Source organism: Thunnus albacares, chromosome 19 (genome assembly GCF_914725855.1).
Source record: "Thunnus albacares chromosome 19, fThuAlb1.1, whole genome shotgun sequence".
Classification (NCBI taxonomy): domain Eukaryota; kingdom Metazoa; phylum Chordata; class Actinopteri; order Scombriformes; family Scombridae; genus Thunnus; species Thunnus albacares.
This window is the reverse complement of record NC_058124.1, coordinates 16,009,387-16,297,744: the sequence shown is the minus strand read 5'-3', so window position 1 is coordinate 16,297,744 and position 288,358 is coordinate 16,009,387. Positions and strand designations below refer to the sequence as shown.

The 288,358-nt window shown below is 39.4% G+C and overlaps 1 protein-coding gene and 2 long non-coding RNA genes across 7 annotated transcripts; all 3 read right to left on the bottom strand.

Annotated features, from left to right (window-relative positions):
• Positions 1–108,067: 108,067 nt before the first annotated feature.
• Positions 108,068–236,713, bottom strand: trps1 (trichorhinophalangeal syndrome I). Of its 4 annotated transcripts, none has more exons than XM_044335873.1 (11): positions 235,954–236,713; positions 212,342–212,837; positions 175,110–175,838; positions 174,470–174,585; positions 168,747–169,347; positions 168,143–168,357; positions 167,456–167,642; positions 167,068–167,308; positions 160,734–161,538; positions 119,172–119,294; positions 108,068–115,025 (listed from the first exon to the last, which is right to left on the bottom strand). In XM_044335873.1, exons 2-11 carry the CDS (start codon positions 212,352–212,354, stop codon positions 113,415–113,417), a joined length of 4,641 nt encoding a protein of 1,546 aa, XP_044191808.1. In that variant the 5' UTR covers positions 212,355–212,837; positions 235,954–236,713; the 3' UTR covers positions 108,068–113,414. The 4 variants fall into 4 exon arrangements, with proteins under 4 accessions (XP_044191808.1, XP_044191807.1, XP_044191809.1 ...); XM_044335872.1 differs by lacking the exon at positions 235,954–236,713 and adding an exon at positions 235,390–235,673; XM_044335874.1 differs by lacking the exon at positions 235,954–236,713 and adding an exon at positions 235,394–235,673.
• A 4,331-nt stretch (positions 236,714–241,044) lies between these two features.
• Positions 241,045–247,529, bottom strand: LOC122969283. 2 transcript variants are annotated; one of them, XR_006398967.1, is made up of 4 exons: positions 245,420–247,529; positions 244,621–244,899; positions 244,365–244,441; positions 241,045–243,149 (listed from the first exon to the last, which is right to left on the bottom strand). It is a non-coding gene; the product is annotated as an uncharacterized LOC122969283 (long non-coding RNA). The 2 variants fall into 2 exon arrangements; XR_006398966.1 differs by having other exon boundaries at positions 244,365–244,899.
• Positions 247,530–253,407: 5,878 nt separating this feature from the next.
• On the bottom strand, positions 253,408–254,584 carry LOC122969611. The gene is made up of 2 exons (XR_006399062.1): positions 253,815–254,584; positions 253,408–253,599 (listed from the first exon to the last, which is right to left on the bottom strand). It is a non-coding gene; the product is annotated as an uncharacterized LOC122969611 (long non-coding RNA).
• Positions 254,585–288,358: the final 33,774 nt, after the last annotated feature.

Here is a 288,358-nt window from a genome sequence, read left to right as displayed (position 1 = left end):
CCTGACCTTGAAAATAGCACACTGATGAATTGTACCTGATCACATTATTCAACCTGATTGCTGAGTAGATTTTCCACCAGTGGTCAAATTGGATGAACAGCTGATCGGTACACTTTCACACATTAGTTAGACTAACAAAAGTGTTATCCATGTGATGAATCATATGGATAACACAGATGCACAGCTTTTGGACAGTCTCTCCTTGAATGCACCCATTGTGTTCCCTCATTTGTACATACAGAAAGTGACTGAAGTAGATATGACGAACCAAAATGCATCACTGAAAGCCACGTAAGAATGTTCAATCCACTCATTTGTTAGATGTGTCTAGGACAGGAGCGAGAACATCAACACACAAAGAAGGTTCCTGATATTAAAGGTCCTCTGGCCAAATGCAATGTTCTTTGTTGTGCTAGTCCAGGTCGGACCTTAATTCAGTCTCTGGCTAGATGTTAGCAACTGATTTTGCTCATCCGCAGCCCAGTATGCAACGCACATCGGACTACGGGAGCCATTTAGCACAAACTTGCAGAGTATGCCTAGTAGTTGGTTTGGATTGAGGTTGGATGACTTTCCCACCACAAATGAGCCACTCCAGAGTCTTTCGGGCACCGCACGGAGAATACGTCTTCAAAGGATCTCAGTATGGTTGTTTTGGTCTGCTGTGTGTGTGGTTTGCAGTGTTCAGACCTGGCCAAAAAACAAACCAGAGTCTAATACAACCAGACTAAAGAGTGCAGGTCTGAAATCACTCTTACTCTGCAGGCCAAATTGGAGCGCAGCCCATGTAGGAATGACTCCTGGCTAAAAGGCAAAGCATGGGCAACAAGTTGACTTGCAGGAGGCATATCTTCTGGCTCACCCAATCAAGTGCCAGGCAACAAAATAGCACAACTCTGCCTGTTTGATAAAACAGTATCTGCAGGGCAGTTAGCAACTAGTTTGCAACATTCAGATCTGTGCCCAGTTTAGGCCACTGTGCAGGGATTTCTTAACTGTCAGTGAGGTTGTGTGTGTATGTGTGTGTGACAGAGAGAGAGTGCGTCAGAGAGATAGAGGGGAGATGAGGGGTCGGCAGGATGCCAGAGTCCTCATTTGACACAGTGAGACACTGACAGGTCTCAAGGTCTGCCAATATACACACACACTCACATGCACGCACACACACACACACACACACTGAAACCCAACCACACAAGGTCTGCCAACTCACATCTGTAAAACTTTTCATGGCCAGAGGCTGTTATTAGGGGGAGGGGGGTGAAGCTGAAAGGGATGAGAAATATCTCACCCAGTAAGGCTAATTTCAAAAGCCGCCATATTTCTTTTCATATTCTTGAATCAGAGAAGGTGAAATGAAACAGTGGAGTCGAATCACATTTTACAAATAGTTATAAGCAGAAAAAAAAAAAATCATTTTCAAGCTTGTAACATTTTTAAATCAAGTAGCTGAAGCATAGGGAACAGTTAGTTTCTTTAGAGCTACACAACGTCAAGAGTTTTTGTTGTGTTGAATGGAAATATTTTCTCCACCTGGCTAGTCCAACATGTTAAAAGCCCATTTTATTCCACTCTTTTCATTCACCTCTCGTACTGCTGATTCAGTCACTCTCTCCCTTCCTGTCCACTGCTCGTCCACTGCTTCCTCCACCATTCTACTTTTAAGTCATATCTTTCATTCTTACAATTTTTTTTTTCCCTTCTGGCTTTCCACAAGTTTTGTTGCACACTTTATCCATGTTTCATAAAATCTCTTCTTTGTCCTTTCTTGTCTTTTCTCCTGGCTTGTTTACTTTCTGTGTCAGCACTTTAGAGTAGTTGTGAGTATTGATACGGCAACAGCATAGCATAGTCAACGCAGCTTAAAATAGCTGGAATTCTTCTAAAAAATGCATTGAGATGACTGACGTCTCTGTTACACCAGATGTAATATACCTTTGTGAACTTATACAAAGAAGTAAATACAAGGAAGTAAATGGTAAACTGCATTTGGACTAACAGCAAAAGAGGTTAGTTTTCATATAAGTATCTAAACCCATCACAGTATTTGTACTGGCCATAATCAGCTATCCAGTAAGCCAACACTTGACCTAAAAAATACTAGGAGAGACACTGTTTTTGTGTTTTACTGGATCCAAATGCCAAACTGTACATTATATAGAGAGAACATACAGACAAACAGAATCAGGCTTATGCCCCATTCACACTATGTCGGATAAATGGAGGATGAAGGATCAGAAAGCTTCCCATGTTAAGGATTTGTGAGCGTTCACATCATCAGACAACTCAAGAAGGTTGTATGACAACTGAGTTGCTTGAGTGAGGGTTTAAAATACTGTGCATTGACCAAACTACATTATATCTATTAAATAAATGACAGACTTTGTCTTGACTTGACTTCTCAGGCGCTTTGGTATCATTAAGTGCCAAATCACACATATAGGAGCTTGCAGAAAAATCCATCTAATCCGATCCATAAAATTCTAACTTGGAGATTGATATGAATGCTATGATGTAATTATGAGTAGGACACTCATAATTACAGTTACTCCGATATGACATGAATGCGGCATTAGTTATATGGCAAGCATGTACGCATCGCAAGTAGGAGTTGGCATGTAATAGAGAATTCAGTGTGAACAGGCAGTAATTGTATATATTTAAAGGCAACTATAAATCTTGAATGAACCGTTTTTCATAATCAATTGTTATAATTACAATCTTACTCAAAACTTGCACAAGTGGCCAAGACACATGCCATATAACTGCAAGCACTTGTGAGTATTTGAGAATACCATTACACTCTACAACATACTTTGCTTTTTGCTGTCCTTCTATTCATTAATTTAAATGAGCTTTATGTGAAGTGATTTTTCACTTACAGATATGGATACATTAATTTATTCATTAATGACTCACTTAATTGAGTCCTATTGATGACTTTTGTCATCTGTAACCTCATAGAGGTGCCTGAGCAGTTGCTTCAATATTTAAAGGTGTCCTTTGTAGTTTATGGTAAATAGATAATGCAGTTAAATATTGTTAACAGTCTGTATTTCTTTGTTTCTTGGACAGTATAAAATGTGGCTCACATGTTGCCTCCAATTCTTTGAAGATGCATTTCCTTTGTTTCAAGCATGTGTCTCCTGATGTAGGTCTATACTCAAGTTGCTCTACATCTGTGTATGTATGTGGGAGGGTTTGCGTGAGAGTATGTGGGTAGATGTATCTACAAGTGTGTATTTGTGCCTATGCATTAATGTGTGTGTGTCCCTGTATGTAAAAGTCTGCAGTTCAGCCATCCTGCTTAGAGAGCAGTTCCTAAATGTCAGTCTGGCCCCTGCAGGGCTTAACTTCCTGGTACTGGAGGATTATGGGAAAAATGTCAGGGAGAATCTGAGGTACTGACGAGAGCAAATGAGTGCGAAATAGCAAGAGAAACAGAGAGAGGGAGAAATAGAGAGGGAGATAAAGAGCCAAATGCAGAGGATGGGTTTGGGGAATATGGGGCTGAATGACAGGAATTAATCATAAGACATACATTTGCAAAGGGCAGAACACACACAAAGACACACACACACACACGGAGACACAGACACACACACGCAGGTGGCATGTTACATAGCCCCTAGCAAAATGACTCATCGAAGGACCATTGTACATGTATCTGTCTCTGCGTACTGTGCGTGCGCGTGTTTGTGTGTGTTTTACGGGTTACGCTTTGTGACTGACAGTGAGGGCATCTATTTAGAAGACCCCAAGGCCAGGTTGGATCAATAAAGAAACAACTGAAACAGAAAAATGAATCGCAGAGTGAAGCTGAAAGACAGAGAGAGAGACATAAAATTTGTAATCAACATGTACTGAACATGACATCTCCTTTAAAAACTGTCCTTAGCTGGAGGGTGTAGTACCACTTTGCCTTGAATTAGATATTGTAGCTTCAAGACCAGAGTTTATACATCCTCAAAATCTTAGATGAGCTGCTTGGGCTGCCTTTGGACAGTTTAGAAAATTGTATTTTAATTAAAGCCTTTGAAAGAGGGATGTACGAATGTATTCGAGATAAGAATGTCATTTGTCATTTTATCAGGATTGACAGTAGAGGTTAAATTGGTTTGTGATCCGCCATAAATCCAGAGAAGCAGAAGGGGGAAGCTGGTCAGTGTTGAATTTGCAGAGTGACTGTCTGCTTGGTGGAATGAGACACTGTAAACTGTATAGAGAGTGAAGTTAAGGATACCAAGAAGCAAACAGTTAATTCTGTATTTGAGCTAGCCAAAAACGCTTTGTATGATGTGATGAGCTACCACAACACTGTCCCAACATAACACAATGACTAAAACAAGTCATGTTCATACATTTTTATAGACTTTCATCTAAAAAGGTTATTATGAGAAAAAGAGCCAATCTATGATACATCTAACAATCAATAATAAATGACAGTACAGAATTAGTCAGTTTGCATCAATAAACACAGCTTAAACCCATTAGGGCTCACTTTCCCGAGAAAAATTTACCAAGAAAATATGCAGTAGATTCTTGGACAAAACAGCAAAATAGACAATTTAGACAATGGCAATGAGATAAGTAAACAGATGGAGAACAATGATGCAGCAGAGGGACTTTCAGCCAACATCTACAGAAGCTAGGACAGCACCTGCATCCACTGCCAGGTAGAAACACTGTGTCAGATAGGACGTCAGCCAGCGCTAACATCTGTAGACGCTACGGCAGGGATACAATCCACTGACGCACAGAAACACTGCTTTGAGCAAGAGACTGAGAAATGTGCCTGACAAGGTACAGTACATGCACAGCTGAGTAGAAAAGACTATGTTCAATGCTGGGTTTTATTTATGTATACACATAACATGTAATATATGATCTATATTGATATATCAAATGTACACATTTTTACCCAATTTCATCAGATTACATGGTTATAACATAACATTAAGATTACTTAAAATAGTGAAAGCCAAGGCGATGTTTTTTCAAGTTATCAAAGTAAGAGCTGTCACACATGTAATGAACATGATTTACATTCATCTTCTTCAGTTTTGCTCATTATCCAAATATTTTCATCTAAGAGAAATAACAAGCACATTCTAGAGATGTGGTTTGGCAACAGCCTCTGTCACAGTTGTTTGTCCTGCAGCTTTTCCAACACCGTACAGAAAAACACTATGAAATTGTGCAGGCAGGAGCAAACCATTTATTGTGCTGAGATTTCAGCTACTGCATTCACAAAGACTCCTGCTAAGAACATGTGATGATTCGATATTAGTACATGAACCAAAAGGGTCAAGCCAACCCCCGTGATCTCTCCCTCTTACACTCTCTCAACAGCTATGTCTATGAATCGGATGGTGAAAATATTCTTTATGGTTGGTTCTTCTCTGTCCTTGATATTCAGTAACATGACCATCTCTCTGTTGAAGCAATCATTTCTCGACACAACACATCTTCACAACTGGAAGCTCAGTTAAAATATGACCTGTGCCTTGAATCATTGTTCCATAATGCCGTCGCTTTGCCTTTTGTATATTTTTGTTGCTTTTTTTTTCCAAAAGAAGTTAAGAATTTGGGTTTATCAACTTTATATAGTGGCATGTCTAAACATGTCAGAATTATTTGTCTTTTGTGGTATGTAATGACTTTGTACATAAATATAAGTGCAAAAAACAATGCATATATTTATTAAATCAAATATATAATTTATTATACTCATTATTTTTTCATCATCTTTGAGTGTGCACATTTGAGTCAACAAGTCAAATTTGAGTTAGTTCCTTGAGTATGGGACAGATGGCTCAGACACAGTGGAACACAGCACGCACGCACAACGGCTTCAGGAGCTCTCCCTCTCTGGTATCAGGCCTACAGAGCTGTTGGTGCAATTATTTCCACTTCTGCTCTCCCTCTTATTGTGGTGCTACCACAGGATGTCAGCCAGATGCCCTGACTGACTGAGGGAGGGAACAGATGTAGTCTGGAAAAGTTCTGCTATACAATATTAGAACATTTTCAAAATACTTTCAAAATTTATTCAGGCTTTTTTTTTTTCACTACACATCCAACTTTTCTACCGGAATACTTTCAAAAGTTTGAATATTTTGAATTCACTTGATACACATCTTTCTGTATATGTTGTGTATTGAGAGAACAGAAAAATGTAACACATTATTAACATTAAAATATGTGGAGTTGTCTTCTGACTCCATGCTAAATTAACAGGATACCACTTCTACCTTTACAGTCTGTGTCAAGGTGACCAAGATTCTTCCTGATTTGGTAATCAAAAGTGATCTCCATGCCATAGCATAAACAGGAGGATGAGAAAATCACTGACTCTGTGTTCACAGTATCCTAGGAGCCCACGTTGTCGCCCGAAATAACAACCTGGTCAACACACAAAGTTGTCTGATCAAAACAACAAAAACAAAAATCAGAAACAGTATAAGCATAATGGTTTTGATTGTTGTCAATTGGACTACGCAAGAAGTTGTTTACATTTCTTTTCAGTTACTAAGTTATGAACTAAGGTCATGTATTCTAGCATCATGGAGAGGAAATACAACACCTCAGCAAGGTAAAGGCTTTTGTCACTTATAATGCCATTTCTGAGTTAAATAAAAACCAAGCAGTTACTTTTCATACATGCCTTACTTTTCAGTGCAGTGAGGTTTTGTGTTGACTGTGTGAAAATGATTGGGTTCAACTTAGAATGGCTGCAAAACAAGGTTGTTTTTTGTTGCTGTGAATGGGTCAACAGTGTCTCAGGATCATCGTCCGGTGTTGATCAGCAGTCAAAGCAGACTTGTCATGGCCTTTGTTATGATTCATTGAAGGATATACTGTGACCCTGGTCGCATACACACATACAGACAGACATGCATGCTATTACACAAAAGTCTACCTGCCTTCAGGGAATGGAGGAACTATTATTTTGTAAGGAATATATCTATGTAAAATATCAACCTCCAAATTTTCCTTTGAAGTTGATATTTTTATTAAACACTGTCGATGTGAAAGAAATTGAATTGAGCAGAAGCGTGTCATATCATTATGTGCAATTATTGAGTGACTAGGCAGAGAAGTGGTTTCACATTTCCTATGGGTGAAAAAAATGACTTGCGCATTGAAGCTAGGTGCACATAAAAAAAATATTCTGAGGTTTTCAGGTAGACAAAGACTGAGGTGGGAAGCCCTGAAAAGTGTATTTCGTATTTGAGAATTTAAAGATATGAAGCCTCTTCACTGTGAAAGTTTTATCATAGACTAACCATTTGGATGTTGGTAATTGCTAAAATATCTTGAGGAAATAGTGCGTAGCTGTCTATTATTTACATTTGCATATATACAGTTAATATAAAGCTCAGCGACGCAAGTAGAGGGAAACTGCAATGGACAATTCATTTTCATTGTGATCATTTTGTTTACATTTCCCAGTGGTAATATATGAAATATATGATTTCATAATTTGTAATTGAATACTATAATTAACATTCCTTGCCTTGGCAATAAGCTCCTGATTTCATTTAACACACACACACACACACACACATTACATCACATAGGGACTTTTCCTGGAGAAGATTAATACATTTATCATTATGAGTGTGTTCTTATTCATTTCAGCACTCGTCTGGAAACCTTGCAATTCTGGTATAATGTGTGCAAAATAAATCTGAGCCATTTCCTAACTGGCTTTGAAACATTTTTATTGGTGACCAATATATCACATGTAGCAAATTCTTACACAGTGCATGCCTCTTCTCAGCCTGGGACCTCATCTCATCTATTCACTCACACTGCACCATACCTAGAAGTGCTCTTAATTCCTGTGTGCACTGACTCTTTGTAGACTCTTTTGATGTTTTAAACAACAGTATTGATCAATACCAGTGAGTGAGCAATTGCTTCACAAAGTGTTGAAATTGATGTCTTACAAAAGTCATTTCTGAGTTTGTACTCAATGTTTGAGAACAAAGACGCCCGTCGATTGGCATTCAGGTGAGCTCTAGGTGATGAAATATGAACATCTGACTTACAATTTGTTTCCAGAGTGTATTGCATGTGTTAAAAGACACTTCTTCTTCAATGGTTATATAAAATAGTCTGTTTATAAGACAACTTACACAACATTGCCTTGAGCATGACATTGGTTCTAATGCCAATGTCCTTTATGGTGTTTTGACTGATTTGTGTTAACTATGCTTTTAATGAACCAATCTTAAGAACCTTATCAGGTAACATGAACTCAGCTTTAAAGCTCATAGGTTGTAAAACAGTGTGTTGTGAAGGCATGTGAAAGCCTTGCTGTGCTGTACATCTCTGTGTTCCATTGTTTCAAAGTGGTGGACCATCCATCACCATTAGGCTGAAGCATGGAGCCTGACTCACACTCAGGAACAATCTAATTCCACTAAAAACACCTCTCTCCACCACTCTTTTCTTCACTTTCCCCATTGTCGGGTTTCTACGCTTCACCTTCTTGTTTTCTCCCTTCCTCTCTATCCCTCGCACTGCAGGATTTAGGCAACAGACTTCAGCAGATGAAAACCTCCCAAGCATGTCTGCAGTAATACCTCAGACACACACACACACGCACACACACACACACAGAGGACAAAATCTTGCAGTCAGTATATTGTTCTAACTCAGCCTTTGGCATGTGTGTGTAGTTATCATTCTGTAAGCAGAGCTGAATGTGAGACGAGAGCCTCTTCAATTTTTTCTGCCTGTCTAGGACCCAAAGAGAGTAAAAGTAACATGCTGCAGCAAACTGAGACTCTCCACTACAATAGTGGGGTTTGGGCTTAAAATTCGGCTTGATGAGTTTTGGCACAGAAAACAGTCCTCCAGACAAGCATGTTCACAACCTAAAATGTGAGTAAAATAACAATCCTCGCAGATTCGTACAGAGGTTAAACCACAATAGGGATTTATCTTGTCCTCACCAGTAAGACAGAATATTATATAGCAAGAAATCCTACCATGAAGTCTTTTATTACCCATGTTTAGTAATTGCTAACAAAACTGTTATGATGATTTCATAGCATAAGCTAACAAAGCTCCAAACCATACTACTGAATTACAATGTCCATTTCCAGAGCACAACATCATTGAAATAATAAACATTTCTTACAAGAAAAATTGAGCTAGCTGCCAATTTTAAAAATGCACTTTTTGACTTTCAAATCAATTAAACATTATAGAAGAAACAAAGACAGTAATCTGAAAAAACAGAGCAGTTACAGGTCAATTACAAACAGGTTGGTTACGCTGAATGGCCATGGACTAAAATGGACTAGAAAAATCTGCTATCAGCCTTTAAAATTGCACTGAATGGGTATCCAAGGCATACACTACCAAAGAGACCCAAGGGTGTTGTAAAAGCTTCACAGACAATGAATGAACAGATTGATAAGCAAAGTCAGTTCTACAGCTGACTGAGAGTCAGAGCAGGAACACTGGAAGAAGAAGATTTCTGTTTTTTTTAGACAAGTTCTGACTGAAAGCATTTCAAGAAAGAAGATATACAGTCTACTGTAAGTACCTTTTCCAAGTTGCTGAAAGACATAACTCAATTTCAGTAATAATTCTTAAATAGACTAACCAAATCTGTCAATACCTACTCGTTAAAAAAGCTGGTTCACCAAAACAAACTAGACTGTTAGAAAATTGCAGGGAGTTACAAGCTTGTGTGGGGGGGGGGGGGGGACTAGCCTATATTTTGTAGGTCTTGAAGATGGATACAAATTAGAAGTTAAGCAGCAGATGTTCGTCATTTTTTGGCCTGCACATATGCGTAGCTGACATGATTCAAAGTTTGGTGGCCAGTAATGTCAGAAGGGTTGTAAAAGGAGCTTGTCCTACCACATATATTTTATTTTATTAAGTTAGGCTGATGCGTTTGGCTAAAGCAGAGTACCAGCATCCTAGTACCACACCCTTGCACAGCACTGATCCAACTGCACTCATCTATATTACCCTGTAAAGACCCAGACCATCCTGGTCAAACACTGATTTCCCAACCTGGGTCTCAGCGATTCATAGTGTAGGATTAGTGCCCAGACCTCCATGTTCAAGAACAGGGCTCACCCTCAGGCTGTTTTCCTGATCAATGCAGATAGTTGATCTGACTGTGCACTGAATGTCAAGTCGAGTCACTTTACCAGCTAAAATGCATCAAGTAAGAAAGTATTACTTTTTAGTTATGTGTTATTTCATAAATTATGGTGTATATTTAGGTATATGCATAAATTGGAACTGCCCATTATGCAGACACTATATATTGAATATGTTGTATATACATGAGACAATCTTCCATACTGGATGTGCCACAAACGGTAATTTTTCATTACACTCTCTTGGGATCAATGCTGGTGACAGTATATGTGTAAATCCAAAAAGGCATGCAAAAATTTTCCCTCAAGACAAAAAAAGGTAAGAGGAAAAGAGAGGTGGAGGAGAAGTCTTGTTATCTAAGCCGAGAGAGGAAAAACGATAGAAGGGAGTCATTTATTTTCAGTTCTCCTCACATATGATTAGTTCTCTTCAGAAACATATAGATATGTCAGCTGCCAATTACAGTTGGGAAAAGGGGAAAGTGAAAGGTTTCTTCTGGAAATAAGACACTGGAAAAGCTGTAATGAAAGTATGAAGCTTCTGCGGACCTTGGGTTTATAGATGCCACGCAGGTATTTGCTGGTGTTCACTCAATCACTCATGGATTTGGCTTTTTGCCTGTTAGCGTTACAAAATGTCTGCTTTGAAATGTAGACTGAATGTGAAGCAGGGCATTGGGTAGAAAAAAAGGAGCATGCTGCAACATTGTGTGGGTAGTGCCCAATTGCAGAGATGACAAAGGGGCTTGGCACAGGTTAAATTCTCTTTATATATGACTCAGCAGGACAACTAATACAAAATAACAAAACACTACTGCCAACAGGGCAGGGGCAAAAGTGAACACAGACTGTGGACACACAGCTGTGAGGAAAAAACAGAAAAACAGAGGACCACTCTGAACAACTAAACAGAAGCCAATTATCCCTCCCACTACACAAGGAGAGACAAACTACATGGACTGGCTTGACTGGCATTGCTTGGTATAGTCTATTCCAGCGCTGAGCAATCAGTGACTAAAAGACACACTGCTCTACGGCAAGCAAAAACAGGAGAAAGCAATGACAAGCAGATTGACTGAATGTCTGTATTGGCCATGAGCTCCCACCAGTAGCATTTATGCCTGCTGGCATGGACAAGGGCTAGCACCTTGGACAGTTCCTGTATTGCTGACAGGATCAGGATCAGCACTCTGGGCAGCGACAGGTAGAGCAGCCAAGAGACTTTTCACACAAAGTTCTTACACTGTTGCTATCTGACAGTCAAAGTTATTTAACACTGTCAAAATTAACACTTAAATGGAATTCATTTGGACAGCCAGATGCAAATATAAATTTACATTGCAAAGACAATCCAAATATAAATATGTTTTGCTTCAGTTTTAGTTTCACTACATTTTAGATTTACTGTAAGAATACAAGGCGGGAGTACACTTAGCTACTTGTTTTGCTATTCTGAAATCCACCTCTCCTTGTCCACAATGCTTCAAAATTCACAACACTGGGGTGAACTGGTAGCTCAACAGAGCCTCCAAACATTGTTGTCAATATCATCCCCATGTCACTACTTTGTTCTAAGGTAGTATACAGTCAGATTTCCAATGAATTACAAAACAGGGGTAAACAGGGAAGAAAATGCATTGTTTCCACAAATACACAGTGTTAAAATGTACTAAATGCACATGGCTATTGTAAGTGAAATCTATCTCTGCCTTGGCTATCTGATACCCTGATAAATGCACTGTTTGTTTTTCTGCCAGTGAACGTGTTTTTGTGAGGAAACAATCTGAAAGTCATTTCCACCGGAAGACTTTGGTGTGTGTGTGTGTGTGTGTGTGTGTGTGTGTGTGTGATGAAGAGTAAAGCCCGCTGGAGAAAACCCAGACAAAACACTTCAACTCTAAATTCACTTATTTCTGTCTGTCTCTCTCTCTCTCTCTCTCTCTCTTTCTCTCTGTCTTTTCACCAAGAAGTGCCTAAGAGGCAGTGGTGCTGGATTAGGAAGGAAGAAAAGAAAGTCAGAAAACAGCAAGCGAGAATCAGAAAGGGTAGGAGAGATGTGGGGAATTGCAAACCAGCACAAATGTTGGAAAATGTGCCTTTCTGTTTTTTTGTCTCTGTTTGATTTTCTAACAGCAGCAGAGAGCCCATCTACTATTCTATGAGATTGGCAGGTAAAAATATAATTGGGTGGTAAAATTCTCTTGCCATGCACCACGGCCATTTAACCACAAAGCCTGTTTCATGGCCCAGATATTACCCTAGTGACCTAAACACTTGCGCACACACACATTGTTAAAAGACACTGTTGTGGCTCATGTAAGCCATGTGTCTAAATAAAGACACAACAATACGCTTCAGTGTTTGGATTCAGCCAAGCTACGCAGTGGGAGTGTGTGTGTGTGTGTTTTTGAGCAAAGTGTCTGGTGTATGTCTCTATGGGAGTTTTTCTGACAGTGTGTTTGAGTGTGTGGGCGTGCGTGTGTGTGTGTGTGTGTGTTTAAAGCTATTGTATTGCTTCTCCTCTCAGCTGAAGCCAATTAACTTCACTTGCTCTGCTGGTGCTGACACACACATGTGAACGTGCACGTACACATGCAAACAGAGATACGAGTGTGCACCTACTCGCAGACATACTTTTGGAGGGACAGAGGCTGTTTATTTGAGCATGGTTGTTAAGGTGAGGAGACAACATTCAGGGTGTTAGACAGAGTTTGTAAACACGGAAAAGAAATGGCAGAACAATCTGTTGCTGGATTACAGCGTGGCGAGAAACTTGTGGGTCACCATATTTGAACAATTAGTTGTAAGACACTTCTGCTTTATTAGAGGATGTACTGCAAAGTGGGACATGACAAGAAAGATCACAAACATTATCTATGGTAGGTAGATAATGATAATGAATGATAATGTGTGTTAAATAACATACAAAAAAGGGCTTTTATCCATGTGATCAGATGTTGGAATCAGAATATTTGGGATTTTTTTTGCTTGCATCAAGAAAATGATCTTTTATAGGAAACTGGTTATATAGTTATTTTTACTGCAAAAGCTCTCTTTAAGGGAGCTCCCCAAGAGTCCAAGCAGCAACAGGGATTCTGCTGGTGGTACAACTCCCTCTTTAATAAACTCATACATGAACATTATTAAATCAATGACAACAAAAAAAAAAAAATAGCACATAAGGTAGAGGTTGTGGTGGTGGAGGGAGCTGTGTCAGCAAACATTGGCATGAGTGTATCAGGAGAATAATAAGAAGTCTCTGGTTGTAAGTGTCAGTTGCATGAATGTGATTGGATGTTAAGCTGAAGAATGAGCCTGTGATGGTGAGGCATGAATGAAACTGCTGATGCCAATCAGCTAATGCAAACGTGACTCAGGTGGTCTGCCTGAACTAACACTATGAGCCATGCTACCAGGACAACCATGGTTTGAGTTTTGCAGGGGACATTCCTCATATTTTCCCTGTCGCTCTTTACTGTCAACCATCAATGAACGCAAAATGCCATTAAAATTATCTTTAAAATGATTAATTTGCAAATAAAAACCATGTCAATCAATTATGCTCCATTATATCACAGTACATGCAATGGAGAATCAGATTGTCCATATTATGTTAATCAAAATATCAGAGCTAAGAATCGTCTTTTATGAAGATCATATTCCATTACTGTGCATGTACCAAGCTCAGTACTGAGAAGACTGGGGAGTGACAGTAATAAACCCCCCTGGGGAACTTAAAATCAGAGCTTACGGGGGGATACTGTGGTTGCCGAAATGCAATATGAGCAGCAGCAATAGCAGTGTTTTTTAATGAGCAGTGTAGCAGCAGCATAACAGAGACGAAAAGTCGGCTGTCAGCTTAAATAAACAACATTATTGCAAAGGGTGCGTTGGGAACTCACTCTAAGGCTTCGCTCTAATCATCCTCTTACAATTACAGGCGTCAACCTACAGTATGTCAAGTGAAGATGCAGCCCCAAAAGTCTGAAATCAAATACAATTCCCAGTGCTTATTGAGTCATCTGAACATGTACGAACATGCTTTGAAGTAAACAATCTCTCGATCACAGAGAAAGTGTTGGGAGTCCAAGATGGTGATTCATGCTTTTGATTCCTCCAAAAGTCTTTCAGATGAGGAGATAGTTGGCAAGAAAAACATCATTGTTGATGGCTCAAACTATTTCAAAAAGGCATGACATGTAGCACAGACACATACACAAACACACACAGAATCACAATCAGTCATCATGGTACATGGTGAGAGCAGACTTGACAAGTGTGTGACAACTAATCTCTATGGTTATGGTGAGGTCACATCGTTGATGTCGTAGTGAGTGCAAACACAGAGTAGGACTATTGATTCCAGCTCTCTGTTGTCGTCTTTTGTGGGTGTAACACAGCTATACACCTCTGTCTACCTCTCCCTCTCTTTCACTGTCACTCACAAATGTTTTTTTGAACCATAGTACAATTACCTTTCTCTCCACCTTCAAGATCAGTGTGATTCCATATGTTACATTGCACTTCAAGAAAACTCAGAAAATACAACGTCAGGTACTTTAGGTTCAAAAGTAGTTTCTCATTCCAAACATGATTTTTCATCAGGAATTCAGGAATGCAGGCTATGACACGATTTAGATTGAATATCACAGCTACATGGGCCTTGTTAATGTTGGACACAGTGGGTGAAATGACTATATTGAGTGGAAGATCTTAGAATTGAGTATGCATCAGTTCGATGGACATGTTACTAAACATAATGTAATAAATAATAAGAATAACGCTCTCCATGTTTCACAGCGGGGAACATATAGTAAAAGCCGGGCTTCTTGAGCTTACATAGTTCTTGGGTCAAATTTAGACAATGTCAATATGTCAGTCGAAGCAATCTGCACTGATTACGGATTGGGAGGCTTTAAATTGAGATCTGGTTGGTACACACCAAGCCCTGGCACAACACCCCCACCCTCATCCACCTTCACTGGCTCCTGGTTAAGTCCTACATCTCCTACAAAATCTTCCTCACCTACAAATCCCTCCATCCCCCCCAAATACCTATCAGACCTCCACCACCTCTACATACCATCCTAGAATCTACGGTCCTCAGGCATGGGTCTGCTCTCCACCCCCCACACCAGCCTGCAGACTGTTGGGGATAGAGCCTTCAGTGTGGCAGCTCCCACCCTTTTGGATTCTCTCCAGGCAGAGATCTGTAACACTGCATCATTGGACACTTTTTTTAAAAACTCCTAAAAACTTATCTATTCACCAAGGCCTATGGTGTCTAGTTAATTCTGTTATCCTCAGCAATAACTGTTATCATTATTTTTTGTTCTTGTATTATTTGTTTTGTCTGCCTCACTATGTGTAAATCATCCTTGGCTCCCTTGAAAGGGATATTATTATAATCATTACTATTATTATTACAGATACAAGTAAAAGTCTTATCTCAAAGTAACTGCAAAAGATTGTATGGTTAGCTTTGACATTGAATATAGAATACATTATATTAGTGGATACAGAACTGGTAACAGGTAACTTAAGGCAAAATACATGTTGAGTGACACGACTACCACGACTCACCACTGGGTGATTGCAGATCAACCAGAGAATATAAGAATCCTCGGACAAATAGAGGATAACAGACAGAACTGTGTATGACAAATGTCTGATCATTTCTTAGTGAGGCAATAGTGCACCTATTGTGATTTTTGGTGGGGTTATAACCCAGCAAAGTTTTCCACATCACCATTTTAATAACAAAATATTTTGTCCATCTTTCATGTTCAGAAATTCCCTACACCACCAGCAAAAGCACTAGCGAGTGAAACTAAACCACAATCCAACCAAAGGGAGTTAAGTGCATGTAAGTACTATCCAAAGGAGCCTTTCTTAACTCTCTTAAAGAAAACTCCCTGTTCTTTTATCCTACTACTATCTATTGCTATCAGTTAAAGAAAGTGTGTTGCCATAAACTGGTGCGTAGTGGATAACTGTAGCCCATATGCTACTACAGTGGAGATGTGAAGTTCCTTGCCCAAACGCATCTGCAAGTGCTGCTTTTAGGTCACAACCCAAAATCTGTCATCTCTTGTATCATATCAGCCCAGGGAGTCTGACCAAAAAGAATAATATATGTACTGTATTCAGAGGAGGAGAGAGAGAAAGAGTAGAGGGAGGGAGACCATTAGGAAAGAGGAAAACGAGGGACAAAGAAGAAGAGACATTTAATAATGTATGCCTTCTCGTGTGAGCGAGAGCAGAAAGAGTGAATGAGAAAAAGGGGGGAGAGTCCTAGAGAGAGAGAGAGAGAGAGAGAGAGAGCAAGAGAGAGAGAGATCGTGTGTATGTAAGAGAGACATTTCTGTGACCTTCTGCCTTGCAAAGCCCCATCTGACTAAGAAATGAGGAGGGATGGAGTGATGGGGGAAGGAAAGAGGAGACTGCTAATGAGGAGGGAGAGGGATGAAGGGGGAGAGAGATAGAGAGATGTGAGGGTGGGATTTTGGCAGTAAGTGTTGAATATTTGACATTTATCCAAATGATAACACCCTCCCTTGTCTTTTAAAACAGTTGCTCTACAGAGACAGTTGGACACACAATGGACCTACTGTAGGCACCCAAAACTAAGAGAAAAGGAACCAAACATCTTAGTATTTAGACAAATAGAAAGATTAGATAGATAGATAATTAAAGTAAACAAGATAACCATTTTGTTCAGGCACATACTGATTTATGCTTTAAAAAATAAACACAGTATACTCTTAAACATTGAAACACTTGACTGCATTTGATTTAGATGAATCCATACTTCTTGATCATCAACTTGAAGCCTGATATTACCATGCTGCTACGGCTGAAATCCCGTCTGCAGCTCACACAGCAAATAGGCAGTGTAAAACTGACACCTCCTTCTTCCCGAGGGACAGAGCTAATTATGATCCTACAACTTGTGTATATCTAGCTTCATTAACCAGAAGCTCATCTGAAGGTTGCTATAGAAACACATTTTAAAGTACTCTTATTTAACCTGACTAACCGACAATGCTGTTTAATCCCAGGTGGCTGACTAAAAGCACACACTTGACCAATAGGGGAAGAACAACACATAATTTGCAGGGATAATCTGCAACATTTTTACACAATTTATGTTTTGCTATTCCCAAGACATTAAACTCACCCATTAAAGATTTCATGTTGCTGTTCTAAAATCCCAGTGGAGGGGTTTTTTGGGGTTTTGTTTTTTTTTTTTGTTTTTTTTTTTAGGAAAAAGCTCCTCATAAACAGAGGATAAGTAGTCAGAAGGACATGCAACGCAATCACTAAACAACCCACACTGCTACATCACACTGGTTTTGCCCTATAATGGCCCTATTGGCAACCCCAACTGTGCATTAATGGCGGCACCACCACCTCTTCTCAGCCCTCTCACTAATGCAGATAAGAGTGTTAAACTGTTTAATCCTGAGGTAAATTTCCATTACTATCACCTTCCCTCCCTCTAAGTCTCCTGTGACAACAGCACAGGTGTTGCAGGTTATCTCATTCTCTTGCAACTGCCCTCACCTTGGTCCTATTATTGTGACTGCTGTTCCCCTGCATGGCACCTCACTGGTGAGTGAGGGCTCGGGACAAGCTCAGCTTAAAATCAGCATTTTGCTCCATGCTTCACTGGGTCTGGGCACCAGTGTTTAGGGTGAGGGGCATTGCCAATAATGGTGTCTCAACTAAAGAGCCTGATTTGGCAAAAGGGGCAACTGCAGCCCCAGTCAGCAGGCAGGGTTAAAAAACCCTCTTTTGTCCCCAGTACATTAGCCTGGAGGGGAGTGAGGCCTACGGCTCTGGCATAGGGCACAGGGCTGTGTCTTCTTGTAATCAAACCATCCTGCGAATGCTGCTGTTCAGCAAGCAGACCTGTTTGAGAACAGGCTTGTTGAGACAGGATTGTCACTCTACTGGCACTCCCTTTTTCTCAAAAGCTGGCTGCCCTCTTAAGCTGTGAGCAGGTGTGTTTGAGCAGACTGTCCTTTGAAAGCAGAAGCAGGATCACTGATACCTAAACTGAATTCATTGGCTGACGTACAGGAAGTGCCCTTTACATTGCAGGTCCCTGTGGGCTGATCTGCTGGCAGCGTCTATCGTTTTTCCAAGCCAGCTTAGATGGAACCACGCCCACCGTGTGACGAAAGCCTCAACAGAACGACGGAAGCCTCGACAGCTGCGTTCCTGTGGAAACCGCACTCATGCATAAATGCCTAGTATCACCTTCACATCTCTTACAGAGAACATTATACAAAAATAAACTCATAAGTTATTGTCATCACATCAGGATACAATAGTGTAGAAAAACTTCATTGTCTATACAAGTGGATATTTTTAATGCAAATCTTTCTTCAGGCTTCTCTGTTCAGCTTGTTTTCAGTCAGTCAGGTTGCAGAAGCCCAGCCCAGCCCTGGGGGATCATGACACATGCCGCACAAGGTTTAGTAGAAGTCTGCATTTCTAAACTGTTGACATTTTAATAACCTAGCATAATGCATTAGGATTTTGTGACAACACACCCATAAACAGTTATCTTGGAGTTGATGGACTTGGACAAGTGAACTATTGATATATTGCATGTATCATATTAAAATATTAATCAATGAAAGATTGAAGATCTTTAGTGGGGGAACACCCTTTATGGAAACAGCAGATGTGGTAGAGATAGTCATCTATTCCTAAAGGTACAAGATGGCTGTGTAGTTTGTGTGAACAGTTTAAACCCCCCCAGCCAGTCTCTATCAAGAACAATAACCTTGACAGCAGTGGAAAACCGGTACTTCATGAGTGGTAGGATTAACACATACTTAATTGTGTCCCTTCAGTTGCTGTCATGCCAATAAATTAACATAACTAGAGGCCTTTGACCTGACTGCATGTCACAGTTGGGAAACTGGCACGCTAGCAATATAATTCTTGTCTCATGTGTGGTCTGATAAACAGTAAATTCGTCAAATTCAGTGCCCCATATTGCCATTTTCCAAGTTACACATAATACACCCTCTATGCTTGACTCAAACTGTTAACTGAAAGTGCTTCAGAATTAACATTTCCCATTACTCAACACCAGACACCCTCTGAACATACAGTTAGGAAATAGCAAGCTAGCTAGCTAATTCTTGTCTCATTAGTGGTCTGATAAAAAGTAAATTCATCCGCGGGACCTGCCTGAGCATGGTTTCCATGGGAACGCAGCTGTCGTTACATCGAGGCTTTCGTCAAACGGAAGCGGGCATGATTTCATCTAAACTGGGTTGGAAAGACAATAAACACCTCTTGGCAGCACCGAGAGCTGAGGAAGTAAATGAGGGAGCTTTCTGACCTCACAGCTGGCTTCCCGTCCCCTGGTAGGAGAGCGGTGGCACCATTGGCACCATCCATACTAGGATGGCTGGAGAAAAAGGCTGCAACTGAGCTACATAAACTGAGTTTGTGTGTAAAGCTGTTGTAAGGGAGACACCTTTCCCTCTGAAGATGAAGTGGATGTCCCTTTTCAATAAGATTAATAAACCACTTCCTTTACTTAAGCTATCCTCTGGTTTCCATTCAAACCAGGAATACAAGACCTATCCTGGACATACATACAAGAACCAATATCCATGCTCACTGTAAAGAAGCTATACAGGAACTGGTTAGATTATTAATTGGTTTCTGACACACCTGAGGAAGGCAGATAAAGAGGTATAATTTCAGCTTCTGAAGCAGTTGAGTGCCAGCCTCCTTTGCAACTAAATGAAAGGACTGACATGGACGATGTTGCACAGCTGCTTGTTAATACCTGGTTTTCCCTGAAGAAGAATGTTGTGGAGTTTATAGGTTACTTTTCTGCAAATCAATCAAAGGCAGGGTCAATGGAAAAAGTATAGGACTGTTAGAACATGGTACATAGACTTAAATGGAGCTGACTAGTCTCAGTGTGTGGGTGTTTGCACTGATGAGGCAACTGCCATGACCAGCAAGCAGAGTAATGGTGCTTATCTTAAAAACTCAGAGAGAGAGAGAAAGTCAGATAAAACTGACAAAATGTTTCAGCACCACAAAGCCTACACCTCCCACCGAAAAAGCTATCCACAAACACACTCACACATGATTTTTGTCTGCCTCTGTCTCTCGTTTTCTCCATCTGTCTCATTTAAACCTCGATTTTAGCCGTGAAGTATTCAAAAAAAAAAAAAAAAAAAAATGAATGCACCGATAAAGTTGGGCTCCACCTGCCTTGAAGGTGGAATAGCTGGAGAGTGGCAGCTTTCTGCAGGCTGACATGTTACACAGCTTAACGTTATGTTGTCGAGCCGGTGTCATGGCAGGGGGTGTAGCTATCAGACTCCTTGCAGAGCTGTCTAACAAGTCACCCTGCTGTTCTACTACTCCCAGAGGATGTAGTGGATGAGAAGTAAGCTTGTTGCTACCTTTTCAAAGGGGCAGCCACCATATAGTTGGATGGCCTAATCCTGATGTACATGCAAAATTAAATGTAAGGATTTTCGAAGATGAGTGACTAAGTCTATAGAGCCCCGTTTGCAGGTTGTGATCACGTAGCTATATAAAGTGTAACTATGTATTCTTCACATATAATCTCTCAAAAGGGTCTGTGCAAAACCACAACAGCAAAGACTTACCATAAAAACTTACTTGAAAGCTACTGATGGTGAGTTTTATGAATTGGCATTTTGCAGGAATTCAGCAAAAGTGATATGTATATTGTGTAAATATGAATGAGAAGGATCATATGTTGCAATCTGGGCAATATTTATAGAGTCACTGCTTTGCTATTTTCCTTTCCTTTTTCCCCACTTTTAGTTAATTTCAGCATCTGGCTAATTGAGCCAAGCTGTGAGCCGATTGTTGCTTTCTTAGAGGGAGGTGAGAGCAAAAAGAATTGTAATGGTCTTGCCGGTATTCTTTCTTACTGTGGCTTTAATGAAGGTAGCTAAATCTGAACACACTTTAATTTTACCAGGCAAAGTCACTAAAAACACATTATTATTCAACCACATCAGCAGGCTAACAATAGAAAGCAAACTGAGGAAAAAGACACCAAGATAGGTAGAGACACAAATGCAAAAAAATACCAAAAAAAAAAAAAAGCTGGTAGTTGAAGCTGCAGGTGTCTCCAACACACACTCACACACACACACACACAAATACACAAGTCCAATTGTCAGGATGAATATGCGTCAGTGCTGAGACTGTATGTGGATGTAGGCTTGTTTGGGCATGAGATCTGGCCTCATCAAATTTCAGTGGAGAACCTCAACAGCTGCTGTGTGTGTGTGTGTGTGTGTGTGTGTGTGTGTGTGTGTGTGTGTGTGCGTGCGTCTCCCACGGGCATCATGACACTTTATCATTTGTTAATTAGCCAGTTAATTCATCTAATTAACACACCATCTCTCTAGTTCTCTGTCAGACTTTCTTCTCTTCTTTGTCACCGTGTGTTTGAAAAACAATTTGGTTGGGTGAAACCATATGGGTTAAAACAGAAACTGTGAAGATTAGCCGATACTAATCTTCACAGGTCAAATATTCAGAAAGTGCATGCGAGACATTTGCCACAGACAGCTGCCATTTGCTGGCTACTAAAGAGATATTTCAAAATTAATCTTTGGTGATTGAGAAAACAGATGATATATGGCCACACCTCTGCTGATAGAAATATAACCAACATTCAATTACCATAATGTCAGGAGAGTGGTCCATGCTTCCATGCATTAACTAACTCACTGCCACACTGACATTAATAAACCCCTAATTACCATCTCTCTGCCTATTAAATACACGCACACATATATACACCACGGTAACATTATCATTAGCATACCATCAATATCTATGACTTAAATGACTATAATGACCTCCTTGTGTGTGTGTGTAAGATTGAAAAATACAATAACAGTAATTAAGGATTCATCTCTGTCAGTTAATGAGAATTAGATACGTATCCCTTACAATATCATTTGTGCCAGTGCATTTCTTGATCGCTTTCTTTGTGTGTGCGTGTGCAAATAATCCACCCCATAATGAACCACAAATACTTCAATGCCATATTTAGATAATATGGAATTGCAATTATTGTTTCATATATAAATTAGCATCTCAAATGTCATTGCTTTCCTATGACAAGGCACTGTAACATTTCAAATATTTAATCTTTCATGATCAGTAACACAGTAAACAAAAAAGATTTTTTTTCAAAAAGCCAATTCAATACACTGGCTTTTAATGTGCAAAAACACTACACATAATATTTTGCTCAAATGCAACTTCAATGTCCCTAAGTGACTATCCAAGTTAAAGATATTTATTACAGTGAATTGTAAAAACAGCGCCAAAAATGTCCCAAATACACATAAATGGCGAGCAGCAAACAAACACATACAGTATATGCACATTCATGTGGTAGCATATATGTTTGTTTGACATAGATGAAAGCCAACAAAATACACACTGACATTTACTGCACAATTAATGCAACTCATATGATCAATACTGTAGGTGTCATCAGCTCAAAGAAAACAAAAGATACAGAGAAAAACAGACAGACAGGTAGATAGATATATGAATAAAAATTCTGGCATGTGACAATATCATCAGCTCACCATTTCATGTTAGCATGTCAAACCTGCCTCTTTGGAAAGGTTATTGACCATTCACTAATTGTGTAGAGCGTAGACACATGAGAACAGTACAGTGAGGCATGCATGAAAAGGCAGAACATTGAAGGGCCAGAAAAGCAACAGCTATGATATCAGTGAATGGTTACAATACACTACACAAATACACACACACACACACACACACACAAGTAGTAGGAACTATATCAGTTCCCAGATAACTCCTTACTTATATAGATATATAGATAGCTAAAGGTCAACAAAGTCTGGTTTTGTCGTTTGCAGTGGATCTATATCACTACTCGTCATGTGTGTCTGTGCGTGGTCTTTCTATTCCTCTTCCAAATGGACTGACCTTTCTCTAAAGGTCAGACTGTGACACCACTCACATGCACAATACTATCACGAACGCTTAGAGATACAGAGTCACAGACAGGCTCAAACACCGGCACAACCTTGGGGATGTTATTCCATGCTGCTCCCAAAGTCTCTTAACCTTTTCACGTGTGAATTTTGAATTTTTGAAATGTAGCCCTCACAACAGTGTGTGACATGCACGGTAGGCTTCTCTTGTAGAGATAGGTCACTCTGGCAAATACATATGACCTCAATATTACAAAACTGTGATAAAACCACTGTTAGTCCCATGCATAAAGTGAGGACAGCAATGTCTGTAGATGACAAGAAACCTGAATAGGATTCTCACCTGCCTTTTTTGCCAAAAACTGTCATTTTAATTTGAATCCAAGAATATGTAAGTATCAATCATTTTCCATTACTTAGACATGCCTAAACAACCTAAGCCACCTACACACATAATGAAAGAAAATTTCATCTGCAAAAAGAAGCGAGTTCTTTTCAAATTTTCTCCAAGGTCACTATACACAGTTTGTGTGTTTTACAAAGTGCCGCTGCCTGACATTTTTTCCACTAAAATACCAACCCAGAGTGGCTGAGCCCACTCTACATCAGAATCAATTCATTTATGCTGCAAAATAAATGTAGACAACTCGGCTGATGTAATAATACATAACTACTGGTATACGGTTTTGGGGAAAATAGGGCCTCATATTACAATGCAAGATGGCAGTGTGTATGTGAGTACATAAAATAAGAAAATGCATGGATCTTTTTCTTCTTCTTCTTTTTTTTCTGAGGATTAAGTGCAGTGTCCATACAATGAGAGCAGTTTAAGATTGGACTAACAAAGCTTATTAATAATAAGTGGTTCTTTATGACTGCAGAGGAATGCAACATTAGTTATAGAAGGAGTGTTGAATTTGACTGATGTGTGACAGCCCTTGTGAGGAAGTTGTGGAGGCAGCAGGAGGTCTTGGACTCAAAGATGGCTGCAGTTTCCCCAGAAACAGAAAGAGCTTTGGAACAGGTGGTTGCCTGGCTGTGCAGGGTCGTGCAGTCCTTCCTGCCCTTTTACTCACCCATCATGGAGGGCAGCTGCCAGCCAATCAGCTGCCCAGCAGGATGAACAAGTTGGACCTCGTCCTTGGAAATGGAGGAGGCAGAGCAGAGGCAGGCTGCGATATGGTGTCAGGATACATTTGGAGGTTGATATATTGAGTTCTGTCAGCTGCTGCAGCAAGAACATCCTCCTTAGTGGTTCTTAATTAAGCACGAGGTGTTCACGTCTCATTCTGAAGTTTTGGCAATTAGAAACTTGGTCAACTCAGCTGAGTTCACAACAGGGTGAACAGTGCACCGATTCATCTGAACAGGTGGAACACATTTCCTCCATATTTCACAGACATGACATTTAGTATGATAATGTCACTTCTGTCAGAAAACAAAAATATGCAGTAATATGATTAAAAAGAAATAATCAAAAAGAAAATGCCCAGCATCCCACATATTTCTGCAACTAAATAATGGGTTTTTGTAATCGATCAATCAAGTCTAATTTTCGTTAGATTTTCCAGCGATCTAAGAAAAACTTCAGTACGTCTTGTGTTTTGCCTGAGAGCAGCAATATGCTTTGAATAAATGATATTTTCATTTGCGCAAGACCATGGAGATGAAAAACTAATCTGATTCTTGATGAGATGCAGTTCTTTTCAGACAGATTATATTTTTGCGCAACGCTCCAAAACCTGACATCTTGTTCAGCATGTAGGTATAAAACAGCAGCCAGGCTTTCAAGAGATGTTTGATTCCTAAAATTGTTTTGGGTATGAGTTTTGTTCCCATTTTCATCCATCTGAAATGGAAAATGTGGCCACAAATAATGAGAACACACATATTTTTTCTGTTCATTTGCATGTGTATCCTTCTTGAACTTGGTATTTGTGTGTCCAGGCGCACATCAGGTCGTTCTGTGTTGTTCAAATCCTGTGTAACTCCTCTGTCTCTTAATGACGGATTAGACTTCTCATAGTATGACTGCTCATCCAGCGATAATCCGCACACACAGATTTTGAGCTGGAGAAGGCAGTAGGCCAGAGGGGAGGGAGGAACAGACAGGAGAGGGGGGCGGGTGAAAAGGAAGAAGAAGCTGTACTGTGAGAAAATTATTAGCTCCCTTATAAGTAGAAAGTTTGCCTACAAATCCGTGTGGAGAGACATGGCAAATGTGTGTCAGCAGGATCAGCACTCATCCCCTAAATTCCCCTCAAAACTTTGTATTTAAATTTCCTGTGACTCAGGTCTTGGCAAATGCTTTCTATTTTTACCCGCACAACATGATGTTGTCTTTCTCTGACATTTCTCTCGCTGTCAACAGGCTGCGAAATGGAAGGAAATGATATGTTTGTGAAATGAACTCAGATATGCACTGATTTCAGTCCATTCCTATGTAATTTTTAGAGAACATACTTAGCTGTACTTTCTCACGTGTTTCAGGCAGATGCAGTATTCTGCTTTGAACTCCCTGCAGCTGCTTGGTAAGATATAATTTATTGGTGACAAGTCTTCACTCTGGCACCTGTGGTTGCTCTGTCAAGTAAACTTTATTTTTTTAGTCAAGCTAGGAATACAGCTGTACTGTAATGTCAATTAATTTGGTCCAGACTTAAATATCTGAACAACAATTGGATGGATTCCCACAAACGTTTGTTCAGACATTCATGGTACCCAGATGATGAATCTGACTTTGGTGATCCCCTGACTTGTAACCACTATGAGCTTGACATCTGTGGCTTTGTAATATGCAATATTATATTTATATTTTTCAAGATATTTGCAATATCTTGAAAACTATTGGATGGATTGCCATGAAATGCAGTACAAACATTCATGTCTCCATCAGGATGAATAACTTTGGTGATCCCAAATACCTTTGTTTATGACTAAATACAAAACTAATGCCATTTCTACCAGCCTCAGTGGTACTACTTTGAGATGATCATAGTAAACGTTATACTCAGTATGTTAGCTGTCACTGTGAGAATGTTAGCATGTTGACTTTAGCATTTACCTCAAAACACTGACTGTTGTGCTTAAGTATAGCCTGACGCTTTTTTTGTTGACGTTTGACGTTTTGTTCAGTCTACTGAGGAATAGAGGAATCAAAAGGATTTGTTGTAACTATTAAAACATTTCTCTTAGCTCACCTTAATGTTAGGCTAGACTTACGCCGTGGCCCCACGCACACGTGCATGAACTGTACACATAGTCTACGCAAACACTCACACACACAGTCTTGCTTTGTTGACCAAGTATGAAAGAAAGAAAGCTCGCTGTCCCTCTGAGATAGTCATACATGCTGCACAGGGCTGCACACCAGACAAAAACACACATTTATCCACAGAAACAGAGAGAAGACCTCAAATACACACACTGAAAACTATCCAAGTACCCACATAGAAACATACAGACACACAAACACACGTCGAAAGAGACAAACAGATGGGCACACAGACGTTCTCTCTCACTCTCTTACACTCACTTAGTCTCTCTGTAATCACCATTGATGTGCTGTTCTCCTGATTTTATTTCAGTGACACAAAAACAAAATCAGCAACTTTCTATAGGAAACTCGCTATATAAAGTACAGAAAAATTGGCACCTAAAAGATGCTCCCTCACGCATTGGCTGACATACAGATTCAAGACATCTGCAGTAGTGATTGGAGCAGTTGAAACTAAGCCATGCTAGAGCAATTAAAAAGCCTTTATTCTGATTCTTAATTATTTCAGGGGTTTATAAAATCTGAACCTCTCAACACAGCTCCAGCCAAATTGGGTTTTTAGTTAGTCATCTGGCCAATGAGTTGACTTCTAAAAAGCCAATAGAATCACTTTAGAAATTGCTCTCATGTTGAGAGACGAAATTTGCCAGTTCTGGTGTAAAAAGTTACCACTTTCACAAATGGAAGACAGCAGACAAATGTGGGAGAAAAAATACACTGTGAAGACAGATAGATGGGCAGACTGTCAGGTATTCAGACAGAGACGCAGTGGAAGAGATGGAAAGCAATTTATTTTTCTCCGGGCATTGTGTGGTCACTTTTTGCAACCGTTCTTTAAAACTCCAGGGGCCAGGATTGGTGTAACCCTGGTAACAGCACAAAACAACCCACTGTCTCCTCTTCAAGTCTACAGCTGGCAGAGAAACACACACAAAGACCCACAGGTATATTCAAGCAGACACAGTCATACATATTCATCTCGTCACACTAATCTATTACAAATACACACACGTCTATGTCTCTCAGACATCAGACACAATGTCTGTAAGTTACATCTGCGACATTCAAACTCAATGCATTTATTTATTATAATGTATTTATTATTTATTCATTCCCATTTAGACTTGCAAAAATCAAACAGTCACACCTCTGCTGACACTCAGCCTTTTTGCCACTGCTGGCTGGCAGACAGTGAGTTATTATGAGCCAGCTGAGATTCAAATGACATAGTAAGGAACATGGAGTTCTTGTGGTATTTTCTCTTTACTTTCAACTTCTATTATGAAAGAAAGAAAGAAAAAACTTTCACCAATAAGATTATGTTTTTGCTTCTGTTTGTTTATCTGTCTGCTTTTCTGATTCCCATGATATTCGGTGGACAGGTAGACCTTGGCCCAAAGGATTAAAGATTTTTTTTCTGGCAGTCTGAAGATGGGATTTCCAGCATCGAGCCTTGACAATTTGAGCAATAAATGTGGCACTAGCAGATATTTCCAAATACTTAGGTGGGTGTTTTCAGAGCCAGGATATCAGTGAGTTAGAGATAGGAATTTATTTCATGTGAATGGTGTAGTTTTTCAGAGTTGCTTTATCTGCGGTAAACTGCCTACAAGTAAGACAAGTAGTCTACTTATTTGAGTAAGGTTGGAATAAATAGTGATTCTCTGCCTGAAAGTTCTCTGTGGGTTTAGAAACAGATGACACAGTGGTGTATTTGTGTTACTCAGCGTACATGCATGCCAGCTTTTCTTGACATATTACTAATAATATTTTCTGTCCCAGGTGCTTGCACCTGATAGCTTATTGAAATTGGGTTCCAAAATGTTCTGAGTATTGTCAGTGGTATTGAACTGTGCAATTATTTCCCAATTGTACGCCTGGGGGCTACAATCTCCAGCACTGTGTGTGTCATAGCTATGTCAGCTCCATCTCCTTCTGCCTCCGTTTCTCCCGGCTCCTTTTGTGTGTGTGAAAGCATGTGTCCTGGTTGTTCTCTAGGTATTCTTCACCTGTCCAGCAGGTGTCCTCTGTATGTTCTGTATGCACACCTGTTGTTCATCTCCTCACCAGCCCTTGTGGTCTGGACACCTGCCTAAACAGCAGACTCATATTATTCATTACTTCCTGTATATATAATCAAACTGCAGTGAGTGTGTCTGTTTCCTTTTTTTTTACTACTCACTGTTAGACAGAGAATTTTATGTGCCACACTAAACCGTATCAGTTGGGTGTAATAACTCTTCAGAATAGTGAATCAGGCAACACATTAAACAACAAACACACTTAATAGTCATCTAGTGAATAGTGAATGACACATTTCTTGTCAGATTGTCTATGCTGCTTTTTTGATTTTTTTTTTACCATACCCTGACAACCTGTCTGCCTGCCAGGCCAGCCAATTATTCTGGTTATTTCCTGCCTTGAACTGCTTCTCTTTTACTAATTTAAGCCTGTCTGCACCCAAATTAAAGCCATAATTTATTATACTAGTCCTGTGTATGGAGTCTGCATTTGGATACTTATTCTTGCAATCTTAAAATGCAGTGTGTATGCACTTCAATGTTTTGAGGGTGTATTTTGCATGTACGCCCAGCTTGACGATGTTGCCCTTGTGGTGCTAGAGGTACGATACATAACTATTTGTATGATATTACATAAAAACACAACTTGCTTTGTCAGTTCTCTGGGTCTATAAAGCTTAAGGAAAAAAAAATGTCAGAGGTCATAACTTGACTGGTCAAAATTACTAATTTAGTTTCCTTCCTCCATCTTTGTCTCATATCAGTCCTCTGCGGTGAGTTTGGCTGAGAGTTTGTGATTTTTCTCAAACTTTTCTTCTTTTTTTTCCTGCTATGTTTATTGTACGATTGTTTTGTAGTGATTTGTGGCTGTTGTTAGTGTAATTTAGTGTGCGTCTGGCGGCGGATGGTGGGCCATGTCCCCTAAGATGCTGTCGCTTCAGGAAGCTGGTGAGCAGCTTTAAGACTGTGGGCTTAGGCTGTAAGAGCAATAAGCTGAAACATGTCCAGTCTTTTAGGAGACAGGTGTTCATGTTTCTGAACTGTCCATCACAGATGTTGGACGTTTCCTTTAGAGAAAAACAAAGGGAAAGATATTACATGGTGTGCGCCAGCACACGCAGAAAGTTAGTGGGGAAAATGAAAAAGGGCCGGAAGCTGAGCCTGACCAAAGTCAGGCTGCTGGTGCAAAGGTGAGAGGGGGAAAGTCGTGTGTTGTGGAGAGTGTTGTTGGTGAGGATGTAGAGTACAACACTAAGTCTGACTGTCTGTCTCTGTTACAGGCTCATAGTCACACAGTGGAGATATGTACACCCTAAAGGAAATAAAGGCTTCCTAGAAGAAACTTTAAGAAAATCTGTGAAAGTATTTGAGTATTTTCCAGATGACGAAAAAAAAATTAAAAGTGTGTTGACTTTGCTGAAAGTAGCTGGTGTTGATTTGTTAGATGAAAAGAAATGTTTCCATCTGAGAAAACACATGACAAGTCTCAGAAAGCTGATTAAGACTAATAAAGGAAAAGGTTCGAAGAGGTTAAGACTTCATAAGAAAGGTCATGATAAATGTGTTGCACTGGGTGATCTTTCTCTTACCGTTTCCTCTACCTGTTTATATCTTCTCTCTCTCAGTCTTTTATGCATAAGGTTTGGGGGTTGGCTCTTTGAATATTAATGGTGGGAGGGATTGACAGAAGAGGGCAGTCACTTCAGAAATGATTACACAAAAAAGTTTGGACATAGTTCTCATGCAGGAAACGCACAGCGACAAAGAGAATGAGATAGATTGGGGTTTGGGGTGAAAGGGCCAGTATATTCTGTCTCATGGGACTAATTTCCCTGCTGGTGTAGCCATTCTCTTTTCTCTAGGGCTTGATGTTAATATCATATCCACCACAGAGGTAGTGACAGGCAGGGCTTTAGTGGTCAGCAGAAATACTGGACATATCTTTCTGTTTCTTTAACATCTGTGCTCTGAATCAGGGCTCAAACAGGCTGGACATCTTTCAGAAAATAAAGGAGCAGTTTACAGTCTTCCTCCACTTTATCACAGGTGATTTCAGAGTCAGGTGTAGTAGATGTATGGAGAGTCAAACATCCTCAGGTTAGATAGTACACCTGGGTTAAGGTGTTGGATGGGAATGTGAGTGCAGCCAGGCTGCATAGGATTTACATCTAACATGGTTTTAGTAATAGGTTATTGAACAGTCACATTTACACAGTAGGTTTTACTGACCATAACTTAGTCACTTCAGATTTTTATATCTCTGCAACCACTACATGCAGCTCATACTGGCACTTTAATATTAAGCTGCTTCAGGACAGCAATTTCTGTCAGAAAGAGATGTTCTGGGGAATCTGAGGAGGAAAGAAGGACTTTGAGTCCCTAAATCAGTGGTGGGAAGTGGGAAAAGCACTTATACAAGTTTTCTGTCAACAGAATACAAGTCAATCCACAGTGAAAGTCAAGAGAGTTATTCAGGGTTTAGAAAAAGAAATCAAGGATTTGGAAAACAGGCTTTTCACTCACAACAGCATAGACTGTCACAGGCTTCAACAAAAGGAGTTGGAATTAGGTTTATTTTTACGTGAAAAATTTACTGGAGACCAGTGGCTTTGTTATGCATAGACTACAAACTTTCAAAAGTGCAGGTCAACAGGCTTAAAAACTTTCTGGAATTTATAATCCACAGTGACCAGTCATACTCTGTACCCAACAGATTCATTGTATCATTAGTTCAGGAGAAAGCTTTTGATATGGTTGACCATAGTCTTCTTTTTTCCATTTTAGGAGCTTTTGGTTTGGTGATATTGTGTCACTGCTGGGTTTGTTGTATACGGAAGCTTTTTGTTTGATGAAAGAAGGTGGTGGGCTAAGCTGTCCAGTACAGGTTCAGAGAGGCATTAGACAGAGATGTCCTATCTCTGGACAGCTGTACTTGTTAGCTATTGAGCCTCTTCTGAATAGATTAAGATCCCAGCTATTAGGACCTATACCAGGGTTGCCTCAGAGGCCCTCGCAGGTGGTGTCATCTTATGCTGATGACATTAATGTGTTCGTCAGAGATCAGAGAGATGTGGAATTCCTGGTTAGTAGTTTAGGTATGTATGAAAGGGCATCTTCAGCTAAAGCGAATTGGGAAAAAGTGTAGCTCTGCAGGCTGGGCAATGGGCAGACAAGGAAACGCCAAAGTTACCAGGAAACCTCAGCTGGGGAAGGCACGGCATGAAAATTTTGGGGTGTTTTTCTGGGAACAGAGGAGATTCGGAGGAAGAACTGAGAGGGTGCTATGAAGAGAGTGTGTGTCAGACAGTCTAAATGGAAATGGCTGCTACCTCAACCTTCCTACAGGAGAAGGGTCCTAATTGTCAATAACCTGGTTGCTTCAACCCTTTGGCACAGACTTTGGCACAGACCTTCACCAAGGGGCCTGGTTGAAGAAATTCAGAGGACAGTCGTGAATTTCTTTTGGTCAGGACAGCACTGGCTGAGATCAACGATACTGTACTTGCCAGTGCAGCTCAGAGACTGTTTTACAGTTTCGGAGGAGGTCTGTGCTTCCCTGTCAAAAGCCCTCAGAGTGTTTGCTGAAAACCATACTCTATCGAACCAATGGGATGATGAATATGAGTATGTCTTTCCTTCCCTGGCTGTCTCTTGGGGCAGTGGCAAGATGAGGAGGATGTAGTGCTGTCTCTAAAGACCCTGGAGTAAGGTGATTTTGAAAAAAGCAGTTTATCACATTAGCGTGAAGGTTTCAAAGCTACGCTCACTGTCAGGGGTGAAGATATCGAGGTGGACAGATTTTTCCAGCATGGTATCATCCCCAAGAGGCTGTTGGCCGTCCCTGTACAAACCCCCTGTTGATAAACAAACAGGTGACCTCCAGTGGATGATTGCACATGGGGCCATAGCTACAAACAGGTATCTGGTGCACCTCAATCTTGGCACAGGGGACGGCTGTCCTTTCTGCTCGCAGACAGAAATGATATACCATCTGTTTATTCAGTGTTCCAGACTGGTTAGACTATTCAGTCAACTACAGTCATGGTTTCAGGGCTCAGGGGAACATTTTTGTCTTTTTATCTATGGTCCATACTACTCTGCAAATAAAAAAGTTGTACACTCTACTGAATGTTATTTTGAGACTGGCCAAGTTAGCTATTTAGAAAAGAAGAAAAAGTCGTGTGAGGAGTGAGGGGTCAGAGGATGTGGTTCTGATGCTAACTGGGCTGCTGGCAGTTTTTATGAACATTTGGGGTGTGCATGCTTTCTTTAGTATTTCTGTTTTGGGTTTTTGCATGAATTTGTTATGTTGTCACTTGTGATAACAGCCAAACTTGTGTAAATGGAATCAACTATAAATGACTGTTTTTTATTGATTTGTGTTTTGTTTATTTGTCAGGTTTAATGCACACTTCTGCTGAATTGTTGTATCCTTGAGTAATTTAATAAAGGGATTTTTAAATTCATAGCCTAATTCTCTCTCTCTCTCTCTCTCATATTCTTATATTTCTTCCTTTGTACAGTATTTCTTATTGTAAATTAAATTAATTTTATATTCATGGCTGCTAAATCATTGCTTTTGCTGAACAAAGAATTTTGTGTTGAAATGAATCCAGACTGAAAAGGCTATACTTGGATCTGTTTTTGTGTGGGTGTATGTGCACTCCTGTATGCTCGTAACATCCTAATATAGAATCACACAAAGCAAAACCAGCGGATGAGCAAAACAACATCCAAACAACAATGTTAATACATTTCTGCTCTGATACACTGCTTTGAAATGAGATAAGAGCTAATTAACCAATCAGAATGCTTTGATCAAATTAACAAAACATGACTTTGTTTGATATCAGAAGACTGCAGTCTGCAAGCTAGACAATACGTGAGAAGAGGAGTAAAATTTCATGTCTTTTGATTTCTCTTTTTTTCCACAGTCCCTCACTGACAGCTCAGTGAAGCAGCCTTGTGCTTTAATTGCACCAAAGTGGCCTAAAATTTGGCAATCCACTGCACGTAATTTGCCTTTTAATTATGTAAACATTATTTTCACCACTTTGTCATTTTTCCCGAGCTCTGTTTGTCACTGCTGCATAATTTCTGTTTCCAGTGCTGTAGGTAGGTGCCAAATGTGCAAAGTGGACGACTGCGAATTCAAGTCAGGCCTTGACAGACACAACAAGCATGTGTCATAAATGAATAAAGTATTATGATGAGAAGTGGAGTAACCAAACACTGGCAGGTGCACCATTGTGAGTGTTTACATGCACATTAATATGATGATATTATTAAAGATGATCATGAGAATACGTGTGCCAGCAAATACAAATACTAATTACCCAGATCAGCAAATTAATCACTGACATAAAACATTAAAATAAGTGCAAATTTACATACACACTACTAATACAGTCTTTTTCAAAAGGTTGAAGTACTTTGTTTTGCATTTGTTGCCTGTAAATGCCCTGTTTACATTAACCTAGATAAGAACAATTGGGATCTCAATTATCAGAGAGCTGAATTAATTAGTCAGCATACTAAGTAGGGTATCTTTTCATGGGAGTACTAGTATATATTCTTTATGTTTTCATTGTAACATTTACACACACACACACACACACACACACACACACACACATACACACTAATGGGAATCAGGATTATGAATATTTACTTGTCCTGAAATGATACTGGAGTAACAAAATACAACACAGGCTGTTATGGATTCCAATTACAGTTAAATGTGGCACCAGCATTTATTTATAGATAACCATAAATAAATGTGAGGAAGAGAAAATGAGCATTAGTACATCTTTCAATGAAAGGCAAAAGAATCTCCAAAAAAGGCTGCCTTTTTTTGCCTTCCTTTTTGTTGGCTTGGGGCAAAAGGTCACTGTGTGTGAGGCAGAATTTGTACATATACGCGTGGATGCTGTGGTAGTTTTAAAAAAGGTTAACTATTGAGTCAAATGTACCGAGAACTTTCAGAGGAGACTAGTCTCAGATGTTATGGCAACAAGTCAAACGACGAGAGAAGAGATAGAGAGAGAGAGAAAGTATAACTAAAAGAAGTTGTCGTCTGGAGACTGAGGCAGTTGAGACAGATTGCTGCAGTGGGTTAAACACAAAGTATGCAATAAGACCAAATATTTATTTGAAGGCATACTTTGGAGACACCCCACGTCTCATCAGTCATCACTGAAGATGTGGCGTTCTACTGGGTTAACTCCAAACTCATTAAAAGCTCATTCCACTCCTTTCTTTAACATTTCCACTGAGGACCATATTTATTCATTCAAAACTATAGGCCCCTTGATATATCTTCTATGTAGAGAAAGTTATTCAGAAGAAATCACAAAATTATAATTTTGGAAACTAATCAACCAACATAGTAAAATACAGGTGCTTCAACCTAGAAATTACGCTTATATACTACTTTTCTTGATTATGTTGCGTTGGAAAATTGCTGGTAATCACTGCCCGAATTATGTTCACAAGCAACGTTTCTTGGAATGAATGAAGCACTACATTTATATATGAGGTATATAAATGACCTTGTAGGAATGGGGTAATGGTGGATGGCCGGCTAGGCTTAAGAAACAAAAGCACTTTTGTTGAGCTTAGTGAAAGATCATAGTTTTGGTTGAATGTTAATATACACGTCATGTACTTTAAGTCACTGGGAATTTTTTTCTATATTAAACCAAGACCACAAACTTACCATAACCATAAACAAGTGCTGTAGTCACTACGAGCGGATATTGCATTGGAACAAGATATTTCACCACAAAATTGAAGAATGAAACACACTGTCAGTGAACATTTTACTTTTCTACTTTCAGCATCAACATTTTTGCGCCTTAACCACTTTCCGCAATCAACCACATTTTCTCATCATGTTGACAGAGAACATAATCCAGACAGCATTATGTTTCCCTCATAACTTATTTGCTGTTGCAATTTAACAGTATATAAATGTAATTTCTAGGAAACAAGGTTGGTAGGTAGCAGCCATATATGTTACATATACTGTACACCGTATTAGCACTGAAGCAGAAACCACAGTACAGTATGTGCAGTATCCCTGGAGGTGTCTGAGATGAACTACACAAATGTGTCAAGAGGGATGGAAGTACTCAGTCAAAGTCGCTGGAAGTCATAGGTAGGTTGTGAAAAGTTACATCAGACTCAAGATGGGAAATATAACATTGCTGTTATGCTTTTAGCATTCTGAACAGTTTGCTTGTGTTTTTGTGTGCATCTTGCTGCTAAAGGCCACTTGGGTTTACAGGATAGACCTTTTATTTAATCGAGGCAGCCAGCGGAAAATAAACCCATTAAAAACAGCTGCTTTACAAATGTTCAAAAAAAAAAAAAGAATGATAGAAGATTATTGTGTTCTGACCTTCCAAATTTGTGACATCAATAAAATGTCTGCTATTAAGGAAGACTATTTAAATCAAGTCACATCTCAAATCAATTCAACTCTTTGATCCCATTCCATCTCCCTCATCTTTCTTTCTTTCTCTCCCACATGAGATAATGAGATGATGCAAAAGATACAAAGGGAGAAAGAGAGAAAGAGATAGAAACATGGTGGAGGGTTATCATAATTGCTATCAATCTGTGTGTATGCTTTTTTCCCTATGTACGTGTGTGTGTGTGTGTGTGTGTGTGTGTGTGTGTGCCATCAGCAGAGTAATCACAATGTGACACTGATGTCTTTCTCATCAGTAGCATGCTTCATGTGCTTCATATGCTTCATGAGTCATGATTATAAATACGCTTTTTTCTCTTTTTATTATTTTTTTAAAAGAGGAGTGCTTCACTTCCTCAACTATCTTTTAGCAAGTCAGCATAGGAAATGTTACTGTCTATGGTACTTTAACCGAAAACGGGCATGAGTTAAACTGAAAAGTATTGCATAGATATTAATATTTACCAATAACTATATATTAATTGTTAATTGTTTTAGCTTTGTATAGATTATGAGTGACACTAAGCTGTTAGCTTACCGAAACACAAAGTGATACATGGGCCTGTTTTCTGATGAAATTTTGACATGTTACAGTAGGGAAAGCACAGGTACTAAAATTAATGATGGCTGAATTCCATTTAGCTGCTTCAATTTCAGGGTCCTGGTATTGTGGACGTTGGCTCACTGTTAATTTTACACTTGTTAATGTTATTGGTAACAACTGTGCTTTTCCTACTATAACAAGTCAAATTTTCTGCTTCAAAAAAAGCCTATTGTCCCCTATACATCAACAAGAATAAACAAACAAGAAAATAAATATATGTCCAATTCTTCAACAGCTAAAGCAATGTTTTTGTTTCACTCTAGTGAGTCTTTGTTTTTGTGAAATCACTTATTAAAAAGGTATTTGCTTTTTTAAACATTAGACACAGTTCTCATTCTGAAGAGATGTAAGATACTTTGCAGTTGAAACTGGGTTTCCCTTATAATCTCTCATCTCAATCTAACCTCAATATTTCCCTTTTTATAATTCTGCACTACATGTTCCCTTTAACACTCTAGTTCAGGGAACATGGTGTTCCTTGTATTGTTGTATTTCAAATAAGTGAAAATATGATAATTATTATTTTACAAGATGTGCTAGATTCAAAACAAATTCAGTGAAAAGCTCCAAAATCACATAACATCAAGAATAGCAAAATGATTTATGAACTACTGCATTAACAAGGGTGAATACCCAAAATATTAAGTACTGTAACTTGTCCAACCAATCTTTACAAGCATTGTTCATGAGACTATAGCTTCACGCTATCCCTCGTCTATACTTATGTTGAATGAAAATGGAATTGTGTAATTCTATTTTAAACATCCATGAAATTTTTGACAACAAACAAAGCAAATCATGAAAGTCCAGACTTTCTAGCATTATTGCTGTGGCAAACTTAATGGATCCAGAGCAGCTTTTACAACTCAAGTCTTACAACTTGCTCCACTGAGATACAGCATGCTCACAGGGATTTAAGCAGCTTAACAGTTGTTAAAAGATTGATGTCAATATTTAGCAGTATGGCACTTGTGGTTTGGAAAGTAGAGCTCACCCCAAAATTTCACTGTAAAGGCTTGCTCCAGCAAGTTTATTGTTGTCTTCAGTGTGTCTGATTTAGTGTGTGTTCTCTTGTCCTTTCAGGGCAATCAGGCCCAGCACATCATGAACTTCAGACTGAATGTTCTGTGGCATGATCACTACACTGGAATTTAAATTTTGCAATCATTAATAATTGGGGCACCACCTTCAATTGAAAGAAAATAAACCAAGTATCGGAAATTGTGAACTCTCGATACAGTGACCTCTAATCTCTGCTTTAAAGGAATACACAAAGATAATGACTTGGCGATAAATGAGCATATTTATTTATAATACTACAGCTACAAATGCTAAACATTACAACTACAACATTTTACAAACAAGACACAAGAGGGAAAGGGGAAACTGGTACACAAGGACATGTCTATTGAATGATTCGAATGAATGATGCAGAGTTATCTATTATGTAGTTGGTATAAGAGACCTGATAAACAGACGGACAGAGTTAGTCCCCTCCTGTTGTTAGTCTTATAACAATTGCATGATTTCTAATTTTGCATTTTTGATGGCATATTTAGCATTTTGAGAGGGAAACAAGCAGAGTGGTACTGAACACGACGTTAGTGTTAGTGCACCCTTTTTTGTGTGTGGGTGTGACCTGTAAATTAAAAATATTAAGGTTTTTCTGTCCTGTGAGAGGATGTTGAGTCTTTTTTATGTTAATTAAATTGATGAAAGTTAATACGCCCCCACTTTGTAAATGATTAATAAGCACTATAATTATTGTGGATTTAGTCAGTGTGGTATCTGACAGTTTGTGTTTTGGGGTAGGCTCCTTGAAGTCTTCGATTGTTGACGTTGTGTCCCAATTGGTTGGTGAGCGCTTGGTGAGGACTTGGAATTGTTCTTTTGTTGAGTTTGTGGTCTTTGCTCCTTTGCAGGCACTTCTGTGAGGGGGAAGGAGAAGTTGTGTTGACCTGAGTCCTTCAGGGTTTGGTTATGGTCGTTGAGGAGGAGACACAGCATGACTTTACCATTATGGTGGTTTTATGAGACTGGTGACAGGGAGCTGCATAGTTTGGTTTCTGTCAGGGATATGCCAATTCATGTGCAGAGATCAGGTCTAGGGCAGTCTGTTTGAGGAATTCTATATTCATCTGTATCAGTTCACCCGGCTCATTTTCTATGAGGCTGGCCCTCCTGGACCCTGTATGGTTTTGCTTGGAGCTATATGATGACTGCTTTCGCCTGTAGCTCAATGCAGGGGTGAGGTCCAATTGTGTTTGTCCTTCTGTTGACATCTTGGTCTCCAGTCTAAGTTGTGTTGCTGCTAAAAGTTGGTTTGGAGGGAGTTAAGATTGATGACAGGGGGACATTTGTTGTCTGTTGTGCTGTTTTTGCTTGGCTGGAGGATGGGCTCCCGTGGGCTCTTGATTGTGAGAGCCACAGGACAGTTCTTTGTTTGAAAGTCTTCTCTGCTCTGAGCCTCTGATTGTTGTAGGCTTTGAAGACTAATTCATGCAGCTGCTGAGTTGTTATGGTGCAGAGGCAGGCCATGACACCTAGGTGGTGACTTTGTGACCCAGACTTCACCTAGGTGAAGTCATGATCTATTCATTTTCGGAACCAAAGAATGCACAGTGGATGTGATGATAATAGGCCTGTGGTGTTTCTTTCCTGCTCTGCTTACTTCATAAGAGTGTTTTAACTCTCTCAGAGAGTCATGTTAATTTTGGTCAGTTTGGCAACTCTGTTGAAAGTCTTTAATTTAGTTATTAGTCTCTTTCAGTTCTTGTTTAAGGTCAGCTGCCTGTTTTCTGTCATCTACAAAATGGCTTTGCAAAGTGTTTAACATCGAATTCTTGTCTTTGAGTTCCTGGTCAACCTTATATCTGAGCCGTTTGGCTTGCTGCAACCTTTGTTTTTCTGCTCATGCACTCTAATTGTCCTTCGCACTGTGTGGCAGTCTGCAGGTTATTGAGGGGCTTTTGCAGGCTCCCTGCATTGAGTCTGTTGTCTTTCCTTTGGTTCTGTGGTGCTGGTGGCTAGGTCTGGGCCTCAGCTTCCAGTTGTCCAATGCATTGCCTGGTTTGGAACAGCTCCTGGTGTAGGTGTATATTCTGTTCAGTCAGTGCCTCGGTCCTCTGCTCTACCTGAACTATCTCCCTTTCACTCTGCCTCAGCTAGGTGATCAGGTGGTGTGCCAGGGTGTTTTCCATCAGTTTAACTGTGTGGCTGTTCAGCTGGTTCAGCCCCTAGATCTTGAGGGTGTTGGCCAAGATCTCCCAGTGGGTGGATGTGTTAGGATTGGAAGACATGTTGGCTGTAACAGATTACCACAAAGACTAATGGGGGGTGCTTAGTTCAAATTGCACAGTTAGAAAAACTACACTGTTCTACCAGGACTGGCAACACTCAGTATGCATTAGGGATGAGCAAGTACACCATTATTTGTATCTGTTCAATCGACTAAATTATCTGTATCTGTATTCAGAATGGGCAGGGCTTTCACCGGAAATGGGTATTGTCTTACCGGACGTTGTTGTTTTAAAAGGACCAGTGTGTAATAATTTAGTGGCATCTAGCTGTGATTACAGATTGCCATCAACTGAATACCCCTTGCCTCAGCCTCCCCTTCCAAGTGTGTAGGAGGATCTACGGTGGCCACAAAACTAAAAACACCAAAGGCACTCTCTATAACCAATGTTTCATTTGTCCATTCTGGGCTACTGTAAAAATTAGGCAGTGCAACATGGTGGGCTCCATGGAAGAGGACCTGCTCCCTATGTAGATATAAAGGGCTCATTCTAAGGTAACAAAAACACGATTCTTATTTTCATGGGAAAATACACGAATGAATATATACTTATGAATATTATATTCCATTGCTCCAATATTTCTGCCAATTGATCCTCCTAAATTTTACACACTAGTCCTTTAAGCCTGAAATGGCTCTGGGTGGATCAAAAGTTTCTATATTTATCGTTTATTAGAAGATTTACAGAACTGCCTCAGAATTGAGCTTCAGATCAATGTTTTTGATCACAAGATTACAAGAGAATAACAGAACGTTTTTTATAAACTTGAATGAATAAACTTCAGTGAATCAATAAACACAACATATGAAATATAAACAAGTGTAGTGGGTTTGACACTTAACACTGGCAGCTCTGAAACACAAACAGATTTCTCTGAGATTGGTTTCACACTGTGCTCGTTTTTGGGGAGTTGTGACTGGATTATTGTTGTTGACTGTGGTAAACATGAATGAGCTCTTGACAGGTGGGCGGTGATATAATTCTGAAGGCTGGTCGCTATAGAAGTATGAAGTAAAATGCGTGAGTAATTGGTGTAGAAGCAGTGAGCGTAACAAGCTGTTAATCCCTGTGGACAGAGTGACAGAGTTTTGCAGAGAGACTTAAGAGACTTAAAATGCTGACAGTTAAAATCAAAGGTCAAAATTTTGAGCTGTTGATCTGCTGTTTCAATCAGGGTTGTTTACTTGGCAAGAAACAGGAGTTAACCTTGCTATTGTCAAATTATTTGGTCTTTGTCAATCAACCTTAATTCAGTATTTGTAACTGAATTATTGTTAGTATAGCTATTAGCTGGGTTAGGTATGTTTAGGGAGTAAAAGAAGTTAGTCTGTTAGACACAGAGCAATAAAATAAAAGTTAAATATAGGAAAGCATACTTTCCTTGCTATAAGATGTGATCTCTATCAGTAGCACTGAATGCCTGTATCAGCGCCAGGCTATGGGTTACAGCATGCAAATTTCTGAGTGCAATTGAATTGGGTCTGATTTGGATTGAAACTTTAGCAATTCTTGGAATCACTACGAAACAGAATCAGCATAAAGGCAAGTCAAATGCTATGTAAAATTGCTTTATTCTGACTAGAATTCATCGAAATTAGACTATGCTCTTCTTTAATCTATGACTAAAGGAAAACAGCTCTAATTGCCATCCCTCAAAGTAATTGTCATCCCTTAAAGTGAGGTCTCACTTTTAACAGTTAAGGTAAAACTGTGACTGAATAATCACACTCTGACTCTGTCATGAGAGGGCACTAACATGTACTGGTCACTGCTGGCCCATCTGTCTACATTGCTTAGCTTTATTGACCTCTAATTGAAAACAAAATGGCATTCAGGGCAACTTTGCAACGTACATACGCCAAGCAGAAAACCTGGAAGAGGTTTGGAATAGAGGAGTAAATGCTCTGGGCTTGCAACATAAAAAATGTCACTCCTTATCGCGGCAGATCAGAGGAACACAAACTCCCAAAGAAGGCTAAATTCTAGTCAAACAACATTATACAGCTTATGCATGTGTTCTATGACACCCCGACGCAACCAGTATGAACCAGTCATTATTGCAAAGATGAGGACATCTCTCACCAGCTGCCCACTCAAGAACAACAACAAAGCAGGAGGCAAAACTTCAAATTTTAAGCTATTGCTTATGCCATCACATTTGTTTTCTTTTCCATCTTTACTAATTTATGCTGTTTAACATTTAATGGGAAAGTAAAAGAGAGTGAAATGTTTACCAGGTCAAGGGGCTGACTCAAGGGCAGGATAAACACAAGGGAGTAAATTCTGTTGACAGAGCATTAGACAGTAAGAACAAAAGCTGAGGGAATGCAAAAAGCACTTAATAGGAACTTCTGATACAGTTCATCTAAGGTGAACAGCACAGGAGGCAATCAAAGCTTCAAGTGACTTCAGTAACAATTCATGAAATGTTTTGAAATGTTTTCTCTATCGCCCAATCTGCCTTTTATCAATGTGGATTACTTTAAGTTATGAATCAGTCTCTTTCAGTTCTGTCTCGATCTCTTTTCCCTCTTCAGAACACTTGCCTTTCTTCTCTTCTCATCACCTTTCCTCCCCAAAGGCTTGTCCCCTGAGTGAACTTTGGTGCTGATTGCAGACAAAAAAGCACTCATGCACAGACATACACGACACACACACATTCATTTACTTTCTGTATGCCAGGGGCAGTTTGCATTATGTGTGTGAATATTAGCCATCTGCAGATTTATGCAAAGACATCCTTTTGTCTGAGCATAGTACAGATTGGAGGGTTAGTGTTACCTATTTAATGGGTATTCTGGCTGAAATAAAAAGCATTATCTATGCTGTAATACTCATCCAACAATGCATGCAACATTTAGCCAATAATTTGACAAAATTAGAGTTGAATGAGGCCACAGTTGCCAGTAGATTCAAACCCAGGACACTCTAACTGTGAGGCAACAGTACTTTAGTGTGTGGATTTTTGCTAAGTTTTTCCACATGTGGTTGGAATGGAGCAATGGTAATGAGTAAGAAGTATTAAGATAAGCATGTCTTAACATATTTTCCCAATGTTCATCAGTATCATATTTAGTATTGTTGGTATCTCGTCTTGAATCGGGGCGACTGTGGCTCAGGAGCTAGAGCCACTAATCGGAAGATCGGCGGTTCGATCTCCGGCTCCTCCAGTCCGCATGTCAAATCGTCCTTGGGCAAGATATTGAACCCAAAATTGCTCCTGATGGCTGTGCCAGCGGTGTGCAAGTGTGTGTGTGTGTGTGTGTGTGTGTGTGTGAATGTGCGTTAGATTAGATCCTGATGAGCAGGTTGGCACTTAGCATGGGAGCCTCTGCCATCAGAGTATGTATGATTGGGTGAATGTTGACATGTATCGTAAAACGCTTTGAGTAGTCAGAAGACTAGACAGGCGCTACATAAATGCAGTCCATTTACCATTTGAATCACTGGGTTTCGTATAGTACTCTCAAGACAGACTGAAAAAGATATGGCTGCACTGCATACTTTCCTTTAACCCGTGCCACAAAACTGAAGATTTATTAGACTGATGGTTTGCATTTTCTTGGATGACTGTGTTCACCCTTTTGAATTTAGCTGTGGAGGTGTTGTAAATACCTGCTACAAAATGGTTGGTTTGGCCCACAGCCAATGTTTTAATAACACCTATGTGCTTTTTTTGCACTCATCTACTGTATACAGCTCCCATCTGTCTATTCTTTAGCACTAATGTTTCATTAATATTCATCCTCATACCAGGAAAAAAATGCTGCTTCATCCTGCTCTGCAGCAAATAATTACACCTTCTGGTGACAAATGACATTTCTGTTTCTCAACTTCTCTCTTTTGCCCCTCTCAATTTCCCCATCTCTTATAAATTTTAATGGCTCATTAATTAAGAATTTGTTTCAGACAGAATGTGAGTGATCAATACAGTTTAGAAAGGAAGGGTTAGCCAGTTGTGGCACCTGTGGAGCAAACACATGACCACCATGGACACATCCTTCATTCCTGTGACTACTGTTTCCCTTCTTTCTTTCTCTGTTTCTCTCATTTCCTCTGCTCATATGTATGCTCTCATTTCCTGCTTCTCTTACCCTTCCCACTGCTGTTTCTCAACTTTCCTCTCTCCACTCTAGCTACCCTATTCCCCCCTTTTCATCAACCATCTCCTCCCCCACTCAGTTCTCTTCATTAACAGCAAATTACGACATTGTTTTTGATGAAATCAACATTTCCTCTCCTCCCTATCCCATCTTCTTCTTACACATGGAACCTCTATGTTGATATATAACATGTGAAAGCTCTGACATATGAAACCTTGCACCCCTCCCTGCTCTCCCTCTCTCCTTTCTTACATCCATCCACCCTTCTCTTCCTCAATTCTGCTCTGCAGCCTTCAATTTCACCATCTACCACTGACATGTATGTAATGTCATCTCTCTTCTCATCACATCTTGTCCTGTGTTTTCTCCACTTCTCCTCCTCTGCTCTAACTCATCAACTGTCCTCCCTTACTCTCTCTTTTTTTTCTTCTCATATGCCCAGTCTAATCTGCTCTTGTGGCGCTGATGTTGAAAATCCTTGTTTTCTCCTTATCCTATAATCCTATCCATTCCCTCTTCTTTTTAAACCTGTGAAGCTACCACCTCGTTGTTACTCCTCTCACTTCTTTTTACTCAACTCGCTCTTCCTTTCTCTTCTCTAATCCGGAAATCACAACAGCTTTGCAAACCAGTGAACACCAGTCTGCATTACAAAAGGGTTAGGCAGGTTAGGGTTAGGTTTATGTAGCTGAACGTTATGTGCTTGTTCTGCTCTGGCTTAATTTGAGGATGAGGGCGACTGAACACGCACAGCTCTAGCCGCTGCCGTCTGAGTTTTCAGTATGATGGTTTAACTTCTTCAACTTGCCACCGCAGCAACTACAGAAACCACAGCAAGGGAAACAATGCAGGAACTGATTTTATGTGGGTTTCCTGAATTATACACATTTGCACAAGCAGGGAACAGACAGATCAATGAAGAGAGCAACAAGGGAGTAAGGGAGCAACATAAGCTTCAAAGTCTGATGATCCAGTCTGGGACAATAAACAAGGATACTAACCTAGATAGCAAAACTTACTGTATTAATCGTGTCATACTGCTAACCATTTCCTCATTTTTAAGCTACAATCCACTCTATTTAGCTGCATAATGAAATTTTACTGGTTGGATAGCAGCAGCCTTGGTGTACATGCTGGTAGGATCAGAGGTAGCTGGGGGCTGCCACGGTGGAGTTGCACCCTCTGACATTATTGGGTTGTAGCCACGAGTTTACATCAGGGGTATTCAATTAAAATTCAAAGAGGTCCAGGAAGAGAAAATTTCCGCACATTAAGGTCCAGAACATCCTAATGTCTAACTTGCGTCATGATTCAGTGCCATATATATTGTAGCCTAGTAGTTGTATCAACATCTGTATGTAGTCACCAACTGACTGTCAAGTCAAATAAAAGAAAGTACAATTAAATAATATTTCAACAAGATTTTTTGTCAATTTTCACATCAAACTGGTAAAATAAGTAAAATAAGCATTTAAAAATGTAATACATACCAGAGAGCTTTTGAAAATGTGTCTTAAAATAAAGTGCTTAATTTTAGAAAAATGTAATAAAAAGTGAGCTTGAGTTTCCTTTTTTCTTCTTTTTTAACTCCATTTCACAACATTCTCAACCAATTTTATAATGAACAATCTCAACACATCTTAACAATTGAAAAGCTTTAACACTTCTTTTCTCTTTCTTTCCCTTTTATATCCCAATCCCCCACTTTCTCTTGTTCAGTGAGAGAAGTGAGCTCTAGCTTGTCCTGTCAAGATTTTAAATCTGAAATGTGTTAGGATTCTGGTGGATCGATCACATTAGGCTCATATTTTATGTGCCCTCAGTTTAGATTTGAGTATGTTTGCTCATTGTGCCCATTGTGCTTGGTCTCGTTCACATCGCTGCTTTAAATAATCGCCACGGTCTCAGACATAACATATGAGACATACTGGTTTTGACCTGCCCATGGGAAGAATGAACATGTAAGAGTCCGTCCCTTCTTGACTGTTGTCTCTCATCTCGTATCTCCCCTCAGTGCGTGCATCTCACTCACTGACTCAAGTCGTAATGCTTATTGGAATGCACAGATTTGATTGGCTGAGTAGCATCACGTGAGATGATTTACAACACATGGTCTCTAAGTTTCCAGGGCTGGTAAACCAGTGCCATAAAGACTAGAAAAAGCTATGCCGGTAAAATAGAAACACTCCATCAAAATTGAGTAATTCTCAATAATTTATCAGTCATAGGTCTGGGTCCAGATTGGATGGCATCTGGGTCTGGACCTGGACCACGGTCTACCTGTTAGTGACCTTGGGTCTATAGCTCAGCATAATGTATTCTACTCCAATGTGGATGGAATTCATATGGGAGTCATGCAACCCCTACTTAAATTACACCACACCATACACCAACCCATTTGTCTTCTTAATCTTAACTTCTCCTCTGTCCCATGTCATCCCTCCTTTCCTGTTGTCTCCATTGACCTGTTTCGCTTTAGGGGATGTCACTATAAAATGCCTGGATTCTTTTCTGGAGCATAAATTACATCATCTATTCTCAAATAGGACACTTCTTCCCTGATTTTCTCCACCCTTTTCCTGTTCATCTGCTCTCCCCCTCCTCATTGTCTGTACTCTTCTCTGCTCCTCCTCTAACTCCATCTGGCTTTTCTGTCCTCTGCACCCCTCCTCTCATACTCTCCCTTCTTATATCCCCTAGTTACCTCCTCCCTTTAGAGGAGAATTTTTCCACTCTTGTTCTCCCTGGTCATCCCCTCCTTGCTTTATATTTCCCCACCATCTCTCCTCTACTTCTTGCTTTCTCTTGCTTCTTCTCCTCTTCTACAGTAATCTTGCTTCCCTAACTTTTTCTCACCTTCTTTCCTGGACTCTCCTCTCATCCCTTCTCTTCCCTTCTCCCCTGCTCTTGTAATCTCCTGTCGTATCTCCTGTTCTCTCGGCTTTCCTTTTTCTCTTTTCCACCCCTGCAACAACATCCCTCTCTGTCTGAAAGTATTAGACATATTGTTCCCACACCAATTAACATTGCAAATCCCTTTTTTCTCCTTCCCTGTAGCCTGGGATCCTGCCACATGAATCATTTGTCTCCACCGCTGCTCATATTTTCATCTTAACAATGTGATATTTTGAATTTCCTGATTCATGTTACTGGCGTAGCTTTTGTTTGGGGGCTGCTTCCCTGAACTCTTCATCTCCTAGCCCATTCATATTCAAGTCCTCATCATACACACTGCTCCCAACCGATAAAGGAAGGAAATGGTTGCTTTACTCATGTCAGTATCATCAGGTCACAGTGCTTCATGACGGTACACTCAAGCTCACTCAAGTCACAGAGGACTACACTGTCCAAATTACAAAATTTAGACCATTTCAGGGTCAGTGAGTAAATATATTTAAATTAAGAACCATGATTCACCAGGCCGGATTTAGGTGACCTCTTTCCTTTCCTTATTTTATCTTCAGTGCATACTACTCTGTTTTTCCCCTCTGAAAGTCTACATCATTTCCTTCTACTTTCCCCCTTCCCCCTTTTATTCCCTCCTGTACCCTCTGTGCCTCTCCTTTTCATTCTTCATCTCAACACAATACTCTCAACACATTATCATTATTTTGTAGAAACCTTCTTTTATATAAATTGCAGAAACTGGTTTCCAAAATTGACATTTTAAAGTATATCACCACAGCCTGGCATGATCACAGGGTCACTATATATTTAATACATGTGAATCATTTCAATTATGATATACAAGAAAAGCGGTTTCATCAGAACACTGGCAATAATAATATTGCCACAATATGCAGATCATATGCCATCCAATCCACTGTGGGATTTAATAGAACTGTGAATTGACATATCACTCATGAAGAGGAAAGCGCTACGCCTCAATCATTGTCACACTATGGACACAATCACACATTCTCATATATGCACACGCATACGCATATATACACAGAAGTCACATATTCACTGGCATAGTAAATTTAACCATACACAATCACACACTAGGCTCTATGTGCACACACACACACAGGTTTATGTGCATGCATTCATATGCACACACACACACACACACACACACACACACACACACACACACACACACACACACACAGTCTATATGTGCTGACTGACCCGAGGGTGAACTGGAGCTGATTGCAGTCATCTGTCTGTTAACTACATTTTCTATAGGAGAATGACATAGTGATTAATGAAAGATGGAGAGAGGGAGACTTTGAAAAAGTGGAGGAGGGGAGACATGAAGAGATAACCATAGACTGAGAGAAAAATAAGAGTGAGACAGGAACAGAATGAAAGAGGTAAAGAGAGAGAGAGAGAAGAGAGAGAGAAAGAGAGAGAGAGAGACAAAGATAATCAGAGAGGGAGAGAAAGATGTAATCACAATGAGAGCAGGCGAGAAGAAAAAGAGATAATCATCCCACTTTCCACTTACAGCATTAGATGCTGATTGGTTGAATGACCTCTGGGCCAGCCCTCTCTCGGCACTATTAGGAACAGGATGACTGATGGGAAAAATATAGTCCAATGAGTGCCAAAAGAGTTTGGACCAGGAGATAGTGTTGCTGCTCCCTTATGGCCAACTCAGGGTCTCATTTTTTAAACTGCAGGTCAGGACCCAAAATGGGTTAGACTCTGTTATCCTCACATGACAGAGGTACTAATATGCTTTAATGAGCCTTGGTTGCAGGGTGACACAATACATGTACTCATTTTGGGCTCCCACATGACAGGAGTACTAGTATGTTGTAATGAGCCTGGCTTCCAGGGTAAGCGACTACTTTGCTCAGTTTGGGTCCCCAAATGACAAGAGTGCTAATATGTTTTAATGAGATGGGAAGACAACATTTACTCATTAGAATCTCCATGTGAGAAGAGTGGTAGTATCGTTGAATGAGCTTATAGGTCCCAGGGTGACAGACTACTCATTTTTGGTCCCTACATGTTATGTTTAAACAAGCTTGTCTCCCAGGTTTTTATGTTTTTACATTTGGGGTCTTTCACTGCTTTAATCCAGACTGTTTTATGAATAATGAATGAAAATGTAGACTAAGGATAAATTCCTAAATTACAATCAGAAAAAAAAGAGAAAATACAAAATTCATGGCCTTTTTTCATCATTTAAATTTTTTATTTTTATTTTCAAACACCCTGCAACATTACAGTACAAAACCTACTTTCCACATGGTAATCTTCAGGTAACAAAGTACACAAACACAGACAGAGCAAAAATGAAATTCTCAACAATGCCCATGACACCTGGAATAGAGGACTTTGGGTTTGATAGTAACAACAAGATGTCGTCTGCATATAAAAACAAATAACGCTCTCTGCCACCCACCAGCACTCCCTTAATTCTCAAATCATCTCTGATTGACACTGCCAGTGGTTTCACAGAGTAAAGGGCAACAGGGATAGAGGATCACATTGCCTAGTTTTACATCCCAGATTAAAGAGGGGAAAGTAATGCCATTCATAAGAACTGCTGCCCCCCTTATAACGGTTCTTGCCTTTTTCTGCATCATTGAATATTGGTAGGAGCTGTCCCTCTGCCAGCGCTTCTGTATACACCTTGGTCAGAACTGGTGCTACTACATCAATGTTCTTTATATAATATTTGACTGGAAAGCCAGCTAAACCTGGTGATTTACTGGACCTCATTGACAATACGGCCTCCCTAATTTCAGACTCATCTACAGATGCATCCAACATCTCCACCTGGGCTGGTGACACCAGAAGATCTACAGTTGACTGTAATTTATACGAATTTTTCATAGAAACTTTTAAACTTCCCCCCTCTCATCATTAATCAATGGAATTAAAAAGCTGGCATCTTTTTTGTTACAGTTGTCTTGCCAACAGCTTGCCAGATTTTTCTCCACTTTTACAGAGGCTTGTTTTTAACCTAAAGAGGGCTGCCCTCTTATTGTTTATCTAATTTAGCTGATATTTCAAATCACAAATTTCTTTTAACCAATTGTCACTGTAGAGTTGTGACAACTAATTCTCCATGTTTTTAATCTGAGATTCAAGCACTTTAATTCTTGTGTTGGACAGTTTTTTTCAGAGAACTAGTGTGTGAAATTATCCTGCCCCATATGTATGCCTTTGAAGATTCCCACACTGTCCCCAGTCTCTCAGTTGAGCCAATATTATGATCGAAAAAATCCTTAAGGTAGGTTTACATAGCAGTCTTGAATGTGGGATCCTGAAGCAGCGATGCATACAGTCTCCACCTATTTACCCTAGTTCCACTCAACTTTATCAGTATGCTTAACTCTACTGGAGCATGATCAGATAAAGCTATCACCTCAATCTTACAATCCATCACTTCCTCAATCATTTTGCTAGAGACTAGAAAATAGTTTATCCTTGAGTATGATTTATGCATATGTGAAAAGAAGGTGTATTCTTTTTCTCTGGGATTGACCACGTTCCATGTGTCTACCAGACCAAGGTCTTTCATCATCATTTGTATGGCTAATCTATCCCTTGGCCGAGTTTTATGATATGTTGTTTGGTCTAATTCTTGCACCTGATTAAAGTCCTCAGCAATCAACATCTGACCCTCCTGAATTTCTCCCTTAGTCTTGTTAACCATGTGAATGAAATTGCTATCATCTTTGTTTGGAGCATACACATTACAGATTTAACTTTTACTCCATCAGTGGTTGCCAGTATACATACCATTCTGCCCTTGTCATCCTTTTTTGATTAAGTACAACTAAATTCAGCTTCTTATGTACTGATATTGCCAAATCATAACGGGACGATGGGAACATTACAAATAAACCTGTTATCCATCCACCCCGTTCCCTCAACACTCCCTTTTTCCAAAAGATATCCCCGCCCACACATGATCCATGAGGTGCAACAAGAGGAAATCCCTCCAGAACTCGCCCCCACCATCTTAGATACATGTCACTCCCACGTCATAAATCTGAAACTACTACCCAACATCTTACTCAAAACTAAAGCAGTCTTCATTTTAACACCATTCTGCTTATTAACCAGCTTATAGACAAACTTCTGATATTGAAACTAACTCAGACATGTCTGGTGTTTCCCACACTCTCTGTGCACACACACATACCTCAACAGTGACGTTAATGTCCCAGTCCAGTTCAAAACTCAAATATCCATTCCAGTCCCAACCTCAAAATCATCAGTCTGTGTGTCCTTTCTGTGTGCCTGACACAGTGGAAGAAGATTGTTCATCAAATGCTGATGTTGTCGTCCTTGCCTTTCATTCTCGCTCTAACTGGGCCAGCCTCCGTTAACTTGCACTGACTAAATAATAACGATGACTCTCTTCAGATCACTGACTAATTAAGCTTTTAGACAATTGTTGTGGCAAGATGTTGATTTCATACCATTAAAACTACACACATCACAAATTTATGCTTGTCTTGGAATATTTCTATGAAGACACACCAGAGGCTGATATTAAAGTGAGTGAGTAATGATTTATTTGGCAAGTACTGAGGTGCCTTTTACTTCATGTTCATGTCTAGAGTGATGGTATGATAACAGAGTTAAATAACTGCTCTGTACTGAATTGCTTCCCACTCCACAGGTGTCTTTTATTGTATCATGACCCTGGAAAATAATGGATTGAGGAGAGGCAGCAACATCAGAAAAAAAAGAGAAGGCAGACGATATAAGAGAGGAGAAGAGTAAAGGAAAGAAGAGAATTTCTGCCCATGTACTTAAATATTCTTACAACCCGCAACAAGCATCTGGTAACCCCCTGGAGGGCCAAGCCTGCCAGGTTGAAAACCGCTGATTCCACCCTACTGCGCTTCCATTTTATGTGATAGTAAGTTACTTTGATCTCTGTATGTTTGTAAGTACACCTTGCAGAAAAGGTCTGCACAACCATACTCACATATACACATGTGCACGCACACACACACACACACACACATACCTTGTAACAAGATTTATTGCCTGAAAAAGCTTGAGATGGGCTTTCAGATGTCTATACACACACACACCCACACGCACACACACATACACACATACACAAACACCCTTTACTGAGCATGTAATGTGAAAGAGCAGGAAGACTGGGCTTTACTGCATGCACACTCTTACACACACCTTGCCAAAAGAGGAAAAAAAAGAGAAGAAAGTTGAGATACAGATACAATAGTAAACTGTTGACATTTCGGACAAGAGACAACTTGGTTTTTCCTTATCCTTCTTTTTCTGTCCTTCAGACACACATTCACCTTTTTTCCATTACCAAATCCCTATGACGCAAGCATCGTCTTTAACTCTCTCTTTGTTTAGTTGACTTCTCTCTCCCCCTTTTAGTCCACCAAAACATCAGCTGAAGACCTGAAGGCCCCAGAATTCCATTGTGCTGCTGAAAAGATGGTTGTCAATTATGATGTTCATTCATTGCATCAGTTCATCAATTATTAATTATGCCGATTCAAGTGGGTCAGTCTCTTGAAGGCCCTGTACTCATACAGGTGTTTTCAGTTATTCTGGCTGATTAGACCACTGCTCAGTTTGAAGTTGGACAGAGTCACAGTGTGAGTTACGTGAGATCAACAAACTATATGTGCTAATGAGAATGATAAAAGGTGGAAGTTGTCCTGTAAAAGTGCAATAAAATTTGTATAAGTGAAGGAGATGTCAATCGAGCATGATCTGTACACACCAACACAGTTATGAGAAGAGGTTGAGTCAGTCAAAATAAACTGAAAACACTTATGTAGGTTTACTATGAGCTGCTTAGAAGTAATAATCAAGATAAATGAAGACTTTTCTGGCTTTGGCAATAATTAGTATAAAATGCTCAGAATCAAATAAAAAGAAAAAAAGTCATATTTTCCAAAATGGAGTTCAGTAACTCGACATCGAGTGAAACAAAAATAAAAACTGTTTAATGTGGGATTTTATTTGTTTCATTTTGCAGTAAAAAAAGATTTAATTTTATCATTTTTTAAAAGTAGGCTCATAGCTTGACATCACCATCGTCTTCAGTGTTGGATATACGAGAATATTGCGACTCATATCACATATTTAGTCAAATAAATGAAATGTCAAAAAACAGAAGAATTTTAAGTCTTAATTTTAAAAGGTGCACATATTGACATATAGGCTTTCAACTACATCTCATGTTCTTTCTCTGCAAATGGATGTGTCACCAAATTTACTTTGAATGTTTACTGTGTGATTCTGTCGTTTATTTTTCACCATGTAGAAGAATAAGGACAGTCCAACATGCCTTATAACAAATTTATCAAATCAGGGTAATTTTGGTTAAGTGCATTAAATAAGCAATAATCACTCTTATCCAATCCAATGAATTGTTTGTTTAATTGAGTCGCTCTTTAGTGAATTATTTGTTTGTATTCTCTAGCAATGTTGTTTTTATTTACCTCAGTCTTTATATTATTAAGTAAGCAAGTAAGCAATTCTAAGCAAGAGATAGAACCACAGGCAGACACACAGGATTTAAATGGCAGAATGACACTGTGTTCAGTTTTCACCAGATGGTTTACAACGCTTTTTGCTGTTGGAACAGCAAGGTAAAATAGATGGATGGAGGCAGATGACAATCTGAAATGAGCTTTTTTTTTCTGTGCTTCAATGCCGTGGGCATCAACTGACAAATTTAGGTCAGACAGTCAGAGGTGAGACATATTTTTGTTCCTGGATGCTATCAAACCTCATTAGAGTGAGTAAAAATATGCCTGTTGTGTGAGAAATTTTTAATTAGGTACGGTAATGTTTTATAATACTATATTCCGAAAGGCATAACAGATAGATACTTTGTACATACAATTGTGTTCATGTCTAAATCTACTGTACTGTATGATTTTGATCTGATACAAATCATCTGTAGAAATGATACTGTATCAAATCAGTATATCTTCATCCCATCTGGTATGGTTTTCTCAGGTATTCACTTAAAATAATCTGCTGTCTTATGCAGTGTATTGTTGCAACTGCTAATGATTTAACACAAATTTAGATTTCAGCTGAAAAAATGGGTTTTATTTTATTGTAATGATGTCAGAAGAGCAGTTAAGGACTAAATAATTTCAAACTGTCTAGGCTCCACAATGCAGCTAAATTGAAACTTTGTGCAGTGGCAGTACAACCCACCCTGGGGAGATTTTCACAGGCAAAGTCATTTCCATCCAAAGCAAGGCCAAGCCGACCTAAAGCACCACATCAGAGGTTAATGCAACAGGGCATAAAGCCTGCAGTCAAATATAGTGGTGGAAATGTAGGGATGCTTTGCCTTTTCAGGAACTGGTGACTCACACAGGATGAACACTGACCACGGAGAAGAACCACCCTATTCTTCAGAAGCAAGCCATCCCTTCTGGCATAGAGTCGTGCGGCAAAGGATTCATTTTCCAACCGGACAATGGCCCTAAACATGCGGTGACACTGTGCCAGGCCTGTTTGAAGTCCAGCGGAGAGCAAAGAGTGCTGACATGCATGGCTTTCCCTTCACAGTCACCAGACGTCAACCTTACCCAACATCTTTGGGAATATTTGAAAAGGCAAAAGGTGAAAGCTACTGTAACATCACTGGACTCGCCCTGAGATGTGCTGAAAAAGACTGCTTGAATAATGTGGATTCTCATATTTTTCAAAAACTTGTAGAGTCAATGCCAGTTGGAGTGCAAGCTGTGATAAAGGAGACAGTGGACTCACCAAAATATAGAGACATTTTTATTTTTTATGTATTCTGTTTCTGTGTTTGGTTACATAATTAATGAAAAACTATGTAACCCTATATTAGAAATACTATTTGTTATTACTGCCTAATAACAAAAAATAGGAATGTGAATGAATTTAAACACAGTATTCAATACATAAGCATAACAAGGGTTTATCCAGTGCCATGAATGGAGCATCCTTATTCAAAGTCCAGCTTCCCTCACGTCCAGGTTATGTCCTTCCTCTTCTTTTTTAATCTGCACAGAGTAAGGCTATACACAATCTGATCTCATTTGCAAATCAACATTCCAGACCATTCTCAGCCATCCTCATAATAATACACTGCTCAACACCTCACTGTCGCGTTTTTAATGAGACATAGAGACACTAGTTTGGAGACTCTCAACATGATAAGTACCTGCTGTGTGTCTTAACCTGCAGAGACACATCAGAGTGCTGCTGTAAAGTCTGCATGTTTTTGCATGAACCACACATAAAAGCACCAGGACGGTTTGATATGATTCATGCACACATATTTTGGCTAGTTGGCATTCCACTGAGGCTTTTTGACATGACCAATATATTCACAAACCCTCATAGACACACATGAACAAATGCAGGAGAGAATAACACTAGAGCGTTGGGACTGATTCACTGGGCATCTCCCATGTGACATCCTTGTCAGCTGTGCATGGTACCATATTCCATGTAAATTATTCACGCATACATGCAACATGTCCGCACATAAACAAGACTATTCCACATGACAGACTTGTAAAGGTTACCTCACATCCAATCTAATAATTCCACAAATGCGGGGTACATATTTAAACACACGTCACACTGCAGCGCCAACAAGTTATGTGTTTTCATATTGTAGTCATGTAGTCCTTTGTAGAATAACATTTACAGTTTGTATAGTGTACTCGAAATGTGTTTGCACATATTTTCTGAGAGTCATGAATCATGCCAAAAGTACATACAGTACAGAATGTTTTTTTGCTTTTGGAGCCCAAGAATATGTGTATTCTTGTGCATGCATATCAGTATATGTTACATGTAATATGGAGGGACCAAGATGTATTTTCAACAAGGTGTTGAACGATTTCAGTTTCAATTCACAAATGTGAGGATTTCCTGCTTTTCTCTGTTTTATATTCTTGTGAATTGAATATTTTTGGGTTTAGGACTTTTGGGACAAAACAAGCAATTTGAGGATATCATTTCAACTTGATGGACATTTTCCATTTTTATCTGTTATTTTATACACTAAACAATACACAGAGTATTGGATAATGAAAATAATTGTTACTTGCAGCCTTAAAATAGACAGACAGAGGAAGAAAATGTGAAGAAATGTGGTGTATAGCAGAACAAATCACATCTATTATTAACATGGCTGAATGTTTGTGTGTGTGAATTCATGTGTGTCTCACAGTGTTTTTCCATGTGTATTGTCTGTGTGAACTGTGATTTCTTTACGAGACCCGAACCAATCTATAATTCACATGTCTTGGGATGATGTGATCCCTCAGGCACCTCAGGCATTCCCATTTTTTTTTAGCTACCAGATGACCTCAGACTTTGATCTAATACTGATAGAACTTGGTTATGCTCTATTGGGAAAGGTTCCAGATACATTATTCAGGGCCATGAGATCAGCTCGCTGTCACTTGAAACAACTCTTGAGTGTAAATAGGAACTTGATTAGGCATCAACAAAGATTTCAAGGCGGCGGAGAATGGAATCCCATGGTACTTACTGCATGCTGTGTTGTCATGAATGTATGTAATATACAGTCTTTATGCACGTTATTCGCTCATGTTTAGTTCATGTTCTGCTTTGCATTGCAATGTGTTGCATGTTTAGTTTTGAACTGTTACAATTTTGCCAGCATGCTGTAGGCTACTTAAAAGCAAGACAAGAAAGATTTGATTGTATGTCATTTCATAATGTGCCTAACTTGAGTCATGATACTGTTGCCAATGGTAATGATGCTATTTTTCAACATTATTATATATAAACGGGGATTACTGTCATCATATAATTAAAATGAGTTGATGATAATAATGTTTATAATATGATATTTTGTCATCCTAATTTAAATTTAAAAAATGTACATTCCAAACAGTGTAGATATGGAAAGTGACTGCTACATACTGTTTGTGTACATCACAATGAGGGCCAGAGTGAAAGAAATCAGGTAATAAACAAAGCTAGCACCACAGGGACAGTATTTTCAACAGGTGGTGTTTTCCTGCAGTCCCAAATTGTACCAGTAATAACATTGTTTAACACATTACCAAGAGAAAATGGCCTATTTCGTATCAAATTACTGTCTGTAGTAGACCAGAACCTGATATTTTATTCAGCTAAAAGACACCGCTTCACAGGTAAACTCTAAAAAGGTCGCTGTTGCATTTATTTCACTTGAATTCAGAACAAATCCAATCATCCGCAATTTAAACACAGACCATATTACTTTACTCAGGCTGTGTTTCAGATTACAGTTTGGCAAAACAGCGTGATCAAATCCTGACATGTGCAGACACACAAGCACAGAAATGTTCACAGTCATACAAACACAACCCTCTAGACACAAGAACTCTTTGCCTTTCAGTCTGTGCTCCACAAAATAAATAGCTAGTCCCATCTCCCCTCACACACAAATGCACGCACACACACACACACACACACACTCAAGGGTGTAATAGATTTCCCCATCACCACTGCAGAAAATTGTCTATGGATATACACGCACAACCTTTATACATGATTATTAAACAACAAATAGCAGACAGAAAGTAGTGGAAATCATTTAGTAAGCAACAGAGAGAGGGCTGGAGAGGGGAACAGAGAGGGTGAGAGAGACAGGGAGAAATGGAGAAAGGGAAGAGATGATTATGAGGTTGTACAGGCAAATGGATATTGTGAGAATCATTCCATAAATGACAGAAAGATAGCATAATATTTACCAAATGGCTGAATGACAGATATACTGAATTATTCAACAAATGGACTGGAGATGCAGAGAGAAGGAACAGGGTGATGGGATAAAGACAGAGAGAGAGAGAGAGAGAGAGAGAAAGAGAGGGAGGAGAAAACGGAGCAATTTACCAAATGGTCAATGGGACACGCGACAGATATTGTTGCCGCCTTGTCAAAATCGAGAGGGAGGGAGGACAGGAGAGGGAAGGAAAGGAGACAGCAGCAGGGGAGGAGGTGTGAGGAGAGGAAACGAGATGGTAATTGGGCCATCATGACTGTCACTGAAAGCAAATAACCATAGCCATAATCACACCACACACTTAAAGACAAAGTGTGTGTGTGTGTGTGTGTGGAGCATATTATTTGCCACCTGCTTATCAATTACAGTTTCTGCTGCATCATCAAAAGAGTCTGGAATGGTTTCTTTGTCCTTTCAACATACGTGTGTGTGTGTGTGTGTGTGTGTGGTTGTGCACATTATTTTGTGCTTATATATTTGAGTTTCACCACTTTATTTACCATACTTTATTTTCTACTTATAGTGCCTATGAAGTGAAGTGAAGAGAAAATGAACCATGAGAGCTACTTAAACACACACTGACATACATACGTATGCCTTTGCTTACAGTACATACACACAAATACAGTGCAAGATGATTTACTCTCACTTATTAATAGAGACCTTTATCTCAATATGAAATGACTGAGCCATAATTTCTTACATGTGGAATTTTGAATAAATGCAGAATTAGCTTGCGAAAAAACATAATATGATGTTTGTTGTACATATTTTAATGAAAATTTGTTTTTGTGAGTGTGTGTATGAATTTCAATTGTTCTCACATAAATCATACATAATTACAGAAACGTGCAATGACTAATGAAAAAGCTCTGCCTGCAATCATAGTCTGTGTGCCGAAGGGTGTATTTTCTCCGCCCAACAGCAATATGTGTGTAATATGTTCGGCTTTTTCTGGTAGCTGCTGATTGGTTGACACTGCACACTGAAAATAACTGAAGTGGAAAATTTTAAGCCCAAGAAATGTTGCCAGATTTGGCAATTACCCGCCTAATTGCTGCTTCCTTATTAGATAACATTTACCCCCTGAAGGCAGGCAAAATGTACACGGATCGTTGTGGTACTGTGGTGATAATTGAAAAGTGAAAGGAGATGCTAAGTGGCCACCATAAGATAATTTTTTAAACTTTTAGAAACCGCTAGTCTAGCCGCTAGCCACCAGCAGCTGGCTCTCTGCTACATTGTTCTGTTCTGTTAACCCACCATTCCACTCCAACCTCCCTATGCAAAATTTGTCACTATGTATTGACATCATCTGATTTCCTCTTTTGCTCTGGTCATGAATACTACAACTGCTAGATGGCATCTGTGGGAGTGTCGTTTTTCTTGGGAGGACATTCTAAAAGTTTCTGGCATATTACCATTTGAAGTTATGTTTCTGCTTTAGCACTACCTTCTGTAGGCAAATTGCATTAATACCATGACATTGCAAAAATATATAGAATATCAATGAAGAAATTATATTCCTTGTGAGGACTAGAAGAAACTTCAATCAAAAAAAAACAAAAAACAATTCTACGAGAAATAATGGGTCATATGATAGTGTGCGTGGGATCACTGATGAATAAGAGAAGCACATGCCCAGAGGGGATGTATTGTATATGATTCTTGTTGCTTGTACAATCTTTTTTGACATTTAAAAAGCTATGTTTAAGCAAAAACCCACTGGCTGTCATGAAAAGCTTTGTTTTCCAAGGCATGTTGCAGATATCAGAATAAGTATGTTGCTTTCACACTAAACTATTCGCCAAAAAAAAAAAAAAAAAAAATGTAGCAAAGCTCCTTTGGGTTCTGATCAGTTTAACTATATGACCAGTGTTCATGACTCCAAACTGTTTCCCACCACCTTGTCTCCTGCTGAAGAATGCAGTTTTTTTCCAATTGTAATCCCAGCTCAACCTGTGGAAATAAGCTGGCTTGACATTGTGTTTTAGAGGTTAATTTACAAAGTGAGCCCTGATTTCTGTTTACTCATTGTATTCTGACATTTTCTGCTACACAATTTTGACAAAGAAACATGGCACTTATCGCATACACACATGCTCGCACACGCACACTCACAAATCCTTGCTGTTACTAAGTGGAAGCCAGTTCCATAATTATGTTTCCTCTCTGTCTGTCTGATTACCAAAATAACAATTTCAAGATGGAAGCGGTATGCAAATAATGCAGTGTGTATCTGTGGGTTTTTCTGTATTTGTATTTCTGTGTGCGAGAGAGAGATAATCAGATGCCAACTGAGCTGTGAAAGTGATTGCCGTGGAGCACAGTTCAAGAGAGGGAACAATCAAAGAAACACAGTACTTATCACGCTCGCACATCCACACAGAAGATACTCACATCCACAACACACAGTAGGACGCAACTAATACTGGCGTTTTGGAACTAAGATTGCAATCTGGGAAGTAATTATGATTTGCCACTTTTTGGGTATTGAAATGGTGATCAAATGTAGTTTTATCTGTTAACAAAATATCAACAACCTATTTGCAAAAGTTGATCAATAATCAGCAGTAGGATCATATCTAAAGGTCATATATAACGGTGGTAGCTGTCCACTGCTTTGTAAAATCTACTGTATATAACGTTTTCAATTTTTGTACATTTCACTGTGCAGTTTTTGTCAGAGTGGGAAAAATTGGAAAGCACAAGAGAAATCTTTCCAATCTTTCCCACTCCCTAATTAACGATAATGTGTCCTAACACGCAATCATTATTTTTTAATCCTCTCCTCTGTCTCCCATTCACTATTCTGTCTCTCTTTCTAATGACCTTCCCCATTTTATAGTTTTTCTTTCTCTTTCGCTCACTCTCTCCCATCTTGTTTCTTCCTTTCCTTTGTTTCTTGCCTCTGTTCTATTCTGCTTCTTGGAGTCTGACCTCTTGTTTCCTACCTTTGAAGTTCCACATAGACATCTGACTTGACCCATGCATAACTGCACCTCTGTGCGTGGCGCCGCGTGCGTCTGTGTCATTATGTGTCACTCTGTATGTGTGTGAGGATGTCTATAGTGGGTATCTTTGCATATAGATGTGAGTGTGAAACATCTACATCTTCCTCCCACTCATTATGTGTGTGTGCATTTGTGCATGTGAGTGATCACTGGAAACCCCCCCAGGGAGCTGCAATGTCATAGGTCACACCCCTTACACCTCTCCTCTGTTCTTTCTTCCTCTCCTCGTTAAATGCTGGTTTAGAGGTCCTCAATTTAGAGGAGATAACGAGCACAGGTCAATTAAGAGGGGAGATAACAAGGGAAAGTGTGATAGGGGGACAACACCTGGGGGCTGCTTCACACATTAATGAGACATCGACGAGAGAGAGGGAGAGAGAGGAGAAGTCACTTTAGTTACAGATTAAAACCGTTGCTCCTTACAGTCGCTGTTTATGAAAGAAGGTTAACATAGGCTTAGCTATCTCTTCGGAATTGACCGGTGTCAATCAATTAATTCGTAAATCGTTACATGACTGCAGGACATTTGGCATCCCCACAAAGACGCATCAACATAAGCACAGGAGTACTTTGATTCAGAGATTCTGTGGAGGAGGTTTGGCTTATGAAATGCTTTATGAATCACAGCAACAGCAAGCAGCGGCAGCAGCAGTGAATGATTGCAGGTGACAGAGTTTTCAGGTGAGCAATGCAGCAGAAGGCACAGCAGAGCTAACGGTTCATCAGCGCATGTAGGCTTTAATATATCGCCCTGCTGCAAAGAGCACACTGTTTATACAGGTATGCTATTTTGTTTGCTTTGTTTCTTTTTTTTTTTTTCAAATGCCACTGACTATGTCTACATCATAGTGTTTTTTAACCAGGAGGGACCTATATAAAACACATATTGACCCTAATAAGAACAGACAAGTGTACAAACTTCATCTTATATTTACTGTAACAAACTCCCTTTTAACCCAAAGTATTCCCACTATAGTCTTGTTGTTATGCTTTGCCCTGCCCAGCAGATTTGAGTTGGGGTCCTACAGCACACATACCTGGTCCTGATGCACAATTTTCGTATTTAAGATGCTGACATTCAGTCCCTTTTATGAATTTAGGATTATTTTGGTGATAAAAAAAAATCCAAAATTTACAAGAATTCAGTGTTTTCCCCTATTTTTTATTCTTGATAGGACAGTAAAACTACCCATGAAATTAGTGTTATTCTTTTATTTTGTTGCTTAAAAAAAATAAAAACATGAATTTTAGGTTTTACAGAGAGTTTAGTCATAGTCAAGGAAATACCTCTATAACATTACATGACAGGTTGATGTCTGACATGGCCATTATAAGAGAAAAATGTCAGTTTGGTTTATCGTACCATATGGTGGACTGAGATTGCATCATTTTTGAAAATGAAAGAAAAAGAAAGCTTGAAGCAGACCTATAGGCTTCATTGTGCCTCAGAAAGCACTATTCTGTTTATATTTCAACAACACCATACAAGTTTGATCGGTATATGATGAGTAATCTCAGAGCAGACACAGCAGCCATGCCAACCTGATCATGAATCACATGGAATAACATGTCTTTCCCAAGCAGTCCTCACTCTGACATCTCTCTGAATCTGTATCTTTTATCTTTATGGAGTTGTCTGGTACTCATTTCATGCTGGCCTCTCACAACTATGGACTTCCACCGTGTGTGAAATCGTATTCTTCCCATCTCAAACATCCATGAAAATTGCCAAGCTTGACGACAACGATCCAATGTAACAGTCTCTGATGAAGAGGCTCAGTGTCAAGTGACTTTTGCACCAAAACATATCAGTCAAACACACAACACTGAGCACAAGATATCCTCCCCAGCTGTCAAGACTTAGATCAGATTTACTCTGATCGCCACATCAAGTTTTCAAAGGCTAATTCCCGCCACTTTTAAGCATTATAACTGAATATCAAGACACTGCATGACCAAACAGCACTGCTTTTGTTGAGTGGCTATTAGAGCTGCTCCTCTGCTGTGTGCCAAGTTTGGGGAAAAACTGGCAGGATGATTATGTCTAAACTGCTGGTGAGCTTTCCAAAGCCCCCATATTGTTATTCTGGCCTAAAATGGGTTGGCATAGTAACAGACATGGAGATAGTGGATCCAGCAACCTCACTAAGTACATGTAGTACAGCAACTGTACTTTGTAATTGTCTTTTATCCACACAGAAACAGTGAGTGGGCGTTTTTGCACATGTTACAGTTTGGTGAGGATTTCCAATATTATGATTGTCCGCAAGTGATGCATAGAACCACACAAAAATAAAACAAATAAAAAGTCAATTCTGTACAGTCAATAGCAGAACCGATATGTGTATGTTTAGGAAACACAAGCCTAGTTATGGATTATGAGCTTGGGCTGGGCCGCGGACCCTGTGCTGCCATGGTCCTGCTTGACGCATACGCCTGCTATTGATGTTATTACTATTATTATTACTATTGTTGTTATTGTGCTTCTCTGTGTCAACTGGTGAATTAGGACTATACTTCCAGGCGATATGTCATTAGCTTAAAGAAAACTCCAAATTGTGTTGAGCTCTAACATTTAACCGGACAGACACCCGACAGGACTGAAGAACAATCCTCTCCAGAAAACATCCGTCAAGTTCAGGTATTTAGAAACTCATATACTATCTGTGTTGGAAAATATTCTGCCATAAATAGTGTCCCATAATCTATCAGACTTATATTACAGACTTTTTTTTGTATTATGCTTGAAAAATGAAAAAAATGTTGAAAATATTAACTCTGTCGGAATATTTTATATCTTGCTGTTTATTGACATTGCATGGTGTGTTTTTGATATGTCATAGATTGAAACTACAAAGCATAATAACAATAATAATAATTTGTGTGAAATAAATAAAATGGAAATAAGAAAACATTAATAACTTCTGATGAATTCACTTATTTGTGGAAACTGTAAACCCAGATTGAGATTAAATTTGTGCATATGAACATTTCCTAAATGAGGCTAGATATATGTATGGTTGGTGAAAAACCTTATGTTTAATGTTTTGAGGTTTTTTAATGTGCGGCAACTTTGCCCCTGTCCTCTAAACCACTTTGGTGTTATCTGTTTTTCATTTAAATGTTTATACAGGGTTTACGAAACCATCTTGTGTTGGTCGACTAATACATCAGAAACAGCAAATTTCAGACCTCATTATCCCTGCTGTTTCAAAAAGGCCATTTCACAGGTCCTCTCATGCCCACTGAGCTGTTCGGATATCACGAATCCCTGGAATAATTAATATTCTGATTTAAGCCTTTTTAATTGCTCTAACAGCTCAATTTCCACTCAGATTTCCAAGCCACAGCCAAAACATCAGGGCGTGGTTTCCAGGGCCTTCTGGAGTCATTTATATCTGGCTTTTTATACTTTTCGCATGATTTCATGTGTAATTACCTTGAAAGCAGGATGAGCACTTCACAAGCATTCTAGTAAGCAAAACAGAGAACAACAGAGCACTGTGCTGCAGACCTACTGAAAGGAAGCCATACTTATACTATGTGTCTGTGTGTGTGTGTGTGTATACATGTTAAGGGACTATAATTTCTGCACTAACCATTGACAAAACTATTGTTGTGTGGAAAGGTGTAAATCTTGATGACATATATAAGAAAGAGAGAGCGCCTATGTGTCCTTGTGCATTTTTGCTCCCTGAGATACTTGATATTTAATGAGGGCAGGGAAAAGGGGAAAGAAAAAGCCCATCTGGGCTCAGAGTGGTTGTTTTCTCTCTGCATTCTTGAGTTTTGAGTGTGAAATGCATAAGTGGATGTTTGGACATTCTTCCTTCCCTATGTCCGTGCATAAGTGTGTGCTTATATGTGTTTGTTTGTGTCTTCCTGTAATTATGTTTCATCTGTAGTCATGGAGGCTTAGGTAGCTAAATACTCTAGCCCAGTGTTAGATAAGGGTGTTACTGTTTTGGGTGGTTACTGTGACAAATTTTATTATATCACAATGTCACGCTTGAGGCAAAGCCAGAGAAAAAATGATGCAATACACAGTTGTTGGTCTTCTTAATACCCAAGTGACCAGCAACATTGTCATTGGGTGTCTTCTTGTAAAATGTAAGCCAGGGGATTGACAGACCTTTCAGCTTCATTTCTAAGAGCAATGATAATCATCTGTTCAACTATTCAGTTGTTGAGGACAGTCCCAGTTAAAACAGACTCAGGGATAATTAGACCCGATCTAAAATACAGTTCACCTGAACAGATTCTAGCACAGACAGAACAGTGGCAGCAGCCTGATGCACCACCAATTAACGAGCAGCAGCCTGCAAAGAGTAGCAATACATGTCATTTTACACTGCACTTCACGGTGCACACTCTCCATCTCATGTTAAATTCTGATTATGATGCAATTATACACAAAAAGTATATGTGAAATTCATGTTTTTCATGTTATATTTTAAGTGCAAAATGACCAAAAACAACATGTGCCTATATGTGGCTTTTTTCACACGTGAAAATGGTATTTTATACATGATAAATTCACTTGTGCATTTTTGCATTGGAATACACACACATATATAGTAAAAAAAAAAAAAAAACCCTTGTGTGTATTGACCTATATACTCTCCTACCAGTATGGAGCAAATCCACAGAGTTGGGATCTTTGAAGTCAACTGTGCCTGGCTCACACTGAATTCAACTGTCATCCTGGATCGCTCACACATGTGCAAACACACACAAATAGAAACACAGCATGAAGAGGCGAAAATCACATGTACACATTCACAGAGTGCACACAGCAGTCACATTTGAGATCAAGAGAAAGTGCAATGTCTTTGTGTGAGAGAAGACAACTGCCTCTGAGTTAGTCAAATTGGCAGAAGACTGAACATTTATCTATTCCATTTTATCTTTTGCAACGGGGGAAAACATGCACTAGTGCACACATACATAACTGTCTAATAAGGCTGGATAGAAAAAACTATTTTCCAATTAATCGCAATTCTTATTTTCAATTATCCATAATCGATTCTTGAAATCCAGAGATTGATCTTTGCATTTGCGTCACTAAATGTTATGTGTATGCAGAGTCTACTTGTAAATGGTTCAGGTACAGATGCATAACATGTAAAATGTCTATTTTGTGGAAGTCGAGCTATTACAGTGTGGACAAAAAGCTTATTTTAAGCAACATACAGTAGATGAATGATAGCTGGCTGTATTATCCATCTCCAGTCACGACAGTCCTGTAAACCATGACATGAATAGATAGTCCTGTAAGCTGTGGCGCATCCATAGACTGGCGTGACTCAGGATGGTTAGCTGACTCTGGCTATCTCGTAGCCAATCTAGAGATTGCATCTACGAGAGGAACAGACTGAAAAAAGACTCCGCTCACTGATCTGAACTCTTAGTTTGTGTTTGTTAACGAGATATCATCTCTGGCTACAAGATGTGAAGCCATGGAAGTCGACTGAACAGTGTGCAGATTCTACTGTATTCAGTCTGTCCCTGCCGGGTGGCTAACGCTCACTAGCAGCTGTCTGCAGATAGACTTATTTCTTGTCAACACAAACACAAATGAATTAATGAGCAGACTTTCAGTTTCTGCTGTCTGTGCTCAAAGTGAAAAGTAAAGTGGATAAGTCAAAATAGCAGTTACTGACAGTCCACATGTTGATATATGGGATAGCATTTATTTTTTAAAAATATGCATAATGATGAAGCCCTTGCCGTTGATGCAGATCATTTATTATTCTTGGTCAACTATTTTGCACATGTAGGCCTAAAAATATAGATGTGTCATATTTTAGTCTTTTTGCATTTGCTCCAGAAATAAATCCTTGGTCCACAGTTTTATAAGCAGGAAATGTGTTTACAGTTCAGCCTGTAATGTTCAAGGACACAACAGTGTTTCTCACTTGTTGAATGTAGAAGTAATTTTGATTTCCTGGGATGAATTGAAAAACGCTTTATGCAATATTAGTATTTACCTGATGTAACTGAATCAAGAATCTAATTGAAACTGAATTGAAATTAATTGATTCTGGACTTTGTAAATCGGAATTGAATCGAAACGGAAGATCAGTAGTGATATCCAGCCCTAATGTCCAATACAGGGCACACAGAAAATTCTCACATACACATAATGAACATATATACATAAACAAAAAACAACAAAACCTTATTTCATGTGGAAAGAGGGGCTATGTAAAAAAATCATAATAGTCATAATTATCCTAAAAGTGGCCAAAGTTGGTCAGAGTTACTCTTTCAAAGCCTTCAGAGCCCGATAGCACTACTGGACTATCTTAATTCTAGTTTCACTAGTTTTCAATTTTTTTGTTACATGCTCAAAGAAAAACACCTCAGAGGTTCAGACATATTTCTACTACAGAGCACAATAATGCCTTTACATGTCTTTCACAGGTTTACATTTGGGAAAAGCCAAATAATGAAATGATCCATCCTACTGTCTGCTGCCAGCTAGTAAACATAGGGTCAAATCTGTTTAACAGCAGTCAGCCATCTTGTGAGACTCATTACGTCTGATGATTGTTCTAAATGGTTGTGTAACGGCTGAGGAATATGAGGCCATTTTACAGAACCAGGTGCACCCAGTGGAGCAGACACTGTTCCCATATTCTAGGATGAAAATGGCTTCACACACACTGCCGAAACAAAGTGGATTCATGACAGCCTGGTCTACCTGAATTTTAAAATGAATTGGGTACATTGTTATGAAATGCAATTATGTGTGTTGTGCACAAAAACATACAGAAATATGTTTGATTATAAAAAAATGGACACAGAGAAGACACAGCATGCTAGATACAACAACAGAGAGAACTTTTAAACACACTCCAAAATCATATAATTTTTCGTTAGCAATCAAACAGAAATCCTTTGTACCAATCCTGAGGGTTAATGTTTTATATTAAAAAGTCCTCCTGAGTGGGGCAGACTACAGAAATATACTAGGCCTAGGACGATATGCTTATCTCCCAATTCAATACTATCACGATACTTGGGTGCTGATTCAATATGTGTTGCGATTCTTTAAGTATTGTGATTCAATATTACGATTTATTGTGATTTTTTTTACTTTTTTGACACTAGACCATGGGAAAAAGTTGAATAATACACTTCTAGAGACTGTATCATGAGTCATATTTCCAAAAACAACGCACATCACATCAGTCAGTCTGAGTTTTATCTCAGCACCATCATTGCTGACTTTGACATTGTAAAAATAAAGATGTTAGGCCAGAATGAAAAGAGCACCTGAAACCTGAAAGCTGAACACAGCACAAATGTGAGCATTTAAATTAATACCCTTTCCATATGAAACTGAACTTGAAAACTATGCTGTACAAAGCCCTCGACTGCATATAAAAGTCGTAGCTAAAATGTAAAATGAAATAGAATGAATGAAAAATATATAGTTTTTGAAGTAAACTGTCAACTGCTACATTTAGCTGTTCCTGCTCATCAAACTATTGCTTGCCGGAAGTGTCAAAATTCTTGTGCAAAAACAAGAGCTTGTCAATGTGCTCTGAGGTGACGCTGCTCCTCTGAGCTGTCACAATGTCCCCAGCTGTAGAGAACACACGTTCAGCAGACAATTGTCCCTGGTACTGGATGTCTCTCCCTCTCTCTTTCTCACCTCGGGGGAAAGTAGTGCAGCTGTGACTGCTGGCTGTAGCTCGAGGAAACATTCGACCATGTCATACGCACTGTTCCACCTTGTTGATATGTCTGTCACCAGCCTGTCCTCAGGGAGCTCCAGCAACTTTTGTTTTTGCGCCAAAGCGTGGCGTCCTGTGACACTTCTGTGGAAAAATCTAGTCACCCATTGTTCTCGTCCGAGTAATCTTGCAAAAGCGGTCAGCTTTAGTGCACACTGTGAGGCCAGGTTGAGGGTGTGCATGTAGCACCTGAAATGGAGAAAGCTGGCTAATTAGGCAGCGACAACCATATTAGATGCATTGTCTGTGACTAAAGCAGGGTCAGTCTCGGTGATGCTCCCATACAATCGCTACATTACAAAGTAGCTCTGCAACATTTGCCCCTGTGTGACGTGAGGACATGAGGACGTGAGAGGACAAAGACCAGTGATCTGTAATGTGGGCTGTTACGGTGATGTAAGACTCGGTGGCTCGTGAGGTCCATGCGTCGTAGGTAAGAGCGACTCATTCAGCTCAGCCCAGAGATTCTTTTACTTCTGACTTCACCTCATAGATTTTAGGCATGACTGTCGCTGAGAAAGATTTCCTTGAAGGTATAATGTACTGCAGCTCAAAACCATGTTTTGAAAACCTGTATTTTCCACCATACTTTATGGACACACTTTATGGACACACTTTGCAGATAAAATGAGCAATTGACTTCATGATGCATTTTGCTTTCTCTGAACAGCTGGGTAGTTTATTCAATGTTCCATCCAGGGTTCATTGGCTCGCTGCTACAGGTCAATTGGCTGAATGCAGGATTAGCTTTGGATGGTGTCGAGTAAGATGGACACTAATGTTGGTCGTATTACCACAATACGATAACAATGTCCATGACAGAGTTAGTGATGTCTACCTCTGCATTTCCTGTTAATATGTGAAACCCAAAGTGTTTCCATACTTTAGATTTAAGATGGAGGGTGCAGGTCACATCCCTGCAGATCTCAGACCGACCGTCATCATTTGTCTTTGCATTCTCGCTTCCGCTTGTTGTTCTTGCAAACGGATATGACATAACTCATACATTACAACAAATACTTTGCCATCTGCTAGATAAAAGCGGTAACTTCTTTCCACCTTGTCTAATTGCATAGACTAAAATGAAGCAACTGAATTTGAATCATATTTTTTATACCTCAGTATAAACAATAAATTAAATATTGATTCAGGAATCAGTGTGACAATTAAACAAATCATAAAAAAAGAATCATAATACTTATGTGAATCTTTTTTTTTCCTCACCCCTAAAATATACTATACATTCATCATTACTAATACATTATCTGTCTGCCTGCTGTCTACTATACACTATATAATATTCTGAATCTGTTAGCTGAGCAAATTAAGAAAGCAGTGTGGGGAGATGCATGGTTGCATCTGTCACATTGTCCTTGAGTAATCGAATATACCGCAATCACTAAGTCCAGCAAGTAAACAGGAACTTATAATGGCAATTAAGAGTTTTTGAAGAATGTCTGAAAATCTGATACCAGCATTTGATTTTAAACTACCTGCCATTTTGCACCTAGACCTACTTTTTGACAAAACAATAAAAATTCACTCTACAATATTCTATTCTTGTCAGGTGAAAAGCCTCTGAAATACCATTTAGAGTATACTCCCTCCTTTTTTTTTTTTTTTTTTTTTTTTTTTTATTTGTGAGTCAGGACTAGTTGGACTGTTTGGACCGGTTGGACCGAAGACTACAGCACTTCACTTTTACTTTATTGATTTGCACATCTTCAACCAGAGGAAGAAAAACTTGTATGGCCCATTGTTGCTGTCCTTTGCCTTATGCAATTTTTTAAAGTGCTGTTTCATATGTTTGTTTTTTTTAAACGTAATGTCATTTCATTTCTTTCCATCATCAGAGTTCATCATCAATGAATGCCTAATTTGCCCAATTGCCCCAAAGCTAAAACAGGAATTAAAAACAGAACAACAAACAATATTGTGGAAAGCACTCAACAGAGTACAAACCTTCACCAAAGCTGAAAAATCTCACCAGTCATGTTGTTTTCACAGTCAACAATGTAGACCACAGATGTCAGAAAGCATACATATAGTATATAAATCTAACCAAAGATTAGCAAGTGATCACGCAAAGGCAATGAGGTCACCAGTAGTGACAGGTCTTATGTGGGGGGCATATGACAGACTCATCAGCCACACACTTCTCCGTTCTCTGTTAAAGAGCGGCTGAGATTGACACTAAAATGAGAATTGCTGGTCCACCTTAAAAGTCTGTCCACCTTAAGTGAGCCTGGTCAAGTTAAGCTAACGCATTGTTGCTAACTTTGGGGCTAACCCCCTTCGATAGATGAGTATTTTCTTGAGGAGCTGCAGCATTTATTAACTGACACACAGTCTGTACTGTACATTTACTGCCAGATTGACAACTTACGGCGCTCATAATTTTGCAGTGGCGGTGTGCCGCTGCTGAATGAATATAGGGGAAACACTGCCCTTGTTAGAAAATTAAACCTTGAAATGCTGCTGGTACAAGAAAAAAAGGTTTCTTCATCTTGATAGTGTGGATGTGTAAGCCAAATTGCATTCCTCTCCATTCCTTAGTTGGTCACAAACACGGAAGCAATGAAACAAATACACAGACTGAATGGTGATCACGTAATCTCCACTCCTTTGCAGAAATAAAACCTAAACAGACATAAGAACAACAATGTCTAGAGATCACTAGCTTTTTGCAGGTGTATTTCTATTTTCTCTGTTGTAAACTATCAATTTAAATAAAAAGAAACAATATTCAAAATATATATCTAATTCAGTTTCCTCAACTTTAATTGGTGGATACTTGGGGATATACATATGAAGAACATGAGTAAGATATCACAAGTAGGCACAACCAGCAGTGGACAAAACCTGCACATACTGTATCCATTATGTTTTTTACAAGAGAATGTATTGCTGCTGCAATGCACACCTACTCAAACAAAAGAAACAAAAACAGAAATCCTTCTAAACAATTCTCCAGTCCATAGGAGGAAGAGATTAAATTAGTTTCCAAGATCAAAAGAAACAGACTGATTAAGGGATAAAAGAGACTGTGTGATAAAAGGATCTGGTTCTTAGGATCAACTCAGTTCAGTCGTTATAGAAACCAACAATGAAATTCATTCGGCTTTAAAGAGACTTGCCTCTATAACAGTCATCAAGACATATTTCACATGGCTCACACAAGCCATCAAGGTTAGTTCCCAGGCAACATTTTGTTGGCACTCTAAATAACATCTGATTGTATTCCACCAACATTCAAGATTATAGCCTACAAAATGGCATCAAAACTTAGCTGCCAAAAACCAACCAAAAACTAACCTTCAGATTACAATTGGATACTAAGGTTTGTGTTATTCACTACCATTTCCACTTGGTTTGCCAAAACAGATAAGGTAAAAGCAGTGGCAATAGTGGGATACCAAAGAGAAAATAATGCATTAAAGTCAGTGAGGGATATTAAACATAAAACAACTGACATTTCCAGAACACAGAGGTAATGGGATTATCGTGTTTAACAGCATCAACTTGGAGAACACTGAAGCAGTGCCATTTGTGGTGATTCACTCACACATATGTTGTCTTTGTTGGTGACAAGTCTAACAGTCTTTAAAGCTACAGAATATCCCCATGTCAGGACAGATGCAAAAACAGTTGACCTCTCAAATCTTTCAATCATTGGATTATAGGTTGATAAGGTAACCTACTGAATAATCCAATAGACACAGATGAAACCTACTGACGAACTGGGCCACCTAAGCTCAGCCAACCCTTCCAACAAAATACCCTTCACCACCCAGTATAGGTCGGGATGGCCTCTACTTACCCCCCAGGTTTATTTGTCAGACAGCAGGTGCTCCCAGACTCCAACTGTCCCAGATACCACTACTTCTTCTGTCTAATTGTACACATTTTTGGAAGCACACGTCTCACCTGCTTCAAAATTACAGGACAGTATGTAGGTGCCGTTTATGCATCGATGACATCATCTTTCCAGGCAGTGTCACAAGTGTGACACCCAAAAGGCACAAATGAAACTGGAATAAAGTGGTCAAAAATATAATATGTGGAGTAGGCCATTTTCTCCTTCAATCTGGACTCAACAGTCTGACACAATAATAGCTGTTCAAATTATTTATAAGGGCTGCCTGATCAGGAGTTCAGCACCTCTGAGCACTTCTACATCAAATCTGTAAACCACATTCATCTAATAAGAGCCCACATGAAATTATGTGATTGAACGCAAGCCCATTGGAGAGACTGAATCCACTGTGGACTCTTGTCATTCCCATTGCCAGCCATTCAATTCTGCCTGAAAGACTTTTAAAACCTTGTTTTTGAGCAAAGAATATCGTTAGGTCAGCACCTCTACCTGTGTTGTAGTGGGTGTATGACATCAGTGAACCCTTTTTGGGGCACAAACACATCAGCAAGGGTCTTCAAGTGGTACCTCTTCTTTGTAACCCAGTGTTAGATTACAATCATAAAAAAAACAGCTCTTGCTATTTCACAATCATTTTAAACCCTCAGCTGGGGAGAAATAAAAGCACTTTTTCTCTCTGTGAAAATGTGAAAATGTTCTCAGTGGATATCTCTGTTATACAAGCAGTGCTACTTTACCTGAGGCAAACTCTCCTGTATAATCTCAACCATTGAGTTGAACACTGCGTGCAAGCCCCGGATATGTTGAATTTCATTCTCAGTGGCTTGACTGTCCTCTAAGATTTATTTAACCAGTAAAGCCCTATACTCTATGATACAACAGGTCACAGTGACAGCGCCATGTATATGCTCTTTTATATCTAAATCAACTTGTAAATTAGTTACAAACAATCATCACTTTCCATTCTATTAAATTAACATATCAGTTACCCAAAAAGCCATGTTCTTGTGTTTTGTTCATCTCACAAAAGTGTGAAATCAGAGTACAAGATGAAAGAGAGATGTTTCACACTGCAATGCTTCTCGGTAGGTCATGGTGAGTTGACAGATGTGGTGACCTCAGTATTTACAGCAAAAAACAAAGTTTTGACCCAAAATCAGTTGTAAACCGTCTTGAAATTGTTAGGGCTGTAGTCTGCAACATACAATAGCAGCAGTTGTTACTGCCAACTCAGAAAGTAGGACCCCTCACAAAAAAAAATAAAGCAGGAGATGACCAACATCAATGTTAAGTACAATACAAGGAGCAGAGTCAGTGCCACCTTGCTTGGGGGCACATTAAAAAATTCACACGACCTGAGTGTGAGACAGACTCAATAAGCTTTTTACTCTCATCAATAAACTGTGCTCTGCGAATTTCGATAGTGTTTTATTTAGCATCCTTTATAACATTGTATTCTAAATCTGGGAAAAGATAAACACTTTTGTAGTAATCACTGTGCAAAACACAAGGTTACCTGGGCAAACATATACAAGATCTGTGTTGTCAGTATCCATGAAGGTTAAATGGAAGGTCATGTAACCATAGGCTTGCCCTTGTTAAGTTACTAGTATTGATGTGCCCTTGAGCAGGATAATTAACCTCAAACTGCTTCAGTCAGCTTACATGAAAAGACAATGAGTCTACAGGGCAGCCCTCAGTTGTAAATGTGTAGAGTATGAAGGTCAATGAGGGTGTTGCTGGAAAAAAAAACATGCATATTTTGATAACAATCCCTGGATTAATAAATGTTTAAAAAAAAAAACCACACAAATCAGGCAGTCCAGTGCCACCAGAGCAGACCCTGAGCAATGATCAACTCCAGTGAGCAAGATCTGGAAAAGCACATTATCAACTCTGGCAACCTGACAAATGCAGTCTTTGGCTTATGCAAACCGTGTATGGTTAAATATGGGGTTCTCTTTGCACTTGTTGTGGAGAACGAAGGGCAAAAGGAGGAAGGGAAGGAGAAAGTAAATACAAAGAGATTAAATTGGGGAGAAAAAGCATCGGAATTCAAATCTACCATGCAAGCAAACATAAAGTGAAACAAGAGACACCATACACAGTTTTCTGTTTAACATTTTTAATGAATGCGTGCAAAGTTGTATGCAAATCTGACTGATTAAGAAGCATATGTGTGCTGGGACTTACTTCTCATCTGGGAACAAAAAGCTGGTCCACACATAAGATTAACTCTTTGTTTTAGGATTAATATTTGGTTTTTAGCTAGCTTAGGACAATATTAAATGAGCATTTGTGTGTGCTTGTATTTGTTCGTTCTAATGAGACTATCTTTGATGAAGTCTAATGTCATTTCACTTGGTGACAAACATGTCTGCTAACCCATCTAGTACTATTCATACATTTTATTTCATATGTTAAAATTGCCAACTGCAAGTATTTATCAGTTTGCTACATTCTTCACATTTTCCTGCTACAATCCATTGTTTCTAAACAGACCATTAAAATTTCATTCATTTTCTTTGCAGTCGAAAAGGATTGTCTAAAAAAGAACAGGCAGCCTTTCTTAGTATGCACTTAGTGGAGTCCAACATAACAGCTTGGACAGGTCACCAGCTAATCACAGAGCCAATGCAGATTGACACAGATCGACTCACATTCACGCCAAAGGGCAATTTAGAGCGCCCAGTCCACTAGACTTGCATGCCTTTGGAATATAAAAAAAAACAAAACACATCAGGCAAATTACTCATAGAAAAGACCATAGTTGACACTGAAAAACACACTGCATCACACACATCACAAGTTCTCTCCTCTCTTCACACCTAACAATTAGACAGGTATGGGGTATCGCACACTTAATACAACTTTTAACAGCTTGTCTACACAGTAAGCATTTCCAGCCATGTTTTTTTAGTCCATCTTACACACATCTGACAGAACAGATACGCTTCTATTTTAATCAATACAGCTGTCTACACAGGCTGCATTATTTTAAAAAAGAATACATTCAAAACAGCATTAGAATTGATTTATATTTTAAATATAAACAATACTGTTTCTAGAGCAGCAACAGTAATGTTTAAAAACAGCAAAGTCACTATACAAACTCAATAATATCTCACTGGAAACAAATCTAAAATGTCAATAAATTAAATAATATCCCTGACATCGAATACTGAGTGAAGTTTAGAAAGAATGAAGAACACAGACATCAGTCGCTATCAGTCACTCATCCTGTCCTCTGTCTTCTGTCCTCCTCCCTCTGCTGCTGATGTGGATTCACTGCCTGAAGGTGTCACTGGCAGAGAGAGGAAGGGCTGGTTTGGGAGCTAAGTTTAGAAGAATTTTCCAAATTTTAAGATACGTGGCAAACTAAGCTTCAGTTTTAGCATGTTCACAACATTTCGCTATTAGCCTAACCAGCACACTGTGGTTGTAAAACATACCAGCAGTGGATAGGAGACCGTGGACAAGGAAGTTGAAAATATCGGGTTTCTACGTGTTAATGCTTGTTGAACAGGCGGCTTGATAAAGAGCGCTTATTGGCACTGGAGGTCCCAATAAGGGTGCTTGTTACCCTACTCATTACTCTAACAAGGTTTTATTACACTTACAGTAATGAGCGTAGTTGTCATCAATTCGAGTAAAACGTTATCTTTCACTTCAACTGGTTTACTGTCTCCACTCTCTTCTCTGCTTTCTGCTGTGTGTGTGTGGTGGGAATCTTTGGGAATCTCACAATTCTATTCAATTCCGATTCTTTGGTGTCTGATTCGATTCAGAATCACTTCTCAATTGAATGAATAGAAGGGGGATGGGGGTGGGTGGCTATTTTCAGTCTCTTGCTCTAGCACACTGTGTGTCTGTGTGCCGAACCATTCACTGGTGTCTTTGATCCACTGAAATACAATATGAAACATGAGATAAGATAAATGGTCTATAGCCTTTTTATTTTAAGAAGTTAACTGCATTAATTAATTAATTAATTAATTAATGTGAAAGCATCTTACAGTCTTCTATGAGAATAACAAACTGAGGGGGAGGTGGAGTGCTCCTCTGTGTTGTTATTAACATCATGTCTCCAGCAGTGGAGAGCAGCCTCTCTGCTGCACCATTAGCTCCCGGGGAAGACAACACTGTCCCAACATGTTGAGCAGGCACAGGGTTTTTGAGGTGAAACAGACTGAGCATCAAGTTATTTTCTTCACTTTGGAGTTGGTTGAAGTTGTTTAACACTGCAGTGTGAGTTGGTCTGCCAGTCTCGTTTGTTACTGCTGGAGTTCAATGCTCCACTCCGCTGATGTTAGTCTCCGAGTAACAGCACAGCTAGTTCACAATACACTTCATGTTCATCTCGCAAAAGGTAATTATTTAGTCATTAAATCAAAACATGCTTTCAACCACTGCCTTTTGAGAAGATGAACTCAGTCTACAGTGTATACATGCTGTAGACTGTCTGGGTACTGCACTGTCCTTGCAGTTGAGTTTCGCTTTTTCATTCCGTCAACATCATGTTATTAAGTAACATTTAGAAAACCAATATTTGACATTTGTGAATTGATGCAGAATCGTACACATCCGCATCGGGATTCATCTTAGAACCACTTTTTTTCCCCCATCCCTGGTGTATGTGTATGTGTGTGTGGGTGGGTGTTTGAAGGAGTCGAGCCCCGCCCTTGGTCAAACACCGACACAGAGAGCAGAGGACAGAGAGGAGAGGCTGCAGCATGACCAGAAATGACACTAAAACCAGATTTTTCCAGATCTGTTTCTTAAAGTACTGATAAAAGAACTGACCTTAAAAATACCCTGGGACCAGTTCCAATTCAGAACCAGGTTTCGGGAGGCCATTCCTAGAGATGGTTTTGTGTTATTTTCAAACTTCCCTTTGTAACACTCTTTTCTCAGGGCCATTCCCAACTAAGGGTGACTCTAGAGTGAAGGTAAGGGAGAACTGCTTCCAGCTTTAATGACAATATTTGTGAGTCAACATGAGTTAAGAATACAAATACCAGACTAAGACCTCTAGTTTGAGGCCTCAGTCTTTTCTGAAGAAAGGAACAAACAACATATCCAGTTTATCCCAAGACTCTCTTAATGTACCATTCCTGTGGATCTGGCATTGCAGGTGTAATCATTGCAAATTATCTGCTGAAGGTGTTCTAATCAACCAATTAATTCACACCCATGACAGTCACATTAAGTGGGAAACAAATATTAGCCCCATGTGACCAAAGCAGTTTGAACCAACCAACTGGACATCTGACTGATCAATGCTGCTGTTCCTAAAGTGCCACACTCAAAAAAATTCAATAAGAGGCTTTAATGTAGCCAACGGATTACTTCCTCTGCGTGTGTGTGAAACATTAATTATGTAACAACCGGAGGTAGATGCATAATGGGGAACTCTGACGCCATGCAATAAATTTGATGCGAACAGACAAGAATACAAATGCATGCACGTACACACACACACACACACCTATTACAGTAGAGCAGGCTCTAGCCTTGAAAATAAAGGATATTTATGACATTGGCCAGAGTAATGCAAATGGATTACAAATTTGTGACACATTAGGAGTGAAAAAAATAATGAAATAAAACATATTTCAGATCAGAGCTACTACCAAGAAACACACTATGTCTAAACAAGATGATAATTTTTTAACAAATAGCAATATCAATATTCCCTAATCAACAACTATCACAAGCTCTAGTGAATATGAGGACAGACACAACTTGTAGTACTGAAATCACATTAACTGTAAGAGTTGAAACCAAGATTATCCAATTATCTTAAATTACTGGCCTTACGTTCTAGATACAAGCATCAAAGTGTCGAAGTGTAACATCTCTTAGATAGTGCAGACCTGCCAATCCTGGATTATTTTTTTGAGTACCACTTCCACGACCCAAATGCGTCAGATGCAAATCATTGCTGTTCGCACAATGAATTATTGTACATTAGTTGCAAACATACACATAACATGTACACACATGTAGCAAACTGACAAAAATGTGAGGGATGCACTGATATGAAAATTCTTGATACCACTAACAGATTGTTTACAAAAATATGTGCAGATGCCACTACTGTTAGTTGGTCATTTATGTCTGTTTGTCCATTTGTCTTTCACCTGCCTAAACACAGATTACAAAGGAACACAATTTCACTCAGGCTACACACTAACCTCCCATTACTGCTCCATTTATATAGTTTATATTGTTTACACCTCCACAATAATCAAACTTTAAGCCAATTTGATTTTTGAAAATATGATTTTCAGCTAATTTGAACAGATGATGACAATGTAGCTGTAAAACCCAAACCAGCCTAAACAGACTATTTTATGGCTACGATTAAATAAATATTTTAGAGCTGGTTAATACAACAGTTCTCATTATAGGAAGGCTAATACTCAATTGTGTGATGACCTAATGACAATACAGGCTGAATATGAACATGGCTGTTGAAAAGTCATTTCATCCCTCCTTAAATAGTATACTTAATTTGCAGTGAGGGGTTGTTTCCTTGAAAATTTCCTGGAGTAGGCAAAGTTAGAGACTACAGTGCCAACACACACACACACACACACACACACACACACACACACACACACACACATACATATACACACACACACACACACACACACACACACACACGCACACACACACAAAGCAGCCATGTCCTTCATTATGCATAACTTTACGGTTTAATAAAATTTAAACGGGTGAGTTATAAAAAAATTCACCCTCTGTACAGTCGTCATGAAAGGGGAAATTAGCTATAGAGACCAAAACTATTTTTTGTACCAGGCTGTAAACACGCTTATTTCTGCTGTAAAGTTGGGCATTTTAACATGGGGGTCTATGGGGATTGACTCGCTTGTGGCCATTCAAGGAACTGCAGTTTTTGGCACTTCCACATTGGCTATCATTTTAGTGTATCAACTTTTTGTTAAGTTTAGTCTCGGTACCAAGCACTTGCCAATCAAGTCTTTTCCTTTTTACTTTCAGTAAAGTAAGTAAAACTTACACGAAAATTTGTTGTTTTTCTCCCCCGAGCTTGCTCCATTTTCCATTTAATATAATAAAAACTAACCTTGCACACCACTTCTGTATGTACGTACAGTGGAAAAAAAAAAATCTCAGAGACTCTCCTGCACACTTGCACAGATTGTGAGCTTATGGTCTAACAGGTCCTCATGAGAAATAGATAAAAACATCAATAAATTCATAATGTATGCAAGACTGCAGTGTGTGGCTGCATCGTTTCTAAATGGCATTTTGATTCTTTAAGTTGGCACACAGTCGAATAAGTCATGCTCCAGAAAGCATCTTTTTTTTTTTTCTAATACTTTGATCCACCATGGGTTTATAAGCTCTGTAGCCTTATTTTGACTTCAAACAGAGAAGGGAGGGAAGTCAGGATAGATGAGAGGAGAAGAAATCCATAGTTGAGTTTGCTTCTTCATGCTTCTTGGCATTAAAACCCAAACCTCATCCTTTTTCTGAAACATTGTGTTTGTAAAGTATCAGCCTCATGTAGTACTTGTGTGTGCTCTATCTGCTTTTTTAAACTGCACACACTGATTCACGTACACTGGGAAAAATGTATGCCCTCAGAGCAAAACTATTCTCAATTTGTCTGATGCTGTAAGTGACATGAGGGTGATATGCAATATGTTATAAAAAATGGTTGAGCGCTCAAATCCCAGACCTCTGAGATATCACTGATCACACCTCATTGAACGCGTGCCCCTCCGCAGGTTTATCAAAAGCTGCACTTAAAGAAAAAAAGCTAACAAGAGGTCAGCAAACATGAAGCTGCTCTCACGCGTAGACACTACTCAGCCAACACACTGATGCAAACATCTCAAACCTCCAGTTACAATTTTTTTTTTTTCGTTTTTATGCCTATGCTTATATAGGCATAAAAACACTTGTGACCAGGTGATATCTGAAGACTGGGGGGAAAAAAACAACCTTCATAATCAGATTGTCTCCAAAGACAAAGCCGTGGCAGTTTAGAAGGCCTTGGATTAACAGCATTCTAGTGATAGCAAAACAAATCATTACATACAAACTCCTTCACTCAACTGAACTGAATGTCATACTAAATCATTAACCTCAGTACAAAACATGCTATTACATCATCACAAAATCAACCTGCACCTACAACAGGAGCTGTGTCATGGTGCTCAACTTGCCTATTAATCACTTTGTGTGTTTTTTTGGCCTGATATACACAGACCATTCATTTACTTGTTGGTTTGTGAGTCATCTCTTTGCTAAAAACTGCACAATATTACAAAATCCACGAGCTACTAAATCAACATATATAAAGAGCAAGATAGGCAAGAAAAATATGTTTTACTGTAGTCCTCCTCAAGGAGCTAAACAAAGGAGAGTGAGAGAGAAACTGAGAGGGAGGAGGACAGTGTCACTTCCAACTATTGATTTTTTTAAAAATAAAAAACAGTTTTGGTCCCTTCTTGCTCTCAAAAATGGCCAGCGATAAAGCACAACAGAGAGAGAAGGGTAAACAAGATGACTTACACCATGCACATGTCTGCACTGTACAAAAAGGGACTGGTTAAGTATTAAATTGATTGATTAGTTTTACACAGACAGACTGTCCCATTCTGTAGATCAGACTCCTACAGGCTAAAGATCTACTTGCTTTTTTAGCCAAGCTACCACTGTGGCTCTGGTTTCTGTTGGTAGGCCATATCATTCAGCTCAAAACAAAGCCGAACCTGAGTATGCCTGAGGATGACTATGTACATCTAAGGCTGACGAAGTAGATCTTAGACTCATGGAAGTTGGCTCATGGGGCCTTTTGTGTGGCATGACTATAGTTTGTTTTTGTTTCATGTTTTAGTTTTGCTGTGTTCCGTGAAATTTCAAATTTTCCTAAACTTTTCTATTTCTCCAAAAGTCAAAAGCCAGCAATTTCTGTAGGGCATAAACTCTTAATTTTGTTTTTGAGTGTTATGTGTGTGGCAAAAAGAGGTACGGATCCCTGTAAATGTGTGTGTGGATGCTAATTTGCAAACTCAGCAGAAAGAAACAAGAGAGGGAGAAAACAAAAGGTAGACATTGGCTTCAGGCAGTGTTATAGTGTTATGGCCAGTGCTCTCCAGCTGCAGTGCTGTGTGTCCTCCATGAGTATGTGTGAACTGTTTCCAGCAACATGCAGGGTCCAAATGTCCCTGCAAGTGCAACAAAACAGGAAAAAGAGTAAGAAATCAACTTTGTTGGTTTGTAATTGCTTTCCTAACATACTGTTTTAAATCCAACATTTAAATACATATCAGTTGGAAACAGCTTAATTGCTGTTTGCATGGATGGTCAAGGACACATCATCTTCTGTCTTGTTGTGTTTTCTGTAGAAATGTTAACTGCTTCACATTACCACTATATATATATATATATTTTTTTTTTTTTTGCATATTATAAACAACAAAAGTTGTTTGGAGGATTTTGTGAAACAAATTACAACCAAACATTATAAGTATGCAGTAATAAAATAGAAAAGAATGACTCACCATGACTTCTCTGTCATGCCTACTAAAAAGACATAAAGCTTCAGTGGGGTAAAAAATAAACAAAAATATGAAAGCCCAGCTTTACTACTTGACATGTAACTATTGTGTAGCCAACTGAAAACTAGTTCTGATCAACAAAAAAACTATTTGCAGTGGCATCTCTGATTTTCTTTACAATTTGTTTGGCCAGATGCTGTCCTCCTCTCAGCGACATATCTCAGCTCAGCTGCTTCTGCTGCTGCTTTACTTTGGAAAAACAGTCAGTGAGCAGAAGTCAGAAGTCAAAGCCTAAGTACCACTGATTTATCACGAGTCTGTTGTGAGTGAGGCTGCACTTGGCAGGAGATTGCAGTCCTAAAAAGACTGTTTGAACCCTGAGGGTCCAAAAATCATCTGAAGTAGAATGATATTGTTAGACTTCACGCTGTATTTACTTGTTGTAAACAACATTCTTTTGTATTTCTCTATCAATTGCAATTCCACACTTCCTGTGTACAAGGAAACCTCCTTAAAAATGACCACATGCAATACTAGAAATTAATGTATATAAACTGAGAAACTCTGCTGCATCTGATGGATGGCACACTGGTGCATTTTTACACACAAAAAAAAGACGTCCAGCGAAGCTTTAAAAAACAAATGTAATCAAGGGTATTTTCGGTATGTCATCCAAATCTCACTACTCAAAGCATTTGTCAAAACGTCAAACATCTCAAAAGAAGTTTGTGCAGGATTCAGGTGAATTGCTGAATGCTTCAGTGAAAAGCCCCCTGACAGGAGAATGATTATTCCAATCATGCCCTGCCTGTAATCAATGACAGAAGGTCACACACAAACACACGCGGCACAAACACGAACATTCATGGACAGATGACACACAACGTCCTCACGCACACATGCATCAAGACAGACTCGTGTATACTGCCTCACACCACGAGTCACACACACATACATTCTAATGTAAAACAGATACCAAACACACACACATGCATACATAAAGCCTTACACACATTCTTGGATCAATATATTAGGTCATAACCCCAGAGATGAACCATATGGAACATCAATAGGCTCATCAATCACACAATCACAGAAAATGGCAGGGTCACTCAGGCTGTGTGCGTGTGAGTGAGTGAGTTTGTCCCTTGTGTGTATTGCATGTCAGCTCATATTTAAAGGTTATGAATATCTTTCCCTAATCAGCCAGTTGTATGGGCGGGTTCCAGTGAAACTGTGTGTTACTTTGGTGTCTGTATGTATATGACTGTGTGTGTATACTCAGATCTATAGCCATTGATTACAGGAAGGAGTGTGTGTGTGTGTGTGTGTGTGTGCATTTGTCTCCTTGTGTGAGAGGCTTATTTGCTCATATTTAAGGGTTATGAATAGGTGTCTAACATTGACGGCGTATCTAAGTTAGTGTTCTTGCATTCATCTGGGGCTGCTGTCTGTGTGTGTGTGTACGTGTGAGATATGGACAACCTGCCTACTAAAATGTGAGAGCTGTAAACCTTTATCTTACACATAAAGATTATAATTAACACTTTGGCACTTCATTATCATTTTGACCCCTGAAGCCAGCAGTAAATGACCTTTCTATTAAAGGGACATTGGCCCTAATCAAAGTAATGCAGCTCTGCAATGTGAAATGAAGATGACTGGTAGCATTTCATTGTGAAATGTAATTTAACTTATGATCTCAGAGGTCTTTAGTGAAGAAAATAAGGAACTGTTAAGGAGCAAAATGTCGTCTTTGAAATCAAAAATTATTTAAAAATGTCAATTTATCAAAACACTGTTAATTTTCTGTGTGCGGCTGATAGTGTTATTGAATGATATCTTTGCCAAGTGCCCAGATTTCTGACTTTCTTTTTGGTCAATATTCACACTCGCTGGCCCTTCATCCCTTTGCCTTTGCATTATCACCTGCATAATGATGGAGGATGGTTCTACAGATGGGCATAAAGGATTAGTCCACCTACATTTAGAAAATACATGTTTTCTCACTTACTTCTAGTGGTATCTAGCAATGCAGATAGATGTTTTCATAGGGACTACTTATTTGATAGGAAGTAGTGTCAATTAATTATCCAGAACTAACAGGACATGTTTCCCCTATAATAGTACAGGCCTGGCGGGCCGCCAGGCTAATGAGAACCCCCGCCAGACCAAAAAATATTTTTTAAATGCCAAAAATAATGCCAAATATTCATTCATTCAGAAATCAATAGCGTTTGGGAGCCTCTGAGCAGTGCCGTTTCAAAACGCAAGTCAACGTCTGTGTCGTTGCCTGGGAAACTCCAAGTAGGATAACTCCTTTTAAGCGAGTGAGTGGTTAAGCGAGAGAGCGAGCGTCAGAAAAGTGACAGTGAATGTGACGAGAGCAGAGACCAAATCAGGCGGTGCGGCGTTCAGCTGCAGGGTTGAGCGGAGGTGTGTGGGGGGCATGTTCATTTGTCCTCCGGAACGTAACCGCTGTGAAACAATCAAAAAATAACATTTTGTTGATCTGATTCACCGGTTGCTACCACCTCTTCATTCACTCACTCGACCACTGCTGCTCTCTCTCTCTCTCGTCTTTTTTAAAATGAGTCGGGAAGCAGACAGCAAAGCCTAACTTATCCTAGGGGAAACACTGAATTTAGTAGTAGTAGTAGTAGTAGTAGTAGTAGCAAATGTAATCGCTGCCTAGTTATAGTCCACAGGCAACATTAGTTGGAGTGAATAAAGCTCTATATTTATGTACCGCATAGAAATCTTGACAAGGTGGTCAGGTTAGACAGTAGGTGTATAAAGTGCAGAGCTGAGGTCCTTGGGTAAGACAAGAAAAGCACTTTGATTAAGGTTAGAGAAAGATCATGTTTTCGGTTAAATGTTAAATGTCAAACACGTGTCTTGTGCTTCAAATCACAGCTTACTTTTTCCGTATCAAAACATGATCATGAACTTTCCCTAACCTTAAACCTTTTTATGGTTATTTTTTAGACACTCATAGGACTTTGTTAATTATGCTGTTGTTGCAACAAGAGGATGCTTTATTGCGAGACTAGATATTTGGCAGAAAACAAATAAAAATAGTTCAGGGTCAACATTTTGGAAAATTAATTGACCACATTTCTCCCATATATTAATAGAAATCTGCACAGCATAATGTATTTGCTTTTGCCAGTAAGTAGTATTTAAACATTATTTTTAGGAGACAAGGTTGGGACATGTTAGGACAACAACATGTTTCAACTGAATTTTTAAGACGTCATTTTTCATTACCATGACCCCCATTCCATTAACCTCCATTGTATTGAGGTGGCATCAGAGATCTCACATCTCTCAAACCTAGAAAAATTTAATCAAACAATAACAACAACAAGTAAGTGGGAAATGTATGTTTTTGTTCTGTTAATATTTTACCTTTCATGGCAGGTATCTGCAGAATCTCTGCTTTATTAGCTAACCTTCCCATTCCCATTCATGTGTTTTCTGCCTTTAAGAGACTACTGGAAGTTATAACAGTCAATATTTAAATTCCCTCTTTGGTAAAGAAGTCACAGAATATTTAAATGGATGTATTATGTACGTTTTCATATCTATATTTATATTTATTCTGGGGCTCAACTAATATATCTTTTTGTATGATACACAGTTCAAAAAACTCATACTGGCCCTTTATGCAGCCCCTCAGTTCAGCCTCTGTCTGAAACGGGTTGTTTTATAGCTCCTGTCTCTTTAAGGTCCCCCTCACGATGAGCCCACTCCGGTCTGATTGGCCAGATTCCAGAAGCCGCATCTCGGCTGAGTTGTGGCAGCTCAGGGGCTACGTAAAAAAAGACAGTAGTATGATTTCACTTCTTTTTCTTGTTCTTTACTCAAAATGTCAACTTCTCAAATACATCCATACAAGCACAAATCTGATCTGAAATATGCTAACGTAAACAACCTCAGCAACAACCTTAGTAACAAATGCTACGGAACGGACGGACGTTTGTGGGCATGCGCAAACAATCTGATTTCATCACAACAAAGAAGTAGAGGTAACATTGCAAACAGAGCATTCAGAGCACACAAAAGCCTGGGCTTTTTATTGTCAGGGAGCATTTTTGCATACGTTCACCTCCAGTTTTGACCTCATTCACCTTTGACCACGTTTAACATAAACATCCGACATCATAACAGAAAATCACAAGAGGCATGTCCCCGTTACAACCTCCTCATGATACCTCTAATGATAGCAGTATGTTGTACATACCCACAAAAACACACACAGACAGGAGAGAGGCAATTCTCAACCTTACAGTCTGAAGTGGACAATCACACCTGACACCTGTCTTGTCACATATCACCTTTATTTCTGCCTGTCCTCTCCACTTCTTAATGTCTCAATCACTTTTTTACATTTCTCTTGCTTTTTTGTTATTCTAATTATAATAGCAATATTATTTGTTTAATAATGTTGCTATCATGAAATATCTGACAAGAGCTCAAATACATACCATGCAGTCTCGATGTGACACGTGTGATGCTCATCTCCTTCAAATAAACACACCTGCACTCAGTGATCCTGCATTTCCCATTAAGCCCCTTGGCCGAGCTATAGTGCACATTTCCATGGTAACTAAGTACTCTTCAAATGATACATTTTCTGGAAATACCACTTCCTGGGAAAAAAAAATTCATTGCATGTTTGTGTACGTGTGTGTGTTTGTGTCCTGATTATGAGCCCAGGTGCATCTTAGGGATATGTGCACTCTCCCCCCTCCTCTGCACTTCTCACACAGATGTTCGCCCCTCCAGTGCCCCTTCTGTCGAAGCGCTCGAACTGGCTGATGACACCACACTGGCATCGGTGCGAGATGGGTCAGCTAAATGTCATCATTGAGTGCAGACAAACAAATTGGAGCTTAATGTGCAGAAAACAATAGAGATTCAGGTCTCACACTTTCACAGACGCTCGCCTACTCATCCCCTCCTGGATATTATATGCAGCAGGGTGGCTCAGTTATTAGAGAGACATCGTTCACACAGGAGGACCTGTTTTTCAGCCTCATGCTTGTCCGCATGTGAGGTGAGGGGCAGAGGGACCATAAGCTGAGAAAGTGTCACATTATTATAAAATAATAGGAACAGCAGTGAGCATTGTTGAGTTGTTAAAGTTTGCGAAGATCATTATCTCCAAAACTCCCAAATTCTGCCCACCATCCACCAAAAAAAAAAAAAAAAAAAAAAAAAAAAAACACCACCACCATGTGCTATAACTAATACGCCTGCAGACTGCAGATCTGTTTTACATGCATTAGCACATCCATCCCTGTTTGTTTTGTTCCTGTCTTCAACTAACCCTCAGAAATATGTGCCATGTGTCATCTGCCCTGCTGAGAGGGTCAGTAGCTGTTTTCCTCTCTCTATCAAAGGCCTGCAAAGAGTCTGAAAAGTGTAGCGAATATTCCCATGACCCTTCTCACCCAGCCAAAAACCTGCTTGAGACGGCATGCTTTGGGAGAGGGTACTTTTTCTTAAACACATCAACGAGCAAAGTTTTTCCCTAAGAGCAGACTACCTCGCTGTGGCCTAATTCGGGTTTTTCCTCATGTGCCTACCTGTCTTAAATCACTCCATTGGCTGATTCAGTCAATCTGTGTGATAATGACAATTGTATTTGCTAAGCAGGTTCCTTTTTCACAGTCAAGATACTATTTGCTCATTTTCTCGTTGGCAGCACGTTAAGGCATTATTTCTACCATTTCTGGGATGTCTGAGTCTTCGTTTCTAGTGCAATTCCCACTGTAAATCATGGCATGGCTCGCTTCACTGATTATTGATTCTCTGTCTGCAGTGTCCACACAACACAGATCATTTTAATCTGTTCTGGGAGCAAAGACATTTGTTTTAGGTGGTACATCTGAGGAGTTTGGGTTCAAGGAGCAAAGCTGTTGTACGGCGCTAACAGACTGGACTCTTTCCTGCCTGCTACTCAGTCACATGGACATGAGCGCTGCTTGCCCAGACATGCTGGCTGGCTCTATCAGTCAATGACACTTCACAAGGTCGCATGTTATTGTCAATATTTGTATTGATATTAATCTGTCCATCAATCTCCCGGTAAGACAGCAAACAAGCTGACCCTCAAAACAAGCAAACTTACCTCTTCAAATTATAATCCTTTACTCTACTCGTTACCAAATCTCATTATTGTAAGATGTTACTGAGAAATGCACTGCACAATTTTGAGGTACTTGAAGTGCTAATTTCTATATGAAGCTACAATATGATCTCAAATTTGGTGAAACGGGCGCCCTGAAATGGACATCACACATAAAAGAAATTATGATCTGGTTATAAAACATGACAATGAAATAGTGCTTAATCAGTAATATAATCCAATAATATTATACAGTATTTAATACAGTGAGGGGGGGGGCACCCTGCATAATGAGTACTTTTACTTTTGGTACTCAAATACATTTTTGTGCTAATACCGCTGTACTTTTACTTTAAAAAACGTATTAGTTAAGTATTTGAGTACTCTTTCCACCACTTCAAATCCATAAACTCTGATACTGAGGTCTCCTTTACAGAACTGAAGCCCAAAAGTGCAAATACATTTATGCTTTGGTTGTGGAGTCGTCATAATTTGAAATATCATTCGAATCACTCTGAGACTACAGCCAACTCATTTTCTTCAAAAGTATTGTGACTTCTTTTACGGTGTGTTTCAGTAAGTGCTATATCACTTTTGTTACTTGTCACAGCTTCATGACACCAAAACAAACTTTTTAACACATGCAGTACTAAGTCATTCGCTCATAAAGCCGTTCAGTTTGAGGACCTCAGGGACCCCCGACGCTGTGAGAGGGGAAATTCCTCCTTCTCAAGTTTTGTTGTTTTATGACTCAACATGAAGTCAACCCATTAAAGATTCATTGCTGCAGTATATGTCAAAGAAACATGGGTGTCACTGTTGTGTATCCAGTGTGTGTGTATGCTTGTATTTCGCAGCACCATGCTGCTGTGTGAGCAATAATTTAAAACGGCTAGATTTTATGGTCAGGCTAAATTGTCCCATTGAGACAAACTCTCAAATGTGTGCGCGCACACGTACACGCACGCACATACACACGGTGATATATTCAGTAATTATATTTATTTAAAGGCCATTTGGCTAAGAAGTGTCACAATCCACTTTACACACTGAGGACAAAGAAAGAAGACAAGCAGTGAGGATTTGTGAGGGCTTGCAGTCATTAAGCAATTGTAAACACAGACTGATACAACCACAGTGCAGACAGGTGATACAACAAGCAACAACATGACATAAGGACATCACAAACAACAGAAAAGCAAGTGTACTGTATGTGTGTGTGTGTGTGTGAGAGAGAGAGACTGGGTATGATAAGCATAGTGTTGTGGGAAAGAAAGCATAAGAGCCTCATACAGCATCCTGGGCTATTTGTGTTGTTTTGTGGTTAAAGGGAGAAAATTGCAGAGCGTTCTGCAAATAATAATGACGATGAAAGTTATTTAGTGGAACAGACCAGCAGGGACTGACTTGGCGTGTCGAGATGAGGCAGGAAATGAGCACCATGCCAGCAGCAAAGAACACCGTTGAGAAGAAAGGAAGGGTGAAGCAATACAGAGGTGGACGGTTAACTATAGAGCCAAGCTGGGAAGAAAGTGACCTACCCACCTGTCTACCTATCCCTCTATTTGTCTGCTGTCTTTTTTTCTACACTGTTGAGTCCATCTCTCTTTCGATCTTTTTCCTCTAACCCTCTCACTGGTTGTCTCTTTATTTATCTCTCTGGAATTGCTTGACTGGTATTCAAATATGAACTGCCAGTGTTTCCCCTAGGTTGACTGCTTTAGAGCGGCGGCGGTGGCGGAGGGGGGGTTGTTGTCATATGTGGGGGGCATATGACAGACTCATCAGCCACACACTTCTCTGTTCTCTGTTAAAGAGCGGCTGAGATCGACACTAAAATGAGAATTGCTGGTCCACCTTAAGTGAGCCTGGTCAAGTTAAGCTAACGTGTTGTTGCTAACTTCGGGGCTAACCCCCTTCGATAGATGAGTATTTTCTTGAGGAGCTGCAGCATTTATTAACTGACACGCAGCCTGTACTGTACATTTACTGCCATATTGACAATTTACTGCTAAACTTTTCCTCTGCTCCACTCGCGTTCACGTCACGTTTCTGCCGCTCGCCCTCTGCGCTCGCACAACTACACACGCACATTTACACACACATACACACACACACGCACTGCCTTATTCCTTAACGGCGCAACGCTACTCTTGCAAAAACACGTAGATGTCCTTTGAAGAACAAAGAGAGTGAGGATGACTAAAAAATCCACAATAACGTAGGGTGTTGCACAGTGTGCGAGAGAAAATCATTAATGATCGTCTGAAATTTTAGCCGCGGCGCTCATAATTGTGCGCCGCTTAAAGCTACCATATGAAAGACACACACCCATATTTAGACACAAGTTACTGAAACATCTAGAAAGCACATTCTCATAGCCTGAAAGATGCTTCGACACACACAGTACATGATACACTGCCGCACTTACTCACTAACTCACTAGCAAGCCACACACACACACACACACACACACACACACACACAGGTATTCACAGTTTGAGTTAGCTGCAGGTGGGACTAATTGTCTCAGTGTGGGTACACTTCTCCTCTTGTTCATGCTCGTTTTTCCCCCTCTCCTCAGCTCCTGTCCTTTCCTCTCCTACTCTTCACGCTTCGACTTCCCTGTACTCTCCTCTCCTCCTGTTCTGTCTTTTTTCTCTCCTCTCCTACCTCTCATCTCTACTTCTGGGACGATATTCACAAACATTCTGAGAATACTCTCAGGGAGCTCCTAACTTAGCCGAAAAATTTCTAGCAAGGAGTCCTAGCTTAGGAGTGATTTAGAAAAATTCTCAGAGCAACTCTGAGCAAGGAAGGGACAGAAACTTTTACCTTAGTGAGGAGGTGAGGGTGACCCCATTGCTAGGAATGACTCATTCTTTTAAACGGTGTGATCGGTTGATCAAAAAAAAGAAAAGAAAAATGGCTCAGCTTTCATCAATTTCTGTGATTGCTGGCCAGTCTATAAGTAGAATTGTTGGTTAGCTTGTATATCCAGCTGCCAACAAATCCCAAATTTCTCCAGTTGCCAAATATCTTAGTGTTGTGATCACTTTCATTTCTGGCGTTATAGCATTATTGTGTTTGGTGGGAGATGTGAGTGCATTTCTAATGAGATCGACCACAAACATTATCCCTGCACAATCTAATCTGTAGCGTTTCATTAACTCACTGTCATTCAGCGTTTAGAGAATATTTCGCCTGCCTCTTTGTCTTTCTGCCATTTTCTCCTCTGCTGAAGAAACTCTTAAGCCTCTTAAAAATCCTCCCTGCACTTAACAGTTTTTCACCTCAGGAGCTCTCTTAAGGGCTAAGATGCTTTGAGAATAACTTTTATCTTTATTATGATTAGTTTTAACTGTAAAAGCCCAAACGCACTGAAAGTGTCTGACGTGAGTGTTTTGAAGTACACCTATTGTTTCAAACACATACCAGAGGTGTTATGAGGCGCGTCAAACCGCCTTCACGCCCCTACTCCGATCTTGTTTCGATTTTGGAGTGTCAAATGAGTTTTTCTGCGACTGAAAAAGAGAGAGAGAGAGAGAGAACGAGCCAGCTGAACACCAGCCAGCGAGAGAGCGAGAGAGACGGTGCAGCGGTGGTCGAGCAAGGAGATCAAGCTGTAGAGCAAAGCGGTGAATGAGAGAAATAAAACGTTATATTCTGATTATTTCACGGCGGTTACATTCTACAGCATAAATAAATAACCATCAAACACTCAACAGATGATTTACAGTGGAAACAGACGCTCTTAATTTCATTTTCCTCCTCTGCATTTCTCCTTTTCATTCATTCATTGCATCCAACTAATGCAGCAGTTGGATGCAGTGGTTGGTTCTGTGGTGTTGGCATTTAAAATCTGATGCCTGCAGTGCACCATAGGAGCATCAATTGACGCATGTCAAATGAGGCACGTCAATTATTGCTTTTAGTGCGTTTGGGTCTTAAGGGGAAATTCTTAGAAAATGTCATATTTCTCAGAATTTTCTTAGAATTTTGTCAGTAAGAGCAACTCTTTGTACTAAGAAGATTCATGAATACGGCCCCTGGCTTTCTATCCTTACTTCTTCTTCTCTCTGTTCTTTTCATCCAGTCTGTCAGCCCATCTACAACCTACTCTGGCCTGGTTGAATACATTTTAAAAGCATGCATGCAAAACTCAGTCCAGAATGGTACATATGGTGGACAGTTAAAGCGGACACTGCTGAGGCTGACTGCAAAGCAGCAGGAACTGATATAGTAGTTGGTTTTAACTTTGAACCATTCTGTACAACAGATTGTCAAACCGGATGTTAACAGTAACAGAAGGTGAGAAAGTCTTTATTTAGTTTTGGAAACTTTTAAAGCACATTTGGTGGATTGGATGGTCAGTGTACTTTTCTCTGGTTTATCTAATACTCATATTGCAAATCATCAGCTCCCACAATTATAACCAACAAAAGAACTGACTGCATAATCTCTATGTTCCTCCTCCTGATACTAGCTCCTAAATGCCACAAGGTGTGACTTAAGCTTCATACAAATATGTCAAAAATGTCCTATAAAGCAAACTTAGTCTGAACATTTTAAAATTGCCACGTTCTCATTTTACATATTCAATAACTTATTTTATGATAAACCTAATTTGTGTAGCAGTTTCATTTTAATGCTTTTAAATACAAACATCAAGGTCAAATTTAAGGACAGCCACTTGTGAAAGACCAATCTCACTATAAGTCAGTTAAAACGCAAAGTAAAAATATGGATACTTTAATCATTTTTTGTGAATGTTTGTATGTATAGCGTGCTAAAACAAAATAAAAATTTCCAAATAATTTCTTAATGAAAAATGAATGCTGTGCTCAGGTCAAGTTAGGTTAAATGTGAGGGGGAACAGGGTATTAAAGCAGAAAGTTGGTTGTTCACCATCTTTTTGAGTGTGGGCTCAGTACTATCAACAGCCATTATGACACACTGAAATTTTTCAAACAGACTAATGCTGCAGAAAATCAGCCGCTGGGCTCGCCGGGTTTCTCCCCTGGACTTCAGAGAGGGAAAGATGATTTGAAATTTGCTTGTGATTATTGAGGACATCAGGATCAAGGTTCAAGTTTTTTAAGCAGATGTTTAATCATGGCTCCTTTGAAGGTGGAGAGCGCGATGAAAGAGGAGGGGGTATTAATAGAGTGAGCAGAGGGGGTCCTAATATCGGAGGCAGTTCCATGATGAGTTTGGCAGGGAGAGGATTGAAGCAAGGTTCGGTTCATTTAATTTGGTTTATTTGTCCAAAAGGTACGGTATCCACGGTGACCCTCTCAAACTGAGAGAGTATGCTGGTGGAGTGGAAGGCAGCGGAGCCTCAGCAGACAACAAAATAATCATCTCCACTGTGATATGGTCACTGTTGTGATTAAAGACCTCTCACACCCCTTTGACATCTCGCACAGCGGCAACAGCAGTGAGTATTGATCAGCTGACTGATGCAGCAACCCCAACAGAGATGGTACTATAATCGACATACAGCAGGACGCGTAATTATTTTAGAGACAGTCGGTTCTGAATAACACTTTATGTTAATGTTAGAAGGAAAGGGCTCACTTTTCTGAATTGTAGGTTTTCTGTAGCAAACAAACATCAGGTGAAATGCTGGTTATACAAAAAATACAACACATACAGCTCCACAAAAATCTTTTTTGACACAGGTTGCTTCTTTTCATAATAATAAGAATAATGCAAACCATGATGAAGGTTGGTACTGAATTCTGTTCCTACCCCCCTTCACTTTGGTGCTGAGATCAGTGTTGTATATATTATCTTTGTACTGACTGGCTGTAAGTTCACTGACTCTTCAAATCTATAAAATATGATGGAAAACCAAATTTAATCGGAATTAGATTGACAATTTCAAACTTCCAACAGCTAATTAACAGATCTAAATCCACCAAGCAAAGACAACCAATTATTTGTATTTTTTGACTTGACTTCAAATTTTAAGGCAGGGCTTTTACTCATATTTTTAAGTTGAAACAATAAGTTACATTTTACAGTGTAGTGTTTTTATCTCCCTACATTTCGTTCAACTTGCCCTCCAGTGGTTAAAGTGGACTGGCATTGTTTAGTTGGAGGTGATGTCATGTTTAAGGCCAATTCTCCTAAAATATTTTACTTGGTAAAAAGAAAAGACTGCAGGCCAGTCAGGATGACTTCCTTGTACACCTGCATATCGTACAGCAGGCAGAGAATCATAACATAACAGATATCTGTTTATAACAGCTTCTATTGATTTGCAGCCTGTGAGCAAACACTTAAAAATTGCCATCTGCTTCATTGTACAGCACTGGAAGAGTGCTACAAATCTGAGTAGACATTTTCATATTTATTTCATGTTAGTACTTTTGATTAATTAAACTATGTAGATGAAAGATGTTGTTTTTGTTTGGCAAGTTATGAATGAGATAATTGCTACGGTCCGACTCTGCTTATTCAGTAACCTCTCACTGGTGGAAAGCCTCCCCACCTGCCTCTGTTTGAAAATCACAGCAGAAGCTGATTGTGTCGTGGGCTCGTACAGTGATGGATGGTGTAGATGTCTGCTGTTCCGTTTTTGGAGGAAAGAGAGGAAATGAAACATGACACACATTAGAAAAATCCAGGGAAACAGAAATGCGATATGAGGTAAACTTATTCATAATTTTGTGAGTAGGTGACTGTGGGTCACACTGCTGAGGAGTTTTAGACAGCAAGGTGACATTTTTAAATAGGTTTTTAATAATAAATCAAAACCTTTTGACCTCTTTACTTCTAATTTCTGATATGATGTGGTTCGTTGATGTGGCATCACTTATAGTTCATTATTATTATTATTATTATGTAATTTTCTTGTCTGATAAAAACCTTGTATCTTGTAAGAAAACTAATGCTATTTTAAGTTTATCCAGTGAGTTCTAAAGGTTTTTATAAACCCAACAAAAACAACAACAAAACAAACCCAACTATCTATATCAGTGATTTCCAACCTTTAGGCTCTATCAGAGGTTCCAGTACCCCCCCCCCCCCCCCCACCACCATGCCACTTCCACAGATGGAATCGCCCCAAGAAATTCGTTTTATCGGAAAACATTATGGCTGTGGTGAATTCCTAACGAAAAACTGTATATAAAGATGGATGCAGCGAGGTGTGATGTCACCCATTGGTTTGCCTTGGAGCCAGATTGAAGCCCAGAGTTGCTGCTTATGCAGCAGCATCATCTTTTCCGTTTGGAGTCAGGAACTTCTAAATAAGGAGTGCAGGGTGTTGCCTTTCATACACTGGAAACGCGCCCGCTACGTCGGACCAAAGCAAGCGCTTACTGGGAACACCGAGCTGTGCACACCTGGGCTAACGTTGGCTACTTTAGCTAAACTGAGCTAACAGGGTAGGTATTATAATCAAGTAACAAGCTCACTGAAATATTGTGACAATAATACAACTTACTTATTAGAGTGTCTGAATTGAGACCATAATGATTCATTAAAACAAATTATTGATTTAGTATTTCTAGGAAGTAGTTGACGCTTTTTGAATGGGAGACAATTGGTGCAACATCTAGTGGCCGTCGGTGCACTTTAAGGTACTTTGCATTGTCTTCAGCCTCAATCCTTCTAATACTACAGTCTACAATACAGCTCTCAGTATAACCCAATATAGTTCAACAGCATCACAATGTGTCCAAATAAATCAACATCTCTCTAAAACAGACTGAATAAACGCTGAACATTAGAACCTTAATGAAGGTAGAATTTATTGCAGGGCTGTTGCTGCATTCATTTTATTATGTTGTACCTAATAAACTGGCAAGCATGTGTCATGTGTAGTATGTGTTTGTGGTTTTTCTGCTTTGTGTCCTTATTTATCATAGAAAAAAAAAACTAAAATATTCTACCAGAAAATGTAAGGGTGAAAATTTATGACGACATTATGGTATATTAACAGTTTGTCATTACATGTGGCCATTAAGGTTGGAAGTGCAACTGATACAGTCCTGTAGTCCTTTTCTCTTTCTATCCCATCTCCCTATGTCATTTCTCACTGCCTACACATGCTCATTCCACGTAGTCAAATTGAAAATGATGTTTCTGAGACAGAATGTATTACTGGCTAAATTATCAGGAAATTAATGTCTAAAAACAAAAGAGACCGGTGGATAGAAAAAGAAATATGTGGAATGGATAAAAAGAGAGAGATTATAAGGCAGGAAAAATGAAGCGCTTGAGTGATAGGATGACAGTGAGTGATAAAGTATTAGAAAATGAGAAAAGAAGAGAGACAAGGAGAGAAAGACCTCCACCTTTCTATCTCAGTTGTCATCTTGTCCTCACCATTCATTTTCCTCCGTTTCCTTTTTCTCCGGCTCGCCCCTCATCCGTCACTCTCCCTATCTCCACCTTGCTCCTTCCTAATGCTCTCCGCCTTAACTCCTCAAGGATCATTATCATTCCCTGCTTTCTCTTGCTGCTTCATTTATTCACTCTTTAACTCCCCCAGATGCTTTTGTTCCCCATTTTTCTCTCTACCCGGCCTTCTCCTTCCCCCTCCCTCATTCACCACCTTTCACTGTCTCAGTACCACCAACCCCCACCCCCCCACCTCCCCTAGCTTCAGTCAGCTCTCTCTGCCATATCTTCCTTACTTGTTAAAAATGCCTTTAGTACTGGAGAGATTCTGTGGTCAATTCATATCACTTGGGGTGGGCTTTCATTTTCTTTACAATTCATGTCTCTCCCTCTCTGTCATGCAAGCTATTCCATTCACTGCATAATTTATGTTCCCTCTGTCTTTCTTTGTCTCTCTCATCTCACCTCTTCATTTTGGGACTTACTCTGCTTTTCAGTTTTTGATGTTGAATTGTCTTTTCTTCTCTCCTTTTTTTTTTTTTTTTTTTTTTTGCTCACTTTAATCATTCACTTTACAATTCCTGTCTCCCCAATTTTACCTCACCTCACATATTCCTTCTCCAAAAAGCTTTGTCCACCTGGGCTATTTCATTAACTTAAATAACAAGACTGTTTTATCACACAGTGTCTATTCTCTCAATCATGTCTAATTACTCAAGCTTCTTTCAGTCAGGTCTATAAAAATCCTCTACTCTTTTCTCTACCTCTTAGGTACTCTCGACTACTACTCTCAGGCCTTTTTAAATATTGTTTGTGCCCTCATGTCATTACTGAATGACCCTCAACTTTTGTTCCTTTTCCATGTGATCCTGCAGTCTCCTGTGCTTTTTGATATAGTTGCATTTAAAGTCAGACACATGAGTAATGTGCACAGAGGCCTCTTGACATGACACCACAGAAACAAGAGAATTACACCTAATATAGAGTTTAAGTGTTAATTCTGTACTAGCATTTGCTTTGTTTTTTTATACACAGATTACAGATTAAATTTAACTGAATCTGCCTTGTTTGAACATATTACATGAAGGTCAGGTGTTTACCCTTCTAAAAAGGAAATGATTATATAAATATTGTTTGTAAAACGTCACAATAGCTCATGTGGCATCCTGAAAGCCCAACAGTCTGGACATCCTAACCACAAAGGTGCATGAGATAAAAACACATTAATACTGTATAAGATACACAAAACATAGAATAATACATTTCACAATTTAGTCTGACTTTTCTCAGGGATGTCCAGATCCAAGGACATCCGAGGTGTCTCTGTTTGATGCAAATTAAATCAGTTAGACCGCATAAATAATAGAAACTAAGTCAAGAAACGCAAAATCCAATTGGCAATACGATGTAAAGGTAACAGAGGAATCCAACAGCCACAAACTGCAACACTGAGCAAGTTGACTTTTAACAACTTGAACCTAAAACGCCACAGAGCAGCCTCATATTGTTCAACCCAACAAGAGACTTACAGACTAATTAAGTTTGGGCTGCTAGCTAATGGCGTGTCAATTACACCTGAGAAATGCAACACCTTTCCAAATCCGTTCAGCACAAATCCTCCCATTAATGCCAAGCTGTTTAGCTAAAGTTACACGTATGAGCCCCGTATAAGCAACAGTATTACAGTCAATATATCAATAATTTAATAAAAACTCACCTGTTGCTGCCTTCAATTAAGCCACCACGTCCGGTTCTAGCTCGTTTAAATCTGGTTGAACGCGTCAGTTTGATTTTGTATCCATTTCCGGCTAAAACTTTTCGCTGCGAAAATATCAGTTTTCCTCCTCACTTGAAAAAAGTCCTTGGAAGGTTTGGGGTAAAAGATCCATCCAAATGTAGAGGTTTCTCCTGTAGGTTAATTGTCCTTGCAATGTTCAATAGCACACGGAGATAACAACCAAGCTCTCAACGCTACCTGGCGAATTAATGACCTGTCAATCACGCACCAAACGTGACGCACAAGGAAGAGCAATTCCAGATTTTCTATCTATGACAAAACAACTGGAAACTGTTTCCAGCGGTTTCCAAACAAGTGTATGACTGCAGAACTAAATAAAAGTAAAGATAAATCAGATAAAGTTAAACACAAGCAATTAACAGTTAGCTATTGATTACATTTCCAGGAGCTACAGTACGTTTAAAGTGAATGAGACGTCCTGTAGTTAGTCCAAGGCATTCCCATAATTTCAATGGCAAGACCACAAACACTATTAACACTTCTGTAAATACAAATTGGCAGTTTTTAATTTTCTGTGCCTTTAAGTGCCATCAATCAATTGATTTATCAGGCATCCACACATCTCGCTTTCTGCTTAATGTGTATGTCCAGATGTTCTGTTTAGCATTAACATTGACTCAAAGCGTGGATACATCTGCACCTTATGAATGCATACATTTTATATACAGTAAATATTTTTGCCTTGAACTTTTGTCTTTGCCATTGCTCAAGCTGCTAAATTTAATTTAGAAGAGATTCTTCACTATGTGATTGTAATGATATTTTTTATCACAGTCCTAGGGATTCATTTACGTTGTCAAGAGGAAAGATGGGGAAAGAAGATAAACATAAAAGAAGATTAAAATGGAGGAGGAGAGGCTGAGAGGTGCAGGCCTTATGCTGTAGGCTATAGTGTATTGGCATAATGCAGCATATGTGTACACTATATAGCATATAGTGTAAATCAGGACCTGGCAGCAAGAGTTTTAATTTTTCTGTTTCAGTTATTCCCAGATATTGCAGGTTACATTTGTAGGTGAACCTGGAGGGATGTACAAGGCCTCACAAAATTTCTGTGGGCAACACTATATCAATATATGCATATGTTAAGTAACAGTAATCAAATTTGCCCCTACCCTATACCGCTCTATACTACTGCATGCATTAAATTACAGTAAGTAGGTCCCTATAAATAGATCCTACAGATCCCAAGAGGTAAATGCAGTCAAACATTGCACATATTAAGTTTTACAATATTTGAGAATGTATCTTTTTGAGAATGCAGTTCTTTAAGGCCTTAAGCATTTATTTTATAGTAATCTACCCATTTAATGTAAGTATTTTTGAGGTACATTTATGATTGTTACTATACAGAGTGTTTTATTTTTCTAGCTCCATGTATGATATTGGAGACTGTCATAGAGTAAATTGCTGCTTGGTATTTATGCCTTCCTATTGTATGTGAGAAATGTTTGTTGAAGTGGTTACAACCTGTTGGCATACTCAACCTGTGAGGAGGTGTCACAGGTACACAGTTTCATCTTGAGAGGTCAGGAGCAAAAAAACACTGATCTAAGATAAGATCTTTTCATCCAATTGACCTGCATCAAATAATACCTTAGTGAAGCTTACTATATGTTTTTTGAGACTGTGTCAGAAAAGCCTGCAAAAGTTCAAAGGTCTATTGTGTCTGTTTCCTCACCTAGATTTTTATGATACACCACTATGGTAATTTTTGATACCTCAGTTAAAGTCCTTCTCAGTACATCACTGCAGCAATGGTGGCGGCAGTGGAGGAGATGCTACTTTTCAGGGAACTGATACCCAGTGGATTTTAAACAAGATACAGAAAAGTTTCTACAGGTAGGTTTTCAGTTAAGCTTTTGTTTCAATAAAATACTGCTGGTGTGCAGGGCTAGAGCATGGCCTAGAGCTGGCTGACCCCTTCACACCATTGTTAATAAGCACCACTCCTATGTAAGTTTCTCCAAACAATGTTGCCCCAGAAGGGATTATATTAATGAAAATCTTTAGTCTTTAATCTTTAGTTATCAATAAGTAGATTCTCAGTATCCTAGAGGAACTTAGTATCTCCAAGCTTCACATTCCTCATTTACCAAGCTTGAATATATTTAAAGTCACTGCTGTATTAGTAGTTGTTGATGTCAAGTGTCAGTAGCCTACAGCAAAGTTAAGATGTATACACACTATTAGAGTCATCATCAAGGAAATTAGTGAATCATGAAGTGAAAAAGTGAAATTGCCCTTGGCTGTTATTTTTAAAGAAGCTAAATTTTCTGTCAGAGCAGTTAGAATGTAACAATTTTGGGCAGATCAGAGACTCAAACACAGAGAAAATAAATGAAATATTTAAAAAATAGGCCGTCAAAAATCTTTACTGGAAAGCCAGGCAGTCATACACAGGTAATCAGTCTAAATCAAACTAGCAAATCCAGGCAGAAATCCAAAAACCTTGGATATGTGGAAGGTGGGGTGCAGTCTCATAGTCCCAGGGAGCTGTAGCTGGACCGCCACAGGGTTAAGAACTTTGGAGATGGGAAAAGGGCCAATAAACCTGGGTGCCAGCTTGCGGGATTCCATGCGGAGGGGAAGGTCCTGAGTGGACATCCAGACCTTCTGTCCCACATGGTAGTGAGGAGCTGGAGTGTGATGCTTGTTGGCTGCCCTCTTATAGCAGCCAGACATTTGGAGTAGCTGTGGCTGAAACAGGAAGGGAGTTATGAGCATACGCGATCCAAGTCAATTAACGACTCTAGAGGGTTAGGTTCTGAGATACCAGACAATGGAACCCTGTCTCCAGTTCCTGGTTATAATGCTCCGTTTGCCCATTTGACTGAGGATGGAAGCCAGAAGAGAGGCTAGCTGTGGTGCCAATCAGTCTGCAGAACTCCTTCCAAAAATGAGAAGCAAATTGGGAGCCTCAGTAGGAAACCACATCCTGGGGTAGGCCATGTAAATGAAAAACATGAGAAAGCATAACCTCTGCTGCCTCTGTGGCAGACGGGACTTTACGCAGGGGAACAAAATGCACCATCTTAGAAAAATGTTCATTGATGGTAAGAATTACTGTGTTACCCTCGGAAAGGGGCAATCCGCTGACAAAGTCAAGGGAGATGTGGGACCACGGTCGCTGAAAGGATGGAGCACCCCGGGAGGAGGCTGACGGGAGGTCTTGATCTGAGCACAAACTGGACAGGCAGTGATGAACTACCCAGTGTCCCCTTCCAGAGAGGGCTACCAAAAATGCTGTCAGGATAGGTTGACGCGCTCCCAGGTGACAACTCAGATTGGTGGAGTGCCCCCAATGCAGGACCCACAAACCAAGATTGGTCGGAACAAAAAGGCAGTTCAGAGGGCAGCCATCTCGGACCTGCACCCTCAATCACACAGGTCAGAGGCAGGATGGTAGTGGGGGCCACAGGGGTGTTGTCAGGCTCAAACTGGTGAGAGAGGGCATCCAGCTCGATGTTTCTAGAGCCAGGGAGATAAGACAAGGTGAAGTTAAATTGGTTAAAGAACAATGCTCATCTGGCTTGTTGGGAGTTTAACCTCTTGGCAGTTCTGATGTATTCTAGGTTCTTGTGATCAGTCCATATTAGGAACGGCTGCTCAGCCCCCTGCAGCCAGTGCCTACACTCCTCCAACACCAGCTTAATGGCTTGCAACTCCAGGTTGACCATGTCATAGTTCCTCTCAGCCAGAGACAACCTCCTGGAAAAGAAAGCACATGGGTGAACTCTGTTGTCTTTAGGGGAGTAATGAGAGAGGACTGCCCCCACCCCCACATCCGAAGCATCAACCTCGACAATGAACTGGAGCTTGGGGTCTGGCAAGGTGAGGATGAGTGTGGAAGTGAACCGATTTTTTTTTTTTACAGGCACTTGGTACTTAGGGAAGTGAAGGCATGTAGAGGGGCAGCCACAGAGCTGTAGTCCCTGATAAACGTATTGATGTATTGGTTCATAGTCTCCATCACTGGGGCTGACAGCAAGTAAAGGAGGCCTCTTAGGAACGACAATACATGTGAGTACTACAAAATGAAACAGGAAACACAACAATGATTAACAGGATATTACATAGAAGTCTGATAAGCAAGAATAGAAGATTAAATCACCCAGTGAGTTGGTCATTACAGCATTTTGTGGGCTCTCACAGCACTGTGGAATAAACACATACTCTGAAGAAAGGTTTGTTTATCCTATCTTAAAGCCACAGTGTGACACGCAAATAGGAGGAAACTTTTGTCATAATTTTCTTGTTTGGTTTTGGTTGTAATTGACAAGAAACATTATTATGTGTAGCCCTAAATATAAATCCAACCATGAAAACCACAATGTTAATATTCAAATCATGGTTAAATGTCAAAAGTTTCATTGAGGCCAAAAACTAAATTAACCAGCGTGTCACTTTTTCTTATTAAAATGAAATCAGGCAATGCCCAAGACATCATTTATAAACACAAAATTTTCATCTTAAAGAAACTTACTATTAAACTGATAAAAATGACTATCAGCTATATAAAGATGCTAATTCATGTTTCATCTATAATTTGTAACTGCCTCAGAGGATAGTCCTTCATTTCTGTATTTCATGCTGCCCTTTAGTTGTATTAGGCTACTTTCTTTATTAATGATGTTAATGAAGCAGCATTTTTTTATTATGAAATGTTTTCAGGCACCTTAATGTTTCTTTAACTTATACCCCTGCCTCGGCACCGATTAACTGCTGTCTTTGCATATGTTAAAATGTGGCTGCTCATAATTATGATGATACAACATTTTTGTTGGTGCTTTGTGTATGTAAGCTTAGAATGTAAATGTTAATAAAGCTGTACTTTTTTCCTATTTCCCCTATTTTTTCTCTTCTTATTTTTGCTAAAATAAAAATAAAAAACTTTCATCCATGCTGACTTCTTCAACTTTGAGACCCCAAAATGAACTGATTCTTCCTTGTAGATCAATGCTGTATGACCAAAGACGTGCATTCAAGAATCTATGAATCTGTGTTTGTTGTGCTGTTTTGGCCAATCACTTCAACTTTGAGGATGAATACAGAATGTAATGGCGCGATACATCATTCTCCCAAATTTGATCAAATTCCAATCGTCGGGGAGACATTGCACAATGAGCAGACAATGATTGGACAGACAGAGACTGTAGTAGACAATAAAGCACAAAGGCACAGAAGCGCCAACACTGTGTGAGTGTTATATCAGAGCTATGTGTGCACTGAGCACAACAGATAATGTGCAGACTATGACTAACAGCAAGGTGCTTCCTTTCAAACTCTTTGAGGAAAATATAGTTTTTCTCATCACAGCCCAAACACCCAACTCACACAAAAAATAATATAACCGTAAAATAAAAATAATAAAAAATGAAGTAGTTTTTACCGTGTACTTACGGGCTGGAAAATATTTGGCTCAGATTAGTTGTGAGTCTCCCTCCTGCTTAATTCTGTTTCTGCTGATAGTTGAAGAGAAAGAAGTGTTATTAATGTTTAATGCACGCACACACACACACATGCACACACACATCCAGTGTGCACTCTGCTTTTCTCTCATACAAAACACATAACACAGATAAACACCCGCATGCACATCAAGAACCCTATTAAAGTTTAATATACAGTGCAGAATCATAAGTAAAAACTGTACAGTCTGAAAATATTATCAGACTAAAAAAGGATAAAGGAGTCCAACAAGGATTTAAACAACCAGTAAAGACAGACTGAAAAACTGACCAGTTATAGAACAGAAAAGGTTTTTTATTGCTAGTTGTTCTGGCTGCTTGTCCTGATGTCCTCTCATGTAGAGAATGGAGAGAATTAAAATGCATTTTTGTTTGGGGTTACAATGGAGGAGTGGTGGGGTTGCAGGTGAGGAAACTGAACAAAAGCTTATCAGAGTTTTCTACAGAAATAGAAATAGTCTTTGGAGGACACATACACACACACACACACACACACACACACACACACACACACACACAGGCACATACCATTATCAGTGTTATTGTGAGGAGATATTATTAAGGGAATTATTATTAAAGCACTCAAGAGCCCTAATGTGAAGGACAGAGCAAGGAAAAGCTGTGTTTTTATGACGTAGTGTGCGTGTGGGTGAATGTGTGTGCATTTGAATGCGTGTAGATATATATGTATTTCCCCATTAGTCTACTTTTGTAGCAGAGTACTGTGAATTTGCATACTTTATGTGTGCATACATGCACTACCATTTGCGTACGTGTGTGTGAGAGCACTGACATCTGTGTGTGTGTGTGTGTTGTTCTGATAAAGCCTCTGCTCGTGTCTGATATCAAAGAAAATGGAGGACACCTTTCTGTCTTTTCCTCACTGATGTCATGTTCTGCAGAGAAGAGGTGGCACATTATCAAAGCAGTCAATATCTACGCAGCTTCATATTTGATTAAAAATACCGCCGGTGGTGCGTTTAAGTCCTTCTTCAGCACGAGGACTGCAGGACAGCAAGTCACTTATGTAAATGACAATCAAGTCAATGACGTAATTCAACGCAGGTGTACAGCACAACAACCCCCATCAGCAATGATACTTAAGTAACATATGAAGCTGCAGATGTAACGATAATAAGTGAGTGCCTCAAAAACAATGTTAGGCCAAAAACACAAATGAAAATAAACAAATAAAGACATAAACAGCAAAGATTAAAATTCAACAAAGTTGAATTACCTCAAATTAAAAGTCAGATTAAAAAGATATTGACTACTTTGATGATGTGCCACCTTTATCTACTGTAATAACTCATTTAAATTTCTATTCAGTGATTTTTTAAAGTATATTGTAATGTGTATTTCCTTGTGTTTCAATATTACAGTAATATTTTAATAATGATAATATATTTCCCGTTTAAAACTTCTCTGTATGAGAATGTAACCCCCTCCCATCGCCATAACTTTGTAATATCGGGTCTCTCTGGCCGTGCCAATGAAAAATATTTGAGTTTGAAGGAAGGACTAAAATAGAGGAAATCGAAAAAGAGGAGAAGAAAGACAGGAGGTGCAGATATTATAGCAACTAGAGTCGTAAAGAGGAAATAAAAGGAAAGAAGATTACACATCAAATCCCTCTGCAGTGGACCTCACTGTGAACCTGATGATACACTGCCGACATACCGAGGCGATGCGGAGCTGTAATTATACTTTCAGCAGGGACTGGGATTGGTTAGAGGCAGAGATCCTGCTCATATTACAGCACCTCATTTTGTTATAAATGATTGATTTAATGAATCTCACCTCCTTCTCAATTCAAAGTGCACAGAAAGTAGTATCTATCTATCTATCTATCTATCTATCTATCTGTCTATCTATCTATCTGTCTATTTGTCTGCCTGTCTATCTGAGGCCTTTCTACAGCATCTCAAAATGAATATGGAATCAGCTCACAGATTCTCAGACCCCACAGCAGTCAATGTTGGAAACATTCAATATGCAATATGCCTAGAAGCTAGATCATATCTCTCTCTCTCTCTCTCTCTTCATCTCTTTCTTTCTCCCTTATCCTATTGTCTATCTCCACGTTTCTCTCTCTCTCTCTTCCTCATTTCTCCTTTGTGCACGCTTGTAGACTATCAAGCCTCGCAGTTGTCAACATGAGCCAAATTCATAATTCAAAGTGCACAGAAAGTAGTATCTATCTGTCTATCTATCTGTCTATCTATCTATAACAGGTAACATCTCAATCAACACTCATGAAGACATGACAACAGCAATGCTACATCAAACGTAAGCACCTGCACGCTAACACACACACACACACACACACCCTTACTCTGTTGTTCTATCACGCATAGAGACACCGAGTCAAACCTTCTGTCAACGGTGTAGGTAACTCATACATAAAGATGAATTACAATAAACAGAAATGATGTTTGCGAGATGTTTAAACAGAAAGACAGGCAGGCTGACAGACAGACAGGCAGGCAGGCAGGCAGGGGCAGACAGCGCATACAGAGAAGACATGCAAGCGTGACGCAGAAAAATAGAAATATTCTGTGTGTGTGTGTGTGTGTGTGTGTGTGTGTGTGTGTGTGTGTGTGTGTGTGTGTGTGGGCATATATCTGCCATCAGATGTGTTTGCCCCTTTTTAATATACAGACTATGCTAACAGGAGATGTACACATTGCTTTTACATTCCTCTAATTTATTTTATTTTCAATTAATTTGATGGTTTCTTCTCTTTTGCCTTGATCTGGTTCATAATTATGTGCAGCTGCATGTGTCTGTGTGTGTTGACCTCTCCAGTAGACACCAGGGTATTTAGTATTCCAGTCTGACACTGACTTTATGTGGCCAATCATCACACACACTTGTACACTCACAACACAGACACACGCACACACAAATTTAAATGATGCCCCGCTGCCACTTAATTTCACTAGAGGCTCTAAAACAGAGTTACACTAATCAGCTCTAATCAATGCTCATATTATAAACACAAAGATAAACTGATAATGCTAAACATAATATAGAGCAAAGATTAGAAGCCTTTGTCTTCTGACTGATAGCGCCGCTGCACTGATTAAGTTTGTCAAAGTTCCTGACCCAAAGGAGGGTTGTAAGAAAATTAAAATAGGCTCTCAAATTATTTCTGTGTGGTGTGTGTGTTAGTGAGAAATGAGCCTCTGATTATCCTGCCAATCCTATCTTAGGTCTTTTATGAAATAGCAGTTCAGTGAATGAGCTGTTGTTAATCGAACAAAAAAAGTCATATTACATTTAATATCCAAATAATTTTGTTCTAATATTGCTATTGCAGCCCTCGCAGTAAGGCTAAATATCTAAAGTTTGTCTTGAGGGTAGCGCTGGAGGAAAGGTGATGGGGTCAATAAAATCAAAAGGATTCATCTGTTTCAAAGCATAGATGTGCTCAGAAATCTTTCATGGAAATCTTCCTCTTGCCTTTTGTGCAAAATTGACATTTTTGACCTGGCAGCAGCTCAAGAGGATGCTCAGTAAATTTCAGCATTTTGATATGTCTTGTTTAGAAATGGAATCGGCTTGATGATGGCCTTAAAGGAAAGGTCAGGTACAGTGAAGTTCATGGGGATGTAGCTGTGATTTTGCAAATCAACAGTTTGCAAAATAGCAGTAGCGATAGTAATAGTAGTATTTTGCAAATCATGTCTACTGTATGTGATCACATAGTTGATTATGCACTTGATATTTAGATGAATGCTCAAAGGGTCACCAAAATTATATGGAATCATCCTTGGGGAACCACAAATAGCACTGTGAAATTTCATTGCTATCTGGACCAGGGTTGAGTGGACAGACAGAACAGAGTGATTGACCGAGATTAAGCCTTGTTCAGCTCCAAAATTCTTGCATTTTTTAAAAATATTCTTGTTTTTTTAAATGAACAAATTAATATCTGTGATATCTTGCACACACTTCGAAACCGCTGCACTCCAACAACGTGTTACATCTTTATTCAGAGCCAGATTTCTTCCGTGAAAGTCTAAGTGACAAATAATCCTATACATTCACTTTATCAAGAGAACAAGTAAGCAAGTAAAATTGTAAAAGCAGGCAGCCAGCAGTGCAGAACAGATCCTATTATAAATACAGGCAACATTCAGATAGTACAGCAGGAGGTGGGTTTGGAGGTTTTACCTTTTTCTACTGCAAATCTTTCCTGAAAAAAAAATCACTTGATTTGGTATAAAAGCCTTAAGTGTAAAAATTGCATCTTCTCAACCACTCTTGTGCAGTTGTGCTCCAAAAGTCTCCTGCTTGTCTGAGGATTAGACCTCAAACTCTTCCATCACATGACATGAGGGATTTACATACAGTACTGTAGAGAGGACAGAGCTTTGTTGTCTATTGTTTATGAAGGGGCAGCAAAGGTAGAGCAATTTTGTCAAGACACAAAAAATGATAATGAATAAAACACCCATTGTCCATTTTCAGTATATTTGTTATTACTTTTATTAATTATTATCATCGTCATCATCATCAACATTATTCTTCAAGTTTAGCTGTGTAACAAACTTTTCTTGGTTGTCAAAATATGTTGTTGAAATATCATTTTTGCATGAAATAAAACCTAAGAACAATAACGTACAGAAAGGTAGCAGAATAAAATACAACATGAGAGAGAAAATTACCTAAAAAAAAATCCCAATTTTCTATAAAAGCCGTTCGACTGAATAGAGACAAAATTCTACTAAAATATATTGATTAAATGTACGTAGTTGATGTGTGTGTGTGCGTGTGTGTCTGACCAATAATAAACTGGCCTTTAGCTCCCTTGTCTCCCATGGTTAATACTGTACATCCCGAAATGTACACTCGATCTGTACCACCGTATGTGTGTGTGATGTGTGTGTGTGTGTGTGTGTGTGTGTGTGTGTGTGTGTGTGTGTGTGTGTGTGTTGTTGTCCCTTCCTTGGCAATAAGAACATAATAGATGGAGTGCAAGAAACAGCATCATTTTCTATAACACATTCTGACAAAGACAAAAATTAAAACACTTGTTAAGGCCCCCCAATGTAAACGCTGATGTGAAATGCCATCATATCTAAAACAAACACTTATTATTGAAGTAAAACAAGGTCATGTCAAGTGTAACCTGCGGAACCTCATTTCTTATAAAACTACCTCTTTTTCTTCCTTAAGAGACAACTGAAATGTTCTCTTAAGAGTCTTGGACGGGATGTGAGAAAAAAAAAAACTGTGGATTTTTTTTCCACATCAACATTAATATCTATTTATGTTTAAAATTAATCCTCACTTACTCAAGCTGTTAAATACAAAAAAAAGAAGATATTTGGACAGGAAAGGGTTTTACAGAGCACTTGCAATATGAAAAATGTGCATGAGCAAAGTTTTGTGTTCTTTTTACTTTCAACTCAGTACGTACAGTACAAGGAGAGGATGTTCTTTCTAAAGCTAAACTACTGAAACTTTCCGGCATCTGAATTTGTCTCCAGCCCACTGAGAAATCCTTGTGGTTCGTCAAGATGACAAAACAAAAAAAAAAGGCAAAACTAGTTCATCCTTTTTTTCTTTTTCACATATCTTCCTCTAAAGGTTTCCTAGAAAAGATGAAAATCTTTAACAAAGGGCTTTAAATCTATAAAAAAAAAGATGTTGAATTCTTATCAAATGTGAGTCCTGTTGGCAAATGAATGAACCCAAATATCAGAAAATCCCAACATTGCTAAAAGTATTTGAAATTTTACTGCTGGTAACTTGTTTCAACCATCCCAAGGCCCATTCAAGTAGTTGAACTGAATCCAAATGAAGCTTAGTTTTTATGTGCAAAACCAACTGAGACTAACTTCAAAATTTTATCAACAGAAAGGAGACAGAAAGAGAAATGAGTTGAAGAGGATAGTAGTAGCTGATGGAAAGAGAAAGAATGAAGAGAAAGGGATGAACAGATACATCAACTGAACTTTTATCTGCCACTATTTGATCCCTTCCAACCTCCATCCACCTGCTCCATATATTATTCAAAAGCAGCCATCCATCCATTCATATCTGCAGGTATCCCTCCATCTTTTCCTTTGTTCTGTCTTTCAAGAGAGAATTTCTTCATTTCTCTGCTATTTTTGCTACATTTACAAATGTAAACAGTTTTTCATTATATTAGCAGTCCCTTAAGAGATGCCCATAACTAGAAAAAAAAATCTAATTTTACTACACATTAGCATAAAGATGTCCTAGAATAAAGACAGTTCAAACCAGCTCGACAACGAATTGAATAAAATTTGTAAACGTGATTTTTGAATGGGCTTCATCAGTACTTATGTGATAGACCATTTTCAGCAAATAAAGAGGAACCTTTGGAATACACGTATTTATAAACCACGTCACTTTAACAAGTCTTCATTTGACTGGTGACTCTTGTGCCACAGAGTTAGGCCGGTTTCTGTGCATTTCCAACTTAAATATAAATATGTTGCAGCAATAGTTTGACAGGTTTCTTGACTGTGTGATTGAAAGGCATCCAAGCAAGACAGTCTCTGAAGCATTAGGAAAAACTACATACATCGAGCATTTTTAACAGAAACTGAAAAAGCATTCACATTGCTTAAATACATCACTATCAATTATTTAAAAGTTTGGAAAATCTATGCCACCTCAATGTAGGTCTTTCTACGCAAAAGACTGTTTCAAGGTTTAAGTAAATACTAGAGGTATTAACCCACAACAAGCACTCCAACACACACTGACTGCTCTGGTGAAAAGTTCAGCTATTTCATTTTGTCGAATTTTGAACAAGTAAGGAATTTTACTTCTTTTATACTCCTTGAAGTGTTTCTGCAAGATAGAAATCTCATCTCTCTCTGGTGGTTTTAATAAAATAATAAAACTTGACCTTTTGCTAGAAGAGCTGTTCTGTGTTAAACTCTAAAAAACTGATTAGAAATTATTTATAATCAAGGCCTGCCTAGAATAATAACACGTTAGAATGGTATTCTTCACCATGATATGGGCACTCATTATTCTGTTTTCATCTCCAAATAAACCAAATACACTGTAGAGAAAACCTTGGTATTTTGTCTTTCTGACAAAGGTTACTGAGGCATACGTCTCAACATTTCTACAAAGTAGTGTACATACATGCAAAAAAAAAAAAAAAAAAGAAGAAGAAGAAAGATCTATTGATTGACACAATTTCATCTTTTAAAAAAGCACAAGTGGGTCTTTCTCATGGGCTGGTAATGCAAAGTTTGAACAATCAATGACTATGATACCTAAATGCATTAAAATCAATAAAGCAGTCTGTTTCTGCCTGATATGACTCATAACTTGCATGACTTTTTGACAAAGACAGGCAAATATACCTATTAGAAAAACTGTACAAGTTACCAGGCACTAGGAATATTTTTCATTCATGTATTTTGGATAAGCATAGAAAAATATCTTTTTTCTCATTCTTTAGCTTGTTCCTTCCTGTATTTCATTTTCTTTTCAGCCTATTATTACTTCCTTCAAAGTCCCTTGGTGAGTTTTTTTTTTTGTTTTCTAGCAACTAAGGCAGCAAGGCTGGAGAAGTGATTCTCTCTTTATAAAAATAAACAAAAAGGCCTCCGTGTTGCTCCATTTTAAAGAATAGGGGTCTTTCAAGGACCTGACTACGTCACGACTCTCTCAATGATGAAAGTAAACAATAAGAAGTGTGAAATTTGGTTTAAAGAGAGACTCAGTTACGGTACGGGATTTTCCTTAAGTATATTAAAAAGACTGATTTAGAACAAAAAAAAGTGGGTAATGAATGGCAGAAAAGTGGGACGGGCTATTTGGAGTTAAAAGCAACATGATCATTTTAACTAAGTGAATTATTATAAAACACACATTACGATGGCACCTTATGCTCATTTTCAGTATGATTTAGTCCTAACATGTAAGAGTTCCCATCACTAGAAAAAGGCAACTTATTTTGCTGATTTGCTAATATGCTACATACTGTAGAGGTAACCTACCAAACTCTCTGCAACATGAGATAGGCTGAATAAAACACTGTAGGCAAGAAGCTCTGCAGACTCAATACAGAGCAAATGTTTATACAGTTAATCCAAATAATTGATCCTTTTTAATAAAATCAGGATTTATCTCCCTAAATTCCTAAGTCTCTCTATAAAACCATGTAACCTAACAACATGTAAAAGACATACAGAAATAAAAATGTTACTTACTAAGACCATGTTGACCTATTAACACATAAAGAACATGATAAAAACATATATAAGAGAACGTACAAGAACATTATGCAACATGCTAAAACCATGAGACCATTTGACATGTAAAAATGATGTGTCACATGCTATGAAACAGGTGGGTTGGTGTGCAACACGTGTGACCCCTGAGGACTGAAAAACCGAGCGCAAGCCTTCATTATGTTTACATCATTGTTAGGGGACGGACACATCCTTTGATCCTTACACACATAAACGCAATTACACAAATCCACACATACACACAACCCCCCTCTTTTGCTGTACCATTTCTGTTAGACCAATGTAACAAGTCTCCATAAGAACACAAACAACAAATAGCTCAAAAACAAAAAAAAAGAAAGAAAAAAAACTCAAATAGACTAATTTTTATAGTACCATTTCCTGCAAAAAAAAAGCATTATTTGCCTTTACAAAATAACATATTATATAGGAAAGTGTAGCAAATTGCATGTTTTGTACTATAACATCATCATCGTTATTATTATTATTAATATAAATGTTAAGCAGGTTAATAGATGGTTGTTCTATTAGGCAGGCAGCCAGGCACGTAGCTAGTATCATGGCACGGAGGAAGGTAGAAAATAATGTCACTTGGTTCGATCCAAATGGATAAAGAGAACACTTCGGTCCGGAATTACACCGGTTTTACCAGTTAAAACTGGTTTTAAGCAGTTCAAAAAGTCATGATCACATCCCAACCAAACCAGTCTCCCATTTTGGGCCACTTCTGCAGCGGTGGCGATTTTGCATTGATCCAAGAACACAGTCAGTTTCAGAAACAGGGCACGAGTGAGAGAAACCGACTGATCCTTTTGTACCAGGGTAACACCAGCTGAACCGCAACCCAGAAAATACTGGTTTCAATGTGACTAGTTTCAACCAGCCAAAATAAGTTTTGGTTTTGGATCCATTTACACAGCAGAAAACAGTCAAAAACATGCTCTAGATCTCACCAGATCAGATCTGGTTGTACCAAGATAAAAACAGGTCTGAGTGACTCATCAGACTAGTTTGAACCAGCTCGGAGTTCAGTTTTAGCACGGTGCATAACAGATCAGCTCAGTTCAGTTCAGTTCAGTTAAAGTGTTTTGCTTCTAGCATTTTTCTTTTCTTTTTTTTTTTTTTTTTTGCTCTGCTGTATGGCGGCTGTGCAAGTGCTGAGCTCCTCAAACTCAACTTAAATGAGACCAGTCCAACTCTCAGTCTAGCTTCCAATCCTCTTGTTTGGAAAGCATGTGAAGTGGCTGTTTATTAAAGGTGATTTCAACTGCATGCCCGGACTCCGTTGTTGAATACTTGCCACAGAGCTGTCAAGTGACCGTCACTCAACGCAGGATTCAGGCTATTTCTCCAAACTGTCCCTGCAGTAGTCCAGCGGGATCCTACAATGATTTTTGACCATTTGACAGCCGAGTGCTTCCAGCATAAGGATGTGTTCCATTTAGTGCCCAGGATAGGCCCATTCTGACATGAGCTAGCCTCCAGGAACGTGGAGGCTTACAGCTTATTTATCCAATAAAATGCATTCTTTAAGGTTTGTGTGAGTCAAAGGCATCTGATTAATTACTCTCCATGTTCTCATCTAACTTTTTAGACTCAGCAACGGTTGTATCCCCTGTGGTTTTTGTGATGTCGTCACCGCTATCTGACACCATCTGGCTTCCTAATTCCTGGTTTGCTATGTCGTGAGCTTCTTCTCTTTCCTCTTTTTCATCTCCTGTGTCATTGTCAGTGGCATCATTGCCTGTGCTTTCTTTCGCTTGGTCGTCATGACACGCTCCTATGACATCATTGCTTTCACCTGCGATCTCATTATGGTGACCCTCGTCTTTTTCCTCTGGCGTCATATTTTGACACTCGCGCTCTGGCGTCACTGTGGCGTTTTGAATTTTGCCGTCTTGCGTGTGACCCCTCTGCTGTGACGTTTTGTCTGTGTACCTGTGTAAACCCCTCTGTATGTGTGTGGTGAAGTCATATCGATCCACACACACGTGGAGGCAAAAACTGCATTGGTATGGTCCCTGGTCGCCGTGGCAACTCATGTGCAGGGCATACATGACCTCGTCGAGGAAGTAGATCCCACAGTGGATGCAACGATTGGTCAGGTCATCCTGTGTGGCCACTTCCACCATTGCGCGATTCGACGGAACACTTTTTGTCAAATTATCCTTTTCTTCCTTTCCTGTTTCCTCCTTCTGGTTCCCTCCTTCATCTGTCCTCTCCTCCTCCTCTTTCTCTCCCTTCCAGTTCTCTCTCAACCTCTCTGCTAGAGGCGACTCTTGCCTTCTCCTTTCTGCACCATTCGTTGACATGTGCGTGTTTGAAGCACTTGTATCTCTTTGTCTTATTGCAAGATCTAAAGGAGCATCATTTTCTAATGATGATGAGGAGGAGGTTGGAGGATGAAGAGGAGGAGGAGGATAGTGAGGAGGAGCTGGAGGAGGTGGAAGAGGAGAGTAGGGAGAGGCGCAGTAAGGCACCGTGTAGCTTTGCTGATGATGCTGTACTGGAGTCACCATTGCACCAAGATAATGAGCGTTGTTTCCAAGGCTACCAGGGCTGCTGAGATTACTGATGCCACTGGGAACCCCAGAGGTAGCAGCCATCTTATACTTGGTCCAGAACCTGAGCCAATCCGACTCAGGGGTCAAATCTGGTGAGAGGGTTAAAGGAAGGGGTAAGGAGAAAAGGGGATACTGATACTTTTCAATGGGTGAACCGGGAGGTGAATAACTAGACGGTTTGGATGGTCGCATGTATTTTTCAATTGGGCTGCCTCTTTCTGATCCCCCTCCTCCTTTTACTCCCTCTAATTTTGACGCTATGCCTCCCTCAGCGATGCCCCCATTGCCCTCAACTACCAGTGAGGAGGGGGCATGTGAAGGCAGAAGAAGAGGAGGCATGCGTCTGTGGATCTCCAACGTTTGATTGGCTAAGAAGGCTTGTGTGGACCGGGGTGAGCGTGAGCGAGGGGAAGGCTGCTGGTTTTTGATTGATGCACAACTTCTGTCTGACTCCTCCCCGTTCATGCGCTCTTCGCTGGTGATTCGTTGCTGCTTGGGAGCTGGGTTTTCAGACGACAGCGAATCAGGGTTGAGGCGTTTTCGGGTTCGGCGTCGGATAATTTGTTCACCGTTGTTCTGCTTTATGATGTTTAGAGGTCTGGGTGTCTAGAGGACAAAGGAAACAAAGAAAAAAACAGAAGAGAGAGGGAGAAATTTAGAATTAATGTAATGGCAATTCATGCTATATTATGTTAACACCACCAATATGGATGTTATTTAAGACTGATTTTGACCTCATTTGAACTAATAATGTCAAGCACATACAGCCCAACATTATTAAACTCTGACATCAGTATAATCACCTGTGATATGCTAGTGTGACAGTAGCCTATATCCAATTTGTCAAGCTCTGCTTAGAATTGTGTTTTTTGCCCTAACCACAAGGGGGAGTTCTTACATCTGATGAAAATAGAGTTTGTCAAGTTTGCTCAAAAATTCTTTGACAACTACATCTAAAGCATATACTGTAAAGTAATCTCTCTCTCTAAAAATACACAGCATCTCTATATAACAAGCTGTAGCAAACATGCAAAATCAAAAAACATTATGGCCAATTACAGAAACTGGTTTCAGGAGCTTGAGAGAAAAGTGTTGTGAAAACACACAATCTGAAGTGCCCTTCACTTATTCAATTTCCTACTGCAATTAATAAGGTCTAAGCTAAACTTGCCATAAAAATCAAAAACATTCCCAGACAAATTAGCAAAGGATTTCCTTTCCTTGTAGTAAATAAACTCTGCCATTTAAAGTTTATTTCAAGTATCTACACTTGATTGTCAAAAGCAATGACTTGCTATCCTTTGACTTCTAAAGAACCAACTCCACTGAGACCTTCTCTCTACATACAAACTGTGAATGGTCACCACACAGCAATAATTGAAAAAAAAAAAAAGTCAAATTCCACAAGTGGGAAAAGAACAGCACTTCAAATCTTCAAAAATACTTACAGTTTATTTGAATTTACATGGTCATGCAGTTTGAATTTAATGGGATTTCTGAACATTTCTCAGGAAAAGCAAGTCAACTTCTAGACTTTAGAGCCTTGTTATTGTGAACACGGGTGTGAAATCTCCTGCTGTGTCTCTAAATGTGTGCTTGTAAGTGATCTAGGGCTTTTGACGTGCACCGTGGCAGATGAAAACCAATCACCTGAGTGAAAATACAAAAAAGACGCTCCAAGACCAAGCAAGACGAGAGAGACGGTGAGAGATTATGATGGAGCAACGTGGATGCATGAAAGAGGTGTTTAAGAGGATGGAAAGCAAAAAAAAAAAAAAAGACTACTATTGACAAAAAAAAAAAGTAATAAACCTCTCATGCTTTCAAAATGCATGCTATATCTATGCTAGGATCCTCAAGAATGATTTATTCTTGTGTTTGTGTGTGTGTGTGTGTGTGTGTGTGTGTGTGTGTGTGTAATCATGTGTCTGAGTAGCCATATGTCGGCGACTGAGAATGTGTTTCTCTCAAGGTATGTGCATAAAAGCATGCATGGAGGGGGTAAAGACAGTGTCATTCTCAGTGTGGGGTCTATCCGTCATTCTACAGCAGCTACTGTTGCCACTAAAAGAGAGAAGTGTCATTTATAGCGTCAGTTGATGGGTGCCCTGCTGCACTTTCAACATAAAAAAATAATTAACACATTTATTTTGACAATGAATACAGTTGTAACTCTCATATGCTTATGTGATCAATTCTCTAAAACTGTGAACAGAATGATAAAACTGTTTCAGACACGTCCTAGTGACTTTTTTGTTTGTTTTTTTCTGGATCATTACCATAAACAAGAGTCCACCACTGAGAAGACTGACAGCCTGTTCACTGACGAAGTTATGTCAATCAAATCATTGAATGTTTCCATTACTTTGTGGTTTTCACGGTTTTGTGTGTCTGGCTTAAGAGGAACGAAGAAAAAAAGAGAAAGAGGGCAGGAGAGACAGACAGAAGGAGGCGAGATAAATGAAAAAGAGGAAAGAGCAATATATGGTGACAGAGGAGGAGGAGGAGGCGGTGGAGGGAGGGAGCACATGAAAAAAAAAGAGGAAAGGAAACAGGAAGAAGAGAGAGAGAGGTGGACAGGAGCTGACACAAGAGACTGAGGAAAAAAGAAAAGAAAAGAAAGTGCTTCTTGTGGAGGAATCAGTCGAGATTTCTCTTTCTAAAACTCCCTTTCTTTCTTTGGATCAGTCTCTCACTGTGGCTCTCACTCTCTACTTTCCTCCTCTCTCAATTCAATTCAAAGACCAATAAACTGTTGGCAAGAAGTTTGACTTGTTTTGCTCAAACCTTCCCTTCTTTGCGGTTCCTCCCTGTCTGCCTCTGTTTGTCGTCTTCCTCTCTACTGTACATAGCTAGATATTAAAGTTTTGGTCCCAGGCTGAGAGATGCCTGAACATGGTCACTTGTCTCTGGAATCCAACCAACTTTTTTAAACGTGATTTGTTGCACAAAAAAAAAGGATGTCAGTTATTTAGTTATTTAATCATTAATTTCATTTATACGTTATATTTTGCATTAGCTATTAATTGGACATGTACTTCAAAACTCAAGATGCTCATCATTTAAAGAATTTCTGTGTCTGTGCTCTTGTGTTCGTAAGATACTGAAAGCACCGACCCGACACACACACAAACACACACACACACGTGCACGGCAGCAGTAATGTTGTCCACCTTTATAGGGTTTGTTTGATAGAATACCTGGGCTGAGTTACTGCTGGTACACATAATTCTCCCTCTATCTCTCTATCTATCTTTTCTCTTCTCTTTGCATTTTCTCCAAATCTCTGCCTCCCGCCATCTCTCACTCTTTATATACACACCCTCCCCCTTCATTACCTCTGTCCTCTCTCTTTATCTTAATCTTTTTCCTCTTTCTTTGCCTTCCTCCCTTTCCTCTCCCTTTGTTTGTCTTTCTCCCTCCCTTCATGCCTACCTTTTTCTCCCTCTTTATTCATAACTCTCCCTTCCTCTCTCTCACTCTCAAGTGTTTTACTAGCTGCTATCCTCTCTAATAATGTGTGTAGAGCGTATAAAACTTTTATTATGGGATATAAAATATGGTTGTCGTGAAGATTGCCAAGAGTGGAGGGAGCTGGAACGTGATTGGAGCAGCAGATGAGATTGAACGGGTTGAACCAAGGACATCTGCAGGGGCAGGAAGGAGTAAACTGCTACAACTTGTCATCCTCTAAAAGGTCTTTAAAGCTCCATTCCATAATTGCAGCACAGTGCCCTGGGTTGTAACATGGTCAACCCACTGATGCATTTATTAACACTGTGATTTATTACTCTGAAACATTTTCGTTCACTTTGAAGTTTTACAAGCTGAGCTTGATATGTGAGCATGAAGCTGGCATATATATGTTTGTGCTCTGACTGTAATATTTGTAAATCCTTGAGTCAAACAGGTATATTGAAGTGTGAAATTTAAACTCCTTAAGAACATATCTGAGGTGAGTAAGCTCAATATTCTGGAGTCAACTAAATTCCAGGCTGAGTCTTTATCTCATCTGTAATTCATGCCGTCTAATTAAATTTGGGATTTCCACAGACTTTCCCCAGGCTTAGATGGTAAATTTGATTCATTCCGTCATATTTCTCACTCCATGGAACTGGCTCACTGTGACTGCTGAAATGGTCTGTAACTCCCAGCACCCACCAAATCAAATATACTTTTCCCACATTACTTTTTCACAGCGGGATTCACGGAATATATACAAGAATTTTACTGCAGTATGCACCATTTAATTTGCATCGTATGCTAATCGGCCAGACATGAGGAATGATAATTAGTGGTCAAAACCACCCAGTGGGTGTACTAAAGCGCAGCATCGAGTCCATAAAACAGTCTAAAGTACTGGGTCTCTGATCCAGCCTTTATGAGTGACTGTATCTAGGTCTCCTATGAGTGGATAGGAGCCTAGCAACACAAATGTACTTTTTATATGATGATACACATATGAGTTTCAGCTCAGTCATAGGTATTCCTTTCACTTTCCTTTCGGTCTCTCTACATTTAAAGTTCTTTTGAAATTTAAAACTCCCCTCTCGTCTCTCTCTTCAGAAACGAAAATAAAATGATAAAAAGGGATCACAAATATGCAGAAACTGAAACTTACTGTGCCATGTCTGTTGGAACTATTTATATTTGTCTCTACAGTTTGTCTAGTGTAGTTTTTAATGCAATGCACAGATGGCGTAGTAATAGCATCTGTTTGCATGCACCTGTACATTTCTGCGTACTACTTACCGAATGTAGTTTTTGGTATAAACCACACGCGTTGCAGACGTAGCCTCCATTAGCGTTTTTCCTCCACAAAGATGTCTTGGTGGTCAGACAGTTCGCACAAAAGACACCACTTCCTCGGCGCCGCTATACAGAAAAAAGAGAAGAGAATTGACAACATTAGAGAGTGAAAGTAAAAAGACAGTGAGAGAGAATAGACGAGGGGGGGAAAAGAAAAGATCATGTTGATTTAAGTTTTGATACCTTCTTAATTTTCTCACTGCTCAAGAACAATGACTCAGTAGTAAGGTTAGAAAAGAGAAAGAGAAAAAACAGATTGGCCTGCTGGCAGAGAGATGATGTACTCTCATTTATCATGCCTAATGGAAAATACTATTGAGAACATTGTTCTCCTCTACGCTGATTTTCTCTGTATAGAACAAGGTTAATAAAAACACCAAAATATACTTCAGTGAAAAGAAAATGATGTAGTTGAGCTGAATATGTGGTGTGTGTTTTAAATATGCAAGTGTGTGTCTCCGAGAGACAACTTGGGTTCTCGTAAGAGAGATGTGAGGTACTGCAGTAATTTTGACAAGCACTACTTGACAGATGTGGGAAGAGATGAGTTATGCTTTCACCTTGTAGCATAAAGTGTTTTAGTGTTTATCTGAACTGCAGCAGGATACACACACACACATACACACACACACACACACACACACCTCTGCAGTTCATGGAGCAGTGGTGCATAGAAAAGTAGTGTATGCAAGGAAAGGTGGGGGGGGTGGGTGAAAAGGCCAATTGTCGTGGCAACGTGCTCCATCACAGTAATGAGCCAATCACAACGTTTCTCCATCCCATTAAGTCTCTGGCCCCATTCACCACCTTTATGACCCTGAGAGGACAGCATACCTCATCTTTCTCCTCCATGACTCTGTCTGTTTCTCTCTCTCTATCCGCCTGTCCATCCAACAAGTTCTCTCTGTCTGTCTCACTTCATTTTCTCCTCTCTTCTTAGTCTTTCCAATCCTTTCTCTTATCCTCTTATGTTCTTAATTTCAGTTCTTTATTACTTAAATGAGTTTACTGATATAAATATGAAAAAAACTTTGTCTCACAGACCCTATGCCTATAGGTATGACCATTGACTGTATATAAATATGGATGTCATGACAGCTCTCTAAAAGTGAAGCCAAAACATCTCGATCACCCTGTGGTGGCTGGCTGCAGTAAAGGTCATAAGTCCCGCCCCCTCCATGTTATCTTGTTATCGGATGGGACATGAGTCAAACTAAAAAGTCAAAGTACACGTCAAATAAATGTTTCCCAAAGACGTTTTCTGTCATTTAGGTAGTTTTTATCATGCTAATATTTGTCCAAGTGATCATTTCTCCGATGAGTTTGTTTTTGATGAGTCATTTGATGATATCAAAAAGGGGTTGTGACGTCATGACTGACAGCTGCGACAGCTGCTCTCAAACCTCCGTCAGGTGGCATGATGGCTGAGGGGGCGTGTCCTGCGGGCCGTTCTCCCGCCACCCGACTCCACAGCGCAATGGAGTCGGGCTCCAAATGACGTCACATAAGCAAGATGGCAGTTCCCAGAAGCGAGATATTTTGGCTTCACTTCTGCATAGCAGTAGGAAGTAACAACGCGTCATCCATATTTATATACAGTCAATGGGTATGACTCACTAAAATCCACCTTCTGCGTGTGTCTGCCATCTTCCCCTCTCTCTTGTTTTCTGTCTGTTATCCCAATCTGTTTCTTGCTCCCCCTCCATCACGGACTCTACGTCCACCGGGACCTTTTCCTTTCAGCGTTGGCTTCTTGTTGTTTTATGTTCATGACAGTGCTGAGAGCTTAGCATACTTTTTGAGGGCTCAGAGCACCCAGTACTACAAGTTAAAAACATGTCAACTTTTCACAAAAGAGCTGCACTTCAATCAGGCTTTCTGTAGTCTCAGAGCTACACATGAAGCCACTACCAGCACTTCCACCGAGCATCTGTTTTGCACTGCCAGCTAAAAGCAAGAAGAGCCCAGTGGGCACAGCACTGTTCATTTATTTTTGCAATCTAATGTACTGTGAGGATCACAGAGCAATTAACCACTTTACTGTATATTTCTCTGGGAAAACACACCACAGACAGACATGCACATATATGGCATGAGCGATGCAGTGCAGATCCTTTTGAGGAATAACAGCTGTCCATTTGCTGTACTTATGTAAAAACGCATTAGTATTGCTACTGTTTAAGAACTGTTGGAGCATTCATCCAATTTTTAAACATGAGACCAAAAGTTATATTGAACATCTAAGGCAAGAAACCTATGCAAGTGTATTTGCAAAGTTTAGTCCCTTTAAAAGAGAAAAAAGTGATTAAATATAAATTATATGACCATCAAAAAGGCTACAGATCAGACCTGATTAAACATCGGTACTTGCCAGTGTTTAAAGACTAGACATCAAATTCTATTGCAGATGAAAAGAGATTTATTAGCTCTTTTGTTTTCTTGTAGTTTCAAGCTCATAAACAGGCATTTACGATGGCATTCTTCATACTGTCTCATGATCAATCTGAGTTTTACATCTTTTAAAGATTTAATACAAAGGATCACCAAAGACGTGTTTATTTATACTGGAAAAACTTGTCTCTCAGTCTCAATTTGCGGATAATAAAACATCCTGTTTAAAATAATGTTGTATGTAATAAACACCAGAGCTAATATTAGACTCTTTATGGTACATATGTTTTTGTCCATCTGACACCAGACAGCAGAACACTTACATGACCGAATCCTCTCAGTGGCACACTGAGCCAGAGTTTGTGTGTGTCTGTGTGTGTATGTGTGTGCGCCTGCCTATGTGTGTGTATGTTACACACACCATACGGTCACCACATGTAGAGAGACTGAGCCAGGTGATTGATTGATGTGTGCTTCCTGTGTGTGTGTGTGTGTGTGTGTGTGTGTGCATGCATGTGTGTGTGTGTCTAGTCTTGCAAGCCAAACAGTGCGTCTGTCATCAGAATTCAGTTTCCCTCCGAGCGCCCAAATCACTCACATATGGCCCCACAGCTGCCCCTCATCGCAACACGCACACAGTCACACACACACACACTCACACACACGCACACACACACACACACACACACCTGAAAATATTTGCTTCTACTGCCTAATGAAGGCAAGCTAGATTTGGAAGAGAGGCCGCAATCCAAGAAGTGTGTGTGTGTGCGTGCGTGCATGTGTGAAGTTCAAGTGTCAATTACACAGGAAAGTACAGAAATAGCCCCCATCCCCTTCCAAAAAGCACACGCGTACATACACACACACACATACACACACACACACACACACATCAAATTTGGCTCATGATCTCTAACTTCCTTTTCAATCATCAGCTGGTTGGCTTAACATTTGTGCACATGTGCAAACTTAAATACATGCACACACACAACCATACACAGTTCTACAGTATGTCGTACACACTTTAACACAGATTTCAGTGAGAGTACATCTCTGTCTTGGTAGCGTTGTAACTCTCCATGTGTGCTGGGTGTACTGGAGTGTATCTAAAGAATGTGTGTGTATCAGTGCATGTTTTTTTTTTGATTGATTACTTATACCTGGCCTCTCCCACTCTCCTCAGCCCGCAGAGGAGGGCTGCTGGTAATTAGCGCTCAGGGTCTTAATGACATCTATTTATCTGCGGCCTATGATACCATTCAATTAACACCACCAACAACGCCCTCTGACACACACACACACATACAGCGCAAACATGCAGAGGCACAGAAACACACACAGAAATATGTTCATTAGTCAGGAAATTACACTCTTTATCAACTTCCTGCTAATCAAGCCAAAAAGCCCAGCCAAAGTTGATGTTTAGATATAAAGTTAAGTTTCATCAGTACGACATACAGGATATTTGAGTGACTAGCGTAAACAAAGTAAAGCTATTCTGTGAAGCTGATACGGCAGGTGTTCATCTCGAATCTTATAAATAACACACACTCATTATTCTCAAGTACTAGATAACACGAAAGACATCGGATCATTTAATCTCCTGAAAAGATCAGAAGAGACAACGAATGTACATCATACATCATATATAACAGTGACAAGTTGCCAATAGTCTCAGTTTTTATCAGTCTCATAATGCCCATTAAAAAGCCGGCAGAAATTATGAGTACAATCTACTCAGTGGCAGGCTGCATATAAAACAACATTTATTGGTTTAATAACTTTCACAATCAGTTTGGTCAGTCTCTCTGCACTAATGCATAAACTGCTCTAACAGAGAGCCTTTTTTCCCTTGGGGCGGTGGATTTTTCATGCAAGACTGCATAAAAAGAGGCTACACGACCTGACTCTTGTTTGTTTGGGAAAATATGCACTTTAAAAATGGGCTACATTTTATATTACATGTATTCCTCCCCATCGCGTTTGCGGACATCTCCAATACTCCAATTTTCATTTGGTTTTTTAGACTTTTATGGGTTTGCACTGCCACGCTGGCTTTTCATTAAATGGGTTAAAGTGATTGCTATCCTTTAAATTCAAACAGAAGTTATGGGCTGTTTCATTGTGAATTTTTCGTGACTGTACACATAAAATGCACTAATGAATTATAACTTCATTCTGAAAAATCTGATTTGATTCAACATCAAAACATATGGTGAAACCGCACAGTGGCTGAACCCTTCAGCTGTGGCTTTGAGTCCACTCAGGGACTCTCCTGAAGCCATAAATTTACAGATGTTATACAAACTGTTTATACTATATGTTTTTTTTAGATCTTTATGAAAGAGCTGGCCTGAACAGATAGCATCCACTGGTTTAGGTTCTGTAGCAATATTGAGATATCAGATTTACTTTCCTTATCCCTGATGTTATAGCTACCATCTGCATCCAATGTGCGGTGGCATCTTTAAACTCTGGTGGTTCAGACTGGTGGCCTGCACATGAACAGTTGCATTCCAGAAATGCTATACATCCATTGTAAAAATCAAATTCAAGTTTATTCTAAGCTCCCATCCTATTTATGTATTTTGTTGTCTCGGACTTACAAAGTCAGGGCAGCATTCCTCGATAATTTGTTTGAACTGATAAGTGCTGTGAATTTGTGAGAACTGGCCACTTTCTAAGCAGGGTCACATTCTTCTAATGGGACAAATCTCATTTTGCACCAAAATACACAGATTTTTCATTTCGTACATTGATTATGGTGAAAAAAAACTAAACACACAAACATTTCAAATGCCAAGGTGCTGAGATCTTTGTGTCTATCATTTGATGTGGCAAAAGAGAGAGAGGGACATAGAGAGGGAACTGGAGAGAAAGAGAGAGAGAGAGGGAGAGGGAGTGAGAAAGGGAAGAAAGAAATAGATTGAGGCGCCCTGCGGTCTAAAATAAATTTAAAAATAGGGCTTTCTAAACAAAGTCTTTTGGAATGAAATTACATTTAATTCACTTAAAGAGCAAGTCAGCCCTGCTTTTAACACACAGACACACACACAGACAGAGACGCATACGCACACACTTACACACTTACATTGATACACGCAGTGACTTGCATTAAATCAGCGATTATTTAATCAAGCTAGAAGACTAGCTGGAGGAATTAACTGAATTCCATACTGCCAAGTCCAATATCCTATGCACTGGATCAGTCTCTCTCTCTCGATTGCATGAATGCACACACACACACACACACACACACACACACACACACACACACACACGTACATACACACAGAGAAACATAGATAGTTTCAGATAAAGATTCACCACAACATTCAAACACACAAATGCATGCACACATCCATACATATTGAAAGGCATCTGGGACCCATCTAACAGAGACCCCCACCATAGGTGCCACCAACCATCAACTGTGTGTGTGTGTGTGTGTGTCTGTTTGTGCAGGTCTGTGTACGTGTTACGCATATGGCTGCAGAAGCCCATCTGTGTGGTTTACTGCCAGACTACTGTGTGCATTTAAATTGCTTCTCCTAATAGAATAATTGGGTTTGAGTTGAATGAATTTAAGTTGACCTGACTCAGAATTTATTCTGCTACTTTATTCTCATTGAACGAGCAGAAACAAAAAAAACAACACTTAAAGGGAAACTTCGGTATTTTTCAACCTGAACCCTACTTTCCCATCTTTTTGCGTCCTAGTGACTAATGGGGACAACAATTTTTAAAATTGGTCTAATACTGAGTGAGAGCGATGCAGCCAGCAGCTGTAAAACGGGCTGCGATGTAATCTGACGGGGCAATAGTGCCCCATCAATGTATGTCCACTAAAAGTGCTTGTTTTTGCCACTGACAGGCTCAGATTGTTATTGTAAACATCTGACAACATCATGGAAATGATTAATGATAGCCAACGTGCAGCACCTTTGAAAGGCTGAGCTCTAAATGGCACAAAACCAGTTAAATAGTTAAGCAGGCCAGTTAAAGATTCTGAAGGCCAGCAGGGATACTAAAGAATCACTCCAATCTGGGATTTGGGGAAAGAAAAATTAATTAAGACCTCTTACATCTGTTTTAAGCAGAAAACAGATCTGTTTTTCAGCTGGAAAAATGGACATAGTCCAACTGTGACCTGCAATGGAGGATGCATTTCCTGCTGATTATCTACTCAGATGACAATACCAGTGAGGCATGGAGAAACTAGTGCAGAAGCAAACTTCCAAAAACTGTCCTGCCTCTGGTAGCTCTGTGGAGGGGTGCAACCAAATAACTAATTATCCCTTCAGGAGTCAACAGAAATTTACAAAAAGGATAATAATAACACACCATAGCTATAGGCTATGGTGTGGCTTGGTTGAAATCTGCATCTATTAGCCAGTTAGACTGAATGCAACAGGGTTTACAAATGTAAAAGTAATGAAAATTTAAAAAGAAAGAGAGAGACACTTTGTGTTTTCATTCTCCTTTCTAAATTGCTTGCAAAATTGATAGCTGTTAAGCCCTAAAACTGAGTCCTGTAAACACTCCCACACTGAAAATACGAGCAGTATGTCTCCATTTTATCAAAATATATGGATTTATGTGGCATTAATGAGCAAAGCTTGAAAGAGTCTTGCCAGAGAGATAATTGTTGCTAGATGGAAAATAGCCTGTCCATGTCCTTAGACAGCACCTACTGCCTGATCACACTGAGCATGACCTTCGGCTCTGTGCGAGTGCTCTGAGCTCCCTGACACACACGGCCTGCAGCTCTGATCTGACAGTCTGCTCCCGCAGCCCTCGGACTACCAGCACAACGGTATCAGCGCAGCACATTCAGCGGTATTTTCCCTCTTTAGAGGGCGAGGTTACAGAACTTCAGGAAAATCAAATCTCAGGACAAAAAAAAGCTCTGTGATGATATGAAACTGTTTAAAATCCAAGGCTGGCTGTTAGGAGCAATCATGAGTGAGGCTCACATTAGCTATGCAGAGTGAGCAGCAGCAGAGCAGCAAAGGAGCTGGAAGGTTCTCACGCTGCTTGAAGATGGTGGATTTGTATAGTCATCTACTGCATTAACACTGGCGAGGGCATCCCTTACTCAGAATAAATGCAGTATATATACAACTATGATGCAAGAATGTTTGAAGCAAAGCCCAGTGCTGACAGCATGTACGTACACTGACTGAGGAGTTTACTTTAGCTCCCTGTTTACTATATAAAATGGGTCAAGTTCACCTGAAATGGTCAAACGTATTAAAGTTAAATCACCCAGTTAGGCAGATAAGAGAGTCAGTTTCACCTCTGCAAAGCAATCAGACATAATGACCCCTTTATCCCTCCTGCCTTAGGCCTCTACATGACGGTGTAAGCAGAAGGATAGTGATGATCTCTTGTCATTGATTGGTGTTGATGGCAGTGGCAACTGTGATAATGATGACAGTGGTAATTTGTCTCATGCTGCTGACTTGAAGCTCTGTATCAGCACCTTGTGTTGGTGACTGTCAGTTATTATGCTTCCACGTCTTTCAGTTTTATGTAAGTTGCTTTTAATAGCTGCTGGGAAACCAATTTCCAACTGGGACAAAATAAAGTTGAAAATGAAACTTGATAAGTGTGTTATGGGCTGGGTTGTGTTAACAGTTTCTCCAATGAGAATATAGTAAATATACAGATGCAACTGCTCCATAAATATGAAAACACAATGATAGTCTCTTCACAACGGAGGGGCTGGATATGGAAGCTTAAGACACAACAACCCAGATCCTTCTTTGTTAATAAGATACTACAACACACACACAAACAAATGAAATGAAAGGTGTCAGCTTTCACAACAGCCCTGTCATTTTGTGTGCGTGCTTACCTATGCATATATGTGTGTGTGTGTGTGTGTGTGTGTGTGTGTGTGTGTGTGTGTGTGTGCACGCAAAAGAGAAAGGAAAGGGACCAAGAGTGACAGCTGAGTGTCTAAAGAAAAGCAGCAGAAAACACCGGAACAAGATGACATCACCATAAGAGACACACATATCCATTTGGCACAAAAAGAGAGTGAGGTCACTGTCTTTCTTCTTCTCTCTCTCTCTTTCTTTCTCACACACACACACACACACACACACACACGCACACAGATGTGGGCCACACATTACGGCCTACTTCCCTCCTTTCAGTCTCTTTTCATTCTTTTAACCTTTGCTATCACTCTCTTCCGGCCCTTTTTCCCCTTCTGCTCTGGTCTTTTCATCCTTCTTGTGTTGAGCTCATACAGTAGTCGCTACCTTTTGTTACAGAGCAGCGAGAGTCTCAGTTTCCGTGCAGAAATGCGCACACTTTTGTACACTAACACAAACCGGGCCGCACTTAAGCAAAATCCTATTTTCATTGATCTAATTTTGATAAACGATCGTGGCTGCATCGACTTCACAGTTGTGTGTTCTGGGTAAAAGCCTGATAACCAGTGAACTGTGGGGGAGAGAGAGAGAGTGAAAAAAGAGCACATTAGCAAACAGAGAAAAAAGGAAATCGTTCCATGTTGATCTAATTTTGATAAACAGCCACAATGCATGCAGACTTGGTGTCCGTGGACCTGGAGACCACAGTTGTGTATGTATGAGTGTGTGTGCTTGTGTTATGTACGTGTGTGTGTGTGTACATGCATGCACTAATGTGGATTTATGTGACTCTCTTTTGTGTGTGTGTGTGTGTTTGTATCTGATCTACTGATATTGCTTGTGCTTGTGTTTATAAAGGAACTGATTCCATAAAGCTAAAACTTATCATTTTGATCAGATAGTATGAGATACTGCACGTGTGCATTTTCTTCTTTCTGTAATAAAAGTCTTTCACTTCCTTTTATGCACTGATAGAGTGTGTAATACACCGAGAGGAATGGGAAACAGAGGGCAAACCCTCAGGGTTCCATAATCTTATTTCCCTTTTTTTTTTTTTTTTTGCACAAAATACTAATCAGCATTATTTTGTATTCAAACTCTTTATGTTGTCTTTGTATCACTATGTAGAAAGGATAGCTATGTAAGTCTAGACAACTGGGGGATCCGGAACACCCACAGGGGACCCAAGATAAATCTGAGGGCTCACCAGATGATAAAAATGAATAAATAAATGAATAAATAAATATAATAAAATAAAACTCTGTTTTCTGTGACATCTCTCAATTTTGTGCTTTTTCTGTTGTGAAATAATATATACTGTCACCTCGATACTGTCTCTGTCAGATGTTTTAAAGTTAATCAAATTAAACAATCTGACAAGTAAAAAAATCATAAATTTGTTTAACTGCTCGCAACTCATATCCAACTAAAGTTCTAACCTGTGATGAGGGGTCACAAAAAGACAGTGCCTCATTTTAAAGAGTCGCAAGCTAAAAAGTTTAAGAACCAGTGATCTAGTGAATGTGACGTTCAGTGTAGAATTAAAAAGGAATCAAACTGAATTCCCATTCTGGGTTCATCTTTTATTTACTCACTGTAATTGATCATTTGTATGATTCGTCTGTGTTATATCTTTCTTTATTAAAATGCCACATGTGCATTAACTTGGTTAGAACTTATTTTTCTTATCTAAAATGATATTTCCTTCCTTAGAAAACTTTTTTATATAGTGTCTGGAGAGCAGTGACCCACTTCACACTGACCAGTTAAGCACCGTGTCAGTGTGTGTGTGAGAGGGATGTACATGAATGCTGAGTGGGAATGTGTGTGTGGCTGTGAGAGAAAGTGAGAGAAAGAAAGAGGGAAGTAGAGGAGTTGTGTGTGTGTGTGTGTGTGTGTGTGTGTGTTTGTGTGTGTGTTCATGTCTTCATGGGAAGGCCCTGTAGGTTGACATTAACACACTTTGCTGCAACACACACACACACACACACACACACACACACACACACTTGCACATAATCTGCTGTGGAAACCAGGACACTGAAACCTTAACTCACCCCACTGCCCAAAGGAAAAGAGAGAGAGAGCAAGAGAGAGAAAGAAACATACAAAGCGAGAGAGAGAGAGAGAGAGAGAGAAAGAGAGAGAGAGAGAGAGAGAGAGAGAGACAGAGAGAGAGAGAGAGAGAGAGAGAAAGTTATTATAATGTGCATCCTTAATACCTGTAGTCTTATCCGCAGGTATTAAGTGTCTTATTAACTGTCTTAGACTATTTTATTGTTTATCTGAGAATGGTTCAGTGGACTGATTCCCACACAACACAGACTCACATGACCCATTCAGGTACTGGTGGGCTTGAAGCTAGCTCACTAGCGTTGCTACACAGTAAAACTGTTTAAATCAACCCTGCCAGTAAACGGTGAGTCTCACCAAAACCTTTCGAAACTAAAACATTTGCTGGGCCATCTGCTTGGTAAAACAAATACAAAAATCTTAATCACGTTTCTTTCCATAGGAACTCATGAATGATTCAGTACTGCACTACTTTGTTTTCTCTCCGAGTAGGGATACAAGCTCATCTGCATCCAAGTCAAACAGATGTATTTACATCTTATCGATACCAACTCTAGATACACATTTCACATTATTGTAACTCTATAAACAAAAGATAAGAAAAACAAATTCAAGCGCTCAGAATTAAAGTAAAGTAGGTAGAAGATGGCTACTACTAAAAACGTTTTACCGAAGGCTGCAAATTTCATACACATCATCATTATCTCGGGTGCATTTACCCAAAGGATTGTTGCTGTTGGAAACACAGCTCTCAGGTTGCATAGTTAAAGCAAAGTTTGTCATCAATAATTAAAATCCTCCCTCTTGCATCACTGTAAGAACACGATAATGGCTGTGAGGTTTATGTGAATACATATATTTTAAAAACTCTTCACAAATGGATAATAGCCTGAAGATACAACAGGGCTTATTGTATTGTCATTTTGCAAGAATTATGGGAAAGTCTACGCTTCCTGTTGTAGACATATCCTTTTCAAATATTACTGATGTCATCCTTTAGGTTTCAGCTGTTCCGCTGTCTGCAGACATCAACATTATTGATTAATTGACGTATCAGCATCATTACCACAAAGATGCCCCTGTCCACTTGTTTCAGTGTATATAGTTTGGGAAACAGTTGTGATTTGGTGGTTACTCTGTAGGTAAAGTATTGATCATCAGTGTCATTTGTTAAACATGCTTGTGCTCTACAATAAGACATTTACACATCTGTGAGCTGACCAAACAGGCAATAAACTGCAGTTGATAAAAAGTCAAAAACACATTATAAAAGACAAACACATTTCTCTCTGTTAACATTGACAACCTGTTTCATAATTTCTTCAATTTCCAGTTTATACTGATGGTAACATCTGTGGCGCTAATTGTTTGATATTGCTGTAATTTAAACAAGGCACTAATAGACACACACACACACACACACTCACAGTGGCAATACATCTTAATTGCTAAACGACCTTGGACAGGCAAGATTTCCCTAATTGAGGAGAGAAAGATAAAGAAAATGAGTGAGTAAAAGTGAGAAAGCAAGAGAAACCCCAGAAATGAAAAGAGGAGAAAAATGTAAAAAATGATTGAGAAGAAGAGAAGGAAAGAAGAGAGTAAAAGGGAAGGAGGAGTATAATTCCAACCAAACTGCATAATGGATGGCACGTTAGAGTATTACACCTCTAAATGACCTCACACACACACCGAACACACACACACTGCCTTGCCAAATGACTCTATCTCCCCAATTAGCCCTATGGGGAACAGTAAGGAGGAGAAAAGAGGAGGAGGAGGGAGGAGGAGGAGGCTGGGTGGTGAGAGGGGTGAAGAAGAGAGGAGAGGGAAAGTATTGAGAGGAGTGAAGATTGAAATTTTCACAAGACCACTGCCATTTTCATGATTTTAAATTCTAAGGAAGTCCCAAAATACGCTCCTCTTAATAAGTTGTATGTCCCTGTAAAACATTTGCCAATCACTTTGTTTTCCCGTCACCCAATTTCACTGTTTGTCCACCTATTCACCCACCGGTCACCCTGCCTGTCTATTTTTATGTACTGTCAATACACATATTGACAAGTGAAGTAAACACAGCATTTATGGCCATAGAAAGAGAGAGAGAGAGACAGAGAGAGAGAGAGAGATGGAGAGCAAGACAAGGTTGGAGGGTTCACATCTCCGGTGAAGTGGAACATTTTCAGAGTCTCCTTCTGCCTCAGTCAGACGGCAAATTGTGTATTTTCTTCGGCTGTATGTGTGTAAGGATGTGTGTGTGTGTGTGTGTGTGTGCGTGTGTTTGTGTTAGTGTCAGAGGTCATGGTAGTGGGAAATGAGCAACATTGAGTGGGCACAGAGGTCAAGGTGAACACTAAGCAGAGGAAGACACAGGGAGACACACATTCCACAGAAACGCACACACACACACACACACACACACACAAACACACACACACACACACACACACACAGGAGGAGGTACACAAAATGGACAGTGCAACTGATTCTGAGTTCAGTCATGCACACAGGCTTTATAGCACAGGTCTGCACACACTCCCGCATAGAACGATGCAGGTGCGGAAACATAAGGCAGACGATAGAATCAAAATTCACTTAAAGGACGAGTTCACAGTTTTTCAAGTCTGTCCTAAAACAATAGTCAGACGCCCAAATAAACACTGAAATAGGTTTTTCTTGCCATAATCATTCCTCCTGCTCATACTGACCTAAAAGATCCCTTCATAATGTGCTTATAATGTAAGTGATGGGGGGCCAAAATCAACAAGCCTCCTACTGTGCAAAAATGTATTTCAGAGTTTATCTGAAGCGAATATGAAGCTTCAGCCACCCAAATTAGTCACATCAAGTAGATATCTTTCAACATTAGTCTTCTTAGTGCCAAAGTCCTTCTTTTTGTTACTATACTTCCACCACAGCTCAACAGGAAAACACTGTTCAAGGAAACACAAAGAGGGAATTTTATGCTAAAAAGACTGTAAATGTGGCAGATATCCTCTTTATATGACTATCTCAGACTGCTGAAGCCTCATATAAGCTTCAGATAGATATTAAATGCATTTTTGCACAGAATGACACAATGTGGATTTTGGCCCCAATCACTTACATTGACAGCACATTTGAAGAGGATCTTTTAATAGCCAGAATGAACAGGAGGAATGATTACAGAGAGGAAAACCTCCTTAAGTGTCCATATGGGCATATGACTGTTGTTTTAAGACAGACTTGAAAATTGTGAACCTATCCTTTAACAATTCAGTTACACTTTCTACTTTGACAAAAAAAAGAGAAATTAATTGCTGGTGTTAATTGTTCCTAAAACAATATGTATCCCAGTGATTCTCCTGTAAAAATTACAGGGAACATATCATGTTTTTTTGTGATTTTCTGTTATTTTTATACTTTTATGATGTCAGATATCTATGTTTAACACGGTCAAAGGTCCAAAACTTGAGGTGAACATATGTAAAAATTCTCCCTGAAAATGTGCATGATACATCTCCTTTAAAAGTATTCAGTCATCAAAGCAAGAAGACGAAATGGTGTAAAAATAAAGAAAATACATACAAACCAGTAACATTAAAGGCTCCAAAGCCCAGTAAGCAGTTAACCCACTTAAAAGTGCTCCATCAAATTGCAGCCAAAAGGACAAATGATAAGGCTAGCCAGCTCATTAAGGCCCACTCATCAACATGCAGAGGCCATATTGGACTCCTAGCAAAACATTACTTCCGCAGCATAATGAGAGCAGAAACAAGTTTTTGCTTTAACTGTGCGAGTATAAAAAGAGTTTTCTGTTGGGTCTTAAAAGGCAATGATGAATTTTGTAATTATATTTCCTCAGGGAGGGTTGTGCCAAGATTTTTGACTTTAAATTGATATGAAAAGACTAAAAACCAACTGAGAAAATAACATATATTTTTCACATATTTTTCTACCTCAGTCTCCTTCTCACACTATTTAGATCTATTTCTCTCCATCTCTGTCTGTTTTCTGATGGCTCCATCTCCATCTACCCACCCAATTTTTGGGTTTTCAGTCTGTAGTGGAAGCAATTCACACCAAGAGCACTACTGCCAGTTATAAAGAGTGCCTGAAATTAATGAAATACTGTGACCTTTAACCATCATTACGGTGGAACTGACAGTGTTGTAGCGTTTCGTTATGCAAGCCTCAATATGACTGCACACAACCGTCAGCGACCCTTCAAAATATTGCAGAGTGCTGTTGACTGTACACTGACAGTCAACAGCACAGCAGTGTCAATGATAGAGAAGTCAGTTTGTTGAGTCAGTGCTGCTTTGTATTATCCATCAGGTTTGTGTGTGTGTGTGTGTGTGTGTTGCACTCAGGATAAGGCTATATTATTATTTATGGGGAGGGACTCGGTGCTGGTGACACTACTACACTTGTTACTGAGAGAGAGAGAGAGAGAGACACACACAGCACTGGACATTTACACACAGAAACACACTGAAAAAACATGCAGCATATCTAAGAAGCCTACAATGCTCCCACATGATAAGCTGGTTATTTAAAATGGACTAGTTCTTCATATTCACAGTTTAAATGAAAATTTGCCCCCTGGCTTGTTCGTAGGTCTGAATTTCTATACTGGAGTTCTCCTGAATGAAAGTTCTCCAATCATGAGTGAAGATTGAAAGGAGTGTATTTTTGCGTGAGTTTGTAATTTCTGAGTAGGTCTGCAGCTGTTAAATATTTTCATTATCAGTTATCAGTCTGTTGATTAGTTTCCCAATTAATCATTTATTCTATGACAATAGTGAGTGAGCTCAAGGTGACATTTTCAGATTGTTTGAGTCCCAAAGATATTCAGCTTAAAATTATATATATATATAAAAGGGGAAAATCAGCAAATCCTCAAATTAGTGCTACCACCAAAGAGGAGTTTTTGCTTGATTAATTAATGATATAAACTCTAGTTGAGTCTGTTAGACTATGTTATGTACTTGTCATGTATGTACTGCTATTGTATGTACTTTGGGTTGTTGTATGTGTCTACTCTATACATACGACATCTATTACAGTCTTTCCATCTTGGAAGAGGGTGTTTTCCTTTTTTCTCCCATGAAATGCTTTTTTGGGAGTTTTTCTTTAGGATAGAGCGTACACTCAATCAGTGGACTCCGGTGACACTCTCACGTAACTTTACCTTTCATCTTTCAACTGCTGCGGTTAGTAAGCTTTTGTTGGACATAGGGGCTCCTGTTGAAAAAGTAAAAATAGCTTGTTCAAAACTATCTGATATAAAAAAAAAGAAAGTCTGAGAGTGCAAACCATGCATTTAAGGATGACTGGACTGAGAGTTAATTTTGCCTGAGGGAAGCACGAGACCTATCTGCTTGATTTGCAATGTCACAGTGACCATAGTTAAGAGAAACCAAACATGCCTAATTCGAACAAAATGTTCCCCAGAACACAGAGGTAAGTACAACAAAACTAAACCATTTGAAGTCTTCATATCAAGCCTCCAGCAGAACAATTGTAAAACCATTGACATTTTCAACAATGGATACAGTTCAGAACTCTGCTGTAGACTCACTAATGAATAGTTACACCAGTGTTTCTGCTCGCATCTTTTTATGCCGACTTGCACAATGAAGGTGCCATTTCTCCCATTAATATAGAAATGCTGTTCTTGTACATAGTCCTGGAGTTTTTGTACTGAAATATCATCATCTAATGCACCCTTACTGGATCTTTGGTAAGTCGACCAAATTTATTTGAGTGTAGTTGTACAGATTATTAAGTCTTCTAAGGCAAGTTTATGATTTTAGGCTACAGTATATAAATTACATCTACCTGACTTAACTAAATTGTGTGAGGGTGTAGCACAGAAAATGTTTTGCTGTCTAGGTGTTGTAATATGTCTGTGTGTGTGTTTTGTATATTTTAATGTATAACTGAGCGCAGTTCTTTGTCGCTTTGTGTGGATCTGTTCCGTGTCACCACTGAGGCTCCAGCGAAGCTAAGTGATGCAATCAGCCCGGGGCTTGTTTGACATTTCCCACCTAGACAGGCCCTCAGGGTGGAGTTAGAGCCTAAGACATCAATATCTGAATTACTCCTTACCCCTTCTCCAGCCCTTCCTCCCTCTCTCTCTTTCTCAAAGTCCTTTCGTTGCAGTGGGGCCGCACACAGACGCGCGCTCAAAGACACACACGCTCTCTCGGGATGTTGATGGCCATGCTCTAGCTGTCAAGAGGAACCAAACAGATCAGCTATCCTCCAAGGAGTGTGTGTGTGCATGTGTGCGTGTGTGTGTAATCGATGTCTCATCTTTGTTCCACTTGCTCCAGACAGCAGCATGTATGATAACCCTTATGTTATCAGAGAGGGAGAGAGAGAGAGAAATGGTTGCTTAGGGAATATCACCTAACGTCCTATTTGTTGAGAGATTTTCATATTGTGCACCACACAGGCCTCTGTCCACTGAGAAGACAGCTTTAACACAAAAAGGTGTTCTATCTGGCTTCAAAAATTGGCTGTCACTTCATCTGGGGCCTTAATTACACTTCAAAAAAAATGAGTCTTTTCACACATGGCTCACAGCCCTGGACAAACAGTCAGATCTATCAACAGGTTTGAAACCTGGCCTTGAATCAAGCTTTGCTCTGCCACCTCCACAGGCAGTGTGCTAAAGCTTCAGTCAAAGCCAGATCTGGAGGCCTAAACTAAATTTAGCCAATTTCACCATTTATGCTTGCTGTAACTCTTACATCTGCAGTAGAGGTCGACCGATATGTGTTTTTGAATGGCCGATGCTGATATTTAGAGAGCATGGCAGTCAAGGGCCGATACATAATGCTGATATCATGTTGTTGTTGTTTTTTTGCATCTAATAAAATACAACAATTTAATAATAATAACAAATGAGACAAAAACTTTCTGAATTTTAATGAACACTTATCTAACACTAATGGTACTGTCTGCATTGTCTCTGTTTGCTTAAGTAGATCTGCACTCTGCAGTGCATTTATATTAAATGAAAAAACAAATCAACTAAATAAATGTTCATTTATCAGCAGGTAGCACCATCTCATTGTTTCTGAGAGAGAACAAAAATTTGTAAACTTGCATAAATGAATTGACTTGAATAAATAAAAAATAAATAGACAATGTTAGTGCACACAGTAGCACCCAGCAGCATCTCTTTGTTTTTGGTCCCAATGAACATTTATTTAACACTAATGTTTTATTCACTTGAACACAGAAAGATATTTGAAAATAATAAATGTGCATTTTCTCTGTTTGCTTAAAGGAAAATTCCATTTTATCTGAACCTGATGTATTTCCCTTAAATGTGGCAGTCGTGACTCTGTGTCCTACTAATGCAAATGAGGCCTTGCGTATAATGACGGTTATTGGGGAAACCTCTGAATTAGCCATCTGTAGCAGCATTAAGGCTAACTACATAGGGGACTACATCCAGGGTAGTTTGCTGGCGAACCGTACCACCCACATATTCATCCGCACACGCCGGCTTATTTACATATATGAGGCTGACTTTGACTGCGGTTAGATATGTAAGGCGGTGCAATGGCGGATTATCCCATGGACTAAAATGAGGACGATCGTGAGTCATTTCACTTTAAGTGGGCAGCCATATTTATTTGAGCTGAAGTACACAGAGAGGAGATAAACCAACTGAAAAGAAGAAAACCAGGACCGTCAGGAGAGACAACATACAGTAACAGTTACCTCAAAGAAACTGCTCATATTCCTGCAGTCACTGTTGTCCTGATAAGTGAAGAGGAAAACTGTTTCTGCAGAGTGAGACCTGTTGCTGCCAGACACGGAAAATCGAGAAGTGTCCATGGATGAGAGTAATCCCAGCTGTGTAACTACTACATGGATTTACAGCGTTTATCAACATTGTCGTCCTGGAGACTGTTTCACCTCCACAGACTCAACTGGATGAAAATAGTGAGGCCGGCTGGACCAATGTTCAGCTCCACATGGTAAGAAAAATGTGATTTCAACACGTAACTGTTTGAGGAATTACAGTATGTAAGTCTTCATAGTCCAGCGGCAGTCCATTAAAACTGCACACTGTGTATCTTGTTATTTTATCCTTGCAATTTGGAAACTTGCAGACATGAGCCATTTTATTTCATCTACTAAATTAATATTTCTTGAGCATTAACAGATGCTGAGCTATCCACAGCCTAAGACATAAACAACCCGACTTGCAAACTACCAAAGATGTAGTTCCCTATGGAGTTAGCCATAATGCTGCTACAGGCGGCTAGTTCCTGTGTTTACTTTTGTTCAGACTCACAAACTAACTTTTGAAGCGATTCATGTATAAATCATGTTTATTTCTATAACAGTAGGAGGCTGACAGGAGGTTGCCGCAAACGAGTGAGTGAACGGGCGAATCACAATCTGAATCTCCGAAATCTCAATAGATCTTCACTGTTCCACAGCCCCCACTGACGTCTGCCCGTAGAATGGTGAAATTGACACAAGGGGGAGCGCTAACATCGTTCCACAGCAGTCACACTGACGAGGCTGCCTGCAGATGTGTGTGCAGACATTTTTTTGTTTATCGGCCTTGTGAGCGCAAGCATCGGACGATGCCGATGTCGACCGCTAATCCACAGGTTCTGTCTATGACATGTTTGTCATTGAACAGCCTCCAGCCTGTATACATTTCCTCATCCCTGATGGTTTCGAAATTAAAAGGAATTTACACCTTTGCTTAAAAAACTCGTCTGTACATGTGTTTACTATTGTAGGTTTCTGGCAACCTATTTTCCTTAATAGGCCATGTCTAAAGCATATATTATATATTATGTATGTATTGTTACTAAAATGTCCCAAATTCAGACAACAGGTGGTTTAACGCATTACATAGTGTCTACTGATTATAAATTGCACAATTAGACAGGACAGTGAAATGCGTGCAGTGATGTTATTACAAATTCTGATTATTATAAGGGCTAAAACAAGGCATGAGATTAAATACAGTTCGTAAGAAAAACGTTCAATTTTTATTACTGTAATAATTAACCATTTCAATTTAGCTTACTTGCTGGTCCGTCAATATCCTGGATTTATCTCAAGGCTCCAAAAGCACTGACTGTTTGGATCATTCGAGGAAGGTAAAAAGAAAAGAGCAGAGCTAAATTTATTGAATTCATGAAACCAATAACAAAAAATCCTTGTAATAGAAACAGTGGTTGAAAAGAGCTACAATACAGACTTTCATTTTCAGTGAGAAATGGAACTGGGTCACTCAAGGACAAGGAGTTCTCAATTTTTCTCTCTGTCTATCTCCTCTCTACCTCCCCAGCAGAAAGCAATCTGTTAGAGAAAGAAACAGAAAGAGGGATATGCAGAGAGAGAGAGAGAACAAGAGGGGAAACTGAGAAAAACAAAGAGGGAAAGAGAGTGAACAAATTACTGCTAGTGAATAAGATTTTATACTAACAGCTTGATATTATCCACCATACCCACACACACACACACACACACACACACACACACACCATCATTCATCCCGATACAGCCTGAGGGCTGACTTATTCTCCTCATACTGCTACACACACTCACATAATGAGACACACACACACACTCTTACGCTCACTAAAGACACCTACAGCTAGCAAATACCGAGACCTTGAAAGTGATAGTTAGCACCTAGTCATTACTGGGGGAATGAAAGATCGAGGTAGATGGGGGGTTAGAGGGAGGGAGCAGAGGAACATTAAAGATAGAGAGAAACACTCAGAGACAGAGAGGAAAAACACAAAGAAGGGGAGATGCTTCTAGCTGGAGTCCAAAAATCTGAGGAGTTCCTCAGATTTTCTTTTTCCTTTTTTGTTTCTCTTTCATGATTTTATCTCCTGCTGTATCTTTTCTCTCATCTCTTCGCATAGAGAAAACAAATAAAAAGAATAGAGACACTACAGGTTGGAGAAGAGTAAACAGAAGGAAGTGGAGGAGAGATAACGATCTTTTCTGTGCCACAGAAATACAACACAGACAGACGAGACAATATTAAATGTAATGACACACCAAAATGTGTTTTTCCTGCGGCTGAAATCCTCAGCACTTGGTCAAGCTCTCCCTCTGTGTGTTCATTGCTTACGGTGTCATGAGTGCGGTACTGTAGATGCGGAGCAAAATAGAAGGGCTGCATTGACAAAAAGGGTTACAGATACAGATACAAGAAAACACTTGTAAAACAATGGATTAGTTTTATATATTTGTGCAGGAAGCCAGAGTGTGATGCTCCCTCTAGTGGCTCAAAACTTTACTTGAAGATGAACAGTAGTGTCATACATAGGGAGGAGGAGGGAGGAGGAGGGAGGAGGCCCTCAGGACATCACACAAGGTGATGTGGGGCAAAATTCAACTCGAATGTGTGATAAGAAAAATGTCAAAGTGACCCTGGTTTTCTACGTCTGTAAATGTCCACAAATATGTACTTCAGCTATGTGTGTGACTTAATCATTCAATCTTTTAAAATTCCAGCTTTTTAAGTGACAAACATATTGAGATTATCTGCTTTTGTTTACAACAATGTCACCAGTGGATCTACAGTAAAGTTTGGAAGGCAACACGTTTGTGAGGGATTATTTCCTGGCAGAGACTTCTATTTCTTCCTGCGGGTTTCAGGTGATTGACAGTAAGCGGAGTGGGTGTTGAGGAAAGAAAAAAAAAAAAATCCAACTCAGCAGAAACTGAAACAAAACCACATTAAGGCCTTGTGCGATGGATTATTAGTCATTACAAACTGTTTTTCACACTCAACATGAATACATGCAGCAAAAGGCTTCTTCTGAAAGTAAGGAAATTAACTCATATCTCTTGTTATGCGTTATGGCAGACACCAGCAGGTGAGAGGTAAAGAACCGCATTTTGAGTTTGTGCAATCTGGTATTCTGTAACACATATATATCATTGCATCACTCTGATTTGTATGGTTGTCTCTCTTTTTGTCTTTCTATAATAATACATATATATATTTTTATAATGTTGATATTTTGGTGATATTGTAATAGCTCTGTTTTCTGCATCTGTTGCTTACTTTATTATGTGATGCAATATTGTTTATTTCTGGTGTATTGTCTATTTAGAGTACCAGGTGTAAGAAATCTGTTTTCACTGTTTCCGCCCTGAAGAAGATCCTGTGAGGTCAAAACCACGCTGTGTTTTAGCAATATGCCTGAATAAATAAAGGCTTTTTATACAACTTGTCTACTTGCTCTGCCTGAGGAACGTTTTCTTTTCAGTTATACTTTGTTTTGTTTTAGAGTTCAAATAAAAAAAAAATGAATATATTGGGTTTTTTTTTAATTCCATTTGAATTTTGATTACTTGTTTTAGTAAAGCAAAACATTTGCAGCTCACAGATTCTCCAATGTGAGGATTTGCTGCTTCTTTCTCTGCCGTTTATCTTTGGGTTTCAAGCTGTTGGCCGGACAAAAACAAGACATTTGAAGATGTTACCTTGGACTTTGGGAAATCGTGATGAGCATTTTCCATTATTTTCAAACAGATAATCTGCAGATTAATCTGTAACAAATGCAATCGTTAGTTGCAGCCCTGTTTTGTTTGTTTCATAGCTCTGTTCTTGTCTCACTGTAGCCTCTCTGACAGAACCATGGTACAAAAGACAGCCGGCTTTTGATTCCAAATCACTGCTGATTATCTTAAATCTACCAACACAGATGGGCAAATACACCAGGAGCTGGACATCCTGGACACAGATGGAGTAAAGAGTCTGTAAATATATATTGGAACCAATTACACTGCAGAAAACTGACTCTTGTGTTTGCTCATACAGTGTGTGTGTATGTGATTGTGTGTCAGAGAGTGTGTCCATGTTTTGGCTCTCCGTCAGCTTGGTAATAAAGTGTTAGGACTACGACAGGAAGCAACACACGTGCACACACCCACTAACCAACCCATCCTCCCACACACACATAGATACACACACACACACACACACAGTGAGCAACAATGTTATGACAATAACTCTGAGTTTTACAGCCCACTGTAGCTGCACATCTGGATAACATCAGGACACACAGGCACAGATAAAGACACACACACACACACACACACAGGAGAAGAGTAAGCGAGAAGTACAGAGATGATGTCGAAGAAGAGATATGGCCAAAAAAAGAGGGCGCACACACACACACACACACACACACACACACACACATACACTGCCAAGAAAAGGAAAAAAATCTTGTTTTTCCTTTCTGTTTTCTTTCCTCCCTCTTTTTTATCCCTCTATCTATTTCCTCCTTGTTCTGCCTCTCTCTCCTTCCTTCTGTTCTCTCTGTCTCTTCTCTAATCCTATACGACAGAGACACAGAACACAAATCTCCCTGCTGGCAGAGGAAGAACAGCGTGTTTCAACTGAGAAAGAGAGAGGGAGAGAGAGAGAGAGGAAAAGAGGGAGAGGGAGAGAGAGGGGGAGAGAGAGAGAGAGAGACAGAGATTGACTGTTGAACACCAGTTGAAGTGATTTATGAAGTTGGAATCTGTGCTGGAACATATGTAGACACTCCTTGTCTTTCGTTCGTTCTTTCTCACGCGCACACACACACACATACGTACACACACACACACACAAACATACACACACACACACACACACACACACACACACACACACACACACACACACACAACAGAACACACTCTTTAGCCACACCGAGTTTGTCTAGCAGCCTGCCTGCAGGTTGTTAGTTGGTATACAGTAGACAGATAGATGTACTGTGCAGTCACACACTACATCCTCTGTAAGTTACAGCCATTACACATGAACTGTACTGCACAGAAACCACACACACACACACACACACACACACACACACACACATTCACGCACACACACACACCAACACCCGCAATACTGGCTGGGTAAGGCAGTTACATTCAGCTCCTCCGGGGAGCCATATTTCAAAATCATTTGAGTTACGATCCAAAAAAACTTTACCAGAAAAGCATCCAACCTAAAATTATCTTAATGAGCAAAATCTACCAAGACAAAAGAATACCAGAGCCTCATTCTAAAAAAAATCACACAAAAATTATGACTGACCTAATTCTTTGGGGGTTTTATGTTTCTTTACTTTGATCACCATTGTGTTGCTGTTACATTAAAAAGGACCACACTGATTTAAAGTCTTGCAAAGTTTATAGTTATGTGACAACAGCATTTGGTAGTTGTTTCTGCTCATGCTAATGTTTTTGAAATGATAAACGTAAAAACCGCCATCTAGTAAACATACACATAACCTCTGCTGCAAAAGATCAAATCTAGACAAAGAACATGCAACTGAACACTGAAACATATGGCCAAAACAAATGACATAATATTGAAACATTTATATGTTTATATTGTATAAACAAATGAATAATTTGATTACTATATACTATAATGGTGGGTTTTCATGAAAGCACTTCCCGCCATGATTAAATGCTGACAGTTGTTAGATAATCCTGTCAGTGTTTGTTAAATATCACTCATGTTTCAACACCTATGCTTACAGAAGAGCAATGTTGACTTTGAAATGAAAGATTACTTTACATTTTCCACTTTCTGTGAAAAGCCATTTCAGTTACAGTCTGACTAATGAGGAAAGTGCATAAAAACATCTCAGTTCTCCCATCCTGGAATTAATGTACACCAAATATTTATGAACTGGCGAGAACGGATCAGTGACCTTTGGAGGCTGCAGTGTGAAGTACAAGAACATCCCTGGATATTAAATTAGAGGCCAGACATATGGCTTTCAGGCAGGACTTGTGCAATTGACACCTGAAAAGGGAAGGAAGCTTTTAAAAAATAAATCTGAGCGAAGGCGAAATTGCATTGCAGTTAATATGTAGGAAAATATGACGATGACCACTGGTGCTTAAACAATTAATCGACAGAAAATGAATCTACCATAATTTTGAGACTTGATTAACATTTAAGTCACTTATCAAGCAAAAATGTTGACAAGTTCTTTGGTTCCTGCTTCTCAAATGTGAGGACAGGCTTCTTTTCTGTTTGTTATGTCATTATAGATGAAATATCTTAGAGTTTTCCACTACTGGTTGGACAAAACAAGCAATGTGAAGATGTCACCTTTGGGAAATTGTGATTTTTCATTGTTTTCTAAAGTTTTGCAGTCAAAACAATTCATCAAAAAAAAATATTATCCAGTAATAAAAATATTTTAGTTGCAGCTTTACTGATCTGAAAAGATGTCATTTTTATGCATCTGATCCCTTCAGAACCGAGAAATAAAGATTTTATATGAATAGCTAATGACAGAAAATAGAAAAACATCCAGAGAAAATATTATGAAGGCTTAAAAAAAGAACATAGCTGCAATTAATGGCATTATTACAGAAGCACTGACGCAGAGAAAGATATTGATAGGAATGTGAGGGAAAGAAAGAGAGAGAGAGAGAGATGGGAGGAGAATAAACAGAGAGCACATAAGAACAGAGACAAATGTGGAGAGAGAACGAGATCAAAAAACAGAAGCGATATTCTTGTGATTGTGCTGATGTGGAAGAATTAGTTGATTCTGTAATCTGACTTTGTCTCTTTTTTCTTCCCTTTCTCTCCCCATCAGTCTCTCTCCCTCGTTCCCATAGTAATCATTCAAACCTGATTGCTCTGATCCCTCTATTTGTCATTAAATAAAAAGTGAACACACACACACACACGCGCGCATTACCACGCATGGCCGCACATACACACCGAGAGACAGAAACAAATGCCATTTAATCAAATCGTATTAATAAATAAAAGGTTTGTATTTCCCATAAGTCCATCTGGTCGCCTGCTTCTCATCACACACACACAGCCTTCATCTGCTGGTCAATAAAGCTCACACACACACACACACACATGAGCACACACAAATACACACACTGAATCAAAGGCACGGATGACCACACACATTGGCCGGTGAATCTAAATGTAGATGAGTTCAGTCTGCTAGAACGACTGGCGGCAAGAAGAAACCTTTATCAAGCAAATCTATTTGTTTTCCGTTATTTCACTCACCGAGTTTGACCATCCCATCAATCGGTTTAACAAAATGCTATCGACATGTGTGCTTCTTGGCTTTAATTTCACAACACTCTGCGATTTAGTTCAAAAGTGACAACAGTTTGGATCCAGTGCTTCAGGAACACACTGTAGTTCAAATTTTACAGGATGAAAATGGAAGTAAACTGAAATACAAGCCAGAAAGAGAAATTAATTTGCTGATTCTTCTTTGATGGATTACAGCTTTCAAGCAAACAGTTGTCTCTATTACTTTTTAAAAGTGTTGTTAGGAGCAGAGTGGGAACATTTGAAGTCTGCAGTATAAAATATGAGTGCACAGCGTGTTAAAATCACCTGTATTTCTCTGTTTTCGACTAAACCCATGTTGGTAGTTAACCAAAAGCAGACATTGTATCTTCTGCGTCTGTCCTTTTTCAGATCTGTTCCAGAGCTAAAATTTGGATGACATGAATCAGCTTATAGCCCTTTCTGACTGGTACAAAGGAGCGACCGAAACTAAACTAGGCACTAAAAGTCCCTTTTGAGCATTCCTCTTTGCATTTCCACCGCATCTGAAGAACCATGAAGATTAGGCAAATGAGTTTGATAACGGATTAAAAATGACAGCGGCGTTTGAAATGCAGTTTTCACACACAATGAAACAACAACAGAGTCATCCTGTTGTTCTTTGTATCTGCTGATGAGTAACTCCGATGTGTGAATGGGTGTAATGAATGAATGAAAAGGAGACACGCGGAGTCACAAAAGTAGACTGATAATTCCAGGTGGCGGTCTCCTAAGCAGGTGATCTGCTGAATTTTTTATGGTTATTTATTTCTGTTGTTGTGCATAATTGCGACGAAACAATAAGCAAATTAAGTTTTGTTATTCTCGCTCTTCTCTCGCTTTTTTTTCTCTCCTCTCCTTCTGTCTCTCATTGGCTCATGCTCTGAGCTCACTTACACACACACACTCTCTACATTTTTTTTTGACTAGTCAGGAAGCCGACAACGTAACTTCATTTTTAAATTCAATGAACATGACAATAAATGTCGACCCTCATCCTAATATCGATACAAGAGTCTCACAGTAGTTCCTCATTTTGTGAATGTGACTATACACAAGTTGTATTTGTCACGGTGTCTGTGTGCAGCCCTGCAAACTCCACCAAAACTACCCCTTGAGAAGGACATATTTTTTGGCACTTTGAACTATCTTAGAGGAACTAAATGTAGCCTCTGGTTCCTCCAGTTGAAATGCAGGTAAAGTTCACAAGTTCCTCAAAAGGTTCTTGGTTTCCTGAGTGAAAATTCACTGTTATATTTAGTTTTAGGGCAGATTTTGATTGAGTGGATCAAAAAAGAAGCATTATGCTGATTTATGCTTCATCTGTGGATTTACTTTTGGTTATATACAGTATGTTTATGAGTCTTCATAGTCTGTTTCTAACAGTTAGGCAAACATTTTCTAAACATGGGAGGATGTTATCTATTATTAAAAGGAACAAAAAAAGGTATCATGTTGGAGGGACACTGCAGATATTTGGGCTAATCTATGGCCTGAATATCAGTGTGTTTGACATTCCAAAGTCATGATACTGAGGGGAGAAAAGGAGAAATTCTGTCAATCACTGTCGTACAAACACACACACACATCCAGACACTACCTACCAGCCCCCTCTTCTCTTTCTCTCTCTCTCTTTCTCTCTCTCTGAATGAATCGTTCCTTGTTTCTGAACTGATGGAGCGATAAAGTTGGTTTAAACAGCCGTAGACACACCGGCACACACTGCTGAGGCAGGAACATGTGTCTTACATCAGGAGCTCCCAGCTATACAAGAGCTAATGTTACCATCTGTATGCATGTGTGTGTGTGTGTCAGAACAGGAGTGCAACATGTCTTTGCAATCTCCTATCAGCTTTTAATCTCTCCTCAGCAGAGTAGGGGAGGCACAGAGAGAGAGAGAGAGAGAGAGAGAGAGAGAGAGAGAGAGAGAGAGAGAGAGAGAGAGAAGGCACTCAGTGAGAGAAAGTGATAACCACTCAGTAAGAGAGAGGGGAAACAGAAAGATATCCCCTATCTCTCTATCCTCCCATTATTCATTTGTTTTGCAAGTATCCTTTGCTTTTTCCTTGCCTCAGGGGGAGAGGGAGCGAGCGAGCGAGCAAGCAGGAGACTTTGGTTTACATGTGTGTGTGGGTGTGTATGTGTGATTTAATTTTTATTGTGTGGATACTGTGGGAGTTGACGATTTTCATTTTGGCTTCTTGGGTTACTTAGCAAGGCTGCGTTGCAGGCAGCAATGTCAACATTCATTCCTCACTTAGTGCTTGCTAGGGACTCAACAGCTATTATTTAGCTTGGAATGGTTGACTTGCTAAGTTTGTTTGGACCTTCCACAGAATTGTTGCTGTCCAATTTGCAAAGCTGCAGCCTCTGTGACGTTCTTGTTTGTTTAATAGTTGTCTTTAAGAGGTTTCTTTCCAAGAAAAATAGAATACGGATGAAAGAATGTCAAGTAGCAAACATGAAAGTCCTATGTGTCAGACCTTCCCATCAGCTCATGAACACACCCTGACATGTAATGATCGAAAACATAGATATGGATCACCACCAAAAACTTTGATTGTCTGATTTTTTTTCAGATATCTAGCTAGAAAACACCCACAGAAAACTCAGAAGTGGTGAAAGCCTAACCTGTATCTTGCACATGGTAAGAAGCTATAACGAATGACAAATACTGAAAGAGATTAAGAGATTAAGAACTGTCTAATAACAGTTGGTCTCAAAACTAGATCACTAGTTATTGCTCAGGTCAGACAATGTGATTTGTACCTGATTATGGAGCAGGTTGAGGTTTAAACTTAGGTGTAACCGATGTAAGATGCTGCCGGGGTTTCATTATGTTTAAACAGATTGGAAAGACAGAATGAGGGATTTGGAGCAACGGGAATTCACAATCTTCTCATGTCTCCAGCTTTAGGGTCTGTTTATATTTCAGTAAATGACTACAGAACATGATAGCACTGTCTTTTCAATTAATATTCAGAAAAGGGTTTACAAAAGATGAATAACAATATAAGATAATGTATTTATGTATATATTTGTGATATTTGCTACTGCACCTGAACCAAAGCCATTTGGCAAAGGTTAACGCATGATGATGATGATGTCAAGTCCACTGTTAAAACTGCATGACGCTGTCTCTTTAATACTCCTCTATGACTCATAGAAAAGTAACCCTAACCATAGAAACACTATGGACCCGTCTGTGTAAAGTAGGTATACATGGAGCTGTTTTAACTGATGCCTATTTAATAATAATTGAATAATGGCCTATTTTTCAAGTTGTTTCAATTCACCAACTACACATAGACTACAAAAACGGGCAAAGAGGAAGAGAGATAGCAGCTCATGTAGCTGGGTTGATAGTGTCATCGGTTAACATAACAAAACACAGCAGACAGGATACCTGCTGATATTGCATCACATCCTGTAACCATAATGTTTGACCGCAGACACAATCTGAACACAGTCATAACAATTTTAACTCTTTCAGATATTTCATCTGCTGGTCATATATTTAGATAAAAACAGAATAAACACTTGTACCTACTAGTAGTTGATGTGTAGGAGAGTTTTTGTTAAAGACTGAAGAATTATGTCAATATTAAATGTGTCTTGGCTTTTCAGAGCAGCAAGATTTAAAAAACAAACAAAAAAAGGCTGTCAAGGCAGCTCTGACAGAGTGATTCAACTAGACTTGGAAATTAGTCTACACAAGTGAAAATGCTTCAAATATCATGTAGTCTAAGGTCAACAGAGGAAAACTCCTCCACAAGACTTCAACATTATGCATCACAACAACACTCAGCTTTGGAGGCTCTCGGGGCAGATGTGAGTTACTGCTTACAGTTGCTTACTGCAGAAACACTGATTTTGAACACTGGCCAAGTCCGTGTGTATGTGTGTGTCTGTGTGTGTGTGTGTGTGCATGTGCACACTTTCAGACCTTATTAGGTTGTACTTGTGGTGATGCTTAACCCCACTCAGAGCTTGGCAGCTGCTCTCCTTTCTCTCTCTCTCTGCCTTTATTTCTCTCTACTCATTCTCCCTCCGTCTTCTCTCTCATCTTCCTGTCTTTATCGTCTCTCCCTGCTCTCTCTGTCTCGCTGACTCTTGTCTCCTTTGGCGCTCTCTCCTCTCTCCCTCTGTCTACTGCTCTCTCGGTGGTCTTGAGGTAATGTAATGAAACACTTGTTTTCTGGTTGATCTGCAAATAGGGGGCTTTACATAATGGTGATCTTTCACATATGTTTGCAAGGTGTATCAGAGAGTAGGCTTGTATTTGTTTTTGTGCTCCATACATTTTAACATATGGGTGGTTGTGTGTAATTTTAATTCTATACAGCATAAAATACATTAACTCACCAATTAAGTCAAATTCAGCATAAGGTAGCATCATTACATTAGTGATTAATTTCAGTGTTGAACCAAGAACTATATTGTAAATGCAGTCATTTATTATAATAACATTTAAATGATTATTCCTTTTTTCAATAACTTGGGTCATATTTTTGTAGCTCTTGCCGTCGTCAATTTCACCAATAATTAACTGCAATAATTACAGAGATCTGGGAACATGGTGACATTGCTGCAAAATTCGATGGAGTACGAAACAAGAGCGGCCAGAAAATAGGAGCGACAGTAAACAACCAACAGTTTAGCCAAAATATTTAACTTCTTTATGAAAAGACAAAACTGAAAGTGAGTGCAAATGAAATGTTGTCAATAAACTCTCACTGCACAAGTATGGTAGGTTAAAGTTGATCCTGAAGGTCTGTCTGTAAATGTTTAAAAGGGATAGTTTGAGTAAAGATGTTATCATTCATCTTCACTTTTCCAAATAGGTTTGGATCATTGTTACCATTTCTATCACAACAAGCCTACACATTACAATTTAAGCCATTAAAGCTGAAATCTTCCTTCAAGGACAAGTAGAATTGAAAACATGGTTAAGAAAGAATAGAAATTCTTCTATTCAACTGCTATTTGTTTTGTCATCCTCCTATTTATTATCTGTGGTGTTCACAAGTCTCTTGGTAGCATCACACATTAAAGCTGTGACTCTCAGGTCTGTGGCTTTGAGAGAAAGAGAGAGAGAGAGAGAGAGAGTTGTTCTTAATCAGTGAGCTGTGTTAGATCAAAGGAATAACATGGATCTACTTTCAGAGGGGATTTTCTCTCTAAAATGGGTTTGGTTATCTCAGTGACCTGAACCCCAAATGCAGGAAAAAATGTAGGACTGAAAGTGGATCCTATCAGACTTGAAAGAATATTCTGTTACAGTTTGAGAGATGGATCATGGTTCCAGTGTTTCTGAAAAAGAGAGGAGATAACAGTGTTGTAATTGTGTTGATGTAGTGCGAAAGGACACATGAGGCCAGTTGCTATGTTTTCCTCCAATAGGATACATAAACAAAGACTACAGATACAGCCAGACTCAATAAATAGTGTGAGTGAATTCTTGTCTGTGTACTTTATTTAATAAATTACATGTTGTTAGATGTTTATGCAGCAAAATCATAAAGACTACTAGAAAAAAAAAATGCTCAAGGACATGTGAGCACTGCGGTACTGTAGTTTAGAGTGACACACACAGGGGCATATGTGCACACACCCATTGTTTGGCTGCACCTGGTCCATTAAAGAACAGGATAGATGGGACTAAGGGACCTGACTGTGTGAATGTTTGTGTCAAAGCATGTGTGTGTGTGTGTGTGTGTGTGTTCATTTGTGTCTGTACAACTTCAGAAGCCAAACATCTGCAGCAGTGACGCACCTTCAAGTAACAGTACACACACACACACACATACACATAGCAGGCAAACACACATACGCAAATTACGCAATTATTAAACTGATGGTTAACAGCACAGAGTACTCTCTCACCTTTTGTCTCTCGCTCTCTCTCTCTCTCTCTCCATTCTTATCTCACTCTCTTATACGTCTCTTTAAATTGAAAACACATCATTATTCCCATCAGCGTTTTGAAATGCTGACTCGTGCGAATCACATCACACACATGAAGCATAGATTTCGGAGTAAAAGACTAATACATGACTCCAATAAAAGTGTAGGATTTTAACAAACTCGAGAGTACAAACAGTTAGACAATAGTGTTCCTTAATGGAAAAAGACAGAGGCTTGATAACTTAACTATACGATGTCATTTATTTATTTATTTATTTATTTTCCGTCGCATTCACTTTTGAGTTTGATTTTCTTGGAACTTTCTTAACTTCACAGCTAAAAGTACCGGTCTATGTCAATTTAAATATTTTAAAAGTACTGGTAATAAAGCACTAAAAATGAAATGACTTGTAAATGCTACTGAAGTTTCAACAAGAGAGACTGGCAGATATTGCAAGCAGAAGTTAATACAAGCATGCATCAAAGGCCTTTAACCTTTGTATTTTAACGAGAAAGAAAGTCTCAAATCACAGGGCTTCTGTGCGTAGGCCTGGATTTCAGATTTGACAGAATACAGGGTATAATTATTAGAGAGCTGTGTAATTTGATATGGAGTGAAATGAACTGTCAGGAGGCTCATATGGCTTTATTTCACTTATTTTTATTCCACCAGTGTCGCCAGTTCTCACAGCCTCCAAAAGGTTTGTACACATCAGTCACAGTTTCCATGGAAGTGTGCGTGCTGGGTCGTCAGTTTTGTTTATACAAATCCCAAATTTGATATAAAAACTTTATCCTTCAGGTTTGAATATGTCCTTTCCTCATCTTTGTGCATATGCAATGTTTACAGCCAAATGGTTAAGGTGTTTATCACATGACTGCAACATCCCTGATTCGGTACCCCGACTCTCGTCTGTACTGTCTGTTATAAAATAAAGTAGTAAAAATATCCAAAAATCCTGTCCACACTGCTCAGTAGCATTGTGTCTGAGCAAAACAAAGGTCTCTGTATGGCTCTCATCAAAATTTCTTAGCTGTAAAGACAGAACGAAAACAAGCCTCTCACAGCACAGCCTTCCTATAATATCTTTAGCTTCGGCTCTACTGAGCTACACTGGACCACAGGAACACAATATGAGTCGATATACTCTGGGAGCAAACAAGTCTTGAACAGCTGAAACTGTGCTGAATTGTGTCGGGTCCTGTTGTGTCGTACAGTCAGATAGAAAGAGTGAAGGAGAGAGAGAGAGAGAGAGGGAGAGAGAGAGAGAGAGAGAACAAAAGAGAAATGGTCTTAAGGGAAATTGAGTATACAAGATGCACCATGCCAGTGGAGCAGAATTCATAAACACACTCAGAGAGACGCACACACACACACACACACACACACACACACACACACACACACACACACACACACACACACACACACACGCACACACTAGTGGAGAATTCCTAATGAGCGAAGACCTCACAGGGGACACAGAGGGAGAGACAGAGAAAAAGGGAGGAGTTAAGGGATTTACAGAGAGACAGACAGAGGAATAGAGAAAACTGATGTATCCCTCTCCAGCTTTCACCCCATATCAAGTATGTATGGGATTGTGACTGTGTATTATAAGTTTGGGTGAAGATGTGAGGAGTTAAAAGTGAAATCTCCATTCTACATTCCACTCACTAGGCATGCACACACACACACACACACACACACACACACACACACACACACACACACACACAGTGATGACACAGTGTGCTGCACGCGCACGTGCCCAGGGCAATCTTGTTACCTTGCCAAGAGGGCCTTGGACCGCCAAGGTTGCCATGGTATTGCTCACTCACAAACACACACACACACACACATACACACTTTCTCACTCTCTTTCTGTCTCTCTCTCTCACACACCAACCCAGGGTGTGACTAGATGTCCTAAAGTGAAGTGGATTAAAGTGTCAAGATGACTGGTCGAGCCTGTGTTCGTGCATTTTCTGTGTGTGTTTGAGCGTGTGTGTGGGTGCGAGTGTGTGTTTCTGCCTACAGTTTGTGATGTGAATCTGAATATGGGCATTGCACCTTTAGATTCCTTCCTGAATATACTTTCTCGTCGCAGTGGAATGTGCAGCTGTAAATACCCATCTTCCATGCTCAAACGTGGTTAAAATCTTCATCCTCTATATTTTCCCGAGCAGAGTACGACCGCTCAGACTCGTTCAGACAAAGAAACACAAAAGAGGGAGGATGATTGGCAACTGACAGCAACAAAAACGTAGGTGGGAATGCAGATTGGATTAACTAGATGTCGTATCAATCATTGTTTTGCCCTTGAGGTTTGGAAGGCCAACTGCTCTGCACCACCTTAATAGTTTTCAACATTTTCTCATATTGCACCCTGTGACAAAATTCAGTTGTGATGTAGCACTCCCTCATCCTGCCTGAATACTAGGAGATGCGTCCTTCCACTGACACACATGAGTTAAAAAAGCGTTTCTTCCAAACTACATCTAAGGCTCGGAAGAGAATGAACCCTTGAGAGCAGAAAAGAAAAGAGGGTTTTTCAAAGTAATAAAGGTATTTTTACTAAGTGGGACATTTTTACATTGTAGGGCCGAGATCCACTTTGTCCATGTACTTCCAGTCATTTACTGGTAGTACTTTTACATAAACTATTCATTTTCTCCAGCCTCTTTTCTCTCTAATGTCAAATTACATCAGTTCCCATAACCAAGGCAAAAGGGTTGATTGTGTGAAAGAACCTCAGATTAAAAGAAGAGATGAGGGAAGCAAAGTAGAGACGAACCACGAGAGCCAAGAGACAGAGGAAAGGGGAAGGCAAGCAGGCAGGGTTTTCAAATTAACTATTGGTCAGGGGTCAGATGGACATTTAATCTAACCAATCAGCTTCCTAATTACACAAGTGCTGCCAGGATGGTGTACCCTATGCATTTCTGTGTGTGTGTGTGTGTGTGTAGCTGGCTAGCGTTGCGTGTAGAGGTCTTGTTGTAGCAAAATGAACATCTGGCCTCAATATTGGTTCCATGTGTGAACACACACGCATATGCACGTCTGCATGTACGCACACATGCACATGTGCGCAGACACGCACACACACACACAGCCTGTGGTGAATTGCTCCCGCCTTACACACAAAGAAAAAGAGAGAGAGAAAGAGAGAGAGAGAGAGAGCAACATGGAGAAACACAGAAGGACTGAGGGAGTGGATGTGCGAGCCATAGCAGACTAACACTCAGAAATATAAAAAGAACACACATATGCACAGATGCATACACACACTTCCAGTAGTGTGTGTGTAAGTTGATTGTAACAGTAATTGATGTAAACGTCTAAATTACAGCTAGGAGCTAAAATAACCACTGTGTTTTACCGTTGCCATGTCGACATGATGAAAAACACCTGGTTGGTTCACTGGCGGGGAGGGTGGAACATCTGTGTCATGGACGTCCAGCTGAACCAATGAAAAGGCTGTGTGTGTAAGCGACATGTGTCTGAACCAATGAAATATTCACTGGAAAGAGAAGATATCTAAACAGACGGCATGTTAGTCTCAAGTCAAACTCATTATATCACATTACATGATATTATGCGATATAAATAATGCATCATTCAGAAAAAAATCTAGACGTTTGGCTCTGTTTGTTCTGTAAATGCATTTTAGATCAAGATTCTTGTATAACCACACTTAATCTAGAGGCTGTCTGTCTATCTAAATATGTTTTAATGGTTTTTCCTTCTTCGGCGCCAGATTGGTGCGGTTTGTCATATATAGGACAATTCACTGAGTGCCAGTTAAGTTTAGACAATCACAGGAAAGTCTTTTTGAATACTCCTCTGATCCCAAAAGGATCCTCTTCTTGCTGCCTCCCCTCCACAAAAAAGTCATTCTCAGGGTCAGCTACCCACCAGCAGCCCTGGAGCGAACGGGGATTCGGTATCTTGCTCAAGGACACTTCAGCAGGACAGATACGGCAGCTTTATAGTTGAGGGACATCTGACTAATCACTACGCTGACCTGCTGCCAAATAATAAGCCAAAGAAAAGCAACACTGCCAAATCCTGGGATTTTAAAGTCAATGTAGTGCACTTTTCAATAACTGATGACTGACTTTGCGCTTCAAGTTGTATGATGTGGTAAAAAAAAAATTATGTTTCCCGAGCAGGTTGACAGGGAGCATTTTTTAAATTTTTGTCTAACCCAAGTCGGAATCAGTCAATCAAAGCAGGCTTGAAAACAGGATTAGTATTCAAACACGAGCCAAGATCTAGACGAGCAAAGCTAGCTAAAAGGAAGCTAATTCTTGATTTGAGTGAGCCTAAAATGCCAAGCTGTCACCTTCCCACTACGTATGTTGTCAGCTGTAATATGTGCGCAAGTGTGGCATGTGTGGAATAGCCAAAATGGGTCTAGATGTGGTTAAAATGGTGTAATTTGTTTTTCAAGCCAAATGTAATATTCCTAGCAGACAATGAGGCTGCTGTGGACTGTCACACAGCGTAAAGCCACACGTGGGTCATAACTGTGACACACACACACACACACACACCCATCGAGCAGACACACACATACTGACACACAAGGTGATCCACCAACATTTCCACAAACAGACACAGGTCAAAATTACAGCAAACAGGTTGTCTGGTTATGTTTCTGTTACTAATCACAGCCTGGATTTTATACACTAGACACATTACCACATACAGACATGCTACCACACACACGCGCGTGCACGCACACACACGCACATACACACACACACGCGCTAACACACGCGCACACAGACTCGCTTTTTCTTTTCTTTCTAGCATGGCTGTGTTTATTTGAGTCTGTGTCCTGATGGGAAATGTGACTGCTACACAAACAAACTGAACAGCCCAGAACAGACAACTCTGTGTGTGTGTGTGTGTGTGCGTGCGCATGCAAGAGAGAGAGAGAGAGAGAGAGAGAGAGAGTGGGAGAGCAGTTTGGTGAATGTCAGTATGTCTTCCCTTTTCCGACACACATACACAGACACACAAAATGCACGTCAGTGACTAGAAAGAGTAAAGGCAGCTCTTTCCACCTTTTCCATAAGGTATATACTGTATATAAGATGTGTTTCTAGAAACACTCTTTGGAAAAACAGTCTATGAGCTCCATTTATAAGGATGTCTGAAGAAAATGCACCTTTGAGCTCAGACTGCTCACAGCTACACTGTTGTATTGATGTTAAATGGCTCTGCTGGAGCAGCCGATAGCTAGCTGTAGCTGGATTTCAAACAGTATATAACATGTACTGGCAAAGAAATGATTGTCTGCATTGTCACTCTTTGTAAGCTCCAGTCAAATTTTCCAGATCAGCAATTAAAGATATGAGGCAACCAAGGTCAAAAGGGCTGTCAGTGATGACTTGGAAGAACTGATTGTGCACTGCCAGCAATATGCAGTTGTCCAAAAAAGTCAGGTAAAGAGCCAAACTGATACTGAACTGTTGAGGCTGATATTGACATTTAACTGAATGATGAAAGTAAAAACATATTTTTGGCATTTCTGTACTGCCGTTTCTTGTTAGTTATTGGCTGGCCGACTGATATATCTATTTTCAAATCTACAAAGAATATCTGCCCAGCACGCATATCAGTCGGGCTCCAGTCTGGTCAGGTCTACATGCCACATTTTCACTAGTAAGTTCCAGCCTTTAAAACAAATCTCTTTTTCAGTTTTTAAGATATTCTGCCAACACAAAAGATAAACCAATCCTGTGAGGAGATGCAACTCTGTAAAGAGCGGTAATTATACATTTTATTTAGCACTTTTCCAAATTCTCAAGGGTATGTTGCATCAACAAAGGGATATAATACCTGCAGAATAAACTGTAAAAAGCACAATTACACATTGAAGGCAATTTGACTTTGTTAATTTAATATGGTGTTTTTAGTGGGAATGCAACATTTTATAATAGCAACAAAGCCTAGAAAATAGAAACACAATGTTCAGATAACATAGCATATCTGTTGATAAGCCTAATCGCTAAAGTGTTTTTCCCTTTTTTGGCTTTAAAAACATTAAAAACACAAACACACAGTGACACACACACACACACGCACATACACACACACACACACACACACACACACACACAGACACAGACACACACACATATGCACACACAGACTGGAGCATAAGCTCCATAATTTCCTGTAGCGGATATAAAGTGATGTTAAATTATCAGTACGGAAAATAAGTTCAATTCATGCTTTAATTTCCTTACAAAACACATACACTCACAAGAACACACTCAGAATGCAAATGCAGACACAATGCACAAGCAATGGGAAGCACTCACAGTCACGCAGATGCACATGTACACTGACACGCATCAATTTACGCAAGGAAAGAGGAAAGAAGGGAAATAGAATGCAAAGTAATGAGAACTTTATGAAAATACAGCGCTGTGTGTGTGCGTGCACGTCTATGTGTGTGTGTGTGTGCGCCAGTGTGTATGTGTGTGTCTTTTAAACATAATTAGCTCCGTCGGGCAGAAATGTAAACGAGAGAAACTTTAATGAAACTCCTCTCTGATCTGCTGAAAGCACACATTCCCGTTTATCTCTCTCAGTTCGTCTCTCTATTTTCTCTGTCTGTCTCTTGACTCAAATGGAATTGAATGTCACGCATGGGACTTTTAAAACCCTGAAGGTTCACATTTCAGTATTGCATTATGACCACATAAGATGTACACAGTTATATTGTGTTTGTAAGGTCAAATCTACAATTTCTTCCTCTCCCTGCTCGCGTCCATTTATCTCCACTTCTCTGTTGTCCTTGAGGTAGAATTGCCTTTGAAAACAATCTGGGATTTATTAGATGATCTAAATGTTGGGTCACTTCACATATGTTTGGGTATATTCACATGTGTTCACATATGTTTGGCTCAGAGGCGGACCTTTCTCAACCCTACTTAACTCAAAAAAAACACCATTACTCAAAGTCTGTCTCATTCCATTTATAAACTAAAACGTCAACTAAAGCTTTTACTTTAATTTCATCTCTAAACCTCATACGCTTTCTATCCTTGTCTCATTCAGTCAGTCAAACAGCCAGAAAATAAAATTTCAGACTGAGAAAATGTCTTTAATGTAATAAATCACTATGAAAACAAAGCCAATAGTGGGGCAATGTCTCAACAAGGCAACACTGCAGCAATTATAGATCAGGCCTTTCAAAAGAAAATATTCCCTCCTCTCTACAAAGCAAAAAGCCTCCCATTGCAGAATACTAAGAACTCAGATTCTGGGTGTGTATGTGTGTGTGTCTGTGTGTATGCGCGCCTCTGTGGGAGTATGTGTGCATGCCTGAACACTTTTGTTTGTGTGTGTGTGTGTGTGTGTGTGAGGTGTGTATTGATCCTTGTATATCAGGTGAGTTGTCCTTTGAGGAAAGGCAGGGAAATGAAAGAAAAAGAATGAAAAGCAAAGGGGAGAGATAGATCGATGTGGTGGAGAACAGAAAGAACAAGTGAGGATGAGGGAAAACACACAAACGTGGACAAGCACGGAACCACACACACACAAGCACACAAAGGAAAGATGCACACACACACACACAGATGTTTAGATGAAATATGACTTTGGCCATTAGTTTCTGCTTTTGTCTCTTTTTAATCCTTCTCTTGCTCCTTTCCTCCCTACTTACTAATGCCCTACATCCGTCCATCATTGCTCTTCCTCTTTCTCTTCAACCCTTACTCCCTCCTTCTTGCTCTGCCTCACTACTTGTCACTCGCCAATTAGTATTTTGGGTGGATTCACCTTTTATAATTCAGGCTCTGCCCTGTTGCGTCAAAGGGCTCGTTTAAATTGAACTTAACATTTGCGTGCATGTCTTTAAGTGTCAATAAATGTGTGTATGTGTGTGTGTGTGTGTGTACTATTTCAGATGATCCTTTGCATTAGTGCCCCTCCCTAACCCTGCCCAGTGATGACTCAACCTCAGCCTGTGTGTGTGTATGTGTGGTATATTCGTGTATGTGAGACGTGTCAGTGCATGCCATGGAAACTGAGAATAAATATTGTGTTGTGAGGAGCGAGAAAAAGATAGCAGCAAAGGCAATATCTTACCAAGCCATTAAAGTAATAAGTCATGTTCGGTGTCTTCACCCTAATAAATTGTTAAATTGGTCCCCCCATTCTCTCTTTTTTATTCTCACTTTCACACACTCACATGCTTAACATCAGTTTTTCTTTTTTCCTGCTACTGAAAACATTAGTCCCTTAAGGTCCTGATATCCCCTGATGTACTGTACTCCAAAACGAACACGGATGCAGTTCTGCACGCACTTTTCTTACACTGAACGTCTGTATGTGGCAGTCGTCTTGTCTTGTCGAGTCAGCACATACAGTCCCTGTGGACTCTGGCAGACATGGGCTGATGGTAAAATTTATATCATATGACCCTATGCGGATGCGGAAAGTATAATTTGAGCTTTAAACCTCTTTGACCCGCCGATGGGTCTGCCATTGTAAACTCATGATGTGAAGGACTTTATTTTAGATTGTAGCGGAGATACCAAAAGTTACCAAATATGTCAAGCTTCATTTTGGGGAAATGTGCATAAGACAGGAGTGTTTCTATTTGGTGCAGGTGTAAGAAAAACAAAACATGGAGTCCTTGGTTTGAATATTTCACTCAGTTTAAGCATCGTATAGCTTTAATGAAGAGATGCAACCTGATACAGAAAAATATGATGCGGTCAGGAGTGGAGGGACTGGACAGTGTGGAAAAAGGAGATTTTTCCAACTATGATCAGGTATTTAAAGGAATAGTTCGACATTTTGTTATGCTTATTTGTTAGATATGGAGCTGTTAGCCTAGATTAACATAAAGACGAGAAAGACTCTGATAAAGACTTTGTCCAAAACAAAAAATACACCTACCAACATCTCTAAAGCTCACTTATTAATGTGTAACATATAACTTGTTTAAAAAGGGGAAACTGAATGTTAAGGAGTTAACTTTCTCTCTACTCTCTTTTATCTCCATATGACTCTCTCTATATCTTTTTCTCTTCATCTCAATTTTCTTCCCTTTCTCTTTCATGCACGCAGTCTCTCTCACTCTGTCTCACTCTCTCTCTCGCTCTCTCACAGACAGTAACACACACTGCCCCACCCACGATAATGAGTAAACCTCTTGCTGCCCCACCCTGCCCAGTCTGCCAAGTTACTGCCAACACCTAACACACACACACACACACACACACACACAGACACACACACACGTACACCCAACCCTCGACATGTACAAAGACGCCATACACTCGACTCAAACACTGACATGTGCACACCATGAGCACCACTCTCACACTCAATACCACCACTTACATAGACCCATGTCAATGCCCTGACACTACACACACACACACTGTTCAGTCTATTCTGATCTAATGTGATCATGGCCAATAAGCTCTGTGGCCATGGCAAACCACAATATGTTCCTGCCAGTCCATGACATCACTGTGAAGTGAAAGGCATTGTGGGCTACAAAGTAGCGTGAGGGAACTGACTGACAGGTGGTAACCATGAGAACTGTCAAGTTTGCCCCCCTCCCACATTGCCGTGGCAACAGGCAAGTTTCTAAGTGTTGTGTGTTAAAATTTAATTTAAAAAAAGATGAATGCAACTTATGGGAAACGAAATGATGTCATGGAATTATACACACATGGACAAAAGCTCAGAGATATTGTATGAACACACGCAAGCATGTGGGGACACAATACACACTCATACACAATTTGTTAGCCAATGTAAATCTGCATAAGTACTCTAAATGTGACTCAAGAATTACAGATTTCATTGTAGCTGCTCGCTGCATGAGGCCTAATCCTCACATCTGATTCAAAGGAAACGAAGTTGAAGACGTATTTATAGGAGCACTCTTACAACTAATGCTCTCAGCAGGTAGGATCTGGCTGTAGAGATCCAGCTACAAATTCCTTCATTCAGAGAGTCAAAGCTAAAAACAAAAACTCAGAGTGTAAATGAGACAAAGAAAGAAGATTAGGCAAAATTAGAGAATGAGGTGAAAGTGAAACTGAGGAATATAAAGTGTGAGAAAAGTAGGAGGGTGTACACATGTTCCACCTTACCCGTAGCAGGGATTGGGACTCTTCTTTAGCAGCTCCTCCTTTCCCCTCCTGTCCTCCTCCACCTCCACTCCCTCCTCCTCCTCCTCCTCCTGTGTACTGTTGAGTTGGCATCTGGCTCTGTTTCTCCCCTCCACCTCCACCTGCAGCGGCTCCGCCTGGCCTCCCTCCTCCGTACAGCTTGGCGTCTCCCAAAAACGACTTGGTATCTCCCAAAAACGACTTGGTGTCTCCCAGGTAAACCATGCTAGGCGAAGCCACACCTCTTTTCTGCTGTGAGGACTCATGATTGGCTGAAACAAATGACAATGAGAGGGGGGAGGGGAAAAGAGAGGGGCTCCCACCTCCTGCTCCTCTTTCAGGTCCCATTCGCTCCTTGGGCACCCACAGTAGACCATGAGCCTGTTCACCTCCTCTTTCTCCTGGTCCTCTTGTCTCCCCAAGAACCCAGCCCTTCTCCCGCTCCCTTTCTTTCTCCTCACCTCCCTCACTTTTTACCACCCCTCCTGCTTCTTCTCTGCCTCCTTCTGCCAACCGTCCCTCAGGCGGTGCAAGGGAGTAAAGGAGGCGAATATCCCCCTTGCTCTCTTCTTTAATGGCTAAGGTAGAGGGAGCTGAGCAGCCATTGGCTGAGAGTGTTAACGAAGGTGTCAGTGAGGTCGTCAGTGAGGTGGGTAAGGTTGTTGTCAGTGAGCTTAATGAGGGGGAGGTTTCATGACAGTGGGCTGAGTTGAAATGGTCGAGGAGGGCTGATGAATCAGGAGCCGTGAAGTCACAGCGTCGACAACGGCAACATGCGTGGACACGCCTGCAGAGAGAAAAAACAATGAGTGAATTATCCAGATGGAACAAACATGAATTAGAATGAATCAAATGTATGCATTAGACTATAATACATTAGAATTGGCATAGAAATGTTTACTTTCTTAGGTTCAGTTTTAATGTTCATGTTGTAAGCTCAGCAAGAGAATAAAAATACCTAAATTAAATACATAAATGTTTTTTACTTAAGTTCGTCAAATGACAATATCATTACACTCTAACAAGGCATCTAAAAAATAGATTAGTCATTAAGTGTTAAGTTCAATGAGACAGTAAGTCACACTGAAGTTAAAACTATAACATTAATGAAACCGAACGTCAGAATAGAGACATAGCTAACGGATTTAGTTGACTTCGTCAAGGCTAGTCAATTCATCTTGAATTCCATCAATTTAAAATGTAAAAAGCCTTCATTCTGGTTCACTTTTAATGGGCTGTATATGACAAGCAAAAAAAAAGTCTTCATTAATCAAATTTTGAAAATAATCCACTCCCCGAATTAACTAAATTTAAAGTGCATTAGTCCCAGCCTGATTTCCCCCCAACCAGTCAGGTAGAGTTTCACAAAGCCCACGGCCAAAACGTGACTCAGTGTTCCACTTAACCTCGATGAATTAAGGCAAAACTGTGATGAATGACAAGTAATGAATCACCCATCAACAAACCACCTTCATTTCCTTTTGGCAAAGCTCTGAATGACCAGCACTGTATACACAACATCAGGGTTTTTCCTGGCTCAGAAAACAGTTTTTTTGCTTCTTGTGCGGGCCAACGAGCAAAATCAATCGACCATCCATAACAAGAAATTGGACTCTTATTTGCAGTGGCTCATGGTGGGAACACTATGGCCAGAATACATGGTCAAAAGAATACAATAATAAAACAGCATCTTGATAATTTGTTCTGTGCTAAGGGAATCTAATGATATGACTGTTTTATTGATTGATTATGCTGGAAAGTAGATTTTAAGTGGTTTAACAGACCTCTCCTCTAGGATACAAATGACTAGATACAAATTCAGACCCCTGCTTAGCTATGTAAAATACACCTCAAATGCACATTTGTTAGCTGATAGCTAACATTTCCTCTTTGATTGGGACCATTATTTGGCAGATAAGTCAGATGTGCTCTTAAATCCCAAACTGGATGAATACTTGTTTACTTGTTTCAATTAAATCTCACTAAGCAGCGATTTGCTCAACACTTATGTTGTTTTCTCACAACTGACCTCTCATTACTGCCACACTGCCAGTGGGAGTAATTTATAAAAAGGGAGAAAAAAACATGAACTATTTCATTGAAAATGACGAAGAAGTATAAAATTGCTACTTTTCTGTTAAAGCGGCTTTTGTGCCTTCTTGTGAATTCTGCTTTGAAACCTGCCAAAACAATCTGCCATGCAGGAATAAACAAACATAAAAATTAAAGGTAAACATACAGAAATATACTGTCTAAAAAAATACACTGTCTCTCTTATTTGCTTGCAGTCTGACATGTTTTCTGCATGATTGACAGGAAGTGAAATAGTAATATAACCATAATATGTGGGTTCAAAGAAATAAAACACATAATTTGAAATAACTATATGCAGTGCAGATTTGAGTCTGTGTATATTGTTTACTTCTCTTTCTCTGTATCTCTCCTTTGTCTAATAATTGGTGAGGAAATAAATGCTCTGTGCAATGACAGATTCAATGCGGGGCTTTGAACAGCATCTCAAGTGGATTAAAAGTATTTGTAGACATTTGTGAAAATGAGTGTGTGCAAAAGTACACCTTGTACCTTGTGGGCTTAAATATCTCCACATGCTTAACAAAAGACACAGTGGCCTCTCAGTTTGTCATCACCATGCACACGCCACACCTACACACACGCACGCATACATGGGCTGGTTCTTCCTGACTGATCCCCCTGTCTTACTTTCTCTGTCATTCTTTATCTCTCTCACACACACACACAAACATCATATATGAGGTTTATATCATTCTTTCCACACATGTACTGTTCAAATCCCCCTTCGCTCCGAATGCTGTCAACAGCTACATCTGTCCTACATACATTCAATCAGACCCATGCCTCGGAAAATAAGAAAGAGGATGTTACATTTTCATGGAATTCCAGTATTAAAGCATAAAAAAATACTAAAGCAGTTTGAAAGGAGTTTTATTAGGTCTCCTTAGACAAAAGTGTTTCTTGGCTTCTTGGCAAACTAAAAATATATTCCTCAGATTTATGTTTTCTTGAAGTAATTTGTTTGAAAAAAGTAAGTTGGCATCGCAACCATGAGACGAGGTCATCAGGAAACTCAACATTTATGGTGGTGTATTAATTTGCAGTAATTTGTATAATGATGCTGAGGAGAAATGAAGTGAAGTAAACTAATCAAAGACTGATGAAAATGATGTGAGTTTGATGAAACTAAGCTCTATTATATCCTCTACATACAACAATGCCTGTGTTCACCTACCATCCTCCTTTCAAAAGGTCTCTATTGAAGTATATACGTAGTTTAGAAAATTTTACTCTAGTTGGTCATTTTTAAATAGCCCGCTCGCTCCAGCTGCTCATTGGCTTTGCTTCCCTCATGTGAATTAGATATTTTTAATCTGGGGCAGGTTCAAGGGAAGCCAAATTAAGTGCATTTGTTGAAAGTGTGTAACAGATCAACTCAGTCTATCAAATAAGAAGTCTGTGTTTACACTCACAACCCTTACATGCTCTGAGGTCAATACACACCTGCACGGAACAAGTCTATACACACACACACACACACACACACACACACCAAATATTAGTAATTACAGCCAGAGCATGGTAGCATTTCTATCTTCATTACTATTGGTTTGAGAAAAAAAAATACATATAATATGTTTAATATAGGCAATAAAAATTATTATTATCTTGTTTTATTTAAATAAATCTTCTACTTTCTGCCTTTGTATATTCTAAGACCTTTAACACAAACAGCCAGATAGTTCTGACAGTGCAGGTAAATCAGTAATCATATCAGGCATATGTTAGGAAATTCTTGCTGTTGTACTCATCTGTGCCTTAGAAATATGTCCTTGGTGGGAGTGTTTAGGTGTAAAAGTTACTTTGAGGTTGATAATTGTGTTTCGGCTGCTAACTTCCCCCCCCATCCCCCCCCCTCCCCCTCCCCGCCCCAAACACTACAGTCTTTTGTTCCAAACACTCTGTAATTAAATCCCAAATTTTGTTTTCCAAAACTTGCCCTTGGAATCTTTTTAGGTGTAGTCAATTTTAGTGGTGGTGAGAAACTTTCTGGCTTTATTTCAGTTTTATTTGATTTCAGCTCCAAGATTCAGAGCTTAGATTCTGTTAAGGACGTGAGTGGAATGTTAAATCCCCGCCACACTCTTTCTCCCTCTCGCTTTGTTACCCTCTCTCCACTTTCCTTTCTGCCTTTCTCTCGTTTTACCCCTGTTTCTTTGTCTTTCCTTCTCCCTCCTTCATCTTCTCTTTATCTTCTCTTTTCTCTCGTTTCTCCCTGTCACTGCGTCCCTTCTTCTCTTGGTTCTTCACCTTTACAATCTCTCTTTTCTCCATCTCCCTCTTCTTCTCTCTTCTCTCGCTCAGCAATGAATCAAACTCTTAAGTCTTTCATTGATTCGTAACAGAGATCTCGCTAAGATGGCTCTGTCAAACTGTAATTTTATGTGTCTGAGTGTGGAACTTGCGTATGCGAGTTTGTTTGTGAGCATGTATCAAGAAGCAATCCAGACCAGCGATCTACATCAATACTTAAATAGTCAGAAAGATTTCACACAAGTATCTCCAGTTCTGTTTATCTCTCCGTCTCTGTCTTTAGCCCCAACTTTGCCACACCAACCCTCTCTCTCTCTCTCTTTCCAACTCTAACTCACCGTAGCTTTCTCTATCATCTGCTGTTTGTGTAGGTGACGCATTGGCTGTGGAGTCTAGTCTGACCTCTCCAGCATTTTAGAGCCCTGTGAAACAGAGCCTATCGCTCATTTGTACAAGCAAGCAAGAAACCAAAGCAGACTTGTATAAAACGAGGAAGTTACAAACTTACAACTTATCTCAAGACTCTATAAATATATGATTCGGTAATGAGGGGCTGAGCCTTTTTTGAGAAAACTGCAAGAATCAGTCATAATTTTGAGCCCTTTAGTTGTATTAGATAGAAAATGAAGCTACATAAAGGTAGTAATGACTTAATAAAAATGGAGGCTTGCAGTAGTTTAAGCAGCCACAAGTAATTTTATAGTTACATGTTCCAAATACCATCCAATCATGTATCACCATAATCTCTCTCTAACATTAGACGGGCCTTTTAAAAATTAGACAGTCATCCTGTCTGTGTATATTGCTGCTCTGTGGGGATCTGCTAAAGTGCTGGAGCATCACATGAGCAGAGCCACAACTTCAAACTGAAATGTTTATTATTGTTGGAATAAATTGTTAAAACCTCGACATGGCTGTTCTCACTGGTGATGAAACTGTCCTTGGTTCAAATCCCTACACTGTTTGTGAAATCATTTCACCGTTCTGACAAGATTTTATGATTGGCTTAAGTTTTGTTAGTTCAGCAGATATGGACCTGGTAAACATGGCTGATCTTACAGTGCAAGAGGAACTGAAAGACACGCTGTTATCTCCTGATCAGTTTCAAATTCCTAGTACTTCACACGTGCTTAGTTCCCCAAATCTGCATAATCTCCTCTGAACAAAAGACAATGACATAAATCACAGATTCAAAAGAACCAATGAACGAAGACTACCAGAAGTCAAAAAAACTGCACACAGGAACTGAGCCAACATCCATCTAGTAGCTGTCACTGAAGCAGAGGAGACAGGTATGCAATGCTCATCTTCAAATTTGTTGTGAATGGCAACAGAGTCTGAGACTAGAAATCAGTGAAAACCTACGAAAGATTTCCCTTTCCCTCATTTCTCAGCAGCTTCCAGGTGTGGGTGTCTGAATGATATCTATAAGTGTCTTAAAAGTATTACTTTTTATATGGGCTGTTGCTGAAAATGACTGTGCTCGGTAAACATTTCCGGGATGATTGGGTATAAAAAAAGAGAGAATTATGGGGTTTTGAATCCCAGCACAAGCAAACTTCACCATCTCTCTGACTTGAGAAAGGAATTTCCATACACACACACTCATCCAATTACAGGAATATTGAGTCATGGACTCTAACTGGAATATTGACTCTTTGGATAACACTCAAGCAATTTTTATCACATTCAGTCACTCGGTGAATGAATGAATGACACAGATTCACCAGTTTCAGAGAGGATGGCAAACTGAATGGGCCACTGTAAGTAAGCAGAGTTTTTTCAGCCTTCTGAAAACACACAAATACATTCCTATTAATGTTATTACTACTTATTACATATTCAACACTTTACTATGCTGACTGAAAAGCACTATTTTCCTTCATATCCTAAATCTTTGAGGCTTTCAAAACCTTTAATGTCAACCGATATAATATCCGATCGTATCCTATCTCTCTCTCTCTCTTACCTGTAGTGTCTGAAAATCTCTTCTTCCACTTCCGTGATGAAGTGACACTTTGTGCAAGAGAACTCCCTCTCTCCTCCTGCTCCTCTCCCCCCTTCCTTGTCTCCCCCGACCTCTTCCTCAGCCTTGACATGCGGGGGTGCCCCCTTTAGGTTAATCAGGGTGTGGCAGCTTTCGTAGTGTTGGAGCAACACGTCTATGTCGGTGGTGGCAAACGCACACTGGTCACACAAATGGGTGACCCCTAGGGGCACAGAAACAGGACACATGAGTAGCAAGAAACTAAGAAATACATCATTCTAAATCTATTGAGATGTGTATTAGCTGATAAATATTCTGATAAAACATGCAAAATGAAATTTCTTGCGAGATTAACTGTATCTTTAAATACCTTGTGTGACAACAGGATGTGCACTTGAAATCACACCAGGATCCCCTCGAGGATTGGGAGGAGTCATGCTAGGCGAGGTGGCGGTGACAGGTTTTGAACCCATTGTGTCTTGCTGTTTGGTGGACTGAGGGAACTTGGAACAACATTTGGGGCAGGTAGGCTTCCGGCAAGCAAAGGGGTGGGACACCTATTGAGAAAAATCAGACAAGTTTAGTGAAGACTAGTAAGGATCTTTGCTTTTGCTATTACAGGCAAAACTGTGCGAATAAGGTGAATTAAGTCTTTAAAAGTTTGTTTTCTCCTGTTGTTTCTTTCATTTTGGTGCTGTGATGTTTTTGTCTATGCAGGTGATATCAAAGAAGTGGAAGTCAGCAGCACCAGTATGAATGTGCATCATTAACTGAAGGATGCCACCCTCAATTTTGGCTGTTAACCATCCTTTCCGCATTTTTAACAGCTGCACCGGCACTGTTTGGCAGCTGGCACAAAGGAGGGAGGAGAATGTGTGGGAGGATTGGGTGGGAAGCAAGGGAATCTTAACTAGGCTTGCAATTAACTTTACACTTGTTCATATATTACATTTTATTTTCTTGTGCTTACAAAACAGCTGATTGTTTCTTCTAATTGCCAACCAAACACCAAAAAAACACCAAGAAAATAAACATTTCAATATTTTATCAATCTCACCTCCCCCAGGTGTTTATGTGGCTGACAGAGCCCCTGTGGACAATACATGCAGTGCTGAATGCAGCATCGGTGGATGGAGTGGTTGTGCTGGTAGTGCAGTAGTAACGGCGCTACTACGATCACATCTGCACTGTGGGCCATTGAGTACCGGAAATCACACAACTGACAGTTATAACTGGTCACGACCGCTTCTGTGTCGCTGCTGTTTGGGTCTCCTAGAAACAGAAAACACAGCAAAGGTCTTGGGTCTTGGAGTGGGAAAACAAAGGCATGTCAGAAACTGTATCATGATGCTCAAGGCAGCAAACAAGCAAGGTCAAGTATTATCCAAACACTACAAACAATATAAAAGAAGGGGTCGAGCAGTATTGTAGTGCCAGTAACAACTAATAAGTAGGAGCAAGCAGTGTTGTACTAGAAAAGGCCAAAAGAGGGATTAAAACAGCATCGTAACACTAGTAAAAGAAAAATATCATAGTACTCGAAGAAGTGAAAAATCATTAGAGTATTTAATTTTGTTTCACTTGATCTGTATTAAAGCTATCTTCTACTGAAAAACAGTTTTAGCAATAACATTTCATCATACTTTCTCCCGTTTCATTACCTTGGCTGGTGCTGGATGGGTTGGATGACAGATCTTTGCGGCTTTTGGATAACATGTGGTCTCTTTCTCCTCCTTCTCTTCTCCCTCCTCTCTCCCGCTCTCTGTCCATCCCTCCAGGATTAGAGCTGTTGGGGCTCATAGTACCTCCTGTGCTCATTCTATGTCTTTGTTCATAGTGCTCTAAAAGTTTCGCCGAGCCCCCTGACCACTCACAACTCCAGCTGCAGAATTTACACCAATAATACGCCTGAACGGCACCTCGACCCGCCTCCCCCGTCCAGCTTGACGAATCAGGGCACGCCCTGACTGGGATGGAGTACCCGACCAAGGAATCGTCTTCCGCTCTCACTGCCACTCGCTCCGCCCCGTCTAACATTTGACTCCTCCCCTTCATTTGGCTGTCGTTGTTGTTGGCAAGCAGTGGCGTGGATGGCGGAGTTTTGACTTTATTTGGATGTGAAGACAAGAAGTGTTGTTCAAGTTCTGAGGAATTACTGCCCATGTACGTGAAGTTGCAGAATTTGCAGCGAAAGTACTTAGTGTTCCCCTGGCAATCCGAGGTCTTTCGGCCGATCCCAATTAGCGTGCCGCCCAACGTCACCTGTTGACAGTCAGAAAAGAAAAGAAAAAGACAAAGGTTTTGTTAGATTATGATAAAAGTATATACAGTCACACATATTACCGATAATCAATTGGCATTTTAGTTAGGAAAAAAGTTTGCTAGTTCAGTCCTTGCTGCGATGAACAGTTACAGTTATCTGACATAAGCTTGTGAACCAACACAACGGACTGTTGTTTCCAGTGTCATCAAGGTGGTGTACTGTCTCTAGTATACCTTATCCATGGAATTCAAAGGTAATACATGGAAGAAATTTGATATCATTCCTGTGTCGCAGATATTTAGGGGATGTATAACATAAGCGAAAGGCAGAGCTGTGCTGCTGCAAATATGGAAAATTATACCTCAGCTACCCTTAATACTGAAGCACAACAACAAATGTAATCCATCATTTTCTGTACGTACCTAACTCTAACTAACCAACCAATAACATATTTACCAGACTCTACTGAAATATCCATTGGATGAGGCCAGGATTTTGGATTACTGAGCAAGTAACCTGAGACTCATGTTTTTTATTAAGTTAGCCAGTAAGCTGTAGGTGATTATAGTGTGCTGTTGGCTAGATTGGTGAGCAGTCAACCTGTATTACAGTGGCATTAGAAGGACTACTGTGCAGATTTGTCTCTGTACAGTTCTGCGGTTTGATGGTGACTGTTGGCCGTCAGGTAATGGAGGTTTGTTTAGAAGTATGCAGAGATTTCCCAAATTTTTCAAATAGAAGAATTTAAGTTTTTATACTGCAAATGTAGATGCATTTTAATTTAAACCTAAACTTGCTGGGTTAATTTTGTTGTGTTTTGAAATCTAAAACATGGATGTATTTCCACAATCAATTCATTCATTCATTCTTGTCACCAGATCATCATTTGGTACTTAAACTTCAGATTTGATTTTGTGTGAGTAAAACTGTGGAACTTGCTTTGTTTTCCTTTTTTTGCAATTGTCTCTTTAAGTGGAGAGGACAATGAAGAGGGATATATATTCATTAACAGATATTGCCTAAGAATAGAAATTTTTAAAAAAAGGCAGAAAAAAAGGACACTAAATGAGATGGTAGGATGAAACATTTATAAATAATACAAAAAAAAAAGCTAGAAAAGTAATATCCAGAAGAGAAAAAAAAAGATTATAAATGTGTGAGATGGTACATTTCAGCTTCATTAAAGAAAATCAATTCAGATGGCTAAATGAGAGCCATTACTGTGTGTGATCTCACAACAGCAATCATCCAATCATCACGTCTCACATACTCTGCCCAGACAATTAGAGAAGAGCCAAACATCAAGTCATTTCACTGAGCAGAATGGACAATGAGACACAAAGAGGAATATGAGAGGGGGGAGAGAGAGAGAAAGAAACACAGCAGACGGGAAAGAGCAGTAAGTACGTGTGTCGAGCAAAAGTGGAGGGAGAAGAGAGGAGTGAGAGATGGATGAAAAGCGAATCGAGAAGTTAGAGAAAAAAAGGATTAGAGTATGAGAAGGTGAGCGAGGAAGAAAGGCAGAGCCATGCACACGGTGAAGAAGAGACAAAGACAGATGATGAGAGAGACAACTGGAGAACAGAGAGAGAAAGAGGGATAGAGAGAAAGAAAGAAAGGGAAAACACAGTCAAATGTGTCTGACAGCTGTTTCATTACTTTACCGATTATAACTACTGGTTTCAAAGCCTTTCTCTCTGTCTGTCTTTCTCACCCCCTTCTCTCCTTTCCTCCTCCATCTCTATCTCTCTCTCTCTCTCTCGCTCTTTCCTTCTTTCCCCTATCCCTCTTCTCTCCAAGTCTTTTTTTTCCTGAAATCTCATTGGTTGACAAGGCATCTTGTCTTAGCAAATGACAACATGGAATTTTCCAAACGTGGGCGGGAGAGAGAAAAAGCGAGTGAAGGATGGAGAGAATAGAGACCCCTTTCATTCGTTTTTTTTTTTTTATACTTTCATTTTTTCTTCATAATGACGACTTAAGCCCACTGGATTTTCTATTTCTGACTCTGTGTGTGTGTCTGTGTGCGTGGCTGCCGTGAGTGTGTGTGTGTGTGTGTGTGTGTTTCTGTGTCCATTACGTGACTTACGGCCATTACAGACTGCTGGTTTAAATGAAATGAAACTCCTTGACTATTCCACACACACACACACGCACACGCACACGCACACACACACACACACGCACGCGCGCGCACACACACACGTTTATTAGATCATGTCGTTTAAACCTTTCAGACAAAACTCTACTGTTCATGCACACTCAAACTAATCCTTGACCCAATTGTTAGCAAAACGGGGTAGTCCCAATACACAAAAAGCCAAATACATATTGGGAAAGCTGTTTAATAAAAATATACTGTACGTGTATGACTTTGAAATTCATTGTTAAGAGAAACTACAATTGTTGTTCAGCATTATTAAAATTAAAACGATTTTCAGGTGTTTAGTTGAGGCTCTTATGGGGCGTTATTTGGAAACTTGAAATGAGTGTGCGCATTTGACCTCAATATTTCGGTCGATTACAGCGGTTGAAATAATCACAGCGAAGGGAAAATTATTTTTTGATTGACTTATGACTGAGGTCAAAAACACTTTTAGTGACTCTACAATATTTGATTGTGGATTCTTTTTCCTGATACTCCATGGCATTTCACTGCCTTCTACTGATTTCTCCACCAGTCATCAATCTAATTTACAAAAAGACAAGATGAAAGTCTGACAGACAATTCCTGTTCTTGAAGCAACTTTAGCAATTCGAAGTTCATTTTAAAATGAAAACTGCCCGTACCACTGCCTTAAAAAAATGTATTATTAATGTTTAGAAAATTGACATTCAAACGTATACTCCAATATATATGCTACAAAAGCTTCTGAACTTTAAAGATCAAAACTATAATCTTTTAAAGTGCGCTCAGAAAAATCTGCACAAGCCTACATAAATGAATAAATATTCCATGCATGTTGCCAATTTCCTCTTTCATAGCAGATGGAGCTGACATGTGAGTGAACAGTTGTGTCTGAGGCTTTAATGCCTATTACAACAGGGACAGTGAACCATGTTGAGCAGAGACTTTTTAGGTTTTTATTCTAACTGAAGTCTACAGCTGTTGAATAAAACTAAATCACTCAAGACATTTTTATCCTCAAATTGACTGGCTGATATGTTGATGTCCAGACTGCAGGTGCAAATTACATCTGCCTTTTTAATATGCTCTGATGGTGTATAATTACAAGGCAGAAATAATCTTTAAGTATATGGACAACATTTATCTTGTAGAGGGAATTATGAATTGCACCTGAAAGTCTTTATCCTGCAATTTCTCAGCAAAGTAGCTGGCGCCAGATACTAGCCCTCCTTAAAACTTTTACAAATTGAGCACTGAATATGAGGGATTAGCAAAGGATATGCATTTATTAGCCATTATTTCAAAACACAGTTCCAGTGATGCATGCATTGCATGTGCACAATTTTATGTGTGTACATATGCATTGCCTGTAAGTGATTGTAAAGCAGACTACATACCTGTGTGTCTGTGTGTATGCATGTGCTTGAGCACACATGCACACATACTGCCAGGTGCCCTATTTGTCTCCCTTTCTGTGTTGATCCATCTGTCAGTCTATAAAACTTTATAACTTGCAACACAATGCCTCCCTGTCCAAATCACACGCACTCCATGTTACAAATCAATTGCAGCTTTTTAAACCCAATAAATTATTCAGTTCACTTATGGGGCGAGATTTACAGATTCATGAGTAATGATTATAACGCACTGTTAACTATATCAGTATGTCACATGTTTTGAAGCAAAGTTATTGATTACTTGATTTCTTAAAACTTCTCTGAAAAACAAATGACTTTCTGACACACTATGTCAGCAAAATGTTTTTTTATGTAAGCTGCTATTTAAAAATAAAGTCCACAAAACTACAAAGTAGTATATAAAAAGTTGCTAATATTACTTTTTTTCTGTATGCTTTATCAGCCCACTAAAAGGATTTTATGTCTCTCAATAATAGCAAGAAATTTAGACAAAACCTTCAATATGTAATTTTAATTATAATGGTGTAAAGAGAATAAAATAGTTGAGCACATCCGTAGATCTCTAAAGTAAATGTATATTTTGAATCTAGCACATAAAAGTAGTGAAAAAGTACAAAATGTGTGTCCTCTTAGAGTTCAAGATCACTCCACTACAGAGGAAACCCAGATATTACAAGACAAAGCAAACAATATAAATGTGTATAATTTGGAGGCAGTGCACAGAGAGAGCTGAAAAACTAAGCCAAGACATCCACACATATCGATGCAAGTAAGAATTATGCAAAGCGGATCTGCTTGAGTGCTGTACATGATATCCAACAATGTCACTTGCTTCTTACAGATAATGGAGACATCACTGATAATCCAGTTGCCGCATCTTAAAAGGCTAATTGCCTATGCTTCCTCGGATTTTCTTCACAAGTTGCTGCAACGTTATGAGTTTCTATTGGGTCCCTGTACACTCAAAACAAGAATGTTGATGTCATTCTAACCTTGTTGGACATTAACGCCAATGAACACAAGATGCTGTGACACTGGTGGGATAAGATTGATTGTTCAAACCAAATGAGGGGGCAGCGACTGTCCCAAGTGGGAAGCATCAGGTATGTCGGAGTATTTTTCAAGAGTGATGGTAAAAAGGATTGTGAAACTTACTGCTACTCAGGGGCATTGGCTCCAATGATGCAGGCTTTTTTTATTGGACTCAGGAGGTAACAAGAGGGCTCAGCTATAAACCAAAGCTTTACTGAACCAGTAAGTTTTCAGTCCAACTTTCAAATGCTTTACATTCCTTCCAATTAATTCAACAGTCTAACCACAAGATGCACTGTGAGGCTTTGTTTATACATTACTTCATTTTTAAAAAACGTATTTTTACTTGCAGGGGTTTCTCTATTACCGTCTCTTTGTGTAAACTGTTTTTTTTTTCTTTTATAGGTTCTTTTATTGGTGCATGTAGTGCATTTTTAGTGTGTGTGTGTGTGTATGAAAAACATGAATGCATTGTGTAGACTTCATGAAAAATGGTTAAGCGTCATCACACATTTATTTACCTGTATTTACTCTCGTGCTTACCTGTACGTCATATGTGCCATTCATCATAACTGTCCTGTGTTGCTGATTGTGTACATCTGGCCTTGTCTTCCCCAACTCTTTGGCTTGGTTCCTCTGCCCTTGTCCTGCCTGGATGTCTGGGAGCAGAAATACAAGGAGGGGTCAGAATCGTAGAAGCAGATAAACAAAGAGAGGTCAGGTCACTCGAGGCGAAGAAAAAAACAAAAAAAACAAGGATATGTCTGACTTTTGGGAAGAGTGAAAACTTTTAGAACAATGACCAACAAGTTGTTGTTGCAAGCAAAGCTGCGTCCCGAGCATACTGAAAAACATACTTTATAAAGTTAACACCTTCTATCCTTCAAAAATGCCTTTGCATTGTACGCTCATGTGTTTTACAGTGGGTTTGTTGTGACAGGCGCAGCTTTTCTTGAAAGTCTGTAACTTACTAACTTAATGAGGTGATAATTGCACTTTTTTTTCCCCTGTTTGTTCAGATTTATTTCGATACTTTACTAAGCCTGTTAACATGTCAGCGTGTGGTCCAATGCAGCGTTTAGGCTTGATCAGTGGTAGCAGGGAATCGTGTTATTTTCCTTTTACAACCATTTTATACAATAAGGAGCAACATAACTCAAAAACATTAAGCTAAGCTAATTACCTAGAGGTGTGTGCTGGGGAGCCATGTTGTGGAGTGCCAGGATGTGTGTGTCGAGGGCAGCATCCTGCCGCGTGCGGTTGTGCAGACCCAGGTGATACTTCCTAAAGTGCTTCACCAGGTCAGCGGGGTCGTTGCCATAGTAACCGTAACCGCACACGTTGCACTTGAAGTCCTGGAGTTTAGGAGAAGGGCTGGAGGAGAGTGGAGGGGTGTCAGTTGTCGACTCCTCCCCTCCTTCCTGTCTGGTGAGGAGGTGGGGAGTCGAGAGGAGAGGAGAAATGAGATGATCTGCCTCTCCTCTGTCTCTTTCGCTCCTCTCTCCCTCCTCTGCACCCTTCTCCCCATCCTCAGCCTCCGACTGGCTCTCGGGTCTGTCAGTCATCGCCGCCCCTCCTTGTTTAGCCCTCCCCCCTCCTCCTCCTCCTCCTCCTCTCCTCCCCCCTCTCTCCTCATTGCTGTAGCGATCGTCTCTCGCGCCGACAGATGAGGGAGAGACGGACGAGGAAACGCACTCGCTCTCTCCCTCCTCCTCTTCCTGCTCCTCATCTCCTCTGATCCGGTCGGAGGATTCTGGTTCGGAGGGTCGGTTTATTCGGTCAGCCTCCGCTCCTACTCTACCCTCCTCCTCACCCTCCTCTTCCTCTTCTCCTGGTGGCCTCCTCCCCTCTTCCTCCTCCTCCTCTTCGCCTCCCACACTCCGGATAGGGGGATTCTTCTTCCTCACCATCTCTGTAAAGATGGAGAGAGACAGAAAAAGTTTTATTGTCCAATTGATATATTGATAGTATCTAAAAACTGTGATATTTATGCATACATGTGGGATCTGGGAGATAAAAACATATCCAGCAGATTTTCTTAATCCCTAAAAATCAAGACATGAAGAGATATAAGGTGCCTGCAAGACACAGATAATATACTGTGCACGCACACACACACACACGCACGCACACAAATTTTCTGACAATGATATACGTATGTGTATAGAACAGCTTTGATTCAATTTACAAACTGCTTTGAAGGCTGAAATCTGTGACGATCCTCGACCACAAACCTCGTCAAAGAAAAACAGCCCCAACAAATCAGAAACATCTCAGCTATGAGAGCGTTTTCAGGGGTGTGTGTGTTGGGATGTTCGTTGCATCCTTAAGTGCAACTTTTTGACTTTTTTTTTTTTTTTCCCCTAAACCAGGGAGTGAATCTTTTTATCATTATGGAAACCATCCGTGAGAATCTTCAACACATGACCACATCAAAACCCAAACCATATCAGAGAGAGCGTGAGGACGCGGGGAGAGGAGGGGTGGAAGAGAGAGGGGAGAAAAGCAGAGAGAGAGAGAGAGAGAGAGGGTGAGGCACGGAGAGAAACGGGGGAGACCGAGGGAGGAGAGAGACACAGGGAGAATGTCCAACAGACAACCACATCAAACCACACACCCCCATATCAGAAAGATGGATGAGGGAGGCGGTAGACTGCAATTCATCCCCTCTAGCGCTCCAAATTTCTTTTTTGCATCTCTTCTTGCGTGCCTTTCATTCATTTTCTGGCTCCCAAATTCTCTTTTTCTCATCTCTCTTTGTCTCTCATGCTCTATCTGTGTCACCTCCTGTCCTTTGGTTTCCTCTCTCTCTCTCTCTCTTTTTTTTTTCTTTTTGAAATTTTCTTTTGTCTGCTTTTATTTTTCTTTTAATATCCCATTTTAATTATTTTACTCCTCTCTCATCTCATTTTTCTCTCCTTTTCAGCAGCATGCTCATTTATAATCAAAGTAAAATACCTCTATCAAACAAAAAAAAAAAGCACTTGTCAGGGCATATTAATTGCCTTTTTCTATTCTCTATTGCCCTCTTTCACGTACAAGAATAATTGCAACAATAATTTAAGTAATTCCATCAATAAAATGTTTCATTCTGTTCCTGCTCCCTCCGACAGTCGTCCCCCTTCTCCCACCATCCCTCCTTTCCCTCCCTCCCTCTCTTATAATCACTATACAAAGCCATCAAATAACCAACCATGTGTTTTATGTTAAACCATAATCTTTCTTTTGTTTGAAAAGAGAACAATTGTGGTTGTTTTGTTCACAACAGTCGTGACAGGGAGAGATACTGCGTGTGTGTGCAAGCATGTGTGTGTGTGCGTGCGCGTGTGTGTTTATTTGTGGTTGTTCAGTTCATATTCAGTCGTAAACACAGTCAACCCATTGACCCATACGCCGTGTTTGTGTGTGTGTGTGTTCAGTCATAAACACAGTGAAACCCAACAGACGCCTGATAGACGCCAAAAACTGATCACTTTTAGATCAATGCAATATGAGGGGGGAAGACGCTGCGAGTGCGTGCGTGCGTGTGCATATTTGATGATGCGTGTTGAAGCGAGATAGCGTGCGTGCGACTCTCTGCGGGTGAGTCTATGTTAGTGTGAGAGATAAGTGCTTACTGTTATTTACTGATAGTGAACTGCAAACATTTGAAGCATGAGAAAATCAACACTAACACACACACGCTTCTGAAGAAAGAGAAGGAAAAGAGGATGTAGTTGAAAACAGATAATTAGATGACCATAAACAAACACAAGCAGATACACATAAACAGATTGAAAGGGACCATATTTTAATAACCCTGTAATGTGATCTAGTGGATTAGGAAGAAAAGAGAAGATAAAACACAAACACACACACAAAAAACAAAAAAGAGAGACAAAAATAAAAGAAAGAGCGAGAGAGAAGGCTGCTTTCTTTGTTGAATCCAATTTTCTTTCTATGGCCTTTCTAGTGTTTTACCATTTTTTTCTCTCCCTCTTTCTCTACCATACAACTATTAAAATAAAGCAATTTATGTCTGTGAGGGCCCACGCCTAGACCAGCCCTGGCACTCACTGTGTGTGTGCCTGCATATGTGTGTGTGTGTGTGTGTGTGTGTATGAGAGTGAGTGAGTGCAGGGAGCAGAGGAAAATCTCATCTGATGTTCACCACACCCAGTCAGAATTCATCATTCGCTCACTCTCACACACACACACACATACACACACACACACACACACACACACACACACACACACACACACACACACACACACACACACAGTGGAAAACTACAGATCGTTGTGGTAAAGCAATGAAGCTGAAATCCCGACCTAAGACAGGGCACTGACTGACCTAACTGTGTTTCCATCTGCCCTGTATGATTTCAGTGATGACTTAAAAAGTTCATCAAAATGATAATAATGAATGATTTTTCTAAAGTGTGCAATCAATAAAACAGAAATTAACAAGAGTATTATCTATTATTTATTTACTCTGGCATCACATGTCATTTGCATACTTCAGGCACACTTATTTGTGTGCTCCAGGATGTGGTCAAGAATAATAGGTGTGTGTCAAAAAGCTGTACTGTGTGTGTCTGTTTCTGGGTGTGTGTGTGTGTGTGTGTGTGTGTGTATGTGCTTCAATGTCGCAGTACAGCCTTTGTCTGCTTCAGGCTGTATACACAGACTGGAACCATTACTATCAACTACAATTAGGTACAACCCACCACAACATACCGCATAACAACTACTGCTACTAGCTACAATTAGCCCCTATACACCACAACGGCCTCAATACCACAACGAGGATGAATACGACAGTTAATCATTTCCATCAACTGCAATTAGCCCCAACGCCAGTGAGGCTTTTATCTGAAATTGCCAATAATCACCCTAAGACAACTGTTGAAGGATGCACTGACACCGGTGCGGTAGGTATCTACTGTATATGTATCAGCGTACGTCCAGGCCAAAGTAGAGGACCCATGTTTAAGGATTTCCATCTTAATATGTCTGAATGTTTTTCATGCTGCATGGTGGTAAACTGAGTTTGATAACAGTTGAACTGTGTATCAGTTAACTAAAAAGTTTTTATGTCACATCAATAGACTTTCAGTTGAGTACAACTAAAACCAGCTGGTACTTCATACCATCAACTGGCAGTGTGAAAAAATCAAGTCTTTTTTAATTAGCTGATTATTTAATCTATAAAATATATGAAAATAGGGAAAAATATCCATTGTAATTTTCCAGAGCCTGGGTGGCATCTTGAAATTACTCTTTTCTTCAGACCAAGAGTCCAAAACCAAAAGATATTCAACCTGCAATAGTATAAAAACAGGAAATCCTCACATTAGAGAAGCTGGTATGTTTGGCATTACTGCTTAATATAAGACTTAAATGATTAATATTATCAAAATTGTTCAGGATATTCTCTGTTGATAGAGTAATTGATAAATTGTTTCAGCAGTGTAAATGACAACGGATGTTAAATCTCTACCATCGTTTGTCATGCATGTGTGTGTAGTTTTTGTACTGTATTTCATGTAACCATTAAGTCACACGAACATCATGAACAGCCACATGATGTGTGCAGGATCATCATGTAATGCCAGCCCGACGCTAATATTCAAACTTGAAAGGGAGTCCTATTCATTCAGACAAGAGCGTTAGATCTCACTAATGGAGAAACACAGATTACCAGTACACCTCAACCATTTTACCCACTGACCCCGAGCTAATTCTCTAAATGCATATTATTAAGTCACTGTAATGGATGGGTTTTATACCAAATCTGAACATAGCCACGTATTTCTGCTGCCTTCAGATATCTCTTCTCTTCCCCTCCCCGTGGGACAGCTGTAGTTGGCATCTCCATCTTTTCATAAACAAAGGATTAATGTGCAACATATGAAGAAATAATGCTAAGGGCAAGGTCTTGTTACACAGAAAAATCTCTCTCTAGCTTTCATTCTGTTTCTCTTTCTGCGTCATTCTGTCTTTTCATATTATCCTCTCGGTCTTTGTCTCTGCATTTCCTGCCCCTAATCATCTGTCCTTTCTTTTTTCCTTTGATGCCATCTCTCACTCTCTGATTCTTAATTTAAAAAAAAGATATATTTATGTAGAAGTGGGGGTACATTGAGGAGTATGATTAAGACAGGAAGGAAGATATAGAACATAGAAAGAAGGTAAGAACTCCTAATTAAAATAAAAAAAATACATAGGACCGTCTCTTACACAAGGGGGGTGAGTGAAAGGAGAGAAAGAGGACAGTGGCAAGCAGGGGATGAGAGAGTTTACACAGGAAAGAGAACACATTTTCTTCATTTAAGAAGAAAAAACAGACATTGTCTGGGGAAATGGATAGACAGAAATAGGAACAAGAGAATAGGGTGGAGAAGGAGAGAAGAGAGGCAGGAGACAAAGAGCAGATAAGCTCCACTTCCATTAATGTCTAAAGCAAGTTTTCTGCACCCACGCTACTACGGGAGAAGGGCATTTAATAGGCAACCTCTTCCCATCCCTCAAAGCTAAAAAATAAAACTTTCCATTCTTTAAGTCAACAGTTTTTTAACCGATTCTAGCACATTTTGGATCTAATTTGTCCAAGACTCTAGATGGAGTCGTGCACTAGGTCAGGCGTCTAGCTGGTTGCCCCTCCAACAACCTGCAACATAATGATGGATTTAAAACAATTCCACAACCCATGGTGAGGTTACTGATTTACTTTGACTGATATAATGAAACAATCCTTTCCCAGATGTCTTGTTCTTGTTCTGTTGTTTTTCATACATACTTGATGGGGAACTTGTGGATAGAAAGCCATTGACAGTGAGTGAGTGAGTGAGTGGTGGACATGTGGGGGCGAGCTGTTCTGGCCAAATGGCACAATGAATAAATTAAATGGATTCTCTACAAGTAGAAAATAATGTAATCATGTGAATTAATGTCAGAGTAAATTGCCTGCATAACATTTTTCAACATTTCTCATTATGTTCCCCTTGATGCACGGACTGAAAAGAAAAGTGAGCGAAAAGTCAAATTTAAGTTAGAAGTTAAGTTTTAAATGTGCATTTTCAAGTACAAGTGTGCAACACTTGTGTTTCTGTATCTAAAACCACATGTGGATGCTTTTGGAAAATTTTACTTGCAGATTTGGTGAGTGGATGGAAGATCACAGAAATGATTAATCAACTAAGCATGCACCTAATGTTTTAGTTATTATATATTCTGATAGTTATTTTTTCCATTAATCGCTTAAGTTAGAAAATAGTCACAAAAATTTTTTTTTGTTGAACCCAAGCTGACAACTTGAATTGTTTTGTCCGATCAACATTTCAAAACCCAAAGACATTCAGATAAAGAGAGAAAGAGAAAGCAGCAAATGCTCATATTTGAGAGGCTAGAACCATCAAATGTTAGCATTTCTGCTTGAAAAATTAGGTAAACAATGTCGAAATAGTTAAAAAATTGTCAAAACTAATCGATTAATCTGCTATTAGTCTACTATTTTGGCAAATTTGTTACTGGATTTTCCATTGATGACATTTTTCTAGTGAACATGTTTCTTTGTCTGTTACGCCATGCTCAAATATTGTTTCTTTCCTCTAAATAAATACCACTGAAGCTGCTGCCAGAAACCTGAAACACATCACTTCCTGTCTGTAAAAAGGATTTTTCCTGGAAAGATCTGGCAGACGCCAGCTCTGTTGTTGCTGTTGCAAATGTTGGAGCTTTCATGACTGTGTTGTATCATTCGGCAGTCATTTATTTATATGAAAATGTCACAGATTATTACTTCTAGGAAGGCCACTGATGCACAAAATGGCAGTCACGCTGAAATGGCTTGTAGCTTTAGGTTACGTGTCAGTGAATGAAAGCAGCTGAGGAAAATATTAATGAAAGCGCACACGTGACCGGTTTAGTACCCACACAGACAAAACAGATCAGTCCGTGAAACCGAGCCTATTTAGAGCGGTGGGATAATAATAGGAATCGGCCACAAGTGCCAGCTACTATGCGGTGCTTAGTTCAAGCGTTGGATGGGAGTACGGGTGTGTCTGGCTTCCTCCAGAAACGAGGAGTTAGGGGGTAAAGGAGTCTGCTGCGGGGAGGATTTTTTCTTTCTGAGGACGTAACTGCTTGATCTTAGAATTGATTTTGCAGAGGCAGGAGTCTAATTGAAGATAGGAAGGGAGGGGTGAAGAGAGAGACAGAAGGAGGGAGAGAGAGAAGGACAACCTAAAATCACTGAGAGACAGAGTCCACCTGCCATTTTAAGACTAAAAGCTTTCAGTTGCTTGCTAGGCCCCTAATCAATGCCAGAAGTCTTACTTACACACACACACACACACACTCTTCATCTGGGGCCCAATTCATTCCTGCCACGGATCAAGCAAATCACACACACACACACACACTCATATGCAGACACACACTCACAGAGTGTAGGACTCATTTGTAAAGGGGTAACAGCATGCAAAATATGTCATCTTAAATGTCAAACTTAATCAGAGGTTCACATTTCAATACCACACTCTCTCGTTATGAGACTCCCTCCCTCTGTTTCTGCTTCTTCTTCTTCACTCTTGAGCTGGCTTTCTCTGCTTTCTTATTCTCTGTATTGGTCTTTTTCTTACTCACACACACACACACACAAACCTATATAGTGAACACACGCATCCCTCCTCCCCCTCTCCATATCTGTCCATCTTTCATCTATCTCCCTCTCTCAATTAATCTCCCTCTTCCACCCACCCATATCCATCTCCCTCTCTTCTCTCTGCTGCTGTCTCCTTCTCAATCTCTATTTCTCTCCTCCTCCTATCCTTATATGAAATTTGAGGTGTTTTGTAGGTGTGTGTAGGTGTGTGTGTGTGTGTGTTAAGGTGTAAGTCTTAGAAGCACAACAGCACTCTACCTGACTGACAGCCAGCCAGTATTAAATATAGCAAAAAAACGAGCTCAAACAGTCACAGAGTTTCTTTCTATGTGCTTCTATATGTGCCTGTTAGCATATATGTGGCTGTAAAAGCATATGCTGCCATTTTCTTTCATTCTAAGTTCTTCAGAGACAGCTTTCACATAGTGGTCTACATAAGAGAATACCTTCAAACTGACTCAATCGATAAACGCAAAGTGTTGTGTGCCAGGACTTTTTTCTGGATATTTTAAACTGAAGATGCATACCACTTCCAAAAACAATTTCCAAAGGCTTTGCATCACACAGCTCATTGATACCCCTAATATCATGCTTGCAGATGCTCATCTAAGCTAACAAAATGAACATCTGTTTTTGTAGTTCTGCTGATATGATTTACTGATAGATCCGTCTACACTGACTGACTGGGAGCGAGAAATGCTTTGCTGAAACACAGTGCAAAACACAGCGAGGAAAAGGACATCACCTCTAGCGGTCTTGCGCCACGAGCACACGAGCGCGAGCACCAGGATGTTGCCTGTACTTCATTTAACAGCCACAGGTGTCACTAATGAGAAGGAATTTCTGATTCCACATATAGAGCCTTTAAGTTGCTATGATATAAATATAACCATGTAACCATCGCACCTGTTGTATTTGTCTACTACTTGGTAGTTTGAGAATCAGGCCATAACAGCCAAGATGGCATAAAGAGGCCATTCTGTGCTTTTTAGTGCGTTAGTTTGGTAGGATACAAAGATATCACAATCATAGGAGGAGTGAAGAGCAGTATATAAAGTTCCAGACCTCTCAAGCAGAAAGAGAGCATCTGCGTACCAGAACATTTGGGTGTAGTGAAAGTTTTTGATTGTCTTTCAGGCTATTAAAAGGCAATAAATAATTATAATTAAAACAGCACTGTAAGGATGTATTAAGAAATTTCATGTTGTCCCCCCTCCTCCTCTCTTGGAAATGGCAAAATGATTATGAAGCTGCAGTATCAAAACCGCAAGAAATACATCAAATTACAAGCAGCTGATTTTGAAGAATTCACTTCTGAAGGTAAACTTCCCAATCAGTATATAACTAACCAGTGATTCAAACTGAGTTATGAAAAATTAGTAAGTTAAGTAAGTAAGTTAATAATAATTGTATAATTTAAACACTTGCTAAATTGAAGTGATTGCTTAAAAAAGTAATGTATTTATAGCACAAAATGCAGCATAGCAAAGCAGACGTTTCTCTATTGATTCCTAATTTTTCAGCCAGTAAAGATATAGAGATGGGAGTTTCTTGCATGGCAGAAAGCAGGGGTCAAAAAACCCTTTGTCAATATGAAATCCTGACATTACGTTCACAAAAATCTGGAGTAAGGAAAAATGTGTGCTTTCAAGTTTGGCTTTTCTAAATCATCATTACCATCATGCTATAAGTTTGCTGCTCTTGGTCTAAAATCAGACCTGCTAACCACACCTCTGGCAAGGAGGAAATATTTAGGTTTACCTTTTTTACGTGTATTTTATTGGAATTACTCAAGTTTTGTACTGACTCCTGTGTAACTTTGGAAAGGTTCCTTGCGATCCAAAGAATAACCCATAAAATTTTGATAGACACAAAGCCAAATCCAGACCATACTGTTTGGCCTTGTTACAATTATATTGTACATTGTAATAATAAGTGCCACTGTAATTCATTGTCATCATCTGTGTAGCTGATAAAACAGATCCTGCTGACAAAACATGGAGAGACAACAGTGCTTGAAGAATATGAAGAGACTGGGACGCTGTGTGACAGTAGAAGAAGACAGATGGTTAACATTCTTGCAGCACACATGGTTGAGACTGAGGGGTAAGTTGATAGCAGATACAGATTTGATTGTAAGGATGAGCAGAACTGTGTGAAATAGGGCAGCTCACCCCAGCGGTTAGGCGGTTACAGCCATTTAACTGAAATTTTAAATAAATTCCCATACTGCATCATTACTAAAATTTAAGGAAGGTAGTCAGAAATGTGTGGATTTGTGGCTGAATTACCGGCAGTTTGTTAGTAGTCACTTTGGTGGATTGCAAAAGGCCATCAGCAGTTGAGATTGGAGAAAAAAAACAGCAATGACAGTGTTGGTCTCAACACTGCAGTAGACTCATATTACTGCAGTAATGCCATAATTGTCCCATCTCTATGAAGTGCTATCCGGCATTTGGGTAAGTGAACAAACAACAATTTTCCTTTTTTTCCCCTCTTTGCAGCATAATCCCGCAGCGAATTACTAAAGAGAAATATGCATTGGGAATTGTCACCTCGTTCCCCGCATTAAAAGATCCCTTCTTCAGGAAAGGATAAGCAAGTTGTGTATTTATCTTAATTGCTTATCATTTTTAAATTTATTTTTTGCATTAAGAAATGATGGTTTCAAGATTACTTAAGGATGTACTTGACACTGTACAAGATCCCTTTGATTATTAATGCTGAAATACACTCAGTTGCCAGTTTATTAGGCCCACCTAGATAAAACTAAGGCAGTATATTACAGTCCTTAAATAAATCCTCCCTTTATGAAGGTTTTAATGTTGATTTAAAAAGAAACTGTTTTAAAGAGGTGCTCTCAACTTTATGGTTATTTTGGAGGCTGTAGTATTGTGCTGTTGTTAAGTTATATTATGTTATACAGAGAGGTGTTTCTAATATTTTGACTACCCACACTGATATAAATGGGATGGACAAAATATTATAAATACCATATCCTTGATAAACCACACCAGTGACAGCGAAAGCATCCTGCAGAAGATGAAGGAGACCTTTGAGTATGGCAGCAGCTCATCCACAACCCCCCAATGAATCTTTTTTCTGCAAACTGCTACCGCAGAATGTGTCTCATTGACAGAGCATCAGCTCTTACAGTGTTACATACAGCAAAAATGAGCAACATGTGACTTAATGCACCAAACTAATCAATGAGGAGCATTACAGTTATATTGTTGAAAATCCAAGAGAAAATTCCAGGAGGAAAGTTTTGGGATCAAATGCAATAGCATACTCAATACCTTGGCGTACTTCAACATATCAGTTAATTCTGTGTTTGTCATATTGCATGATATCTTAGGAGGAAGGAGTAGCACATGATGACGTTAAGTTGTTGTTTGAATATTGAATTTTATTTCCAATGAAATTATACTATGCATTCAACTATGGCTTTATGGATAAAAAGAATCATCCAACGCACACAAACATGTTGCGCACTGGCAACAATATTGGGTTGATGCCAGTCAAACATTATTCCTCATACAAATCTTCGGCGATGTTGTCCCTCAGGGCGGCAGACAATGCCGTCTATTGATACTGTTGTTGCACATCATTAACATTGTATTTTCTCCATGTATTACAGAAGGAATGACAGTATTTAAAAAACATCTTAATGAAGAGCATCGTCGGTTATTTACAGATTTGTATCCTCAAGATAATTTGATCCCAAAACATCACTTCATGGTCCACTATTCTAAGCGTATATGCAAAATTGGTCCTTTATTACACGTTTGGAGTATGAGGTATGCAGCCAAACACAAATTCTTCACGTTCAGCATTAAAAACGTCAAGAACATAATGAAGTCCCTTGCCAAGAAACACCAAATAGCTGTTGCCTGTTATTGTGAATCATTGTCTGCCAAAGCTTTGGAGTCTGGGCCTCACAAAATGAAAATACAGACTGATGTTGAAAATGGTGATTTGAGTTCAGAGCACTTTCAAACCGATGTGTCAAGTGAAATAAGTGTCACAACTTGGGTTAAACATAATGGTACTGAATATCACATGGGTCTTGTTTGTTTGCACAGATTTCGTTGATGAGATGCAGGTGTTCAGTAAGATTGCATCTTTTTGAGAAATGAAGTCTAATTTTTGGTAACAGAAATGGAGACTACATTTTAGTTGTTGACCAAATGCATAATGTTTCAAACATTACACCTCATTAGTTGTGATACTTCAAGCCCTTTGATGTCTAAATGTCTTATGGTACACATTCACTTTTCTATGTTGTTCCAGACAGCTGCATTGTAACAGTAATAGGCTACCTTGTGTTTTTGGCAGTACTATATTGTACAAGGTCTCTGCAGGGGTTTTTTTTTTTATGAGTGCCCTGTTTGTCAAATATAATGTGAAGCCCTTGTTACAGGAAAAAATAAAATTTCTTTCATTGCAGTACCTATTTGAATTATTGCACATGGGTGGTGGGAGGGCAACACTTACAGATTGTACATGTGAACACTAATGGTGTCAGTTCCAGTAGACCATCTACACTTTAAATACATTATTCAACAATAGTTTAGTGTAAATTTTAAGTGATAAATTGAAGGACTGTCACCACCAAGTGTTAGCTGAACACCGGTGCAGTGTTGACCAGTTACTCCATGAGTGTCTCTAATGAGTGAACTTTGATTGAACACTGACCAGTGTTGTTATCCGTTATGGTGTTAATAATTTACACTATGAGAGTTTGTTAAGTAACGCTGTCATGGTGTTTATAATGTTAACTCATTCAGAAATGTTAATTCAACACTTTCACAGTGGTTCCTGTATAAACACTGGGTCAGTGTTCATTTTAACTCTGAGGGTGTTAAATTTCTGATTTCAAACATGCAGTGTACTGTCCTTTTATTATTCTAATCCCCGTTGTTCCACTTATTACTTAAAGATATGAATGTTTTCACTCGGCAAACCATACTGCGAAAAAACTACATACAAGAAAGTGCTCAGAATTTACAGTAGATAAACACAGATTCAGAAATGAATGCAGTGGAATGATGAGTGCACCGATCCTGCGTGTACGAACAGACACACACACTTCCAGCAGAGCCCCCCATCACACAAACTTTATTAAAAGTCTATTAGAGGAGTCTGACCCTGAATAACTACATTGGATTACTGCACCACACAGGGTCTGGGAAGCACTATACCGTGTGTTTGTGGGTTTGTGCATGTGTGTGTAGTACTCTGTAGGAGGGCTATTTACCCCTTTGGGGAGTTAAAGGCAGAACATTGGTTAACACCACTTACACACGGACATACACACACAGCTGTCCAGTATAACCATGTTCTTCTGGCTACTGAGCACTTTAGAGTTCAGACCGCTGTTAAAAAACTACTGGGAGAAGAGAAGAAAGTTCTCACTTCAATGAAAGACATTCTCTGAAACTGCTCTACAGATTAAAACTGTTGAATTTCTGCTCAATTAACCCAATTAATTATTCAACTTTATAACACGCACAAAACATAGTAAAACACAACATTTTACAAGTGACGGAATCTCGTTTTTCCAACAGTGACTCACTCAGCATGACACAAATAAGCGGTTTTCATCTGCACAGGCACATTTGAAAGCACTATGCTAACACCCTAGGAGCCCAAAGGTGGGTCAGAGGAGAATATAAACAGGTTATTAAGTTTTTCTGGAGGAATCGCTATGAACTGTCCAAACGTTCCTTGCCAAATTATTGGAGGTTAGTAGGTTAAAACAAGGTACATTTTGTTAGATGAGCCTATACAAAAGACTATCTGTGTGCATGTTAGAGTATTACAATGAAATAGCAGCCAACAGATTGCTGGTTTAGCTCCCAGTGGGACCATAAATGATGCTGAAATAAATCAGTATTACAGCATGCACACACCATACACAGATCCAGGCTGATAGTTCAAATAGTGGCATACACAACTCTCTCTCTCTCTCTCTCTCTCTCTCTCTCTCTCACTCACACTCACACACACACACACACACACCTGTCATTTCATTAAATCACATACATGTATGCACATAAGTACATACACATGCAGATGTGTCTTTGCATGTGTGTCTGGATTTCAATGTCTCCTCATCAATTTGTGACTATTTCAGTGAAATAGTTAAACAGAAGACACACACAGGCGCAGACTATATATCTCTTCTGCTATTTCAATAATCTGTGACCTGAGAGTTTATAAGACTCAATAGTCTGGCCTCTGGAATGGCAGTCTGGATTTTAACTTTATACACACAGACACACACACAGACGCACTCAGATACAGACACAGCTCCCCTGCTATGGTCCTTAGAGCATACTCCGTCTGTGTGTGAATGTGTGTATGGAGCATACCATGTGTGTGTGGTCACGTCTAAGAAAGCTCCTTTAAAAATGGATCTCTTTCTCTCACCATCACTGATGATGTCACCTTAACCAATTTTTGTGGTGAACAAACTGTGGTCAACAGATATCTGTTGTCTGTGTCTGTGGGTATGTCTGTGTAAAATCTCATTTAGAACTTTAAAAATAAATCATACAGCTGTCATGTCACAGTTTTACACATGCAGGAGTGTGGAAAACACACACACAAACTGTGAGGAGTGTGTGTGTAATTAATTATTGTTGAACTGGCTGCCAGGATACAGAGGTAGGCGATGAGAAAAGATCCTTACGGATAACACACACTCACAGAGAGGGAAAACACATGTCAACATGCTAAAACCCATTTTTTTTTATCAGTTTACTTAACCAGATATGCACCTCACTGTGTTAAAAACATTTAGTAAAAGAGCTGTAAAACAGAAGCACAGACACATAGAAACACACTTGCATACACAAACTCACATAAACATGCATGAACAAATCATTCGGTACAAAGGAAACACAATAACTATATACACATTAACACAATTGTCCAATAAGGACTGATAAGCTGAACATCAATTTCCTCTCATTGAATTCTACACAACTGTAATTAATGATAAAAACCTTTGTAATATGACCACATTAAAAGATTAGTTCCACCATTTGCATTATTTAAAAGTAATCCAACTTCATTAAATCCTCATTTAGTTTCTTCCTGCACAACAACAAAGCACCACACACACAGCAGACATTACACATACCAGTTTAAAATCTACTGCATTACAACAGACCACATAAACAATAAACTGAGGTGTTGTTCGGGTGAATGTGTAAAAAGAAAGACGTTTTACGCTTTGATAAAAGTACTACACACCCTTAATATCAAAGGAGACACTCTAACAGTACAGAGATACACAACAAAAGCTTCAAATACACACACTGGTAAACAAATTTGGTCTCATTTTTATAGATATCTACTATTGCAGAACTTTATAACCTCACGCTCCGATTGTTTCCCCCCACATCTCTGTTAGATTCTATTTCTAAGTTCAGGACTTAAAACAGATTATAGGTAGGATATATAACCTTCTCAATCTACATAACTTCTAAAAAAAACTCTAAATAACTTCAGATCAACTTAAAAAAAAATGGGAAGAGGATTTAAAGGACCAGTGTGTAGGATTTAGTGGCATCTAGCGAGTGAGGTTGCAGATGGCAATAAACTCAATACCCCTCCTCTCACCCTCCCCGTCCAAGCGTGTAGGAGAACCTTCAGCAGCGGCGAAGTCGCTAAAAATGTGAAAGGCCCTCTCTAGAGCCAGTGTTTGGTTTGTCCATTCTGGGCTACTGTAGAAACATGTCGGTGCAACATGGCGGGCTCCGAGGAAGAGGACCAGCTCCCTATGTAGATATAAAGGGCTCATTCTAAGGTAACGGAAACACAACGATTCTTATTTTCATGAGATTATACACTACTTAAAACATACTTATGAATTTTGTGTTCCATTTCTGCCAAGTCCATTCCCCTAGATGCCACTAAATTCTACACACTGCACCTTTAAACAAATCCCAGATGCAATTTGGCAGGAAATTATTCCAAGGATTTACTCATCATCCATTTGTCAATGGCATGCTGTTGTACAATTCAAGATAGTACACTTATTTCATTGGTTGAAGGCTAGGTTGTCCAGAATTAGGCTAGAGTTGGACCCTATATGTGACAGATGCAAGCAAGCTCTTTAACAAGTCTATTATATATGTTCTGTCCCAGATTACATCATTTCTGGCAGTCTACCTTCGTACTTTCTCAAAGATGTTGGAGGAGCCAATGGATCCATCCCTTTCTATTGCTTTATTTGGTGTTGTACTACAGGGTGTGCATCTAAGTAATTGTAAGTGCAACATGCTGGCCTTCTGCACTTTGTTATCCAGGCAACTTACACTGTTCAGGTGGAAACACCCTCCCTCCCACACATTCTCACTGGATCAAAGTGGTTATGCAATATCTCAAGTTAGAGACGATAAGATACTCTCTCCAAGGGTCTGAGATTTTAAGCAATTTGACAGTCTTTCCTGACATTTGCAGAAAAAATGGATGCAGAGAATGTAACCCTATAATAAGTATAAACTTCTGACTCCTTCTGTCACTGTGTGTTTATCTGTCTGTCTGTTTGTTGTTGTTTTATTTGCTTGTGTGTGTCTCCTCTTGGGCAAGTGTATAAGATGACTGACTTTAAGGTAGTGGTGCACGTCTGGTTTGTTTAGGTGGGCAGGCCGGGTAGAAACTTGGGATTAGTTTGGATATAGTGTACTGTTTGGATTTTGTACATTGTGAAAATTTGCAACAAAAAGACAATCGAAAAAACTTCAAATGCACGCCAAAGAAAAACACATCATAAGTAGGGTTTGATAAATAATTGAAGAGGGACTTCCAAATCCTCAAAATACTGTATTAAAGAGGTGTCTGTTTGAAGAGCCTTTTCTTAGCTAGGATAAAAAAAATACTGACTAATACTCAGAAGATTCTGCTTGGGTTCAACAAATATGCACACACAGCTTAAGATGTATCTAAATACTGTGAAACTTCCCCTTTTGAAGAGGACTGTGTTACTTTTTTGAGGTTCTGATTTTGTATACTTGTCTTCAAAGACAGAGTGATGAGGTTTGTCTGACGAGACTTGTTTACAGTGAAACTATGAGAAGCAGTTTAACTCAGCAGACTGAGGGAAGAGACACTTATCAAACAATGACTATAACGGTCAAAAAGTCAGAAACAGTTCAGCGCCACATAGTGAGGAACTGAGGCTCAAACCCTGCATCAAGTAGGGCCGCAACTAACAATTATCTTTCATTATCAATTCATCTGCCAGTTATTTTCTCGATTAATCGATGAATCATTTAGTCAACTAAGTAGTGAAAATGCCTGTTATAATTTCCACGGTTACTTCTTAAAATGTCTTATTTTGACTCTGAAACCCAAAGATATTGAGTTTACTATCATGCAAAGTAAAGAAAAGCATAAAATCATCACATTTGAGAAGATACAAACAACGTTTTTTTTTATACTTGCTTAAAAAATTACTAAATGATTTTTCCATTATCAAAGTAGTTGCCAATTAACATACAGTTGACCGATTAATCGATTAATCAACTAATGTTGCAGCTCTAATTTCATGCTTTGAGCGTGGGTTTTCCTACCTTTAACCACTGAATTTTTTTTGTTTGTTTTGTTTTAACTTATGACTCATGACTTATGATTTATTATTGGTTTCTTTCCATATCTGCCACACTGCCTTCTTTGTCATATGCATGTGTACATGTTAAAACACCATTAGAAACCCAGTTAAGTGTGGCCACAAAATCAGGTTTCTCCAGCAGAAATCCAGCTGGGTTAACCACTTCTTTTAATCCTTTCTCCTGTCTTCTTGACAGGGCTTCTAAGAAATCAGACAATCACCAAGTTACTGAGGTGTGTGTTCACACACTGTGAAACTCTTTATCCTCCCTGTTTAGTTTGCTGAGGAGTGGCACATACCTCACAGAGAATCATGAGCAAAAAAGAAAAGATGAGAGAGTGAGAGGTGTAGAAACAGACAGACTTTTTCACACTTGAAAGAGAGACACATGAAAAAAAAAAAAACACTATCACACCAGAACACTGTTCCCTCCCCTTCTCTCTCGCTGCTCTTCACTCTTTTATTCACTCCCCACTACCATTTCTCCTACTGGTGTGAAAGTTTTGGCGGAGGTAGAGGTGTGCGTGTGTGTGTGTTTGTGTGTGCTTGTGTGTGTGTGTGTGTGTGTGCATGTTTGTGTGTGTGCGTGTAGTGAAGACCCGACAACTTCCTCTCAACTTCCTGTGATCGGAGTTGGGGGGTTGCTGGGGGACAACCAGGAAATTACACACAAACTGGGTCGCAATGAGCTTGAAATGAGAGTAGACAATTACAGCACATAAAAGTAACAGCCGTCAGCGCTTGTGTGATGTAATATATTGTACATTGTCCACAATGTAAGCCGTTGTCAGTTCTAAGAAAGAGAGTTTAAAATTGTATCCAACACACACACGCAAACACTATGAACACACAGAAAACCGAAATCACACAGTGATGACAAAACACACAGACAATAGTTAGTGAACACGCACACACACACTCTAATGCACACAAAGAACAAAAAAGAGGAAGGAGGTGGCAGCACTGCCCAATGTTTCACAATAAAAGCTGAGATTAATTCACTTCCTTACACTGTGTGCATACAGTACATGCACATATGCGTGCATGTGTGTGTGTGTGTGTGTGTGTGTGTGTGTGTGTGTGTGTGTGCAGGCGCGTGCATGTGAGTACTTGAGTATAAAAGACAGAGACAGACAAAGAATATGAGTGTATTCTTCCCTCATTTTCAGCGCTAACTCGTGTTTTCTCACACACTTATTTATGGGAGCAGATGTGCTCAGCCCAACACACACACACACATGTGCACACACACAAAGACACACACACGCACACACACACAGAGAAACACATGCATGTGAAGGACACTGAGACAGTTTAGAAAGCCTTGGGGCTCAGTCTGAGCTTTCATTTCCTCTATCCTGCATAACAACTGACAGATACACACATACACACACACATTCACACAGATACACACAGACAGACAGAGTGGATGATTATGAGACTCTTAGCCTGCCCAGAGGGACTACAGAGGTAGACAACTAGCTCTAAGAGAATTACTACAGAACCCCACTCTGCATTAAAACCTTTTCAACAAGACAGAATGAACCATAATCTTTCTGCCTCGGATGAAAATTAACTAGAAAAATTACAGCAATAACAAAAATAGGAGCTGTTTTACAAAGGCAGCAGGACTGTACAATTACAGCTAAAACAATAAGCAAATGAATCCTAGCAAAGGCATGATAATCAGGCTACAGAGGCTACCAAAAGATATACACTGAAAAGTTCTTGCAAATCTCTATGTATCAATTTGAGTTAAAAAAAAAGGTAATACATAAAGCCTACGTTTGAATTTCTAGGAGTTATAGAAGACACAGCCTCTAAGAGTGGAGTTAAATTGTCAGGCAAAGTCTAAGGAGGCCTTAAATTCTTTTAAAAAGTGTCACATTTTTGTTTTAACTTCAGGCTCTTATTCTTTCTATAAGTGCAGGTGTCACATTTTTCACACGTTGGATACCTCGGGAAAGTCAAAGGAAAATCTTCTCTTCCTCTTACAAGTTCTTTTCCTAATTAAGGCTGTTACTTTACCGCCCGGCGGTGCAGTGACAGAGAAGGTTTGCCTGGGGAAAAGAAATGTCCGTGGGTTTTTTTTTTTTTTTTTTTTTGTGAGCTCACATTCATCTCTCCTAAAAGTCACACGTTTATTTTTCCAACCGTTTTCATCTTCACCCTCCTCACACACACGCAGACATACTAACGAAACAGACAGTGAACTTTCCTGTGTTATTAGAAGTTGCCGGTCGTTGCGACATCGGAGTTCAAGATAACACACGCACACACACACAGTTACACTGCTGCATACTGATACACAGAGTACAGTTTAGATTAATTTGAAGACTTTTGTTTAGGCTTATTGTAATAGGGATTTTAGGGATAAATAGATTTGAAGAAGTGTATACAAAAGCTGCAAGCATACGTATAAACACACACATATATGGAAGACAATGCAATATTCTTGTTTCACCTCAAAAGCTTCTCTCTGTGTGTATGTTCGCTTTTTTTAATTTTAGAAGGGAGTTGTTACCAGCAATGTGCATAAAGAAGTGGTCCTTGTTAACTCAAACTATATGGACGCTGCTGTCGTAGGAATTCTAATTGCACTGTTCATGGAAATGTAATGTAATGCAGTCAAGAGGTTTCCTGCACAGAACGGATTACCAAGAGATGCTGAATAAAACCATCACCGCAAAACTCATGAATAAATCCATCAAATTATGACGTGTCTCTTAAAAGAACTGAGGTACAGTGGCTCATGAGTGAGTCGAACCCAGAGAGCCAAAACCTTGTATTTTCTAGGGTTGAAGGGCCCAGACATGATATTTGATTTCACAAATTAAAAGAAAAATCCCCCATTTTATGTTGGCATATAATAAACAGCTCATTACAACAAGATGGCAAATAAATTCTTGAATCTTGTTTTTCTCAGTTTCCCTGATCAGCAGATTAATGTTGTTTGGCTTTAAAGGGCAATGCATTCCCATAACAGTCAATATTAGTGGGTGCCTTCACATAAAAGAACATGAAATATGTCTCTAACCTTTTAAAATTCCCCAAATCTCTTTTATATGAGTTCACAACACATGGGAAAAAGGCCTTTGTGAAAGCAAATTCCTGCAGCACCACAAACAAATTGAGCTTACATAATTTTCTGAAGGCCTCAGAATTCACAGGTTTAAGCTAAAACTTAATCAATTTCATTTTTTTCAGTGTTTTGGTTGCATTTTGTGCCTTTATTAAACAGTAGAGAGCTGAGAGGAATGAGTGGAGAGAGGGGTGGAGGATGACACGCAACAATCTCTTAAACCAGATTATACAGTCAGCATCTTAAAGCCCTAGGCTGCCCAAGACCCACACTTTTCAGTCATCTGCAAGACAGTGGCTCGACACAGTAAACATGGCTTTTGATTGTCTACAAATAACAATGGTTTGGACGCATCTTCTAAAGTAAATGTGTATATTTTGTGTCAGGGATTGTGGGATTGTGTGTTATCCAGCGTGTAAGGTGCAAATCAAAGACATTAAGTTAACCTAAAATCACTATCCGCACAGCTGCTTATACACAGGAGGTGACCGTTATCTACATTGACCTGATTTGATCTAATTCTCCGTTCGCACCATATAAACTGAAATCGATCACCGGCGATTATCTGACTTAGGGAGCTCTGGATGATTTTATGGAGGAGGAAAGAGCACGGGGAGGTTTTGTAAGTGGGATGAAGATGGCAATTATTCAGGGAGCGTTGTCTCGACACGGATCCTCTGACTGAAATATCGACAGACTGTTATCGACCCTTAATCGTGTATTGTGGAGGCGCCGGCATCCCCTCTCCGATGCCCATTTTTTTAAAAGATTTTTGGGGGGCATTTTTTTGCTTTTTTGAAGATCAGTGAAGAGGCAGATGGGAAACAAGGGGCGAGAGAGATGGGTATGACATGCAACAAAGGTCCTTGGCTGGAATCGAACCAGGGATGTTGCAGTTATGCGGTATGTGCAATGACCATTTGGCTACCAGGACATTCCCGTCAATGCACTTTTGATAATAATTTCAAAAAGAGCAAAGTTTTTATCATATCCTGACACACTATTATACCTGACTTGTCTTATATCTGTAACAGGCACAGTTCATCATGTAGGTTTCCTGGCACTGCGTACAGATACAGACCTGACACAGAGAGAACTGCTGTGCTGTGAGCAAAATTCACTTTGAGTAATTTAATGTAGCTGAAACATCCTGCTGTACTGAACCTGAATAGTGTCTAAAAGGTGACGCATCTCTGTTATGCAAGTTCAATTTGGCCCTTTCTGTGTGTCTGTAGGCTATCATCATTTAATATTCTTGTAAAATTTGCTATTATTACCTGTCAAATGCTGTAATTAGGATTCTGAGTGAAAAAAGATACCAACATACAGTGTCTATCAGCAGCAGAAGCCAAAAGATATGAATCTAGAAAAAAAAAAGACTGATATTGCGCTTAATTTCCATTAGTTAGCAGTCAAAAATGATCACATGGTCACGTTTGAAAAAAAAGCTTAACACACCCTATCTTGCCTGTTCTGTCAGAACCTATCAGCCTCTTCTAAGTGTGTGGGGAGGCTAAGTCATGCGACCTCTCAACTAGATCAGGACACCGTAAGTAGGTCATAGATTTACAAGAGATTCAGGTGTGGATCAGTAATAAGAGCATAGGTATGTCATCTTTAGTTCTCACACCCATCTAACTGCTGATACGCCCTTAAAAATCCACATACATACACACAGATACAGGCACTGACGCGCACAAACACAAGAGTTTAGTGCTTAAACCTATCTAGCTGTTACTACACCCTAAATCCTTTCATCTCTTATTTTTTATACTCAGCCCCTCCCTCTATCTTTCACTTCTTTTCATCTCTTTTTATTCTTCTCTCTAATCTCTCTCTGATCTATGCCACTGATGAATGACACACACAGTTAAAAAAAAAAAAAAACAGCATAATCCTCCGTGTGCTGGTGAGACTTTCTTCCATTTTTCCATGTTCAATTTTCAATTCAACTGACAGCTGAAAGTGTCTTCCGCATGTTAGAAAATGTCTCGCAGCCCCGGGGGCCAAAGCCAGGGTCTGAAGTTAACACCCCGCCAAGCACCAAATGCGGGTAGATTTTCCATTTGGAGAGTAAATGTCAGAAAGCTATCCGCCACACATGCAGGTAAGTGTAGTCACATATGTGTTTTTTTACGCATGTCTAAACAGGGCTGCGAAACTGTAGGAGCATGACGAAGCGGCAGCCACGGACCATCTCAAGCGCTCCTAGTTTCGCGGCACCATTTGCTGTACGGAACGTCAGCTACTCTACATCGCAGCTCTCCCTTAAACTGTCTATGTGACACAAAAAGTTATTTAGTATTTTGGTCAGTAAAAAATATGCTTGGTCAGTGGATTTTGTCGTCTATCCTTGGCAGATGAGTCAAAAAGTTAATTTCGGACACTGGCCGCACTGCAGACAGTTAAAATTAGCCAGAGATACAACTGACTGTTCCCCTCTTCCTGCCTTTTAGTTATCTGCCTTCTTGTCAATCACTACCTGTTGTCGGTATTTAATCTTTGTGCCATCACGCTTCAGTTACGCATGAGTCAAAAAGAAACCGCAGTCCTGGCAACAATTCAGAAATGTGAAATCATGCGAAAAGAAACATCTGCACATGCATCTATCCCCCCCCAAAAAATCCAACCAACAACATATAACATTAACAGACAAAGAGACAGGGGCGAATATTAACTCCTGCACTCTTTCTATTTGTTATCTTTAAACTTGCCAAACCCGTAACTTTGCATATTTCTGGGTATGAATGTACACAGGCATAATCTTTAAAAAAGAATACAAAGAATATGTAACTAAGAGAGAGAGAGAAAGAGGATAAGATAGACAGACAAAGGGAGAGAAGGAGAGTGGCCATAAAGGATAGATATAGGGAGGAAAAATAAGGGAATGTGAAGGAATTGATACTAACACAGTCAGTTAAGTTGGAGCAGGGGAGAAGAGAGAGAAGAGGGGAGAGAAGAAACACTTTGTCCAGAGTATGAATTTAAACTTTGATGTTATGTCACACAGGAAACTGACCGTTTATTAGTCATATTTCATTCTGCTTTGGCAATTCGATTTGACAATAGGTTGTCTCTTGACTTTAGAGAAAGACAGAGAGACAGGAATAGAGACATAAAGAGAGAGAGAGAGAAAGAGAGAGAGAGAGATATTAAAACACAAGAAGAGACTGGGAAGAGATTTAGAAAGACAGCCCAAAAGGGAAGAGACAGAGAGACAGAAGGAGGACGAGATGTGAATTCATTGCCTTAAAAGCAGATCTGAGTCAAACACTATGATAAGAATCAGACAGCACATGCACACGCACACATACACGCACACACACACACACCCACAGACACACACACACACACAGCATCTGTGAATCTTTGCTTTGAACCTCTTTGGAAAGATAAGCAGATAAGAAGTGTTCAATTACTGTTCAATTATAGTGTGTGTGTGCGTACATGTAAAAGCGTGCAAATGTGTCAGAGACGGAGAAAGAGAAAGCCAGTGTGAGACAGGAGCAGGGATGAGATTCTTTCCACCTATGTATCATTTCCTTTCTCTCTCTCTTTCTCTCTCTCTCTCTCTTGCTCTCTATGCATTGCTCCTTGATACTCCCTCACCATAATTTCACCCGTTGCAAGGCTCTGGCCTACCTTGCTCTATTATCCTGCTGTTCATGGAACATCTCCCTTGAAGCAATAACTTCAACTATCCTCTATCAAAAGAAAACAGATCTGCGCTGACAAATAGAGTTAACAACAAATACATTGTCGATTTCAAGCCATCTGACAATGTGTCACCAGCTGATCTCATGAAAAGTAGTCCTGTCTGATGTGATACTCCACCGATCTCTAGTAGTAGCGTTCTCTTTTGTTTTGTCTCAGTCTAACAGGAAGGTCAGAGGTCAGGATCGACTGTGAGCGGCTCCTAAACCAGGTGCAGTTCTGGTCCTAAAGCTGTTTTTACCAACCTGAAGGTCAGGAACTCCTCTAAGAGGTCGAAAGGTAAATCGCAGGGGTCACGAGACAATTAACAGGAAAGGAAGTGACCTATGTTTACTTTTTGAGACCTTTTATTCTTTTCTTGGCTTTTTCTTTCTTGTGAATTACTGGATAACTTTACTCCTTCTGGCCTTTAAAAAAAAATCAAATTTGGACTGCGGCAATAACAATTATTTTCATTATTGACTAATCTGCCAATTATTTTCCAAAATTAACTGAATAATTGTTTGAAATAATGTCAGAAAACCTGAAGCAGAAAAAAATGCTCATCACAGTTTCCTAAAGCCTGAGGTGACTTCTTCAAATGTCTTGTTTTGTCTAAGCAACAGTCCAAAAATCGAAATATATTGAGCTTACAATGATAAGAAAATGAGAAAAGATGAAGTTGCTCACAATTGAGAAGCAACATTTGGGACATCTTTGGCATTTTTGCCTTCAAATGACTTAATTGATTATCAAAATAGCTAACAATTATTTTTCTGTTTAATTAATCCACTAAATGTTTCAGTTGTAATTGAAATCATCTGAGAAGGAAGAATTGCTCTTTCACTATTAAATTTAACTGCTAACACCCTTTAGACATATGCAGTCTTTGATGAGGGGTCGCAAGTGAACATAGCTTTGTTTTAGGGGGTTGTAAGCCATAAAGTTTGGGAACCACCACTTTAAAACCTCACCCTCTGTTTGCACAGCTTCTGTCCTGTCCTACAGAGCAAAGGAGAGGGTGCAACCAGTGGTCCCAGAGGTGTTTTTTTTCCACAAATTTGTCAAGAGTTTATCGACATGGGGCAGCATTTGAGCACACAAGCCAAGGGTAGCATGGCAAGGTGGCAGAGTGACTAAAGCATCTCTCAACCAGAGGGCCAAGTTATCTCCCCCGTGACTATAGGAAATCCACCCTGCTAACGTGTCCTTGAGCAAGACACCGAATCCCTGCCGGCCCCAGGGGTTCTGTTCTTGTAGCAGAGGCTAGAATCTAAGAGAGGAGATGAAAAGAGAAATTTCACAACGGGGGATCAGTAGAGTATCACAAAAAAGCCTATGAGCTAAAGTCACCAAAGTTCCACGCCTCACCTCCCCACAAAACACTCTGGTGGCAAATTATCTGCCTCCCCCTCCTTCTGTCTATGTGGCACTCTTTTCTCTTACTGCCTTTCTCTCTCCTCCTGTCCTATTATGGACATAGCAACAGTCCCGCTGTCAGGACGACTAAAGGTTTGATTCACCGTCTGTCCCTGTCTGAATGTGCACGCGTGTGTGTTAGATAGCAGATAAGAGCCATATATAAACAGCACTTGAAAGCAGAAATGTAAATGTTTAGAAGTCGCTGCAGAACACAGACCATATCAAGATACCAGAGAGAGCGAGAGAGAGAGAGAGATTAAGGCAGAGTTCACACCAGGAGAACTAACAGGAGACTGCAGTCAAGACTCAAGTCAGATTCCTCTCATCAATAAAGCTTAGTGGAATTTAGCATCTCAAAGCTATACATCCAACTTCTGAGGTAAAGAGAAGGCTTTGTAAGTTTTATAAGGACTGACCAGCTGGATGTTTTAGACACCTGTGTGGCTCGGTCACTCCAGGGCTCTATGATAACTTGTGTATAGCAAATAATTTAGTGATAACACACTATATACACAGATGCTGCCGAGTACCTCATGTAAGAAACAATGTGTTCAAGCACAGCTGATGTTTTCTGGCCAAACACCAGCCATTGTATTAACTCCCATTAAACACAAGGAGAGTTTATATATATATATGTATATAAAACAAAAAGGTCACACTTTCAAATATATAATTTAAAAGGGAGGAAAACTACATGATGGTCGATGTGCATGGTAGCTAGAATATAATGCTGCAATTAAGTTAGCAGCTTGGTTAAGTTTGTACATGGAAAGTTGCTCTGGTTTACAAGGTGAAATAACGCATGACAAGGTATGCTGATAACAGAAAATAACTGAAAACGCTGAGTTGTAGAAAGCCGGGACGAGAAGGAGTGGTATCGCGCTTGATAAGTGGCCACTTACCAAAGAAAACAACCAGAAAAAGTGAAGTTTGTCACTTTTTTGGGGGGGTAACGTGGTGAGAATATTAACCTTCAACTGACATTTTATTTAACTGCATCAGTATTGATGCTTTGTTACATGTAGCCTTAAACTGGCTGAGCATTGAGCACTCAACAGATGGTAAATGTTAAATGTAAACACACACACACATCAGAAAGAAAAAGATCGCCGTTTTTCATGCAGCTGCTAAATACGATTGAATTGATTTTTGGTTGCTAACTCTCTCTTTGAACCATCAGTCTCTCTATTTCACGTGAATTTTAAAAATAAACACTCATTCTTCCTTCAGACAACCATATACATCTTTTCGATGGTGTTGCTGATGTATTTAGGTATGAGAGTGAGTGAGAGTGAGAGTGTATGTTCATTTCTCTACAGCCAGCACATATTATATACTGAAACGTGCTGATATGTACATGCACTTTAATTGGTATTTTTCTTGCAAATGTACCTTTAATCTCAGATCCAACACTCAAACTGAAGCTGTAAGCAAGCTTCATGAATCAAATGTGACAGGTTTCTTGTGATAATGGCAATCTCTAAATGTGTGTGTCATGCTTGTGAATGTGTTTATAAGCATACATCTCTATATGTATGAACACGCTTACTTGAGAGCGCACGTAAGTGTGTGCACCCTTGCACAAGTGGGTGCTTGTGCATGTGTGTGACTGAGTGATTGTTAGCAGAAGCTCGTTAACCTCAGAAGTCATTACCACAGCCCTGAGGTTTACGCCAATTAGACAAAATAAACGACAAGCGAAAAACAAAACAGACAAATGAAAAACAAAAGGGGAAAATTAAGTGATTACTGGAGGAAAAATTGAAGTGATTATTTTCACCAATTTGAGAACAATATAAAAAAAAAAAAAAAAAACAGATTTAAAATGACAAGAGAGGTGAAAAACAATTCCAAAAGAAAGAAAGAAAGTAATTATTGGAGTAAAAATAGAGAGTGTAATTGGAGTAAAACACTGCATCAGACTTGACTATTAAAGCTAATACGACTAAAGACGGAGACGCTATTATTGAAACAACAAAAGTGACGAAAGATCAAATGATAAAGATAAAAAATAAGTAACTTGCAGATCGGTGATTGTGTTTGTGTGTGTGCATGTGTGTGTGCATGTGTGTGTGCATGTGTGTGTGCGTGTGTGTTTGTGTTTGTGTGTGTGAGTGAGAGAGAATAAGGTAGTATTTGACATCACTGCTCGAAATGTAGTCTTTTTTTCTTTTTCTCAAGACGTTTTTGTTTTTACAGCTTCACTCTGGGCAGACCAGACCGCTGTACACACATTCTCACACACACACACACACACAGAGAGAGAGAGAGAGAGAGAAACGCACACACAATACATATTCCCATACACACAGACCCCTAAAGGGGCCTTTTTCCACATTGGGCCATATGGTGCAGACAGGCGCACGGAAACAATTCTCCAAAAACAACACACACTCTGCACTTAGAAACCTGCCACACAGCCACACACACACACACATACACACACCACATATACAGATTTTCTCTCTCTCTCTCTCTCTCTCTCTCTCACACACACACACACACACACACACATACACACACACACCAGACAGTTAAACCTGCTGAATGAATTGCTGCCTTGTTCAGCAGTGCACTAATGGCAAGGAACCTGCCATGGAGATTACCACACACACATACACACGCGTTCAAACACACACACACACACACGCTAAGGCTCAGCATTAAGCATTCTAGGGCACTTATCCATTAGAGAGGTTAGTTATTTTCCCCAGTCTAAAAGTAGGTTTTCAACTTAATATTCCAACAGAGGCAGTTGTAAATCTACTCCGTTAAGCAGCTGGGGCAGATGTCTGCAAAAAGCTGGAACTCGACCAGTTATACTGGCTAATATAACAGCTAATATTTGACTTGCTGGCATCAGACAGTGGTGCTATCAAAAATAACAATTAGCCTGACTGCCAAAGTGGAATATATGTACCTCATGCATCTTATGTCTAACTAATCTAACAACTTTTGATGAAAGATGTGTCATGAATTGTATGGTAAAGGTAAAGACTATGCTAATAAATCAGTATAGTGTCATTAGCACGGTCTGTAGCATATATGGACAAGAAAGTCTCATCAGATATATGAATTTCTACCAAGTCTGCTAGTTAACAACCGGCAGAGCTGATTGGAAGTCTTATGCTAAACAAAAATGAACTATGCTTCACTGAATTACAGAACGGACTGTCAACAGCCCTCTTGAGTTTTAAAGATTTGAGATAAGAGATTTGCATCAGACTGAATGAAATCACAACAAATGATTGGCAAAAATCCAACCTTTGAAACAAGAAACAACAACATAAGCAAGAATAAAGAATAAGAAGTCACCCAACAGGAAAGTGTTAAGTCAAACTTCACTACATGAAAACCTAAACGGCAGTAGTCCTGAAGCAGGATCCTGTGCCAAACCTGTGCAGATCTTGACTAAACAAAGCACAGACACCTCCTTATTAAGTCTGCCTTGAGATCACCAAGAACTGTGATCATCCTAACATTCATCTGATGATGGTGATACATTCGGTCTAGTATCTGTCTCTCTCTTACTCTAAGCTCAGTTTAATGCCGTCTTTATGCATTTATATCAATGCAGTATACAGCAAAGGCTTTGGAAGTATTTGACAGTAATCATGTTAAAAAAAAAAACATTCTCATCCAATCTTTCAGTTGCAGGTTTATTTTCTCTAAATCCATTTCTCTGCCAATCACTAAATGTCCCTTTTTCTTCACGTAGTCAAAGACACAGCAGGTCTTCCAGTATTTTCTAATTATATGGAACTTTTCATGTTCCATTACTGACAATTGGCTCCAAAAGGATTCAGGAGTCAAATTCAACAGTGTTTGTTATTGCAGTCAAACATATCCGAGGGACCCAAAGCAGCTGGAGTCAAAAGTGTCCGATTTTCCAGGTCGACTTACTCAGCATTGATTCGTTAAGACCAAATAAGTGACTTCTGTAAGACATGACGCAGAGAAAAAGAGCAACATCTCCCCGAGAGAGACTCTGTCTTTCATGAGAATGGATAATAAATAACAGAAACACACACACACACACACACCATACAATGTATAACTACTACATACTTGACAGGCTACACAGGCCTCTTTCATCATACACACCAGAAAACACATTCATTAAGACAAACACACGCACACATGCACACTGAATACTGTGGTGCTCGACATCCACAGTTTTTTTCCCGTAACTCACAAAGACACAAAACTAACTCAATACATTTAGTTTTTAACACTTTTAATAGAATAATAAAATCTTTTGGCATTTGAAGGTAATAACTATAAAGATAAAACACATAATATAAATTAAAGGTTGCCATTATAATCCATCCTCATCTCTGCATGAAAGCCTATTGTATTAAAATTGCTCCAAATGCATTGAAATCATTGAGTGGTAGGAAATTATTTGAGTAAATAAAGTAGAACAAATCTCTTTCAGATGGCTTCCAATAGAAAATAAACCTTTTTCATTATACCTGTCAAACACCTAAACGTAGTCATCAACAATGTAATGATAAAAATGGAGTTTCCTGTGCTTTTCCTGCTAAGACAAATCAGCGCTCACTGTGAGAAGCTTTAATATTTAAAGAAAGTGAATAGTAATCATAGCGTCATATAATATTTTCACCACTGAGTGTGCGCCCCAAGTGCTGAAATCTTTCCTATTTATTGCAGGAGGAATAACCAGCGTTAGCAACCACCACATCAAAAATGATATATTGCTGGACATATACAAACACAGTATATGTTTACAGTAATACTCAGTCAATATCTCATGTTGCTGCTGGCAATGCTTATTTCTTCCTGTTTATCTTTGATGACAATTTTGTGCCTGCATTGTTCCACACACCCATGCTCCCTCTGCACTGGCACTGGCAACACACTCAAACAAGCACAGCAGTCTACTGTGAAACTCACTGCAGCATGGTGCCTGACTCGGCTGCGTTTGGCTTTGGTGGGCACCTGGATCTGAAAAAACTACCAGTTGGAACTATCTGTCAGCCCCCAGCTACCCTCTTTTTTATTGTTCTGGCAAGTTGTGTGGTTGCTGCCAGGCAGCCTGGCTGCTAGCTGCAGCGCCACCGCTAGCCACTAGCCCGTCAGCTCCCAGCAGCTCTGTCTTTATCGTCTCAGGGAATGGTGCTGGTGCTGTCTGCCTGGCAGCAGTACTATCAACGGCGGTCGGAGCCTGTGCCTGTCTCTGTTGCATTTCCTCAGCGGTGGATTCGTGTTTTTACAGATCTGCACAGATTCTGACAACATGTTATAAAATGTGAAGTAATCTATAAAATCCACTGTGCATATATAACTGAGTTCTCCGCCAAACTCTCCCTATGATGTCAGGATACATGAATGAATAGCATTGATACAGAGAAAAAGTCTGCAAAGGTTTGTCACCACTTTAACTAATACATGGTTGAAAAAATATCAGCAAAGTGCTCCTTTGAGCAAAAAGAAAAACAGTACAAGTTTTTGTCAATATACACAGCCACATTTGAGCTGACTTGGCAATAATTTCTGTACCTCAGACAAGGCTGCGACTGCAGTGATTTTTCCTTCCAGACATACCAGGAGCAGCACACAGCTGTATAGTTCACCAGCATATGGATTAAATAAATACAGTCTGCACTGAGCTTGTTAACACTTGTTCACTTCGCTACAACACACAGTTGTAGCCAAACTGAACAAAAACACACACCCACATCTGTGCATGCCCCACAGAAATACACACAAGCCGCATGCACACAGACACAAACAGGTAGCCTCACACACGAGCAGAGATCCTTAAAGAGTAAATGTGTCAGTGGATGGGTGTAGCACAGGTTATCGTTAGAGCAAGTAGTGACACATACGTGGGTCTAATGGCTTGGAGAGCAAAAACAAACATGCACATACACATACTGTGGGAGAGCGCTTTTGATATGCATTAAGTAGTGTAAGTGTTAATCATTAACAAAATATTTCGGTAACGTCATCTATATTTACCAGACTTCAGCATTTGAGTGCCTCTGTGGTACGAAAACCTTACTACTTTCTCTACTGCATAGACTCATAAACACACACCCACACACACATACACGCACACAACGTTGCAAACAGTCAGACAGATCCTTAGACGTACATTCAACAGATGCCTCTGCCTCAGACACACACACACACATACAGAACAGGCTTGGAGTGTAATTCTGTGGTTTAATAATGCTGAAATACAGAACCACTAGTCGGGGTCTGGTCTCCCTCTAGCTATGTGGTCAGTTGCTAACCTAATCTGATTAATGGATTTCAACCCCAACTCTGCTACAAACACAGAAACAGACAGAGAGGAAGATAAATTGGTAGAAGCCTTGAAAACTAGGTTGGGTCCAGTGCCCCTGCTTTGCCTAGTTACCATTCTTAATCTGATTAATGGATTTTTTCCCCCAGAAAAGCTGGACAAAAAGAGAGCCCTCAAAACCAGCAGTGGAACATTAACACACCAAACAACCACCTAACAAATGCCAGTCAGTTCTGGCTGTATAAAGTGGTTCTACAGACGAGCTGCAGAGACAGGTGGATGGGACAAGTGAGTGGCGAATTTCAGATTGATTTAGGGTTTCCCACGGTTTGTTTACTGTCAGTTATCCACATGTGTCTAAGCAACTGGGTGGTTACTGGGGTAGTCTTTATCCTTACATACGTACTGGAGAGATGTCCTGAGCCAAACCCAAGGATCAGTATCAGCTAAAATAAAGCAGATCAAATACCATACTCTACTATTTTTGTCCACCTACTTTACTTTACAACTTCACTCATATATGCAAGTGAAAATTAGAGTGTGTGAAGAAATGATTTGGGCCCTCTGGAGCAAATGACTCTGAATTCACTGAAGTGGCCCGAGGTTTGGAACAGGATGAAGTGTATTTGGACGAATCTATCGTGAATCTGTCATTAGTACGAGCAATTTTGACTACCTGGGTAACCTCCTGTACATTGTGTGAAGAGTTGATCAGTAGGCTATGTTCCAATTAGGTACAAATACAAACATGTGACACATTGTGATGAACACCATACACTGATGGACATGATGCAATGACTGCATTATAGATTTGAGAAGTGGGAGGGGCTGCTAGCTCAGGAAGTGTTTTTCCCCATTCTGTATTCCCATTTCAACCTTTTCTTTACACAATATGCTCAAAGTTACATAACATAGAAACATGGGACTCTCCTGGATAATGTAACAGCCCTACAGGTTTATATTATGACCACCAGTTTCAATTATTTCAAACTTTGTTTCTGAGAAATACTACTACTACTACTAAAAAAATACTACAATACCCATGAGCCTCAGCCAACGTTGCTATCAAGAATCAGAGGGGCACCATAGTTGTTAAATGACCAGAAATGAAAAGTGAACTGAATCATGCTGTAGATTGTATAATCAGTTTTCTCAAAGCCACAATCTTTAGGTTCCGCCCACTGACAGCAGCACACACGGCTGAATTTTAAGCTTGATGATTGGATGTTTCTTGCTGGAATGCACCTCGGGAGTTGAAATTAACCTCTACCCTGAACTCTTTATGTCCAAAGTCTTGTGCCTTCAACTTTTTACCAAAGAACCACATATTTTCTGATGCAGTTGTTCATCTTTTGTGCTGATGACTTCAGTAGGACAGTTTCATGCGCGATCCAAGCCATAGAGGAGCTCAAACTGTGAGTGAAGTAACGTCTGTGGGAAAAGTGAACCGAGGGTGCGAATAGCTCCTCCTTGTTCGCAGTTCTATGGTTGTTGTAGTTCAGTGACTCTGAGGCTTGAGAGCATTCTAGCTTTGTTGTAAATCAAATGCCAGGTTAGGAGGCTGGCTGCTAATATACCTGTTTGCTCAGCCCAAATTTAATCAATACGTGAGAGACAATGCAATTAATTAACAGAAAAACAGAAGGCTATGTTCTGCCCCTTATCTGTGATGTCACACTGATTTAAAGCCCCAATGAAAATGAACTGAAAACAAGCCAAAATCACTTTAAGACAAAAAGAAAATGACAAATTCAATGTGATAATGCAATAAACCCTTGTTGATTTTTTTTTACTAGTGACAAACTGATTTAAGAATGAAAACACACACACACACACACACACATCTCCACACCCAGACAGAGACTGAGACACACACACACATCTGTCACTTTGATCTTTGATTGATTCTGTGTCCTTTAAACAAGTCGATCATTAACAAACTAACAAATTAAGTCATTAATTGCCATGACAGCTGGTGACACCTCCTTTATTAATCTTTGTCTGCACAATTAATATGCCTTAATTGGAATTAATTAGAATAAATTGTTGTTTGGGTTTTAGGGGACGAAGAGAAAGACCTGCTATGCGTGCGAGTGCAGGTGTGTGAGTTTGTGGGGGTGGGGGCTACCCTATGTACAGAATAATAAATGGGTACTTGTTGCTGTCTCACACATACACACACACACACACACACACACACACACACACACACACAGACTAAAACCGACACAAAAACCAGTGTCTGTGTCTGGTTTGTGTGCCAGAGCTAATAGTAATACATCGCGCTGTAAAGCTGTGAAAAGATGAGATCATCGTACACACAATGAACCACCTGCTGACCTATTTGGTGCAAATAGGTCAACAGGTAGTTATCATACATACTGTGTGTTCACACATTTTCCTCTGAAACAGGTTTCACTGTGACTTTTGCTGTTTATGTGTCTGAGAGTGAGTCAGGATGAGAGAGATAAAAACCGAGAGGACAGTGAGCGGATGACACAGAAAGAAAGAGATCTACTGATGAACAAGGGGAATAAACACATGCCTCAGAGGAGCAAAACTCATTTTTGGGCCACTACATCACAGAAATCAATTCCTGAACATCTTAGTAATGTGTGTGTGTTTGTGTGCATGAGAGTCAAACTTGCTTTTGAACCTGACTGAATTGTCTCTACTCAACATTCCTCAGTTTTCTAAAAACCCTGAAAAAAAAAATCTGCCAACTCTGACGTGTATGAGCACATCAAAGACTACATGATACCACAACACACACTCACACGCATGCACGCGCACATACAAGCCTGAATGTATGTATGCATGTGTATATACGTACACAGTTGAAGGCATGCGAACACACATAGGCACATATGTAGACACAGTTAAACATACACACGCACACAAACATAGACCACAGCTAAAAGCATCAAGCAGCTCAAAGCAATCCGCCCTGCTGAATAACATCACCAAGCAAAGCCACCGTACCACATAATGAAAAACATACACAAACACACACACAAACATGCACGCACATACGCCCGCACTCATGTGCATAAAAGGCCTCATGCTCAGGCTCATTCTAATCATTTATCTAAACACATACTAAAAAAAAAAACCTAAAAAAAAACCTCAATTTAAATGCAGAAATAAAGTAAATTTTAAAGAAGCACAAATTGATATCATGGACACACACACACACACACACACACATACACACACCACACTAAGCCAATGAGCTTCCCTGCATTTATCCTTAAAGGGTCAGTTCACCCAAATGACACAAAAACATATTTTCCCACTTAGCCCAAGTGGTATTTAGCCATACAGATAGTTTGAGTTTTATTTGAGGAGTTTTTAGGAACCCTGCCGCTGAGACCTCTGCTGCCATCCCAATATAATTAGAGTGAGTGGAACTTTGTTTCAATGCACTCAAAAATTACATTTGTAAAACCCAAGTCCCTTTCCAGAAATAATGTCCCAGTTACTTCAGATAATCCAGGGACCTCGCTGAAAACTGTTGATAGTTTTCACAATTTTTTTTTTTTTTTTTTAACTTCGGTGGAAACAGTTCCCAATGGAAACTGTCGAGACAGCAAGACAAGAAAAAAAGAGGAGTGTGTGTGCGAGAAATAGAAAGGAAACAGAGCGCTTCGGTGTGTGTGTGTGGTGACACAGGTGTCGGAGGATAACACAGCAGTTGTATATGTGTGTGTGTGTGTGTGTGTGTGTGTGTGTGTCTACACTTGGTACTGTACAACTGATGACTGGTGAGAAATGGCAGCAAGCTTAAACAAATTATGATATTTCAACACATCTGTGTACTTGTGTGCCCCGAAGTGCACACTTTTACAATAATCCTGATTCAGCAAAATATAGTGTATAGTATCATACCGCACATCACTATATCAATAGACACAACTGCTTACTTTACTAAAATTCACAAACTCATGCTGTCTTTCTCACACCCAAAAAAACACACACATACACATACACTGAGTACAAAATAAAGGATTCTCGCACATACAGCATAACTCAGTGAAATGACTCAACATACAAAACCCCTTGCTCCACACATACACACATAAACACATACAGTAGTTTAAGAGAAACAATCTAATATTCACACTGCTATTATGTACCCTCCACCACAAACCACTGCAGTTTAGTGTGCACACTTACATAACCTCAACTGTATGTAAATGAATTTCCTGTAGTACAATAACCTGTGTGTGTGTGTGTGTGTATGTGTGTGTGCGTGTGTGTAGGTCCTGATTGCATGCAGCAACAGCCCGTTCAAGTCAAGCATTTAAACAAATTGATCCCTTACATTCACTTAAAATAAAGCTCTACATTCGACTAACGGGCACAAAAACATCCAGGTGTACGTTATCACCCTGTAACTGCATCACCAACTGAGCAGAGTGGCTTCTGCACCGCCTGTAATATATAAGTTTTCACCGGTGGCACTTGTCAACATCACCACCATTATTTTCAAAACAAAACCATGGAGAAAAACAGTTAGGTCAGAAAGGTTTACGGTAGTTAACTAGACACAGCTGGTGTCAGCTACGTGACTGACATTTTTTTTTTACTCTAACTACATGTGATCTAACGCAGCTGATCAAACAACTGACCAAGGTGTTATCACCAGACTTTACTAGCACAGGTAACATGTGGTGAGATCGCTGCGTAACGTCAAAGAAACAAACTTTGTCTGAATCCGGATGATGATCATACAAACGTTTTTTTTTCAGCCTCCACAAGTAAAGCAGATAAACTTGGTACTTAAGGCCACCGCAAGGCAAAGCATTTTCAGGCAACACACGCAGTCACTTCCTCCAACAGCGATGACTAAGAGCAGTTTTTCATAATACTGCTCATAGAACTGTTTTTCTGCATAAACACCATTTTATCAGCAGTCGTTTAGTCTCAGTAACCCATCTCCTGTACCCGTTCCAGGCAAAGACGAGATTTCTAGTCGAAACTTTTTTTTTTCTTTCATCTAAAGAAAATGGCGCATGCACTGTAAGTTTGTGTTTATGTGTTTTATAAAGTTTAAACAAAAATCATGACTCACTGTATGGTCATATTGTCAAACGCACCCACACAAAAATGCACAAACACAACAACAAAAAAAAAATCATACAAATTATACTCCCTCAGGTAGTAAATAACAAAAGTTTGCAATTTACCAAAAAATGACCATAAAACATTCTTTTAATCCACAAAAATTTGAGCAATGCTTAAAAATTGAAGCTTGTTCTACAAGATAAATATAGATGTTTATGTGGTAAACAGAGATCGGATATCAATTCATGAACAGTAATTACTCATTATTCTATAACAGATTGATCAATTGACAATAATAAATCAGAGTGACAACCTTGTGATATATTAAAAAATGTGTTTTAAGGGATATGATTCCACTTCAAATTGCTGAATGTTACCGAAGCATGCAGAAAATGTAATTTAAACACATATCATAACAAAGAATACTTTATTTTTTTTCCTTAATGCATAGCTAAGGTATTAAATGTTTTTGAGTATTTTTGTTCCATGATTTATGTCATATGATCTTAGTAATGGAGATCATGTTATTTAAGTTATTAACTGTTATGTTGAGGGATTAATCATTTTTGGAATGACTGGATTAAAACATAAACATGTCCTACCTCTGCTGATCATCAGGTTATAAAAACATCATGGCTGACTCCTGGCCTTGGCATCAGTTCTGTTGAAGCGGCTCAATTCGATCCCGCACCGCAACGGTCCGTCCAGCAGCACAGCTCGGCTACTGGCCCTCTGTACTCCACTCCGGTAATGGGAAGCAGAAACCAGGTGTCGAGCTCGCACTAATATCCCTCCATTTCTTTATCAGGTCCACGTAACTCCACACAGGTCCGTGAACATTGGAGCAAAAATGTTTCTGCTTCTTTGATTTTCTGTTTATGAAACTCCACGTAGCATCAGCTACCTTTGGTCCAGGGCTGTTGCTCCTCTTATGCTTCACATCTGGCCAATACAGCTTTGAGTTTGATCAAGTGTGTTGTAGATCCGTGGAAGAAGTTTTAAGCAGGCTGCTGTTCTTGTTGTCCTGTCTTTTTTTTTTTCCAGTTCTGGTTTAGGTCCTCAGTCACGGTTGTCAGAGTCCACCATCAACTTAATAACCTGGAAAATGACAGAAAGACAAATAACTTTAGAAACGGGCACATTCTGCAGCATTTACTGGAAGCTATTTGAGCCAACATTGTCCATATTTTACATTTACAGGAAACAATTTTGTGTAGACTTTAGACATCCAAATTGACTGGCTGATCAAAGGTGCACAATAAGCAAAAATATTTAATGCCCTGCTGAGACCTCAGCCAGTCAAACTCTCTAATTGTACCAATTTTGTTTTATCACCGTAGTTGACAGCTGACACCTTCCACATGTGAAGAACGATTTGGGGCCAGGCCACTGATAAAGTGTGGTAAAATGCCCAAACTATGTGTGCCATTGACGAGGGAAAGCATCAACCAGCTTTTCTCAAATGGTGAAACCTATGTGTAATATTTTATCTCTTTCACATTTTCTTCTAAAATCTGCAATTAATAAAAGTAATGTTTTTGAAAACTGTGTTTTTTAAAAAGCCGCTTAGAGATGAAGGACATGTTCAAGGCAGTTGGATTAAGAACAAATATTTCTCTACTTCTTAACAACATATGTGTGTACGTTTGTGTGTCTGTGTGTGTGTGTGTGTGTGTGTGTGGAGAGAGAGGGAGAGAGGGTGCAGTGTAATGTAATGTTAGTGCAGTCTAATAACAGCTATCTATAAAACAAACACATTGGTAGAGTTCTCAGTCAACTAAAAATACTCTCAGTTAAGTGTCCAGTACAGTGTGCTGCCAGTAAATTGTGACAAAAAAGCCTCTAATAATACCAGGAGAAATTAATTCAAATTAGCAAATAATTACAGTTTGTGGTTGCAATCAGTGGCACCAGCATACACACACACACTCACTCTCTCTCTGTCTCTCTCTCTCTGTCTCTCTGTGTGTCTCTCTCTCTTTCCACAAGTATTATTCGCTCTATTTCAATATTGATCACTGTATAAAAAGGAAACAGGGAGGTCATCGATGACCAGTTTCCAGGAATTACTAAACAAATCGCCTCCAATCTAATTTCCAGTGGTTGTGACCGTTGACAATTATATTTTCTTTATTCGGTAATTCTAGTGTTAAATGTCAGACTCTCCGGTTCTCAGTTCCCCCTTTTGTTGCCCCAACCACAAAAATCACCCCACCCTCTGCGTCTGTACCACTCCTCTCTCTCTCTCTTTCTCTCTCTCTCTCTCTCTTTCTCTCTGCCACCCCTTCTTCGTCTTTCCATCCATCTTGCCTCTCCTCTCCCTCTCACCGCAAATCTAAATCTGAGTCTGTATTTATACAAAGCCGGTTTCCTTGGGTCAGTCTGACTGGTGTATGTGTGTGTGTGTGTGTGTGTGTGTGTGTGTGTATGTAGGCACGTAGGTGTGTGTATCAGTGGTGGATAACAGATAAGTCTTAACGCACGCACACTTGGGAGTTATTTTTGGAACTTGCTCACTTCTAACACCACTGTTATGTTGTATGTTCTTTGTTTTCCTGATTGCATGCATGCTAAACTTAACTGTCTATTCTTTTGAAATGACCAAAACTGTTAATTTTCAATTCAACTTGTACTACCGCCCTTTAAGTTTAACCCTAAGTAAATAAGCAAGACAGCAGGAGAGCTGAAATAGATGCAGAGGAAGGATTGCCATGACTCAGGATACCTGTTCAGTGGTTTACCTGGTCCTGACCACATCCACATGCAGTTCTGACTTTGTCTGGACTATAGATAGAAAATGAACGCAGCTATTTCAGCTATTTGAGATCCGGAGTGTGTCATTATCTGAAAAAGGATATCTGCTGTTAGAAAAGAGAAAACAGAGATTGCTTGCATGAAAAGCGAAGCACATTATGAGTCATTACTGAAATTATGAGTCATTTTAAGACCCTCCCATCTTAAAACAGTAATGTTTTTGAAGATATAAACATGTCTTTGAGAAACTGGTTGGTGTTTTTCAGGTAGACGTGTGGGATGAAACCCGTCGCATGTCCCCAGGCGACAATGTACTTCCTTGAGGTTATATATAATTTCACTGTGTTAAATGAGCATACATTTTAACAAACCTAGCTTAGCTCTATTGAAGGCTCATCTCACTACAAGCTATGAGAGCTTAGTACACAACGATCGAACTCATACATTCTGATGTTTTCTCCAGGCTGTAAAATCCTCACTGTGAAATTATACTGAGCGCACACACACACATACATATACACGCACATGCTTCCGGTTATTACATGATTGACCACATAATAGCACAAGCTATTAGAGCTGAAAGAGCATTTTCTTCAAGAAAGTACAAAAGACAAAAAGAAAAACTCGAGGGCGACTTACTCATTAGTAGTACTCACAACAGGAAAAGAAAAAAGAGAGAGAAGTTTTCTTTCTCTTAAAGAGTGAGTGTGACTCTAAATATTTTCCCTGTGGAGCTCTGACTCAGACTAGCTGCTGCTTACTCATTTACTCAATCACTGTCTTTCCCTGCCCCTCTGTTTTTCTCCTTATCCTCTTTTTTTTTTTTCTTTATTTCTCCACGATGACTTATCTCTATCTTTTTTCATTCCCGTCTCTCTGTTGCTCTCACTGTTACAACTGTTTCCACGTCTCATGTCCATCAACTTTTAACGCTCCGCCTCACTTCTCTCTCCCCCCCCCCCCCATCTCTCTGTATTTCCCATCAATTCATCACTAGCTCTCTGTCATATTCATATGATTCTTCTGTCTCTTTTTTCCAACTGTGATTGTGGCTGAGATCCCCCCACCTCCCCTCCCTCCCCACCCCCCCCCCCCCTTCAAACTCTTCCCACCACCACAGCCGCCGCCTCCTGCTCTCCAACCCCCCTCCACGAATGTGTGTGGTCCGGTCCGACTATAGACCGTTACATTGTCCCAGACAGGTTGGACTGCGCCACCAGCCGGCAGACGAGGGGGAGGTGGGGGAGATGGAGAGCGGGGGGTTCCTAGGGAATGTTTGTTTTTCTGTTTCCAATTTGGTCCAGCCCGAGGAACTCCACACTCCGCTCTGTCTCAAACACACCATTCATGACGGCCTGACGTACATGATTACACACAAATACCCTCTCACTAACTCTGCCTCGCTCGCACACACGCGCACGAATGAACACACGCATGTACGCACACATGCCGTGTCAAAAGCCAAACTGCCACCTAAACACACAGACACACACACATACCATACACGCACACGCACACTCCTCTCACATTCATTTTCAATCATTTTTACCATGAAACACAAGCCCTTTAATTTATCTTTGTTCACATCTTTTATTGTTTTCTGATTTGTTATTGCTAATGCCGTTTCAAATGACATGGTGGTCAAACTAATTACGCTTGTTTCTTCCTCGTCTTTCAGTGATTTTTTTCCCCCCTCTGTCCCCAGGAAAATGATTGTCTTTGAAAGGCCTTTTTGATGTGTCTCAGTGCGTTTTTAGATGTTATATAGACAGAGTTAAGCTCCATGTTCCACCAATTACAGCACAGAGAGCACATTGTTTCTTATTCAACTCAACTTTTCCATCTGAAATGGATTATTTTAGTCAGTTTTGTTGTTTGGATTTCAACTACACAACGCTGATCTTTGCATGTACTAATAAAAACTTTATCTTGTATCAATACAAACAAAACGACTGGCCCACAGGCAGACAGATAGAAAGGCTTTCTTTGCTGATGAGTTTGTTTTTAGATGTCATGTAGTTAGATTTTAGTTCCACATTCCATCAATTACTCATTGGACAGACAGGAAACCACAGTGTTTTTTTTTATTCAAACACTGCATATGAAAATTATAGGTTTATTCAGATATTTTGATCCTTTGTGCTTTAAATTCACAAAGTGTGATGTTCAAAACGTCTAAAAAAATGATTAATGACTGACAGAAAGAACATCAGATAACACGAGCAGACTGACACGCAGACTTTTGCTGTTTTTATACAAGTTGAGTTCTACCTTCCACCAATTATGGCAAAGAAATCAAAATTTTTCCAAACAGTATTTAACTGTACCGCAAAGCTCCATCTGAAAACAACATCATTTTCACTGGTTCTTCGCCACATCTGAAAGTTATTGTTTTAGGTGTGCCTATTTTATTTGTGTTCCAAATACATTAAACAGCTGGAGTAATTTAAAATAAAAATGTATTTGTATATGTTTATTTAATTTTTAAATTGTCTGGACATTCTTAATTGGTTTTAATGTTTTTTTTTATGGTTTGAATACTAAAAATAGACAGCAGCAACTATGTATGTTTGCCCTGGATACTCAGACAGACAGGAAAGCTAAAGTAGGTCTGTCTCTTTGTTTTTTTTTTTTTTTGGTTGTTGACTCATCACTCCTGCAACATGGACTTAACATCAAAATCCAAATAAGAGGCAAAAGAGCAGGCAGGAAAAGGATATACGTACATCTGTTCCTCATTCCTCCTTTAAACACACTATGAAATTACCAGAAGCCCTCGAAATGTTAAAAAAAATAAGCCTGAAATTGACAATGTGAGCTGCGAATATTGAGAAAGCATTGTTTTGTATATGGGGTTATCAGAATTAATCTCCATCTTTATCAAAAGCATCAACACTATAGTGATCATGCTTTCCCGCAAGACATGACACAAATGCCAATTTAAGACAGTTAATGATAACTCTTCTGTTAGAACAGCTCTCTTTTGTGTGGAGAGATGGAGGAGGAAAAAAAAAAATGAAACAATACGGTTTTTATCCCTTGGCTGGAAAATATTAACATGATAGCTCCCTGCAGAGGACATGTCAAAAAACGGACCTCACTACGAGGAGTTGAGAAGCAGCTGACACTAACTGCTGATGTCCGTGTCAAAACGGTGTAGTGATGACTGTCTAAGGTTACACAGAGAATATTTCAGTGTTCCTAATCAATTTCTTTTGACTGATGACTCCAAAGGGAAAAATCACAACACACATATTTGACATAAAAATGGACCTGAGTCTTACAACAGAGAACATCAGAGCGTGCCAGTGGTATTGTTCCCTTGTGAATGACATCTATTAGCGACCTTGATCAACCAGATCTTTCAGTTGTTGAGGTTTCAAGCTAAGGGTGTGGTCTGCCTATTCATTACTGTAAGCAACGCCCAGAGCTTTCAAGTTTTGCTCTGACACAGATGCACGTGCAAGTTGATGACACAGCGCCACTTCCCTCTAACAGATATGTTCCTCTTGGTGTCTTAGTGCCTGAATAAACAATCAAAGAAACAATACTAAATCAATCCTGTGGAGTGTGAATGTAAGCCTAATATTAGATACATCAGATCTTAAGGCTCAATCACAACAGTTTTAGAATTATGACTTGTTTATTTTATTATTTGAATCACTAATTAACTGCCTTTATTTGACAGTCAAGAGCACAGTAGATGGCATGTGGAGAGAGAAACGGGGATTGACATGCAACAACGATCCCCGGCCAGAATCTAACTGGGGAATTATGATTATATATTATGCGACTTCGACCACTAGGCCACAAGAAAGCCACAGAATTATGACATTTTACAGAACATGATCAATATTTATGTGAACTAATAAAATCAAAGATTCAAATAACTGCACATAATGCCTTAAACATTTCTTCGACATAATTATACAGGGAATTAAAATAATTCTTGCTATCATCAGTTTTGTAATCTTCTTAATCAAAACAAGAACATCAAAATAGGTGCACCTCTTTAACAGTTTTAGTGTCATTTTTCAGTTAAACTGCAACTAAATGACCGAGGTATTAGTCAAAGATTTGCACTTTGTAAGCAGGGAAGAAAACTTACTTCTTGGTCTGCTGGCTAAAGTAGCTCCTACATCTCAAAACTTGCCAACAGAATACCCCAATGATGACTTGTTAACTGATGCTGTGGCTGGTAGAGGAGACAAACTTACCAACCACAGTCAAGAAAGAATCCGCATTTGCCTGGTGGAGGGGTGTTAATGTCCCACCTTGATGTACGATAGTAGCAGGAAGCCGGGAGCTGCATAAATCAACACGGGACTGTTGATTTTGACCTTGCTCTCCACAGCTAAGACTCTCATACATCAAAAATAATGGAGAACAAACTCTGCTTCAGTGGTAGTTGTAGGCGTAATGGAAGGAACTAGTAGCTGCATAAATCAACATGTTAATTGTTGACTCTTGCCTAGCTGTCTTTTCCCCCAAAATACGGAAAACAAACTACAGCTCTGCCAGAAACACACACACACACACATCTCACCCGTCTGCCCAAGTCTGCCAGGCATATCTGATGATTTTAAACACACACATTTAGACACACACACACATACGCGGGTATGTGTGTGTGTGTGTCATGGTTTGGTTTGTCTCTGTCTGGGTAAGCTCAAACATTACGTCAGTCACACACACACACACACACACATACACACACACCATCCACAGAGAGAAACACACTGATACACTAGATCGTGCACACACTTCTGCACACTCGCAACTCAACACAACTCTCTCTCATGTATACACACGCACACTTTCCACTCCTGGAGAATCGGACGTTTCCTGCGAGCGGCCGGCCCAACGGGAAAAATGTCTGGACAAACTTAAGACGCACACACACACGTACACATACAGACACACAACGGAACATTTTCAACCCACAATGTTGACTTTATATTCCTTTCCAGAACCCTTCTATCTGCACGCTGGCCAAGTGAAGCAGTGTTTCCCTGTTGAACACTATCGGGAAGCAAGACTGGGAGGTTTCAGGGCCTCAGTGATGTCAATGCAGGGCTGGGCTCCATTCAAAACTGGACTGTGATCAAAATGCAAAACCAAATACTGTCATAATATCACAGTGACTCGCTGTAATTTCTTTAATGCAGAATTTTTTTACAACAACCACATATTTCTTAGCGTCAGTCTCAATCAAAGACGCTGGTGGTGCCTAAAAGGTATTAACTTCCCTCTGATACGATTCGATACGATTCCCTATGATACAGTAAGGGGGACATTCACGTGATACATTTCAGACTTGCTTGTTGGTCAAAGCTTAAAGGGGTCAGTATGCTTCATCTGAAGTGTTTGTCAGATGGTCAAACAGTGTCTGAACCCCCTTCCCCCCCGACAGGTGTCCAACAACTTCCCAGAAATGGCGATCCACCCACTTCATGCAGTGTTTGACGTAGGTGTGAGGAGGTGAGAAAGCATTCAGGGTTTGATCTTTGAAGCTCCCCCTTTTTTCCCCCCATTCTTCACAAAATTAATCACTCTTTGGTGTACAAACAAGTGCAACATCATCAATGGCTTCAAGGAAAGAGACGTCCAATAGCGTTCACCATTATCCCCATTTGGACAATTATGGCCTCTCGCCCTGGTAGGCTTTTCATTCGTCTTGGACTGTGGCTGTTCGGAACAGCTATAAACACTTTTGCATCAGACATGATCGGACGACACATCATACAACCTAGTTCATCTTGAGCATACCTCCACCTTTAACCCCTCATTACAGACAGAGTAGAGGTGTAATGATTTGTGTATTCGTTCCAACCGAACGAAATATTCGGTTCAGTACGCTACTTTCCTCCATTCGGTATGCTCTGTGACCCGAACAATTACTGTCAAAATAGTTGAATAATCTGCTTACTTTGACGTGCGGAACAATAATTCTAGTGCCTGAGTTACATCTGGAACGTTATGGCAGTGCACAACTTTGCTTTAGCATGCTGATGGATGTATGCTAGCTGGCATAGCCAAGTTAGCCTGGTTACCCTGGTTACCCATGCTCATTTAGTGTCGCTGCTGTCATTATTATTAAAATATGCGCTGTTGTCTCTGTATTTAAACCATGGATGTATTATAAGAGCTGGATACCAGACTGAAAATGGCGCCCATTCAGTCCAATAAGAATTGCTCGGTTGGCGCATACACCAAAAAAAGTTTCTAGCTTCCAGGTTTGCTTCCGCGCTGTGCGGCCCGCTGAATATGCACAGTGGTGTTTCCCCCGCTGGCCCTGCACACAAGTTCCTGCTCAGCCCACAGACTTTATATTGTGATGACGTCACAGATTTTTAAATCACTTTTCTCGGCTTGAAGGAAAGTACAAAAGTACAAATATAAATCCTCCATGGATCAAATATTCACGATAGAAAAATTGACCTATTTGCAGTCTGAGGTGTCCTGTCAACAGTTTTACAGATGTCTCTTACAATGGTGGTCTATGGGGAAAATGCTTTTTTGGCCACAGGGAAATTTTTCACTGCAATACCACAAGTGACCACTGGGAAAAATTGGCTGCAAGGTTGAGCGGCGGCACCATATCCAGCCCAGCTCTTATAATACATCCATGATTTAAATATTATCACGTCTCCTCCATCCCCTCCCCTGTCTGTGACAGTCGGCGTTTTAATTATAAGCACATTTGATTTCCGATGTGGTTGGATAGCACATTGTAGGAACCAGTTCTGAGCAACTAGATATTAGCATAAAACAGCTGTCAGCAGGTGTCCCGACTCCTTGCAAGAAACAGAAAGCTTGTTTTCCTTTTCCACTGCAGCACAACTAGACAGTTTCAGTTATAGTTTCCACTGCAGCACAACTAAACAGTTCCAGTAATAGTTACAGCCAATGAGCCATTGTTGGATGTTTACATTTTTCAAAATAAAGGACTAAAATATCATTTTCTACCTTTCTTTTTTTTTTGCTGTACCGAACCGTGACCCCAAAACCGAGGTACATATCTAACCGTGAATGTTGTCTACCATTACACCCCTAATACAGAGCAGATAAATACTGGATGACAGTAGCCTAAACATAAATTCAAACTCAATCACTCACTCAAGGATTTTCTTTAAAGTTTGGAGGCAGAGCAAGCCATAAATAACTGTAATGTATGTTGCTAAGTTGCAGTTATACAACAGATTACATTTGCATAATGATCTGTGAGAGTTTTAACAACACTGCGGTGCCCCAAACATTTGTATTCCACTTTTTAACCACTGCCTGCTCTCTCTCTCTCTAAGCTCATTTGCAAAGACACTTTTCTCTCCACATGCTTTTTCTTCTTCCATCTCTGCTTCGCTCCCATTTCCTCATTTTTTATTTTTAAACTTGAATGCTGTCAAAGAATCCTTACTCTAAACTATTACGCAGAAGGGACTTTTTACATCCTTAGAGCTATTGCTTCATAACCCCATATGTATTATCTAAGTGAAATTGCTGGCCCATGGTGCAATATTACTGGGATACATCCCAAATTTATTTAAAATACAAAGCAAGAAGCTTATCGTTCAAGAAGACATGAGTCCAATTTTAAGGCTGCTTTAAGTGCCTGGCAAGATAAATGCAGAGTATTTCTAGACTTCACATCCTGCTAAACTAATCCTGTATACATGTGTATTATTTGAATGTTGGACAAAACATTAGGAGCGCTTGTTTTATCTGTTGTCTTACAACACAAACATTCTGTGAGGATTTATTTATATCTGGTAAAGACGGAAAAAGTCTGAAACCAGACCCTTATGTTTTACACAGGTGTGAATGTCATGGATGCCCAAGCAACTGAAAAGGCACAAGATGGCAGAGGGAGTTAAATGGGCACAAAACTGACATTTTTATATGGGATGTAAATTTAATCCAATCATTTAACTGGCTCTCTGACTCATCCAAAAGAGCAAGGAAGTGAAAAGACTAGGTCAAAACCTAGTATAGGGCTGGAGGACTACTCTAGTTCAAACTTGGCAAATTTGACTCAGGAGAACAAACTTGCAAGGACGCAGTATGATCATTCTGCCTGCTGACAGCAGCAGCTCAGCTTCAACACAACCACCCAACTGAATTGTGACAAAATAATTTCAACTCAAGGCTCGACTTTTTCTCAGAAAAAAAATAACCTCATTGACAGAGGGATGCATTAAATTGTAATGTATCTATAATAAAACACTACACAAAACTGTTGTGTAGCTTAATAAAAGAAATAATATAGACTGATCTGTTCATTTTAATACATTTATATTTATTGAAATGTGGTGATATCTGTACATATAGAGGACCAGAGGCAGCGTCATTGTTCTGTCCAGTAAAAACATGAAGTTTCCCTTTACGTTCAAACTAACGTGGCAGCTACAATTGTTAGATTTCATCTGTGAGACCAACATTTATCTTCCAAAACAAATTATATCATATATCAAAATGCTGCAGAGATATTTGAGCCAGCGGTAAATTACCAAAGACCTGCACAGATCAGTTCATCGGATTTTCTCCTCGGGATGACGACAGACGACGACCAGCCGATCATTTCAGGAGTTTGGCTGCTAGCAGCTCAGATGACTGGCTGCTCTCACCTGGCCAGCGGCTCCTCACATCTCCGAAAACGTCGGAGCAAATTTCCAAATACAAACTAATAGTCCTACAGCAAAAATTACAGCAGCTTAATCTCCGCCATCGCTGCTGATTGGTGCAAAATGCATTCTAGGATACTTAGCTTCGGCCGACCAATGGTGTAACTTCTTCACTCAAGTCAGTGACTCACTCACTCGGTCACCTAGACAGACATTTATGTTTATAGGGCTGACCCCGCTGCTGCAAGTGAGAGTTAGAGACAGTGTTTCCTCTGTAATTTTAATACAGCTCTGGTGCTTTGGGCAATAATTCTAGTTTTGTCCCATATCTGTCGCTGTTTAGGTCTAAGTTATGTTTAAAGTTGAGGCTCTAGTGGTAAAAATGTTTTTAATCGCTATATAATCACAACTCCTAAAACATCTGGACTGTATTTTAGTTTTAGATAACATTAAGGCTAAATTACCATCTTTATCTCTTGCAGTGGTGGTAATGTTCTTGCTGTGGCGGCGCACCACTGCTAAATGAATACAGAGGAAACACAGAGAGAGATTCTCACAGCTAGGTGAAATCGGCTTCTAAAGAAAAGGGAGAGGACAACTTGTGTGTGAAGCACTAAAAAGCCCAAAAGCCATGTTGCAGAACAAACGCCATGCCCCCCGCTGTTCTATTCCACCCACCCGCAACACACACACACACAAACACACTCACACACACAGGCCCGAAGTAAATTTAACTGTCAGCCGTAAAGTTTTCAACTATAGTGAGTGATCTTTTGCCCCCTTTTCTCTCCCCACTTCTCCTCCTCCTCCCACTCCTGTGTCTATGTAAATTAGTTCCTCGTCTGTCCTTCTGTCCATCCGTCCGTCCTTCCTTTTATCTTTTCTTCCTTCCGTCACTCTCCCCAATGTTCTGAACATTTCATTACTTATTATTAGGCATCTCGTCCCACATTCTCAACCCCATCCATCCCTCTTTCTCCCTCTCCCCCACTCCGATAACAAACGCTGACCACAGGCACCCCCTTTACCCCCCCCGTTTCCTTATCTCCTGCCTCCTACCTCCCAAAAAATGAGAAACAACACTTTCCTCTTCCCTCTTTTTTATCCGTTCTTCCTTAACCCCACCCCCCACTATCCACACACACAAAACACACACACCCTTCTGACCGTGGGCCTCTGACACCCACCTTCTCACCCCCCCTCCCTTCCACAAAAGTCTCAAAGACCCCCAGATGTGTGCCCCCTTAATTTCCATTTCAAAAAAGAACCACCTCCCTCCCTCCGTCATCTATCTATCCATGCGTCCACTTCTTCACACACAGCAGACACTTCAAAAACACACCGTTACACACATACATACACACTTATCAGCAAGTAGACTTTTTCCTTTTTCGTGAGAGACAAAAAAACACAAAAACATGCTGACCATGACAAATATCACTTATCTGATCCTTTTAATGAGAGTGCTGGACTGTTAAGAGACAGTCTAAGACGTCCCCTTTTAGCGAGGCAGCACTAGTTGGGCTTCCATCCAAATGTATCGCAAATTTTAACCGAATTTTCAGAAAATCGTGAAAGAAAATGTAAATTTATGCACGTTTCCATCCACTACTCATATGCAAATAGTAGGAGTTGGTTCAACAAGATAAGCAGTAGGTGGCGCTAATTCTCCAGTCAGGTGACATTATACCGCTGCAGAAGAAGAGGGCGCAACAAGATGACGTAATTATTTAAGTTTTTTGATGCGCAAATTGAAAATGTGCATAAAAAGAGGATGGAAACGCACCTACTGTCTGCTCTCCTTTGCCTGCTTTTATCTCTTACATCCTCATCTGACTGTGACTGAACGCACCGCTAGCTTCTACGCTTCCCAACTAGAAAAAACTTTTCGTGACATCACAACACGCTGCTCTGCTTACTTGCTGCGAAGCGAACGTTCAATGTCATGATCGATCAATTATTGTCACCTGAGCTGAATCAGACCCTGACATGACTCTTGCGGTCAATCTAGTTAATAGAGTATAGAGCTGCAACTAATGTTTATTTTTTATTATCGCTTAATCTGCCGATTATTTTCTCGATTGATCTTTTTTTCTAAAAAAAAATGTCGGAAAATAGTGAAAATGTTTGTATTAATTTCTTAAAGACCAAGGAGACAATGACAACTTCAAATGTCTTGTTTTGTCTGACAAACAGTCCAAAATCCAAAGTTGTTCCATTTACAGTCACGTATGTCACAGAAAAGCATCAACTCACGACATTTAAAGAGCTAAAGAGCTACATTTTTGGCATTTTTGCTTCAAAAAGGCTAAAACGATTATTATTATTTAATTATCAAAATAGCTGCTGTTTAATCTTCTGTCGATCAACTTGTCAATCAATCGACTAATCATTGAAGATCTAATGGAGTGATAGAGTAGCTGTCTGAAAGTTTGTGTTATCAAACCATTTCCATATGACTGAAGTTGTTCCATGTTGGAAAGGGACATTTACACAGCGGAGAAGATTCACTTTCAGCCATGTGGTGTTGATGATAACAAAAATACATCACAATACCGTAAATACCGTATGATGACAACTGTTCATCACATTAATATTTTCATATCAGGACCCCTAGTAATGACAACATACTGTACGGCACTGACCTGATGACTGAAGCTCAATGTAGGACTGCTAGGGGTGATCTGATCACTATCTAAAAGCAGTACGAGCTGTTTTTGTGGCATCCCTATCATTGATGTTACACTGCAAATGGAGTGTCACTGAAATTCTTATGGGCAAAATCAAAATATCTGACTCAGCCAACAGGTTGTGGCTCTCTGCCCAAAGTCAGCTGCTTCATTTTAATTCAAAGACTTCCCTTCATTATATATGACACACAATTTAAAATAAAGTTCAGGACAAGGTGCTACACCTTTAAATATGCCAATTAAGCACTCTTAACTGCTGCAAGAGAAGATAACTCCCTGCTTCTTTCAAATTTTATCTGGTTTGAAGCGAAGCCCTGAGGGCAGCAGCTCAAACTGTCTGCGGGGCTGTACCCTCTAAAGTCCAAAGCTGCTGCTGCATGATTATTTAACAGTATCAGAAGACCTAGCCCAACCCCATCCTGAGGAGAACAGGTGAGACACTTAGCACTACCTTACTGTATTGTGCTGGTTCTTTGAGAGTTGGGCCAAATGTTAAGCTGGACCAGAGGCAAGCTGGAAGAGAGTCATATCTCCCTCTGCTTTCTTCCTGCCGTCTCTCTGCTATGAAGCAGCCAGCCAGAGTTACATGAATAAAATAATATAATTGGCCATTCATGACTTACAATTACTAGTACCATGCTTAATCTTTTTTTTTTTTTTTTTTGCTGCAGTCCAAACTGTCCACACAGCCAGAGGCACACACACACACACACACACACACACACGAAAATCAGTAGAGCCTAGTGTGGCTGTTTGCTTTAATGAAAAAAAGAGCATACATGTTAGTCGTTTAAATCATAGTTTTAATTTGACGGGACGCCGTAAAAAGTCTGCCCCTTATTACAGACACACACACACACACACGCACACACGCACAAACACACAGACAAAGGCTCACACTGACAGACACACGCATGCATGCACACAGAGTGAGGACAAAGACTACTTTGAAAAGTTACTCAGCCACCAGATGTTTTAGCCAGATCCCAGACTACAATACTAATGGGGCTGTACGTGTGCATGTGTGTGTGTGTGTGTGTGTGTGTGTGTGTAAGTGTGTGTGCGCAAAAGAAACAGAGGGAAAGCGAGAGAGCAATGTTTTTAAAAGCGGCAAAAATGAGTCCCCTTCCCCAGCAGGTATATATAGTTATAGCAAGTCTACATGTACACTTTCTGAAATGAAACCAAACATTTCATATTTCACACTCCATCACACACGCAGTTAGACACACACAGAAAACACAAATACACACATAAGCATGGCAATTTTATAAAATATTAACACGTCACAGTTGACGGGGTAATATTGTGCGGACATATACAAGGAAACAGGGCTTAGAGCATTCCACACACACACACACAAACACACCCATGTGTGAAATAAAGAGACCTAGCTAGCGATAGTGCATGTCTCGCACTGGAGAAAAACACTGTGTTTGTGACAGAAAAGGGTGCCACATCAAACTTAGTAAGGAATTTGGTTGTGACTGAAAAAGATCACAATAGCAAACAAATGTCAGTGTGTATTTACACTCGAAATCAACGTTAATTGCAATCTCTGAGCAAGAAAATAAAGTATTTTGACCGTGGTTACAGTGTGATTTGGCACACGTGACACTAACAGTCTGCCTTCTCTTGCATTACAGTGAGTATAAGAGCAACTGAGATTTACAGATAAAGAAACAGAGCGAGAAAAAGAGGCAGCCATGGAGAGAAAAAAGGAAACAGTGAGGCATAGAACGAAAGATAGCGATAAATTTGTGAGCTAAGCAATCTAAGTGTGCGTGTGTGTATGTGTGCAGGTTCTTGGTTTGACTGTTGACACAACAGACAGTTAACCTCCAGTACAGAAATAAACAATCAGTGAGTCAACTCAATCATAACCAAGCAGCGAATGAGACAGATTTTACCTCAGCAGGAGGAGATAAGCGATGGTAGACTTTTACAATAACTGATAGCCATCTATCAACGATGCTGAACTGTCTGGAAATTAATGCTCTCCACTAGTGCAATTCTGAAAGTCTGATCATGAGCACTTGAGCATTTTCTGACATTACGAGATATACAGGAGGAGCGGATGCCACATCATTTAGATGTATGAGACTACAGCGCCTTCAAATCACCTGTCAACAGGCAAAAACCACACCACACGACTAATCTTAAACCTGTGAAGGTGGAAAATGCTTGCTGTTACCATTTCCTACAACAAAACAACAGGTTGATGTGTTGTTCCGAAGTGGATCATTTTTCCTACACGCACGAAATCAAAATTAAATCTTTGTTTCATTCAAAAGTCAGCGTCTTCACTTTTGAGTGAGACAACTTTTAACCAAGTGGCTTCTTGACTTAAAGAAAAAAAAAAAACAACAACAATTGCCACTTCTGTTTGAGAAGTCTGGCTGAATTAAGCATACCGTACTTGAGGAAAATGGTTCAGTACTCTCTCCATCTGCGTGATGCACATCCTTTTGAGTCTCAACACAAAGAAGCTTACAACATAAATCATTTCACATTTTCCTTAGCTAATTTCGCTGTCTGCCTGCTGAGTAGCGCGTGAAAACCGAGGAATTACAAGCGGAGCTGTGCTCATGGGAACGCTAGAGTACAGTATACGAAATGTATTTTAACAAGTCTGAATGCATTTTTACAGCTTGTCATGCATGTCACAATCACTCTGTCTAGAATATTTACCTAATCTGCTTATTGTATGCTGTCTGAGAGCAAATATACTATACAATACAGCGAGTATAGACTGTACATTTTGCACTTACACTGGGATTTTGAGTGTACATATCTAAATTCTTAATTAAAGTTCTGACCTCTCATAAAAAGGAGAGTACCAGGATCACTTAGGGATGCTGTTCAACTCTAGTTTATTCCTCCCAATCACTTTGAAATCTATTTTTTTTACATACTCCTTTTTTATTTTTAAAGATACAAACAATTTGAAACTAACTGCTAACATGATGACATCCTAAACGTACTGACACAAATGTGACAAAATTTGTAAGAAGACCTATTTTGGATGATCAAATCCTCGCCTTCCTGATCTCCCTGCTGGTGTCAGGTGACTGACAACAAGCAAAGCTTCACATAATACATCATGTGCTCTGATACTGAATAATAGAAACTTTAAAAAATGATCTCTGACAAAACTAAATTCAAGCTGCATGTTTACTGTGATGGATTATCTCACTCAGACTCTTTTCAAGTCATTTCAAATAAGTTCTCAGACTGTACAAGAAGAAAGGCAGCAAAACAAGCTCTGATATCCTCCTCTGCGTTGACTGTACACTGACACTAAAAGAAAGAGGAAATCTAAAAGCAAATAAACAAAAAAAGAAAACCTGGCTTCCCTGTGTACACTGACAAATGAGTATTGAATGATATTAAATAATCACAAATGTCAAAAAAAAAAAGATAAATGAATATATGTGGTTTTGATGTGACAGCTGCACATATTTTCAGTCCACTCCACAAACCACAACCTCATAAAATAGTGTTGCCATGTAAAAAAAAAAAAAAAAAAAAAAAAAATATTGGATCGTGACAGTAATATTGGATCTCATTCGAATTCATTATGCAAGGATTAAAAATTTAAAAAGGGCAATTCACCAATAATTCACCTCAACTGTGAAATTGATTCCCCTTTAATGATTTTTGCTGCGGGTTTTGGCTCAATATATATTGTCATGAGATATTGTAATTGGACTGTACCTTTAACGCGGAGCTCCATATTGAAACGTGAAATCATTAGTGCGACAAGTTTAATTGGCTATTATCACAACAAAACCTACAATGCCAGTAATTAGGATAAATCAAACTTTACTTTTTAACTTTTAATGTACCATCAAGAGTGTTGGGTTATATTTACTGTGTCTCTGTAATAGAAAAAATCTATTTAATGCAGACTTGATACAAATAACGCTGAGCTTCCTAACTTTTCTTATTGAGATCTCTGTGAACATTTAAAACATATGTAAATCTGTTTTATCCGTATAAATCTGCGCTCTGTCCACTTTGTTTCAAGCTGCTCACTGACAACTGTTAAAAAGCTACATTTCTTACCTAAAGGCACACAGTCATGAGGATAGAGGACACACGGGAGATCACCTGTAGATACTTTGGACATGAGTGCTACTGACGGGGAGCCACTCAATGTTTAGGACTTGTGGAAAACATATAGCCTACATTATGCCTGTGTGATTTAAGCATCGGTCGTGCAGAAAAATACGCTTGTGTAGTAAAAGTGACAAAATATTTCCATTCAGCAACGCTCTAATATTAGTAACGACAATTAATTTGCTCATTATCGAGCAAATGAGCGTAGAGTCACCTTCCATTAGAACCCGATTTGTTTTAAAGTTAATTGAACACAGCCTTGGAACAAATCATTCTCTGTGTTTCACACAAGGTCAAATCTTGCATGTACAGTGATTGATAACTGAACATCTGAGTGCACAGGAAGCATGAGCGCGGTGAGTACACTGCTGAGTCAAAGCAGTCAGCGCTTGCAACTCATAGCACATCGCATAACAACCCAGCGGGTTTCTCAAACAAGTGAGTTTTTATAAACTAGCTCAGCAGCCCAAGTTGGGTTGAGCAAAGAATGAAAATGGCTTCCTAACTATGCTGGCACCGATTAGATCGAATGTCTTTTACTGGATATTTTACAGGTTTAACGGACGCTTATACACATAAACTTACAAGGAACAAGCAGGTGTTGTTGAGGTTTGAACATATAACCTTTTGGTAACAGAAGAATCTCTATAACCAGGCTGTACCGCTGCCTGTGTCATCACCTTCTACTGGTATACGCCTAAATCCGCTCAACCACCACTTTATCAGTCTCCACTGTATCGTGACAGAAGGATTATTTCCTCTCTCAGATCAAAGGAAGAAAAGTTGTCCCATATTTAGGATTCGTATGTCCCAAAAAAACCTAAAAAACGAGGGGGGAAAAAAGAAATCATTTCACCCTAAACCAAGACCATGTGCTCGTTATCTGAAGCAGGCCGTCTAAAAGACAGACTTAAAAGTCTAAAATAGACCAAAGACATTAGAGACAAACTCAAGCCTAAACAAGGCTGCACTAACCACAGACAGAGAGTGGGGATGACATTTTGGGCATTTAGCAGACACTCTTTTCCAGAGTGACTTCCAGTAACTGCAACAGGAGAATAAGCTCAAATCCCTGCATCACCAGTGTTACAAGCAGCTAATATAACGCAATGAAAGAGCCAAAACAATGTGCCCAGACAGTAAAATAAGTTGAAAACAATTGTGTCCTTGGGATATGAGCAAAACAGAAGACCGGGTAATAAAGAAGAGCTTGCTACATAACTATGAGCCAAGAGAGCCAGAAGCCTTGCAAGAAGTTTTTTTTTTTTTCTTTAAATAAACTATCCGTGACAAATGGATGTTTTCCTTTATCTGAACTGCAGGCAGGGTTGAAATGAATAAGATGATTGCTCTAATAGATGCTATCTTATCCTGCTTATTTGAAACCGAGTTAGGACAATTCACATCCAAAAAATAAGTGGGATTAGAAATTATAAATAAATAAGAGTTGTGCATCCACATGAAGAAAAACCCTTAAAAACCTTCTTATCCCTTCTGATCTTCTAATGTTTAAACACACAATATGGTATCTGTTTTATTATTATTGTTAGATTTACTAAATGCGGATTTTATTAAGGCAAGATCTTAATAGTGAGGTATGGAGATGTAGAAGAAGAGGTAAATGTCAGTAAGGCTTTCTATACAATCCCACACATTCAAAATATACAAAACAAAAGCTTGGAGTAAAAAAAGGAAAAACTGAAAGAAAAGTCTTCAATAACCCAATTTTTAAAACTGTTTCTGAAGCCACTTAAGTCAAGTCTTCACAATATAAAGCTCAAGTGATTTTAATGGGCCGTTATCCCTGTTAATTCCACACAATCACCTGTAGTGAGCAACAGGACTGTGAATGGGATTACTTCACTCGCGAGCGATGCCTACGTGCAATCTTTCCACAGCCAACAATGAGGCCGAGATGAACTGGAAACCAGTCCTCTGTTCCTCGTATTGTAGGTGAGGACGGTAAAACTGAGAGAGGCACTGAGGAAGGACATGCGTCAGTCCGGTCGAAGAAGGGGAGAGAGACAGCAACAACTGCTCAGAGGTTATGACAGGGATTATTACGTGCATTCCCTTCACCGATGATGTTTTATTTAGCGGGTAACGTGAGGCAAAATAGCCAAAATTAACAGAGCTTCATCTCTCCAAAACGTTCGCCTCTGTATGCAAAAATGATCTCACACATCGAGGAGGTGCAAGTAAAAGTTTTTGCAAAAGTTGTACCAACTTCTAGCGATCCTACCAACCTTTTTCTCTTATCTAGTGTGTGTGAGATTTGACTGCATAATGTTCACAGTTCCTTCAAGTTTCTACTATTTCTTAAGGGCTTGACCCACTATTTGTTCTAATCTTTATGTCAGGCCTTTATATATACTTATTTCATGACAGCACCTATAATTTTTCCTTTCTTTTTTCAAAGCTGCAGACAACTTTGCCTTCGTAAAAAAAAAAAAAAAAAATACTGATATTAAGCAGTTTTCCAAAAAGTATATAAACACTCTTTTTGATTGATGCATAATAACACTTTTAGAGAAAATTATGGTGCAAAGCAAAAATTTCCATGTCTCGTTCTTTTCAAACTCCTTTATAAACGTGATGCATTGCGGCAGCGGGATCAATCACACGTCTACAAGTGAAATCACTACAATTTTCCCTAAAAAGCCGTTTGGGCTGGGTTAAAGTCTCCTTTTACACTCCATCTCAAACTGGCCTTTTTCCCTTGTAACGCAGTACCGCTTTGAAACGACCAAAGACAAATGCATGGCAGCCCACAAAATCACTACAGTTGTTCCTCATGTCTTACAGAACATCAAACCATCAATAAAACACAGGAGATACATTCCAGCTAGTTGAACAGGACATTTCTGACTTCCCTCGCTCCATGTGTTCTCTCTCTCTCTCTTTCTTTCTTTCTGTCTCTCTCTCTCTCTCTCTCTCTCCCAAAACTTTCTCTCTTCCCAGTTCCACCGCAGAGACTTCACATATTGCAGCCATATGAGTAAGCCATGGCTGTCTCCACAGCACATACAGACACACACACACACACACACACACACACACACACACACACACACACACACACACACACAGGAAAAAGTGCTGTGCTCTCTCCCACTCTGTCTCACACACACATACGGGAAAGAGTTTTACAAGCAGAGGTTCTCTTTAGGAAGTCGTCAACTGTTTTGACGTTTAATAGCAGCTACGAACAAGGCTGTGAGATACAATAATATCCAGTGTCTGGAAAGAAGAATAATTTCAAACGTTATGAAGCTGGATTGATACGTCGCTAGATCAAAAGTCTTTGCTAATTTTAAAAGATCTTGTTAAAAGTTTGTAAATGTTAACAAAGGGCGTATTACATGCATGAAATCTGTGGATATAAGTCGGGACATAACTTTATAGTTACGAGCGACTCTACATGAGGCTGGAGGGTGTGGAAACAAAGGAAAAACATAAGCAGGGCAAGATGGATATGACCGGACAGGAAAGTACTGACTGTAAAACACTGACAACTGTATTAAAAGTTGACATTAAAAAGATCCTGGTTTACTTTGCAAAGCGCCTTGAGATGTATCAAACTCTGAATATCATCAGTGTCAGGTTACAATTACTTGTTTAAAAAAAGATGACAGAAAAACTTAGGGAAAAATAGTGGAACTGTCATAAAAATGTGTCAACATAATGCACCAAAAGGAGTCCGAAAGCAAAACTGTTAGAAAAAGTTACACACGAAGCTGAACGTCCCATAAAGTAACCGGATGCTTATCTTTAACTAAGGCAGAAATATTCAAAGTTTCTATTGATTCAACTCTAACAACAGTTTTGTGACTTTGAAAAGTTTTTTTTTTTTTGCTTTCAAAAACTAATAGAAACAGCCATGTGATGATCCGTACAGAGCACACGTAAACACGGCTGTCTATCCTCCTCATGAAAGTCAGTGTATAAGCTTAAAAAGTCAGAACACTCACTCAGCGTTTATAGCTTCAGAATTAGATTTGAGTTAGTGTGCCGCCTGTAAAACTGCAACGCAAACTAAACCTTAAAAGTTGCATGAATTATGTTGTTTATTTGTTTTTTTTTTTTTTTACTCAAATGATCCCCACAGTTTTATGGACTGAGAAGATGCGTGTGTATAACCGTTCCCTTCTGGCTGTGGCCGAGTGTCAGGCTACAAAACTTGCAAAAGTAGCTTGAGAATTTTTTTAAGGAAATGTTAGAAGCTACAACTTTAATTTAAAAAAAAAATCAAGATACAAACTTAAACTGATTTTTTTTTTCAAAAGTCTGTGTGATCAAAATTTCTGCTTGACTCTGAAAATGCTGCAAAGCTAAAGACGTAGAAAGACTGTTGAAATAGCCAGAAGAAGTTTTTCAAACTTCACAAGGTTAACCATCCAATGAATACATGAATTAATTCACTAAAATAAGGAGGTGTCAGCTTTTCAAACGACTGTGAACAAGTGTGGGGGGTCAGAGTGAAGTCTCACGGGCCTGCTCTGCTTTAAAAAAAAAAAAAAAAAAATGACTGAGGTTATCTGTTGAATAAAAGTCGGTCCACACATAAGCAGTTCTTTTGGGGGCCAGAATTGGAGAACTGTGGAGGACTATGTAAAAAGCTTCCTAGCAGTGTGTGCCTCATTGTACTGGCTTCACATACTCTGCTCTCCCCACAGAGTTGTCATGCCTACCCGGCTCCCTTATCTCAAAGGAACATCACAGTTTCTTACGACAAGAGAGAGGGAGGGAGGGGGACTTTTTTTTTTTTTTTTTTTTTTTTTTTTTTTAAGTTGAGTGGAAATACAGCGCAGGCTTCCCGGCATCACTCGTGAAAAGTTCAACAACAACAACAACAACAACAACAAATAAATAAATGATATATGAGCTGATAGGTACTTGTTTCCTTCTGAGTTGATAAGAGGGGGAGTTTGGGGATCTTTTACGACAATTCACATCCACCATGCGCTCGCGACCTTCCTAACAATGAAAGAGGTGCAAAAACAGCGCCACATCGGCTGTAAACCACTTGATAAACACACTCTCTTTGATCTAGACTTGCACTGCTTTCCCCCCCTCTTTTTTTTAGTCCAAAGAAAGTACAAGCATCTAACTGTTTTCATCTTTCGGCATAAACCTCTCTCTCTCTCTCTCTCCCTCTCTCTCTCACACTCTCTCTGTTATGTGTGTGTTTCTGTACGACGTGCGTCATTCGGAGGACCAAGAAATCTGAACTTGAGTATCAAGTTTGCAGTTAGAATAGTGATGAAAAAAGTTATCAATGAAAATGACAGAGAAAAGTAGCACACGGTACTTACACAGGAGCTGCTCTGTAGTGACAAAAAAAAGAGACCCACTCCATATCACCGGCTTCTAAGCAACTCAAGTCAGGATGTCACTATCGCAAATGAATGCCAAAAACCCAGACAGAAAACTTATAGAAAATAAAAATAAAACAGCACAAACCTACTTGAGGCGACTAAGTCACTCCACGTCCCCTTGCTTGTTGGCTTCAAACTCAGTCTTAAATCAAAGCAGTAGCCGTCCCCAGTAGCCCCCCCAATTTGTATCTGTGTAGCGTTTGGGTGTCCTAACCTAAATGTAAATTGCCATGTGAATTGAAAGCGGCGCAGCTCTTCTCCTCTCTCTCATTCAGCAGATCCCTCTTTCCTTACCGACGCTGCTCAGGCCGTTAGTTACATAAGACGCAAACCGACTCCTGCCCGTCGTAAAAAAAAAAAAAAAAAAAAAAAAAAAAAAAGAACTACTAACGGCTAACAGACAGGCAACATTTTCTCTCCTAAACGCGGCAGTGATAGCCCGGCTTCCTTTCAAGACGACCAATTTTCAGTCCCACTTGTCCGACAGAGCATGCATTTCGCAACTCCAACCGTGCATCGCCCATGCGTTTTTTTTTCTCTCTCTCTCTCTCTCTCTTCTCCTTTAGCCGTGTACAATGCCACTGCACCAAGTAGAGAGGGCTGTAAGGCTGTGCATGGTGTGCATTTGTGTTCTTTTGGTGCTGCTTACCTGTTGATCAAAATAAGCATTAGCCTCTTTTTCTCTCTCTCTCTCTGTGTCTCTTTCAAGCAGCCTGTTAAGATGGTGGCTGGCTGGCTTGTGCTGGCTGGCTGGTTCGTCTCTTTGTGGGGTTTTTGTTTGTTGATGATGTCGGACGGGGTGACTGTGTCTTGGCTGTCTCTCTCTTTTTTTTTTTCTTTGGTCTGAGAGGGAAAGAGAGATAGTTAAGGCTTCACGGCAACACATTTAAACTAGGCTAACGCCGACTGATTAGTGAGTGAGTTTGGCTCTGGTGTTGCAATAATTCCGATTTATAGTATGTTATTCAGCCGCCCGGAGCCCGGATTTGCTGGCCAGAGCAAACCACAGCAGAGCAGCTCGTTATCTGTTTTTTTTTTTTTTTTTGTCCAGACTAGTGTTATCGCTTTGCTGTGACAGGACCTCTCTGCCTGCCTCTCTGTAGGCTGTGGGCATTACGTCAGAGGAGGAAGACACAGCAGCTCTATTAATATCAAGAAGCCACCCGAAGACTGACTCTTAAAGTGACACACACTGTAATCTCACTTATCTGCACAGTTAACACTAAACCAAATCAACTACTGCGCTAAAAATCAAGAAGGCTCCCCCCTAAAAAGTGTCACACACTGTAATCTTACTTATCTGCACACTTAACACTAAATCAAATCAACTCCTCCACTATCAGATATCAGATAGACTGCCTCCTAAAGTGTCACAGTGCAATCTCATTTGTTTACACAGTTAATACAAAATCAACTACATCAAGGAGACTTCACTCTTTAAATGACAAACTGTAATCTTAGTGTTGCTTCAACACAGTTAATACACCAAATACTTAACTAAAATTGAGAAAACTGACTGTTAAAGTGACACATGCTGTGATAAATCATTTATTGACACAGCTAATAAACCAAATTAGCTACTGAATCATAATCAGTACCACTGACTCTTTTGTGAATGTAATCTGAGTTGTTAGTAGAATTTAAAGCATTAAAGGTGCACTGTGGATTTTTCATTGTAAACAAAAGTCTTTGTTTACATTCAGCATTTTATCACCACAACATATTGTGTCTCATTTAGGCTTAAAAAAAACATGTACAATGAATTTCCTACATCATAAAACATTTGGAAAGAGTAGAGCTGCAACAATTAGTCAACTAGTAGATCGACAGAAAATTAATCGGCAAAAAATGTGATAATCAAATAATCATTTTGAGTAATTTTTAAGAAAAAAAATACAAAAATTCTGTGGCTCCAGCTTCTTAAATGGGAATATTTTCTGTTTTCCTTAGTCTTCTATGACAGTACACTGAATATCTTTGGGTTTTGGACTTTTGGTCGGGACAAAACAAGACATTTGACGGCGCATCTTGGACTTCTGGAAACTGACCAACATTTTTTGACATTTTATAGAATAAAACAACTAATCAATTAATCAAGAAAATAATCAACAGAATAATTGATAATGAAAATAATTACTAGTTGCAGCCCTGGGAAAGAGTTTTTGAATGTTTTGAAGCCTGTTCTCATCAGTTTGTTGTCTTCCTCTCCTCTTTCATTGGTGCACTGCTTTCTTATGTTGCACTACCACCTCCAAGTGTTGGCATGTATTACCAAAGAAATGTATATCACTCTCTTCTAAGCTTGTGGCATTCATATGTGCAGCAGGACCCACATGAAAACATAAACACCAAAGTTAAGATAGAGGGACGTGTTCATCTGAACATTGCTCCACAGCACTACTAGTGGTCAAAAACTAATCAGGGTACCTTTAAGTCTTTGATGAAACACACTTTGATTCAATTTATTACTACTTGTGAAAATAGTATTTTGTATTCTTTGCTTGAGTAAAAGAAGCAATACAACAATGTTAAAATACTCCAATACAAGTAGAATTGATGTATTCAAAATGTAATTAAATATCACAAGTAAAGATCTGGATTTTGAAGAATGGCCCCTTCAGATTGTTGAATTACATGTTATTACAAATTATTATATGTTATCTTGAGCAATTCTGGTGTGAATAATCTTATTCTTGCAGCAAACAAAGTTTAGGGAAAATGATTCATATAAAAAATATATTGTTACTTAGTTAAAAAGCAGATATGATAGTTTATGATAAAAATTTGCAATTTGTTTGACCATCTACATCAGTCTACTATTTACTGTACAGTATATTCACACTGGATTCTTGCATAGTCTTACTGGTAGCGAATTAAACAAGACATTTTAATGAACCCATATGCAAATAATTTACTACAGTTTTCACAAGCGTTTAAAATGTAAATCAATCTTTTACAGCTTGAAAACACATGGAAAACGCAAGTTAAACTGTTATGGCATGTTCATACTCGTATCTTAAATCAAAACCTCAGGCAATATAAAATTCAAAAAGTGTATTAAATCTCAACCAAATTTGATGTGGTCTCCCCTCTACACTGGAAGATCAGAGGTCTATACATATTAAAACCTCTTATCTTTTATCACTACCTATTTAACCACAGGGCAAATGAAACCTGGGCATGCATGATCACAATATCACTCAGTAAATGCATTTATAAGATGATAATTTGCTTAGTCAGAAAGGCTAGTGTATTTACAGGGAAGGTATGGGCAATGTAACAACAATATAAGATTTTATTGTTTACTATTAAATTATACATGATTTGATATGAGTGAAACATGGTTTCAGATTTTTTCTTATTGTGGCCATGATGCAAAAATAACCAAACAATAGTTTGCAGGAATGTTGCGGGAGGAAGTGCGTGACATAAATAATGAATATGCCCTTGTTAGCTCAGTGTGAAACTCAGGCTGTTGGATAAATCTCTCCCCCTTCGCTTCACAGTCTTTCTCCCACCATTGCCCCACAGGGGAAGAAGGGACTGTGAACTTTTTAGCTTCTTTTTCAAACGCTGCCCTTCAAAAGCCAAAGGTAAGATTTTTTTTGCTAACAAAGGCAATACTGCACCCTCCAGGCATACACACTGCTGGATACACCACCTACCGAGTGGGCAGGCTTTGGACGGACCACAGAGGAAAAAGTCACATTGAAGAAATAATACACCTGCCACCTGCCGCAAGTCTTGTACATAAACCTCCCATTGATTTCTTTTTGAAACCTCACAATTTCTCGCCTTCCTCCATTATTTTCTTCATTATCTTCTTCAAGTCTGTCTTCAAGAAAGAGATTGTGTACCCCGTCCCATAGTTTCCTCTTCTTATTTCCAACTGATATTGTCTTGTTGGTAAGAACAATCTTCATCTTTTGTTTCATGCACCCATCAACATGGGGTATATGCGGTAATATACAATATAGTGCAGCAATCTTGCTTGTGATGACACATCTCCGTGTGACGACACTGACTAGACAGTCTATTTGTCACAGACAGTGTCATATTTACTTAAGGTCACCCAGTGACCTTTCTCTTTGTTTCTTGTTGAATTGTTGTTTGACTAATGTAGTCATATCCGTCCTTTACTCATTGAGGATTTGATCTCTCTCTGGTGTCTTTTTCTATGGCTCTCTAATGAAGGAGGACTGCTAAGGAGGTAAATTCAAACGTAGCATGCATAATTTTAATTTCATTGTTTTGTTGTCATACAGTGCAGATATTTCAAATGGTAAAATTGTCAGTAGTAATGTAAAGTATGCTGCTAATACAGTATATAGCAATCATATTGGGAACTTTGTCATTCCTCCTCTATCTTTAAGGCTTTTCAAGCCTCATCTGTAATAAGTAGGAACATTTAAAGCTAACTCATCTCCCCTGTGGTTAAATGGACAAATGTATAGCCTAACCTAGAAATTACATTGATATACTACTAAATTGCAACAGCAAATAAGTTTTGCTAGAAACGTAATGCTGGCTGAATTACATTTTCTCTCAACATAAAGAGAAAATGTCAGTTTGCATATTTGGCAAGTTGCAAAAATGTTGATCCTGAATGTATGAGTGAAATGGTGTGAGACAACGTAGTCCTGCATGTTGTACACCCACCATCCACCCCAGCCTCCTCCCTCTGGCTTCATGGCATTATATTAGCGCAGCACTTTACTCATTCAAAAAAAAAATGTTGCCCGTGAACATAATACAGGCAGAAATTACTTTAACCGCAATCACCATCATTGGGAAAACAATTTAGTTCTATATGAATGTAATTTCTAGGAGACAGAGTTGAGTCTAAACATTGCACACATTAGTTCAACAGTCCATGACTTTGCATAAGTTGTAAATTAACCAACTAAATTTAATATTAAATAAAATAAAATGTTTTGATTTTTATTCTTCAGGTAGTGTTTTATAAAGGACTGAACCCCTTTTGCTTAAACTGAAATTTTGGTTGGTGCCTGTGCAACATAACCCATCTTAATATCAGTAAAGCATCTATGTCCTTCTCTAAGTATTTCTGTTATTGCAGACTGCCTGGACTTTCCTACAAACGTATATTAGAAAATACTGCAAAAACACACTATTCCTAAATAAATTCATGACAGCTGCATGGCAGAGAGAGGTGCAAACAGGGGAATGAGGATGGCCTGCATAGTGTAAGAGTGAAGAATCCTTACAAATACAGTGGTGATGGATGAGGGTTGACATATGGAGGGTCGATAATTGACCAGAGGAACAATGAAGTCTGAGGAGGTACAGTAGCATGATAAAGTTTCTAATAAAGCTGCTACAGTACACTTTTTTTGTAAATGCACTAAAACATGCAAAAAACACAAGTGTAACCTCAAGGCTCAAATGTCAGTTGGAATGATTTTCATAATAACAAGGTCAACCAAAACAAAAATCCTTTGACTCTGCTGTCTAAAAAACAAATAGAGAGAGTCCTCTGCAGCCTTAAATCAATGCAGTTTTCATCCTTAGTGCCAAGCTTTGGATCTAGCTGACCTTAATCAGGGTGTACAAAGAGGAACGATGAATAAGTGTGTATACACATAACAACAAAGCATATCCCAGTAATCAGCAATATGCATAATCCCTGTGAGAACAAGAGCATTTGAGTCAGCATATGTAGAGAATTGCATTACTTTATTACATGAGCATTAAATATTTTTATATTTCTTGAGTTTGTACACAAAACCGGCACATCCAGAGCAAGTAAAGGCTAGAAAGAAGACAGTTTATACAAAAATATACACCTACTGAATACAAGCAGAACGTGAAAGAGTCTGTGAAACTTCATTGGTAGAACAGTGGTTGCACTATATGCAAGAATCAAGCACAATGTAAACTCTTTACCTACCTGCAGCTGTATCTCAAAACTAGTAAAATTGCCCATAAATGTGAACTGCCCAGTCGACTTTATATAAGCAGACATTACAAACTCCATGAAATGCCATATACAATTTTCCTATTATATTATGTTAAATTACGACCATGTTCCATAAAAGACCGGTAAAACTTCAACAAAGCTTACAGTGATACGAACAGACTTGAGATTTTTTCCTGAATGTTTTATGGTCCAGTGTGACTGTCCTTTGAAACTTAATACGTAATGCTCCTTTACGTCTTTCCTCCAATATTCAATGATTTAAATGGACAGAAAGACATAGACACATAGCTGGACTGGCTAAAAGACTGATAGACTGATACTGTACATAGTGACCTAGTATGACCATCTCTATATTCAATAATAAACATCTCTCAAGCATTTTATATGTAATGTATATGATTCCTTTTGGTTTCTCTACGCATCTATGCAGTCCTTACTTTCTTAAGTTTGTTAACTTATTTGTTCTTTCTCTCGCCACACCAGTTTTTCTCAAGACAGCCGCTGATTTTTTTTTTCCCAGTGGGTCATTGTGGCTCAGAGTTAGGACATTGTGTTTTCATGGTCAGTACCTTAACCCACTGAGTCACCAGGATGCCCCACCCTACTTTTTTTTTTTTATATTTTCCCATATTAGATTCATTGTTTGTTGTGAAACATATAACCAAGTCATATATTTGTTTGCCAAGGTCAATTCATTATTTGTCTAAAACTATTATAACTCATTCTTACCAATGACCCTTAGATTACCACTGGCAGGAAATCTATTGTTTGTTCAAGAAATTACAGTATTACCCAATTCTTGCAACAACGGAAAACTTTAAGGTGAATAATGATTGGAAAATATATAAATAAAATTGAAAGAAATACATCATTAAAATCTATTTTAAATGCTATTTTTCACTGGTGAATTTCAAAATACAAAGATATGATCAGTTACTACAACAAAGACATTCAATGCAGAGATCAGGTTACACAAAAAGGAAAAAAAAAAGACAATGTAATTGTAAGGATATGTTCATATCTTTCAAATCTTTGATTTCAGCTACAAATGTGTATCTCCAAAATGTCAAATTTTCAGAAGCTGATCAAAACTAGCTTGCTTTAGTTGGATGTTGGTGCTTTTCTGACACAAAATCCGGAGTGTCTATTTTATTTTTCATACAACAGTGACAATATTACTTATCTAAATAACTGTGTGTATTAAAATATTAAAATAGTGAAATAATAATTTCAATATAAATAAATTAACACTCAAGTGATACTTCCAAACTAGAAAAATATATATATATAAATATAAAAATATCAATCATAAAGTAAAGAGAGAAATAGAGGGACTAGAAAATCCAGCCAGACTGCAACTTTTACCAACTCTTCCCAAGGCAAGATTCACTTTCGTGTTAAATTCTTGCCAAGTGTTTTATCTGTGAGCTGGGTTGGACCCAGAAGCCGTAGATTTGAGGCTGAAAGAAAAAAGACTTGACTGATTCTCTGTGGTGGTCCAGCTAAGAGTGTGTAGCCAGGATCGTGACCACAACCACCATTATCAGCGGAAGGAATGAGCCAAAAACCCATGGTTACAATTTCTATGTAATTGTGCCTTATCACCACAGAAAAGAAAGACAAGATATGTTACAGTCTTTCTTTGGTCTTTTTTTTTTTTTTTTTTTTTACTTCTGCAGAGATGAAATAAGCCAGTTTCTTAGAAAATACACGTGAAGGCAAACCTAAGAGCTTGACATATAAGTTTATAGATTGTCAACAAGATACAGAGGATAGCAACTAAAGACTGTCTCAAAATCAGAGTTGGCATCTCTTTAGCCCTCAATGGAAGATGCAAGGGAATCTCTATCTTGATGTAAACTGAGCTTTAGTGAAGGAGGCTCTTTCTGATGAGATTGCATCATCTGTGAACACAGACATACAGTGAAAGTCAGCCTTTACTAAAACCGATGAGCTGTACTGTAGCTGTTTCTACAGAATTTCTACAAGACTCCCTCGCTCCTGAGGTCACTGATCTGTGTCATTATTGGCCGACAAAACTCCACTTCCCCCTAACAGTGTAGGTGGCTACTGATAAGATAACACAGTAGATTTGGACTGGATTTGGTTGTTTATTAGTATTAGATAGTATGTATTGTAGTTAGTTAGTGTTATATTCCAAGGAATTCTACTCATACTGGACAGGAAGTAATGTGCACTTCATGTAGTTTGCAAAAGACACTGGACTCTAGCATGAAAGTCAGACGTGTTAGATGTGTATTAAACTCCACAGCCTTACTTTCTTCTTCACTTTAACCAAGCTACCAGACACCTGATTATATACATTTATTAATCAACAAACATCTTGTTACACTTTATTTATAACTGAGCTGGATGCTAATGAACCTGCACAAGTCTTACCTTAAGACTGTGTAGTGTTTGCACTTATGTTAATATTTTGTTTCTTGCACCTATTTATTATTTTGCATATGTCCTTGTCTGTTCTATGTTGCACTGTGTCCCCTGAAGAATGACATTTCTCTTTCCTTTATGTATACTATGCATATGTGAGGAAATTATATTAAAATTGAACTTATATTAAAACTGGCAATGTGAGCTGCCTAAAATTAACTGCACTATCTTTCTCTAACCTGAGCCATACTTTGCTGTCAATGCCATAAGCAGATGTTATAAATCAAAATAACTGAAAGAACATTGTCATTAATGTCATATTACTGAACTCTGTAACTCTGGGGTTTTGCAGAAATGTCCATTATTAGTATTCTGTCTGGCAATGCGGATGCTATTACATATGCAAGTCTACTAAGACACCATGGGTGACTAAGTAACAATCTGTCCAGGGACTACTGATGAAGAAAGCTTCTGGCCAATTCTGGCACATTTACAACTGTTGATTAAAAAACCAAAGAAAGAAAGAAAGAGATAGACTAGCCGACCTTTTGCTTGAAGTTTCACAGTCTATTCTAACAATCTACCAATTTATTGTGTCAGTGTCACAGCAGCAACTTTAGGCATTGGGATTCAGCCCCATGGGCACACTGATCTTTGTAAGAAGCCAAAGCTCAATTGTTTCATACTGCAAGTGTAGTAGTTGGAGACACAGCACTCTGGTGAGTTACCTTTTCATCCTTCTCTTAAGACTACAGTGTTCCTGTTGTCCTTAAAGAGCAGCTCCTATAGGGTTGAATGGCCTCATCTTGATTGGGTGTCCATGCAAATTTTAGTGCAAACAGAAAGAGACATGAGACATTAAGCAAATGCAGCACCGTTAGAGGATGTTGCCTGTGATTACAGGGCAGTTATGATGTGTTAGTTTGGATCCCACCATGTATTTTTAAGGCGGATGTGGAGCTGCAGAGGAGTATCACCACTCACTGAGAGCTTTTCACAGCATCACAGATGAGCCCTCCTCCAGTGGAGATGAGAGGAGAGGAAAAACATTTGGATTATATTCCTGGGGTCAGCATAACATTGGAAATGGAAGTGGCTAAGGGGGCTGATTCATCTGAGCAGCACGAGGTCCGCCTCCCTCAAAATGATTCGGTTGATAGTGAGACCAATCCCCTGATGGAACTGAACGTCCTCCCCTGAGGTTAACATGATGAGCCCGCTCGCACAATATGGCTTCCATCAATGCCTGTGTGGTGTGAGAGGCTGTTAAAGAGGAAATCACACCCAGGAAGGTGAAATGTTAGACTCTGAGCCTTTTTAAGGCATTTTCTTACACTGCCAATATTATTTTGAGGCTAGCTTTGAGGCCATGGAAAATAAGGGTGATTAAAAAATACTGTACTGTTTTGCTAGTGATAATTAATCATCAGCTTTTCATATTGAAGACAAAACAGCTACATCGTAGCCTTAGAGCAGGTAAAAATCATTGAAAAACAGGGCACACATTATGTGCTTCAGTGGATAAGGTGTGTTATGTATCATTTGTTTGAATCACACCCGAAGCAACATCAGCAAACCAAGAACTGTGATGACCTGACTCATTTTTGGTTTTCTATGAAAGATAGTACAATAGAGGGAGGTGTAGGACCAGGAGTGGCCCCTTCCAGCATGGACAAGCCCGTTATATTTCACTGTGACTGTAGCTTACATGATTACATATGAACTTCATTGATTGACTGAAAACGTTATTCAAGTATCAATCTTTAAAGTATCAAACACTCACCTCCTGTAGACTTGAAGGGTGGCTGTAAAAAGTTGTGGAGGGTAGCAGCCATCGTCAGCGGACACAATATTTCATTGATGATCCAGTTTCGCAGTGAGAACAAAGAATGAAAATATTAATAATAAACTACTGAAACCATTCCTGACTTATAAAGAGGAGCAAAATCGGCTTCTCCGCTGTCCATCTATTTGCCAGTTTTTTACCAACACTAATAGTATATATTGTCACCAGTACAAAACTACTTTTTTCCACTGTGAAATCTGTTCTTGTCACTGTCGGAGTCATTGTAACTGACCACAGAGACGTGGTGATTTTAAAGGCAATGATTCAAGTTGACCACAGTCAGTTTCCCCCAATGAAGACATTAAAACTTTTCTCAGAAACCTTTCAAGACTGTGTGGGTGATCGGTGAGGTCATGGAAGGTGTTTATCTATTTGGTCATTAAACTACTGTGTGGATGGAAGCTTTGTGGTTTTGGAGAAAGTCTTTGTACTAAAGGGAACATCTTAGCCTTGGTCATTATGATCATGCAGAGCACTCACATAATCAAATCTCATGAGGTGGTTCCCATACTAAGAACTCACCAGTATATCAGTGTGCAGCACATCTTTCCTTATACCAAATGTAAATCCAACTGGACAAGTGGGGAAATAGAGATATTGCTCATTAATCCAGGTTTTTCCACTATGTTGTGCGTTTTTTTTGCACTGACCTTCGGTATAAGTGGTCACTGAATGCAGCTCACATTAGTAAATCTCACACTGTGTTTATGTTTACATTTTGTCACAAAGATGTTGATTTTTGTCAGGCAGTGAGCTTCAAAATGCGACCACCTGTCCTCTTTATTGCTGTCATGTGATTTTGCTCCATGATCTATTCTAAAGATGCTGTTGGCTTCAGTGAAACATCAACAAAGAGATGTATATGTGATATATACATAGACAGTACATAAATTGCGATGCTACATTTCATGAACATTAAGTTTACATGGATATGAGTTTCACTGCAGCACTGTTTTTGTAGACTGGCTTGATGAGGAGCTGCATGAGAAGGAGTTTTGAACAAACAAAAATTTCATGAACTAAAACTAAAATCTTTTTTACGGACACACAAAAATTCATATTTGTGATGTTTAGTTTCTCTTTATCTTTCATGTCCCAAGGGCGTGATGCCCGCTCAGTGTTGTCATGCCGTTGTTCGTACAGAAGTGAATTGAGAGTACAAACAAATTAAAGGCAGTGCTTCAGCAGGAAGACATAAATAGCAAACAAGTCTGAGAGAATCCAAGGTTATGAATAAACCTGTGCACAACCAAAGGCACACCCAAAATCCTACAAGCACAGTTAAAGTCTGACTTCAAACACTACATGTGGATATTAGTTTAAGAACATGCAGTTCCTGTTGTACAGATGCCAGCCCCTATATTAATATTTCTTGATTGTACACTACAGTTTCAGAAAAGTTTATAACCGTTGAAGAAAATGTTTTTCTTCTGATTTTAAGAAAAAACAGTGGGTTTTAGGAGAGTTGTATTGTAATGAGTGATGAGTATATTGCTGAGTCTGAATAACAAAATAAATATGAATGAATAAATCAATGAATAAGTAACTTGGCCTGTTTTCTAAAGTTTCTATTTTGGTATTCAATTTTTATGTAACAAATTACTGAAGATACAAGGATGTATAATATTCACTTCCAATATTTGTCCCATATATTGATCTTAATATTTTAAACAATTATTAAATTATGCATTGAAAACCACAAATATATAATGTTATAAATGTTGGATTGCACTCGAAATTCAACATTTGTAGTAATTGTACAAAGAAATTGAAGTATATTGATGTTGACAGAAGTTAACCAGGGTTATGTGCATACTTTTATGGAGCATAGTTAGCTCAGAGTACAGCTTTTGGGCTGGTGGAAAGAGCAACTGGGGTGATATTAATATTGAATTTAGTATAATATTTAATGAGTAGGAGTAAATTGAACAAATATATGCATCTGAAAATTGTAAAAACTTATGAATGACCACAACCATCTTACATTTAGAGTCAATTTGAGGATAACAGATATGACAAACTTACATTTTTATTATATTTTGCAATATTACAATATTTATATTATGTAGATTAGGTGAAATAATAATATTTCAAATTTAGGGAAATATATTATTATTACAGCTAGTGTGTGTCTGTGTGTGTGTGTGCTGTAGCCCTAGGAAATATATTACTGTAAAAAGAGTAAGTATTTATTCTCACATTATGTCTCTCGTGATAAATTCTCTAACGGCACTTAGCTTTGAGAGGTTTCGATTTCAAACTCATCCGTCATAAACAGCCAGATCAAATAAAACCTGTCCCAGAGAGTGTCATAATATCTGAACATCTACTCTTCACCTGCAGTAAAATCTGGAGTTTTGTAATTAGATCACTGGACTTTCTCTCATGCCCAGAACAATTTCTATAAACTGAATTTATAACGTGGAGTAGCTTAAAGGTTTTAGTGGCTATCACATAAAGAGAGAGGGAGAGGGGAACAAATGTGTGAAAGAGGGGAAAAAAAAACAGAAAGACGGAGATACTTGTCAAATGGAAAGCATAACTTATGAAAAAGTAAATCTGGTTTTGGTTTACGCGCTGGACTGCTGCTGGTCTGTCCATATGTCAGTATAACATTTATAGATTTTACATACACACTTTTGCTCACAAATCAACAGCCTGTCTTTTTCCTGTCTTTTTCTCTCCCTCTGTCTGCATTTCCCTCTTCTCTGTCTTTCCTCCCGTTTGTGCATTGTGTCCCTCGACTCTTAGAGCAACCACACACACACACACACACACACACACACACGAGGAGATTCTGTGTCTGGAAGATGAGATTTTAAAAAGTTGTTTTAAAACTTTGAGGCGTTTAGTAAAAGTGCAGATATAAATCTGTCTTGGTACCACCATGACACATGGCATTAACCAGAGAGACTCACAGAGAGAGAGAGAGCTCTTTGGAAATATGTAAAGCTTTGTCCTTTGTGTTCTTAAAGCTTATTAATTTGAAGAGAGAGGAGAAATAAGAGGGATACTGTTGACAGATACTATTGAAAGTTAATAGATTTCGTGAGACCTCATTTTTTTCTTTTCTCCTCATATTTATTCGTGATCTAATGTACCGCACTGGTAGAAATACAATCCTTTGTCCAGATTAGACTGTAACACTGATTGTACTTAATGGTGATGTCACTGACATGCATGAGTACTGTCAGCTGGTAACCCAGTTACTCAAGTAACATGTAAACAAATCATCACTGTGTTAGAATAACCGCAGTTTAACAACTTCTCTTACAATCAGTGTATTTATGCAGAAGTTGGGGCAAGTTCTCATGGTACTACCACCTGCACAAAACTGCATAGTCACTACATTTAAATACACAATTACATTAAGAATGATCCTTTTAAATGTGGATTCTTATGTCACCTGCCTTTGGACACACACAGGTAACATAAGTCTGTGAGCATAATCTAGTTAAGATCATTGTATGATTATTGGAAACACAGTTAAGATGTCTGTCAATTTGAATTAGGTTACTTCTTCCACTTTAGTTTTTTTTTGCTGTATGTGCAAACTTGAACTCCCTGTATCCAAGTTTTCTTCCATTTTCTTTTGAAATAAGGTTTTATGCTTTGGTGTTTTCCTTGCACAGTCAAAGGTTGGTGGAGTGGAGTGCCGCTAACAAGATTACATAGGGAAGATTTGTTAGTTTGTTTTGTCCTGTTGTTGCTATTTGATTTGTGAGATCTGTTTTTTTAATTTGTGCTGTATCTGTTTATTTTTATTATATAAAATGAGACTTGTGATGAAGAAACATACTGTATATATAAATAACCTTGATGTCAACAGAAACCATGCTGCTGATCAGCACTGACTTGTGCCGCTACCACTGGGATCATCATTATTTTCCACTGTGTTAGGAGTAACCTCGCGCTCAGTCAGAGGGGAGCAGGCGGCCCCATCTTTCTCATACTCTTTTTTTAAATTTTGGCAAGCTGTTCTCTCTCAGAGCAGGACACCACAGCTGGACTGGAATATTCTGTTTACAGGTTTATTCATGGTGACAGGGAGGCTAAATGGTGGGGTATTAAAGGTGCACAAAACGGCTTATGCCAAATGAAGAGAGTTTTTCCAAAACTCATGGAGTCCAATTTTGGCTCAAATCAAACCAAGCACACAGAAGTCATGGTTACAGTGAACATTAAACACATAAACTATCCAATTTTTATTTCATTTCACTTCTTGGCAGCTGCACGAGTCTGCTGAACTTTCCAGAACTCTCTCACTCCTCACCCCCGGTGTAGCAAAACCTACAGTCCCATGGTGAACAGATGACGGATGTGCAAGATACTGTAATTAAAGCTGACAGCAACTAATGAACAAGCCTTGTTACAGGACTATAGTTACTGATAATAAACCCAAACTATCATACTTTTATACATACATTGCGCCCATTAATGGAGACATAATTAGTCTAAATAAGTTGCATAGTAAAACTGCATTAATAATGCTAAAATACTATCATTTTTTTCAATAAGGCTTGAAAAGGAGTTAGGCTGATAACAAGTCAAGATATATCCAGATCTATCCCTTTAAGTAAATACATGTAAGTAAAAGTGGCAAGTGAAAATACACAAGTATAAATCCAGCCTATAACATTTTACTGAAATAAAGTATGAAGAAAATATGCTTAAAGTATCAAAAGTGCTAATTAATCAGGGTGTCCACTTTCAGAGTGCTACATCTCATTAGATTATTATTACAGATCTATTATCATAGAAGTCTCATTTTAATGTTATAGTTAAAGCCAAATTGAGCTGCTTTATGTACCACTGGGTAATTTAATCTGCAACAGTGCATCATATTTCATGGGTTGATCATATCTACAGCCAGTACACAGTTTGTAACTACTAGCTAAGGCTGTAAAATAACTGGCGGAGTAATAATAACCCAAAAAAACATTACATTACACTCCAAACTTACTTTAAAAAAGTGCATTCAACTCTCAGGACCAAGACCTAGGTTTCATCAAAAACTAGAAGTGCACACATCTCAAACAAACAACTAAATGTCTCTTCATAGTGCTTCAGTTTTGCTTAAGTAAGTATATGTATGAGATGTCAAGTACAATATTTGTAGTATAAAGTAGCAGGAAATAGAAATACTCAAGTAATGAACAGTAGTTGAGTAAATGTGCTTAGTTTTGTACTTTCCACCACTGAATATAGTCAGAGTCTGTAATGCTAGCCAGTGGTTTGACACCTGCAGTGTGTGTGTCACGATTAGTGGTCATGATATGCCTAATGCATAAATCAACACCATCATTATCACACTTCCACAGCAGCCATCATAGCTTGTTCCTCATCTTAGTGTCCTCTCTGTTCAATCTAACTTTGTGTTTATGGTTTACACAAGCGCACAAATACACGCATTAGAATTTACTCAGCGTTTGATGACAGTCATGACAACAACACAGCTGCACGTCTGTGTGTGTGTGTGTGTGTGTGTGTGTGTGTGTGTCTCCTGCGCTCAGTCTCTGGTCGAGTCAGACAATAGGACAGTTATACTGGTGAAACCGCCGGCTCAGCCCCGGCCCGCTCCTCACATTTTCCATCTCACCATGTTCTCTCTCGCTTTGCCTCTTTTTTCCCCTCGTCTTCTCTTTCTGCTCAGGGGAGATGAGAAGTAAAGGAGCATTCGTTTATACAGGACTGAGCAGGACTTTTTTTCATTCCTTCTTTCTTTTTTAGGCCTTCATCTCTCGTAAATCTTCATCTTTCTGTTGTCAATTCTGGATTTTTTTACTTACTTTTTTACTATTAATCCATTCTTTCTTTTTTTCTTTCTTTCTCTCTGTAGTATTACACATGACTGAAGAGTTACTTTCTTACACTGTTACAAATAACATGCTGTTTTAATTTTTCTGAAATTTACTTGGTAATATGTTCTTAAAAAAACAAATATCAACATTCAAAATCCGCATCCTGGGTTTATAAAACTCAATGAACTTACTGTAATTGGCCCTAGAAATTATTTTTATGGTGCAGTGTTCCAGATGTGTTTATTGTTACGGGTAAATATTGGATGTGCCTAAGTTAAAGTCTATTGTGTAAGTAATCATTCATGGCTCGTTTGATTGTATTTTATCTGCCCCGTAGCCTCATTTATAAAAGCGTTTCACAAACAAGTTTAATGAAACCAATATGCTTACAGTACGTCAAAGTAATTCTCTTTCTAACTCTGAAGTCGATGTGGAAAAGGTCCCAAAGTGCATGCACTCACCCAGTTCATCATTTGCAATTGAAAGAAGCTGAACGTATATGAAGGGGGGAACCCAACCCGCCTCCATTCCACTGGTAGCTTTGTTACGGAGAGGAAGTAAAAGATCATGCTGACTGAAAAAAGGCTCGCTGCCAAATCTATTAGGTTACGTGACAGTGAAATTACTGAGAAGAGTAATCACTCTACATAATGTTTTTGTGTGTATTTATAAATTAAAGAAAGAAAAAAAAAGAAGAAAATAGGAGAAAAATACATTTCTTTCATATTAATTTAAAGAAACGCATTCATATTGTCATAGCTTCTGTTGCATCTTGTGTTATGTAGCTACAGTTAGCGCTTGTTCTTCGGTAAGCAAGTATACACCAAAGCCAACTTCGGTTTTGTGCTGTGATGATGAAAAAGCAATTTACTTTATGAAAACATAGAAGAAAAATGTTCTACAATTATTTATTCATTTCATAATTTTAACTGTTTACACTTATTAAAGATGATTAGGTCTAGCCTAAGTGACAACAAAATCAGACCAATATGCCATTAATTATGATTGGTCATAGTATATAAAGTAGCACGAAGCGGTGCCCAACCGAATCCACAATGGCTTATTTGCTACCGCTCGATGCGTTGGCCAAGCAAGCCTTGAGAAGACAGCTTGTATTTAAAGATTGAGTTTGCTGAAAGTGAGGAGTGGCTCGTAAGCTGTTTTCGATTACTGAGGCAGATTCTTCAAAACCTGTGTGCTCTTCTGGAGCCTCAACTAAGATCAGAGACAAAATGATCTAATCCCACTCCACCTCATCTGCAAGTACTCAATGCTATCAGTTTCCTGGCTACTGGGACCTTCCAGAGAGAGATCAGTAATAGGTCTGGCGTATCCTAGTCCACTGTTAGTCGTGTGCTCCAAGGTATCATCCATTTAACACCACAGTACATTCAGTTTCCATACACTGCTGCTCAGCAGACCCAGATAAAAAGGGATTTTTGTGCCATTGCTGGACTGCCCAAGGCACCATCTCCAAATCTGTTCCCATTCCTTAACAGAAAACAATTCCATTTAATCAACGTCAAAATAATATGCGATGCACAGAATCACATCTAGAATGTGGCGGTCTGCCGGCCGGGGGGAGAGCACGACTCTTTCGTGCTGCACAACAATTCGGTGGGTATGCGGTTGGATCGAGGTGCTGCTGGAGATGGGTGGCTTACCAGTAAGTGTTATAATACGATAGAAAGTCTGCATTATTACCTTTCAACATGAATCCAACTTTCAATTAAGGTGATCGCTACTACTGTGGCTTATGACACCACTTACCAACCCTCAAACCCAGCAGAAGGTGGCCTATAACTAGAAATTGAAGTGTGCTCACTAAGTGGTGGAGGTGGAGCAGACTATTGGTATACTGAAAGGCCAATGCCTAGACACAGCAGGTGGCAAACTTTTATACACACTTGAAAAAGTGTGCAAAATAACCACGACCTGTTGTGTTCTGCACAATACTGCAATGAAACATGGTGTGCACCCACCCCAACCCCCAACCACCTGAAGACGCGGAGGTTAATGGTTGCATGGGACCTGACTACAGACGTGGCGTTGAAATGCAACAGTGACTCGTTTCACTTTTTTAACCTGTAAGCAGATCACTTTTGTTGTGAAATATTTGATAAATGGTTTTTAAAGTTTCATTTATTTCTTTAAGAGTGTCATTAATTTGTGAAAAAGTGGAAGACATATGGTGAAGAGTCTCTAATATCTGCTCTTGAATTTTAGTATCACCGACTCTGAGATGATGTCTGTTGAGGTGGATCGTCTTGGTGGTCCATCTCTGAGAGATGGATGGCACACTGGAGCCAGATGCATCTGAAAAATAAAATAAAGACATACATATGTTTTTAGTTTAATTTATTCATAAACCAATGATTTAAAATGGGCATGTAGGTTAAAACAAAAATGGGCATATGGTAGGTTATAGATTAGGTAAAATTCAAGTGATTTTTAGATGTGTTTAATGTAGAATCAAGCAATCACCTTAATTAAATTCCCTTTGAAGATTAAAAATTTGGATTGATGCTTACTATTTTCTTCAGATCTTGCTAGTGATCCTGGGGCATGCTGTCTGGTGCTGACAGGATGTTTCCTGGCTGTGGTAGGTCACTGTCCAATGGAATATCAGACTGCACCCCAACAGAGAAACCTCTCCAATGATGGCTCATCCATGTATGTTGTTTTGACAGTTTCCTGGCCCCCTCCTGTGGCTGTAATAGTATGCTTGGCAGCAGACAGCTGTTTTTTGGTGTCCATTTTCAGATCAAACCATCTTTTAAAGAAATTTCACTAAGAGTTCTTTCTTCTGCACATACAGCACTAATCGCACTGGTGATCTCTTGCAGTGCTTTGCACTTTTCTGGACCAGTGAACCCCCTGCTCACACTTGAAAACTAACTTCATTAAAGTTATAATCTCAAAGATTTAATTTAAATAAATGTCTGTTAAGTCACTATCTATCTCTGAATGAGGTAACACAATGGTGATTGAGCCTGTGGCCTGCTGATGAAAGCCTTTGCATTTGCAGTATTACAATTATTACAAACAATGTGTCAGTGGCGACTTTCCTGCCATGCATTCAAGTCAGCGTAGCTGACGCAACAGACTCGCTCTTCATTTGCTTGTGTGCAAAGCTGCTTATCTTATGAAAGCTTTTTGTTATTGGCTTTTTACTCGTGAAGCTTTTATTGCACGTACAGTAACTGTCTCTCCTTTGCTGCGCTGCGTGTGCCCCGCCCCTCTACTATTCCGAGCAGAGGAATAGAGACAAAGTAGCGCGGCTATAAATGACAGCAAAATGCAGTAAAGACTCACACACTGAGCTGAAATGAAATGAGTGCACATAAATTAGGTAAATAACATAAATAAACAGTCCTTGCTGCATTTTGCTGTCATTTATGGTCGTGCCATATCCTCTCCTCTCCACTCCACTTGTGTTTCAACAAGGGTTCCTTGTGTGTGTGTTGCTTTAAGTAAAGCTCTCTCTGCAGAAGAAACTTTTTTTTCTGGCATTTTGGTGGCATTTTTCCTTTTTTTTTCTTTCTTTTCTTCTTTTGTCTGAGTTTAATGTTACCTGTCAAAGTGCAGTGGCTTGATGGTTTGTGGTTTGCACACGACACTTAATTCTGCTGCCCTTATATAGGCTTATTGGGGTGTTTCCTTATGCTAATTGCAAATTGCCTGGCACGGACATCTAATTTAAGATCAAATGCAATCCATCAACATACTCAGGTGGGTAAGAACAGACTTGGCTGTCAGCGCAAAGCTCATTAAGTATTTTTTCTATGAAATGGCAAGACATAAAATTACAGTTTTACAAAGAATAGAGAAAACACTTTAAGTTTTTGAAATATTTAGGTCTCATTGGTCGTTGATATTGTTAAATAAAAGTACTTGAAAAGGAGCTCTGTGAATCTGCACTCAATTGCTCTTTCTCAACAATGACCATGAACTGAAATTGAATTGTGAGAAGTGAATGTAGAAGTATACAGACAGTTGAATTTTCAATGAGGATCAAATACAGTTTCAGAGCAAATTAATTCAGTTTCATAATATTACATTCAGTTTCAAGTTTACTGAAATTCAGTACCAAACTAATAAATTCAGTTTCAAATTATGCTATTCAGATTGAGTTTTTCAATGCGGTTATTCAAGTTAAACAATACAAATTTAAATTTTGTAATTCAAATTCAGTTTTTTAATTCAATTATTCAAGTTGAGCAATTCAAATTCAACTAGAAATGATTCAAATTCTATTTCTAGTGACACATATTTCTGCTCATAGCGCATGAATCCCACATAGGAGAAAAATAAGACAACATTCATGCATGAGGCCCAATATGTCTTCTTTCCTTCACCTGTGTCCTCTTCATGACTGAAATGGATTTCAATAGGAGCAGGAGCTTTAATCTCTGTCCACCACCGGGTCAGTGTAGCTCTCTGAAAGGAGCAGCAGGTCTTAATATGTTGTCCACATAGTGAATGATGCCAAACAACCTTTTGGTTACTATTGCTGGAATAAATAAATAAATATGTGATTCCAGGAAGCAAAAAACCCCCCAAAACAAAACAAAAAAAAACTAAATTGTGAGGGGATTAATAAATCTAAACGCCTTCAAAAATCATAACTTTCATACATACAGAGCATCAGGGTAAGACCCAGAGTAAGTGTACTGTAAACATAGTTGATGAAGGGAACAATGGCATAATTGAGAACTGTACAAATGCACACACACACATGCAAGATCATATACACACAGACTTCTCACTTCATGAAATGCCAACCTCTCCACACACACACACACACACACACTCTCACACACACACACACGCAGACTTATCTAAACACAGTCTAATGCAGTACTGTGCACTATGGAAAATGTATATGCGGAACAAATTTGATTCATAAATGGGCAGGTTTCAATTTGAATCCTCGCCCAATCTCTTATGGCTGGCTGCTAAAATAGAGCTCAGCCTGTGGAACTGGAGAGAGAAAGAGAGAGAGAGGGGGAGAGAGACGGAGGGAGAGAGATGGAGAGGTGGAGGTGGGAGACGAGAGAATCACCATTCAAGGTGATTTGAACGATAGTTTCTGTGCGGAGCTACAAGGCTGGTTGAGTGAATATGAGCAGCCAGCTAGTGAAGCCAATTTTATACTTGGCTAAGTTTTCTCTTATACTATGTACCTGAGTACACACACACACACACACACACACACACACACACACACACACACACACACACACAATCTACATATGTACAAACAGACACCTGCAGGTACACATGTGTGCACATATCCTCAATTTGACGGATTTTCATAATCTTTTTTATCCTTGTGATGACCACCTGGGCAAGAATACACACATGCACACAAGAATAGCTCTTATTTTATTTCTCTAATGGCAGGTGTCCTCACCTAATGATGAAAACAGTGAAAAAAGACAAATATAGAAATACACTGCATGCCCAAAAGCAGAACAAGGATGTACATTCCAAAACCGCGGGCATTACGGTAATATCCTGCTATAACTCCACTCTTCTGGGAAGGCTTTCCTCAAGATTTTAAGGACCTGGCTGCAGGGATTTGCTCCCATTCAGCCACAAGAGCAACAGTGAGGTTGGACGATAAAGTCTGGCTCACAGTCAGTGTTCCAGTTCATCCCATGCTGGATGGGGTTGAGGTCAGGCGTCTGTGCAGGCCAGTCAAGGTCTTCCACACTAAACTGGGAAAACTATTTCTTTATGTACCTCGCTCTGTGCACAGAGGCATTGTCATGTATGAGTACAGCAAGAAAAATGTGTCAATGTTAATTTGGGCACCTGTCTGTTGTTTTAAGACAGACTTGGAAAAACTGTGTACCCGTCTTTTAATTGGAACTAAGAGGTCTAAACATAACCCCAGACCAAAATATATGACTCTATTCTCTATAGTAGGAAAAGGAGAGCTAGAGAGAGACATGAGAAAGAAAGAGAAACATAAAAATAAAGTGAGGAGGGGGTGTAAGTGTGGCGAAGACAGAAGAAGAGAGAAAACAAGAGAGAAGATGATGAAAAAGCAAACAGGTTCTTCATATTATCACCATCTAACCATCCAACTAACCATCAACGGCTACAACACATTATGAAAAGATTAAATATCCGAGACACTACACGTGGAGAGGACAATTAGCCGCCTGCACGCTGTTATACAGTTTGATTAATGTCATGTGCAGTACACGACTTTCTTGTAAACTTTAAATGACACCTAACGATGTCATTGCAGATCAAAACAAAAATGGAAAAAATTACAAGTCCAGTACACAGATAAACTGTATTTGCCAAAGTACATGTGTGCCCTACACTCTTTCCTTCTTTCACTCAGGGCGTGGTTCCACAGACAGGAAACAGTTCCCTCTGCTTTTAGCTGGGGCCCTGCACAGGGTGTATATATGTGTGTGTGTGTGTGTGTGTGTGTGTCGGGGTGTAGTGTGCCCACTCAAACACGTCAATAAGTGAAGAAATACTTTTCCCCTCTCTTTCGTCAGAGCAAGCCATTGGTCCGTCTCTTGTTTCCAAGCTTGAGTCATATCTGACTGATTCCAAAAATTCTGTGATTTTTGTTCATCCAAAACATTTTACATTTCCTAAGTAGTAAGTGAATTTCACTGTAAAGTAGACCACAATGTTTAATAGACATAGACTTCCAAAATAATGTTCTAAGAGCAGAAATATTTTTTTTCACAAATCTTCTTCATCCGATGCCAATTTGAAACATGGTATCGCAGAGATGAAATGATGAATGACGAAATATTCTGCACTATCTTATTCTATTCTATTATGTTCTGTTCTATTCTACTCTGTTTGTGTGTGTTTGTGTCCAGACGGACGTCAAAGTGGTCAGTTCATCTTGGCTAAGTTGCCAAGGGCTGGACCAGTGTGGTTTTGTTTGAGCTCATTGCCAAAGTACTGCGCATGTGTGTGTCTGTGTGTGTGTGTGTGTGTGTGTGTGTCTGTGTGTGTGTGCAGAGTTGGGCTGTCCTCAGGCTAAAATGAGCACCGACCACAACAGACAAACAGATCGACTGATAGACAGACAAAAAGAAGGAAAGAAATTGAGAGAGAGAGCGACCACAGAAGAGAGAGAGGGCCTCCCTGTGAAATAGTTTCCAAATACAACAACTCCTTCACACACACACACACACACAGTTTTTCAACACGGAGGTCACGGATCTCGACTGCTCCTTTACTGGACACTGGATTAAATCTACACTGGTCCTCCATATGTTGTCCACACTGATGTTTGTAGGATGGTAGTGAGAGTAGGATGTCTTGCTCAGTCAGTAAGCTTTATGTCATCAACTGTATGTTGTTCTTCATTTGCAATGTATGAAGAAGAAACCCTATACCGAGGTAGTATGATGCCTTGCTCAAGGGTACTTTTAATGTGGCTGAGTTTCACGCGTTCAATTTCACTGCTCAGGAAGGATTCAAACCAACTGCCTTCAAATCACAGCTGAAACAGAAAAGTGCAGATGAGAGTACAGAAAAATAAAATGTATATTTATTGCTGTGTGCATGAAGAAATAAAGGCCAGTAATTGCAACTACATAAATAAATAAAATAAAAAAGTGGCAGAATTACCATTGAGGAGTCTAATTTAATACAACAAATATTGATAAATTTAAAGCCTTGTCATTATGAATTACATTAAACATGTTTCATTGTGTAAACAGACATTTCGCACAATGAAACACGCCGGCATGTTCATCACGTTGCTATAGATACGAGTACCGTTGTGAAAGCCCCGCAATTCACCAGGCAATTACTGTAGTTATTCAGCGCATAAATAAATACTGCTTCCTATGGTGCATTGTTTGTTAATACATACAGGACAAACATATTTTTGTCCTTTTTTTTTTTTTTGAGATTTTTTGAGATTGTGTTTTACATTGTTGTGACTTCAGAGTATTAATAATATAAGTAACACTACAAGTATCTGACATGGCTTGCCTATTTTAGATATATTTGAGTATCATAAGAGGTTAGTAAATTTACTTTAGCCCATACCAAGCACTACGGACCAGCCAAAAGAAATTGAGGTTAACCTGTAATTGGGACCATATGCTTTCTCTTGTTAAGGTAAATAAATGCCATGTCAATTATTGTCACCTATACAAATTATGACTGAGATGATTGGTTTTTCATGTCTCAGTACCAGCTAGTTACTATCATAGCTTGTGGGTTCAGAGCTGCCCGGCCACAGGAACAAATCTAAAGAGGCCTCTGCACTGGTAAAGACATTATCGCTTAGAATAACCCTGTCCTGGATGTGTGTGTGTGTGTGTGTGTTTATGTATGCGTAATTGTTTTGACCAGCAGTTAAAGATCTGAACATGCAATCGGCTTCTCTGTGGTAAAGTCTCTTCTTTCTTTTTTACTTTTTTTGTTGTTTCCCTGCATGCGCCATCAACCCGGCCTCCACCCCTTCCTCCCTCCTTCTGTCTCATTCTTTTCTGCTTCTTGTCTTCATAAAACTGTTTTTAAACTTTGTATATCTTCTTTGCTTGTTTGATGAGGTTTTGCCCTCCCCTCTCCTCGGTCGCCGTGCCCCTCTGTTGTCTGTTTTTCTCTCTTTCCTCTCAGACTTTTTCTCTGTCTGTGTTTCTCGACAATGAACCTCAGTGACCCCGTAGACTGGCCCTCTTTTATGGGGATACCACTCAACTTAAGGAATGGGACAGTTTCTCTGTCCTGCAGGAAAGTTGTTTTTACCATTGTGTCGCCACGGTTTCACTGTTGTTCCAACGTCATAAGACTGTGTTAGCTTATAATGTCGGCTTTCAGTCCTTCTCATCACCCTACAAACTTTCTAGACGAGAAAGACAGGAGTAATGGTTTCATAAGGTAGCCCATGTGATATTCACATTGAATATTACATGTGTAGGCCAAACAACTCAGTGTGTCTGGCTGCTAATGTCAGTTTGAAGTGCTTCACACTGGATTTACCCCCCACGTCTGTTTTGTTCACACAGGATAAACTAAGTCTATGTTTCACTTGGATTTACAAAGCAAATCCCAGATGTCCGGATACGATTGAAGCACAGCTTGATGAGCCTTCTTAATGTGCGCCCAAAATGCTCAACAAATCAAAGTTCTCGTTCATTCCCACTGCAGCTTTCAACCCCAAAGAGAAGGAAAATGAGCAAAAAAAACAAACAAAGAAAATTCACTGAGATGCTTATATACCTGGGGCCAAAAAGATCCAATGACTCTATTTTTTGGCAGAAGGAGGTAGACTTTTGCAGGTGAATTCTTACTTAATAGATGATGGGAAATGTAGATTCACATGGGATAAAAAGCACAGCCAACTTCTGCAGCCTTGATAACTCACAGGAGGACTGCAGGCAATACCTGACAATACGACTGCACTGATAAATGACAGTTGGACGTGATTTTCATGATTGCGACAGTCCCAGAAAACCATTTTATGGCTTTGTCTGAAATACACAAATCATATGGGCACTGAGCTTGTAGATGTGTTAATTTTCCTGCATAACAACATAATCTGTTTGATGAAACTCAGTGTGAGACGGCGTGAAAATACGGACTGTCCTGTTGAGTTTGTTGTCGCACATGCACCTGTGCTGAAAAGGCTGACAATATACACCTTGAGCCAGGTGATGTGATGGTGTCTAATGAGTTTGAATGCAGGAGTATTTGTACATTACACAAATATAGAACAAACCATCACCACATTTGCAAAAGGGAGGAGGTCGGGTCATGGAGTACGTGAGATGGAGAGAGAAAAGAGGAGAAAAACAATCAGCTTGCTTTGTATGGCTGCATCCAATCAGATGTTGTAACCAGGTTACAGGAATGACATGCTGACAGTCAGGTGGTAATCCAATGGTCCAATAGTCATCCACTGCAGAGGGCTTATGGATGGTCAAGTACGCCTGTGAACCGCTTGGCAACTGGCATCTGAGACGAAAGGAATTCCACGTCCAGTGATGAGAAGGAGATGAAGTCATCAAGTGGCTAAACGAAGACGGAGATCAGGATCAAATCACATTACATGCTCCCAGATGTGGATGAGGATCAGAAGGAAGGGAAACTTGATTGGAGGTGACAGGGGTCGTCATATAGAAGGAGAAGCATAAAAAAGGAAAAGTGGAAAGATGAATAAAAGAGAGAAAAATGGAGATGACAGCGGTGAAGGAATAGAAAGAAGAAAAACGGAAGTTGGAGAGAGATACGGAGAGATGCAGAGGGTGAAGAATAAAGTTACAAAGACAGGTCATTTTTCTCTTCTTCTAATTGGAAATTAAATAACAAAGACAATTTTTATACACAGGAGGAGATGGAGGAACACTAAAATACTGAACACACACAGGCAGGACACAAAACAGCTGTGAAACGACCCAGAGGGAAAACACAACTCTGACTGACGTACGCACCAATCAATTTAAACTTTTGCACCATTGTGTCTACGCCGGCTTGTGTGCATCCATGCGTGAGAGTGTGTTTAGTGGGCAGCAGAAAAGGCCAGGAAACAGGAAATGGGATGGAAATTAATGAAAATGTTTTTAAAATTAGAATTCATGGTTTCACCAGGAGAGATTTGGATTTTCTCCTGGTTAAGTGGGAGAAGAGAGGATCCTTTTCTCTCTCTCTCTCTCTGTCTGTCTGTCTGTCTGTCTCTGCCTTTACCACAAGAAAAGGGGTAGGCATAACAATGAGAGTGTTGTTGCCTCTTGCAGAGCATCCCAGAAGAGATTCAAATTCAAACTTTTCTGCCGTAATTTACATCTAATATGCAATGACAGAGGAGAGAGTAAATGAGAAAGAGAGCCGAGGGGAGAAAACACAGTAACAGTACAATGTTACTACTTTACATACATCTACTGTGCATCTGCCACTCACATACAGCATAAATAGTGTGTGCGTGTGTAGTATAGAGTCTGCTGTACATTTTAGGTTGCAAACCAGTACAACAAAGCAGGCTGTATACATCAAACCATATTAAATTTGGTTTGTTTACAGACTGCTGTGGTTCTTATTCCCTGATATTTTCTTTTAAGGGAATTTTTCCTTATTTGAATTGAGGATCTAAGGATGGAGGATGTATTGCTGTACAGACTGTTAACCCCCCTGAGGCAAATTTTTGATTTGTGATATTGGCCTCTCATGCTTTGACTTGGTTCCAGGTGTGTTTTATAGCGTCCACACATATGAAAGAGCCTGCAAGTCAAGGTGGAAGCAAAACACAATTCCCAAACGCAAACACAATTCCTTCAGCCATATATACTTCAAAATGGACTGGGCATCAATAGTAAATGCATAAGTGATTCTGTTTATATTAGAGAGACTCTTGACGGACAAATAGGACCCGCGAGGGGAGATCACATGACCGAATAGGGGTAGCTGAGTGTGACCCGATACGTTATTTTATAGACCACACTGACTATGGGTTTGCAGATGTAGTTTTTAATCTAAAATATTACAACGGACACATTTTAGAAGGAATTTATTGTAAAAAGATGACGTTTGTTGTGTTTTTTCCATATTGGCATTGAGCTGTGTAAGCTTTACTGCGTTTTTCTCTTTGCTGTAGAGAGTTTTACGCATTTTCAAGTGCCAGTCGTGTTTCGTTCTTCTTCACTGTTTATCTGATGTTATAGTACAACTGGCAAGTCTATTGAAAACTAGCCTATTAAACGCCTTTGACTGTCTCCGTTGGTCACGTGATCCTCTCCTTGCAGGTCGAAGTTGTCCGTCAAGAGCCTCCCATTTATACTATGCTAGTTGCATATCAGATGACGGACAGTATATGTGGACCCTTGTGGCCAAGCAGATGCAAGTATAACTAATTGTGCTTTACTTTATGGACTTCAGCTAGCAGTTGGAGCATAGCGTAGCACTTCCTTTTGATGATAAACCTGCTATTTTGCCCTTCTGATCACACACAAATTCAATGCAATTTGGTGCAAATTGAAAACCAGTAGATGACAAGCTGCTATACCAAGTTCTGTACAATTTATTGCCACCAGTGGAAGCCAAATGTGTTAGCAGACACAGCAAACACAGTGACATAAAAGTTAACTTGTTTGGAGTTCTCCAATGATACAATTAACATGTATTAGTAATACAGGAATGTCTGGCACAATGCCATGTTTTCCCTTTTTACTGGCAAAGAAAGATATGTTTTGGATCAGAGAGGCATTCTGACTGATTTTTATTCAGACAAGATTATAATTTGATTGACTTGGAAAGTAAGTGAAATAAAACTCAGAGGGTTTTGCTCTACGGTCTAAGGTGAATTTCTCACACAAGATGGAAAATTGCAACCTGACATTTCTAGGCAAAGTGTCTGTCAGTCTCAATCCTTTCACCTCCTTGTTTTCACTTAGCTTGAATTCATTCTGTCTGTTTTTCTGTCTGAAAGAGATACAAAATAAAGAGAGATTGGCATGAAGAAAAAAGCAGGAGAGGCAGCAAACAAAAATCAAAACCACAACCCAAAAACATTTCGCATAGTGGTTCCAAATAAAAGCAACCCATTAAAAAGACACATACATATTCTGAGTAAAATATAAAGTTTGCTAGATGGTAAAAAAGAAAAAGATTTGAATAAGAATGAAATGAGAGAGCTGCTGTCCGCTGCCTGCTCTCAGTGGATAGTTTCTGCTCTGCGTCACTCACACTTACACATACACACCGCAGATAATGCAGACAATATGGTCATCACCATGCTTATATGTCATCCCCTCTCTCTCCATCTGTATGTCTCTGCCCCATCATCTCCTCTATTCTCTTCCCCCCTGCCTCCATGTCTTTCATCCCTTTCCCTTTTATCTCCGTCCTCCTATCACACCCTCACTAACTCTCCTCTCTACGCCTCTCATTTTCCTTTCCTCGTCTTTCTCTTTTTGACCCCCTTGCGCCCTTAATCTCCAATTGTCTCCTACTCCTTCTACTCCTCTTCCCTCCTTCACCCTCTTTCATAGTAAACTACAGTAATATATAGCTTCATTATATCAGCTGACAAATAAAATTTAGAGTTGAGTTCAACATTTTATTGATCCTCTATAAAATAAGACATGGTTTAGCTCTGGTTTATGTTATTTATCTTTTAATGGGTAACAAGGTAGAGATGAGAAGGCGGGCAGTGGTAGAGGTGTCTAAACTGTCAAAAGGTCGTTGAACACATCTCTATGCATGCAGTGTTATACATGCACATACAGAGATGGGTTTTTAAAATTCTTTATTTTCAGAACCTTTTTTTTTTTTAGGTATCTTTCAAGATGTTCAACTTTTGGCCATTGTTTTTGTGTAACAATTTTGGAAAAAAGCAGCCGGCTGAACTCCCTCAGTCAATACCTGAAAAGCCACTATATTTGGTGCTAGCAAAATAAATTGAGAAAATATTTTGGAGTAAAGATTTTCTTATCATCAGTCATTTCAAAGCTAACTCATAAAAAGTTTTATTTTCATACATTTTGGGAGGCCAGGTATCAGTTAATGGGTGGCTTTTTCACACTGGAACAGAAAATCATTCAGTCCAATAGAGTACAGAAGTCCTCCAAGGCCTAATGATCTCACTGACTGCCATTACTTTCTCATTCAAGGATACAAGCTTTCTATACAGACCTGCCCGTTTAGAAAGTTTGAAAGCTCCTCTGTTACCTCTGTAGCGGCTGGCATTGATCAGCAACGCTCGCAAGTCCCTGCTCATAAATTACAGTCAGTTTGTGCAAAGAGCCAGTGAAATATTACTGATTGCACCTTTAACATCGGCTACCAGCAAGCATTAGCATGCTTTCAGCATAAATCTCGTTAGCGCACTATGGCATCATTTAGCATTTTTACATCAGCTAACCTGAGACACAGTGTAGCACATCAGAATGAGTTAGGATGAGTAAATAATGACAGAGATGAGGGATAGGTGTGTGTGTATCCTGTTTGCTTACATGGATTTGGTCATTTTAAATACATAGTCGTATGTTAGTGTGTGTGTGTGTGTGCATGTCTGTGTGTAAAAATGTGAGCTTTTGCATGTGTGTGTAAAAATGTGAGTTTCTGCGTGTGTGTGAATGCACGACTGTGCACATAAACCGCTCAATAAGAGTAATTTATCAGACAACATCTTGTTGCAGTGTGTTTTTTTAATCTTCCAGAGATTCTGTTATCGTTAGAATTATGATAGCCCACCACAGGACAAATATCTGACTGAACAATTTGTGTGTGTGTGTGTGTGTGTGTTTGTTTGCATGTGTGTGTCACTATAAATCATATCTGATTATGGTGATCAGGCAGGCAGAGAGAAGAGTGATGAGAAGGAGGGAGGGAGGAAGACAGAAACGGAGGAGGAGAGAGAGACACACACACACACACATACACACACATAAAAGACAGACAGCTGGATGGAGGGAGGATGGAGGGAAAACAGAGAGAGTGGTAGATGGATGGCAAAACAGAGGTCATAATTCATACCAACAAACCTCCAACACTCAACTGAAAAATGATGACGCTTCACTAACATTAAGTTACTAATCACTCATCTACATGGGGCGCGTGTGTGCGTTTGCGTGCATTTGCTTTGAAAGACTTCACATACATTAGACCGCTAATAAGTCATTCTGTGTGTGTGTGTGTGAGTGACCAAATTGTGGGCTAAGGAGAGGAGAGAGAAAGACATTTGTTTCATTGACTTCAGAATGTTTTCAGTTCTGAGCATTCATTTATCATCTTTATGTTAAGCAGTTTCTGTGTGTGAGTATTTGTGCACATCATGGACGCATAAAGAGAACTGGATACAGGAACAGCGCCGGGATTTGAAGCAAATTTAACATAGCGGCCAAACCGTGTAATTACAATGTCAGGTGATGCGCACTGGCTCAAAAAGACTTTTTCCCCATAGACTTATGTTTGAAAGAGATGTCTGCAAACCAATAACGACCGCTGCCAAATGACTCGTTTCACTATCAGAATTTGATCCATTCGGTCCGATTTCACATTTCGAAAGCCTAGAAAAATTGCACAATTGAATTGTTTTATCCCCATTCAAGTTAGCCGGAGGGCTAAACCGGGAAGTTAGTAGTCTCAGCCAGCGGAAGTCTCTAATGAGCATGCTCCATGTGTGCATGCGGCCTATTGAGCGTGCACAGTATGTTTTCATACGCGTAATTTCTTTACAGCGGGAAGTGGCTTTTTTGGCTTCATGCACCACAGAGCAACTTTCACAGAGCCCTGCCTCCAACGCTGTATCCAACTCTCTTTATACATCCATGGTGCATATATGTGTTTTTTGCTGCTTTCAAATAAAAATAGATTATTAGCAACACACACAATGTACAGTGTTGTAAGTAAACTGTATATGCAGTGCAATGCAGAATATATGCAGGATATTTGTATGTAACAGCAAGTCTTTGATGGACCAGTAAAAAGAAATGTATTTGTTTTTGTTTTTTTTAACATGGTAAATGTCATGAATTTTGATTTGGCAGATTTTAAAAGGGTCCAGGAGAATGTCACAAAATGTTCACTTGTGTATTTTCTCAAATCACCCCTGCAGAAGATTTCCATCATTCATTTAAGGGTTTTTTTATACTACATGTAACAAAAGATCTGTTCTGAACCAAAATTTGAATAATGCAATGGAAAATGTCATTATCTAGAGTTGACAAGCTTGTATACAAAATTATTCCAAAGAACAACCAGTGTGCATCATCATGTGTGCGGGATAATACCTTCCAACTTGTATCTTCCATATTTATTGTAAATGACACAGAGGCAAAGAAACACCTGAGGTCAAACTCTTTCAGCTGGTTTTCCCCTGCAGCTGTCCATAAAACCTGCAGGCTACCACTCTTTCCTCTTATCATCATTAGTTGATTTAGGCATCCAGATTCACAAGAATATCAAACATGTTTGGCACTGCATTATATATATATATAGCATATAGCTAAGCCTTACTGTTGCTGTCCTTATCTGGAGTTCAAAACTGCACCATTAAATTAGAGCAGCAAACAAACAGTCAAAGGTGTTCGATTATACTGTCCTTGTTACACTAGAGAATAATGGACACTTGTCTGACAAGGAGAATTGAGAATTCTCAGTGGCTATTGTATAAAATGGCCTGGAGACTTTATCTTTTGCTGCCCATACCAGAGAGAGGTCAAAGGTCAGGGTCAGCAACAGGACAACACTGCTGAAACTCTCTTTTGTAAAGGACTTCCTGTCTAACCGCTGTTAAAACATGTGTTAAAGTTGTAAAACAGCGCTCATGTCACAACAGAATCAGTATGTGTGACTATCTTCTCCTGATACTGAGAGTTTTACAAGAAATCAGCTATAAACACACTCTTGCAGTTAGGAATAGAATAGAATTGAATAAAAACATACATGGTTTTACATATTTCATCAAAAATGAGCCATCCCATTTTTGAATATACTTTTCATACGATGGTCATTACTCTATTTATAGAATAGTGCAAAATGAAACACTGTGCACGATACTTTAATCATTAACATGGTTAATATGCTAAATATGCGGACACAAGTCTGTGTCATCTTTTTTTTTTTTTTTTTTTTGTTACGGACAAAATGAAAGAAGTGTCCTTGAGCAAGATACTGAAGGCCTACAGCTCCAGGGGAGCAGTTGTGTAGCTGACCCTGCGGTTTGACCTTCCTGTTGAGGAGGCAAGCGAAAAGATGAATTTGTCCTTTGGGGATCATCAATAGAGAAAATAAAAAAGAAAGCAAGCAAGGCCATCCATGTCCAAAACACAAAACCCAAAGTAGCAGTAAAACATGGTGGGAGGTGTTGCGATTAACACATGTTGAAACTGACATCCTTCAGACTGAGCCTGTGGGTGCAGCATTTTCCCTGTTTCTGATACTCGTGTGTGTGTGTGTAAGCCTGCAATGACCAAAGCTATCTGCACCGAGGTAGACGAGCACTGACTTCATCACCAGCTTAAACTGAGAGTGTGTGTATATGTGTGTGTGTTTGCACTCTATATGTATGCAGTGCGTGTTGTTGATGACAGTTGCTGATCAGTAACCTGCATGTTGATTGCAGACTAATAGTGTGTGAGAGAGAGTGTGCACGTGTGTTGATTGCAAGGTGTGTGTGTGTGTGTGTGTGTGTCTGTATGTGTATGCGGGTGTGTCTGCTGATTGCAGAGTAATGCAGATCAGATGAAGCAAGAAATCGGCTTTTTGGCTCCATCAATCATCTCTCGTCTCTCTCCCCTCATCTCTCTCTTTCCTTCCTCTCTGGCTCATTCATGCTCCGACTTTCACTGTCTCAGTCTTTCTATTTCTTTCTCTTTCAGTCTCTCATCATCGCCCTTTATCTTTCTCGCACACGCTTTACTTCCTCTTTTGAATTCGCCACAGTTACGCCTGACAGTTACAGGTGGCATTTTTAACTTTTTATATTTTCTCTGAGAGCAAGTGTATAGTGACAGATTGGATTCATTACAATGAGAAAAGAAAGGTGAACATTTGACAGATTTTATCCCCTTTTGGTTTTGGAACAATTTTGATACCTGACGTAGTTCTACAACAATGTATAAAGCAAATATTTTGTGAGCAAAAAATTTTCATGTGATCCATAACTTGAAACCCCTTCAAACACAAAGCTTTCCGCATCATGAAGTACTGACAGTTTGGCACTCCTGTGGAGAGTTTTCCTCAGAGGAAACGCACTGTTGTCTGGGAAAGAGTTTGAGAAACATGATGCATTCATCTTTCGACCTGCTCTGAGAAGGTGGGCGGCGAACTGCACGAGGCGCACTTATTCTTGGCACCAAGATAATAATAATTACTTTATTTGTATAGCATCTTTCATACAAAAAAAAGCAGCTCAAAGTGCTTCACATCAAAAAAGACCTAAACTGAACATAAAAACATGTAAATGTACATAAGATGGAATAAGAGATAAGATAGGATAAGATACGATAAAAGATAAAATAAAGTGAAAATACGATACATAGAACGCATACTTCAGTGGTGGTAATTCGAGACTTAATACGTGAAAACTCCAAAAGTATTTTGCGATGTGCACACAATCTGTAAATCAGCAACTAGGTCTCTGAAGCCATAAGCATAACAAAACCTCCCTTTTCCCCACGGACACAGACTCACCACTGGTCTTGATTAACTGAAATAAGCCTCTTTTAGCTTACCCCAGATAGCAGCTACTGTATTGGCTTTGCCACACCCTCTACTGCACCTCACCTCCACTGTGGCACATGTGGAGCCACTGGCGCAGTCAAGGAAATGACCTCACTGCACCCCGGGAAATTGCCAGTTTGCCGGTGCAACACTGCATTCCACGCCGTGCACCAACACCAGTATAGAGCCCACAGTGTTCAATTTATTTGATGTAATACTGTATGTCATTTACCAATGTCAAATGCTCAATGTCAAAGGGAAATGTATGAAGAGTATTACTCATTGCTGTAGGCTAGGAATAAAGGTGTATTACACACTAGTCATTTGTAGACCTGGTTTCACTTTGTATTTGATCAGTAGACGCACGCACCTAAAATTCTGATTAAATATCTATTTGAAACTTAACTGTTCTTTTGGCTTTGCTATCACAGTTTTAAAAGATGATACCCGTGTAATTGTACTCTGTTAGACACCATTATAACTTCTGCAAATCAAAGATGGGATGGCCTTTTAGGATAGAGGTGTAAGCAAACATAGGGTTTCATCTGGAGGTCTGTGCAAGTCACTTTCTGGATTGTCTTTTCGGTATTCAGTATGAGTCAAGTAAAGGTTTGTATTCATCCTGAGTTATTTAAATGGAATTAGTCATTTGCTCTGTTCTGAATCAATAGAGAGACAGAGAGAGGGTCAAACAGAATAAGAGAGAGAGAGAGAGAGACTGAGAAAAATGTATGCATGCATGCAAGTGTATGTGTGTGTGTGTGTGTGTGTGTGTGTGTGTGTGTGTGTGTGTGTGTGTGTGTGTGTGTGTGTGTGTGTGTGTGTGGATTACTGGAGGGGTCTTAAACACATAAATGCACTTCAGACACCTGCAGATAATCATGCACACAGACAAACACATCCATCTGGAAATAAGATCAGGTACCATATGAAGAGGAAACAGGTGTGCTTCTCCTTCACTTCAGATCAACAGATTAAAGAATCCCATTATCTTGGTTTAATTAGATTATATAATCTTATTTGAATAACTTGTTAGTCTTGAATATATTCTGCCTCTTGTGTTGGTTTATATGTTCTCTTGCTTATTTCTGATTGTACAATGTGCCCTTAAAGAAGAAAAGATACCGATGTTGCATCTGCATCAAAATCCTTCAGCAGCAGTTTTTCGTTGTAAATAAAACGAACACCAAATGATCAAGACATAAGACGTATGTAATGAAGATTAAAGGTTATTGTCCCCAGAGGGTAACTGTTTGTGCAGCAGTAGTACAACACAAACAGGAAACACAGCACGAAACAAAGACAACAACAAACGTTTGACTAACGTTTGACTACGGCAGTCAGACAGATTCTCTCTGCAGTGTTCTAACAAGAAGTTTTTTAAAAGTTCCATCTTTTTAAATGAATCATCGTCATTCTGCATCATCACTAACACGTCTGGTGTGACACGACTATAATTTTCTCATCTATTGAATGTGATTTATTGCATTGTGGGATTATTAACAGAGGGCCACTTCAGTAATACAATGTGATTACTTTCAGTTGCTGTAATTGAATTAGTTTGACTTTGCTTTGTGAGTCATTTAATATCAAGCTGAAAAGTACTGTTTTGCAATCTGCACAGGTTGAAAGTTCAAAGCCTGTTTCACCTCTGACCACATGCAGCATCACCGATGGATGCGGTCATATATGTGCTTTGTTGGACTTGTAACCACACCCAACAGTGATACAACAAGGTCCTGGTATACATCTGTACATCACTACTGCGAAGTGAGAAGTTAAACCACTGGAAGTGAGAAGTTAAACCACTGGAGGTCTGAAAAGAAATGAGTTTCCGGTGTAAAGTAAAGCTGGGGACACACCTAAAGACTAACTGAAACCTACACAACTGCACAGACCACACATAAAGATTGTTTCTACCACTTATTTTTTTCAGTCTTTGACAGCCAGGAAGGAGAACAAATCTTACGACTGAGTAATCACACAAACGACACTCTGAACCACTGCTCTGTAATGACTTGAGCTCTGGTGGGAGAACCAGAACTCAACTCTTTACAGCTCAATCAGCTTTTCCACCATTTCAGTTGTTCAGCGCTCTTTACACACTACAAACCTTGTACTGACAAAAACACAACTGACGTCATTGGTTGCAGAGGCCAGTTGCAAATATCAAACATGTTGATCCAGTCGACTTGCAGCGACTGGATCTGAAGATGTAAGATTAGGATCTTCACATATCACACAATGAACGATTTTATCTGCTGACTGTCAACAACGACCGATCCAGACCGACACCGGCCCGTTCCAACTCGATCCGATCAGTCGCCACACCCAGATCATATTCATCATTGGCTCAAGTCGTCATGTGTGTCCCCGCCTTTACTCCTCAACCCTCAAAGCAAGTTTTAGCTGTGAAACTTGAAGAATTGAGAAATGGCTGAAATGTCATCACTTTACATAAATGTCCCCCCATAAAAGTCCCAAAACTGGTCCTCATAAAGATGGTAGTACAAGAGCACGTGCACACACACACACACATACACACACAAAAGCGTGATAAGGACAGCTGAATGGAAGATAAAGAGGGAAAGCAGGACAAATAATTAGAAACATGAACGTTCGGTATTTGCAATGATGATATGATGACACACGAGTCGTGCTGCCCGTCGGCCCTTCCAGAAAGTTCTCGGAGGTCATTCCGGATCATTCTAGAACATTCCGCCGTGTTCTGATGGGAATCCCAGATCTGCCGGAGTGGCTGTCAATTATATCCAGATTTTCAACTTTACTGGGGCCTCAATGCCACATCAATACTGCAATACCATCCCTTCATCTATCTCTGTCCCGTCCTCTCCGTCCCTCCTCCCTTCTTTCCACACTGGCACAATAGCAAGAACAATGCCAGGGTGCCACCACATCAAACACCAACGAGAAAGAGAGTCAGAGGGACAGAAAGAGAGAGAGAGAGAGAGAGGGAGAGAGTGGGACAGATGAAGAGAGAGAGAGAGAATTACAGTGCGGGTCGAAATCTGATTGTGCATCAAAGCAAAACTGATGGGGAAAAAAACTTCCTCTTAAACTGATTATATATCCATGAGAAGAGAAACCACAATGCCTCTCGCTCGATGTGTTGCTCTCTCTCTCCGAGTCTTTGTCTGTCTCATGGTGCCAACTGTCTACACGCTACCAGTGTCTACTTTTACACATTGCTATCAAAGCCATTTCTGCGGGAATCAAATCCAGCTTTCCACACAGATTTTCACTTGTCTCTTTTCTCTGTTCAGCTGCACTTTTTATTTACTCTACGTTCACTCACAAGACAACAATGACACTTCTCTGATTTTGCTTTCAAGTGCCTCGGTTAGCAGTTTTAAAGGGTTAATCCACCCTAAACCAGACTTGACATGTTTTTCCTCTCGATCTGTGACAGCTTATTCCATATTTGTAGACATCAACAGTGTCAGTTTTGGGGGATAAGGGCATATTTTCCTCATTAGAACTGTTGGCACAACTACGAATTATAATTCAGTTTCATGGAAACGCTCAAATTTCCTTTTTTGTTTCATCCACGCAGTTGATCTTCTATTTGTTTCCAATGGAAGAACATCATTCAGGAGATGTCACATCTTGGTGAGATCACTCGGTATGTGAGAAAACTGCTGATCTTCATTCAGTTTCTGGGCTGTGTACAATCAAAGGAATAACGCAGGTTTACAAAATACTTGACTTTTACTTAAAAGGGATAATGCAACAATTATCGCTGTTTTTTTCAATGTGTAAAATCATTGAGTTAAATAATTTCATATGTTACAAAAACATTTAGTGCCTATTTATCATCAACAACACTCCCATCTCTGGTATTTTTGGATTATTGGTATAATACACAACACACATGTCCACACATGCTTGCACAGTGTGAGCAGTAATTAAAATGGTACCATGGTGCAGCATCAAATATGGATAATGTACCCATAGACTAACAAAAAAGCGTTTAGACAGCGCAATCATATCAGGAAGTTATGGATCAATACCTTCATAAAAGTTTTATAATCAGACAGGAACCAATTTGCTTGTCATGAGGAGTACTACAAGTGGTGAAAATGAATGTATAATGTCTTATGTGGCTCTGGAAAATAATCCAAGTGGGGTCACCAGGGTTACCTCAAAAGTGCCTAACAAAAAGATGTACCAGGTGCATTATAGGAAATGTAGGATCCAGAGTTTTTGGACCTTAACCCTGAGTAAGCTACTAAAAATCAGGATACCTTGGCCTCTTCTGCATCAATTTTGATCATTTGTTTTGTAATGTGACTCTTATGAGTCCACCAATTTTATAGAGGTGTAGCATAAATTGCTAGAATGCCATTTTAAGGAAACCTCTGTATAGACTTGGTTCAGAGGTTGTACTGCATACTGTACATAAACTGTACAACCTATAAAATCACAGTTTACTTAAAAAACACACAGCTACACATTTGATGTCTCCAACACCACTAGGACATGCACACACACACACACACACACACATTTGTGCACACCCTGCAGCGGTGTCCTTGACTGTAAGTGTTGCTGTAAATTCACCAAAGTGTTTGTAGATCCAGACAGGACATTTCCAGATAAATCACATCATTTACAAACAAGCAGCTACTCTGAGCATTACACAGGTTGAGACCAGCATCCCACAGGACCAAAGAGTCCCCTGACCCCTATTCCACCACTGTCACCGTTATCATTTGGAGTCTGTGACGAGAATTAGATCAGATCAAATGTTCAATTGCTCAATTCAGCTGCAGCTGTGATGTTCAGCGAAACTCTTTCCCTCCCCTCATTAGGCAATAAATACATCACACAGTGTTTTATCACTGTTGTCTTCTACTCTTTTAAATACTTGTCCCAGTTGTTTCTCGTAAGCCTTCTACTGATCTAGTTCGCTGATCTAATCGGGTTTAATAAAAAGCACATTTGATGACATGATATCATGTTAATAGATTCAGTCGAGCACTTACACGCACTCACAGGCACACATATAAATATATAGGCTATACTGTATGTACAGCTGTGAGAAATGGTTAAACTCTAACCTCATGTTGGTGATTATTAATTATTTTACACTTCAGATTATTAAAACCTCATGTTCTTGTCCTGTCTTGTCTATCATCATATACTGCAGATCACTTTTTGGTAATATACATTATGGATTAAGTGATTAAGACTTTTATTTTAGGTCTTAAAAGTTTGATTTGTCATAAAAACTAATGTTCAGTTGACAGCGTGATCATGGAAAACAGGATAGATTTGCCCATATCCAATAAGACAAAAATCATACATATTTGCACGTTCATAAGCCAGAGACAAGTTGTTCAGCCTCAGTCTGTTTCACACAGACACACACAAAGACATATTTTGTCTATAAACCACGCTCATCCATCATCTTAGCTAATGTCACATGGGTGAACTGTCTATGACGACACATGATGTTAATTTATCATTCCTCCCCAGTGTGTGCGTGTAGTGTACTCTATTCTCTTTTCATCTCTTTTCAACCCCTCTATCTCTCTCTTAGCGCCGTCTCTCCATCTTTATGACATTGTTGTTTTCAGAAATGTTTGTGTGTGTGCGTGTGTGTGTGTTTGAGGGTGTTCGTGTGGGTCTTAAAAGCAAGATAGACTGTGTTTGGTTGGTGTGTATCTGACTTGTACATGTCTTCAATTCTTTGGTGCATATGTACGTATTTATTGAATTGGTGCAAATATCCAGTTTGTATTTTTTAAACCTGATATTGAAACTGCACATGTATGTAACAAGGTTGATTTTTAAAAGGAGGATTTCCAAAACGATCAATACCATTTTAAATAGCCATAAAATGGGCTGCCTGTTGACAGCTGGCTTGTATTCAGGAGCACAAGAAAACAACACAAAACAAACAAATAAAAAAAAAAAAAAGCTCAGCCGAATACAATACATAATTCATGCTAAACAAGCATACAACAGTATCTGAGGGACAACATGTGCATGCAATTCTATCAAATTTTCTTTTGCTTTTGCACATCCGTGGCCGAGAACAATGGATCATGAATTGTTTACGTTTATGAAATTTAAAAGAAAAAAAAATCAATCTTTGTGAAATAGATCTGCTCTCTCTCCTCTTTGACAGAAAGTTTCTTAAAGTATATTTTCCTCCATGTGTCCCCCTGAAATTATCTTTCTATCGTGTTAAAGACTCCCTTTCTCACTTTACACATGTCATTAATAAACGTAAATGAAAAGTTAATTATAAATAGTTAATCAAGCCGAATATTGCTTGCTAACATGCATCCATACAATGGCCTGTGTATCCCTTTAATTTCATTCTGTTGTTACAGAATGATTAAGACTTTGGCTGACAACATTTTGACACTTTAACAGGATCCTTTGTAATATAATAATAAGAATTTCCTCACAATGGAGAGTTTTGGAAATTACAGCTTTGGTTTTTGATGAGAACAAAAAAACATTCATCCCATCTCTTTTGAGTGCCTTGCATTGCGCGTCAGTTTTTCTCAGTTCCCTGACTAAACCATATTTTACTCATCATCTACATCTCGTCGGCCAAATCCATAATAAATAGGCTTTTTTTTTCTGACTCTTTTCTCTTTGTATCTGTCAGTCTTTCTCTCTTGCTCGCTCTCAACCCTCATGTAACTGTAATTATCTTGTATTTGAGGGCTTTTAACAATGTGTTTTTACAATGTTTAGATAGAGCATCATGGGATGAAAGAAATGCACTTCAGAGTAGGAGTAAACAAATGGCAAGTTTCTATATGTAAGGCCACATCTTTGGAAAAGTTGTGTGCTCTTGTGCACATAGATTTTGTGTTTTGATCACTTCTTCCTCTCTTAATTCTCTCCATCTTTATCTCCCTTGTTTTTCTCTTTCCCTCAACCTACTCAAATGCTATCATCTTCTATATTGTTCAGAGGTGGTGACACTGATATGCAGACTGGATTTGTGCATGTCAATGTGTGTGTGTGTATGTGTGTGTGTGTGTGAGAGAGAGAGAGAGAGAGAGAGAAAGAAAGAAAGAGAAAAGGAGGAGGATGATGATGAATAAGACTCAGGAGAGGAGAAGGAGAATTACCTCTGAGCACGAGGGAGCGAAATAAAGACGGAGAAAAAGGCAGAGAAAAAGAGACATCGAAGTGAGGAGAGAAGGAGTGATAACACGGATCGAGGCGAGCGAGGAGTGTAAAAAAATAAAATAAAATGAAAGGGACTGAAAAGGAGGCAAAACCTGGGAATCATGGGGTGAGGGAAACAGGAGACAAGAGAGAAAGAAAGAGAAGTGCTACAGTCTGAGGTGTGAGCACGTTTCACGATTCCCATGTTGTTTTGGATAGTGAGGGAGGATGGAGGGATGGAAAAAGAGATGGATTGGCTATAATCATATTTTCTGTGGTGTGTGCACGTTTCATGAATCCCATGTTGCTTTTTGGCTCTGGGCAACAAATTGAGGGTAAAACTAGCAGCAGAGATGAGGAATGAAAAATTTAAGATAATATTCAGAGCCATTCCCCATGGAAACCTATTCTGATTCACAGCATATGCAAGTAGAGAGAAGGAGGGTGAGTGAAACACTGGAGAGGAGTGAGGCATGAATAGATGGAGAGAGGTTCCTACTGTGGTGAGGGAAAAGAAGAGGGAGGAAGATGAGGAGGATAGGAGGTAAGGGAGGTAGAAAGGATGAAAGGAACAAAAAGAATAAGACGTAGGGAATGAGGAAGAAAGAGAGAAGGGGGTAGAGAAAAACAAAGAGAATAGTAAAAGACGGAGAAAGGGAGGCATGAGGAGTGAAGGTAGTGAGTAACAAAAAAGTGCATATTGGATTTCAGCTGATGATTTCATCCACAAACATATCATAGATGAGTGCGTTAACATAATGACCAATTATCTGGTGAGTCCACTGGAACATTTAAACCCTCTTACATACTGTAATTACCAGCCACTGCATGCTTGTTGGCGTCCTAATCACGATCCCCCCGCAAGCTCGTATAGGCCGAATTCTCTCCTGTATCCAAATAAAATGGGTGAAGTGTTTGCCAGGAGGGATACAAAATGGCTGCCTCAAAAATGGCTCCAGATGGAGTTGTGACATCAAGCTCAATATGGTGAGGGACGAGATCCCCAACTTGAGGGGCTTGTGGGGACACTGGCCAGGTCTGCATTAGACTGTAATGAGTCCCCGCGGTCTCTGCTATTCTCATAAATTATTCATGTGCAGGAGGCAAGTCAGGTTGTGCTGTTTCTGTTCTAATGTCAAGTCAGCTTTCACACCAAAACTTTGAGAACTTACTGTGCACTTTTACATACAGTACATACTAGTATATCAAGCAGGCCTGAGTTCTTGGAGTATCCCATTCACATGCTTAACCATGTAAACACCTCATTCTTGCTGCTAACACCTGGATAAGCTCTTATCCTGGCTTTGAAGGTTAGCCCACTTTATCCAGGTTTCTGATTGTTTGTCTAGTATCTGCACAGACATGTCAACTCAAAAGATGCAGCTTCTTACGTTGTGAGTGACCAAGAAACACAATTTTGTCTCTTAAAACTCTTAAAGGAAAAATTCACTGCTGTGAATGTGATGATTTCTTAAAGCTAGGTCACCTATGCAGTAGAAATGTACAATTAGTTTTTGAAATTGGTGCCCTATGAGAGAAAACTGAGAAAAAGGATGTAGATTCCCCATTCTGCTCTTAAGCGGGAATCCTACAACAACCAGAATGCATTGCGCGCGTTTCATCAAGACAAATTGAGAAGCGTTATATATCTTTACTGAAGCTTATTTACAAAATGTTTCCTCTCATTGAGTCTGGGTATATCGTACCAGTGTTTCTAACCCTAACTGCTGTTTCTTTTACCTATTTTGGCCAACGATGAGCCAGACTGGATTGTTGTCAAACCTGGATGCAGCTGCAAGTTACAGCTAACACAGTCGCTGATGTGCTATTCTGTTTTCAGAGTTGGCAAAGTCTGATATAATATTCTGTCAGAAAACAAAGTCAGATTTACCAAAGTACCACAAAGTCTGCTGCAGAGCAGAGTTTTCAGTCTGTCTTCATTCTCCCTCACTGGTCAGCGGTCATGCTCCAGCAGCCCCACCCAGCTGCAGCGCCACTCTTTCGGCTGACGCCGTTACAGCTCCCGTGGTCGCTTCTTCCTCTATACTGTTTTGTCTGATTTCACAGCACTTTATTCGGCCTTATAATTCGTAATACTAGTACCACATCTCTGCACCAGGATTATATTCTAAAGCTAGTTGTTTGTTTGTGTTAGTGTTTGGATCACAGAGAAACTCAGCACCTGAAGTCAGGCTGTAGCTGTAATGTTGCTCTGGTTCGGTTGTCGCTTCCTCTTCCATACTCTGTTTTGTCTGATTACACAGCACCATATAGCACTATATAACAGCACAATATTAACCCTTTGAACTCTGCAATAGAAATGGTCCACCAGTGCCTACATTGGTATTTTTGCTTATTGTGATGTCATTTTTTGGAGTATCTTCAAATGCTTCATATCCCTAGAATCTGTACAACCTAAGCTAAAATGTTATGTAAGTCAATAAACCATAATAATTGATATAGGTATTGAAATTGTGTCATATATTTAAGAGATACAAAAATCGGATATGTTTTTTCATCAAATTTTACTGAATAAACACACAACATACATTGATCCAAAACATTTCTGATTGTAGAAACATGAACAAAATATTTCTTAACATTCCATAAGTTATTTGAACTACGTACATTTTTTAGTTTTTGAGATATGCTCATTTTTATGAGCAGAGTGCAAAGGCGTTTTGTTAGTTTCATCTGCAATAGACATATTTCCCCAGTGCCTACGTTGGTATTTTTGCTTATTGTGATGTCATTTCCCAGAATATCTTAAAATGCTTCATATCCCTAAAATCTGTACAACCTAATAAACCATAATGATTGATATAGGCCTAAGTATTGAAATTGTGTCATAAATTGCAAAATACAAAATGTGTGTTGGGATGGTTTGCCTCTGGGTGGTCCTCTGTTGCTCCTTCATCTCCAGTGGGGCTAAAACAAAGACAAATGAAAATGACATTAGAAAAAACTTTTAAAAAAACCATATCATTAAAAATAATGATGAACTTGAAAATATAATCCTTTGGCAAGCAGAAACGTTCTGCTTTGTGCAGAAAGTCTGAAACTTCCCACACCCGGCCATACACACACACACACACAGAGCACAAAAAACAACTCTCTAAAATGTAAAAAACAAACTAATAAATAAATAATAATTCCTAAAAATGTACTTACATATCCTGTTATGGATCGATGCCTTCAGCAAAATGGTCTTCATCCTCACTGAAGGAGTCCGGATCAGAAGAAAGTGCCTCTTCTGTTTGGTCACCACCCGCGAACAAAACCTCCAAAGCCTTCTTTTCTTTGTCATCACATCACATCACAAAAAAAGACACGTATATGCTCCAAAAATACACTTACTCTCTCAATATCTGAATCTGAATCTCTCAACTTTCTCTCAGTCTCTCTGACTTCGACCTGCTTTTCCACTCTGCTCCACTCTGCTCCACCCCGCGTCGTCATTACGTTTTACCCGTTGTTATTACCCGCACGTAACGTGATATAATGGCGTCATCATCATCCGACACAAGCGTACAATGTGATTGCATAAAAGATGGGAGCCTTAGCTTTCAGCTGCAACAAGAATGAAAGCTCTAGCTGTTATGGTTTTTATTTCCAGATCTATTTGAATTGGACCATGTAAACAGCGACCCACCGCGGCCAGTCTAGGGCCGCCCGTGGGACGTCTGTTTTCAAAGGGTTAAGCCTTGTATCATGAAATTAGTTTTCTTCCAAATATACTGATATTTTAAAGTATTTAGTAGTATGATATAGAGGAAACTCTGAAAGCCCAAAGAAGGTGTGGGCTTAATCAACCATGACCTTTAACCTCAAGAATATGGATGTACTGTATACTCAACTTTGGTTTGGAATTCCCCCCAAAAGTAAACTGAGGCTCCCCTCTCAACATTTAAGTGTCAGTCTGACTCTTCACAGGGCAATCCCCCTTCCCTTCTATCTCCAGAGAATCCCATCTGTGTCAAGAAGTGGGATTTATGACACAGACTAAAAAGCAGTTACGTTCTTTAATCAACTCTTCAAGTCTCAGAAAACACTGGATTAAAAGACTCTTCCTTGGAAAAAAAGACTTAGAGAGATTTAGAAGTATCGCATTAGAAAAGCTTAATGGAAACGCCAAAATTAAAAAAAAAAACTTCCTCAATTATGCTAAAAAGTTTTTACGCTCACTTGAGGTGGATTTTGGAAATGTCGAAAAAGAGTTGTACAAAAATGGGTAATGGAAACACATTTGTTGAATAAATAATGATGTAGCGAATGTTTAAACTCACATGACTGATCAGCTGTTTCCGCTCTCAGTGTCTGCCGGAGTCTCCGGATAGCATGAAGCATGGCTATACTAGGTGGCATGAAAGAACAATTACAACTTGCCCAATTGAAACTAATTCCTGAAGACCTCTCGCCAAGGCAATATAACTATTTGTTTTGTTTCCGGTTGCATTTTTCTTTTTGCGACATTTCAAAAGTTCCCTTAAAATGCTCTTGCGAATCTAATGGAAACACGGCTTGTGTTACCACAATTTAACCTCATCAACTCATTTTGAAGAGTTGGAACAATCCTGTCACTAGGTTTCTATCTATCCCAAATTCTCTTTCTCTCTGCTCTAACTCCATGCTTACAACCATAAACAGATCTCCAAAGTCGGCTGGTTGATGCTTTTGGCGTCACACTTTAGAATGTTACATCAATACGATACGATCGCTCAATACAGAGTAAATATGAGTGTGACACAGATTAGAAATGAAGTGTTCAGGCAATGATCTCGCCAAACTAGCTTAGCAGCCTTATTTTTTGGCCTGAATGATCTGCCTCTAGTTATCTAGCTAAAGACAAGAGCAAGCTAACATTAACTTTTTATAACTGCTTACTGGCTCCACAAAGTAGTGTTAAGTTAATTATGTAACTTTCAAATTCAATTAAAATAAAATTAAATGTTTGGTCTCCAACTGCCAGCCCCCACAGAGGATAGTGATGTTGGGATCAAGGTCATAATGTGGGACACTAACTTGGGATAAACATACACAATGATGAAGATCAGATGTCACCGTGCAACAGATCTCTAGAACTTATTCTATATTTTTGTATAAGGCTGCATTCAGACTGAAAACAATGCAAGGGGGCCGCGTTGATTTAAGGCACCAGTGATGAATGACATACGATCCAGGAAATCCAGTTGTAGCTACAGATGAATGCGTTTAAAGCCTTATCAGATGCCAAAACACCGCACAGCAGTTTGTAATACACACAGACAATTTTTTACAGCTGTGGAAAGTTATCAGCGGCAAACTATTTTGTCTTTCGTCACAGTGTTTGCGAGGTAAACAGCAGAAATGCAGCATTCACGTTACAAAGTAATGAAGGAATGTGCGCTTTTTTGGGGAGCAAACAATACATTTTGCATCCAGCTTCTTCTGGTTTTACACATGTAGAATAAAATAAACAAAACAGAAATGAAGTATAACTTCTAGAGATCTGGTATGTGATGAAATTGGGACTTCTACAACAGCGATTTATCCAGCACTCCACCAGTAACTATTAAAGAATGTTTTCAATTGTGCAGGATTAAATAAACTCTTCACACTCAGTAATGTGTTAATATATCTGGGACCTGGTACCATTGTGAACCACAAATAGATCTGCTTCTCAAGGATAATAGTTCCTCTTGACTCCCATCATTACCAAATGTAATGGTAACTGTCTAATGTATTAAAGTTGTGCTATGCGGGACATTGCTGCTTATTTTCCATCAAGATTTCTCAGCTCTAGGAAAAAGACCAACAGTACAACCTGAACCAACTTTGCTTTTTGGAGTAACTCAACCAAAATTTCTTCTCTTAGAGTTGGTTATGCTTTGACCTATAGTCCTGTGTGTGTGTCTACCCATGAGTGATATCAGACATCACAGAACTGCTGGCTCATGATAAGATCAAGGAACTGCTGAGTCATCACATGTTGTGGATCATTTGCTGCTAACAATATTCTTTATAGCTCAATTATAACTTTGCATTTTCTATTCTCCCTCCCCACTCTCTGTTTCCTTCTGCTTCTCTCTCTCCTCCCTGGAGAGAAATGATTGCTGTTCTGTTCTTTCTTACTTACATAAGACTTTTAATAAAAATCTATGGTGACGATAACGAGGATTTATATCGAGCAGAGGTGGTCACATGATGTTTTAGCTGATATAATGACACTTTTAGCCTCTCACTGACCTACAGGTGACAGACACACAAAGGTATGAAGAACACATTGCTTACACATACACACAATATACAGTATCAGTGTATATCATCAAGCAAACATATATACAGGAACATTAATTAATGCAAAGGTATTAGATGGATAAGGCAACCCTTTCTCCTAAAAATTATATTCATACTAGGCCTGCAACTCACGATTATTTTCAGTATCTGTCAACTATTTTCTCGATTAATTGATTAGTTGTTTGATCACTGTCTCTCAAAGCCCAAGATGACCTCCTCAAATGTCTCATTTTGTCTCGATCAACAGTCCTGAACCCAAAGATATTTAGTTTACTGTCATACAGGACCAAAGAAACCAGAAAATATTTGCATTTGAGAAGCTGGAACCAGAGAATTTGGATATTTTTTTCTTAAAGATTGACTCCAAATGATTAATCGATTATCAAAGTAGTTGGCGATTAATTTAATAGTTGACAATTAATCAATCACTCGACTTATTGTTGCAGCTCTAATTCATACACATCTAATTACAATGAGCAAATTATTTCTTTAGGAAGTGTAATGTCATCCCAAAAAGTTCTGTATCAACTTAACAGGAAACTATTTATACTGAACGCATCTTCAAAATTTCACTGCAAATATACAGTATTTCATTCATGTTTTCTACAGTAGTTGGTCCTGGCACTGTTTTTTGTTGGTATGTTTAGAAAACTAAAAGCACCTGCATCAAGCAGTATAAACTGATTTTTTGGCCACCTGGGGGCCACTGGAACAAATTGTAAACACAACACTGACATATTATCACCTTAAAAAGTGTGTGTCTGGCCACCAGATGAAATGTAAGTCTAATAATCACCTCCTTTTTGCTCCGTTTTGGTCTCCACCAACTTCTGAGGGAAATGTCTGGCTGTTTAGCTGATAAATGGTGTATTATGTTAACCAACTAGTTGTTAAGTTTGTCTCTCTGCTGTTCTGCTGCTGGGCAGGTAGTGTACAATGGGTTTAAGATTAAGGCATAAGACTAGACATTTTCAAAAACCTCAACTTTAGGTCCAGCTGTCCACCCTGACCTCCTCTTTACAACATCTGTGTTGTATAAGATTGTCACACTTCCAAACACAAACACACACACACACATACTCTAACCCTCTCTGTCATTTTTCTACATTGACCCCTTTGACAGCAAGACAGTAAAAAGTTATCATATTGGATTTTCTCTATCAAATGAATGTTTGTCTGTGTGTTTGTGTGTCACTGTAAAGCAGCTGCGATATTGGATCTGCCCTCTTTATCAGCAGACACAGAGTATGTCTGAGTAAAAATGACTTTATTCATTCTGTAACATAACAACATTATCTTGTTATTGCCATAATATAGTTACTGACAGAAAGAGGGAGAGAAAGAGTGCCCATAGAAGCTTTGTGGATTGCTGGTTTAAACATCAAACCATGAGCATGTGACACTCTGGGGTCAAATATGCATCTGACTTTTGTCACATGTCCTCTTTTCTCGTATCTTTCCAGCTGTCTTCTGTAAACAATAATTATTAACTCCTTTCATGAAGGAACATTTCAATCCCATTACAGCTGTGGCTGGCACAAATCTGCTGCCTCTGCTGACTCAGTTTTGACTTCCTGTAACCACACAAAGTCTTTAGACTATCACGTCTAGACACACGCACAAAAAAAAGACATTTGTCCTCACCACCATGTGGAGGTTTGGTAAATATATCACCATCCCTCAGACCAGAACTGTTTCTGGGCTGAGACCGTTTCAATAAATGAGCTGAATGTCTCCTCAACAAATCATGACTCAACCTTGTAACCTAGAGACTAACTCTTATGGTTAACATTACAAGGCTGCTCCTAAATTAGCAATACACCATTTGAAATAAGAGTTCACAAAAAAATATAATTCCAAGGGGGTTTTGGTGACTTGAGTGTGTGGAGGATGATTTTTTATAGTGTGGTTGCTGTGTATTTTAGAGATAATGAATGATTAACTTTTGGTAATGAATATTTACAATTATGAAATGGATCTCTTTGATTCTTGCCCACAATGATTTGCTTAAATACAAGTTGCTGTCACTCACACTGTTTGCTGTCAGCTGAGCAGGAAATGTAATTAATTTATAGCTCTCAACTTCTGCCCTTTTCTCTCAACACAAAATTGTTGTTGCACATATAAAGTAGATAATTGCTTTTCATTAAATATCTTTACTTGTTCCTGAGACAGTGTAAGCCATGAAATCAAAATCCTCGAGCTATCCTTCGCCCTTTTGGGGTTACTAGATTTTACCCCAAATCTAAAAGTTAATGAAGATCTGTGTGGGGAAAAGGAAACTAAAGACTTCCACAAGACACCAATAAAAATGAAAAAAGACCATTTTCTGATGGCTCTTTTTGAACGTGTCCCATTAGCAGCAGAAACCCAATATTCCAGCCGCTCTCCACCACCCCCCTCTTTCTCTAGAGGGTTAAGAGGTTCAGAGAAAAACATGATTGGAGAATAGAGGGAATGAGAGATAGAGAACAAGAAAAAGCAAGGGTAAAAGGGTGAGGCTTCAAATTTGTCGAAGGCCTGGAGGTAAAAACCTTCAATATAACCTCATTGGACTGATTATACAGGTGGTTTATATTGGGTGACAAATCACAGCTCAGTAAATAAATGCAGTTATAAAAGTTTTTGCTACTACTATAACAACAGTGTGTCTTGTGAATAGTCTGTTTTGCTTAAAAAGGAGTCTGCATGCAAACCTCCTCCAACATTTATAATAAAATGTGAGGGGAGTTTCTATATTGACTGTTTTGCTTATGTAAATGGTTGGTAAATGCTGCAGTAAAACCAATGAGCATTAAATTATAATAAAAAAAACTGTAATATGTGACATTATGACATGTTTGTCCTGCCAAGAAAAACCACACAGGTCGTAAAGTATTTGGTTGTTTAATTTGGAGGACTTGTTGAATTTAAATATGATCAAACATTACAAGTACCTTTGTTGCAAAGAGTCCCTTGAAACTGAATCCACTTTTTTCCACTTTTTAGTTCAATTACATGTACAATCACTTTATTAATCAACTAACTGATCCTGGTCCCATTCTATTGTGTTCATTACAGCAGTTATGTCCTTTTTGGGATTTTGCAAGGTGTGTGTTCCAGCTACAGTAGGAACGTTGCTCTTTAGAATAAAAACTCATAAAGGTACAGAAACCATTTCCTTTAAAAGGTGCAATGTGTAAGAATTTGACACCTGATCCAAACAAATAAGGGGCCTGGCTTCTTCCTCCCATGTTGGACTGAGGCAGACTGGACGCTACAGTGACTCACTATCGCCTCTGAGGTACAAAGTGGTATTACAAGACAGGACGGGCCGGGGCTAGCTGGTTAGCATGCTAACTTCAGTAGATATCTCTGCAACACAATACATATAAGTCTTTCACATAACATCAAAACTGTAATTTCTTCACATTTTGTCGATAATTTTAGTTAATTTCTGAATGTTTTAAACTAAAATTCTGGCCAAACCTTACACCTGCACCTTTAAGCAGATGTTTAAATGCAACGATTTTTACAATTTAGAAGTACAGTAGAATGCAGCAACTTGAAAACATAAAAAAATCAATGGCTAGATTAAGTAAACAAACCAAAACTATTTGATCACTTTGATAGCTTTATAAATACAATGAGAATATGTTTTACACCACGGCATCAGTTATAGCTGTTCAAACCCTACTTTCATATATTGTTATTCAAGAACGCTGCATTAACTCAAAAAGTTAAATATATATTGTTTAATAAAAAAAAACAACTTTCTGTGAATCTGAACACTGCATCGGAGAACATCAGTGAATTTATATTCATAATTAGTCTGAGAGCTTTTAGACCGCTAATGGATTCTCAATGGAAGTTTCTCTAAGTGCAGCAAAGAGCAGAATCCTAATGTTTGTGTTTGTGATGTGTGTATATGATGTGTCTGACCATGCACATAACTGTAACCGGAGAGCAGAAAGTATTGAACAAGTGGGAGTGGAGAAACAGAGAGGGAAAGAGAAGAGGGATGCCCTAATTGCAAAATGCAGTTGTTCATCCTAAATGACTGAAACATCCTAATCACTTATCACTAATTACACTTCTGTCTCTCTGTCTGACTAGTTGGCTGTATGTTTTTGGATGGTTGGTTGAATGGGTAATTTATTATTTGGCTTGCTGGCAAACTATTTGGCTGGTTCTGCTGGCTGACTGACCACTTGGCCGGATGACTGATTGACTGGTTGGCACGCTGACTGGATGCATAATTGGATGACTGACTAGCTGACGTGCAGTCTAGCTTTTTGACTGGGTGACTGACTTATGGACTGACTAACTAACTGCCTGTTTATTTAAAATGATATTTAAAGAGTGCAAAAGGAAATCTCAACTTTCACTGGCCTGACTGTATTTAGTAATACCTGGCTCTCCAGTGAGAGGGAGTGAATCACTGGGCAAACATTGTCGCTCTGACAACTGAACGGATGGATGTGAAGGGTGTAATGGGTGTAGCTCTGCAATAATAAGTAGAAATGCAATGAGAAAATGGAAATGGGAGATTTGATTACCTGCTGTGGCAGTGCAAGTGAAAGTGGCATAATGTGCATTATCAATAACGTCAGAAAGCCTAACAGCAATAACAATGAGGTAATGTAGGTTAGGAAGTAGGTTAAAAGATGTAATTAGTGCAAATGGAAAGAACACTAATAAATATTAATTGCTGCAGACTGTTGATGTGGACAACAGCTGGAGACAATGACCACATAAAACTCAGTCTACAATCTAATCTAAAGTAGATCTAAAGTAGATTACAGTAAATCAGCTCCATGTTGACCTTACACTTTGAAGGCAGACTTTATCAGTTAAGAAAAGTACTGTGCTCCTGAGGTCCACAGAGGTAAACACAAAGTAACTTTAAGGTAATTCTTTCACCATGTTCAAAAATAACCAAGCCTGATAAACAGACTGAAACGACTGTCCACTGAAACCGTTCCCCTCAACAATGGTTGTCCAACTATAGCTTAGCAATCAATACAAGGCAAGATGGACCTGTCAAGTTTTGGATTTCTCCATATTTTGAAGCGTTGTGCATGGGGCTGTAGTAAGAGCTCAACATCTAGAGAATCTAGAGAATGGTGTCTTATTTTAGCACTTTAAAAAAGAAAAAACACAAGAGATGGAGATGGAGAGGGTGGATGGATTAAACAGTGCGTTTATCTGCTCTAACATAAGCTGCAATCATTAGCATTCTGGGCTTACTACCTAGAGTAGTCACCCAATATTTCTTCCAAGGCCAAGAAGGATTTCAGCTAAAAAATATTGTAAGAGACTACAGGTTACATCAAACCATTGTTTTAAAAAACACTTTTCATTCTTGTCATTTTTCAAGCAAAAGTACCAAAAATTCTCTGCTTCCAGTCTCTTAAATGTGACAATTTTCTGTTTCTTTATCATGTATGACACTAGATTGAATATCTTTTGGTTTTGGACTGTTAGTCAGATATAACCC

Excerpts from the sequence above, each read along its gene's own strand:
- trps1 (XM_044335873.1), bottom strand. Across the intron at positions 167,643-168,142 it reads CACATAAACACCTGGGGGAG|GTGTCCCACCCCTTTGCTTG; the intron begins GTGAGATTGATA and ends TTTTCTCAATAG. Across the intron at positions 119,295-160,733 it reads AGTCCCAATCCCTGCTACGG|CGGCGCCGAGGAAGTGGTGT; the intron begins GTAAGGTGGAAC and ends TTTTCTGTATAG.